The sequence below is a fragment of the Microtus oregoni genome, unplaced genomic scaffold, assembly GCF_018167655.1.
Source record: "Microtus oregoni isolate MIOR12 unplaced genomic scaffold, Mior012 000153F_000, whole genome shotgun sequence".
Lineage (NCBI taxonomy): Eukaryota > Metazoa > Chordata > Mammalia > Rodentia > Cricetidae > Microtus > Microtus oregoni.
The window spans coordinates 116,113-369,371 of record NW_024544804.1 but is presented as its reverse complement, the minus strand read 5'-3'; the positions used below and the strand labels follow the sequence as shown (position 1 = coordinate 369,371).

The window sequence follows — 253,259 nt, the reverse complement described above, 5'->3', positions numbered from 1 at the left end:
AAGTGAAAGACCTATATAACAAGAACTTTAAGTCTTTGAAGAAAGAAACTGAAGATACCAGAAAATGGAAAGATCTCCCATGCTGTTAGATATGTAGGATTAACAAATTAAAAATGACAATCTTACCAAAAGTAACTTATAGATTCAATGCAATCCCCATCAAAATCCCAACACAATTCTTCACAGACCTTGAAAGAACAACAATCAACTTCATATGGAAAAGCAAAAAGCCCAGGATAGCCAAAACAATCCTGCATTATAAAGGAACTTCCAGAGGCATCACCATCCCTTACTCTAGTATAGAGCTACAGTAATGAAAATAGCCTGGTATTAGCAAAAACAAAACAAAACCCAGAGAGATTGACCAATGGAATCGAATTGAAGGCCCAGATATTAATCCACACACCTGTCAGATATTTATCTTACACATGTCAGAATAGCTAGGTATTTCTTAATTGGTAATTGTTCTTATTGTATATAGTTTTACTATTTTAAAGTTAAAGCCATTCTTTTTTATTTAGACAAAAGGGGAAAATGTTGCTGATTTGTGTGTGTTGCTGCTGCTCTGAGTCAATGGAGTTAGACCTTGGTTCAAAGGGAGGAGTCCACACTAAGCTGGCTGGAATGGACCATAGAGTTTTCTGGCCAGCTGAGAGGAAGCTAGAAGGACACACAGAGGAGGAAGAAGGAGGGGCCAGGGGAGATGTGAGGACCTTTTTGAGTGGGGAAGGTGGAGAAGAAAGCAGAAGATCCTTTCTCTGTTTTCCATGGATTTCTCAAGTTTATTTGCATAATATTTAACATCCTAGTTTTATTTTTTAATAAAGCAATAAAAGATGTCACAACAACAGTTTATGCTGGAGAGGATGTGGAGCAAGGGGAACACTCCCCCACTGCTGGTGAGAGTACAAACTTGCACAGCCACTTTGGAAATCAATATGGTGGTTTCTCAGAAAATTTGGAATTCATCTACCTCAAAATCCAACTATACCACTGCAAAGGACACTCCATCATATCAGAAGGACACTTGCTTCACTATGTTCACAGCTGCTTTATTTGCAATAACCAGAACCTGGAAATAACCTAGATGTCCCTCAATCAAGGAATGGATAAAGAAAATCTGGTACATTTACACAATGGAGTATTACTCAGTGTGATATCAGGAATTTTACAGGCAAATGGATGGAACTAAGAAAGATAATCCTGAGTGAGGTAACCCAAAGCCAGAACGATAAACATGGTATGTACTCACTCATAACTAGATATTAGAAGTAAAGCAAAAGATAACCATGTTACAACCCACACACCCAGGGAAGCTACATAACAAGGAAGGCTCAGCAGGGGGGATGCATAAATCTCACTGTGAAAGAGAAACAGAATGGACATTGACAGTGGAGGAGGTGAGGGGCCTGGAAGGAGGTAATGGGGATGGAAACAAAGATCAAGTGTGGGGAAGATGGAGAGATAGAGTACTGGAAAAACCTGAAATCTGGGGGCATCTGTGGGACGAGCTAGAAACCTAGAGCAATGGAAATCCCAGGAATCTATGAGGGTTACACTAGCTAAGACTCCTAGCAATGGGGGATATGGAGCCTGAACTGGCCATCTCCTCTAACCAGCCAAGACTTTTAGTGGAGGGATTGGGACACAAACCCAGTTACAAACCCTTTCGTCCTACAATTTGTCCTGTCTACAAGAGGTGCTGGAGTAAAGATAGCACAGAAATTGTTGAAGTGACCAACTACTGACTGGCACAGCTGGAGATCCATACCCTGAGAAGGAGCCCATCCCCAAGGACCAGGACCCAGAGGTAGTATACCCAGAGACCTAGGATAGAACCAAACATGAATGCTAAAACATTCAAATGATTCCTAATGCTATTCTGCTATACTCATAGACTGGTACCTAGCCCAAATGTTATCAGAGAGGCTTCAGCCAGCAATTGATGGGAGCAGATGCAGAGACCCACAGCCAAACAATAGGCAGACCTGGGAATCCTGTGGAGGATATGGAGGAAGGATTGTAGGATCCAGTGGTTTCAAGGGCATCACAACAAAACCCAGAGAATCAACTAACCTGGGCTTATAGAGGCTAAACCGAAAACCAGGAAGCCTGTAAGGGATTGACCTGGGCTCTCTGTACATATGTTACACTTATGTAACTTGTTGTTCATGTGGGACTCCTAACAGTGAAAGCAGGGAGCTGTCTGTATCTGTGTTGCCTGCTTTGGGGACCCATTCCTCCTACTGGATTGTCTCATCCAGCCTTATGAGAAGAAGAGGTGCCTAGTCTCACTGCAACTTGATATACCATGGCCAGCTGATATCCCTGGGAGGCCTGCCTGTACATAAAGAGAAACAGTGGAGAAGGAGTGGATAGTGTGGGAGTGGGCATAGTGGGGAGAGGGGTGGGGGTGGGGTAAACTACGAAGGGGGAGGGAGGGGAAGTTGGGTTGGGATCTAAAAAAAAATGAACAAACAAAATAGACTACATAAGGAGAACTTGTCTCAAAAAGCAACAACAAAAAAGAAAAGAAAGAGAAGAGAGAAGTTAAGGTTTCAGGGCTCGGGAGATAGTTGATAAATAAAGTGCTTTGCCCAAGGATCCCAAGGACTCAAGTAAAAGCAGAACAGTCCCAGTGGCTGCCTGTATTTTCAGCACTTGGGAGGCATAGATGGGATTCCCAGGGCAAGTCAGAGCAGCTAACTTGCTGAACTGTAGTTTCAATCCTCAGGTTCTGCCCCAGTAAACAGAGAGCAAGAGCAATTGAGGAAGACAGCCAACGTGAACTTCAGGCCCCAGCGTTCATGAGCAAACGGGGGAAAGCATGTGCATGTGCACTTGTATACGTGTGCATATGTTGCACAAATCTTTCTGGAATAAGCACTCCGACACCAATGAGAGTGGATGAGAGGAGGTGTCATCAGTGGACCAAAGCCAAGATACTTTCTGAAAGGCTTTGATACTTGGGTCCGATTTCTATTCTCATTTTCTACTCTAAAATGACCAGGTGGGGCAGCAGGCAAGCAGGAGTTTACAGAGGCATATGTTGTTAATGGCAACAGCCCATTGTTTCAGCTCTATCTCCCGGTCATTCTGTTCCAGAGAGCAACTGGAGTCAGGCTTCTTAAATAGACAGAACAAGCAGTGCTTTAAGTAAATCATGAAATAAACCAATAAATCAGTATCTAATAATTGTTCTTTTCTAACTTTTTATACTTCACATGTACACACAAATGAACATACATACACACCAAACATGCAAAAACAATAAAATACCCAAGGTTTTCAAGTACACAAACTAATGACTCCTGTGTTCCTATGGAGGAAGCTCCGTTTTCCTTTTATTTTTGAGATGATAATTACATCATTTCTCCCTTCCTTTCCCTTCCTCCAAACCCTACCAAATACCCCTCTCCTTGCTCTTTCAAATCCATGGCTTCTTTCTTCATTAATTGTTATCGCATGCAGATATGTAACGTATTTGGAGACCATTACTGACAACCAAAACTGATTGAAAGGCAGAGAACAGAGACTGTGTGGCGGCCAGTCCCATCTGATACACATCTACAGCACAATTTGTGTGCCTAAATCCTGCACAAAAACAAAGAACATCTAATAATGGCTAAGTTCAGCAAAATTAGGAGTAACTTAGAGTACTGAATTCTGCACTAGCTTTACCCAGCAAGTCATAGAAACTGCTGGGACTCAATTCTTATTCTCTACTAAAAAATCATAATCATGAAAAGTTCTATAATTGAGCAAGAACATTTCATCCTGCTAAAAGAGAAAAAGGAACCAATGCTGGAGTCATTGTTGTAATTGGAGCGGCAGGGCTGTGTCCCCGGCACCCCGGCCGCCTGCTAGCTTATGCCCCGAAATAATTACATGGACACTGTATTCTTTTAAACACTGCTTGGCCCATTATATCTAGCCTCTTCTCGGCTAACTCTCGCACCTGGACTATTCCATTTCTAATAATGTGTAGCACCGAGGTGCACTTACCAGGGAGATTCTAGCCTACGTCCATCCTGGGTTGGAGCTTCATCGAGTGTGCCTCAGAGAGCAGAGCTATCGCATCTGCACGGGAGAAGGGAGCAAGTCATACCTTACAAACACAGTATTCGGGGGGCTCTTACCTGAGGGTCAAACTTCAAAACACTCAGAAACTTCCTAGGTATGCAGAAGCCTTTCTGAGCAGTATCTGTGCACTGGAAGGCCTCAGGCCTCGATTAAGCATCAGCAATCTGTAATAGAAAAACTGGGAACTGTGGTGAGCCTTAATCAGAAGGGCAAGCTTATGAATGGCCAGAAAATTCATAAAGTAAGCTATTGAAGAGATACTATGAGTCATACTAGTTCAAGCCTCATGTGTTTCTTGGGGGCATCTTAACTTGTACTATCTACTTTTTGTTATTATTAGAACACTCTCTTTGAAAATAATAGTGGGTATAATGTAAGCACGATAAATAAGCTATGAATAGGTCAGGCTTTATGCCAGGGTGCCCATTCCTTTGTGGCGAGCAGTAAGTTTCTACTGTTTGCTGAGTAAAGCTAGTGCAGAATCCAGCATTCTGTAAATCACTCCCAGTTTCGCTGGATGCAGCCTTTGCTAGGCACTTTTTAGCCCTGTGCTGACTGTATCCTAAGCTTTTCTTCTTAGCAATTATCATATACACGTATATAATTTTTATGTACTGCTTTTCTTCTCTACGAAGCCATTAATTTCAAGGGCACAGAGATCATCATAGACATTTCTTTGGCATGTTCGACAAGAATAAACGTGAAAGTTGGTAAAACAGTCAGGAAGTTTCTTACCAAGGCTTGGATGATGGGCTCATTTATTGAGATAGGTGACATGGCTGTCTAAACATGAGCGGAATCAGGACAACAACAGACATGCCAAAGTGGAGTGGGAAGAAGATCATGCACCCCAGCTCTATGCAAAGATCTACAGGCAACTAATGAATGCTGAGAACAGGAGAAATAGTCTTCCCCAGGGAAGAACACACCAATTAGTTATCCAGTACCAACTAGTCATCCCTGAAAACATAGCTTCAAGTAAAATTATATGGGCTCATCAGGTTGTATTTATATATTTAGGTATATATAAATGTGTGTGAACAATGAGAGAGAGAGAGAGAGAGAGAGAGAGAGAGAGAGAGAGAGAGAGAGAGAGATCAGAGGTTCATGGGAGGGACTGGAGGAAGGGAAGGCAGAAATGATGCAATTATAATTTCAAAAGATATTGTAAAAAGTCAGTCCTGTCTATATGGGATATATATATATATATATATATATATATATATATACACACACACACAAACATAGCAATAGATTAGTGAGCATTTAAGAACTTAGAAATGGGTTCTCAAGAGTCATAGAAAATAGGGGTAGGAACACATGTATTAGGGACTCAAGATAGAATTCTAAGCCTGGTACTTTTAAGGCAGTGTCCAATTAAGAAAACCCTGTGAACTCTGCTAAGTCTCAGATAGCTAACCACTGTCACAAACATTTTATATTCTCTTTTCATAGACATTATTTTAACAGACATGTGTTGAATGCTTACTATGATTTAGATAGCTAAGGATACAAAAAAGGACAAATAACCCAAGAGTCCCGTTCTCGAAGAGCTCAAAGTTTTTTAAGAGGACAGGCACAAGTTTGATGGGACAAAGACTATAAGGATCAGAGGTGATAGATGACTGCAAGGAATGAGTGTTTTCCAGACATACCAGGGTAACTGAACTCACATAACTGAGTTCACATACGAACTCAAAGCAGCTGTGACAGCATGCAGAAGGCTTGCACGAGCTCAAGACAGACAGCATAGAGACAGTCCCAGCATAGAGAGGGGGGTGGCACAAAGTCCCACCTCTAGCTGAGGGGATAATTAAACTGTCCGTTTTCTTTTTATTTAGTTAGTTAATTTTTTTTATTTATTTAACAAACTGACCACAGTTTCCTCCTCCCTCTTCTCCTCCTGCCCTCCCTTCCAGTCTCCCATCTAATCCCTTCCCACCCACCTCTTCCTCTCCATTCAGTAAAGGGAAGGCTGCCCATGGTATGGCCTCAGGCGGGTTAACCAGGTTTCACTGTAAGGCAACAGATCTGAGAGTATAGGAGTAGCGAAGTTTAGACTTGACGTTTTTAAAGAGAATACACAAAGATGGGTGGTTATGGGGGGATGATCTGGGGCAGGGCATTGGGAGAGGGCAGTGAATGTAAACAAAATATATTTGTGAAATCCTGAAAGAACTAATATAAAGAAGAAATAATAAAAGGACGATAAAATAACAGCAGCAGCAGGTACATAGACGGAACCCAGGAGGCACAGAGGAGAGACACAGCCTGTATGACATGGAAACAAGAATAGTCTCTTAGATAGACGGCATCGGAACTGAGTATTAAAGAGTATTTCATAAGCTAAACCAAATCACAACGACTGTTTAAAAGAGGAAGAAACTGTTAAACACTTACAGTAGAAAAAGAAGTATAGGTGGACTTAGGAGAACAGGTAAGATTAAAGAAACTCCAAAAAATTCACAAAGGTTGTTTTCTGACCACTAGAGAAGGCATCTATAGCAGATTGCATGTTCAGATTTCTGAGCTAGAAAGGTACCAACAGGTGGTAGGGAGGGGAGAGATGATGAAGACTAGACTATGGCAAGGACAATGCAAGTTCTGCAATGATTAAGTCCTGTATGTCTCATCCAGGCAGTTGGAGAGCAGGTACCAAGTTCTTAGCAACTGTTCACCTGTAATGACATGCAGAAGAACTAAGGGCCCAGATCACCCACCAAATCACCCACCAGAAAGTGAATTAGCAGGCAATCATGAACTCTTTTTTTTCCCCTTCAACGTCTAGGGAACTCATGACTCCCGAATCACATCACTTTGATTGTATTGCTGTAACATACTCTACCTGGATTGCCTGCTTCCTTCTTTGCTATCTGGTACATTCATGCTTTAAACACCATTTGAAATATCATGGGTCCTCTGCTGTGTTTCCGGAAGTACAGTAAGTGCTTTGAAACATTTTCTTGTATTCATATGGTTTCCCCTGCTAGTTCAATATGGGATGGAGAAAGAAAACATGCTTCTGCCAAGGAAGCAGGGAGGCTAACTGTAGATCTTCATCTCTCCTTCCATTTCTGCAAGTTCAATCCCCCAGCCTCATCCTCACCTCTGCAGGGGGGAAAAAACTGTGGCAGTCGTCCCCCATCTCGTTTCTGGTGAATTTCACAGATCTTCTACTTCAAACCTCTTTCCTCCAAGTCATTGCTCTGTTCCAGTCTCCAAATCCAGCAGGCACTCCCTGTAAAGGCACAGGCAACACTGGCCAGGGAAATAGGCTAACCTCAGGTGTCCACCTACCTGTTCCTCAGCTCATCCAAATCCAAGCCCCTAGTCTTAGGCCCAGTTCCCCACAAGAACACTGCTGCAGGCTCTCTCCTCCCTTCCCCCATCTCCAGTGGATTCCCTTAGATCTTCCATTCCTAACTTCCCTCTCCCAACTCTTTCCTTGGTCCAACCCAACTCCAGAAGGCACTGCCTGGTAAGTCACAGGACCCCCACCGGGCAGGAAAACAGGTAGGCTGACTACAGATCTTCACCTCTCCCTCTGCTCCTCCACGTCTAGTGGCCCTGTCTCGCCCCCAGCTCTGCAGAAGAACACTACTGCAGGCTTCCTCCCCCCTCCCCACCCCCCACCTCCGCTCCCATCTCCATCTTCAAACTTCCTTCTACACAACATTGCTTTGTTCCGGCCCCAAACTCCAGCAGGCACACCCCTAGGAACACACAGGCCACTCTAACCAGGGAAGCAAGTAGGCTAATGCAGAACGTCACCTCTTCCTCCATTCCTCCAAGGCCAGTTCCCCCAGTCTCATCCCCAACTTTGGAGCACTCTTCCCTCATTACCAGGGGACAAACTAAGCAGAACCTGGTGGAACACCTACTTCTTGTGAAGCTCCTCCACAGACCTAAGTCCATGCCCATCACTAAGTCTCAGGGTGCAATACCCAGAAACATACTTTGCCTGGAACCCCCAGAGTCTACACCTATTAGTGCCCCAGAAAATTTTCTTTTTCTTTTTTGTTGTTTTTTTTGTTTTTTGTTTTTCGAGACAGGGTTTCTCTGTAGCTTTGGAGCCTGTCCTGGAACTAGCTCTGTAAACCAGGCTGGTCTCGAACTCACAGAGATCCGCCTGCCTCTGCCTCCCGAGTGCTGGGATTAAAGGCGTGTGCCACCATCGCCCAGCTCCAGAAAATTTTCTTACAGGCCACACACAGCTACACCACTCTTCTAAGAACCAGAAAGGAGACAGAAACCAAGGAATGAAACATCCACACAACAAAGACAAGAACATTCAACAAAGATCATTCCACACCTAGAATTACAGTCTTTGAAATCCCAGATGCCTACACACCAGCACGAAAACACAATCAATAACATCCAGGACAGTATGTCTCCAACAGAGCCCAGCAACCTTACTGTAGCAGGCCCCAAATATTCCAACAGAGCTGAAGCATTAAAGGAAGACCTTAAAACAGCCTTTATGCAGAAGCAAAAGACAACTAGTTTGTGTAGGCCCATTGTGTTTTTAGTATTTAAAGATAATGGGGTTATCCTAACTCTAGAATTTTAAAGACAGTATATTTAGGATTGCTTTTCTCTAATTATGAAGTATTAGATTTGAAAAGACGTTCCTTGTCTCGTTTGCCTCTGAATGTAGACAGTGAGTCATTTTCTTTTTTTATTATTTTAAAAATATACCAATTCAAACACCCACTTCCTCCTCCTCTCCCTCCGCACACCCTCCCCCCACCCCATCCAATCTTTAGAGAGGGCAAGACACCCTGCCCTGTGGAAAGTCCAAAGCCCTCCCCACTACATCTAGGTTGAGCAAGGTATACATCCAAAGAGAATAGGATCCCAAAAAGCCAAATAAGTCACTTTCAGTTCCCCTCACTTATTACGTACCTCAAGTAGCAAGGGAATGATGCAGTCTGCTGAGGCACTTTTCAGGAGTTTTAGTTATGTGGATGTTTGTCTTTGACGAGGTAGGCCATGCTCGCCTCATCTGTTTTGAATCTTTCTAGAAGAAACAGTCACGAAAGTTGTATGTAGATGCCTTTGTATTAAAATTTGGTTCAGAATCAATGGGATCTCTGGGCTCCACACCAGACTCATTTCTTCCGTTTTCTGTTTTATTACTTTGGTAAAATGACAATAGTTTTCATTTTTTGCTTAATGTTACATTCTTAACCTATGTAGGGTATCAGTGCTAAAGCAGGCAGTGCATGTTGTTACTAGTTTTTTCCTCGTAAGGCTTGCACACAGCTCTTTGTTAAGATGTAAGATGTGAGCTACTTACTTACTTTTTTGCATCACACAGATTATATGTTTTTTTTTTTTTTTTTTTTTTTTTTTTTTCATTTTATTTTTTTTTTTTATTTATTTTTTTAAATTTATTTATTTATTAAGGATTTCTGCCTCGTCCCCACAACCGCTTCCCATTTCCCTCCCCCTCCCCCGATCAATTCCCCCTCCCTCATCTGCTCGAAGAGCAATCAGGGTTCCCTGACCTGTGGGAAGCCCAAGGACTGCCCACCTCTATCCAGGTCTCGTAAGGTGAGCATCCAAACTGCCTAGGCTCCCACAAAGCCAGTACGTGCAGTAGGATCAAAAACCCACTGCAATTGTTCTTGAATTCTCAGTATTCCTCATTGTCCGCTATGTTCAGCTAGTCCGGATTTATCCCATGTTTTTTCAGACCTAGGCCAGCTGGCCTTGGTGAGATCCCAATAGAACATCCCCATTGTCTTAGTGTGTGGGTGCACCCCTCGTGGTCCTGAGTTCCTTGCTCGTGCTCCGTCTCCTTCTGCTCCTGATTTGGACCTTGAGATTTCTGTCCGGTGCTCCCGTGTGGGTCTCTGTCTCTGTCTCCTTTCATCGCCTGATGAAGGTTAATATTCAGGAGGATGCCTATGTGTTTGTCTTTGGATTCACCTTCTTATTTAGTTTCTCTAGGAACATGAATTATAAGCTCAATGTCCTTTATTTATGGCTAGAAACCAAATATGAGTGAGTACATCCCATGTTCCTCTTTTTGGGTCTGGCTTACCTCACTCAGGATAGTGTTTTCTATTTCCATCCATTTGTATGCAAAATTCAAGAAGTCCTTGTTTTTTACTGCTGAGTAATACTCTAATATGTATATATTCCATACTTTCTTCATCCATTCTTCCGTTGAAGGGCATATAGGTTGTTTCCAGGTTCTGGCTATTACAAACAATGCTGCCATGAACATAGTTGAGCATATACTTTTGTTGTATGATAGGGCCTCTCTTGGGTATATTCCCAAGAGTGGTATTGCTGGATCCAGGGGTAGGTTGATCCCGAATTTCCTGAGAAACCGAAACACTGCTTTCCAGAGTGGTTGCACAAGTTTGCATTCCCACCAGCAATGGGTGAGTGTACCCCTTTCTCCACAACCTCTCCAGCAAAGGCTATCATTGGTGTTTTTTATTTTCGCCATTCTGACAGGTGTAAGGTGGTATCTTAAAGTTGTCTTGATTTGCATTTCCCTGATCGCTAAGGAAGTTGAGCATGACCTTAAGTGTCTTTTGGCCATTTGAAGTTCTTCTGTTGAGAATTCTCTGTTCAGATCAGTGCCCCACTTTATAATTGGGTTGATTAGCCTTTTACGGTCTAGTTTCTTGAGTTCTTTATATATTTTGGAGATCAAACCTTTGTCAGTAGCAGGGTTGGTGAAGATCTTCTCCCAGTCAGTGGGTTGTCTTTTTGTCTTAGTGACAGTGTCCTTTGCTTTACAGAAGCTTCTCAGCCTCAGGGAGTCCCATTTATTCAATGATGCCCTTAGTGTCTGTGCTGCTGGGGTTATACATAGGAAGTGGTCTCCTGTGCCCATGTGCTGTAGAGTACTTCCCACTTTCTCTTCTATCAGGTTCAGTGTGTTCGGACTGATATTGAGGTCTTTAATCCATTTGGATTTGAGTTTTGTGCATGGTGATAGATATGGATCTATTTTCATTCTTCTACAGATTGACATCCAGTTTTGCCAGCACCATTTGTTGAAGATGCTCTCTTTTTTCCATTGTATACTTTTAGCTCCTTTATCGAAGATCAGGTGTTCATAGGTTTGTGGGTTAATGTCAGGGTCTTCTATTCGATTCCATTGGTCGACTTCTCTGTTTTTATGCCAATACCAAGCTGTTTTCAATACTGTAGCTCTGTAATAGAGTTTGAAGTCAGGGATGGTAATGCCTCCAGACAATCCTTTATTGTATAAGATTGTTTTGGCTATCCTGGGTTTTTTGTTTTTCCATATAAAGTTGATTATTGTCTTCTCCAGATCTGTGAAGAATTTTGATGGGATTTTGATGGGGATTGCATTGAATCTATAGATTGCTTTTGGTAGAATTGCCATTTTTACTATGTTGATCCTCCCAATCCAAGAGCAAGGGAGGTCTTTCCATTTTCTGGTGTCTTCTTCAATTTCTTTCTTCAAAGACTTATAGTTCTTGTCAAGTAGATCTTTCACTTCCTTGGTCAGGGTTACCCCAAGGTATTTTATGCTATTTGTGGCTATCGTGAAAGGTGATGCTTCTCTGATTTCCCTCTCTGCTTCCTTATCCTTAGTGTATAGGAAGGCAACTGATTTTTTGGAGTTGATCTTGTATCCTGCCACATTACTAAAGCTGTTTATCAGCTGTAGGAGTTCTTTGGTAGAATTTTTGGGGTCGCTTATGTACACTATCATATCATCTGCAAATAACGAAAGCTTAACTTCTTCCTTTCCAATACGAATCCCCTTGATCTCCTTATGTTGTCTTATTGCTATTGCTAGAATTTCAAGCACTATATTGAAGAGGTATGGAGAGAGTGGACATCCTTGTCGTGTTCCTGATTTAAGTGGGATGGCTTTGAGTTTTTCTCCGTTTAATTTAATGTTAGCTGTTGGCTTGCTGTAAATAGCTTTTATTATATTTAGGTAGGACCCTTGTATCCCTATTCTCTCCAAGACCTTTATCATAAAGGGGTGTTGAATTTTGTCGAATGCTTTTTCAGCATCTAGTGAAATGATCATATGGTTTTTTTCTTTCAGTTTATTTATATGGTGGATTACATTGATAGATTTGCGTATGTTGAACCAGCCCTGCATCTCTGGGATGAAGCCTACTTGATCATAATGGATAATTTTTCTTATGTGTTCTTGGATTCGGTTTGCCAGTATTTTATTGAAAATTTTTGCGTCGATGTTCATGAGTGAGATCGGTCTGTAATTCTCTTTCTTGGTTGGGTCTTTTTGTGGTTTTGGTATCAGGGTAACTGTAGCTTCATAAAAGGAATTTGGCAATGACTCTTCTGATTCTATATTGTGAAATACATTAAGGAGTATAGGTATTAGTTCTTCTTGGAAGTTCTGGTAGAATTCTGCATTGAAACCATCTGGTCCTGGGCTTTTTTTCGAAGGGAGATTTTTGATAACCATTTCTAATTCTTCGCGAGAAACCGGTCTATTTAGATCATTCACCTGGTCTTGGTTTAGCTTTGGTATGTGGTACTTATTTAAAAAAATGTCCATTTCTTTTGTATTTTCCAGTTTTGTGGCATACAGGCTTTTGTAGTAAGATCTAATGATTCTCTGAATTTCCTCTGTGTCTGTGGTTATGTCCCCCTTTTCATTTCTGATCTTATTTATTTGCGTGTTCTCTCTCTGTCGTTTAATTAGTTTGGATAGGGGTTTGTCGATCTTGTTGATTTTCTCCAAGAACCAGCTTTTTGTTTCATTGATTCTTTGGACTGTTTTCTGTGTTTCTATTTTGTTGATTTCAGCCCTCAGTTTTATTATTTCCAGTCTTCTACTTCTCCTGGGCGCGTCTGCTTCTTTTTTTTCTAGAGCTTTCAGGTGTGTTGTTAAGTCCCCAATGTATGCATTCTCCGTTTTCTTTAAGTGGGCACTTAGTGCTATGAACTTTCCTCTTAGCACTGCTTTCATTGTGTCCCATAGGTTTGAGTATGTTGTCCCTTTATTTTCATTAAATTCAAGGAAGACTTTAATTTCTTTCTTGATTTCTTCCTTGACCCAGGTGTGGTTCAGTAGTTGACTGTTCAGTTTCCATGAGTTTGTCGGTTTTTTGGGGGCAGCGTGGTTGTTGCCTTCTAATTTTAATCCGTGATGATCTGATAAGACACAGGTGGACACTGATATTTTTTTGTATCTGTGGAGGTTTCCTTTGTTTCCGAGTATGTGGTCAATTTTTGAGAAGGTTCCATGAGCTGCAGAGAAGAAGGTATATTCTTTCCTATTTGGGTGGAATGTTCTATAGATGTCTGTTAAGTCCATTTGCTTCATTACCTCCAATAATTCTCTTAATTCTCTATTAGGTTTCTGTCTGATTGACCTGTCCCTTGGAGAGAGAGGTGTGTTGAAGTCTCCTACTACTAGTGTGTGTGGTTTGATGTCTGCCTTGAGTTCTAGTAATATTTCTTTTACATAAGTAGGTGCTTTTATATTGGGGGCGTATATATTCAGGATTGAGACCTCCTCCTGATGAATTGTTCCTGTTATGAGTATAAAGTGACCGTCTCGGTCTCTTCTGATTGATTTTAGTTTGAAGTCAGTTTTGTTAGAAATTAGTATGGCCACACCTGCTTTTTTCTTAGGACCATTTGCTTGAAACACCTTTTCCCAACCCTTTACTCTGAGTAGGTGCCTGTCTTTGTGGTTGAGATGTGTTTCTTGCAAACAGCAGAATGTTGGATCCTGTTTTCGTATCCAATCTTTTAGCCTGTGCCTTTTTATAGGTGAATTGAGCCCATTAATATTAAGTGATATTAATGACCAGTGGTTGTTTACTCCGGTTATTCTTATTGCTTTTGGTAGTAGAGATTGTCTCCCTTCTTTGAGATGTGCTCGTGAAGGGTCATTAGATGCCTGGGTTATTGTAGGCAGTGTTGGCAGTGTTGGATTCCTTGGGTTGCGATTTTCCTTCTATTACTTTCTGTAGGGCTGGATTTGTGGCTACGTATTGTTTAAATTTGTTCTTATCCTGGAATGTTTTGTTTTCTCCATTGATAATGAATGATAGCTTGGCTGGGTATAGTAATTTGGGTTTGCATCCATGGTCTCTTAGCTTCTGCAGAACCTCTATCCAGGACCTTCTGGCTTTCATAGTTTCCATCGAGAAGTCAGGTGTAAGTCTGATCGGTTTACCTTTATAAGTTACTTGCCCTTTTTCTTTTGCAGCTCTTAATATTTTTTCTTTAACCTGTATATTTTGTGTTTTGATTATTATATGGCGAGGAGATGTTTTTCTTTGATCCAGTCTGTTTGGTGTTCTGTATGCTTCTTGAATATTTAAGTGAATATCTTTCTTTAAGTTGGGAAAGTTTTCTTCCATAATTTTGTTGAAAATATTTTCTGGGCCTTTGAGCTGTGACTCTTCACCTTCTTCTATTCCTATTATTCTTAGGTTTGGTTTTTTTATTGTGTCCCATAGTTCCTGAATGTTTTGTGTTGAGAATTTGTTGGCTTTGCTGTTTTCTTTGATCTGTTCGTTTATTTTCTCTATGGTGTCCTCAGCATCTGAGAGTCTTTCTTCTAGCTCTTGTATTCTATTGATTATGCTTGTTTCTGTAGACTCTGCTCGTTGGCCTAGATTTTCCATATCCAGCTGGTCCTCAGTTTGTATTTTCTTCTTTGCCTTCATTTCAGTTTTCAATTCTTGAACTGTTTCCACTACCTGTTTGATGGTTTTTTCTTGGTTTCCCAGGGTATCATGTACGTATTTACTCATTTCTTCAAACTTTTTGTTATACTTCTCATCCATTTCTATAAGGGCATTTTTTACATGTTGTTTAAGGGACTCTATTATCTTCATAAAGTCGATTTTTTCCATTTCTTCTGTGTTAGGTTGTTCAAATACTTCTGTTGTAAGATCATTGGGTTCTGATGTTTTCATGTTGTTTTTCGGATTATTGGGAGAATTCTTGCCTTGGCGCCTGCCCATCTCCTCCTATTGATCCTATCCAATAGGTCCTTTAAAAACCGGATCAGGTTTCCCTGCTGGCCAAGGGCTCCGCTTACAAAATGCCCTCACTCTCTTTCGTGGTTCCTGCTGCAGGCCAAGAACCCTCTCACCCCTCTGAAGGATCTTCAGGACAGGACCAGGCTCCCCTTGTGCCAGTGACCTGGCCAACCAAAGGCCTACCTCTTTGATTCGATTGTAGTAGGGCGATCTGCTCTCCTTATTGCACGCCTGTTCCCGCCGCTTGGGTCTGCCTCTGCGCAGGTCCCCGAAAGCCTCTTCCTGTATGCGGTGTTGCTCCGCCGCGTCTGGCCGCCGCCGCTCCGCCGCCTCTGGCCGCCGCCGCTCCGCCTCCGTGCGTCTGGCCGCCGCCGCTCCGCAGCGTCTGGCCGCCGCCGCTCCGCCTCCGTGCGTCTGGCCGCCGCCGCTCCGCCTCCGTGCGTCTGGCCGCCGCCGCTCCGCCTCCGTGCGTCTGGCCGCCGCCGCTCCGCCTCCGTGCGTCTGGCCGCCGCCGCTCCGCCTCCGTGCGTCTGGCCGCCGCCGCTCCGCCTCCGTGCGTCTGGCCGCCGCCGCTCCGCCTCCGTGCGTCTGGCCGCCGCCGCTCCGCCTCCGTGCGTCTGGCCGCCGCCGCTCCGCCTCCGTGCGTCGTCCAGATTATATGTTTTTAAAGGGAAGATTTCAAGGGTCTCACGTATTCTCACCACATCACTGTCAGAACAGACACTCAGATTTGCCTAAGGAAATACAATCATGATGATTCAAATAGTTTTAAATAACTCAGCCCCAATAATTCTGCATACACTAATCATTTAAAATAGTTTAAACATGAAATCGACCCAAATAATTCATACTGTTTTAGTAATGTTAGAGACAGTGTTATGGGAAGAGCTCATTTGTCTCTGGGTGGAATGGGCATGTCCAATTTTTCTTAACACAATTAGCAAACTATTATTGAGAAATGCCCTATCCTGTTTCTGTCCAAAAAAGGAAAAAGTCATCCCCCCTTTCGTGAAGTGGTACTGGGGATTAAACCCCATGTTATCTATGACTGTGATTTATCCCCAGAGCCAACAAATTGTTATGTCTAAAATTCTGCTTTAGAACTTTAATCTTGAGTTCCTGATACCCATGTAGTTTTATTTGGGAAGATAAAACTTATCTTCCCATTCTGTCCCGCATATCTCTCTATTTTTTTCTTGGAGCTGATGAACAGATATCTGAAAATCCATGTTCTTCAATGATATTATTTAGGAGAAGTTGTAAGTGATATGTTTGAATTTGGCTATTCTTATACTGTCTTCTGTTGACTTTGATAAATTGTACAGTAAATTAGATCATTGCATTTTTTGACTTTGAAATGCCTATTTTGTCCTTGTAGATTCTTTATTTTTCAGGCATGACTTTATGGTTGGCTTTTAAAGGTAGGAATCAATGAAAACTTAAGGAAAGCAGTCTTATCTATTGATCTAAGTGCATTAGATTAAGAATATTTGGGTTCACAATCCCAGAGAATTTAGACAACAGTGAGGACACTAAGAGAGACTTACATAGATCTAATCTACATGGGAAGTAGAAAGTAGAAAAAGACAAGATCTCCTTAGTAAATTGGGAGCATAAGGGGACCCCGGGGGAGTGCTGAAGGGGGAAGGGAGAGCCAGGGAGGGGAGCAGAGAAAAATGTAGAGCTCAATAAAAATCAATTAAAAAAAGCACATTTGAGTTCCTTCTTATTTTAATAAAGTCATGTTTGTTTGAGTATGGAAAGTTATGCTTTATAGGTAAAGAAGTAGCAAATACAGATGGAATAAAAGCAAACGAGAGAAAATAAACTGAAAAGAAGGAAAAATGCAAGCGATAGTAAAACATTTGTGATGGATCACACCTGGAATGGCACTGGAGGTCGAGGCAAGAGGAATACCTGAGGCTTGAGACCATCCGGGCTTACATAGCAAGACTAGGCTCTGTTCATCAAAGAACAGAAACAAAAGAAAGTATATGAAAGTGATGGGCCATAGTCTCATGGACTTACCTACAGACAAAAATCTACATTTAAATTTTGAAGACAATAAAGAGGCCTTGAATGGAGGAGTGTGCTGCCTAAGTCTTACAGTAGGCTGGAGACAGGGCCTGAAGGAACAGTCATCATCACCAAAATCCCAAGAATCCGGCAATGAGACCATAGCTATCAAGGGTCTAATTGAAATCTGTACTACTCATTGGTCAACATATTGAAATCTGGTATTAATAAAATGTCAAAATAGCATACATGCTTAAAATAAAATACAAAAGTATGTTGATTGTTTGAGGTGAAAGTAAAAGAAAGCCTGCTAAATCATTGGGCAAATTGGGAAATCATTTTAAATAAACAGGTCATATCATTATGCAAAAAACAGCCTTTATGAATATGATAAAGCTCCTTAAAGAGAAAAACAAATCCCTTATAAATCCCTTAAAGAAATCCAGGAAAACACAGTGGGAGGAAATGAAGAAAACTGTTCACGACATGAAGTGGAATTAGAATCAATAAAGAAAACTCAAACTAAGATGAAACTGGAAGTGAAAACTTTAGGAGCTCAAACAGGAACCATGCAGGCCAGCTTCACTCTTGTTTGATGTCTGTCTCAGGTGCCCCAGAACATAAAAAAGCTCACCAAGATGTTAAGTCTTCATTTGCCAAAAGAGCAGAGGGGTTTAGCCTTCTTGGAAAAGAGTAACACCCAGATAGTTCACTCCAGTTACTTTATTCAAATATGTGTAAGGCTAATAGGGGCTGGGAAAGGTTCCAACTACCAAAGTCATCTTGTTCTTGCTGCCCACGAGAGCAGACAACCCACACAAATCTCAGTCCGTTTTGATTATGGCCATAATCAAACATAAGAACTCCAGATTTGCCAGGGGTGTCTTAGGACAAGGGTCGGTTCACCTGCAAGCTCTCACGTAGCAGTAACACCAAGTGCAGACTTTCCAAAAAGACATTTCTTCAAGATTTAAAGTCTCAAAACAATTTCTCAGCCTGTACTGATTAACCCAGACATAACAAAGGCTTTGCTGAAATATTTCTCTCAAAGCCAGACACAAAGGCTTTACATTTTATTAAAGTTAGACATAATTACATTTCACCACACTTCACCAACAGAGTTCAAGAGATGGAAGAGAGAATCTCAGGTGTTGAAGACACATTAGAAGAAATTGATATACTAGTCAAAGAAAATGTTAAATCCAAAAAACTCCTCTCACAAATCAAGGAAATCTGAGACACACTATAAAGACAATATCTAAGAGGAGGACGAAGACACCCAGGTAAAAGTCACAGAAAATATTTTCAATAAAATCATAGCAGAAAATTTCCTTAACCTTCAAAAGAAGTAGATGTCTATCAAAGTACAAAGATTATACAGAAAAAAAAACAGACTGAACAAGAAAAAAGTCCCCTCAGCAAATAATAATCAAAACACTAAACGTACAGAACAAAAAAAAAGAATATTAAAAGCTGCAAGGGGAAAAGATCAAGTAATATATAAAGACAGACCTATTAGAATTACACCTGACTTCTCAATGGAGATTCTAAAAGCCAGAAGGGCCTGGACAGATGTTTTGCGACTCTAAGAGACCACAGATGCCAGCCCAGACTAACATATCCAGCAATACTTTCAATCATCATAGATAAAAAAAAAATAAGACATTCTATGATAAAGTCAAATTTAAGCAATTTCTATCTATATACCCAGCCCTACAGAAAGAAAACGCTAACCAAAAAAGGTTAACTACATCCAAGAAAACACAGGAACTAAATAATCCCAAACCAGCAAAGTCAAAAGAAGAGAAAGACACACACAGAAAAAACAACAAAATAACAGAAATCAAAAGCCATTGGTCATTGATATCTCTCAGCATAAATGGCCTCAAATTCCCTGATAAAGAGACACTGACTACCAGAATGGATGTAAAAACAGGATTCATCCTTTTGTTGCATCCACAAAACACACCTTAACGTCAAGGATAGACATTACCTCAGGGTAAAGGGTTGGGAAAAAAATATTTTAAGCAAATTGATCTGAGAAACAAAATGGTGAAGCCACTTTGATGTCTGACAAGATAGACTTGAAATCAAAACTAATCAGAAGAGATAGGGAAAGATACTATACATTCATAAAAAGAAAAATCTATCAAGAGGCATTTTAATTTTTAATATATCTGCCACAAATACAAGGGCACCCAAGTTTGTAAAAGAAACACTACTACAGTTTAAACCATGTATTAACATCACCCTTTAATAGTGGGAGACTTCAATACCTGACTCTCACAAGTAGACAGGTCATCCAGGAAAAAACTAAACAGCGAAATAAGCTGGGAATAACTGCCATTATAAACCAAATGACCTAACAGATATGTATAGAAGATTTCGCCCAAATACAAAAGAACTTCTACTCTGTACCTTATGTAATTTTCTCCAACTTTACCACATACTTGGACACAAAGCAAGGCTTAAGAGATACAAGAAAATCGAAATAACACCTTGCATCCTATCAGACCACCATGGATTAAAGCTGGATATCAACAACAACAGAAATATTACAAACTCTTGCAAACTGAACAACTCACTACTTACTGATAAATTGGTCAAGACAAAAGTTCCAAAAGAAATTAAAGACTTTCTGTAATTGAATGAAAATGAATATACAGCATACCCACACTTATAAGACACAATGAAGGCAGTGGTAAGACAAGTTCATGGCACTAAGTACCTACATAAAAAATGGAGCCATCTCATACTAGTAGCTTAACACACAATTAAAAGCTCTAGAACAAAAAGAAGAAGTCACACCCAAGAGGAGTAGATGACAAGAAATAAACTGAGGACTGAAATCCATAAAATAAAAACAAAGAGCCAAAAAATACAAATAATGAAGAGTTTCTTCTTTGAGAAAATCAGAAAGATTTTCACATCCACATTAACTAAAAATTGGAGAGAAAATATCCAACCTAACAATACTAGAAATAAAAAGGTGAACATAACAACAGACACCCAGGGAAGCAACAGAATCATAAGGACATATTTTAAAAACCTGTACTCCACCAAATTGGAAAATGTAAAAGAAATGGATAACTTTCTTGATACATACCACTTGCTAAAGTTAAATCAAGAGCAGATAAGCAACTTAAATAGACTTATAACCCCTTATGAAATAGAAGCAGTCGTTAAAATCTGCCTAACAGGCTTTCAGAGAAAAATGTCATTATTCCCCAATTTTTTTCCACAAACTAGAAACAGAGGGAACACTGCCCAATCCATTTTACTGGACCACATGGACCCTGGCACTGAAACACGTAAAGGGCCATCAAAGAGAATTACAGAACAATTTCCCTCTTGACCATTGAGGCAAAAATACTCAATAAAATATTTGCAAACCAAATGCAAGAACACATCAAAATGATTACCCACCGTGATCAATTAGGCTTCATCCCAGAGATGCTGAGATCATTCAATACATGTAAATTGAAAATGTAATGCATAAAAATAAACCAAAAGACAAAAACTACATGATCATCTCATTAAACACAGAACAGGTCATTAACAAAATCCAACAGACTTTCATGATAAAAGATATAAGAGAAATAGTGGACATAGTGAAACATATTAAAGGTATCTTACAGCAAACCCATAGTCAACATCAAATTAAATGCTCAATGCAATTCCACTGAAATCAGGAACAAAACAAGGTTGTCCACTCTCTTTATAGCTATTCAATATACTATTTACTTAGTCTTAGCTAAAGAAGTAAGATCAAGAAGATACAAATTGGGAAGAAAGAAGTTAAAGAATTTTTATATGCGGATGGCATGATAGTATACATAATCAACCCTAAAATCCCACCAGGGAGCTCCTATAGCTGATAAACACTTTCAGCAAAGTGGCTGGATACAAAATTAACTCACAAAAATCAGTAGCCCTCCTATAGACAAATGACAAGTGGACTGAGAAAGAAATTAGGGAAACAATACCCTTCAAAATGGCCTTAAGTAATATAAAATATCTTTGGGGTAACTAACCAATCAAGTCAAAAATTTGTATGGTAAAACTTCAAGTCTTTGAAGAAAGAAACTGAAGATATCAAAAGATGGAAAACCATTCCACACTCATGGATTGACAGGATTAATATAGTAAAATAACCAGGTTATTAAAAGCAATTTATAGATTCAATGCAATATCCACCCAAAATCCAACAACACAATTCTTCACATGGAAACCTACTATAGAAGAAGCCTCATTTTTTTTAGAAGCCTCATTTTTAATGGTTTATTTATTTTTATTTTATGTGCATTGGTGTTTTGCCTGCATTCATTTCTTTGTGAAGGTGTCAAATCTCCTGAAACTAGAGTTACAGACAGTTATGAGTTACCATTGCTCAGAATTGAACCTGGGTCCTCTGGAAGAGCAGCTAGTGCCCTTAACTGCTGAGCTATCTCTCCAGCCCTGAAGCTTCTTAATATTTATACATAAGTGAAAGAAATATAAATGGAATAATCAAAAATGGGGAGCAAAAGGTTCAGATGAAGCTTCTAGTTCTGAGATTACATCTAATTGAGTTGTTGGTCAAATGGCCCCACGGAAGCTTCCAAACAATGCAGGCTATTGCCAAGGAAATTGGTTGCTCTCCACAAAATGATGATAAGGTCCTACAGCTGAAGACAATATTTCCTACCTCATTAAACCTGGAGAAGTCGAGCTGGTACCTAACCAGAGCCTTCATCCCTACTAATGAGAGTTTGTAGTATTAGAAAGTACTCTGCATGCTATCAGAGGAGAAAGGTAGTCACCAATCCGGCTAGAAATCCAGTGATCTACAATGGTGACCTGCCTGCAGGATGTACTGGTGCAGTAGTGGTACAGATGTGGGAGAAGTAATCACTCTCTGATTGGGTTTTAAGGCCCACTCCTCAAGATGGAACCTATACCTGGTACTACTTGGGTGGCCAAGAACTTAGTACTAGATAGGCCATGCGCCTAGGAGAAAGCCAAATACTATTGTTCTGCTAAAGGAACAGAGCAATAAAATGACTCCTAGTGAAATTCTGCTATCTATACTCACAGATCAGTGTCTCACTCAGTCATTATCAGAGAAGCTGCCTACTTCTTGTAGTAGATGGAAAATCTACAACTGGATCCACAACTGGACAGTGGGCAAAGAATAGGACTTAGTGTTTCCACTAAGGAGATGTCTTCAATAAACTCCTCCCCTTAGGGCTCAGAGAGTTCAGTTGAAGAGGAGGCAGAACTACAGTAAGAGTCAGAAGGGATGGAAGATGCCAAAGAAACTATGCCCTCTAGACACAACACAACTGATGTACATATGAACTCACAGGGCCTGCACAATTTCAAGCCAGTTGGGGTCCCAGCACTAAGAAGGGGAGGTAGATGTGAGCTTCCCTCCCTAAGCAAGAAATTATCTCCAATTGACAACCACTTGTAAAGGAAAAATTGTTTTTTCCAATGGAGTCTCACTGAACCCACAATTAAGAGTAGCCCAGCAATGATATTTTTATAGATATATTTTTGTCTCATGTCACTTTGATTTGGCATTTTTTTTACCTTACTGGTCTTTTGCTTGTATATTATGGTTTCCATATTTGTGTTTTTATGGAGTGTGTGTTTTCTGCTTTTTATTTTTTATTATGGTTTCTTTTGTTTGCCTCTTTATTTCCTATAGAGAGGGAGAATGCAGGCATGGAGTTGTGTAAATAGGGAGGTAGGGAGTATATGGGAGGAGTTGGGGGGGAGAATAAACCATGATTAGAATATATTTTATAAAAAATATTTTCAATAAAAAAGATTTTCTAAAAACTTCATTTACTTTTTTTTAAATATGAACTATATTTTATTACTTGGTTTTCATATTGTGGGGGAATAATCTAAAACCAACAGACTTTTCACAAACTCTGACTGGCCATGCAAGAATCATATAAATAATCTTCCAGGGAGCCTCCAACCTTCAATCCACACCTATTCTGAGGATTTAGGTTTGTGAGACAGAGTCATTATTGCCTTCTCCTCGTGTATCAGTAACTCTATGTACAATGGATATGACTAGTCCCTGGGATTGCCATTACAATGGCATGGTGAAGTAGTTCTCTGTCTACTTAGGGAAGAGAGACAGGAAATTGTACTATTAGAGAAGTCTCTGCTATGCTTTCTCATACTCAAACTTCTGACTCTAACGATAATCTTTAATTTTCAGATGTGTGATCCAGATGTTTGACTCAGATGCGCGTTCCAGATGTTTAACCTAGATGGTCGATCCAGATGTTAAGTCCAGATGCGCGTTCCAGATGTTTGACCCAGATGTGTGATCCAGACGGTTTTGTTTAGTCCAGATGTGCAAACCAGTTGTTTGGTCCAGATGTTTAGTCCAGATGCGCGATCCAGATGTTTTGGTCCAGATGTTTAGTCCGTATGTTCACTCCAGATGTTTTTTGGTCCAGATGTTTAGTCAAGATGTGCAATCCAGATGTTCACTCCAGATGTTTGGGCCAGATGCGCGACCCAGATGTTTCAATCCAGACGTTTCAATCCAGATGTTCAATCCAGATGTGTGCTATGTATACATTTACTTTTTATGGCGTTTTTGAGAATCTCATACACAAGTACACTGCATGCCCATCATTTTCACTGCAACCTCCTTATGCTACCTTCTCCTATGTGCCCCAACTAACTCTCAAGTTCAAGACCTTTTCTTCTTTAATTATTTTTGCTATAATCATACACACACACATGCACATATGCACATCTCCCAAGCCCACATATATATAAAACCTGAGACCTTTAATGTTGGTCATATATATAGGGCTGACCAGTTGGAATTGGGTAACATCAGAGGGATTGCTTCTGGGACAAACTGATTCTCCCTTTCTTAGCAGCTAGTGACAGCCTGTAGCTCTTCGGCTAGGGGTAGGAGTTTGTGAAATTCCAATCTCCCCATTTGTGCTGGCATGCAGACCGAAGATCTTATTTAGGGGACCATATTATTGAGATTTCATGGGTACAGCTTCCCTGTCATATATAGAAGTCACTTATCTCAGAGCAGGAATCCTGGTCCTCTGGCTCTTACAATCTTTCCAAGCTCTGTTGTTTCTTGAACCTTGGGTTTAGAGACTGTGTTATAAATGTTTCAATTGAGGATGGGCACTCTGAGGCCAGTTGTTCTTTATATTTTGACAAGTGGTGGCTTTCTGCAGTGGTCTCCATCTGATGCAAAAGAAGCTTTTTTGATAACATGTGAGAGCTACATTTATCTGTAGGCATGAGAATAAGTATTTAGATTGCAGTTAGAAATTACACGGGCTTAGGAAAGTGGTAGCAGTCGGTTTTCCTCTAGGGTCTATGGCCTCTCCAGCTGCAGGTAGTTGGCTAGGTTTATAGTACCAGGCAGAGTTGCCTCCTACTGAGCAGGTCTTAAGTCAAATTAAACAGCTGTTGGTTATGCCCAAGATAAAAGTGCCATCAATGCATCACTGGCAATGTCTTGTTGGACCACTGGGGTCCAGTGATGTGGACCACTGGGGATGTCTTGCCATGCCAGTCATTGTTGTTTGTAGACTTTATACCTAGTTAGACTTGTAATTACTTTTCTTCCTTGGCACTTGCAATAGCATCTTCTGACTCTATGAGAGTTTGTCTAGGTCAGCAGCAACTTCATCCAAGTCCTATAATTCAAGTGTATGGTTTCTTCAGCAATATTACCTCTAACTTCTGGGAGACAGCCAAGGGCAAAGGCAATAACCTATATTGTTTTGCGGGTCTCATGGACTCCCGTGACCAACCTTGAAGGGAGGTTTCCCTTGCTTGGCACTGGGCTTTTGCTTTGTTTGTTTTTAAGACAGGGTCTCACTCTGCAGCCATGGCTGGCCTGGAACTTGTTCTGTAGGACAGCATGGTCTGGAACTCACAGAGATCTGTCTGTCTCTGCTTTCCGAGTGCTGGGATTAAAGGTGTGCATCACCACTACTCACCTAGGCACTGGGAATAAAGTGACAATGACATGGCTAAGCAAGGATCTGTGGAGCAGGACGTCAAGTCCTTTGGGCATATGCCAAGAAGTGGCATATCTGGGTCATATAGATTTATTTTTAGTGTTGTGAGAATTTTCCATATTGATTTTCAGAGGTATTACAACAGTTTGCAATTCCACCAACAGTGAATGAGGGTTCACTCCCCCATACACATTCCTGCATACATTTGTTAGTTGTTTTCTTGATCTTAGCCACTCTGATTAGGGTAAGATGGAATCTCAATGTCGTTTTAATTTGCATATCTCTGATGGTTAAGGATGCTGAATACATTCATAGATAGTTCCCAAACATCTTTATTTCCCCTTTTAAGAACTCTTTGTTTGGTCCCATAGCCTACTTTCTAATTTGGTTGTTTGTTTATTTTGGTGTTTAGTTTAGAGTTTTGGTTTTTTTTTTTATTTCCACATATACTAATCCTCTATCAGATGTAGAGCTGGCAAAGATTCTCTCCCATTTTGTGGGCTTCCTCATTACCTAACTGTTTCCTTAGCAGTACAGAAGCTTTGCAGTTTTAGGAGGTCCCATTTATCAACAGTTGGCCTTAGTTCCTGACCAAAGTCATCGCCTATACCTATATTATATAGGGTGCTCCCTATGTTTTCTACTAGAAATTACAGTGTTTCAGGTTTCACATTGAGGTCTTCGATCCATTTGGAGTTGCTTATTTTGTTTCTGAGACAGGGTCTCTCTATGCAGTCCTGGAATGCACTACACTATGGAGATTGGGCAGATCTCAAACTCAAGTTCTGCCGGCCTCTGCCTCCCTGGTACTGAGATTAAAAGTATGTCACCACACCTGGTGCTGGAGTTGATTCTTGCACAGAGCGACAGACATGACTTTGCCATAACATTTGTTGAGATAAAGTCTTTCCTTCAGTTTGTATTTTTGGCATTTTTCAAATCTCAATAGGTATATTTGAGGGATTACCATACCTGCACTCAAGTTCCATTATAGACCTAGCATAATAAAAACATTATGGTGCTGGTACAAAGAAAGATACAGAAATCAAGGGACTAAATTAGTAGATCCAGTCCTATTCTGCATACTCTAGGCTACCTGGCTTCTGAGTTTCCACCTCCCATTTCACTGAAGGAACGCTGTGTTTACAGATGCCTACCACTGCATTCAACCTTTTATGAGAGCTCCTGTAGTGATAGTTCATTTGTATTTTAATAAATAAGGCTTGCTTGAGGATCAGAAAAGTAAAACAGCCACATTGGCCAGTCTTACAGACCAAGCAGCAATGACATACCCCTTTAATCCCAGTAGCCACAATGAAGCATAACTTTAATTCCAGTAGCCACACTAATTTGCCATAGAAACTAGGTGGTAGTTGTGCACGCCATTAATCCCAGAACTAGAGAGGATCATACAATGGAAGGACACAGCTCTCAGTCTCAGTCTCATTCTGAGGTTCCTGGAGGCAGGATCACCATCTCAGACTAAGGTAGAGGTAAGAGCCAGTGGCTGGCTGTTTTGCTTTTCTGACCTTCAGGTTGAACTCCAATTTCTGTCTCTGGGTTTTTATTCATCGTGCTTCAGGCTCCAAGAATCAAACTCCAGTCATTAGAATTACACAACTAATGCCTTTGCCCACTAAGCTATCTCCCTGGCTTGATAGTAACAGTTTTAAAAATTACTTTAAGATTTATTTTTATTTCATGTGCATGGGTGTTTTGCCTACAAGTATGTATGCATATTACATGTGTGCACAATATCTGTGGAGGTCAGAAGAAGGCATTGGTCCCCTGGAACCAGATGGTTACAGATGGTCTTGAGCTATCATGTGAGTGGTAGGAATTGAATCTGGGTCCTCTAAAAGAGCAACTAGTGCCCTTAACCACTGAACCATCTCTCTAGCCTCCAATATTTTTTATGAGACATGATCTCATAATGTAGCACCATCTACCCTGAAGCTTGATATGTAGACCCGGCCAGCCTTGGACTCAGAGAGATCTTCCGGCTTCTGCTTTACAGGTTCTGGGATTAAAGACCTGTGCCACTATACTGGGCTATGTCGATTGTTGGCTTTTTTTTTTAGGCTTTTTTTTCTAGACAGGGTTTCTCTGTGTAACAGTCCTGGCTATCCTGTGATGGAGGAAGGTCATTGGCTAATAAAGGAACTGCCTTGGCCCATTTTATTGGTTAGAACTTAGGTAGGTGGAGTAAACAGAACAGAACGCTGGGAGGAAGAGGAAGTGAGCTCAGACTCCACAGCTCTCCTCTCGGGAGCAGACGCCTCAGAGAGACGCCATGCCCTGCTCCCAAGCAGACGCATGCTATGAAGCTCCGACCCAGGATGGACATAGGCTAGAATCTTCCCGGTAATACCGGTGCTACAGTTTATTAGAGATGGGTTGATCGGGATGTGAGAATTAGCCTGTAAGGGCTAGAGCTAAAGGGCCAAGCAGTGTTGAAATGAATACAGTTTGTGTGTTGTTATTTCGGGTAAAGCTAGCCGTGCGGGCGGCTGGGGTGCTGGGGATGCAGCCCCGCCACTCTTATTACTACAGTCATGGATGCCATTTTGTAGACCAGGCTGGCCTCAAACTCACAGAGATCCTGCCTCTGTCTCCTGAGTGCTAGGATTAAAGGTGTGTGCTACCAAGCCTGGTTGATACTTTTATTAGGTATATAAATTATGTATAAAAGTAGGTATCCTTTCTTAGTTTGTCATAAATCACCTTAACTCCAAAACCAAGTTTATATACTCATGAAAAAATGTTTACAGCACTTTGAGTGGGAGTTTTATACTCTGAGATTTCATATATACCTAACCATATATCAAAAGTGAACTCCCAATATTATTACTCTATACCACTTAAAGAACATTAATTGCTAAAAATTGATAAGGAAAGAAGTAAAGATACAAACAGTCAAGAATAGCATAGAAAAAGTTGCTAAAGAGTGACCTAACTGCCACTACCAAATGGCCTGGGTATCAAATCATTTTACTGGCTTGCTCTATCAAATCTTACAGTATAGATGGAGAATAAGTGTATTATTTAAATTAACCCAGAAATCAAGTTCACAAGAATAAGGAACGATAGTACATTTGAAACAGGATTATAAGGAATCATGAGGATAGCAACTACTTGCTCATATGCACTCCAGAATCTGGGTAGGCATTGCAGCCAATAAAAGAGAAAGATAATAGTGAGCCTGACCCACCAGAATGCTCAACAAAGCTCCATGTATCTTTCTCAACTCTGATTTGTCATATACTATTGATACTATCATTAACTGCTATAGCTTTTAAAAAAATACTTGATAACATGTATAAGAATCTTCAAGAAGTTCATATCCAGAGGGACACAAACAAAGCAAAAAGCCATGAATGTGGGAAACAGATTAGTTGTGAAGCAAGGGTGCACAGGGGAGGGAAGGAGATAAGAGTACAGTGGCTGAGAGCAGAACAGAATGCATGGCATATATGTATGAAGTTGTTAAAGAACAAATTTAATTTCTAAAGTATCCATATGCTTTAATCAAATAATACCATTCTTAAAAACCAACAGTAATCTTTGTGCATTGCAGGTAATGATCGTGCAATTATGTAAATATACAAATAATCATTGAATTGTGTATTTAACATGAGTTATGTTTTTTAATTAGTATATAAACTAACTGTTTTCTCGTGGCATTTTCATACATTGTTTTGATTGATTCTCCACTCCTTCTCCCCCATCTCTCTGACCTCCTGTTTCCCCACTGTGTTCATTTACTCCCAATATTTTACTTCCACTCTATTATCTCATGTGTTCTATTGTCTTCTACAACCCATCTCTTGAAACCTCCCTTTCTCTACCATGAGTTTACTTTATGGTTTATAAACTGTGCTTCAACAAGCTGCTGGAAAAGTCATACTAAAAATAATCTCAAATGCAGACGATACTATGCCAGTCGCTGCCCTGCAACTAAGTGCACTATAAATAGTTGACAGAGCCAGCTCACTAAAGTCTTTTCGACTTCACATCACCTGAATAGCTACTTCTTTGTCAGGTTGATACCGGAAATGCAGACGTGAATGGCATCATAACTCTAGAGGAATTCTGAGGCAAGTAAGATGTCAACAAAAGCACAGAACAAGTTAATCCAAGTAGAGCTGGAACAGTAGAAAGGAGTTAGGGAAGCGGTCCCTGAGCACCTAGCACACAGAGATCTGCGGCTGGAACATGGTCTGTTCCACACACAGCTTGATCTCTTGGGAAGCAGAGAATCAAGTAACCACCAGAGAAGGAGGACAACAAGGAGAAGAGGGGAGTGAGAGAAGGGAAGGGAGGAGAGGGAGAAGCCACCCATTCTCGAGTACTCATCTGAACCAGGAAGAGGATAAAGGAGGTCTTGAGTTACCATGTGGGTACTGGGAATTTAGTCTGGGTCCTCTGTGAGAGTATTAAGTGCTCTTACCCACAGAACCATCTTTCTAGCCCAAGATATCCTTATATGAGACAGGGTTTTATTATGCAGGACTAGATATCCTGAGAGATCTTCCTCTCTTACCATACTGGGCTTGTTAAGATATTTCATTAGGTATATAAATTACTTACGACAGAACACATTCTTAGCCTGCCACAGAATACCTTAGTTTCAACTTAAGCATCCTTCCCAATAGCCGGGGAAGCTCCAGTTTCTCCCATTGGGTCACTTAGCATTCTTCCTCTTCACTACTGGAGCTATGCCAATCTGGGTGGGTTTTATCTTCCCAGTTCTTCCCTGAGCATGGGCAGAATAGGTTGAGAAGATTAGAAAAAGATGCAAATGAATACAACAAACCCCTCTCTGAGACCTTTTTGCTAGTGATTTTGAGCCCTCTCAAGTTGCTTAGCATCTGATTGGGGAAAAAGACATAAAGCAATTCAACTAGGACACGATGTGATAAACTCTGGAAGGGGAGATAGTTCCCAAAACGGGAACTATATCCTATGTGGGTTGGGGGGGGGGGTTCTCAAGGGTGATAATCTGAACTCAAGAGACAATGCAGCAAGAGGTTAGATAGATAAAGCACTGGAGGTTGGAATTATTATAGTTCTATTTATTACATTAACTAACTGATCGATTTTGTGTGGGAGAAGAGCATGTGTGCCACAGCACATGTGTGGAGGAGAGAGGGTAATTTGCAGGAGCTGGTTTCCTCTTTCTACCATATGGTTATCAGGGATAGGACTCAGGTTGTCAGACTTGGTGTCCAGCACCTTTACCCACTGAGCCATCTTACCTGTCTACTGTATCTCTATTTTAAACACCTTCCAGAAGAATTGGAAGCCATCTTCAATTGTTAAAAGATGGTTAAATATATCACAGTATACCCACAGTTTCCAATTCTGTGCGGCAGGATTGGTACATCAAGAGATGTGTGAAAAGATGTCCAATCTCATTAGTAATCTAAGAAAAAGAAACAAAAGCAACACAGAGATTATAGGTACTTTCAGTGCCTATAATTTTAACAGTGATTTATGCATTTGACAATAGAATTGGTGAATTATCCCGCGCATGTGTGTGTATCCCCTCTCCCTCTTCTCTCACCACTTGGTGGGGAAACATACTATATGAATAAGGAAAACTGACAGCATCAAAATTGAAATCTCTTTATGCCTTTATACCAGAAATTAAAGTTTTATTTACTTATTTTATTTCTTGTGAGGGGCGGGGGCGGGAAACTACAGAACACATGTGAAGGTCATAGGAAACTTTGTGGAGTTGGTACTCTCCTTCCAACTGCATATGGTTCCAGGAATTGAACTCGGGTTCCCAGGCTTGCATAGCAAGCACTTTCACCCTGCTGAGCCATCTCATAGGCCCAGGAATTTTCTTTTAGTAGGAACAGTTCCATAAATGGTCAAAGTAATTTACTTGAACATTATTCCTAATATAGAGAGGGAATTCCTAGGACTGTTCTAGATTTCCATTAGTGAGGGAATGTCTTAATGAATTATAATACCTTTGGATTCCTTAATATTGCAGCTCCACTAAAGAGTGGATTCACATGGAAAGACCTCCATTGTTTATCGGCATATGACCATGTGGATAAAGGAAATGGCAATTTGTGGACCATCATCTTATTTATGCAGATATAGTATTAATGATAACAACTTGCCATAGAGATGAAATTACCAGTTATGACTTAGTCCCATTGCTCTAGGCTTGAGAAAGGAATGGAGAATAAGAAATGAGAGAAAAAGAGATAAGGAGTAGGTACTAGAAAACAGAAAACTCCAAAATTTTAACTGTACTTTCTGAGTTTGTAGCTGGGCCACATACTCTCTAGTTGGCTCATTATCAGTAGGTTTTCTTCCCCTCCCAAGCCTTAGTTTCTTTATCTGTAACATAGAGATAACAGTGCCTCTGCCTTAAGGTTCGTATGAGGCTAAGTAATCAATGTAAAGCAATTAACAGCATGAGGTACAAAGTAATGGCAATCAACACTAGCTGTTATTTCTCCGACTAGGCACTGTGCCAAATGTTCACACATTTATTGGAGGGATACATCTTTTGAATTGACACAGCTTCCCATGGAGGCCGACAGCTTAGAACTTTAAGAGCAAGTGTTTTCTAGGTCTGACTTCAGGGCCCTCTGCACATGTACTAGCCTTTCTGGGCTTTACGGTCGAGGTATTCAGGTTGATTCTGCTGAAGGTGCCCTGGCTCTATATGGATGGTCTGATCTCAAAATCAAATAACTAAATTTGATCACCCCAGAGGGAGAAGAAGAAAACAGAAAGGGAAAAGACAGAACAGAGGGAGTGTGTAAGTGAAAGGAGGCTACTCTGTTTTTTATCTTTAGCAGAGGCCAAGGAAACCTTAGGGCCAAGGCAGAAGGCGGGTGGGCGGGGCTGAGCCAGAGACAGGGGTAAACTCTGCCTTCTGGCCCACAGCACTCACCGTCTTTGGTTCGTCCTCAGTGCAGGGCAACAGGTAAGAGCTGCTTCCAGCCCTCTTTCTAGGCTCCCACCCACACCGCTGCATGTTGACTTTGGCTGACTAGACCTGACTTTGGAATTGAACAGAAACTGTCGCTTCTGTTTTGGGCTTTCCTCTCTGCCCTCTCTCTCCTTTATTAGTTTTCAGTATCACTCATCTCACTCACCGGGCATTCATACTCTCTCTTCTCCCTCAATGTAATTTTGTCTGTACCCCTCCCCTCCCCCTCCCTGTCTCCTTCCTCAACTCTGTATCTTAGTCTCCTGTTTCTCTTGTCTCTTCTCTGTTTCTCTAGAAGGCATCTTAACATTTCTTCCAAATTTCTCTCCCTCCATTTGACCCTTTTCTGTCCGCTTGGCCTAGAGCAGAGTGCAAGAGCCTTGGGGGGGGGGGGGTCAGATCTAGGGACGGAGAACTGGAGGGTTTGGTGGAGGGGGTTAAGAATGCTAAGGCAAGATGGGAGGGATCAAGAGGCTGAATAATTAGCAGAAATAAAGGGAAGAGGGTGGAAAAGGAATGCTGTCATTGTGCAGAAAGGCAAGAGACTTGTGTTGTCTCATCTTAATTCACCCTGAGACCCCAGGCAGGCCATTTATCCTGTGGCAAGAGCACCTGTCCACAGTTTCCACAAATCTCTTAGTTTTGGCTTGGGTATCTAAATTCTTCTGTTTCTGTTCTCTTCTGATTTCCAGCGGTAGGAAATGGTACTAGGAGAGGAGGTAAGGCCTGATGTTTCCAGCTCCTGGAAGAAGTAACAGGCTCTCTCTCCTCCAGACTTAAATGATTCTTAACAGCAGGCCACAAGTAATGGGAGCCAGGGGAAAGAAACTCTGCAAGGGTGGCTTCTGACTTCTCCAAGGGGATGGAGTCGTGGCTGGCCTCTCCGGCCTATGGGAATGCAAACGGACGTAAAATTGTAGAAGTGCAGAGATGCAGGACAAACCTTTAAGGAAGGATGCCACCTGGCCTGAAAATTCACCACGATCTCTTTGATTTTGTTTTAGACAATCTCTTCTATGCAGTAGGATGTGAAAATCATTTAATGGTGGAATTAATAAATGTTCAATAGTACCTCAAATCCTACTTTAGAACATTTGAAGAAAGCCATTTGCCATAAAAGATAAATGCATAGTAAAGGGGCTTGTATTACTGTAGCAGAGTGGCTTGGTGTCTAGAGTCAAGCCCATCAAGCTCCCAGCTAAGAAAATATGTAATGTTTGGATCATGGATCTACAGTGTCTAAGCTAGGGGTCTCTTGAGCCAGACTGGCTGAGTTGAAACCCTGCTCTTTTTCACTTACCAGGTCTTTGACCGGGGTGAGTCATTCGATCTTTGGGGGCCTCAGGTTCACAACATTGTCCTGAGAAATGAATAAGTCACTGTATTTGGAGCATTTACAACAGTAAGAGCTCGGTTAATGTTTGAATATCGGAACCAGAAGGGAAATTATGAAATTTCCTATCTAACACAATGTCTGTAGAGAAACGAAGGTTCAGAAGGTATGTGAGGGGTGGGGAAGGCCAGGGGGAACCCAAGTTCACACACAGTAAATTATAATAAGAGAAAAAAATTTCATCTCCAGCTTTTCATACTTGGCTTGACATAGTCAGGGTGCGACTCCTTGGCTCCAGAGTTTAGGTTTGTTACTGAGAAAAGATCTGCTACTGAGTCTTGACTGACTTGGAAATATACATCACAGGCTGCCATGGGCTTCAGGATTCTGCTGTCCCAGCTTCCTGCGTGTCAAAATGCCCAGCCAAGAGTCTATGTTCTTAATACCCTCAACTGCTTGAAAGGCTGCCTGCATTCAACTTCAGCCATTCCCTTCTCTCATTAAGTAGTGCTCGGAAGTGGACAAAGTGCCCAAAATAACCACACACTACAAAGTTATGGGTCATAATGATTCCCAGGAAGATCAGGAAAGACAAGAGAAGGTGTAACTGAAGCTCAATGGTAACTCAAGAACTCAATCCATGTCAAGAAGTACTCTGTATTTTCCCCAGGACCCTCACTAGAATAGCTCCATAGAGATGATGAGTATATTTGACCTTTTCAGTTTCTGTACATGGGAAACAGGTCTTCATCCCCCATCATTTCAGAGCAGGCCTATATTTTGCCTCTGGTCTCAAGGGCCTTCCTTCTTACTATATACTTCAATATTGTTGCTTTTGTTGTCAGTGTTGATGCCAGAGAAGTTCATAGGAACTTGTAAGGACCTGGGCTATGCATCTTGACTCACTACAGATTGGCAGAGGCAGCCTTGGCCAGATGCTCAGACGTGATTCCAGGAAGGGGTTCTTCTTCTCTCCCACACCCTGGGCTCATCTTAGGGAGTGGTCAGACTCCTGAGGCGATAAACTCTGGGGGCTTTATCTTTGGTCTGCAGGCTCAGCCTTGAGTGCTTTAACCTTCATGGGCAGGCAGTCAGAAGGGAGACTCTTATTTCTAGATATGAGGTAGGCACTGGATCCAATCAATGGACTGATGTAGACATAATTACCTCACATTTGACGACTCATCAAAGCCAAAACCAGAAAGGAGAAGTGCCTTGCCCTAAAACATTGAACAAAGAAGCGAGGAAACCAGAATTTAAATAAGAAAATCAAACTTTTTGTGCTGAAGGGTTCACATGGTTTTTGTTGCTTTTGTTTTTTTTTTTTTTTTCATTTAATCCTTCCCATCAGCTGTCTGCTTCTTGCTGTTAGAGGGCCCATATGCACAGGCCCACAAACTAACTCAGGCTGCTGGGACAGCCTGGGACAAGGAGGGAGGATGTTCTAAGATGGAATAACATGACTGGGTTGCTTTGTAAAGTAAGAGGTGTGTGATTGCTCTGGGACATTAGGGAGATGAAAGAAGTTACCAACAGGATAGGCCCAGTAATTCCTCCTACTCCTTTGTCCCTCCCATAATAAGGCTTTATACACTGAGGGTGCTCAGAGACTGCTCAGTAGCTTTCTTGGCAGAGCTGGGGGCTCAGTCGTCCCACTTTCTCTCACATCTCCCCTTTTGTATTATTATTTATCTTGTCCACCCTTTGATTCTGGCTCTACAATTGGCCCATTTCTTCCAATCTGTTTCTCACTCTTGTTCTCTCTGTCTTTCTCTCAATCTTACCTCTTTATATGTTTCCTCCTCCCCTATACCCACCTGTTTCCTTTTTAAATACAGATTTACTATTTTAAATTATGTGTATGTGTGTGGTTCTGTGGAGAGGTGTGTATATGTGAGTACCAGGCCTATGGAAGCCAGAGACATCAGATCTCCTGGAGCTGGAGTGACAGGCAACTGTGAGCCATACTACATGAGTACTGGAGATCTAACTTGGAAGAACAGTACTTACTCTGAACCAGTGAGCCATCTCTTCTGCCCCTATCACTCTCTTGATCTTTTGATTTTTTTTTTAAATCCACTTATTTTTTTCAAGCAGTTTCTCTTCCACCACCCCCAGTAGGGTCATGGTCCCCTAAGTCTTTATTGTCTAACCCTCCCCTTTCATCTTGGTGTCCCACTCTGCACTTGATGGATTCTTTGCTGTACTGCTTAATTTTCAGTCTTTATATATTACTCTAGGCTACACAATTTCCCTTATGTATCTCTGTTTGTCCCTACTGGTATATTCCCTGTTTCTCTTTCTCTTGTCTTTTTATCTCTCCCTATCTTCTGTATTTCTCCACGGCTGTTTTATCTCTACCTACCTTGTTCCCTTCTTTCCAGCTTTGAAGTCTTTCTCAGTTTCTGATCTTCCTCCTCCACCATCACACTCTTGTTTTCTTTCTTCTTTTATCTTTATCTTTCTGAGGTTGTCTTGATTCGTCCCCTTCTTACCTTCTCTCTATATTTAAGATCATAATTATTAACTTACTCCAAATTTCAGCCAACACTCACCGACAGTTACATGTCATTTGTTCTGTCTTTTCTATTGATTCCCCCTATCTTTCTCTACCTTGGCCTCTGTCCTCTTTTCTGATCCACACAGATTATGTCTTTCAGCCTTCTTAGGTCTTATTTTCATCGCCTCCTTTATTTATGTCTAACCAAAAGTCAGGAGAAAATTCAAACACATCAAAATATCAACCTAGTGGTACACAGCCTATAGGGCGCATGCCTGCCCTTTCCTGTTTCCTGGATCTCCTGAAGTTGACAGCTGGCTTCAATCTCTTTCTCTGTCATTGGTAGAACATTCTCAAGACAAAGCAGGACACTCCCCAGGAGCTCTGGTGAATAGTATCTGTTTGCAGTAAAGGCCAAATTTTCATTTGGTGGAGGATAATAGTCTTTGTTTTGCTTTTTTTTTTTTGTTTTTAAGATAGGGTTTCTCTGTGTAGCCTTGGTTGTACTAGAACTCACTTTGTAGCAGGCTGGCCTCAATCTCACAGAGATCCACCTGCCTCTGCCTCCCAAGTGCTGGGATTAAAGGTGTGCACCATGACGCCCTGATGAGGACAATAGCCTTAGAAAGACAGTGACCTCAAGTGTTGGTCAAAGGTTGACTGTCAGATGTCATTCACAAAGGCACATCGGTGATGCTCACAATCACTAAGCAGCTGGTGTCAGAGTAAGTCAGAGTCCGGGTTTTCTGATCTCTATTTAGAAATCTCTCCCTTGTCCCTTTATCTACTGGTGTCTCTCATTTCTCCCTCATATTTAACATTACGATTGTTTTCTCAGAAGGATAATAGAGGACTCTGAGGAAGGCAACAAACTTTGAATGGGAAACTAAAGGCAAAGAATTAAACACAGGCACGACTTACCTGGTTTTTGGCCTCATGATGAAAATCTCCTCTCTTCCACAATTTCTACAGGACTCTGGGCTCAAGATGGTGGCAGCAGCTGTGTTGCTACAGTCCTGTCCAGTGCTCTCTAGGGGCCCCCGAGGCTTCCTAGGTAAAGTGGCTAAGACTTACCAGTTCCTATTTGGTACTGGACGCTGCCCCATCCTGGCCACCCATGGACCAACTTGTTCTCAAATCCACCGTAAGGCAACCAAAGCTGGAGGAGGTAAGAAGAGGTTATTGGCAGAAGGGAATGTCTGGGTCATAAAGACAAGATTCTAGGTCTGATTATCATGACTTAATAGCTTAGAGAGTTCAAGACAGAATGAATTGACCCAAAACAATAGACTCTGGCTGTGTCTTCTGCCAGTGTCTTTCTAGAGCAGGGGTTCTCAATTTTCCTCATGCTGTGACCCTTTTTTATAGTTCCTCATGCTGTGGTAACCCCCAATTATAAAATTATTTTTATTGCTACTTTGTAACTATAATTTTGTTGCTGTTATAAATTGTTTTTATTAATAAATTTATTTGTTATTTATTTTACATCCGAGCCATGGTTTCCCATCCTTCCTCTCCTCCCAGTCACTCCCACCACACAACTCTCTGTCCTCATGCCCCAAGCCACTCTTCCTCTGTTTCTGTTCAGGAAAGGGCAGGCCTTCCATGGTTATCAACAAAAACATGGCATATCACGTTGCAGTAAGACTAAGAACCTCCCTATGTATTAAGGCTGAGCAAGGCGGCCCAGTATGGGGAGAAGTGTCCCCCAAACCAGTAAAAGAGTCAGAGACAGATCCTGCTCCCACTGTTAGGAGTTCCACAAGAGGACCAATGAATTGTAATATAAATTTCCAATATGCAGGATACCTGCTATGCCATTCCTGTAAAAAGATCGTTCATTACCCAAAGGGGTTCTGATCTACAGGCTGAGAACCGCTGCTATTGAGTCTTATTTTCATGTTCTTTGCACACAAACTATACTTCACCCATGCTAAAAGGTTAAAATTGCTCAAATTGATTTTCTTGTCCTATGATTCCTTGCATTTGCTTGTGACATATGACCTTCCCCTATACTATTATCTCCTCTCCTCCTTCTCATTCAACACTGAATTTGGGCATTTTTGCTCCTGCAAAGCCTGCCTAGACCCCTAGCCTAGCCAATACCACCTCTTAGTCCCATCCCTTAGATCTTCTAGATTTCATTTGTCCTGTCCTTTCTCCCATCCCACCGTTTCCAATGTATTGTCAGAGTATGCTACTTCTCCCTGCTTAGAAACTCTGTCAGCAATAAGACCAGATTCATTTAACTTCTCATCTGTATCATAGCCTGAGCTAGAGCTCTGGAATACAGTAAGTCTCAGTAATCATTGCTGAGTAGAATGTATGGCTAAGGAATGAACCTCGAATTACTCTCTTACCTTTATGTAGACTCTCCGTCTTGGGCCAAGAGCCATTGTCCTTTCATGATGTCAGAACTCCAAGATGGGAAGAGCAAGATTGTGCAGAAGGCAGCCCCAGAAGTCCAAGAGGATGTCAAGACTTTCAAGACAGGTTGGAGTTGACCTCCACCTCTATTCCTAATGATTGATCCCACTTTATCATACTCTGGGCTAAGCAAATCCAAGGGAAGACTGTATACATTCCATGATGGACAGTCTGAGTCTTTTGCAGGGAGTCATATGAGGCAGTTGATTAGGCCATGCACTGAAGTCCATTTCCTCAACACATACACAGGTACAAACTCCCGTAACTTTTAGCTGTCAGTCTAAAATGGGCCCTCCTCTCTCCCAGGCAGCTAAGTGGATTTCGAAGAACTGGGATTCCAAGTTTAGCAAGACCATATTATGAGAGTCTGGGTTTGTATGAAGGAAAAGGGGTAGAGAATAGATACACCCTTTAGTTTTCACACGACATAGTGTGAATTAATTGGCCTTTCTTCCCTGAAAAGTATTCTGAATTATCAATTTTATTAAAATGAATTCAAATAAAGTTTTGTTTTCAACAAATTATTCTTTATAAGGATAGAGAGTTCAAGAACAACCTAGACAGAGCACTCAAGACAATTCACACCTGGCCATCCTATTGGCATCTTTCACAGGTCACTTTGAATTATCACTAAGAACAAAAAAGTTAGAGACTAAAATTTAAGGATGTTCAAAAATGAAGACTAAAACACACCCATCTCTCAAGTGCAGGGCTTAGGGTGCATTTCCTGGTTACCTTACACAAGGGCAACTCTCAATGGGAAGTGAATCCCCTTAAGGAAGGCTTCCAGACATTCTAGGAGATGAGCGGAAGCTTACTTTGCAGAAGCATTCCCCGGGAGGCATCTCTACTTTCTAAACTTTATAGCTATGCATTACACTGAACCTAAAGAAGACAACAGATACTATCTCTTTTCCTCTCTTCACGCCAATGAATTCCCTATTCCCTTGTAGACCTGCTGAGCTCCTTGGATTCAAGCATCCCAAGCCAACCATTCCCTAGTTTCCAGGACCCAGAGCAGATTGAAAGGGCGATTACACACCTGATTCACAACAATATGACTGGTGAGTTTGTCAAGATGGAAAGAATGGGCATGGGAAGAGTGAAGTAGCTACTGAAAGGGTGCATGACACAGGATAAAAAAGAAAATGGGAATATTTTCTTAAACCAAAAAAATTTTAAAATTATGCATTAGTGCTGGTCTTGCTGGATCTGTGGATTTTGTAACTAAGTCACGTCATTCGAACACTTACCTCAATAGTTTATAAGGAAAAATAAATTACACTTATAGCAATGTAGTATTCCTAGCTTGTTATGAGGTCTCATTAAAAACTAAGCTTACCTCCATTATTTTTCCATATTTCCCTCAAAGTTTCTCACCCTTTCTGCCTCTTATATCCATTTTTCATAGTGGGATTGATTCATTTTTCTAGTATACAAATAAGGAATTATTTTTAAGAGATACAGAGAAATAAAGAGTAAATTATCATCTACCATTAACTTTTTGTTGTGTTTTCTCCCAGACACACCTTCCTATGGCTACACATACATAAGATAGAGAGACAGAGACAGAGAGAATTTCCCATCCACTCTCTTAATCATACTCATGGTTTTTCAGAACTATGACCCGATTACCTCCAGAGTTTACTGCGCTGCTTTGTTCACTTAAGAATACGACCTCATATCAATTATTACTTACTTCATGGCCATCAACACAGAGCTACATAAGGATCATTAATGGCTGAATTGTGTTCCATAGTGTAGACACGAAAGTATTCATTTAAACAAGAACCTGTAATTAAGGTTGTTGCTAATGCTTTTGTATTCCTCCACTTAAGGCTGCATGCTAGTTTTATAGCCATATGAATATACCCAAAGAAAATTCATGGTTTTAACTTTTTCATTACTTGAACCAATGTGTCACTTACTTCATGGGCATTTAATTGCTACATGACCTTGGTCAAGTTAGCTGATCTTTTTATGCCTTAGTTCCCTCAAACAAAAATAAAGATACTAATAGAACTTTCCATATAGTGTTGATGTGAGAAATCAATAAGTTAGCATCTTTATGGTTCCTGGAAGTAGGTTCTACATGTATTAGGCATCCATTAATGCTGGCTATGATAATATAATAAAACACTAGCTATTTTTAATTACAACCACTATTATTAATAGACCTCTGAGGACAGTATTATTACCACATACCAAATATTAGTGTTGTCATTAGATTCTCACAACTAAGCAAGGGAAGAATTCTAAGCTCCATTCTACATATGAGGACATTAAAACAAAAAAAGATGATTTTTTTAAAAAGATTTTTTTTAAAATTGAGTTGTTTTGGCTGGCATACCAAGTAATGAGTTTCACTTGGCATTATCATACACATGTTATTATATTTTATTCTCATGTGTTCCTCCTTCACCTGATTCCCCTTCTTTACCAGTCAGCCCTTTCTTTTTGCTTTCCTGTTACATGTACTCTATTGCCTTCTCTACTTCCCACTTCCCTTAAGATCTCTTCTACCACCTATGGTTCCCTTTCTAATTTTTGACCTACAAATACACATGTACAAACGTATACACTAAATACACAATTTTAAATTCAGGTCCCACATATATATGAAAGCACATATGGAGCATTTGTCATTCTGTCTGGCTTTTATTAACATAATGATTTTCAGCTATATCCATTTTCCAACATGACTTCATTTTTTACAGCTGCACAAAATTACACTGTTTTATATTTATCACATCTTCATTATCCAGTCATTTGTTGACGGCTGGCTCTGTTTGCTAGCAACTGTGCATAGTGTAGTTATAAACATGGGTGTACAAGTATCTTTGTAGTATGCTGACTTAAGAGTCATTTAGGTATATGCTTAGAAGTGATATGTCATACAGTAGTCCTATTTTTAATTGATTCTTTTGAAGTATTATTTTTATCGTTTTAAAATCATGCATGCATGCATTTGCTTCTGCATGCACATGTGTGATAATGCCCTTGGAAGCCAGATATACCGGATCCCCTGGAGCTGAAGTTAAAGGAAGTTGTAAGCCACTTGATGTGGTTGCTGAACACTTGACGCAGCATGAGCTACAGAGTCATCACTCTAATCCCTGTTATTTTTCCGAGGAACTTTCATACTGATTTCCATAGTTGCTGAATCAGCTTAGGTTCTGACCCTTGGTGTATAAGAGCTCCTCTTTGCTTGCCTACTTGCCAAAATTTGTTACCATTTGTTTTCCTGACAATAGCCATTATGACTGAAGTGAGATGGAATTGAAACTCAGCTTAAATCTGCATTTCCCTGGTGGCTAAGGATGTGAAGTATTTAGTGTCCATTTGAATTTTTTCATCCAGTTCATTTTTCATTCAGTCCAGCAGCCTATTTACCAATTGGAAGATTCGTGGGAGTTTTCTAGTGTTTAATTTTTGCAGTAAAGAGGATTCTTTGCTGGTTCAGAGTCACATAGCTATCAGGTGAGAAGAGACATGAGTAGAAACCGGACCTAGCAATATTCCTTTCTCTGAGACTGAAGCAGTAACTCCTGTAAGGCATCTTCCACACTAACTCTGGAAAGAAAGGTGAGGCCATGCTGAGTGGAAAGCCTGACTAAACCCGTGAGTTAGCAAAGGGATGGCTGAGTGAAATAGAGAGTTAGTGTGAGCCAGGGCTGGGGAGGTAGCTCAGTGGGTAAAATGCTTGCTGTGCAAGTACAACAACAACCTGAGTTTGAGCACCCAGAGCCCACGGGCAAGCAAATGCAGATAATCTCAGCATGCCCCTATTGAGAGGTGGAAGGGAGAGATAGGAAAATCCTCAGAAATGGAAGGGCCAGCTAGTCTGCTGCATGCCACAGTGAACAAGAGACCCTCTCTCAAACAAAGGGGGAAGAGAGACTGATGCCTGCTGCTGTTCTCTGAATTCCACAATGCACCCTGACATGAACACACCTGAATGTGTGCACATACACAGGCATTAATATCATATTAAACAACAGAAGAAAAAAGTTAAAGAACCAGTAAGACATCTGTTGAACAAATAAATGAATACATGGGAAGAGAATTAAAAAGCCCAAAATCAACATGAGTAAAATAAAGACTAGTCAGGAAGAGAGTTGAGTTGAATTATTCCTCTCTCTATTTCTACTCCTGCAGGAAGCCAGGTCTTTGGTTATGACCAATTTTTCAGAGACAAGATCATGGAGAAGAAACAGGACCACACCTACCGTGTGTTTAAGACTGTGAATCGCTGGGCTGATGCGTACCCCTTTGCCCAACACTTCTCTGAGGCATCTATGGCCTCACAGGATGTTTCTGTCTGGTGTAGTAACGACTATTTGGGCATCAGCAGGCACCCTCGTGTCTTGCAGGCCATACAGTGAGTAGCAGAGTATGCACTATGAGCTGTGGGGCGGGCACATCTAAAGATCTGGAGCCACGCGAGCAGTGGACACCTTGGTTCTAGCAGCATCTCTTTGTACAAGGTCTTCCCAGTACATCTATCTATGCCTCAGATACAAACTCAGTCAGTCAACACATCACTCTCTAAACTACTGTTTGTCTGGTGTGCAGGATGATAATGGAAACCAAAAAAGGCTCCCTGAGTCTATGATCTAGAATGGGGTGTGTCTGTGTGGGAGAGAGAGGGGGCGGGGAGGAGAGAGAAATGGGGGGAGGGGTGGAGAACTTCCTTTAGCTTTTCCAAACCACTCAAGCTGTATCTAGTTCTACCTCCATCTCTACCTTTCCCGTTCTTTCCCCCACTTCAGCAGTTCTCAACCTGCGGGTCGTGACTCGTTTTTGGCCTGAACAACCCTTCCACAGGGTTTGCCTATGACCATCCTACATACCAGATATTCACATTGCAATTTATAACAGTAGCAAAATTACAGTTATGATGTAGCAGCAAAAATAACTTTATGGTTGGGGATCACCACAACATGAGGAACTGTATTAAAGGGTCTCGGTATTAGGAAGGTTGAGAGCCACTCAGGACTACTTAAGTTAGCACTGACCACATTAAAGAAGGGTTTCGTATTCGCTCAGTGCCTAACAAGGTTTGTTTTTGTTTTTCTTTGTCTTCTGTTTCCTCGGGGTCAGGGAGACCCTGAAGAATCATGGAGCTGGAGCTGGTGGTACTCGCAATATCTCAGGTACCAGCAAGTTCCACGTAGAACTTGAACAGGAGCTGGCTGAGCTACACCGGAAGGACTCAGCCCTGCTCTTCTCCTCCTGTTTTGTGGCCAATGATTCTACTCTCTTTACACTGGCCAAGCTTCTGCCAGGTGAGTGCAAGGCCTGAGATTTGTTCGAGGCTGGTGTCCTGCACTAGAGCATCCGGTCTCACTTGCTGCCCCCTCTATTTTGGGCTCACTTGCTTCTTCTGCTCTTCCCTTTCACCTGCCATGCATACTTAGGAGTGGATGATTACATCCCTCTGCTTTCACTCCTACCACACCTAGATTGACGGCCAGCATCAGGGAATAGCTAGTGCCTGACCTCACAGAACAGTAACACCATAAATTTACCATCTCTAATACACATAGTCTTTTGTCTCCACAGAGCTTTAAAAACGTTTCTGCAAAATCTGTACCTCCACCCTTCACTCTTAATATATAACTCAGGTCTTACAAAAATAATGTAGAAACCACCAAATAGCTTTCCTTACTTATTGACATGCAACCATAAACCTATCTGTTCACCAACATTTCTTCATTGTTTCCCTTCATTGTGAAATATATTTCTTCCTTTTTGCCTAGAGGCAGTCCTTCAATTATGTGCTAGAAGCCATCTTCTCCCTTTCCACTCTCTAGTCCACGCTTTCCCCTCACATGCCTTCTATCAGTCTGAATCTCAGATGGACACGATGTTCCACATCCATGCCAATCCAGGGCTTATATGAGTCCTTAGAGAGGCGCCACTAAAATGTCACATTCCTTAACCTCTTCTCAGAGCTTTTCAAGTGTCTGTGACAACTGTGCCAGATCCCCGTCTCTTCTCTCCTTTCAGCAGACATCTTTACCTCCTGCTACACTGAAAGTAGAAAACACCAGACAGCATTATCCTCAACTCCTAGCCACAAGCACCTGCCAACTTACATGCACCTCCACTTTTCCTCTCATTCTTTGCCTCCTACAGTAGTAAAGGACATACCCCTTTTTCTTGTTGACTAGTCTTTTCCACTGGTGCCCTGGTCATTGCCCACTATTTATCCAGTAACTTCTCCTTCCACCATGTATGTGCACATGCACGTGCGTGTGTCCCCTTTCCCACGCCGCCTCCATCCATCTGTCCCTCGATCCCTCCACATCTTCAGCCTCTCACTCGCTTTCAATATGTTTAAGTCTCTTGCCTCAAGCTCCGCATCACTATCTACCAGTCGGTCTCTCTCCTGCCCATAAGAGGCACAATGCATGAGAAGTGTTTGGACTTGCTGTATGCTACTTCACTACACACTTCAAAAGTCACCACTACTTTGTGAACACTTCTTCTAAGGTCATCCCAAACCCCTAAATAAAGTCACCATCTTGGGGGGATCAATTCTTTACTCCTCCTCAACCAGTACAATTCGACACCTTTTCATTTCTCTACTACCACCGTTCTCGTCTAACCAACATTGTTTTCTTGGTTTGTTCTTTCCTATAGTCTATTCTTCCTACATTCAGAACAATGTTTCCTTATGTAAATCTTTCTCCTTTCCCTGTTTAAAATTCTTTAATGGATCCCGCTTGCCCCTAGGATCAAATGTAAACTCCACATCATAGCTTCTAACTAAACCAAATCCTAAGATGTCATCTCTTGACATGCCTTTCATACTCTCCCACTTGATAAATTTCAACTTATAAATTAGTCATTTGTTTATGCATTCACTCACTAAAAATGTTTCCATAGCTTTATATGTACCTTGTACTGGGAACAAGGGATATAAGGATGAAAAGGTTTGGACTTTGCTCTCAAGAAACTTCCAGCTAAGCAGGTCAAGCCCTGGAAGAAACCATGATTTATTTTTCTCAAATAGAAGTTGTCCCTTATTTTATTAAAGACCAGAGTTCTTTGATGTCTGTGAAAACTGAGGGTTCTATGGAACAGACAGATCCCTTTCCCACATTTCACCCGTCCCTAGCCTCCCAGTATAGCCCAGTAAGAATCTCTGGATTCATGTCATAGAGAAAACCCTTTTGTGGTGCTTAGCATGTGCCCTGTACAGTAACGTGGTCACTGTCTGCTCTTTTGGCTGTGAACTGTTCATGATCATACAATTCCCACAGTGAAACCTGATACGCATCTGTCCCTGTAATTATGAACAGAGGGAGCTACCTGGAAAAGGGGGAAGTGTCATCTAGATCAGGGAGAGTCTAGTAGCAAGGTCTGAGACTACAAGCATTCTCTGCTAATCCTTTTCCAAGCTTTGATTTTCCAAGTGTCAGGAAGAATGAACTAAACTCTGTCATTGTGAAACTCAAAGTTACTGGGAAACTGAACTTTCTTTCCCCTCAAGACAGTCAGAGGCCACGGCTAGGCGTCCATGTCTTTCTTCTCCTGCCAGGCCATACCTGGAGTGTAAAAGTGGGGGAATGACACAGAAGCTTAACAATTACACATTTGGGGGCTGGAGAGATGGCTCAGTGGTTAAGAGCACTGACTGCTCTTTCAGAGGACCCGGGTTCAATTCCCAGCACCCACATGGCAGCTCACAACTGTCTGAAAATGCAGTTCCACGAGATCTGACACCTTCACACCAAAGAACATAATAAAGTTAAATAAATCATTAAAAAAAAACAATTACACATTTGCTTCCTCAGGGTGTGAGATCTACTCAGATGCAGGCAATCATGCTTCCATGATCCAAGGTATTCGCAACAGTGGTGTAGCCAAGTTTGTCTTCAGGCACAATGACCCAGACCACCTGAAGAAACTTCTTGAGAAGTCCAATCCCAAGACACCCAAAATTGTGGCCTTTGAGACTGTCCATTCCATGGATGGTATGTATGCATGTGTATGGGTGCATGTTTACTAGTACTAATATCTCACAAAGACATGATGATAATAACAACTAACATATGGAGTTTAGTATGCTATTCAGTTATTCATAGTTTACATGTATTAATTCACTAAATCCTCATGATGATTTTATGAAGTACGTTCTATTATTATCATTACTATTAGATGAGGAAACTGAGACATGAACAAGAGTAGTCACAGGTCATACAGGTAGGAAATGCAAAAGGAGAGGCAGCTATTAAATTCTTTTTTATTAATTAAATGTATTTATTTATTTTACATCCCAACTGCAGCTTCCTCCCTTCCACTCCTCCTATTCCCTCCTCTTTACCCTCTCTGCACCCCTCAATCCATTCCTCTGTTTCTGTTCAGAAAGCAGCAGGCCTCCCATGGAAAGAAACAAAGCATGGCATATCAAGTGGCTGTAGAACTAAACACCCCCCACACCTTGTATTAAGGCTGGGCAAGGCAACCCAGTATGAAAAGCAGGTTCCCAAAAGCCAGCCAAAGCATTAGGGACAGCCCGTGCTCCCACTGTTAGGAGTCCCACAAGAGGACCAAACTATACTGCTGTCACATATATGCAGAGTCCCTAGCTCAATCCCATGCAGGCTCCCTGGTTGTTGGTTCAGTCTCTGTGAGTTCCTATGAGCCAGATTAGTTGATTCTGTGGGTTTTCTTGTGGGAGGAAGGATAGTACAAGCTATTACATTCTAATATACAAAGAAACAAAGTCCTCACAGAACATCAAAGTTTATCTTAGTGCTTCATCAATTTGATGGTAAAATGATTATTTTCTTACTAGGCTACATAACTCTTATTTCCCTGCATGACACTCTTCCCATTAGGAATGATATGCAAGTCAGTCATGGCGGTGTCTGTCCTCTACAGTGGCAAATTTTACAAACTCTTGCCGAGGATTCCATGGTCCACTAGGAAACACTGGCGTCAAAATAGGGTTTTCAAGTCAGACAGATTTGGATTAAAATTCAATCTTTGACACATATTATCTGCATGAACTTGGGGAATTTTGAAACTCTCTGAGCCCCAATATTCTCCGGGGTAAAATGTCTGGTTGTAGAATTATAGGCAATGGCAGTCATTCCATTTACTACACATTAACAGAAATAAATGACTTTATTCTCTTCTTTCCTTCCTTCCTTCCTTTTTTTTTTGAGACAGGGTTTTTCTGTAGCTTTGGAGCCTGTCCTGGAACTAGCTCTTGTAGTCCAGGCTGGCCTTGATTTCACAGAGATCTGCCTGCCTCTGCCTCCCAAGTGCTGAGATTAAAGGCGTGCGCCACCACCGCCCGGCTTCTCACCTCTTCTCTTACTGTAATTGAAATGAGGCCCAGAGCTGTCTATTGCTGGTTCTGTGCACCAGAAATTATGTGTTTTAGGTATCTGTTTCTGGATTTAAGGTAGAGGTCCTCATTTCATGTCAAGGTGCCACTTTCCCAAATGAAATGAGAGAATCCTATTTCCTGATTTCTATAACCACAACACTATAAACATCATTCATAAACAGTCCACGTTCGAATACTAGCATAACTATTAGCTTGAGCAAGTTTTAAAAATATGTATTTATTACTATTGTGTATGATGTTTATGTGGGTGCCCATGTGGAGGTCAGAGGGCAGCTTTGTGAAGCTGGTTCACTCTTCATCTTGGTTCTGCAAATCTATCAGGTCACCAGGCTGTGCAGCAGGCACTGTTACTTGCTCAGCCATTTCACCAGCTTCTAGTGCAAGGTTTTTCTTTATTGAGCTATACATTTTTCTCTGCTCCCCTCCCCTTCTACCCTCTCCCATGGCCCTCAATTTACTCAGGAGATCTTGTCTTTTTCTACTTCCCATGTAGATTAAATCCATGTATGTCTCTTTTAGAGTCCTCATTGTTGTCTAGGTTCTCTGGGATTGTGTATTATAGGCTGGATTTCTTTGCTTTATTCTAAAAGTCACTTATGAGTGAGTACATATAATAATTGTCTTTCTGGGTCTGGGTTACCTCACTCAATATGATGTTTTCTAGATCCATCCATTTGCCTGCAAACTAAGATGTCATTGTTTTGTTGTTTTTTTTTCTTGCTGTATAGTACTCCATTGTGTAAATGTACCACATTCTCCTTACCCATTCTTCAGTCAAGGGGCATTTTGGTTGTTTTCAGTTTCTGGCTATGACAAACAATGTTGCTAATAACATAGTTGAGCACATGTCCTTGTGGTATGATTGAGCATCCTTTGGGTATATATACCCCCAAAGTGGTGTTACTGGGTCTTGAGGTAGGTTGTTTCCTAATTTTCTGAGAAACCACCTTACTGATATCCAAAGGGGCTGTACCAGTTTGCACTCCCACCAGCAATGCAGAAGTGTTCCCTTTACCCCAATCCTTTCCAGCATAATTTGTCATCAGGGTTTTTGATCTTGGCCATTCTTTCAGGTGTAAGATGGAATCTCAGAGTTGTTTTGATTTGCATTTCTCTGATGGGCTGCAATCACACTACTTACACTTGCAAACGAACTGCTCCTCATTTTTTGGTGGAACCTAACTATCCTATCAATTCTAGATGTGGGTTTCTGCTTCTGAAATGATACCAGAATCATCGAAGTGCCTTGTCTCAAGTTCCATCTCCTATTGTTGGTTGTCCCTTATGCTTTGCTACCTTTTCCCCCCCATTATACTTTTTAATCCTAGTCCAGGGCCCCTGCTTCCATCTGAAAAAGTTTCTTCTGTATTCCAACTTCCTTTACATCAGCAATTTCCAGGGAGCAGAAGTATGGTCTTAGAATATTAAGAATGGCCACAAAGTATATTTAGATGATATCTAAATAGCATGGAAACAGTAAATAGGTAGGGGAAAATGGAAGAGACTTGAGATAGCTTTTGATTTGGTACATTGTGACAGAACTGGAAGGAGAGAGGTTCCTCAGAGAAAAACTACATTCACAGAGACACAAGAAACTCAATGAAGTAGAAATCTAAAGACACTTGGAATGAAATACGAGGGTCCAGAGAAAACCTGAAGTAGAAAGGAACACACTGAGGAAAAGATGAGGGAAGTAAGGAGATGAGAAAGTGAGGAGCAGAGGTAGGAGAGAAGAAAGGCAGAGACAGAAAAACGGAAACCAACATGGACAGAAAAAAAGAAGATAGTGACAGAAACCCACAAAGAGGGCCAGGGGAGAAAATGCTGAAGGGTTATCAACTGTAGCTGACCAAGGGGGTGAGTGGCTCTGCGGTGAGGACTGCAGTCAATTAGAGCAGACATGGACTACTGTCAAGTTAAACACAGGTATAATACAGGCCACTGCCACCTCTATACAGCAATGGATAAGCCCAGAAGGGGTGGGGGCAGCAGAGAGGTTAAAAATGATAGAAACAACATTGTCAAAATGAAGTAAAAATGATGACAGAATGGATAAATACATGAGGTGGGGCGGAACACAAACACGAAGGATTGGGGTATGGCCAGGGTTCAAGTGGTTGATACTTGGCATACTCCCAAATGAGGGCAGACACCATCCTCCCTGGCTATAACACGCTTTTTCTAAGTCAAAGTAAACTTAGATGAGAAGAAAATTCCATCTAGGAAATGGAGCTAGGGAAGGGTTATGATTTCCTACTCTTTTTCCCTGGGCTTTTCTCAGGTGCAATCTGTCCTCTGGAGGAATTGTGTGATGTGGCCCACCAGTATGGGGCCCTGACCTTCGTGGACGAAGTCCATGCTGTAGGACTGTACGGAACCCGGGGTGCAGGGATTGGGGAGCGTGATGGAATCATGCACAAGCTTGACATCATCTCTGGAACTCTTGGTAAGTGTCTTAGGGTTACTATTGCTTCGATGAAATAGCAAGACCAAAAGCAACTTGGGAGAGAAAAGGGCTTATTTGGCTTACAAATTCAGAATTACAGCCCATTGAGAGAAGTCAAGGCAGGAAGAGGGGAGTCAAGGCAGGAACTCAAACCAGGTGAAAACCTGGAGGCAAGAGCTCATGCAGGGGCCATGGAGGGGTGCTGCTTATTGGTTTGCTCCTCATGGCTTGCTCAGCCTATTTTCTTATAGAACCCAGGCCCACCAGCCCTGGGATGGTTCCATCCACAATGGACAGGGCTGTCTATCAATCACTAAATAAGAAAATGCCCTACAGACTTGCCTACAAGCCCAGTCTTATGGAGGCATTTTCCCAGTTGAGGGTCCCTCTTCTCAGATGACTCTTGCTTATGTCATGTTGACATAAAACTAGTCAGCAGTGAGCAAACACTTCGGGGCTCCCTTACATGCGACCCAGAGAAGTGCCCCCTCCAGACCCATTTCTAGTTCCAGTGTAGAGCCACAGGAGTGGCTGGGAAAGAATTTATAACCTCAAGCTTTGCCCTACCAAGTCATCTCTTCCCCATCCCACTGCATAGTCACTGAGAAAGTCTAGAAAAGATTTTCTAAAAGGCTCCTGAGCTGGACCAGACAGCTGGATCCAACTAGAATAAGAAGAAAAGTCTTTCCTTCCCAACACCAGCCCCAAGTCTCATCTTAGTTATTTTTCAGGCTCTAACCAACTAAAGGTCCCCACCCTGTTCCTTCCTATCTAGTCACTGCATATGGCAGTATGTGGCAGTCCTATCTCAGAACCACAGAACTATCAACTCTGCCATGCACAGGAGAGATGGGCAGAGCACTGGGAAGGGAGTCTGGAGGCCCAGCTTCTGGTCTACCTGCCTGTGTTACCTGGGGCATTAGTCTGCCCCTCTGTAGACTGCTCATCAGGTCTGTGCATAACTTCTGTTGCTCGTTTGCAGGCAAGGCCTTTGGCTGCGTTGGTGGCTATATCGCCAGCACTCGGGACTTGGTGGACATGGTGCGCTCCTATGCTGCAGGCTTCATCTTCACCACTTCCCTGCCTCCCATGGTGCTCGCTGGGGCTCTAGAATCTGTGCGTCTACTCAAGGGAGAGGAGGGGCAAGCCCTGAGGCGGGCACACCAGCGCAACGTCAAGCATATGCGCCAGCTACTAATGGACAGGGGGTTTTCTGTCATCCCCTGTCCCAGTCACATCATCCCCATCAGGGTGAGAATTCCATCATTCCCCCTGCCTTCCCCACCTCCTGTTCCTGAAGCCTTCCTATTTCCAGTAAACCACTTTGCCCCTTCAATCAACACTTTGCTTTCTTATGACCTCCCCACCCCCCACCCCGCCACATACACCAGAGACGTATACCTTTGGTCTCTGTTTTGAAAAGTTAGCTATTATAGATTAACCTGTCTTTTTTCATCAATCATTGCCTTGCCATTACTAAATTGCTCTGATCCTCAAAATCATAAGCTTATAATTTAGTGTTTTTCAAGTTGTTTATTAAAAACTATTAGCGGGTCATGGAATCAGTTTAGTGGGTTATACTTAGACTGAAGATAGGGAAACATAGACTAGAAAATGTTGAAGCATACAACACACAGTAAAGGCTACCAATTTGTTCTGGTTTGAGGTAAAAAACCAAAACCTCAAAACCAGCCATAGAACTAGCTGGTACTTTGGATTGCCAGCTGTGTTTAAATGTTTCTTACTTCTAAAATGAACCACTGTTCCTTTCTTAAATGACATCTATTTATGTAAGTCAGTTAAATCAGGGTCTAAGAAGGACACTTCTTATGACAATTTTGGGGATGAGGAGAGAAGAGCAACCTCTCAGTATCCATAAAGGACCTCCCACAGCCCGTATCAAAATCCAGAAATGCTCTCCTCAGTTTGTACAAAACAGTGTTACATTTCCATAGAATCTATTCAGCCTTCCACAATACATTTAATTGCTAGATCACCAGTAATACCAAATTCAAACAAAAACTACTTAGCCATTAAACTGTATTATTTGGGAAACATCAACAAGGAGAGACTTAAAGATATTCTTTTTTCAAAGCTGAGGCTGGGTGAATACTTGAAAAAGAACACAGATATAGAGAGGGCCAACTGGAGTCACTCCCTTTAACTGCAATTTTTTTTTTTTTTTGGTTTTTTGAGACAGGGTTTCTCTGTGGCTTTGGAGCCTGTCCTGGAACTAGCTCTTGTAGACCAGGCTGGTCTCAAACTCACAGAGATCTGCCTCCCTCTGCCTCCAGAGTGCTAGGATTAAAGGCGTGCACCACCATCACCCGGCTTTAACTGCAATTTTTAAATTAACCTAGTAACAGCAGCTCAGAGGTACCCTGGCTTTCTGACTACTCCAATTTCACCAATGTGCTTGTTGTACAAATAGTATCAACACAAGACACCAGCTCCATCCCTTCTTCAAATTGCATTGCTGGCTCTGGGCTCCCCTTGAGAGAGATTCCGGAGGCATCACTGCCTCAGCCCTTTATGAAAAACAACTTGACCCCAAATTCAGTGGTTGTTCCTTGATCTGGGTTCCTCCTCCTCCTTCACAGAGCTAGTGTGCTGTGGTGGCTCAGGGTGAGAGGTACTGAAAGGCCTTTATTTTGAGCCTAGGTGGGCGATGCAGCACTCAACAGCAAGATCTGTGATCTCCTGCTCTCCAAGCACAGCATCTATGTGCAGGCCATCAACTACCCAACTGTGCCCCGGGGCGAGGAGCTGCTGCGCTTGGCACCCTCCCCCCACCACAGCCCGCAGATGATGGAAAACTTTGTGGGTAAGTTCTCAGCATGGGTGTCTATACTTTCCTATCCCTTAAGTCTCAGGATTCAAAGAAGCTTGAGAGGCTAGATTCTGCTTGATTTGGAAAACGTTTCTAGAAGCATTCATTGTGTACCAGGTTCTGCACCAGGGTCACAAATGAAAGGGAAACAGCACATAGACTCACTGGGTTCTAGTCTGGTTGGGGAGAAGAAACACAAACAATAGTGGATACAAACAACGCTATCAGGTGAGATCAAACATTAAGAAAGACAGTACCTAGGGAAGTTGTGGGAGCACAGAGGAGGATACTAAACTACCTTCAGGATTCAAGATAGCCTTCCTAGGGGGAAGGGACTTCCAAGCTGAACCTTACTAGGTGAGTGGGTTTGGACCAAGAGAAGAGGGTTGATAAGAGGTATTCCCAGAGGAGGAAAGAACACAAAGGCAAGGAGGAAGTGGCGGAGGCACTACATGTGAAGAGCAGTAACAGCTGAGCTTGCCTGCACAAACCACAGCACTTTGGAGTTAGAAGCAGAGTGATCAGGTGTTCAAGGCCACAGCTAGTTTAAGGCCAGTGGGCGGACTAGGGAGGCCAAGTCTCAAAAGCAACCACTAAGAACAGGAACTGCGGGAAGGGAGGAGAGCAGGATAGTGGTGGGTCAATCTAGAGCTACAAAGACAACATAAACAAGGTCTAGGTTTAGAGACTGGTAGCGCTGAGCTGAGTAGTTTGAGTTTTACCCTGAAAGATGACAATTTGGTGTATTCACCCAATGTTTATTGTATTTCTTTTGGGTGTATTTTTGAGACTGTAATTTAATTACAACGTTTCTCCCTTCTATTTTCTCCCTGCACACCCTCCCAAGTTCTGCTACTTACTTCCCTTCAAAAATACTTATATATTCCTAAATGTAACCTGTTGGTTCCATATAATATTACTTGTATGTATGTTGGTAGGGTCTATTTTTTTTAAATATTTATTTATTTAGTATACAATATTCTGTCTGTGTGCATGTCTGCAGGCCAGAAGAGGGTACCAGACCTCTTTACAGATGGTTGTGAGCCACCATGTGGTTGCCGGGAATTGAACTCAGGACCTTTGGAAGAGCAGGCAATGCTCTTAACCACTGAGCCATCTCTCCAGCCCCTAAGGTCTATTTTTTGACCTAAGAACTGGCACTTAGAGCCGGGCGGTGGTGGCGCACGCCTTTAATCCCAGCACTCGGGAGGCAGAGGCAGGCGGATCTCTGTGAGTTCGAGGCCAGCCTGGTCTACAAGAGCTAGTTCCAGGACAGGAACCAAAAGCTACGGAGAAACCCTGTCTCGAAAAATTAAAAAAAAAAAAAAAAAAAGAACTGGCACTTAGCAGTTGCTCATTCTAAGTCTCCTTGATGAAATATCCATAGACAATCAATGGCAGAGGAGATAGACACAGCTATTCTAATATGATGAGCTGAGTGGCTATGGAGTACAAGAAAGGATTTATAGGTGAGCAAGCCTTTGTGGTCCACCTTGAACTACATGTGAACATAACGCCAAGACTCTAGAATAAAAGAATTAAGTAGATATGAAAGCAGAGGGCATGTATTGACAAGTCATTCTGTCCAGAGCATAGTCAGCATGTTTTAAAGAAGATGATTAGGTGCTGATAATCCATTCGTTCATTTAAAAACATCAAATAAAGCTGCCTAATATCCATTACTAACCATGTGCCAAGCGCTGTTTTAAATGTATTAACCCACTTAATACATAAGATAGAGATGCTTTTATAATTTTTATTGTGTATTAAGTACAAATTGAAGTATAAAAAGTTACGGGTCCACGGTCACATAGGCACTAGGTCATAGCTACTGGGCTTCTATGGCTAAGACTCTTCTCTAGCTCTGGGATTAGTCCTGGAGCTCTCAGTGCTTAGGGCTCCACGTGCTCCCTTTTGCAGGAGAGATGTAGCTACTCAATCCCATAGTCAACTCATCCTGAATCCTGCACATCTTCTCTTTAACTTCTTTCAAACCCAGTTTGCCTCCTCTGGTGTTGTTTCTTGAAAATATATCAACATATCCCCCCCCCCCTTTCCTTGTTTCTCTTTGGGATTTTTCTAAAACCCAACAATACCACTCCATTGCCAGGTGTTCTATTTTCTAAGCCCCTGGATCAGTGACTCTAAGGTAAGGTGCCGAAGATGATCCATAAGCTGAGAAAATATCTTAACATGCAAGATGGCCACAACAAATATACATAATATACAAATAAGTAAAGATTGGGGGTACCTGCTAAACAATTTATACCAATAAGGATGTTTAGCCCCAAATTTGCGGAAACCCCTGGATTACAAAACAAAGCTGAAGCTCCTTAGTATGGCATTCAATGGTTTCTACATGGTACTGTTTGTGATTATCTGGGTAAAGAACTAACAGACATCCCAGAGAACAGGCTAAGGCCAATACCCAAAGACAGAAATAGCCCTCTTCTATTTGGGGAACAAGATGGGTGTGGACGGATGGTATAAAGTGGCAGAAAAAGTGAGAAGAACGGGCTTGTGAAGGACAGAGATATGAACAGTTCAGTTGGGCCCATGTTGTTAGATGTTAGATGGCTACTAGGAAGCCAAGTAGAGATGCAGAAATGCTACTGGATATACAAGTCTGGGAACCGATGCAGAGTTCTAGGAAAGTTGGAACCATCAGCACAGATGGTGTTTAAGAACAGAAGACCAGACCGTACCACAAGGGATGGGCAAAAAAGGGGGGGGGGCTAAAATGGACGCCAGGGCTACAACTTAAGTACTTCCTACAGTTGGGTCACATTCCCTCCTCGGGGTCCCTATGCAGCTCAGGAACGCACCCCCCCCACCTTACTTCACAAAACCGATACCACAGTAGGATTACTTTTAGTGTCCCCTTTGTCAGGTTAGGATGTTCTAAGTAGAGATCCACTGCTAGACTTACATGAAGGGAGTGGTAAAGGTTAGTACAGCATGGTTTTAAATCCTGTCATAGGCATATTTCTCAGCATCAACAGACAAATGATAGTATTAATGGGTCACACTGAAGCAAACAAATAAATCCACTTCTGGACCTAAGTTCCCTCAAAGATTGTGGGAGTCAAGATCTTGGTGCATTCAGAGCAACTAGGGTTTTAGTAGACCAAGTATAACTAATTCTTTCCCTCTTCTATCTCCTTTTAGAGAAGTTGCTGCTAGTCTGGACTGAGGTGGGGCTGCCCCTCCAGGATGTGTCTGCGGCTGCATGCAATTTCTGTCATCGTCCCGTACACTTTGAGCTTATGAGTGAGTGGGAGAGATCCTACTTTGGGAACATGGGGCCCCAATATGTTACCACCTATGCCTAAGAAGCCAGCTGCCTTGAATGCCCATGCCACCTGCACTCCATTTGGGGCTGGGCTTCTTCCTGCTCTCTGCTTTGTTGTGTGTTTCTAGCTGATTTGATTCTGAAAATAAAGAGCAACCTGAAGCATCCATAGCCCTTTGGTCAACAAAGAACAGGCAATGATACTATACTGACTCACTCAGACAAGCCCCAGTTCCACAAGGAAAGCAAAGATTACTTGTTGATTGGACCAGGAAAAGCCACAATTAGGAAGAGGAAAGAAATGCCCCTAAACTGTACTGGAATCTGTACAAAGAGCCAAACCCCTTAGCAGACTTGAAGTGGCTTTCTCAATGGTTTCAACAGAAATACAGGGCTCCCCTCTTCACTAGTTCACCTGGAAAGCTAAGCCCCAGGTAGCCTCTGATGTCAGAAGCAGAGTGGGTCTCAACTAAAGACGGGTTCTTCTTTGGGAATAATGGCTTTCCCAAACCAAGAAATCTTTCAGAACAAGGAACATATGTCTTTCATGATCCACTATCCTCTTTTCTTCCAATACTATGTTATAGAATTTACAAGCCTTTCTCAAGGTGAAGGAAGAGGTTTGGCCATAGTACACAATGTCTTTACACAAGGTTCCCAGCAGGGAACTAATAATCCTACTGGTTGAGGTGGTCACCTTCCCTGAGACTTATGGTATCTCAGGCCCTGTAACTCTGAGGGCTGAAACACCCCTTTTTTCTCTCTAATGACAATTTGTCACAGCTGAAGAATACACTACTTGGGAAGCTATTGTTTAAGTATACACAACCCACACCACACCCACCTTCCTCACTGATCCGACCTTAGAGCTGCAGATAATCCCCAGAGCTCACCAGCCTCTCTCAGGAGCATGGCTCCTCTGGCTACCATGTTGCTTTGGCAGTATGGAGGCCAGAAAGCCTACTAGTACTGAGAGAGCCTCTCTGACTCAACTTTCTAGATTACATCAAAATATCCACTCAACATGGTACACTAAAACAAAGACTTTATTTATGAATGAATACAGTGTCCAGCAAGGGCAGAAGGGATTTAAATTAGTTCCCTGTAGAGATGTGAGAAGAGGAAGAAGGCATTAGAAGGGAAGGGAGAGAGGGAAATAAGAGAAGAAGAAGCAGAGAAAGAAAGGAAGCCTCAGGGAGAAGGCAATTTCAGAGACAAGGACCTGGCATCAGACCCTGTACATGGGGTAACCATGCCAGACATCCCTAGGCCTCAGTTGTTTCAGCTGGGCCTGCTCCAGAGAAAAAAGTTACAACGAGCAGAGGGGTCACTGGGAGGACCTCGTGGCCTAGCACACATGTAGAACTGGCGGCCCAAGTTGGGTCCTGCTTTCTTCACAGTACGCATCACACATGGCTCCCTATGGCCTCCACAAAGGGGCATAGGGGAGGGCCCACTCAGCATAGACTTCCAGAAGGAGGTCCGTACTTCCTTCTCATTTTTGGCCTCTGAAACCTTGACTTTGTCTTCCACCACTGTCAACTCTTCTGGAGTCTTTGGGATTGTAAGAGGGCCCACCAGAGGCAGGCTAGGTAGCTCCACATCAGGAGAAGGCTGGGGAAGGCTAGAGGAAGGCTGGAAGTAACTCATCAGGTTTTTCTGGTTCCTTTGGGAGACACCTTGACTTTTCCGAGGCCTGGTTGAGTGCATGCGAGCTTTGCTTGGGTGTTTCTGTACCTGGATTTGATGGCTGGGCTGCAGGACTGTCTGAACTCGTAAAGGTTCTTGTTCAAGAGGAACTAGGAAGCGAAGAATCTTGAGCTGGGTACCTGCAAACTCAGGGAGGAAGCGGGTACACAGAGCTGGGCACTGTTTTGCTGGCACACAGGACACATTCAAGACAGCTCCCACAGGGCAGTGGTCAGAACCCATCACATCAGGGAGCAGGAAGGAGGACTGGAAGATATCTATGACCAAGCTCCTGTCTCCTAATACATAGTCAAGTCGAGAGCCATAGTTGAGATGGCGTGCACCACTGACCACTGACCAGCAGGTGAAGGCCCTCTCCTGTTTTGGATGGAACCAGCGGTAGCTATCCATGAAAAGCCCTATGTGGGATCCAGCCTCCATCCCTGGGCTACTGAGCAAGCCATCCATCCACTTACGTCCTGGGTCCTCTTCAAAGCACTCCTGGGGAAGGAAAAGTGAATTAAAAGCCAAAACTAGATCCTTAAAATAGGAAGAAATTGAGACTAAACTGCTTCATTTTATGAATAAAATTTGGTTGTCCTAAAGATTTTTGGTTCAATGCCATACAGTCCAGACCAGGCAGAGCTAGGCTTTGGTGTATTTTCTTTTCTTTTTTTTTGCTTCCTTTGTTTCATTTTATGAATGGGTGTTTTGCCTCCCTGTATATCTGTGTACCATGTGCATGCAGTATCCATGGAGGCCAGAAGAGGTTGCCAGGTTCTCAGGAACTGGTGTAACAGACAGTTGTGAGATGCCATGTGGGTGCTGGGAATCTAATCCAGGTCCTCTGCAAGAGGACCACGCACTCTTCACAGCTGAACCATATCTCTGACAAGCATGAGCTTTTAAATAAAGAATGTTAGAAATCAAAACCTGGGGTTGGAGAGAAGCCTCCGTGGTTAAACTGAGTACTACTCTTGTAGAGGACTTGAGTTTGGTACCAGCACCCATATAGAAATCTCAATCCTCTCCCCCCGCCCCCATCACTCCAGGGAATCCAATGTCCCTTGGCCTCTGTAGACACCTATACTTATGTGCAGATACCCCCATAAGACACATAATTTAAAATAAAAATAAATCTTTTGAGAAGTTCCTGTTTGTCTTTCTCTATCCCACATTATGCTTACCCTGACATAAAAGCCCCATCTGAAGGTCTGTTGTTTGCTTAATCAAAGGAATTCCCAGAAATGCTTTACAAAAGATTGAAAAACAAAACCAACAAGCATGTTGGTTACACCTGGAATTCCAGCACTTAGGAGGCTGAGGCAGGAGGACTGCCACCCTGGGTATATTGTAAGACCTCATCACAATAAATAAAAGTGGTGCCTCTAGAGAGAAGTAAGCTAAAATCGGGAGTTGGAAGAATGCTACTTTTTCTTTAAGATTCCCCACTCCATGCCAATCGATTTATTTCATGTGTCAATGTCCTCACTGACATCCCTCCTCCCTCTGGAGCTTGGGGGATTCAGGCATCCATGTCTGATCCCTGATCCACCTGCCCATGCATTTATCCAGTTCGCCCACTTACACACCCACTGATTTGGTGCAATAACATAGTCACAGAACAGCTGTTTAGTGGCAGAACTGACACTGGGGCAGAGTAGATCTTGGTAACAAAGGCTGTTACTCTGGGGAAATGATCTGGAAACAAGAGGTGAAGCCCATGTGGTAGTAATTTCAGAAGAGGAAGTGCCAAACTGAAATAACAGCTCTGTCATGGGTTTGCGCAAAATATCTAAATGACCTGAGGGAACACCAGACTGAAGATTCTAGTAGGGCGAGACTGCCACTGTCCATGAAGTAAAAGGTGATGGCTACCGGAACTAGCATGGTGCCAATGAGGACATAAAATGCAATCGCAATAACGTGGCCGGCTGTGGGGACGGGGTAGAAAAGGACAAGAAGAGCAGCTCTGGAGAGAAGCTCGCACTTGGCAGGTTTATCATCTTTGCCATGCTGCCACCCCGCCAAGTTCTGCTAAGAGCCACACCTGTGTTTCCGTGGCTCTCTTCAACACCAGTCAAGTAATCCTCCCATGCCCCCTTTCTGAAGCACCTCCAGGGATGACTGTACCATGTCAACACTGACCACACCTTGGATGTTGATATACAGTTTTTGTTTTCATCCATACTTTCTAGATGATAATTCTGACAGCAAAGCTTAGAAACTACCACTTTTTTTCCCCAGGGAGGACCGTATAAACTAACCCTTCCCCACATTTTGATAGCCAGTGAAAAGTCTTGGTCTGACCCTTGTCTGTGTTAGGGCATTAGACCCCACCCCAGACTTTCCACCTGGGAACCCAGTGCCATGCTGGCCCGGGAAGCAGGTAGACCATCTTCACTCTCCTTCCTGTCCTACATTGCAATTCCTCAGACTCACCCACAGCCCTGGGGCAGAATGCTTACAGGAGATGGTCCTCCCACCTTACTTTTACTCCCCGTAGACTCCACCACCAAGCCTACTTTCCGTGAACCCCTAAACCCCTACCCTATCAAACCCTCTACTGCTCCTTTGTGTCAACTGCTGATACCTAGAGACCCTTTCTATTTGGTTGCCCAGTGTCCATACTGATCTGGAAAGCAGCTGGATCATCTTGCCCTCCTTCCTGTTCTCCACTGTAATTCTTCTGGTTCCATCCTCTGCCCTGTAGCAGACATTTGCCGGGGCCGATCCTCCCACTCTGTTTCAGTTCCCTAGGGACTCCACCAAACCGTGCAGCAGACCCAGTTTGCCTCCTTCCTGGAGACCCTTTCATCACCCCTTTCCTATATGTTAGTCCCCAATACCTAAAAACACTTTCTACTGGGAAACTGCACTGGCCACACATGGCAGGGATTCAATTAGTTGAATCACAGCATAGTTCCTCTATTGCGATCTCTTCATTCTCAGCCTCAGCCCGGAAACAACCTGTGGAGAGTACTCCTCCTCCTACCTCAACTCCAGCCACTGGTGACTCCAACTCTTGGTTCAGGCCTAGGGTCAACCTAGCCCATTCATGCCTGCCTTTCTAAATCATTCTTTGCCTTACCGCAACCTATTTGATAGGTCCCCTCTTCCCACCACACCTCCCAACTCCCTGTGAATGCTATCTCTAAGTGTGAATAGTATCCCCTTGGTTCTTTCCTGAAGGTGCTCTCAGTCTTTTCTCCTAGCCCAGCACACTGTGGCAGAGTGCCTGAGCAAACACTATCAAGCAATGCACAGCCATCACACTTTCCTAAGATCCAGCGATGGCAACAGAAACCAAGGAATGGACACTCACCCAAAAAGGACAAGACCAGATAATAGCACCTATAATTACAATCTTCCTAATCCCCAATGCCTAGATACCAACTTAAAAACGCAGTGTGGCTCCACCAGAATTCAATAATTCTTACTATAGCAGCCCCTGAGAAATGTAATATACCTGGAACACAAAACAAAGACTTCAAAATAGCTATTATAAATTATGTCCAAGGACCTTAAAGAAGGCATAAATCCCTTAGTGAAGTCTGTGAAAACACAGTGGAATCAAATAATAAATATACTTCAAGACCTGAAAGTAGAAATAGAATCACAAAAAAAAAAACCTCAAACTGAGATAAAACTGGAAATGAAAAATAAAAAAATGTTAAATCTAAAAAACTCCTGACACAAAACATCCAGGAAATTTGGGACACTAAGAAAAGATCAAATCTAAGAATAATAGGAATAAAGAAAGGAGAAGAAATCCAGGTCAAAGGAACAGAAAGTATTTTCAATAAAATCATAGAAGAAAATTTCCTTATCCTAAATAAAGAGTTGGCACGGAATAGCCAAAACACTAAACACACAGAACAAAGAAAGATATTGAAAGTTGTAAGGGAAAAAGACCAAGTAACATATAAAGGCAGACCTGTTACAATTACACCTGACATCTCAGGGAAACTCTGAAAGCCAGAAAGTTCTGGTCGAGCATTATGCAGACCTTAAGGGACCATGGATGCCAGCCCAGACTACTATACTCAGCAAAACTTGTACTCACAACAGGCAGAGACATTCCATAATAAAACCAAAATTAAACAGTATATATTAACAACCTTCTTCAGGCAATACCTTCAGTATTTTGTTGTTGTTGTTGTTATTCAGGATTGTTTGAGCTATCCTGGGTATTTTGTATTTCCTTATAGGGCTGAATATTGTTCTTATAATTTCTGTAAAATTAATTGTTGGTATTTTGATGGGAGTGCATTGAATCTGTAGATTGTTTTTGGTAAGATAGGCACTCTTCAAATATTTCAAAAACTAGAGAATATGACATTTAAAATGTTTAAGAATTTAGGACTTTTCATGACAATGAGACACACCTGCTCCTGGCAGCACCAATTACTTCAAGAGGAAAATGGACATCTAAGAGGCTTCTTATGGAGTTGGTTAGCCATTTGGGCAAAAGAAACTGCTCTTGCCTGGACTGCTTGATGAAATGGACATGCAGGACCCACAGAAAAATGACTGCTGAATTTGCCTAAAGGTAAGATGATCTTTTTGGGGTTTGTGCTTCATAAAAGAGTCTGCTAGACACAGAAGAAAGTGACTGACAAACTGCCAAAATAGGCGAAACTGTCTTTGAAATTTCCTGCTTCATGGAAATGTCTGCCAGGTACTATGCACCTATAGGCTAAAGATGGGTGCCTGAAATGTTAAGGAAAAACTTTGGGTGAGTGTCCAGGTAGCGAGATGTCTCTGTCATTTCTAGAGTTTTGGAAGTTGCTTACAATGCACTTCCTATTAACTTAAAAGCCTTCCTATTAACTTAAAAGCCTTCCTTTTTGTTTAAACAGAAAAGGGGAAATAGTGTGGGAGGTCCTTCTATGTGTTGCTTTTATTGGTTAGTGAATAAAGAAACTATCTTGGCCTGTGATGGGGCAAAAGAACAGAGCTAGGAAGGGAAAACTAATGTAAATGCTGGGAGAAAAAAGGCAGTGTCAGAGAAAAGCCATGTAGCCCTGCTGGAGCTGGACGAAACTTTACCCGGTAAGACACAGCCACGTGGTGATACAAAGATTACTAGAAACGAGTTAAATTCACATGTAAGAGTTATCCAATAAGAAGCTAGAGTTAATGGGAAAGCAGTGATTTAATTAATATAGTATCTGTGTGGTTATTTCGGGGCTAAGCGGCCAGGAACCAATGAGTTGCCTCCTCCTTGCTACAACTGCCTTATTCCCAATCTCAAATTGTACTACAGACCTATAGTAATAAAAACAGCATGGCATCGGCATAAAAACAGCCATGTTGACTAATGGAATAGAAAGGAAGAACCTAATGAAGGTCATACACCTATGGGCATCTGATCTTTGATAAAGAAGCCAGATATACATACCAGAAAAAAAGAGCATCTTTCACAAACAGGGCTGGTCAAACTGGATGGTTACAGGTAGAAGAATGCAAATAGATACAATACATACTTAATGACCAGCATAAAACTCAATTCCAAATGGATCAAAGACCTTAATATAAGGTCAGAAATCATGAATGCGATAGAAGAGAAAGTGGGGAATAGCCTTGAACTCAATGGCTCAGGAGAAGACTTTCTGAACAGAACACTGATAATACAGGTACTAAAAACAACAATAAATAAGTCCTCATCAGAATGAAAAGCCTCTGTATGGATACCATCATTCTAACAAAGTGGCAGCTTACAAAATGGGAAAAGATCTTCACCAACTACATATCATAGAGGACAAATAGCTTTAACATATAAAGAATTAAAGAAGTGGACAAAATATAACCCATTTAAAAAATGGGGTACAGACCTAAATAGAAAGATGAGATACAAATGGCTGAAAAACACTTAAGAAATCTTTAACATACTTAGTCATCAGGGAAATGCAAGCCAAAACCATTCTGAGATTTTATCTTACACTAGTCAGGATAGTCAAGGTGAATCAAACAAAAGATAGCTCACACTGTATAGGATGTGAAGTAAAGGGAATACTCATCCCTCTATTGCTGATGGGAGTGCAAACCTGACCAATCACTATCCCAATCAGTGTGGCAATTTCTCAGGAAGTTGGGAATAGATCTACCTCAAGCTCTAGCTACAGCACTCTCGGGAATATCCACAAAGTACTCTACACCCTGCTACAGAGACTGATGTAGGAGGTCCTTCTGTCTATGTGTTGTTTTCATTAATGATTAAAGAAATTGCCTTGGCCTGTTGATAGGGCAGAACTTAAGTAGGCGGTGACGACAAAACTAAATTCTGGGAGGAAAGCAGAGTTGGAGAAGTGCCATGGAGCTGCCAGAAACAGATGCTGGTAATTTTACCCGGTAAGCCACTGCCATGTGGCTATACACAAATTAATAGAAATGGGTTAAATTAATATAAGAGTTAGCCAATAAGAAGTTAGAGCTAATGGGCCAAACAATGATTCAATTAATACAGTTTCTGTGTGGTTATTTCGGGGCTAAGCTAGCCAGGCAGCTGGGATGAACAAGCGGGCCCTCCTCCTACAAGAGACACTGCTCATCCATGCTATGTTCACTCCTGCTCAATTTATAACATCCAAAATTTGGAAAGAGCCTAGGTGTCCATCAACAGACAAATAAATAATGAAAATGTGATACATTCACACAATGGAGTATTACTCAGCTATTTAAAAATAAAATCATAAAATCCACAATTATATAGATGAAACTAGAAAAATCATCTGGAGTGAGGTAAGCCAGACCTAAAAAGACAAATACAGCACATATTCACTTATATGTGTATGTTAGTCTTTAAGCTTTCAATGGGCACGCTAGTTATAGAGTAAGGGATTAGGAGGGATGGAAGTATTTCCTAAGGAAGAGGAAATAGAATACATAGAATACAGTCATGGTTATGGAGAGATGGGTGGGAGGTGGGGTTGGGTGTGACCTGAAGCAAGAGGATTAAATAGAGATAGGGAGAAAAGAGGAAGGTAAGAAAGAATACATGGAGTGACAGCTAAGACTAAAGGCAATCCAAGTTGTCATATTAAACCTACTACAGTATAAGCTTATTAATATATACTCATAAATGAAAGAAGTATAAATGAAATCACCAAATAATGGACAAGCAAGCTCCAACTAGACACCTCCTGCTAAGAATTGAAACCTCCAGTACCAGGAATGGGTTACATATAATTGAATTGTTGACCAAATGAGCCCCAAGGACACCCTCACACAATTCAGGCTATTTCCAAGGTTATTGATTGCTCTTTACAAATCAAGGATAAAGCCCTATTGTCAAGACAACACAAACATATCTCATTGAACACAGAAAAGTCAAGCTGGTGCCTTACAAAAGCCAGTACTCTGCACATTACCAAAGGACAAAGGTAATTATCAACTCAGATATAAACCCACTGATAAACAATGGTGACCTGAATGCACGATATACTCTTCTGTAATAGTAGCACAAAAGTCCTGGGAGTAAGCAACCACTTTCTGATTGGATTTACCCATGTCTGACACTACCCTGGTGGCCAAGAACCTGAGGCTAGATAGTCAGGGACTTGGGGGAAAACTAAATACCATTGTTCTGCTAAAGGAATATAGCAATACAATGACTTGTATACCCATTAGTGCCTTGATGAGCTATCATCGGAGGAGCTTCCACCTGAAGAAAATGGGAGCAAATACAGAGACCCACAACTGGACAATGTGTAGAGTGACAGATCATGGAACATTCAGTCCTAAATAGGATATCTTCATCAAACCCTTCCCCTCAGAGCTCAGGGAGATATGCAGAGGACAAAGAGGAAAAATTGAAAGAGCCAGGGGGCATAGGAGACAGAAAGGAAACAATGCCACACACACACACACACACACACACACACAAACTCAGAGACTGGGGCAGTTTGTACAGGGCCTGCAAGGGTCCAAGCCACATGTGTTCCAGCACTGAAAGTAGGAAATGGATATCATCGCTAACCACAAAGCAATCTACAACAGACAACTGCTCACAAAGGAAAAATCAGTTTTCTACAATAGAATCTCACTGGATATGTTAACCACACTGAAGGGAAGGCTCCATGCCAAGCAGTAGGTGGCCAACACCAAACATGATGGTACTTTTATAGATCTTTGAGCATTTTTTTTCTTTGCTGGCCTTTTGCTTACATATTATGCTTTCCAATTTTGTTTTTATGCTTTCTCCCTGTGTGTGTGTGTGTGTGTGTAAGGAAGGTGTACAGTTGCATGAATAGGGAAAGAGGAGAAGAGCTGGGAGATGAAGGAGGGAAACAATAATCAGAATACATTGTGTAAAAAAATCTATTTTTAATAAAATAAAAGATCCTCATTCCAGAGGATCCATCCCTGAACCATTGAGGAAGGAATGATGAAAAGCTGCCACAGGCCTTGATGGGCTTCCCTATTCCACTTTCAGCACATACTTAGGCAGTGAAGTTTCCATAAAACCCAAAAGCAGGGTTCAGAGAACTGGACAGCTCAACATGTAGAGGTGCAAGAAGACAAACTAAGACTCATCCATGTGTTGGGAGAATGACTCACCCAACTCCACAGGAATGGAAGCTGGCACAAATGGCCCTTCCAGACTTTCCTCTGCATGTATTTCTTCATCTGTCTATTTATATTATTTCAAACATTCTTTATGGATAATCATTAGACTTAAGTTAGAGTGGCTGTCTGAGTACTTGCTTTGCTCTATCAAATTAACACACAGATGAGGTCATGGGAACCTCAATTTATAGTTCAGAAGTTCCAACTGTGACTGGGTCTGAAGTGACAGTTTTGGAGAGTAGTCCTCAACCTGTGGGGTCTGACCATGTTGGGGGCACATAAGAGTTAGCCCATAAGAAGCTAGAGCTAATGGGCCAAGTTAACGAAACAGTAGTAAAGGACAACTAGCTGATGTGCACAGATGCAAAGCTGTCGGCTTGCTTGGAGGCAAGGAGAAATCCCCACCCCTTTTGAGCTCACAGGAGTCTTCTGTTGGTTATTATAGGATGAGAGCAGAGAAAAACAGGCAGTTTGCTTTTGTAGCACAGCAGTTTTCTATGAAATGGTCAAGATGAGGACTTCATATAAATTCTAAAGTAGTGTTTCTCTAGCTTGTGTCTGTTGTAGGACTTTTCAAACAAACCATTACTGAGGGTCTACACCTAAGAGATTCTGATTCCATTGTTTTGGTGTAGTATTAAGGTATTGATAGATTTGCTCTAATATGCACTTAAGGGTTAAGGAAACATTGGCCTATAGGGAATAAGAGGCTCATATAAGAAAAGGAAGAAAGAATACACTAGCAACCTACATATTCATTAATGAACAAAAGGAAAATAGAATACACATACAGAATACAATACTATTTTGCCAGAAAGAATATATATCATTTGCAGCAAATGAATGGAACTGAAAGACATGAAAACAAGGGAAGCCCAGAAAGAGAGATGTCATGTGATGTCACTCATGTATGGAAGTCTAAAATGTTGATTTCATGGAGCAGAGTAGAGCAGTTGTTACCAGAGTCAAGGAGAGGTAGGAAGAAAAGGAGTAGCTGCTTAATGTGAACAGCTTGATAGGAAGATAAAGACCTAGCAGTGTTCCACAGTATAGGAAGAGCTAGCGATAAATTATTTCATATTTCAAACCTTGTAGTTCAAAGAAGTTTTCATTGTTTGCCCATACAGAATGACAAATGTTTGAGGTGACAGATTAGGCAATTTGTCCCATTTGACCATTATTCATGCCAAAATATTATATCATATTCCATAAATATGTACAATTTTACATGTAATTTCAGAATAAAAAAAGGATACATTCAAACCAAGCACTGTTTTTCCATAAAGGCACCTTTGGTGCCAAACTCCCAGTACTACATGGGATACTTGAAGGAACAGAACCAGAGAGGGGCCTAGAGTTTCGAGGGAGCCTTACCAGACTGCCTGCGTCACAGTGGTCAATGGGCCGATGAGCTGTATTCAGGTCCCCTAGGATTATCACATGGCTGAAAAACACAACATGGGGTTGTCAACCGGACATTCAAGAATGAGGAGTCCCATGTACTTTACCCCCAGGTCTGAGAGCTTGGAGATGCAACCTCCTCCTAGAGCTTTTGCTACGAAATACTCATAGCAGTGCGCCTCTTCCATTCTCCCATCTGGACACTTCTCACGCATGAGGAACCGAATTCTGAGCAGCAAAGCTGACATTATTCCATATGATATGAATGCTTCAATGATCTCTATCTAATGCCATCCTTCTCGTCCTTCAAAACTGAGCTCAGACACCACTGCTTGGAGGAAGTGCCCCTTGATTACTTTAACCTACTCCCACTTTTTTTTTTTTTTTTGTATTTTTCAAGACAGGGTTTCTCCGTAGCTTTTGGTTCCTGTCCTGGAACTAGCTCTTGTAGACCAGGCTGGCCTCGAACTCAGAGAGATCCGCTTGCTTCTGCCTCCTGAGTGCTGGGAATAAAGGTGTGCACCACCACCGCCCGGCTCCTACTCCCACTTTTTTCCTGTCCATCCTTGGAACTAGGCACTTTACCACTCTTGCCTCGTTTTGTCCTCAAAACTCTTCTCTGAGGGTAGGCGTTTGGAAAAAGAGAACACGGACCGCAGCTGCCCTTGAGGTTTATGGTAAGCAAAGAGCTTGGAGTACAAAGACAGTGTTCATGTCACTTTACTCTGTTCCCACAGCTCTTAAGACAGCAAGGCCTGTTCAGGTCAGCACGACAGTGTTCAAAATTAGAGGGTAAAGGAACTCAAAGACAAAATGCTATATCCTTTTATGGAGCACGACACAAGGCAAGTCACCAAGATGAACTCAACCAAGCCCAGCTGCCTAGATTTACAATACCTGCCAGCTGCCAAGAGTGCTTCTGCTCGGATCTGCAGTAGGCGATAGAAACGCATCTTGAAGGTCAGCCGCTCAGGCCTCCCAGGATCCGCATGGGGACAGTACACATTGATGAGAGTCAAGGTCTTCTCCTTCCCTTCCAAAGTGCTACGAAGAAAAGAGCCCCCACACAAAGAGTTCAGATCCAAGACTCCCTGTCCACAGCTACACCATGCAGCTCCCAATTAATGGTTGTCCATGGGATAGAAGAAAAAGGGTTAGGAAGACACAAGCAAGCAGGCACGAGCAGGTCTAGGGGATAGGCTCTGGGTGAAGTAAGGAGGGCTTAAGAGTCCAGGTAAACTGGAGGATAATTCTGCCTTTCATGATGATGAGATACCCCAAAAAAAATCCAATTTGGAGCAATGAGTTCTATGCTGGCTAAGCAGCTTTTGAGTAGCCTGTGGTAATTAGCTGCACTCCCACTGTAGAGAGGGGAACACAAGGCTCAAAATGAAGCATGATTTGCCAGGATCACTTAGCCCACCCAGTACTAGAGTCCAGGAAGGAAAGTTTGTGAACTATAGCAACTGCATACCTAAAAGATGGACCTTACTCAAAAACTACAGAGAAACCCTGTCTCGAAAAACCAAAAAAAAAAAAAAAAGATGGACCTTATATTCTGGATACTGACTAGAACCAGAGATGGTCTGTAGTAGGAGGATACAGGCTATTACCGGATCTTGTGCTGGGTAAGGACGGCCCGGCCCTCACTATCCAGAGCCCGGAGTTCCTCTTGGGTGAACTCATCCAAGTTTCCATAGCAACCAACATCCCCATTCTGGGTGGCAAACACACCACTCAGGCCTTCTTCAGCAGCCACTGGGGTAGCACTGTCCTTACAAAACGTAGCCACACCTGGGGACAGATAGAGTATTCTGAATGGGATCAGCAACCAAAATACTACTGTACAGCCTGTTCCACTCCAAATGTACCCATACAAGGAATAGTTTTTGATATCTCTGTTAAATGTAACTCAAGGGCCATTATATGGCTCTGTAAAATCTGAAGCAACTAACCCATACCCTGAGGCCTCAGATTCATGTAAAAAAAAAGCAACAGAATGGTCAGGCAGTGGTGGCACATGCGTTTAATCCCAGCACTTGGGAGGCATAGGCAGGAGGATCTCTGTAAGTTCAAGGCCAGTCTGATCTACAAAGCCAGAGACAGGACAGGCTCCAAAGCTACAGAGAAACCCTGTCTCAAAAAACCAAAAAAAAAAAAAAAAAAAAAAAACCAAAAACAAAACCAAAAAAGCCACAGAATGTTTTACTTTACAAGAACAACAACAATGTATATTACACAGATACATGACAAATGCTGATAAAATATTGGCTATTAGTATTAACACATGCATAAATGTCTAAACCCTTGTAAGAGCCTAGAAAGTAAACATTAACCTCATTTTCTAGATAAGAAACCTGAGATACAAAGGTAAAGTAACTTTCCAGCGAACACACAGCTAGGAAGTGAGCCATAGCCTGAACCCTAGCAGTTCAGCTCCAGAGCTCACCCAATTTTTACTGTACTTCTGAGGGCCAAAAAGATAATCTGGTACATAAATATTAATGTAACCTCAGATTTTATGCAGCTTTAGCTTTGGAGATGAAAAGTTGGAATATATTACATTCTCGTTAAAAACCCAAACACTTCACTGCTACTTGCCCCCATCACCAACACTAAGTTAAATACCCCCAGAAGACCCCATTTACCAGAATAGCCACTACGGCTGCGGCTGAAGCTGAAATAGGAGTTATAGCCCTCAACAACAGCCAGGGGCTCTGTCAGTACATCTCCTGGAAAAAAAATGTAATACAAAGTCAGAGGTAAAACTAGCACCATGGACCCATGAAAGACTAGAATAACAGTTACAGGCTAATTACTAGCGTACATCAGAGCCATAACTGGGGGGAGGGAGTGTTTATGACAGGAGCTGGAAACATGGAAAGCTCAGGGAGGGAAATGATATTCAAATTAGATGGGAAAAACTGAGGAGAGCGAATCAGAGCTAACTAAGTCTTATGGTCTAGGTGATGGGAGGACTGCTGGAAGGATGCTGGCGGTAGGAATTAGAGGACTGAGATGGGAGCAGGGATGGAGAACTAAGGAATCTGCCTCGGGGGCGTGGAAGGAGAAAACTCAAGGCACGGAGTTGGGGCGGTAGAATGGGCGGGAATCTGTGCACGAGGGTTTCAACTGGGAGAGCAGCACAGGAGTGGGAATTAAGGGCACTAGCTGGGGTAGGGGTTTAAACGGGAAAGGGATTAGTACTTTCGGGTGGGTATAAGGGCAGGATTCTAAGTATCGATAAACGGAAAAGTGAAAGGAGGTGGAGCAGGAAGCGAAAGTTAGCAGAAGAAAAAAAGGTAAAAATCCTGGATTCTCGAATGCTTACTGGTCACTTTGGTCTCCTGAAGACAAACAACATCGGCATCCAACTTGTCCAAAATGCGTCGCAAGGCTGTGGGACAGTTGCTGGGTCCCTGGCATGTCAGCCCTTGCAGGGGACTCCGGATCCCATTGATGTTCCAGCTTACCACACGCAACATTTTGGTAAACTGTCCCGTTTCACGAAGCAAGCTTAGGCACGGAAATTCATGGCCACCTCCCGGAAGTGAGCTAGAGCTCCTCCTTCCATGCGCGTGTGCGCAGGCGTTCTCATCTGGTCCCTCCGCCCCCTCCGCGACGGCAGGAAGCACGCAGGGCGGGGCTTCGAGTTCAGTTCTCACAGGCGGGAGACGGAACTAAGGTGGAAGCTGTAGGAAAACCGGGCTTGGTCGTAGAAGCTTATAACCCCAGTACTCAGGAATCTGAGGCACGGGCAGTCATGAATTCATGGCCAGCCTGGGCTACATAACAAGACCCAGTCCAAAGCCTGTGAAGAGTGACTGGTGAGAAGCGCGTCCCTGGTTGGGCTCCAGAAGAAAATTCTGGCCGCATGCTGGCCTGGACGCCCGAGTCTGACTGCTGTTCTCGACACAAAAGTCCCCTTGATGCGTCAGGTTACTTACAAATGGGATTTTGTCACTTTGTCAAAGGGCGGGCCACTGGGAATTCAAATTCAGCCAAAACCCTGCCCCCCATCGAGGCAGAACTCCAATTTAAGTGGGCGGCCCCTGGCGGTGGCTGAGTGGCCTCAGCCCCTGGTGTCCTTTGGGCCATGGCATAGAGAACTTTTTCAGTTGGAAGATGGAGCAGTTAATTAAGAACCTAGCTACTACGGTAAGGCTTAGGAGAATGACCTCTGTTTTTATTGAGCCTGGAGGCAGGAGACTTCCTCAAACCCTCCCTGTATAGCCTTATTTGTCTTGGTTCTCATAGCATGTAAAGGATGACACAGAGCACATACTTGCATTTGGCTCCATTTCTCAGATGAGCAAAATTGAGGCCTGGAAAATTTAAGCTTCAGAGCAGTATTGTCTCCGTATGCAGTTGTGGTTTTCCCGTCTACATTGTGTCCTTTCATTCTTAGGATAAACCAGAAAAAGGCGCCGAAGCTAAGTAGAAGTTGAGTAAATTCGTCCCAGTCTCACAGAAGTGGTAGAGCCAAGATTTAAACCCTTCTTACTCAGGTAAATGATCGAGGTTTATTTTTTTTTTTTTTGAGTTAAAATTTTCTGTCCACGCACCCCTGCATTTAGGTATTTTCCTGTGGGCACTCCTACACTCTGTGGTCCATTCTGTCCTAGTATTTACCACAATGCAAACTCCCAATGATTTCTGTAGTCGCTAGATTGCCAACAGCCTGAATGCAGTGGCCATCTCTGACATAGCATATATGGTAAGAGAATAGGTATTTAGCAGATGGGTATAAACAGGGCAATAGCAATGGGTTCTTGGCTTCTTTTTGAGTGCACAGAAACAATTAACAGGCATAGCCCAATTTCTAGGGGAAAATATTACTTCCCACCCGAATATTTTTCACTGAAAATGCTGCAGTTATTTGTGCTTGAGCACACATACCCTCAGAATTTCAGAGCCTTAGAGCCATCATCCTCTGTGGCTGCAGAAAGAGCCACAGTGGGCTGCTTTCCCACCCCCATAGGACTTAAAGGTTACTAGTTATTGCCATCAGAAAATAGCTCTGTAATTAAGAAAAGACTGTGCCTTGAGCTTTTCCATGCTTTGGGAGTTGCTGGCTAAGGATTGAATCCCAAGAGTGGGTTAACTAGGACAAGGGAAATGAACATTTTTCTTCGTGTTGCCAGATTGCTTTCAAGCAACAGATTTTGCCCAGACTGCACTGAAGTCAGATAGGAAGCCCAGCCCCAAGGAAATCCAATTCATGCTCACCTCAATAGCTGATTTAATTTCCCCATTCTCCAGTGACTTGTTAATATTAGTACTGACCTTTGTGGCAAGGTAAACACATGGTTGGACTGAAGAGAAAAGGCTGTGGGTGGCTCAGGAACTTCTTTGGCAGCCACAGCAGCTAATATTTCAACACTGCACACACCCCTTAACAAGGGCGCTTCCTCAGCCTTCCCAGGAACCAACGAATATCTCCGGGTTTCCTATTTGATGCCACCCACTGGACCTGCTTTGGGGCTCTGTAAATGCAGGAGAGCCATTGGATAATTAGCGATGGAAGAAAAAGCCTCTAAGAGAACAGGTAGGTGAGAAAAAAGGAAAAGTAGCTAGGTGTTTCACAGGTCAAAATCCTTGCTTCAGGCTCTTGGGAAGGTTTTCTTTGCAAAGGAGTTTGACTGAGCTATATTAAAGGGTATGGGAGAGTTGGGAAAAGATGAAATGTAATTCTAATCTATCGCTCACTATTTTAAAATCCAGTTGTACTTGACTTTGTAGGACACTAGCCTAAAGGGCAATCCCCTACTGTCTTTGAAATTTCAATTTTCATTTTATTTTCTTTCATTTTTGGAAACAGTGTCTAACTATGTTTCCCATGCTGGCCCGAAACTTTATCCCAGACTGGCTGTGATTGTGTGACCCTCCCAGACTAGCTTCCAACTATGTAGTATATTTTTTAATTCAGCGTACAATAGAGACTTTATCTCTGACCTGTCCTCTCGAGTGTAAAGTGGGGTTGATTTGCTATGAAACTTTGATAAGTTCCTTAGTTTCTCTGGGTGTCAATAGGCACCTTGCTAAAATATAAATTAAAGCCCCTAGCCTACTTCCCACAGAGGTCTGGCCTGATGATCAAGAAAAGGTGGTGTTTGGGGAGGCAGAATACAGAACTCTTTGGAGAGACACTTCGGGACTTTCATGCTGTGTCTGAGATTAGTGCTCTTGGCTTTTATGTGGCATCCACAGGTAGTACTACCCACAACCCTCTAGTGCGCTCCTTTCTGACTGACTATGGTCAATGAAGAGCCACTCCTATGACTAGAATGCAGTGAGCTTTGCTTACCAGATGTGATTCTGCAAATAGTGGGGGGCCAGGGTGGCTGCTGTTAGAGAAGTCCTGATCTGTGCTCATCCATGAATCTAACCCATAAGCATGTGCTCAACCATCTGTCAGCGTTCTAGCCTGTAGCAAATGCATTCACAACCACACATTTCAACACTTGACAAAACCAGACCCCATTTATTATTATTATTGTTATTGTTGTTGTTGTTGTTTTGTTCTTCGAGACAGAGTTTCTTTGTGTAGCTTTGGAGCCTGTCCTGGTACTCACTCTGTAGACCAGGCTGGCCTCTAACTCACAGAGATTCGCCTGCCTCTGCCTCCCAAGTACTGGGAATAAAGGCATGTGCCACTACAACCTGGCTTTCCATTTATCATTTTATTGCCCATGCGAACTGTTCTGATGCTTTAAATGAGATTCCTCTCCACACTCTGTACTTGGAGGTGGGAGCACTCTCCACACGTCTTCAAAAGTCACATTTTATAGTTTTCTTCTCTAGAGATAGTCCCACTTTAAAATTTATGGTTCAACCTTTAGCCTTGAGTGTAAATCTGATGCTGAGTAAACTCTGTCTATAACCAATACATTAAACCTTCTTAGAGGGAATTTTATAATTTTATTTATTCTATTCCATCCCAAAGTTTTAAAACTTTCTTAGATGTCCCTCTTTACCTCAGACAAATCACTGCCGCCCCCCTCCCACATTCCCTGAAAGGTGTTATACCTACCGTGGTGAACTGGGATTTCTTATCGCCGTATGTGTCTCATCTGCAGCAGAGAGATGTAGGCTGTAAACATAGTCACTGCACAACTGTCCTCCATGCCAGAGCCTGAGATGAACAGTTAGAAGATCACAGGGATTCAGGCCCCATTTTCAAGGAGCCCAAAGTCTAGTTAGGAAAAGAGAAAGCCTTGCTCACATAGAGATACATATGCAATATGAGAATCAAGGGCAAAGCCTCTCTCAAGGCTCCAAGGCTGACTTTCAGAGAAGGGAAACACTAAAACAGATCTTGACGAGCACGACAGAGCTCAATGAGAATAGAAGATGCTCCAGGCTAAGCAAAAGCTTAAAGACAGGAAAATGCTGTTGGGATAGCAGACTGAATAGGTAGGTTGGGACAGATTTAGCAGAGGTTTGAATGCTAGTCTGGGGCATTTCTAGAAGGCTTGTTTTATTCTGTTTCTGGGCTGAGAATGGTGGAAAGTTTCATAGACAGGTTTAAATTAGGTTATCAAACCCAGACCCTGACTTTTACCCTTTCAGATCTTGTCAGAGGCCTTCTAGCCACCTAGCTCAGATTTCTTGCTACTAAAATTATCTTCTTGATTCTTGGCAGTGTCATAAGGACAAATTTATAAACATAAAAGTTATGTTCATGTGATTGGCTAGATTACCTTGGACAAGCTGTCCCTTCCTCAGACCCATTTCCCTGTGTTTTTACTGTGGGTGTTTGAAAGGAACAAGTAAGATAAATGAAATGATGCTTTGTGGACATTTGAAACCATAGAGACTAGTAAGATCTTTAAAATAGACTTCCACTAGTTATGTGTCTTATTAGAGTTAAGAAACTTGTGTTTTATAAAGTCTGTTTCTAAGACTCTAGGGGTTCTCTGCTAATCTGAAAGACTTAGTTATTTTTTAACTTTAAATTGACACCTAATTATACATACTTGTGTGCTACTATATGTTTTAATACGTGCATATAATGTGCGATGATTAATTGGGATAGGTATAACCTCAAATATTTATCATTTCTCCTTTCTACTAGCTACTTAGAAGTATAATTACTTGCTTTCAACTATTGTTATCCTTCTGATGCACAGCTTTAGAACATCAGAAGTTAGTCCTGCTCTCTACCCGAAGCCCACAACAGTTGTTCTTTCTTCCCCTCTTCTTTTCCCACTAGTCTATACTCAGCTTCTTACCAACATCTTTTAGGTTCTGCAAATAAGTGAGAACATGTAGGATTTGACGTTCTATGCCAGACATAATTAACAGAAACCGAAAATGAGTTTATCTCTAATTGATTCTCAGGAACTCTTTTTCAGTTTTTTTTTTTTTTTTTTTTTTTCGAGACAGGGTTTCTCTGTAGCTTTGGAGCCTGTCCTGGAACTAGCTCTTGTAGACCAGGCTGGCCCCGAACTCACAGAGATCCGCCTGCCTCTGCCTCCCGCGTGCTGGGATTAAAGGCGTGCGCCACCGCCGCCCGGCTCAGGAACTCTTCATGGTGCAAATGTTAATCCTGCGTCATAATATTATGATAGAGTTTACAGATTACTTGAAAGAACCGACTCATTTACTTCACAAATGGAACAGCAATGTTGAATAATATATATTCAACATTTCCCAGGTTTCTTTATGTATATCAGTATATTGGCTCTTTACTAGCCCTGAAGGCTAGTAAGGCACTACTTTCTTTCCCTATATACCAAATGAAAGAGCAAAACAAAGCAAAAAACAGCTAAGTCTCTGAAAAGTTAGCCTTCTGCCCAGTTTCTTAGATCCAGCAATGGGGCAAAGTGAGTTTCCACCCAGGCAGTGTGGCTTCTTACTCCATTGTTCTTAACTGTTGGGATCCACTGCCACAGTAGGTGCATTGTCATAGGTAGACTTTGGTATTGAAAGTCTTATATGATGTAGACACAGCAACTGGAGGGAATCTAACCCTTGAATAGAAGAAAGTTCTGAGAAGATATTTTAGGAAGCTTCTTAAAAGGCAGAGTGGAGCTGGGAGCATTTGAGGGCAGGGCCTGGAGATTTCTTTTCCTGAGAGACTGCCCTTGCATAGTCCAGCTCAGTGGAAGAAAGTTGAGCTTCCTAATACCCAATCACTGGAGGTTTGTTGGGGGTGGGAAGGTTACAGAGAATGGAGTAAAAGGGCACTTGGACATCTTCCAGGCGAGCTGTGCAGTTGCATGAATTCTACAGATAAAAGTCTCAAAATAACCAGGGAATGGCAAGAAGAGTGGGGACAAGTAAAGGGGAGGCATCTGGATGAGGTGGCTCTGGCATGTGAAATTGTGCTGTTTAGATATAGGTCATTGTCTCTTGCCCCTCATGCATACTTTGCTCAGTGCAGTTTCCACTCTCCTAAGCCCCCATCCCAACAACTTGGCATGATGAGCTTTAGCTGGGGTTTGGATTAGATTGTGATGCCGTTATTGCTGGGTCATCTCATACCATTGGCAGCCATGTGAACTGCGCTTACATGTCGGCTCTCTGCCCAACAATGGCTGCATTCACTCCTATTCACAAGGTGTCAGATTTACTTGATTTATTTAACCTTGGCTGGAGAGAGTATAAAGTTGATCAGATAGTGCCAATCTCTTTGAGGAGCCCCGGACAGCTCATTTTAAAAAGGGAGAGGTCTTGTGGAGAGGCACGCAGCAAACTCCAGGGAAGGACAATTTTTGCAGTGCCTTGTTGAGTAGGATGAGCAGTGAGGTAGTGAAAGTCTACTTCCAGTTTGGATCTTAAATTGCTAGCTCAAAACATTGCATTTTGAATTAGGGCCATTATGTTTGTGGTTTTGTTTTGAGGGTTCATGTAATTCTGGTGTGAATCTCTATCTGTGTTGGAGCTTCACATTGTAATTAGGCCTGCTTTTTTATTTCAAAGCTGAGACCTATCTCCATCACCTTTGTCATGCCACACCACACAGGATGTAAGCACATGATCTTTGGGTTTTTTATTTGCATACTCTGCTAGTCCTGTCTTCATTGGCGGGAAGTAACTGGTCAGACCTGGGCTGTCTTGCTGGCTCCCCTCCTTGCTGGGCTCCAACTTATCTTCTATGTACATAGCTCTTAGAGTTCAGAGGCCTTTGCTGACTTCTGCCTAGCCTCTGGCTTTCAGCACCCACGTCCCAACTTGTACATACAGGAGCAGAAGGAAAAGAGATAGTCTTTGAGAGGCTCAGAAACCCAGTGATTTCCCTGGCCCAGCCCTGCCCACCTACTGCTGTGGCTGCGACATCAGAAAGGACAGCTAGGAACATAGGTAGTGAGGTCCAATACCTTGTCGTCAGTGTTGTCATTGCTGCAACGTCTAAGATGGCTCAAGAGATGGGAGAACTCACTCAAACCAGGTTACAGAAGATCTGGATTCCACACAGCAGCAGCAGGCTTCAACGGCGAAGGGGCTGTAAGTGGGGTTTACATTTGTGGGTGGTGGTGGTAGGGGGTCTAGAAAAATAAACGGTGCTCTCTCTCCACTCCTGCCCTCACATAGTTGGAATAGATGAACAATTGAATAAAATAGCTGGAACATAACAAGAGGCTAATATGAGAAAGGATACGGAAGTAAGAAAGAAAGGCAGGCAGAGAACAAAGAATGAAGATTAGATAAAGAGCTCCTAAACTATGGGTACCCCAGACTAAGGGCTTTCCCCCTTGAATTGGGAGCTTGTTTGGAATGCTTCTTTCTAGAATGTGAAGGTTCTAATATAGTACTATTCAGAATATTTTCGTTTGACTTCTTTTATGAAGGATCTGGAAATGGATTTTGTTTAATTTATGCCAGGGTAAAATAAGGTGATGGTTCCTGGCATCATGTCTTGGAGGATAGCTGCTGAGTCCACAACACTACCGTGTCAGCATTGCCCTTCTGCTTTCACCGTCCTTTTAAAAATAAGTCTGTACCTGCCTGGGCTGGGGAAGACTAAGTACTGGGCTCCTGTGTGCCTTCCTGGCCTTGACATTTATAGATAGCCTTGCTTTTCTGAGGAGCCGAGGGAAAAGACAGTATCACCAAGCCAAGTCTACTGGTGTATTATTCAACTTGAAATTTTAAGGAACAGGCTGAGGGAAAGTAAGCAAAGCTTGGAAATAGGCTTTGAAACTGAAGTATGCCATTTCTCATAGATAACCGAGATACTTGTGCAACCAGGTGTTTCCAGCCCAGCTTGAGAGTGCAGAAGGGGGCTAGAGATAAGACATCTGTGAACTGCAGGATTCAGACAGCTCAAGCAGCTGCGGAGGAAGCTACTAGACCCAATGTTAGACGACAGTAGTCCTAAGACATACTGTGGGTATTACTTCATCATAGCTGTTCCAGGAAGACGTACAATATTAGATTAGTGCATAGGATGCAGGATATGTATAGAGGAAGCAGAATGGAGGATAAAACCCAATGTCATGTTCTCCATTGTTATCTTCATCAGCAATTCTGATTACTCATCTGGAAATACAGGAGTTTGTATAAGATAGAAGCTCATTCCACCCTTACCTGTCCAGCTACTCTTGATCCTCTTGGGTTTAGCTGACAAGCAGTGAAACCATTCTGCATAGCTAGATAGGTCTTCCAGGGTGAAACCCCTTATATTCCTGAGAAATCTGACCAATACTCAGGAGGCGGATTCAGGAGGATTGCTGTAAGTTTGAGAGCTAACCTTAGCTATACTCTAAGTTCTCAACCAGCTAGAGCTGTATCTCAAAAACTCTATCTCAAAAACAATACAAGAACAAACCCTGCACAAAACAGAAAAATATGTGTTTATTTTAATTCTGAGCACCATATTCCTTAATTGTTTGTAAGAGTAATACTTACCAGATGCAAGGCTGTGTAGCTTTGAGTCCCACCTCCTGTGTTTGTTAATGTAGACAAGCCTCTTTTTGCTTCTGTTGCCTCACCTGTAAACTGATAGTGATAGCAGTGCTGTTGCAAAGATGAGATAAGCTGAAATGGGTAATGTACTTAGAAGAATGCCCAGCACATAGCATGCACTCAGGAAATGTTATTAAACAAAAACATGGTCGCCTCCTCTTATTCACCATCATACCCAGTGTGAAGTCCTGAGCCTGGCCCAGGAAAGATGCTCTGTCAATGATCACTTGGCTTTTTACTTTTACTTTTACCATCACTGTTTTCACAACACTCCTTAATGATTAACTGAATTTTGTGGCCAGGGCCTTTGGCAATGTCTGCCTTTCCTACCAGGCTAGGTAGGCAGGTATTGACCTGAGAAAGGTTTGACTCTCTTTGCTTATAGCATCCTCTTTGGAGTATAGAATCAATCATTTTGTTCTGACTATTAAATGTATAAGCATGTATAAAGTGCTTGGATAGCTGCACTTTCTTACTCAATATTATATGTATACGAGCCACTCATTATTTTTGTGTGTATTCATAGCTTGTTTATTTTTCCTTGCGGTGTACGATTACATTTTATGACGATCTTGTGGTTTATCTATCTTACTACTGATGAGCATTAGGTAATTTTTAAATTTTAGCTTTAAACAGTAGTGCAGTGAACATTTATTTTGGTAGAATAAACTTCCATCTTGCCCTTCTTATGGAATATCTTGACTATTCTTGGCCAACTGCTCTTCCCCATAAATTGTGGAATCGTCTTTTCAAGTTATACACACAGAGAGGCAATATTTTAAGGATTTTATTAGAATTACACTCAATCTGTAAATCAATGTGGAGAGAATAACCATCTTGTGTTATTTAATTTTCCTTAAACATAATATATCTCGGGCTGGAGAGATGGCTCAGTGGTTAAGAGCACTGCCTGCTCTTCCAAAGGTCCTGAGTTCAATTCCCAGCAACCACATGGTGGCTCACAACCATCTGTAATGAGGTCTGGTGCCCTCTTCTGTCATGCAGGGATACATACATAATAAATTAATAAATCTTAAAAAAAAACAAGTAAAAAAAATAATATATCTCTTGAAAAATTTTGACTTTTTTCATGTTATTTGGAGTGATGTTTTATTATTTTTTCTCGGAAGGGTTTGCACATCATTTTAAGGAGTTTTTCTTGTTTATTTTTATTGTTAGTATAAACAGTACTTTTGTAAAAAGTTGTGTTTTATAGTAGTATATGGTGAATTTAAAATTGACGAACCAGCCGGGCTGTGGTGGCCCATGCCTTTAATCTCAGCACTTGGGAAGCAGAGGCAGGCTGATCTCTGTGAGTCTGAAGCCAGCCTGGTCTACAAGAGCAAGTTCCAGGACAGGCTCCAAAGCTACACAGAGAAAACTTGTCTCAAAAAAAACAAACAAAAAAATTGACAAACCTACTAGACTTGCTTATTAGCTTTGGCAATTTGTATACAAATTACAGCTTTCATTTCTCCGCAGCAATCCTTATCCTTATGATTCTTAAATATCTTTTTTTCTTATGTTAATGCTTGTATTTTCTTATATTAATTGCTAATATTCTACCTCCAAAACATATAAACACACACATAATACAATGTAGTTTTTGTAAGTATGTTAATAATGAACATTCATATCTTGATACTGCTTTTAAAAAGACTGTTTTTGAAAGTTTGACCATGGAATAATTGAATGTATATTTTTTGGCAGATACCTCTTAAGAAGGTATCTCATTATTCCTAATGACATAGTGAGTTGATGTTGAAATTTATGAGATGTATTTTCTGTGTCTATTGAAATACAGCATGATTATTTTAATTTTAGCTTTTTTTGTGCTGCATGGTTTTTCTTATTATGAACTAATCTTGCAGTCTTGGGACTTAAAAGTACTTCTAAATTCAGTTCACCAAAATTTTGTTCAGTACTTTCATATTTTCTTCAGAAGAGAGTCTATTCTCATGTTGTCATTTTCTGGTTTTGGTGTCAAGGTTATACTAACATCATGCAGTGAGATGCGAACTATTTTCTTTCGTTCCATCTCTAACAGGGTTTGTCCCAGAACTGTCTGTTCCTCAAATATTTGGCAGTACTTCCAGATCAAACAGTCTAGTCCTAGTGGGTCTTTTAAACCTTTTAACTATTATAGTTTCTTTGAAAGTTATGGAGTTTGTTTTATTTCCTGCTTGTACTTGTATTAATACTTACTGTTATGATTTTCTTAGAATTTTCTATTTCACAAGTTTTCAAGTTTATTTAAAGTTTGCATGTATATCTTTTTAAAATGTCTGTTTTTTGTTATATGTTCTTTTTCTAAGATTCATTTATTTTTTATTGAAAACTTTCACAGAATAGATTCTCTAACAACATTGTTTTATTGTACCTTTGTTTTTTTCTCTCTTAACAAATCTTGTAAACAGTTTATAAGTTGTATGGTTCTTTTTAAAATTAAAAAAAAATCAGCTTTGGACTTTGTTTCCTTAAGCTTCATTTTTTGTTTGTTCTTCTTTTACCTTTACTTTTTGTTTAATTTGCTTTCAAGTAACTATTCATGTCTTGCTCTCTTTGAATATTTTTTTTAATTAACAGATTTAGATGGTCATCTCATTTATTTTCAGGCTTTTTTCTTTTCTGATCTACAATTGGTCTACTAAACCTGGCTTGTGTTGTATGTATGCATAGGTCTTTTAGACCACTTGATAATTAGATACTGCCATAGATTTGCAAAGTCTAACACCCAGTTACCCCCCTTGCCTTAATGTCTATTCCAGCACTGCTAGGACTCTCCTGACTGTCGTGTAGCAGCTAAGAGGTCAATTCTTGGAGCAGCCGGACACCTCTTCTACTTAGTGCCAGCCCTTGAGCCAGCTTCTGTTTAGATAGGTCATTGCCATTGCCATGTCCACTCAAATTCCATTCCTGCCAGAAAACAAACTTTGTATGATCCCAGGGCCTTGATATATGCTTTATGTAGCATTTGGTGACTATTCTCTGAGCACTTGAAAAGATTGTATATTTTACCTTCGTGTTGTGTTTATATTAGGTTTTGTTTGTTAATATCTTGTTTGTTAATATGGTTGAAGTATACTAATATTCTACTGGTGTTTGGGCTACCTATCATTGTGGATAATTGGTCAAAGTCTCCTAATAATTTGCCAATTTGTCAGCTTGTTATAAATAAATTTAGATAGTTACAAATAAATTTAGACTGCTGGTTAAGATTCAAACCTGGGGCAAGGAGCTGAAGTGCCTATTTAACATATCAAAGCTGGACCTGACAGCCAGGTTCTCCCAGCATCCCTCAGTCCCTACCTGTTTCTGAATATGACTGGCATACCTCGCCCTCTGCCCTGAACTCTCTGGCCCAGGGTCTGGACTGCCCTTCCCCCAGAGGCTCTTCCCTGTATAATTCAGGCATTTTGATTACTTGCCCTTTTGTACCTTTGGCCTCCTGGGTTCTGCACCTGATTCCCCCCCTTTTTCTCTCCCTGCCTTTTCTCTTCTCCCCACAAGGCCCAACTCAGTCTGGTTATGTTCACTCTGGACTTTCCCTGATGTCCCTCTCTCTGACTATGCTCTCTCACATATCTCTATAATAAACTTTCTTCTCCATCATTCCTGGGAGCAGTCATGTCCTTTCCTTTCCTTTTTATTTCTTTTTTTCACTGCTCTATCTTTGGGAATATCAAATAGTTATTGTCATATTGCCCTACAATCTTATTTTCCTGTGATATTAATATACATACACTCAGTTGTATTAAGTTTAATGTTTGCCTGATATATTTTTCTTTTTTTATTTACAAATATAGATTTATTATATTTTTGAAGAATTGTGAAATGTTAATTTCTATTTTGATATTTCATTCAGAATCAATGTAAGTATTTCTATTAGAAAATAAAAATAAAGCATTTTTTTGTTTATTTGTTTTTACAAAATGTTAAACCATACATAATTTGGATACTATGCAGTCTTTTTTTATTTTTTTTATTTTTCTATTCAATTATTTACACTTCCTTTCCTCCTCCCAATCCTCTCCTGCTCCCACATACCCACTTCTCCCTCTCCCACCCTGCTTGAGAGAGGGCAGGGAACCCTGCCCTGTGGGAAGTCCAAGGCCCTCCCCCCTCCATCCAGGCCTAGGGAGCTGTGCATCCATATAGACTAGGGTCCCAAAAGGCAGAACATGTAAAAACGATTCCCAGTGCCTTTATCAATGGCTTCTCAGTCAGCCCCCATTGTCAGCCACAATCAGAGAGTCCGGTTTGATCACATGCTCATTCAGTCCCAGTCCAGCTGGATTTGGTGAGCTCCCATTAGAACAGACACACAACCTCAGTTGGTGGACCAACCCCTCGCGGTCCTGACTTCTTTGCTCATCTTCTCCCTCCTTCTGCCTTTCAACTGGACCTTGGGGGCTCAGTCCATTGCGCTGATGAGGGTCTCTGTCTCTATTTCCATTCGTCGCTGGATGAAGATTCTATGGTGATATTGGAGATAATCATCAGCGTGATAGTGGGGCAAGGATCAGTCAGGTACCCTCTCCTCTGCTGTCCAAGGACCTAGCTGGGGACATCCCCGTGGACACCTAGGAACCCCTCTATCATTAAAAATTGTTTTATTTTGTTTGAGACAAAATCTCTATTAAGTAGTTTTGGCTGTCCTGAAATTCATTATGGAGACCAGGCTGACCTCGAACTTTCAGAGATCCACCTGCTTCTCCTTTCCAAGTCCTAGGATTAAAGGCATGTTCCATCACACACATTGAAATTGTTTTTTGATAGATGAACAATTCATATAACATAAAATTCAACATCTTCAAGTGTATAAGAAAATGGTTTTGAATGTATTCATATAGTTGTACAACCATGATCACTAATTCTACAACACTTAAAATATGTATTTAAAAATTGGAGGAACCTTGGGGCATTGGAAGATCAAGGGAATGAATATAATAAAAAATATATTGTATTCCTGTATGAAATTCTTAAAGAATAAAAATATTTTCAGATTTAATGGACTTATAACTACACATTTGTGGGAAACAGCATATTTCAATATACATATACAGTGTAAATGATTAGATTAAATTAGTCTATTCTTCATCTCAGACATGTATCGTTTATTTGTGTTGCAGCCCCCCTACTAGTTATTTTAAAACTCATTGTAGGAAAAAGAAACTTTATGCTTTTTAGTGTACTTTTCCATTCCAGCCTTTCCTCCACCCTTGGCAACTACTAACCTACTCTCCACTTCAATGGCTGAGTCTATTTGAGGCATTCCATAGAAATGGATACGTCTACTGTGGCCTTTAGTGTTTGATCTGTTTTGTTGCGCATAATGTTTTCAAGGTTAATGTATGTTGTAGCATGTTTATAGCATGTTATAGGCAACTATTATCTTGCTGTATGAACATACCACTTATTTCATATATTCATAAAGTGATTGGCATTTTGGTTGTTCCCACTTTTGTCTACTCTGAATAATGCTGTCACAAACATTCCTGTACAAATTTTTATATGGACATAGTTTTTATTTCACTTAAGTGTGGAATTCCTAAATCATAGAAACTGTCTACAATGATCTGAGTGAATAGTCTGCCAAACTGCATTTAAATGTGATTTTATCATATTTTGTTACCCAAAGAAATAAATATATGATGGTTTTAGTTTTTCCATATTCTCATGAACATTTGTATTGTTATTTTTAATTATTATATACATATAATATTGTTTAATGCTTCTCTGGATCCAATTTAATAGTACTTTGTTGAGGTGACATATTGGTCTGTAATTTTCTTCTGATATCTTTGTCTCACTTTGGTATTTCAGAAATATTTTCATTTCAGTATTCCACCCCACTAGCCACGCACTATCAGTTTTGAAAGCAACATCTTCAAATCGTAGCATTTGCCCTAGGCTTTACAGCATACATTTAAATATTTAAGGTTATTTTCAAATAAATTGTTTATCTTCAAATATCACTTCATGTATAACATAGATAGCTTTTACCCAAGGATTCCTAATTCTTCTGACTTTACTTTTGGGACTTTGCCATTATCATTTCATTTATCCATCTGCTATAATCACCCAGTACATTGACCTCTGGCTTCCGTATGCACCGTCATGGGCATACTCATCCACACACATATGCATGCACACACATACACATACTAATACACATACAAAAAAGTCCTCTGTTCAAAGGGAGTAGTCTTCAGGAAAATGCAAATAATAGCACTAGTGATACATTACTATATGCCTTTTAGAATAGCCCCAATTTAAAAATATACAATTCTGTTTTCCATCATTAAAACTATGAACAAATCAAAATATTTTACCTTTGTTAAGTCATTTTCCAAGTCTTTTCCTTTTTTATATAGATCTAGATTTCTTAGATCAATCTAAAGAGCTAAAGTGCCTTCAGAGTTGTCTAAAGTACCTTCCAGCATTGATTATAGAGCAGACCTGTTAACACTGAATTGATTTTTAAGAACATATTGCTTAACATGGAATTCTAGGTTGACAGTTTATTGTTTTTAATTGTATTTCACTGGCTTCTCTCTTTTGATAAGCCTCGGAAATCTCCATCATTATTCTTTTATAGATTGAGTGCCTCTCCCTGCTCTCTTTATGATGTCGTTCAAGATTATCTAATTTCTTTTTTTTTGTGAAATTAGTTACAATTATAGTTGCCAGAGATTAGAAAATTGTTTAGTGACTTATTTTGAGCTTCCATTTTGGTCATATTTCAGAGAAAGTCTCTTCTCTCTCTTGTATCTTTCCAAGTTGTAATCAATATTACAGGAAGCTTCTCTTAAAGGAGCCATGCCTCTGCTTGCAGCCAGTAAACAGAGCTTACCAGAGAAAAAAACAGTTACCAAGAAGCTGTACTTGTCTCTGTTTTTCAGTCTGTATAGAATCCTTTTAAAAAAATTAAAAAAAAAAAGCTTTCTCAGGCTTTATGTGGAAATTTTTTCCAAACGTTTGGGCACCATTTGTAGATGGAAGTTTCTGTCCCACCTGGTCCCACAGCCATTCAGTCCCAAAGAAATACACAGAGGCTTATATTAATTATATACTATTTGACCTATTAGCTTAGGATTATTACTTACTGGCTCTTATGACTTAAATTCACCCATAATTCTTTTCTATGTTTAGCCATGTGGCTTGGTACCTTTTCTTAGTAAGGCATTCTCATCTTGCTTCCTCTCCATCTGGCTGGTGACTGACTCTCTGTATTTCCTCTTCCTAGAATTCTCCTACTCTGGTTGTCCCACCTATCCATCCTGCCTAGCTACTGACCAATCAGCATTTTATTAGACCAATATGAGTGACAAATCTTTACAGTGTATCCCATATCATACACCATCTAGTGGCCTGTTTGGTTCTTGGATAGAAGTCTTAAAAGATAATTGAGCTCCAGATTTGGTATGCTATTTAGGACCAAAACACTAAGAAGTTATAAGTAACCTCATTTTTCTTTGTTTCTTTTCAGTGCTTTCCAGTTTCTTAGGCTATTATTTTCTGTACTATGTTCAGATCAGAAACTACTCACAGTAATGGTTGTATTCCTTCTAGAAGCAATGTAGAAGGAGGAGGAAAAGGGAAAACTCCTATGAAGTCTGCTTGTGTTCTCTTTCAAACTCTAAAAATGTTCTCATTCCACAGGGTTTTTGATTCTTATAAGGCCCTATTCCGGGCCACTTCTACTTCTGAAATGCCTTTGTTGTTGCTTCCTTCATTATAGACCCAAAGATATAGAGTAAATAAAAACCCAAGGGAGGCTGGAATGTACCTCAGTGATGGAGTACTTGCTTTAAGTTCAGTTCCTAGCATTTTATATTTTAGTAAGTGATAGATATAGATAGAAGAAGATTACAATAAGATCAGGCTATATGTGTTTTGTAGAAAGCATATAGTTGGATATTATTTCTTTATTTGGTATTGGAATATCTGTCTTTCGTGTTCTTAGGCAATTTATATTGAAAGTCATTACTGATATACCTGGATTAAAACCCACCATCTTGGTGAACATTGGGGTGCCCATCTGCAAAATCAGCACTCAGGAGTCTACGGCAAGAATATCATGAGTTTCAGGCCAGGCTGTGGTACCTAGCAAGACCCTATTTCAAAATACACATAACTTTCCCTGAAAAATTCTTCCATCTTGTGAAGCATTTTTCTGTTCATTATATTTGTTCTTGTTATTTCCTATTCATAGTACATATTCACTTTTCTTCATTATGTCTTCAAATATTTCTTCTGCCCAGTATTGCTTCCATATGTACATTTTAAGTGTATATACATTGCATTTCCTCTTCATATTTTTTGTTTTTCTATTTTCTTATGTTTTCTTATTATATTTGACCACTTAAATTTTTAAAATATATCTGGCATGGCAATGCATACCTTTAACTCCAGCTCTTATGAGTTAATGGCTGTGAATCTCTGTGAGTTTGAGGTCAGTCTTGTCTATATAGTAAGTTCCAGGACAGGCAGTGCTACACAGAAAAACATTGTTAATAATAATAATAATTTTAAATAAAATTGCCCATATTTATAAGGTTCCTGAAACTAACCACTATAGTAGAACAAGGCTCACATGATTTCATTCAGAATCTTATAAAGTTGCTTCTGTAGAAGTTGACAGTAGAATGATGGTTATCAGGGACTGAAGAAAGAAAAGCAGATAGCATTGGTTTAAGGTTGCTTAATGGGTATTAAATTATACTTAGTTATGAATGAATTCTAGTGTACTGTTCTACTAGTGGAACTATATACTGTAATTACTACATATTTTTATTTCAACATATATTTTTGCAATTCTGAGGATCAAATGGGCTTGGAAGGTAATAGCCAAATAAGTGCTTTACTACTCAGTTATGTCCCTAGTATATATTGCATCTTTTAAAAGCTAGAATAAAGGATTTTTAAAATATTTAGTCTATTTTAAAATATGTTTTAAATTTATTTTACTAATGCTTATGAGTGTTTTCCTGCATGTATATAGTGCATGTATAAAATCTGTGTGCACGCACTGTTTGTACAGGCCAGAAGGTGCTGTAATTTCAGGAACAGGAGTAACAAATGGTTGTGCACTGCTGTATGGGTGCTAGGACCTGAAAACCTGGTCTCTACAAGAGCATCAAGTACTCTTTAACTATCGATCCATAAATTGCTCCAGCCCCCAATTTTTAACATTTATTCATTTTTAACTTTTAGAATTGTTATTATTAATTATTTGTTTTGGGGTTTTTTTTTGAGATAGGGTTTCTCTATGTAGCCCTGACTATCGTAGGACTAGCTCTGTAGACCAGGCTGACCTCGAACTCAGAGATCTGCCTGCCTTTGCCTCCCAAATGCTGGGATTAAAAGTGTGAGTCACCACTGCCCAACTTTAAAATTATTTTTATACAATATATGCTGATTATATTCTTCCCCCCTCAACTTTCCAGGTCCTTTCCATCCCTCCACCAACCCACCCCAACTTCAGGTGCTTTCTCAAAAAAGAAAAAAAAGCTGGGGAAAACAACAAAAGCAAAAATCTAAACAGACAAAAAGAAAACAAATAAGACAAAAATAAAACAGATAGCACATGCATACACACACACACACACACACACACACACACACAAATAAAAACCCCACCCAATCCCTTTTTTTCTTGGCCCACTTACTCCTGGGCATTGGACCTGCCCTCTAGTGTGCTTGATATAACGCAATGACACTCTATTTGGAGAAAACTGATTTTCCCTTTTCCTACAGGTATCAACTGCAAATAGCTTCTTGGTTAGGGGTGGGAATATTTGTCCACTTCTCCATCCCAGTGCCAGAAGTTTGTCTGGTTTGAACCTGTGCGGGCCTTGTGCATACTGTCACAGTCTGTAAGTTCCTATGTGAATCAGTCTTGTAGTGTCTGAAAAACACCCACCACCTCTGCCTCTTAGAATCTTTCTACTTCCTCTTACACATAGATCCCTGAGGCTGGAGGGTAGACGTTTAATGAACTGAGTGCCCTAAAGTCTCTTACATTCTGCAAAATGTCCAGTTGTGGGTCTCTGTGTTAATTACCATCTACTGCAAGAATAAACTTCTCTGATTAGGGTTGAGTGATGATCTGCTCTATGGGTATAGCAATATGGCATTAGGACTTATTTTATGGCTATACTCCTTTAGCAAAATAATACTATTAGTTTTTTTACTAGACCTATGACCTATCTAGTCTCAGGTTCTTGGAAACTGTAGAAATGTCATATAGTCCATGTAATGGAATGGGCCTAATATCCAATTGAAAAGTGGTTTGTTGTTCCCATAGAATTTGTGCAACTATTGGACTAGTGTACCTTGCAGACAGGTCTCTGTTATGGGTCACAGATTTGTAGCTGGGTGATAACTGATGATTACTTTTCTCTTCTGATCATGTGTAAAGTACCTTCTAGTACCATGAAAGTTAGTAGGAGTGAAGCTTCTAATTGGACACCAGCTCAGTCTTTCAGTGTTCAATTACATAAGTACTATCTTGTTATGGAGAGTAACCAATATCCTTGGCAATAGCCTGTGGTATTTGGGAGTTTCTATGGTATTCCTTTGGTTAATGACTCATGATATAGCCCATTTCTGTCACTGGAGTTTTACTTGGAGTCATAGGATGTCTTGTTGGGGCATGGTCTCCCATATTATATGGTGTTTCCATTTAGATTCCTTTCATATCTGTATAAATTTTAGGAAGTTTCTATAGTAGTAGGTTTCCATGTGACTTCTCAAAAGGCCTTTAATGCTAGTTGGCCCTCCCTGTATTACCTTTTTACCTTGCTCTCCTGTTCCCCTCCTCATTTATTCCTATTCTAGTTTCCCCTTTATCCCTTTATAGCACTACATTCTAATTCCCTCCTTTTGGGGAGATGCCTTCCTCCCTCCTGTTTCCTTACCAAGTACCTAATATCTGTGCTTTTCCTAAACATACACATACACACATGCGCGCATGCGCAAATAAGCTTATCCACATATGAGAGAAAACATGCAACAGTTATCTTTTGTGGTCTGGGTTACCTCACTATGATTTCTCTAGCTCCACCCATTTACCTGAGAATTTCATGATTTCATTTAACAGCTGAATAATATACCATTATGTAACTGCACCAATATACATTGTTCACCAGTTGATGGATATCTAGCTGTTGTAATAGGAGCAGCGGGGATGCGTCCCCAGCACCCTGGCCGCCCGCATGGCTAGCTTATGCCCCGAAATAATTACACAGAAACTGTATTCTTTTAAACACTGCCTGGCCCATTAGTTCCAGCCTCTTATTGGCTAGCTCTTACATATCGATCTAACCCATTTCTAATATCCCTGTAACACCATGAGGTGTCTTACCAGGGAAGATCTTAACCTGCGTCTGTGTCCAGTAGAAGAATGAAGGCGACACCTTGACTCAGCTTCTTTCTCCCAGCATTCTGTTCTGTTTACTCCGCCTACCTAATTTTATGTCCTATTAAAGGGCCAAGGCAGTCTCTTTATTTAACCAATGAAATTAACATAAAACAGAAGACTCTCCCCCATCATCTAGCGTTTTCAGTTTAGGGCTGCTATGACTAGAGCAGTAATGAACATGGGTGAGTAAATTATCTCTGTAGTAGGATGAAGTGTCTTTGGGTATCTGCCTAAGAATGATACAGCTGGATCTTGAAGTAGATCTATTCACAGCTTCCTAATGAACCACCACACCAATTTCCGTAATGGTTGTGCAAGTTTACACTTTAACCCTTTTCCCACATCCACACCAACGTTTGTTGTCATTAAAAATTATTTTGATCTTTTCTCTGTGTGTCTTTTGGGTAATTTGGCTAAAGGTTCATCAACTTGGTGATTTTTTTTTCAAAAAAAAAAGATTTCATTTATTCTTTGTATTTGGTTTGTTTGTCTTTATGAAAACTGATTTCAGCCCTGAGTTTGATTACTTCTTCCATTTATTCTTTTCAGATATTGTTTTTCCTTGTTCTACAGCTTTTGGGTACATTGTTAAGTTAATAATATCTCTCCATGTTTTGATGTAGGCACTTAGTGCTGTGATCTCACCTCTTATAACTGTCTTCATTTTATTCCCTAGGTTTGTGCATGGTATGTTTTCATTCTCATTCTAAAATTTTTTAAAAACTAATTTTTTTTAAATTCTAAAATTTTAAAAATTTCCTTCTTGACTTTTCAGTCTTTTTTATTATTGTATTTATATTATTTAAAACAATTTTTAAATTTAAATGTATTTTGATCATATTCCTTCCCTTCACCAAGTCCTTCCAGATCCTCTCCCCATCCCTACCCACATAGCTTTTTTTTTTTTTTTTTTTTTTTTTTTTGGTTTTTCGAGACAGGGTTTCTCTGTGGTTTTGGAGCCTGTCCTGGAACTAGCTCTTGTAGATCAGGCTGGTCTCGAACTCACAGAGATCCACCTGCCTCTGCCTCCCAAGTGCTGGGATTAAAGGCGTGCGCCACCACTGCCCCGCCCCACATAGCTTTACTTTCTCTTAAAACAAACAAAATCCAATACAACAACAAAGCCTTCAAGCCAAGAAAACAACACCCCAAAATAAAAGAAAACACCAAACCTTAACAAAATAAAAGCACACACAAACCCAACCAAACAAAAACTATGGAATTCATTATATGTTGGTCAGCTACTCCTGAAAATGGGGCCTTTCCTGAGTGTTTGATAGACCCAGTGTCACTCCACTGGAGAAAATTGATTTTTTTTCCTCTGCCAGCAGGTATAAATGACAGTTCAGTGGTTAACCTTTACCCTTAGTAGTTAGGTTTTCACTCCCCCATTAATTCATTCAAAAATATATAACAAAATGAAACATAAGATAAAAATTATGGCATTGAAGTTGGACAAGATAAACAAAAAGAAGGAAAAAAACCCAAGAGAGGGAAGATGACTCAGGGACCCACTCATTCACCCACTCAAGAATCTCATAAAAACACGACCTTGGAAGCCATAACATACGTGCAGAAGTCCTGGTACAGACCCATGCAGGGCTTGTGAGTGTTCCGAGGTCTTTCATGCTGTGTATAATGTCAGGCTGTGGGTCTTTGTATTTGTTCCCATGTGCTGCAGGAGAAGCTTCTCTGATGACGACCGTATAAGGCACTGATCCGTGAGTAGAGCATAATATCATTGAGTCATTTTATTACTATATGTTTTTTTTTAGATCATTATTATTTGGTTTCACCCTAAGTCTCTGGGCTATTCAGTTTCAGGTTCTTAGTCACCAAAACAGCGTCAGGTATGGGTTCCATCTCATAGAGTGGGTCTAAGTCAAATCAGTTATTGGTTGGTTACTCCCATATGCTTTGTGCCACCATAGCACTAGCCTGTCTTGAAGGCAGGACAGCATCGTAGGTCAAAGGGTTTGTGACTGGCTTGGTGTTTATGTTTCTCTTTTTATAGCATGCAGAGTGCATTCCTGTCTTCAGCATTAGGACCTTGATGTCAGTCTGTGAAGAGCAACATATAGTTTTGGCAACAGCCTGGGTTGTTTAGGGTTTCCCATGGGTTCTCTTTGGCCAACAACTCAATTAGATGTAACATAATCCCAGAACTGGAAGCTTCATTTGATGACCAGAGATGGCTAGTTAGGACTCTGTCTCCCCTATTATTTGGCTATTTCCTTTAGGTTGCTTTTATATATGTATGTATTTTAGGAAGCTTCTATTGTATTAGGTTTTCATACTACCCCCCTCAGACTCCTCTTTATTTTAGCTATCTGTCTGTATTCCCTCCTAAAGCCCTTTACCCTCCCCAATGTATCCTTCCCCTACACACCCCCATCCATCCATAACTATCTATTATATTTCTCCTTCATAATGAGATGTGTTCCTTCTAGTCTCTTACTTTATACCTACCCTCTGCTGCTTTAGAACTGTAGCTTGGTTATCATTTTCTTCACAGCTAATAACCATATATAAGTGAATATATACCATATTTATCTTTCTGGGTTTCGGTTATGTCACTGAGGATGAAGTTTTCTAGTCCTATCCATTTCCCTGCAAATTTCATGATGTCATTTTTTTAAAAGTGTGAGTGATATGCCATTGTGTAAACTTTTGACATCTTCATGTTCTTTGACATTTTCTGTTCTGTTGAGGAATATCTAAGTTGTTTGAAATTTCTGGCTGTTATGAATAGAGCAGCAATGAACATGACTGAGCAAGTACGCTTGTGGTAGGATAAAGCATCCTTTGGGTAGTGTGAATGTAACTGACCCCCATAAGATGATAGGGAGTGGCCCTATTAGGAGGTGTGGCTTTGTTGGAGTAGGTATGGCCTTGAAAGAAGTATGTCACTGTGAGTGTGGGTTTTGAGATCTCCTATGCTCAAGCTACATCCATAGTGGTTATATGATTTTGCACTCGCATGAGGAATGTATGACTGATCCTCATGCTTCACATCCTCTCCAGAACGAGCTATCATTTGCATTATTGATCTTAGCCATTCTGACAGGTATAAGATGAAATCTCAAAGTAGTTTTGATTTGCATTTATCTGATGGCTAAGGATGTTGAACATTTAAGTATTTCTCAGCCGTTTGAGTTTCCTCTATTGAGAGTTCTCTGTTTAGATCTGTTACCCATTTTTTAATTTATTCTTCTCTCATATATTATATCCTACCTGCAGTTTCCCCTTCCTAATCATCCCCTCTCTTCCATCCATTCTTCCTCCATTTCCCTTCAGAAAAGGGCAGGCATCCCAAGGATATCAACGAAGCATGACATATCAAGTTGCAGTAGGACTGAGTACCTCCATTCATATTAAGGCTGAGCAAGGAAATACCATATGAGGCAAAGGTTCACAAAAGCATTTTAGTTTCATGAAGTCCATTTATTAATTGTTGGTCTTATTGCCTGTGCTTACTTCCTGTTCAGAAAGTCTTTTCCTGTGGCAACGAATTCAAGACTATTCTCTACTTTCTCTTCCAACAGGTTCAGTGTATCTGGTTTTATGAGATTTTTTACCCGTTTGGAGTTTGTTTTGTGGAGGGTGGTAGATACAGATCTATTTGCATTCTTCTATATGCTGACATACAGTCTGACCAGGACTATATGTTGAAGATGCTGTCTTTTTTCCAGTGTGTATTTCTGACTCCTTTATCAAAAATCAGTTGTCCATATATCTGGTCTTAAATTTGATTCCATTTATTAACATGTCTGTTCTTATGCCAGCACCATACTGTTTTTTTTGTTTTGTTTTTTGTTTGTTTGTTTGTTTGTTTTGATTTTTCGAGACAGGGTTTCTCCGTAGTTTTTGGTTCCTGTCCTGGAACTAGCTCTTGTAGACCAGGCTGGCCTCGAACTCACAGCCTCTGCCTCCCGAGTGCTGGGATTAAAGGCGTGCGCCACCACCGCCTGGCTACCATGCTGTTTTTTATTACCATAGCTTTCTAGTTGAACTTGAAATCAGGGATGGTGATAACGGCAGCAGTTTCATTTTGTTTTGTTGTTTTATTTTAAATTCAGGATTATTTTAGCTATCCTTGGTTTTTTGTTTTTCCATATGAAGTTGAGTATTGTCCTTTCCTGGTCTGTAAAGAATTGTGTTGGAATTTTGATGGGGATTGCATCAAATTTGTATATTGTTTTGGGTAGGATGGGTGTTTTTACTATGTTAATCCTGTGACATGATCATGAGAGATCTTTCCATATTTTGATATCTTCTGCAATTTCTTTCTTCACTGACTTGCAGTTTTCATCATGGAAGTCTTTTGCTTGCTTGGTTAGAGCTTTTGTGTTTCAATAAAATGTTCTGTACACATCTCTTATATCCATTTTATTTATGATGTCAGTTAGTTTCAGCATATCTATGCCTTATGTTTTGTCTAGATGACCTGTCTATTGCCATGGGTGGAATATTGACGCCTCCCACTGTGTGTGAGCATCAATATATGATGTAAGGCGCAGATGTGTTTCTTTTTCAAACTTGGGTGACCTTGTGTTTGGTTTGCACAGTTCTTAAGAATTGCAGTGTCAGCGGGCGGTGGTGGCACACGCCTTTAATCCCAGCACTTGGGAGGCAGAGGCAGGCGGATCTCTGTGAGTTCGAGACCAGCCTGATCTACAAGAGCTAGTTCCAGGACAGGCTCCAAAACCACAGAGAAACCCTGTCTCGAAAAACCAAAAAAAAAAAAAAAAAAAAAAAAAAAAAGAATTGCAGTGTCCTCTAGGTAGATTTTTTTTCCTTTGATTAGTATATAGTGTGTTTCCCTATCTCTTTAGATTGATATTGTTTTGAAGTTTCTTTTTTCAGATATTAAAATGCCTACAGCAGCTTGTTTATTAGGTCCATTTGCTTGGAATATATTTTTCCAATCCTTTGCCATGAAGTGATGTCTGTCCTTGATATTAAGATGTGTTTCTTTGATGCAGCAGAAGGATGGACCTATTTTCACATCTATTCTGGCAGTCTGTGTCATTTTACTAGGAAATTGAGATCATTGGTGCTGAGAGATATCATTGACCAATAATTTTTTTATTTATTTCTGTTATTTGGGATGGGGGTAGGGGTGCTGGTGGTGTGTGTGTGTTCACATGCTTCCTCTCTTTTGATTTGCTGATCTGGGATTATTTATTACATCTGTTTTCTTGGATGAAGTTACCTTCTTAGGTTGAAGTTTACCTTCTAGCATCTTCTGTAGAATTTGTAGATAGATACTGCTTAAATTTTTTATGAATTTTTTTATTTTCTACATCTATGGTGACTGGAAGTTTTCCTGGGTGTAAGAGTCTAGACTCTCATCTGTGGTCTCTTAGAGTCTGCAGAATATCTTTTTAGGCCCTTCTGGCTTTTAAAGTCTACACTGAAATGTCGGGTGTAATTCTAATAGATCTGCTTTTATATGTTACTTGGTCTTTTTCACTTGTAGCTTTTAATATTCTTTCTTTGTTCTGTGCATTTAATGTTTTGATTGTTTTGTTCTGAAGGAACTTCCTTTTCTGGCCCAATCTATTTGGTGTTCTGCATATTATATTTACTTTTCTAGAAAACTCCATCTGTAGGTTAGGGAAATTTTCTTCCATGATTTTGTTGAAAATATTTTCTGTGCCTTTGACCTGAATCTCTTCTCCTTTCTCTATTCTGTTATTCTTAGATTTTTTTTTGTGTGTGTGTGTGTTCCAGATTCTCTGGATGTTTTGTGCTAAGACGTTTTTTATATTTTACTTCTTTGACTGAGGTATCCATTTCTTATATCATGTCTTTAGTGCCCCAGATTTTCTCTTCCATGTCTTCTATTCTGTTGGTGGGTGAAGCTTGCCTTTATGGTTTCTGTTTGAGCACATAAAATTTTCTTTTCCAGATTTCCTCCAGCTTGGGTTTTCTTTATTGATTCTGTTTTCCACTTTAAGGTCTTGGACAGTTTTATCCATTTTCTTCCACTGCTTGTGCTTTCATTGGTTTCTTTGGGGGATTTACTCCTTCCCTCTTTAAAACCTCTATAATGTGTATAAAGGCTGTTTTAAGGTCTTTTACTTGTGCTCCAACTATGTTGGAATACTCTACTGTGGTAGGATTGCTGGGCTTTAATGGAGAAGACATATTGTTTCGGCTGTTCTTGATTGTATTTTTATGCTGTGTCTAGGCATCTGAGATTAGAAAGATTGTAATTTTGGGTGCTGATATCTGTTCTTGTCCTTGTTGATGGGTGTTTTGTTCCTTGTTTTCTGTTTCCCTCTCTTGTTCATTGGAGAGTCTGGCAGCTGTGTGGCGCCTGTAGGAAAATCTTCTGGGGTCCTGATAGGTGTTGGCACTGGGGGTTCCAGGTAAAATGTGTTTCTGTGTATTAGGACCTATGACTTAGGAATGGGCATGGGCTGAGGTGGTGGAATGTCTTCTAAATAGAGAGGAAAGCAGGGTGCTCCACTGGGATCTGCTTAGTAAGTCCCCTGGGAATGAGTGTAGAGAGGCCCCAGCAGAGGATCTGTTCCAGAGCTGGGGATGAGACTGGGGGATTGGATTTGGAGGAATGGAGGGAGAGGTGAAGATCTGCTGTCAACCTACCTGCTTCCATGGTCAGGGTGACCTGTCGGTTCCCAGAGGGTGCCTGCTGGATTTGGGGGCTGGAATAAAGTAATATGTTGAGGGAGGGAGGTTAGGAGAGGAAGATTTGTGGGATCCACTGTAGATGGGGATGGGTTGGGGGAGGTTGCAGCAGGTTTTCTGCTGCAAAGATGGAGATGAGGCTGGTGGATTACGTCTAGAGGAGCAGGAGAGATGAAGGTCTGCATTTAGCTTACCTCTTTCCCTGAATGGAAGGGCCTGTGTTCTCAGGCTATTTTTCTGTCTTGATTCAATTTTCATTCAGTTTCCATGAATTCGTATGCTTTCTGATATTTCTGTTATATTGATATCTTATTTTAAACCAATGTGGTCAGATACTATGCAGAGTGTCATTTCAATTTTTCTTACATCTATTGAGATTTGGTTTGTGTTCTTATATGTGTTCAGTTTTAAGAAATTTCCATGAGCTTCTGAGAAGAAATTTTATTCTTTGGAGTTTGTGTGGAATATTCTGTAGATACCTGTTATGTCCGTTGGATTTATGACATTATGTAACTTAATTGTTTCTCTGTTAATTTATGTATGAATAATCTACCTTTTGATGAGAAGGGAGTATTGAAGTTGCTGGATTCTCTGGCAGACAGAGCAGGGGCACAGTCAAACCAGCCAGACTCTCCCTGGGGCTGAGCTGGATGGTGAGTGTTGAATGACCCAGCCCTGCCCCCTCCCCTGGCCACCAGGGAGAAACACACCCACTGAAGCAGGATCTCATTTAATGTTATCAGGCAGGAACTTATATAGGGTTGGTATGGGTTGAGGTAGAATAAGGAATAAGGGCCAATAATATTCTGCCACACTAGCGGTGGCTGGGCAGAGGCATATTTAGGCCAGGTAGCCAGAGATAGGTCTCCAAACTTGAGCCAGGCTCAGGAAGATACACTAGGCCTCACCAAACTCAAGTTAGGCTCAGGAAGTTACACTGGGCCTCACACCTGGGCCCCATGAAGCCCAACAGAACTCACCCACTATCACTGTATTGGGGTCAATATGTGGTTTTAGCTGTGGTGGTGTTTTTTTGTTTGGTTTGGTTTGGTTTTTGGTTTGTTTTTATGAACTTGAATGTCCTTGTGTTTGGAACATTAATTTTTAGAATTATCCTCTTTGTAGATATTTCTTTAATAAGTGTGTAGTATCCTTTCCTATCTTCTGATTACTTTTGTTTAGAAGTCATTTTGTCAGATCTTAAAATAGCTTGCTTCTTGGGTCAATTTGCTTGAAATACTTTTTTCCATTCTTTATTCTAAGGTAATGCCCCTCCTTGATGACAAGATGTGTTTCTTGGATGTAGCCTAATGCTTGATCTTGTTTTAGAATGAAATTGGTTAGTTTTGTCTTTTTATTGGGTAATTGGGACCATTAATATTGTAACTCAGTGATTATTGATTTCTCTTATTTTGTTGCTGTGATGTGGATTCCCTCCATTTTGATTTACTGTTTTGGGATTACTTATTGATTGTTTTCTTCTTGACTGTAGTTGACCTATTAAGATTTAAATTCTCCTTCTAGTACCTTCTTGTTGATATATACTACTTAAATTTGGTTTTATTTTTAATGTTTTTCTTCCTCCATCTATTGTGATTGATAGTGTTGATAGATATTGTGCTCTAGGCTGACATCTTTGGTCTCTCAGAGCTTGTAGAACATGAGTCCAGGCTTTTCTGACTTTCAGAGTTTCCATTGAAAAGTTAGGGACTATTCTAATAGGTCTGCCTTTATATATTACTTGGTTTTTTTTTTCCTTGCAGCTTTTAATATCCTTTCTTTGTCCTGTATATTTAGTGTTTTGATTTTTATGTGTCATGAGAAATTTCTTTTCTTGTTCTGTGTATTTGATGATCTATATGCTTCTTGTAACTTAGTAGGCATCGCTTTCATTTGATTGGGAAACTTTTCTTTCCTGTTTTTTTAAACTATTTTCTTTGTCTTTGACCTAGTTTCTTCTCCCTATTAGTTGTAGGTTTGTTCTTTTCATGATGTCCCATATTTCTGCATATTTTTTGCCTAGAACTTTTTAGACTTAACATTTTCTTTGACTAATCTATCCATTTCTTCTACCTTATCTTCAATACTTAAAATTCTCTTCTATGTATTTTAATCTGTTGGTGAGGCTTAACTCAGAGTTTTTTGTTTGACAGACAGAATTTTTTATTTCCAGTTTTACTTCAGTTTGAGTTTTCTTTAGTGATTTTATTTTGTGTGTGTGTGTGTGTGTGTGTGTGTGTGTGTGTGTGTGTGTGTGTTAAATTCTGCTTTCATATCTTGAAGTGTTCATGATCTTTGTTAGGCATTTATTCATGCTCATTAAGGTCCTTGAAAATATTTACAATTCTTATTTTGAAATCTTTGTCTTGTGTTTCAGCTAAGTTGCTTTTCTCAGGACATGTTACAATAAGGGTTGCTGGCTTCTGGAGAAGGCATATTATCTTGGCTGTTCATGTTTGTCATTTTGTGTTGGGTTTTAAGCAGCTAGAGTCATAATGTTTGAAATATTTCTTGGCTTAAATATTTAGTATTGTCAGTATTGGGTGAGTGGTTCATCCATTGGTTGCTGCTGCCTACTTTGGGTCCTAGCCAAGTGTGGTAGCTGTGGAGTCCCTGGTAGAGATGTTTATGGGGGTCAGTAGGTATCACAAAAGAATAAAGATAGGCTAGAAGGAAAGTTTGAAAGGAGTGGCCAAAAAGAACTAGGGGCATCCTGGGTCTATACCAATGGTAGAGTTTCCAGGGGATGAAGGTGAGCTGTGAATAGGGGCTCTTGTAAGCAGATTGCAGGAGGACTAAGAGTAAGTCTGGAGAGGACAGAAGGATAATAAAGCCAGTGTACCTGAGTTGCAGACTACTGTAGCCACTGAGGACCCTGGCAGAGAGTAGTTTTGCAGGTCTGCTGGTGTCACAGAGGAGTGGAGCTGGGTTATAAGACTGAAAGGGGCAGTAGGAAAAAGCAGTATAATTCTTGTGTCTCTGTAGGAAATATGGTCCCTATTTACACTCTTTTCAGACTGCTTTCAAGATTTTATTTTTATACTAATTGTCTCTAATTGTATATGTTTCCATATGGTTCTTTACATTCATGCAGACACACACACACACACACACACACACACACACAAAGTACTTAGAGTTTTCTATGCTTCTTAGATCTCTGGTTTTGTGTCAGTCACTAATTTCGGAAACTTTAGTCCATTGTGTCTTCGAAGTATTTCTTCTGCCTCTTCTAAGCACATTATTGTACTCTTTATTAAGGTCCCATAGTTTTGTGGTCTTCTGTGTTTTTCTTTTATTTTTGATATTATAAATACATAATTGTCCGTTCCCTTTCCTCCCTCCAAATCCTCCCATATATCCTTCCCACTCTCCTTCAAATTCATAGCCTCTTTTTTCACTGATTCTTGTTATATGTACATATGTATGCACATATATATTTTTCTGTGCAACCTTATCAGTCCATATGATTTTACTCATACGTGTGTTTTCAGAACTGACCATTTGGCATTGAATTACCAGTTGATGTACTCTTCCTTTGGTAAGACTATATTGCTTCTACTCTCAGCATTCCTTAGTTGTCTCTATGTAATTCTTTGGTAGGCTTGAAGCCTTGTAGTCTTTCCTCATTGTGCCTTGGCAGGTTTATTGTTATCATTGTTCAGCTCATGTTTATTCAGTCATGCTGGTGAGACTTCATGAGTATACCACCTGAAATTACTAGGAGACACAATCTCACTGCAAACCACAGATTCTCTGGCTGTTATATTCTTTCTGCTTGCAATGTTTCTGTTCCTCATTGTTTCCTGAGCCTTGAGTGTAGCAGTATTCATTGGGACTGGGCTCTATAACTCTGCATTTTGATTGGTTGTGATTTTCTGTAGTGGTGTCAGTATGTTGCAAAGAGAAGTTTCCTTGATGAAGAGAGAGGACTGTACTTATATGTGAGTATAAGGACAAGTGTTTATTTTTAGAGATTATGCTGGTTTAGTACATCAGTGTTAGATAGCTATCTCATGATGTGTGATTACAATTCAAATAAAGCATTCAACACAATAGTCATAGCCAATTTATATCCCTAGTCTGAGAATTCCAGCACCCACGTCATAACTAAGTCTGTTTCTGATGCTTTCTCTCTCTCTTCAAACTTTTTGCTTGGTCTTGATTCTTCCCCCTTTGTGATGCTCCCAACAGACAGTACATCTCTTGTATCTCATAAAGATACATTTCTCTACTATTTAATCTTGGATTTTTTTTAGATTTCTTTAAGCATTTTATGTGTATGAGTGCTTTGCTGAATGTGTATGTGCTTGTGGAGGTCAGCAAAGGTGAGCAAAAGGCAACAGATTCCCGGGAACTGGAATTACATACAGGTGGTTTTCAGCTGACACATGGTTGCTAGGAACTGAACCTGGGTCTTCTGCAAGAGACGCAAGTGCTCTTTTTTCCATTTGTTTATTTTAATTTTTTAAAAAGAAAACAAACTATCTTTTTCATTTTACATACCAATCCCAGTTAACACTCCCTCCCCTCCTCCAATTTCCTCCATCTTTTTCCCCAACTCGCCCCCCGCCAACTCCTCAGAGAAGGGAAGGTATATATTGCTTTGGAAGAAGGTCCAAGGCCCTCCCTACTACTATATCTAGGCTGAGCAAGGTATCCATCCAAAGAGAATAGGTTCCCAAAAAGTCAGTAAAAGCAGTAGGGATAAATCCTGGTGCCACTGTTAGTGGCCCCACAGTCTGCCCCAGCCATATAACTGTCACCCACAATCAGAGAGACTGGTTTGGTCCTATGTTGGTTCCTTCCCTGTCTGGCTGGAATTGGCAGCAAGTGCTCTTAGCTGCTGAACCATCTCTCCAGCCCCCTTCACTACTATTTTCTTTTTTTTCTTTCTTTCCTTCTTTTCTTTCTTTCTTTCTTTCTTTCTTTCTTTCTTTCTTTCTTTAAGATTTCTGCCTCCTCCCTGCCACCACCTCCCATTTCCCTCCCTCTCCCCCAATCAACTCCCCCTCCCTCATCAGCCCAAAGAGCAGTCAGGGTTCCCTGCCCTGTGGGAAGTCCAAGGACCTCCCACCTCCTTCCAGGTCTAGTAAGGTGAGCATCCAAACAGTCTAGGCTCCCATAAAGCCAGTACATGCAGTAGGATCAAAACCAAGTGCCATTGTTCTTGAGTTCTCAGCAGTCCTCATTGTTCGCTATGTTCAGCGAGTCTGGTTTTATCCCATGCTTTTTCAGACCCAGTCCAGCTGGCCTTGGTGAGTTCCCGATAGAACATCCCCATTGTCTTAGTGTGTGGGTGCACCCCTTGCGGTCCTGAGTTCCTTGTTCGTGCTCTCTCTCCTTCTGCTCCTGATTTGGACCTTGGGATTTCAGTCTGGTGCTGCAATGTGGGACTCTGTCTCTGTCTCCTTTCATCCAGGTTAATATCCAGGAGGATGACTGACTATATGTTTTTCTTAAGGTTCGCCTTCTTATTTAGCTTCTCTAGGATCACGAATTATAGGCTCAATGTCCTTTATTTATGGCTAGAAACCAATTATGAGTGAGTACATCCCATGTTCCTCTTTTTGGGTCTTGCTTACCTCACTCAGGATAGTGTTTTCTATTTCTGTCCATTTGCATGCAAAATTCAAGAAGTCATTGTTTTTTACTGCTGAGTAGTACTCTAATATGTATATATTCCATACTTTCTTCATCCATTCTTCCATTGAAGGGCATCTAGGTTGTTTCCAGGTTCTGGCTATTACAAACAATGCTGCTGCCGGACAATGGTGGCACACGCCTTTAATCCCAGCACTCGGGAGGCAGAGGCAGGCGGATCTCTGTGAGTTCAAGCCCAGCCTGGTCTACAGAGCTAGTTCCAGGACAGGCTCCAAAGCCACAGAGAAACCCTTTCTCGAAAAACCAAAAAATAAAAAAATAAAAAAATCAATGCTGCTATGAACATAGTTGAGCATATACTTTTGCTGCTGGGTTACAGGTGAGCAATGCCATAACCGGCTTCCCGTGTATGATCTGAGAGCTGGTGAGATGACTCAGGGAGTAGAGATGCTCATGGGGCAGACCCGTGACCTGAGGTGGAAGGAAAGAGCTGACTCTTGAAAGCTGCCCTCAAATATACCCAAGAGATGCCCTTCACTACTATATTCAAGGAAGTTATTTAGTTTGGTAATGAAGAATGGGGAAGTAAGATTTCTATGTTATTAAGTCCCAGTCCTTGGCAGGTTGACCTTGTGTATTATTGGCAGTGTGACCATCACAATTGTTCTTGTCCTCCAAATGTAATAAGTAGACCTAGCACCATGCTGGGCAGGTACATTTTCTGTATTTCTTCCCACTTCATAGAGTTTGCATCAGTGCCCTTAACTTTTGTCTCCCCTCCTGCAGATTGAAATGTTTTCCCTCCCAGGTGAGAGAAGGTAAATTGCTTTGGCCTGAGTTCCAGGAGAGAAGGGGATAGATTGATCGGGATTGGCTGCCAGGTGCAGTAAGTTACCACCAGTACTTTCAAGATACAGTTCCTGCTGCCTTTCCCTTGGAATAGTAAGGCTTTTTCTACAGGAAAATTGAGCAAATTTTCTGGACAGAATTTGAGCAATGGTTATTTTTCTGTTTACCTCCCCAAGCCAAAAATTTCAATACTTTTCCCAGGATTTTTCTCAGTCTTCTCTACTAGCAGCTGGGGGAAAATTGAAAAATATGGAAAGCTATCTGTTTGTAGTCCTTATGAACATCACATTGGCCCACAACCAGCTTTAGCAATTCAGTAGTCATTTTTATCTGGACCTTTTTATGAGTTTGTATGTTGTTCAGCAGTGTCTGTATAAACTAAGAAATACCTGAGTTCTTTTGCCCTCTGCAGATCCCTGTTCTTACAAGTTTAAATTGGCTATCTACACTGCAACCTCAATTTTCTGATGAGTCTAAGAAAAGATGGGATGCCCATTTAACCTCCTCCCTTTCTCTCATAATGTTGGAAGTAGTGTGGTTTCCAACCCTGTATCTCTAAGCTAATGGCAGAAAAGCCTCTAAGTGTAGGGATAAGCTTTTGAAGATCTCTCTGTCTTCCAGCATCCATACCGCAGTTCACCAATTCCCCCACAATGATGATCATGGTGGGTTTACCAGCTCGAGGCAAGACCTACATCTCAACGAAGCTCACACGATATCTCAACTGGATAGGAACACCAACTAAAGGTATGTCTCAAAAATAATTTACTATATATCCCCACCACAGGCCACTAACTGAAAACTGAGGAAAGTAGAAGGCCAAACCTTTCAGTACAGAAAATGCTGCACACCCCTGTTTCTAGGATTAGACCTTCTACTACTGCTGTTACCACTGTCACAATGGTCTTACATATTATATCATTTCATGAGACTATGTTCTGTGCCTAATGCCATGCTGGGTTTTAGGTATAAAACAACCAGTATTAAGCCTAAATCGGCTCATAAGAAGGCTCACAAACTCAAACCAGTCCTCTGAGTACTGCAAGGACTTTTCATCACAACTACGTTGTCTCATCAATAACACTATTTTTTTATGTTCATTAGTGTTTTGCATGGTTGTTGGGGCCCCTGGAGCTGGAGTTAGAGACAGTTGTGAGCTGCCATGTCAGTGCTAGGAATTAAACCTGGGTCATCTGGAAGAGCAAGCAGTCAGTACTCTTAACCATTGAGCCATTTCTCCAGGCCCCAATAACACTATTTTTATCATTATAATTTTTCACTATTTCATAGTCAGAAAATAAGGCCAAAAAGGTGAAATACCCTCTTTTTTCATACCTCTGGACACAGAAACAGGGTATGATTAATTTCAAATCTGACATTCTCTGCTAGGTCTAATGCATGGCTGTATTGAAGGGAAGATAAAGGGACCCTGTTCTCTCTCTCTCTCTCTCTCTCTCTCTCTCTCTCTCTCTCTCTCTCCCTCCCTCCCTCCCTCCCTCCCTCCCTCCATCCATTATTTCTCTCTAATCCTTTGTCTTGTTCAACCCAACATTGCATCTACTCCATTCCATCCAATCCCCCTTCCCTCATTCCCATCAAATCTTCTAATTCTCCTCTTTTTTGTATGTAAGGGATTGTAAGTGGAAGTTTCTGTCTCTCCCAGTCCCACAGCCATTCAGTCCCAAAGAAGTACACAGAGGCTTATGTTAATTATAAACTGTTTGGTCTATTAGCTCAGGCTTATTATTAACTAGTTCTTACAACTTAAATTAACCCATAGTTCTTATCTGTATTTAGCGACATGTCTTGATACCTTTCTCAGTGCAACATTCTCCTCTTGCTTCCTCTGTGTCTGACAAGTGACTTATCCTCTGCTTTTCTCTTCCCATAATTCTCCTTGTTTGGTTGCCTTGCTTATACTTCCTGCCTGGCTACTGGCCTATCAGCATTTTATTAAACCAATATGAGTAACAAATCTTTACAGTGTACAAGAGCATTGTCCCACAGCAAGGGATTGAACCCAGAGCTTTGTTTATAATAAATGAAGCATATATTCTGCTACCAAGTTACACCTGGTGCCAAATCTTCTCTTCCCCACCCAACTCCATTTATCCTTCCTTGCCCTTTATCTACTTTCTCTAATTAATTCACTAAAGTTTCCCAAGTGCTAAAGCCCATGCCAAGCATTAGGAAAGAAATAAAATTGAATGAGACTCGAGGCCTTTCCTGGAAGAATTCTAACTCTAAATGTTGTACATCACAAGTCCTAGGGTGGACTAGGACTCAGACAATATTCTGAGGGTGCTCACAGGGGGAATTGTTGACTGAAAGATGTCAAAACCTTCATGGGTAAGAATATGTCTGAGATGGGTCCTGTGGAAAGAAGGGAACATTTGTCGAGGCAAAGAAGGCAGGAAAGAGCCCCTCTTTACAGAACTGCAAGCCTGAGGAGCTTCTACCAGATTAAGAAGCACATGGCATAGTAGCAGATGTGTCTCTGTCTTGATCCCACTTTTATTCTGTTTATTCAACTTTATACCTATAGTCTCTAAGGGTCTCCTTGGTCTGAAGTTTTGAACCAAGCCCCTTTATTTCAAGACCCATCCACAGCTGACTTATTCTAGCCTTTCAAGCCCCAGCCACAGTGGTTTACCCCTTTCTCCAAAACATACTTTGCTTCCTGCAGATATTATACCTTTGTTCAAGGAGTGTCTGCGTACTTGTAGTCTACCTACAGTGCCCTTGCTTCCCACCCTCACCCTCATACTCACTAGTAAAAGATACCTATTCTAAAAGGACTTGTTCAAATTTTGCTTTCTCTCAGATACTTCAAGCTAACCCAAAATGTAACTTTTTCCTTCACCCCCACTCTTCTGCTTAGTTCAATATTGTCTCTGTTGGAGCACTTAAAGGACTCTGTAGGAGCTCCACTGTTACCTGATTTGGTTGCTGTCTGACTTTGTAGTTTATGAACTTCTTGAGAGCCCTATCACAAAAATCTATATGCGTGTATGTTTATGCATGTGTCCCAGAAGTCATATCTCACTTTATAGAGTAGGTATCTGACTTAGTCACTGTTCTATTGCTGTGAAGAGACACAATGCCCATGACAACTTTTATAAGAGAAATTATTTAATTGGGGACTTGCTTATAGTTTCAGAGGCTTAGTTCATTATCATCATGGCAGGAAGCATGTCAGCATACAGGCAGACATGGCAATGGAAAAGTAGCTGAGAGTTCTACATTTTGATCCACAGGCACAGAGATAGAGAGAGACACTGGGCCTGGCTTAGGTTTTGAACCCTCAAAGCCCACCTCAGTAACACTTCTTCCAACAAGGCCATACCTACTCCAACAAAACCACAGTTCCTAATCCATCTCAAGTAGTGCCTAATGCCACTCCCTGATGATTAAACATTCAGATATGTGAGCTTATGGGACCTATTCTTATTCATATCACCACATTCCATACACTGGTCCCCATAGCCTTGTAGACATATAATGCATTCAATCCAACTTCAAAAGTCCCCATAGTGTATTACAATCTCAACACTGTTTAAAAGTCCAAAATTCAAAGACTTCTGAGACTCATGGTAATCTCTTAACATTAACTCCATGTCAAATCAAAATTTAAAAAAGCAGATCATATAATTCTAACATACTTTACCAGAATATACTTTACCATTCCAAAAGAGAGAAAAGGGAGCATAGTGAGGAAATACTGGACCAAAGTAAGACTAAAATCCAGCAAAGCAAGCTCCAAATTCTGTATCAACATGTCTAATGTCCAAGTGTTCTTCAGATCTCCAGCTCCTGTTGACTATAACACCCTTCTCTCTGTTGGCCTGCTTCCACACCTTGTCTGCAGTTCTCCTTGGCAGGTATCCTACAACGCTGGCATCAACAACATCTTGGGGTCTGGAGTACAACCCAGACTTAACCTTTACAGCTTCTACACAATGGCCTCTCAGGCTTCCATGCAGGGATTCTACTGCCACACTCCTAGCCTCAGCTACTTTCCTTAGCCACAGAGGGAAATCCCATAACCCCTTTCTTGTATCCTGGACTCCAAAGCCAGAACCACATGGCCAAAGCTGCCAAGTCTTTCTGCTTGCTGGGGCCGGAAGATGACCCCCTCGTTCAAATACATTTTCATTAGCTTTCTTCACTACTTAAGCTTTTTGTTAATTCCTCTTCACAAGTTGAAATCTTATCTTGGTGTGGGGCCTTTTCCTGAGGTCACCAGTCCCTTCATTCCATTTACTACCAGGCTTTTCTTTGAACTTTTAATCTCCTTGAGCATCACTTAGCTCTCCATTATACTTCCTGGTGTCCCTTTTCTCCTCAAACTACATTTTGTGATTTTCCTTGCTCAGCTTGCTCCTTTTCATTATAGATCTATATAAGACTGATTACTAATAACTACGTGACATAGTCATTATTAGTCTACCTTGAAATCTCTACTGGTGCCATTAATCTAAAATTCTTCAGTTTAGCTTGAGGCAGATTTTTAGTACAAGGCAAAAAGTAGCCACATTTCTTTGCCATAATATGACGAGAATGGTTTCTAGGTCACTTGTTAATTATCTTCCCCTCTGTAACTTGAGCTGGGCCCCCACAGTTTAAATCGCCTTTAGCACTGCCTTCCATGTTCCTACTAGGATGGTCTTAGATTTTTCTTAAAACATCATACCCACTTTTCTAGTTCAAAGTCTTCCATATTCCTCCAACAAACAGCATGGTCAGGTCAGTCACAGCAATGCTACCTGATACCAACTTCTGTCTTTGTCACTGTTCTATTTCCTTATAAAGGAAAACATTTAATTGGGGCTGGCTTACAGTTTCAGAGGCTTAGTCCATTATCATCATGTAAGGGAGCATGGTGGCATGCAGGCAGACATGACCTGAAAAAGTACCTGAGAGTTCTACATTTGGATCCACAGGCAGGTGGAAGAGAGAGTGACTATAGGCTTAGCATAGGCTTCTGAAACCTCAAAGCGCACCCCTGGTGACACACTTCATCCAGAAAGGCCACACCTCCTCCTATAATGCCGTACCTCTTTATCTGTCTCAAATAGTGCCACTCCCTGATGACTAAGCAATCAAATATAGCAATCAAATTTATGAGCCTACAGGAGCCACTTTTATTCCATCCACCACTATATCCTAAAGTTATTTCTTAGATGAATTAATGAAATATGGTTTCTTTGACTGTTTATCTCTTTCTCCAGTCTTCTCTTTTTTCCCTCATTACAAGTAGGAAAGTGCTTTTGAGAGATTTACATTTAGATTTTCCCTTATGACATAAAATGGTAAAATAACCTTGGTAGCTAGAAATCAGGAGACCCTGTCTGTATATGTTATCAATTCACTCTTGTTTTGACCATTTCTTTATCTTCTCTATTGAATAGGACATTTAAAGGGTTGGAGTTTATGATAAAATAAAATAGTTTAGAATCAAACAGACTTGTGTTTGAATTCTAGTTTGCCAGTTATTAACTTGGAAGCTATTTTGTACATCTGAGCTTTACTTTCCTCATTTGTAAAGGTGAAATAGTTAACCCTACTTTGCAGGATTAATATGAGGGAGTAAATCAGTTGGTACCCATAATTTGAAGCTTTATATGTATACTTTACTTTTATAAAAAAGTACAATTTCCTATAAATTATGCCTTCTACCTCTGAGGTTCCTTTCAGCAAGAACATATTTCTGGCCACTACAATCTTCTCACCCTCTTCACTAGGGTTTCCTGTTTTCAGTGTTTAATTTAGGCCAGTATCGACGAGAGGCAGTGAGCTACAGGAACTATGAATTCTTTCTCCCAGACAACATGGAGGCTCAACTTATCAGGAAGTAAGTGCCCAACATTTAAGAACCTGTGGTGCCCTTTGACTAAGAGGGACCTTTCTTCATATCCTACTAGGGGAGTAGGAGAGGGTAGTCCGCTCTTCTGTGGCTATTCAAACTTTTGACGTTTCAACATAGTGTGGTCATCTACAGTCTTCATGCTTGAGAATTACTCAGTCAAGTTATGAATAGGAAAAAATGCAAAAAGTCTCAGTGTTTTAGGTAAGTTTACAATTTGTGTTTGGCCACATTTCATAGTTACCCTAGGCCATGAGTTGAATACTGCCTTGTCCGGCCTTTTTGTCAACCTACTTGAAGTCTGCTCTAATCATAGCCATTCCCTATCAAGAAGCATTTACAGTTTTCCATTTCTGGTACGAGAACATAGAGATGTCTTACTCTAGCATTGAGATTCAGTGTTTCAGGAGCTCAGCCTTCCTTACTCTCTGCAGTGTCATCATTTCAACTCTTAAACTCTTTTACCTATGTGGCTGTAAGCACTTCTAGGTGCAACCTGGCTCTCAGCTTTTTATCCATGTCTTCTTTATAGAACCCCGTAACGAGTAACTATTAAAGAGATGGTATTTTGCTGAAAGCCTAAGTACATTATCTCTTTCATACCCATGTTTACAATGTTGCCTAGGCCAGAAAGTCATTTTAACTCAAAGACCATATTCCTAGTCCTTAACTGTGTCCATCAACCAATTCAGCTTGAGCTCCATTAGCACACAGTTAGAGTCCTAAAACTAGGATGCTTTTATTGCTCAGTTTTTCTTGTACATGTCTTTTATATGCCCTTAAGCTGTACACACAGAGCCAGTTTGAACTATAACCTCTCTATACTTAACATGATGCCTACAACAAGGATGCTGTGTATATGTTCAACAGATGAATAATTTACTATAAAGCATATGAGAGATGGTTCATAAGAGAACAGTGGTAAGAGGAACTCATCCTGGGAGTAGGGATTGTCTGCTTCTTTCTGTTTTTCAGGCAGTGTGCTCTGGCAGCCCTAAAGGACGTCCATAAATATCTTAGCTGTGAGGAAGGTCACGTTGCGGTAAATAATCTTCCATTTCCCCCCTCAGGCTATCTGTCATTATGGAAAATAGATAATATGTACTAAGCATTTATTTATGCCATACATTATTCTAAGTACTTTGTTTATATTAATAATTTAATTCACATTGTCCCATGAGATAATTGTCTTTATTATGCTCTATTTTAGATCACGAAAGATTAACTTATTTTCCAGGGTGGTGCAATATTTGCAGAATCCATACTCTTAAGCCCCATGCTTCATTGATTTGTCCTCAAGATTTAGCAGTATAAATATTTAAGACTAAAGTACAAACATTTCTTTCTTTTCTTTTTTCAAAATGTTATAAACTTTCTTATTAAAATCCTTACAAACAATTACAAACATACCATACAAAAATAACAAGACCCAAAGTCTATACAACTTCATGAACTTCATACACTGTGGAACATAAGCTGTGAAGCATGTCTTTTGTTGTATTTTCTTTTTTTAGAGAGTGATTTACAATTTTATGTCTTAATTCCTTGGGTTAGAGATTCTCAAAAATGTGAATGCTAAGGATAGAGAATTTTTCCTGTTTCTGAACTTTTCTAAGGCTTTAGGAAGGGCAGGCCTCATCTGGAGTAGCAGCTCTATTATTGTTCTATCAGCAATTCATGGCTGTTATCAGAGTAATCTTTCTTCTAGGCCTGTTACTTGACCTGTAACATGATCCTAAGAAAAATTTCCAAGCTTTCTCATGCTTTATTACATTCATAGGGTGGAGGATATTTCTGAGCAGACAGTAAGGGCTCAGTGAATGCTTTTGAAAGTAATACAGGCCAATTCCAAACCCTTCTTTTTCTTGAAAACTTTAAGTTCTGTCCCCTTCTGGAAGCCCTCCACTTGGAACAACGGTGAATGAAGACTGGTATTATATCAACACTAGATTAAGATTAAGAAATCTTATTAAATGTCTCTAGGTTTTTGATGCCACCAACACTACCAGAGAACGACGATCATTGATTCTGCAGTTTGCTAAAGAACATGGTTACAAGGTAGAGTAACACATCCATGCTTACTTAGAGCAAATAACAAAGAAATACAAAGTAGGGCACTTAGAGCAGCCAGTTTGAACACCGTAGGCTCAACATCTAGCTTTCCAGGGTAAATTGAGAAACAGCAGAGAAGAACAAAACAGACATGCTTGGTCAGGCAATGGAAACTAGTTACCAACAGGCTGATACTGGGGATAGTGAGGTGGCAATGATGAAGGAGTCTTGAGAAACATGTAAGATCCAAAACCCAGCCGAAATCTGGGGCAGTTCAATTAGAGCCAGGCTGCCTCATAGGAGTCAGAATCCTGAAAGCACCATTGTATAAAAGCATTGTTTTTAGAAATGTCGCTAAGGATGACTCAGGGATATCAAGAATGGTTGTGCTTGTGTGGCTCCCCAAAAACATAATGCTCTGCTAGAAAGCTCTTTTTCTCTTCTAGGTCTTTTTTATTGAGTCTATTTGTAATGACCCTGACGTCATTGCAGAAAACATCAAGGTAAGGAACACCGCTCTTCCTTATTCTTTTAAAATTAAGTCTTAATTTAATTTACATCTTAAATCTACATGTGTGTATGTGCATATATGCACACATACATCGTGTATGTGTTTGTGTATGAAATGTGTAAAATGTGAAATGCACATGCCATAGTGTGTATATGGAGATCAGAAGATAATTTCACATGTTAGTCCTCACCTTCCACCTTGTTTGAGATAGGGTCTCTTCTTGTTCTCTGTTGCATTTTCCAAGCTAGCCTGCCGGCAAGCTTTTAAAACATCCCCGTCTCCACTTCTCATTTCACAATAGGAACTCTGTGATTACAAATGCACACCACCACATCAGCTTCATGTGGGTTTGGGGGATCCAGACTTAGGTTCTCATACTTGTGTGGCAAGCTCATTACCACTAAGTCATCTCCCCAACCCTCAATCTTCCTTATTCTGTCTTAGGCTTGGATCATTCCTAAAAGACAACTATAAACTTAAAGCCTTCCTCTCTGAGATGCTCCTCCTACTTTGATTAAGAAGCACTCCCTTGCTTGCCACAGTGTTCCCATAAAGTTAGCTGAAAACAGCATATATAGAGCTCTTAGAATGCATCGAACACTAAGCTTGACTTCTTTTTTTCCCAACAAACCTACATGTTTGTTTAGAAGAGAAACTGAGGCTCAAAGAGTTAAATTGGCAAAGACTGGTACAGATCTGGTACAGATGGAAGTAGGAATGCAACCTGGCATGGCTGTCTTTCTCAAAAGTCAATATTCTGTATTGTGCCCCACATTTCACATCATAATCATTGCTTTTAGCCTATTAACTAGAATTAGACTCATAAACCTTTGTTGTTCTCTGTCCCTTAAATTACTGGTGCTTAGGAGCATAAGAGACCTTAAAGACCATCTCTTTCAACCTTTCACCAACCACTTAAAATCTCAGCTAAGTATTTGTCTATATTTCTGTCCATACATATAGTAACAAATAGTCATTGCCTTTTTAAAACGTGTAGCCTAATCAAAGTGAAATTTGCCTCCCTGTAACTTCTACACATTGCTCTTATTTTTATCTCTTGGGATATTTAGCATGTTCAAATCTTTTTCCTCTTCATCCACCCAATTATCCATTTATTGATTCAGGAGAAACTGTACACCTGAATAGCTAATGTGGGCATTAAAGATATAGAAACAATGAAAGCCCTTTTCGTGAACTCACAGTCTAGTTAGGGACAGTGACAGACATATATATCCCTTAGGATTGGAGATGAGGTAAAGGGAAAGAGAAGGTTGTAAGAACACAGTGTTAAGGGTCAATCTTGCATGTGCGGGGAAATGCCATGGAAGACCTCCAAGTGGAAGTATCAGCAATATCCTGTTGAATGCATAGGAGTTTTTGCAGGTAAAGTGTCGCGGCTCTACCTCAACCAGCAAGGATGATGCGACACCGGAGCTCTTCCTGCTAGCAGTTTATTCAGGACCTTTTTTACAATTGTATCTCTTTCTCTCTCTCTCTCTGGGCAAAACCTCTCCCAGCCCTTAAAAAGGCACGGGCCGCCAACCCCGGATTGCCAGGTGGGCACTGCCCATTGGTTCACGCATATGCAAGCAGCTGACAATCACTGCGTGATCAGGCCTTAGCCAATATTAGGAGCTGATTATCAGGTGTGGCTCCACGCAGCTCTCTACAGTTCCCCCTTTTGTTTTGTAAAGCAACAGGCAAGAGTAGAGGTCTGATCTCTGTTAAAAATGGAACATGTACTAGTGTTTGTCCAGGTTTCATCCACTCAGAGAACACTAGACCTGTCTGGTGTCTTTTTACAGAGGTGGGAGTTAGACACCAACCCACATGCAATCAGATTTGCTCTTCTTGAGGTCGACTTCTCTGACATCAAGTGCAGTGCACAAGCCTTGCATCCTGTGCTCAAATATAGATAATCAAGCTTAAGGGGACTGTCCTGCTTCAATGGCCGTGAAGGCCTGAATGATCATAACTACACTGCCATGTTGTGAAACCCTTATGTGACAAATGCACCATAGGCATACCAGGGAGGCAAGCACCATTAAGCCTGCCAGGGCTCTTATTTCCGCCCACTCCCTCAGATGATCCATGGCTATGATGATCCAGGAGGATAGTCCTTCTACCAGGCTGGTATCCATGCGTGTCGAATTTGTAGTCGCAACCACCACTCGCAGCTTTTCCAGTTGTTGTTCGAATTCACCAGACCAATTACCTAAAAGATAGCTAGACAATTCTTTAGCAAATTAGCTGCATGAGTCATATTGAATGCTGGTCACACACAGCCCCGGATGGATAGAAATGTCTGACAGACTAGGGTATAGACTTGTCTCTCTTTTACCTGGGTCCTTTTTTTTCCATATCCTACTATTTCCCACACACCCTCTTCCCTTCAAGTGAACAGAGGTGTGTGACTGTATCAGACTCGGGACTTTTAGAAGTGGCTTTGCCATGACCCCAGACTCCAGGAGCAGTCAGAAACCACTGCTCCTTCAGCAGTCCCCTAAGTAACACAGCCCAGCTGCCATACCCCCGTGGCACATTCATTCTTGTCAGCTGAGTGCATGGAAGACACCTTCTCCCTCGTGCACCTGTTTGGCTTCCCTAGCCCAGCTGATCCTGCTTCTGCTCTGAAGGGGACCCGCTTAAATTATCTTATAGGGAATTTGGGCGTTGTCAATCTGTCTAGCTACTTTCTGCTGAGCAGGGACGCTGCATTCTTACTGCTATTTTCCAGTCGCGCTGGGACTCAGGTCGAGGCAACAGGGGAGAGGTGGAGACTCCACCTCCCTAAGGAGCTGGAAGGTGGAAGCGTGGCAGAGTGGCAGGCCTCTACCCCCTCAGGGTGGGGGCAGATCCCATCCCAGCCTGTTGCCCCAGGCTAGGACAAAGGTCCAGGCCAAGCGATTGTGCTGCACTTCTATGCCCTGAGTCAGGTCCCCGGTGTTTGCATGCTTTGCAGCTCCTCAGTGCTTGCGGTCTGGAGCTCCTTGGCCTTGGAGCTGCAGCTGCTCACACTCCACTACAAACTCAGAAGGTCTCGGTAATTCAAACCACATGAATATAATTCCCTTCCTTAGTGTACCTTGCTCGGCGGCAAAATCCAGATCTCTACCAAGCTTGTTACAGGATGACACATTAAGATTGCCAGAGACGGCAAACCAAGTAGCAATTGTGTCACATTCAGCCAAACACCTCTCCAATGTGCTCTGTAACAGCTCATTAAGAGCCAGAAAAATCAGGTGTGATGTTGAAGCACCCATTCTAAAATCCTATTCTTTTAGTTTCATTTTGACCCATCCACTCTTGTCGTAGCTCTACTATCTTGCTCTCTCTTTTTCTATTGGTGAGAACAAAAAACCCGCTTTTCGTCACGGATCCCCAATCTTTACCTGAGGATTTACCGGTGCACCCCCTGACTGCAGCAAGTTCTGGGCTCCACGGAAAGAGGTTTGAAGGTTCCCCATAGGGGCCACCACTTGTCCCCGTACGGGCCACCAACTGTCATGGCTCTACCTCAACCAGCAAGGATGACGCAACACCGGAGCTCTTCCTGCTAGCAGTTTATTCAGGACCTTTTTTACAATTGTATCTCTTTCTCTCTCTCTGGGCAAAACCTCTCCCAGCCCTTAAAAAGGCACGGGCCGCCAACCCCGGATTGCCCCGTGGGCACTGCCCATAGGTTCACGCATATGCAAGCAGCTGACAATCACTGCGTGATCAGGCCTTAGCCAATATTAGGAGCTGATTATCAGGTGTGGCTCCACGCAGCTCTCTACAGTAAAGAATTTAAATGGGGAATAAAATACACTAAATATAATATATCCAGGGAACTATCAGTATTTTGGATCTGAAAAGGCAAAATGAGTGTCCAAATATGAGAGCAATAAGGGATGGTAGTGAAAAGGCAATTGGACTTGTCATGATCTAATTTGCTAAAATAGCTCATATTTTGTCCTAAAAGACACTTGGAAATTGTGAAGGAGTTTAAAGAGGAGAGTCCCATTGTCAAATGTGTGTGTTATAAATATCCTTGTTGGAGAAATAATAAATAAATGAATGAAATATTCTTCTGGGACTAGTGAGATGATTCAGTCACAAGCTTGATGACCTGAGTTCAATCCTCAGAACTCATATAAATGTGGAAGGAGAGAACTGACTCCACAAAGTTGTCCTCATACTCACTGTGACCTGCATATGTCTCCCAACACAATATCATACACATGTACATGCACATAATAATAAAATAATAATGAACTGAAATTTAAGAAGAAATCTTTCTGGCTACCAGCAATCAGTCACAAAGCTGTAGTGAACACAGGCAAAAAGAGATTGTCTATTTAGAAAAATGATTAGAGAAGCTTAGTTTCTGCTAGCAAGTGAGATTCCATGTAGGCTCAAGTGATTAAATGGAGGAATGGGGAAAAAAAGAAGAAAAGGTAGATATTGGAGTATTAAGAGATGCCAGTCTTATAAAAGCCAATGACAACATGCCTGTTTTCTCAGCAGTGAGTAAATACATGAAAGTCTCTATGATATAAAGTCAAAATATCTCATTCTTATTCCTCATCACAGTTTTCTGGTCTCTTATAGATGGCGTTAAGCAATATGTGCACTGGGAGTAAAACACATTGTAAAATATAGCCCAGCTCCTCTTTGGTTGCCTAATTTTGACTTGGGCAAAACCCTTGTTCAAACTCTAAGTTCCCTGCCTTTGTAATGTGGTGTATGGTAGTCAGTTGTCTATAAGGGCCCTTTCCAAATACAATGTCAGAGTCTCTATTTCCCCACATTTATCTTCTTCCCACCTTCTCACAGCAAGTGAAACTTGGCAGCCCTGATTACATAGACTGTGACAAAGAAAAGGTTTTGGAAGACTTTCTTAAGAGAATTGAGTGCTATGAGATTAACTACCAACCTTTGGATGAAGAATTGGACAGGTAAGAGCCTAACAACAACCCAAAGTCAAGTTTTGATGTCTTATGGGACCTAAGAAAATGTCCACCTTTGGGGGGCCTTAACTTTTCTATCCATAATATCAGAAGTGGGACTTGTTATATCTTTATGACCCCCTCCAGTCCAGTTTTCCATGAGACAGTGATTCTTTGCTATGGAAAGTATTCCTAAGTTGACTAAAGTAGTGCCTTCTTATGCAATAGACACAGATTTGGACTTTGCTCCCTGAAAACAAATGCCTCCATTCTGTGGCTATTGTATTGCTATTGCAGAAATACTATTCACATGAATGTCACCATAGTATCTAAACAGATTTGCCTTCTTTCTTCTATCACATCCTTATAGTACTTCCATAAAGGAGGCTGTGGTAGAGCTGATATCCTAAATTTCCAAAATTTCCAAAAGAGGAAACCGAATCTTAGGAAGCTGAAGCTACTACCCAAGCTTCCACCATAAGTCATATGTGGCATTAGAAGTCTAACCATGTATTGTCTCCTATTGTTTCTCCTCTCATACCCCTCATGGATCTCTTCAATCAGCAAGTCTTTGGAAACTTTACATGCAGAAGGTGTAAATACAGTCAAATGAGATGGATTCTGTCCTTCGGTGACTTTTACAGAGACTCAACATATGAAAAGACCTATAAAGCTATAAAATAAGATTTTCTTGCATAATACTAGCTACAGATAGAGAAGTATTGGCTGGCAGTGTAAAGCAGATGTGAGTTTAGTTGTAAAATGTTCAAAGAAACTTGCTCTCTTTCAAAATGGGTTCTAATGAAAACAGACTTCGGCTACCCATACTCTTTGAGACCCAAGTTTGAAGAGTAAAAGGGCTGTAACTGGTCATTATTACCCTAAGAAGATTAAATGCATCCTTTCAGTCTTCTCCACTAGAAATGCAAGAAAATGGGTATTGTTAATTCACAGTTCGGGAAACTGACAAGCACGGATTGATCAGGTCAAAGGCTTGTCTGAGTCAGCAACGCATCTATACTGAATGAAGCCTGTATTTACCAAATTGTAGCCTGATTTAACCCTTCACATCCTTGAATCACAAGAAATACCAAATGGGACTTAAAAATTCAGTGCAAAAGGCACATAGCCTTCGTGTATAATTTTGCAGATTGCCCACTGTGCATGCTCCTTGACCAAACATATACATGTTTCTTTCAGGAAGACAAGCAATGGAACTAGGTTGTTTCTGCTTGAGAAAAGTGACTTTCTCAGATTCCACAGTGACATTATGTGGGATAATGGCATATGATGGAAGATATGATGGAAGGATCTTGCAGGAAGGGGGTTGAAGGGAAAGAATGACATTAAGAAAACCAATAGACCTGAGTTTAGACACCTAGAGGGGCACTGTTGAGCTTTGTTTGTTTTTGTTATTCTTTTGATGAGCTCATTGAGCCTGAAGAAGATAGATATAGAAGGCCAGTTTTAATTGTTTTAATAAAAATATTTTTTTCTTTTTTATTTTTTAAAAAGAAAACAGACTGTTTTTCATTATACATACCAATCCAAGTTCCCACTCCCTCCCCTCCTCCCAGTCCCTCCACACACCTTCCTACCCCACCCCCATCCAATCCTCAGAGAGGGTAAGACACATTGCTTTGGGGAAGGTTCAAGGCCCTCCCTACTATATCTAGGCTGAGCAAGGTATCCATCCAAAGAGAATAGGTTCCCCAAAAGCCAGTACATGCAGTAGGGATAAATCCTGGTGCCACTGCCAGTGGCCCCTCAGTCTTCCCCAGCAATGCAAATATCAACCATATTCAGAGGATCTAGTTTGGTCCTCCTATGCTTGTTCCTTCCCAGTCTGGCTGGAGTTGGTTAGCTCCCATCAGCTCAGATAGACTGTTTCAGTGGGTGAACCCATCATGGTCTTGACCTCTTTGCTCATATTCTTATTCCTCCCACTCTTCAACTGGACTTTGGGAGCTCAGTCCAGTGCTCTGATGTGGGTCTCTGCCTCTGTTTTCATCAGTTGCTGGATGAAAGTTCTATGGTGACATTTAAGATATTCATCAGTCTGACTATATGGCAAGTCAAGATCAGGCCCCCTCTCCTCAATAGCTTAGGGTCTTAGCTGGGGTCATCCTTGTGGATTCCGGGGAATTTCTCTAGAGCCACGTTTCTTGCTAGCCCTATAATGGCTCCCTCAATCAAGATATCTCTTTCCTTGCTCTCATCTCTGTCCTTCCTTCATCTCAACTATCCCATTCCCTCAAGTTCTCCTCACCCTCCCCTTCTCCCTCCTCACCCCTCCCCTCTCCCCTCCTTTTCCCCTTCCACCCTCCCTTCTCCCCCACCTCCATGCTCCCAATTTTGTCAGGGAATCTTGCCCGTTTTGACTTTCTGGGTAGATCAATGTATGCTTTTCTTTGGGTTCACCTTATTATTTAGCTTCTCTAGGATCATGAACTATAGGCTCAATGTCCTTTGTTTATGTCTAGTATCCACTTATAAGTGAGTACATATCATATTCATCTTTTTTTTTTTTTGATTTTTCGAGACAGGGTTTCTCCGTAGCTTTTGGTTCCTGTCCTGGAACTAGCTCTTGTAGACCAGGCTGGCCTCGAACTCACAGAGATCCGCCTGCCTCTGCCTCCCGAGTGCTGGGATTAAAGGCGTGCGCCACCACCGCCCGGCATCATCTTTTTGATTCTGGGTTACCTCACTCAGGATAGTGTTTTCTAATTCCAGCCGTCTGCATGCAAAATTCAAGATGTCAATGTTTTTTTTACTGCTGAGTAGTACTCTAATGTGTAGACGTGTCACATTTTCTTTATCCATTCTTTCGGTCGAGGGGCATCTAGGTTGTTTCCAGATTCTGGCTATTACAAATAATGTTGCAATGAACATAGTTAAACAAATGCCTTTGTAGTATGATTGAACATCTTTTGGGTATATGCCCAAGAGTGGTATTGCTGTCTCCTGAGATAGGTTGATTCCCAATTTTCTGAGAAACCGCCATACTGATTTCCAAAGTGGTTGTACAAGTTTGCATTCCCACCAGAAACAGTATGAGTGCTCCCTTTACCCCACATCCTCTCCAGCATAGGCTATCATTGGTGTTTTTGATCTTAGCCATTCTGACAGGTGTAAGATGGTATCTCAGAATTGTTTTGACTTACATTTCCCTGATGGCTAAGGATGTTGAATATTTCCATAAGTATCTTTTGGCTGTTGGTCTTGGAGAGAACAGGGATACAAGGAACATATCTAAATATAATAAAAACAATATACAGGAAGCCGACAGCCAATGTCAAATTAAATGGAGAGAAATGATAAAGGATTCCACTAAAATCAGGAACAATACAAGGCTGTCCACTCTCTCCATATCGCTTCAACATAGTTCTTGAAGTTCTGGCTATAGCAATAAGACAACAAAAGGAGATCAAGGAGATTCTATTGGAAGGGAAGAAGTCAAACTTTTGTTATTTGCAGATGATATGATAGTATACATAAGTGACCCCAAAAACACTACCAGAGAACTCCTACAGCTGATAGATACCTTCAGTAATGTAGCAGGATATAAGATCAACTCAAAAAAATCAGTAGCCCTCCTATATACAAATGACAAAGAAGCTACGAGGGAAATTAGAGAAACATCACCTTTTTTCTTTTTAAAAAAATAAATCTTTTTCATTTTATATGCCAACCACAGTTCCTCTTCTGTCCCTCCTCCTGCTTCCCCACACCATCCCACCTCTAATCTACTCCACAGAGTGGTTGAGGCATTCCTTTGGTAGTCAAGAAAGTCTGTCACATCACTTTGAAGCAGGACCAAGGCCCTCCCCCTGTATCTAGGCTGAGTAAGGTATCCCTTTATAGGGAATAGGCTCCAAAGAGCCAATTCATGCTCTTAGGGATAAATACTGCTTCCACTGCTAGTGGACCCACAAACTGCCCAAGCCATACAACTGTCACCCACATTCAGAGGGCCTAGTTCAGTCCTGTGCAGGCTCTCCAGCTGTCAATCCAGGGTCAGTGACCTCCCACTAGCTCGGGTCAGCTCTTTCTGTGGGTTTCCCTATCATGATCTTGACCCCTTTGCTCATATTATCACCCTTCTCTCTCTTTGCCTGGACTCCGGGAGTTCAGCCCAGTGCTTAGCTGTGAATCTCTACATCTGCTCCCATCTAATTATTTTATAAATTTATTTATTTAATAGAAATTTATATACTAGACCTGGATGGAGGTGGGTGGTCCTTGGACTTCCCACACGTCAGGGAACCCTGATTGCTCTTCAAGCTGATGAGGGAGGGGGACTTGATTGGGGGAGGGGGTGGGAAATGGGAGGCGGTGGCGGGGAGGAGGCAGAAATCTTTAATAAGTAAATAAATTAATTAAAAAAAGAAATTTATAGCTTATGCGTCATGGCCAGCCTTAGCACTGCCTAAGGAGGCCAAAGAGGCAAGGCTATTCATGTTTTGCTAGAATGCCCAGTAATTTGGAGAAGGTGATGTATACACAGTTGACTCCAGTTTTGGGATCAGTAAACCAGATGACTGAAGGAACTCAGAGCATGGAACTTGGCCCACCTTTACGCAAGAATGCTTGTAAGAACTGGATTATTCAGTAGGCAAGCAATGTTGGATCTTTCAAAAATAAGAAGAAATCTTTCCTACAACTTTTTGACAATTAGTATTTAAAAGCAGCAACATGAAAAAGTAGAAAAATAAAACCAGGACCTTCTCATTAGTATAGTTTATATATTTTATTTTAAATTACATAATTTGGGAGATGAACATGAAACTTTTATAATAATTTGTTATTGAGCAATTACAAATAAACTTATATAGCTCTAAATCTAAGATTTCTTGGAGAGATTAAATGTCCTAGCTTTTGAAAGATAGGAAATATTTGGAAATCAGCAAGGTACATCATTTCAAGCAAAACGAAAAGTACTTTGAGACAGCTGGCCTAATTAGTTCTTAGTATGAAAAGAGGAGAGGACTACAGAGAATATTCCAAGTATACCAGCAATACAGGAATTAAAATACCATGGGTTAGGTATGGTGCTGTATGATGAGTTCAACTCCAGACAGCCTGTAAAATCATTTAGGATAACAGACAAAGCTGTGGAATTTGAAAGTTCCCTTCGAATTACAGAGAGTCTAGTATTTGGTACAGGCAATATCCAGGCAACAAAATCACATCAGAGCTCACTGGAGTGAGACACATTCTGTGGAAAATTGCTTCTCTGCATGCTTCAACTTTCTACATGATGACCTCTACTCTGAATAATGGCTGTGAAGATTTGTGCATCTTAAAATCTCCCAGTCTCTGCAGGATAGACAGAAAATATTCAATATCCAACAAATTCAAGTGTCCTTTGGGATCCACTGTACATGGATCCCAGAGTTGTGAAGGATGAGGCTGTAAATGTAAAGGCCTTTTCTAGGAAGATCAAGGAAGAGGCTCTCTGAAACCAAAACCATCAACAGCTTAAGGGTCCTGGGTTGCTTATGTCACCCTATGACTCTAGTTCCCACACCTCTTCCCATGGAGCTCTCATAGCTCCTTACAGTCAACTAGAGGATTTAGGGCTGCTCCAGGAGCTGTAGAAGTCTTACTTCATGGTTCTAATCTTCCAAGCTGTTGGTATCCTGCCTCTGCCTCCCAGCTCCTTCAGAGACAGGTTGATGTATTTGATTAGTACTCAGTCTATTGTTACTAGAGCTGAGCGCATAACTAAGGGAACTACCAGGAACTTGGGGCCAGGACCACAAGTTTGCTAATGATGTTCTGTACTATTTCTGTAACCCTTCACACCAATACTTGGCATACTGTGCTGTTGTGACAGGAGTGCTGAATATTATTCATGTATACAAGTAAATGTTTCTGACTGTTCTAAGAGTTCCTAAAGGGCAGATATCCTCTACCCAAAGCACAGTGCCTTAATTCAGATAAAAGTACTTGTGAATTGCAGGTGTAGACTATAGAGAAGAATCTTAGCCAATTGCATTGTGATTGGGAAAGGGAAAAAGTTGATTCAAGCTGAAGAATGGAGATGGTAGCCCACAGTGATTAGATCCCTGGGGCTGTCAGGAACAAAATCTATAGAATATATACCAAGAGCAAGACTAGGTATAACATCTTGTTAGGTAGGAGCCAAACTCCAGAGGAGGATTGGGAGCAGGATGTGTGGTTAGGAATTTCTCTTGGGATCAACCCTCCCTCCCGTCAGCACCTAAGATGTTTGCTTCTCCTTGGGTCTGGCCCAGCCACCTGTCCTACATCAAGATCTTCGACGTGGGCACACGCTACATGGTAAATCGAGTGCAGGACCATGTTCAGAGCCGCACAGCCTACTACCTCATGAACATCCATGTCACTCCCCGATCCATCTACCTATGCCGGCATGGTGAGAGTGAGCTGAACCTCAGAGGCCGCATTGGAGGTGATTCTGGCCTCTCAGCTCGAGGCAAGCAGGTAAGTTAGCTCCAAAGACTCAGGTGGGTAGACTAGGCTAACCCAAGTGGGATGGCCAGTGACTGGATTTTAAGAAGTATCCCTCAGTGGAAAAGGATCAAATTATGATCGATCAGTCTCTTCCAATATTAGTCACTGAGTCCTGTCACAGATATTGAATGGTTCTCATATGCATACTGCTTCTGCAAGATCAGTAGCATGATCCTCCAAGGTTTCCTAAATATAGCTGCTTCTCAAGCTCCATCACCCTTCCCCTACTGGATGTCTCCCTTCATCATCCTCACCACTCTGCCCTTTGCCCATGCCCAGCTTGCTGTCCTCTTTGGTCCCTCTGTTAGCTGGTAACTGTCAAGTACATAGATAAGTGACCTTTGGATCTCAGCCTGAATCCCTCTTCTTCATGACTCAGTGTTGATGCTGCCCCCTAACTCATTTGAGAAACCCCACTGTCCTCACCCTCCTCCTGCCTCTTGCTCACTCCATTCCTTCCAAGGCCCTGATCCTGCTCCAAGATCTAGTCATTCAGGAAGTCCTCCCTATTCGTTCCTTATCCCATGAGTCACTGGCCTTTGGGAATATCTCTCCTCATTCTGGTCTATCACTGACTCTTTCAAGTCATGACTTTCCCTGTTTTTTGCCTGATATAGTAACCTTTCCATTCTGGGTTCTGGATTTACTTCCCAGCTTCTGGTTCTTTACCCAGGCTTGTTAGCACATATGTTGCTGGAGAAAATCACTTAGGGATAACATAGATAGAAAATGAAGTGTAGGAGAGGTATTCCTGATTCTTAATGTCTTTTTTTTAGTTTTATTTGCTTTTATTTTATGTGTATGTGTGTATGTGTGTTGCCTGCATGTGTGTCTGTGCGTTGTGTGCATGTCTGGTGTTCACAAGGACCAGAAGAGGGCATAAGATCCCCTGGAGTTATAGCTTGTTGTGAGTCATCATATGGGTGCTGGGAACCAAAACCGCCAGTGCTCTTAAATACTGAGTCAACTCAACAAGCCCTTACTGTCTTTTATTGGACACCTATGCACAGCCACAGTACCATCCACTTCCACGTCTATTTTTTTGAATGACATCAGCAGTGTGAACTGAGCATAACTGTCATTGTTTATGGATAAGGAAGCTGAGCAACAGAGACAGAGAGCAGCTTCAGGTCATATGGTCAGTAAAAGATAACATAGGCAGGACTGAAAACCAGGCCTTCCTGCCTTGCCTCAGTACCCCTGCTGGATAGGAGGGAGATATCCCAAACTAGGACTGCCCCTGAAGCCCTGTCCTCAGAGAACCTTTCTGATCCCTATGGACTGGAAGTTTCCCTTTGGAGGTTGGTTGCCTCTGACCTGACTCTTACATCTCATGCTCTCTAGAACAGAGACTGAGATCATTTGAGGTATTTTTTTCATCTCCAGGACTTCTTGGCTATAGCTACTCTTTCTTACTTGCACAGCTAAAACTCCATTGAAAAAGTAACCATGAAATCATGAGTACCGCCTGCACACACAAATATGTATATATCAGCACGCATCAGATCCTAACCTTCACATTCATCAGCCCACTGCACCAGGCCTGGTTTTAAAAGTCAGCCACCCCAATCTCTAGAGCTTTCAGTTAACTAGTACTTACTATGTACCAGGAAATAGTTTGCTTTCCACACAGCTGGATAAGTGCATGGTGTTTGCATTTTATAGGTATGATATGAAATCAGAGATGGGCACTGTGTAACCTGTTGGGATTTGCCTTTCTGTTACTCTCTTAGGCAAGGGCTTCTACCCATGAACACTGACTGCTGACTTGCATCTATCATACAAATTTGTGCCTATGCCCATTTGTGCAGATAGGACATGCCATGTTTGGTTAATAACACCCTGTTCATAGGGCTCTCATGACCTTTTGTGGTTCCCTTCTGCACTGCCATTGTTCTCTCTCTCTGAGTGGCTGGATCTGGATAGAATTAACATTTCAGCATCCAAAATAGGGCCATAAATACTCAGTGCTTGTGCAAATGACCTTTAACTGGGTACCAGGATCCCTATTCTAGCAATAGGAATTCAAAGCATCAGAGAACTGTCTTTCAGATCCTTCAGTCCATACTTCCAGGCCACAAACTGGGTACTTCTAGCCTTGGAACCCCTCTCTGATGGCCTGATAATCTGATTTAGTGCCTGTATGCACCCATCTGATAGTTTCCACGTGAGGTCAGGCCATGGTCACAGGAATATTAACTTTTAGGCCCAGTGTAGCCCTGAGGTTACTCTGTAGAAGAGGACCACTAGAGATGGAGCATAATCAGAACTTGGTGATGTGCTTTGATTAACTTCATACATGTAGTGAAGATATCTAGAAGTGCTACATGTCATCAGAAATGGAAGGAGAAAGAATACAGACTATGGGGGTGGATCCATTTGTTCTTAGGCTCAACGTATGTTAGAGGTGGGCCTGTTTGAATGAATGATCTATCTAGTAGGGGATTCAGTGAGCAAATATCAACATAGATACTCTTTTTCTCTTTCATCCTTAGTGGTTCAGGGTAGGATATGAATTTTATTTTTGACACTTTATAATTGCACATATTTGTTAGATATAATTTACTATTTCCATGCTAATTGTATATTGGTCCATCATCTTTTTTTGAGGGAAATAAATGTTAATTTTGTTGTTTTAATGATTATTTTGTTGTTTATGTTTTTATTTTTATTGAACTGTATATTTTTCTCTGCTCCCTTTCCTTCCTCTCCCTCCCCTTCTACCCTCTCCCATGACCCCCATGTTCCCAATTTACTCAGAAGACCTTGTCTTTTTCTTCTTCCTATGAAGATTAGATCCATGTATGTCTCTCATAGTGTCCTCTTTGTTGTCTAGGTTGTCTGGGGTTGTGAACTTTAGGTTGGTTCTTTTTTGTTTGCTTTATGTCTAGAAGACACATATGAGTGAGTACATATGATATTTGTCTTTCTGGGTCTGGGTTACCTCACTCAGTATGATGTTTTCTAGAGCCATCCATTTGCCTGCATATTTCAAAATGTCATTTTCTTCCTGCTATGTAGTACTCCATTGTGTAAATGTACCTCATTTTCCTTATCCATTCTTCAATTGAGGGGCATTTGTGTTCTTTCCAGGTTCTGCTAATACAAATAATGCTGCTGTGAACATAGTTGAGCACATGTCCTTGTAGTAAGATTGAGCATCCTTTGGGTAAATACCCAACAAAGGTATTGTTCGGTCTTGAAGTAGATTGTTTCCTTTCTGAGAAATCACCATACTGATTTGCAAAGCGGCTGTTCAAGTTTGCACTCCCACGAGCAATGGAGAAGCATTCTCCTTACCCCACATTCTTTCCAGAATATGTGGTCATTAGTGCTTTTGTTCTTGGCCATTCTGACAGGTGTAAGATGGAATTTCCAAGTTGTTTCGATTTACGTTTCTCTGGTGGATAACGATGTTGAGAATTTCCTTACATGTCATTCAGCCATTTGAAATTCTTCTGTTGGGAATTCTCTGTTTAGATCTGTAGCCACAGTTTTATTGGATTATTTATTCTTTTGATGTCAAGTTTCTTAAGTTCTTTCTATGTTTTGGAGATCAGTCCTCTGTCCAATGTGGTGTTGGTGAAGATCTTTTCCCATTCTGTAGGTTGCCATTTTGTCTTGTTGACTGTGCCATTTGCCTTACAGAAGCTTCTCAGTTTCAGGAGGTCGCATTTATTCAATGTTGCTCTTATTGTCTGTGCTACTGGGCTTATACGTAGGAAGTGGTCTCCTGTGCCCATGTATTGCAGGCTACTTCCCACTTTCTCTTCTATCAGGTTCAGTGTGGTCGGATTTATATTGAGGTCTTTAATCCATTTAGACTTGAGTTTTGTGCATGGTGATAGATATGGAGCTATTTTCATTCTTCTACAGGTTGACATCCAGTTATGCCAGCACCATTTGTTAAAGATGCTTTCTTTCTTACATTGTATAATTTTAGCTTCTTTGTCAAAAATCAGGTGTTCGAAGAGGTGTGAATTGATATCCAGGTCTTCTGTTTGGTTCCATTGGTCCTCCTTTCTGTTTTTATGCCATTACTAAGCTGTTTTCATTACTGTAGCTCTATAGTAGAATTTGAAGTCAGGGATTGTGATGCCTCCAGAAGTTCTTTTGTTGCATTGGATTGTTTTGGCTATCCTGTTTTTTGTTTGTTTGTTTTTCTATATGAAGTTGAGTATTGTTCTTTCAAAGTCTGTAAAGAATTTTGCTGGGATTTTTTGATGGGTATTGCATTGAATCTGTAGATTGCTTTTGGTAAAATTGCCATTTTTACCATGTTAATTCTATCTCCCAAGAGCATGGGAGATCTTTCCATTTTCTGGTGTCTTCTTCAATTTCTTTCTTCAAAATTTTAAAGTTCTTGTCATACAGGTCTTTCACGTTTTTGGTTAGAGTTACCTTAAAATATTTTATGTTATTTGTGGCTATTGTGAAGTGTGATGTTTTTCTGATTTTTTTTCTCAGCCCATTTATCATCCATGTAAAGGAAGGCTACTGATTTTTTTTTAGTTAATCTTGTATCCTGATACATTACTGGAGGTGTTTATGAGTTGTAGCCCATCATCTTATGTGTTTAACATTGTGTGTGATGAGAACATTCAAAATCTTCTAAGCGTTTTAAAATATACAGCACCAACTTTTAATGATAGACACCCTATCTATTGTGCATTGGAACATCAGAACTTATTCTCCTAAGTGTAACTTTATATCCTTTGATAAACCTCTCTGTATCCCACCTTTTCAAGAGTATGTCTTTATGTAATTTTTGTGGTGCTATGAATAGAACCCAGCACCTCAATATCTATTAGGTAAATGTTCTACCTCTGAGGTATAATCCCAGGTTTATCTTTATATAAATTTAATCCTCATTTTCTTTTTGTTCCTTTCGTACTTCACCATTCATGAGAGATTTGAACCTGTTCTTATGGCTCCCTTGGTCTTTCCCCTTATCACCTCCTTTTTCCTTCCTCTTCTTTGTATCCCTAGTATGCCTTTGTCCTGGCCAACTTCATTCAGTCTCAAGGCATCAGCAACCTGAAGGTGTGGACCAGTCATATGAAGAGGACTATTCAGACTGCTGAGGCCCTAGGTGTCCCCTATGAACAGTGGAAAGCCCTGAATGAGATTGATGCGGTAAGATGGAAAGGGTTAATATCCTAGCTTATAGGGAGATGGTAATTCTAAGATTATCTCATGGTTACCTCTGTTCCAGGGAACCTAATTAAACCTTACATTTTGTTTTGTTGTTTTGTTTTTGTCAAGCAACCATGTATAAGAGAGTATTCTGTGTCTTGAAGATCTTGTGAAATTAAGCATTGGATTGACCTATAAGAATGTCTATGGGGCATTTTCACGAATGTTTAATTTATATAGGCAGACAAGCTCGCTGTAGGCAGTACTATATGTCGGCAGGTAGATCTGGGCTGTGTAAGAAAGGTGTCTTAATGTGAACCTAAAAGTAAGCAAGTAATCATGTTTCCTCCATGCTTCTTGTCCTGACTTCCTTTAATGATGGATTGTCATCCTACCTAAGATGTTTTTGGTCATGGTTTATTGCAGCAATAAAAACCAAACTAGACAATTTCTATAAGGTTGTTGTTAATTTTTGCATTTTGCAGATGAGGAAAATAAAACTCAGAGACGTTAAGCATGTTGCCTACATTTAAAATAAGAAGGCAATGATCATTTCCATAGGCAAAGGGCCTCACAATAAGCCTCAGAACAGAAGCTTAAAACAGTCTAAAAGAATCTTTGTGTCCTTTCTTTCCTATGAGTAATGTTCATTCAGAAAGCCTGACACTGCAAAGCTGTTTATAATTTGTAAATGTTCTATTCCATGCCCCTGAAGGAAGCCTGATAGTCAAAAAGACAAGAGCCAGAGTCTGATGACCCCAGGCACCAAACAAGCAGGGTTTAATTAAAACTCACACACTTTGAAGGAAATGTCAGAAACAACATCTCTTTTTACCACCAGCACCAGTAGCCTTGCCTATGGGGATTTCTCAGTAGACTTGGAAGCTCTCAGAATTTATCTTCCTAGGCCACTCTGAAACCATTAAAAAATTTCCTAGTTTTTACCTTAGGAAGTATCTGTGGATAGATTTTTCCAAGAGATATTAAAATAGAGGGCAGGACAGGAAGGATAAGGAAGGCTATCCAATGGGTGAGTCGCACTGTCTTATATACTTGCATACAGAGTTTCAGATACCAGCCACAAGTATGCTTACCGGTACACACATGCACTTTACAGTCACAGCAACCCTCTCCTGTCAATCATATCTGCAACATATATGCACACAGTTCTAGAAATAAATATAGGTACATCACATACATATATGTATTGAATATAGACCAGATGAGCAAACCATTTGACATGTACACAGTACTAATACATAGTTTCAGGCATATTACCCACATTCACAGACTTCAGACATAGACATAAATATACAAATGATATTGCAGAAACCTAATGTAGAATGTACACATTCGCGGATATATGTCACCAATACACAGGAAGACAGATACTACAGAGTAACCCACATGGGCATAGTCTCAGATACTTATACACTCTGTACATACACACAGAGAATACAAGTGTACAACATATGCAAAATTAGATATAAAATATACATGCAAACACAAGGCTTTGAACATATCTCAATCACACTGATGAGTTTATCTAATTATTCTTTATCAATAAAAAAATCAGGAGTCGGATATGGGGTAAGAACCTGAATGATCAGGGAATCAGAGAAGCCACCAGTCACCTCCTTTCTCTTCCAATCTTCAAACCAGAGGGCTTGAGATTCTCTCTCAGCCCTACCTTACTATTTCCTATCTCCTCTCTGCCCTCAATCCAAAACCTCTATGGTTAATTTTGGTCGGCTAGTGGCTAGCTCCACCCTCTGGTTCAAAGTTAACTTTATTGTCAAAATGTGATCAAGATATCACACAATGGCACAAATAATAAGCATGCTCCACATGCTTACAAACACAGTAGTAAGTCCTTATTTTATATATACTTATATGTAATATACACATCTAGAACTATTGAGGCAATCATAGGAAAATATCATATATTGAGTCTGAACACACCCATTCTTTTGTACACACACACACACACACACACACACACACACACACACACACACAATGCACCACAGGCAACAGGAACAACTCAAGAGCTACTTTGACAGAAACCCACATGTTATATTATTCTATAATCATTGGTCTCTGAATTGTGTGAAAACGCTATGTGGTAAATATATTGTTCACAAATAATTTTTAATAGGGTGTCTGTGAGGAGATGACCTATGAAGAAATCCAGGAACACTACCCTGAAGAATTTGCACTACGAGACCAGGATAAATATCGTTACCGCTATCCCAAGGGAGAGGTAAAGTTGAAGGGGTGGCCGAACTCCTAGGACTCTTCCCCTGTATTCCAACTGCCAGAGTTTCCTAAGTAGCTTTAGAAACAAGGAAAAACATGTTTTCAATAGCTGCTACCTGTCAAAGTACTTGATTATCTGATCCTTAGCTGTTAGGCAAGCCATTCCTCTTCTTTTAAAAAAAATTTATTTATTCATTCAGTGTGTGCATGCATGCATGCATGCCAAGCCCCGCATGCTTATGGAGGTCAGAGAACAACCCATGGAACTCTGTTCTCTCCTTCTACCATGTGATCCAAGGGATCAAACTCAGGTCATCAGGTTGAGTGATAGGTGCTATGACCTGCTACTCCTCTTTTTTAAAAGCTACATGTTTGCCTACTTATAGGCACTACGTACTTTTAGAAGAACACTCTTTATCCAATGCCTTGTATTTGTCATTTTCTCACTGGACAAATTAAAATAGCCCAATATACCCTAATTCTGTAATATTTAATGCCAACTTGCCTAAAGTTACAAGCTCTTTCAGAAGTTGGCAAGGAACAAAAGCTATTAGTTTAATCAACTTCTTGGCTACCATATGAGCCAGGCCATAATTTTCCTGTCTCTGTGTGAGATGAGTGCTTATTGCTTCAATCCAGCCTCTACTTAGCCAGTTCTGCATTTTAATGCATTTATTAGTCATACTCTATCTTTGATCCAAAACCCTATGAACAGTTATCTGAAAATATGGACATCTGGGAAGATAAAACAGTAGAGTGTTATGTTCAGTCACAAATCACTTTAATATTTTCATCTTCATTCTCAGAAGGGACTTTATTAAGTTAATGTTAATTTGCTCCCATTTCCTTTATATTTATTTTAGGTTGTGTTATTAGATGCATACAAATTAAAAGCAATGTTGTCTTCTCACTGAATTACGCATATTTTAGTGAGAATGACTTAAATTTTTTTCTTAATAATGCCATTTTCCTAACCCAAATCTAGCTCTACATGGTATCTTCTAACCTTTTTCTTAGTTCATCTTTATTTATTCACTTTCAACTTCTTTGAGTACTTTTGCTTTATTTATGTCTCTTATATGCAGTTTATAGTTGGATTTTGTTGTTTTTAATTCAAACTGAAAGATGTCTTTTGAATGCTAAGCCTGCTGTATATATTTTATTGCTATTACTGACTTTTTAACATTTATTTCTATTGTCTTTAACTTTCTATGCTTACTTTATTTTTCTCTTGCTTTCCTTAGGGTTGAGTTTTTCATCAATATGTGTTATAATCTGTTTCCAGATTCTTGTGGAGGTTACGCTTTACTTTAAAAATTCATCATGGTTCTTTCTGTTTTTGAAGATATCCCACTAAGGGTATGAGGTCAAAATATTGTACTTTAAAATAACTCAGAATAATTTGTTGTGTATTGTTATACAATCAACTTGAACTTTAACTTTTTATATTTCTTTTTTTAATTATTTTTTATATCATATATTTTGATTGTTTTCCCCTCCTAGATCCTCCACTTACCCAACTTTATGTTGTTCTCTCTCTCTCTTTCTTTCTTTCTCTCTTTCTCTCTCTCTCTGTCTCTTTCAGAAAAACCCACAAAAAAACAAAAAAAAATGAAAATTAAAACAAACAAAAATCCAGTAAGACAGAAAATGCCAAAACAAAACAGAATGCTCACAAAAACAAAACAAAACATGGAGTTAATTTTGCATTGGCCAACTACTCTTGGGCATAGGTTCTGCTCTGAAGTGTGCTTGACTATACACTGGAGAAAATTCATTTTCCCTTTGCCAGCAGGTGTCAATTGCAGATAGCTTCCTAGTTAGGGGTTGGACCCTATGTCTACTTCCCTCTCTCAGTGCTGAAACCCTGACTACTTGAATCTATGTAGGTCTTGTGCGTGCTACCATAGATTCATATGTGTATCAGTCTTATTGTGTCTGGGAGACACTGTTTTTTGAAAGTCATCTATCACCCTTGACTCTTACAATCTCTCTGACCCCTCTTCAATATAAGATCCCTTAAGCCTTGAAGGGAGGGATTTAATAAAGATATCCCACTGATGACTGAGTGTTCCAAAGTCTTTCAACCCCACACAATGTCTAGTTATGGGTCTGTATTTACCTTCATCTACTACAAAAAGAAATTTCTCTGATGAGAGTTGAGTGAGGCACTAGTCTACAGGTATAGCAATATGTCATTAGGAGTCATTTTATAGTTATGCTCCTTCAACAGAATAATAATACTTGATTTTCCCATAGGCCAATGACCTATCTAGTCGCAGGGTCTCGGACACTTTAGCAGTGTCGAGTATAGGTTCCATCTCATAGAATTAGCATTAAATCCAATCAAAAAGTGGTTTGTTATTCCCAAAAGGTTTGTGCCATCAGTGCACTAGTATATCTTGCAGGCAGGTCACTGTTACAAGTCACAGGTTTTGTAGCTGAGTGATATTGATGGTCACCCTTTCTCCTTTGGTATTGTGCAGAGTACCTTCCAGCACCATTAATGCTAGTCAGTAGGGGTAAAGCTTAGTTGAACACCAACTGAACTTCTCTACATCTGATGACATAGTAAGTTGTGTCTTCAGAAATAGGGCCTTACTATCAAATTGCAGAGAAAAACCATTAGCCTGCAATGTTTTGTGGGATTCTGTGGGACCCCTTTGATCAGTGATTCAACAGATGTAACCCATTCATGGGACTGGAGATTTTACTTGATAACGTAAGATGTTTAAATGGGACACTGTCTCCCTTATTATATGGTGATTCTTTTTAAATTCCTTTCATGTATGTGTATATTTTAGGAAGCTTTTACAGTAAAAAGGTTTCTATGTAGTTTTTCAAAAGACCTTTAGAGTTAGTTATCCCTTACCATACATATTCCCTTCTTTACCCTTCCCAAGGAAGAAGAAATAAAATACAGTGTTATGGAGATACAAAGGTGAAACTAGAATAGGAACATTTAGTACTTTAATATACATGACTAACAAGGTCTAAAAATCAATGTCTCTGCTATGCCCCTAAATAGTATAAGATCTTTCAAGCTGCAGTTGCTTCCTATCCTAACTTACATGTTTTATATTTCACATAGCCTTAATCTCTTAACTTCCAAATGAACTATTACTGGCATTGTTGTTGTTATTGTTACATTTAGTCATTTAATTAAATGTTTACTGATCCTTTGATTATTCTTGTTTCTATCTCATTTCATTTTTCTATCTTGTCTACAGTTTCTCTAATGAAAATCTGTCATTAGTACTCTCACCTTTCCTTTTATCTAAAACTATCTTGGGGGTGCATCCTCAATCCTCGATGATAATTGGTTGCATATAAAACTCTCAGTTGGACTGTCATTTTTTTAGCACTTTAAAGCTATTTATCTCATTGTTTTATTGTTTCACTATGGTTAAGGAATTTTTTTTCAGTTTCATTATTGTTTCTTTGGTCATTGGTTAAGTGAGAAGCTTTTATATCTTTGTTACCTTTAAGCTTAACTCACCTATGTCTAGGTATTACTTGATTTCTCCTCCCACCCCTCCTCCCCTCTCTGCCCTTCATCTCTTTCCCCTCCTCTCCTTTTGTCTCGTCTCCGCTTCTCTCCTTTCTCCCCTTTTCTTCTCCCCACCTCCCCACTCTTCCCTCCACTCCTCTATATTTCTTTAGTCCCCCTTTTCCTTTCCACTCTCTTCCCCTCTCTTCAACATTCCTCCACTTCCCCTCCTCTTTCTTTCTTTCTCTTTCTTTCTTTCTTTCTTTCTTTCTTCCTTTCTTTTCTTTCTTGCCTCCCCTTCCCTCCCCTCTCTTCCCTTCCTTCTTTCTCTTTCTTTCTACATGTTCTTTATGCCATCAGCCTTTTAAGATAATTGTTTACAGGAAGTTTTTCATGTTTTTCCATCAGAATCAGAGGGGCGTATATATTTTCTTACTGTTTCCCTTTTTCCTGTGGATTGACTTTTTCTATTTTAAACTTCAACTTAGGGTATAAGGATTTGTTCTCGGAGAGTCTCAGATTTATGTTGAGTCCCAACTCCCAGTTTAACTCCTATTTCTATAAGGTTTCTGAAATACCAGCTTCTTGGTTAATGAGATTGCCAAATGTCCTAGTCTAGTTGTGGCATCTATACCCAATTTTTAAAAAACTTTTCATTTTGGAATACTACAGGTCAAAATTTTCCTTATTTTTTTGAAATTTCAGATGTACAGTTAAGTATATACTTTATAGTGGGGGTTATAGTGTTGTCTTTTATCCCACACTTATTGATTGGTTCATTTAACAGATGAGAAACTAAAATCCCAAGAAACAAGGGATTTGCCTTAGTCATTCTGTTGGGTCAACAATTCAACTGGCTCCCAAACCAAGTTTTCTTCTCTGGGTGAATGTGCTTCACCCCATCCCCGCTTCTTACCAAGTATTTGTCTTTTGTTTAGTCCTATGAGGATCTGGTTCAGCGTCTTGAGCCAGTTATAATGGAGCTAGAACGACAAGAAAATGTACTGGTGATCTGTCACCAGGCTGTCATGCGGTGCCTCCTGGCATACTTCCTGGATAAAAGTTCAGGTAACACACCCCTCCTGCTCTGTTCCTGGTGTAAAGAGCTGGATATGATGTGGGATGCTGATGTCAGCAAATTAGAAGTTTATATCTTAGTGGTTAAAAGCACAATATTTAAAACAAGGATATCTAGGCTCAAACTTGTTTCATGTGTCTGTGCTACATTCAGTAAGTACTGTTAGCCCCCTCAGCCTGTTTTCTCAACTATAAAATGGAGAGAATTAATGGTAAAGTTGAAATAAACATGTTAAAAATCCTAGAACAGATGATACATTTATGGATTTTTGCCATTATTAGTATTCTCTTAGCTAATCTGTAGAACCTGCATATTGAAAACCATCATAGTCTGCCACAGCTTCACATACTGAGCCAGTATATCTCTGAAGCATTCTGACCTCAGTTGATGTGAGACCTGTGCTCTTGCTATCAGAATAATTTCTCCAAGATAGCAATGTCTGTAATTTAATTTTTTTCAAGTTATAACTTATCTTTAAAAACATCTGCGTCCTGTATTTATGAAAGTATGTATGCACAGACTTATATACTGCCATACATATATAAAAACAGACTACTTATGCTATGCTGTCATTCATATATACACAGGCTTCATATGTATGTATATATATACATATACTTAATATATATACATATATATATATACAAAACTTCCTATGTTGCCATATATACACAAAGAGATTTCATATACAACCGTGCATATATATATATATACAGACTACATATGCTGCCATACATATGTATATACAGAATATATATATATATATATATACATACATACATACATACACACACACACACTACATCTATTTCTCCGGTGGCCTGGCACTACCTTCATATGGCAATCCATTTCTAATGTAGATGCTGAAGTGTAGGCATTTCCAGGATATTTTGAAGCTGTTTGGGAGCAATGCTAAATACTATTTAATGCCTATAGTGTCCCAAACTCTTGATTAAATTCTTTATGCTAATTTCAAAATAAAGAATATATAAAATATGGAATAATTCAAGATTGAAATCCAGGGAACTTGAGAGTTTGACATTGGATAAGTCATATTCTCTACCTGATCTTCAATATCCCCACTTGAAAATGTCTCCACTTGAAATAGGTGATGGACTATGTGATGGAGGTCTTTTCAGTCTTAGAATTTTGAGATTGTGGGGCAGGAACTATTCCCATTGCTCAGATAAGAAAACCAAGGGCTTGGAGCAGTGAAATGATTTTCCCAAATTCATGGGATAGGAGTTAATCCCAGATGTCTGTCAGAGGCTTTCCCTTCTCAAATATACACAGGGGTCTTGTAGTCACTTCCTAACGTCTCCATTTCTTACCATCTTTCACACACAGACCATTCTAGCTGCTCACAACTTCCCCTGGGAGCAAGGTTATTCAGGACTAGGCAGATAGTTTTACCCTTAGTGTTCAGGAGAGTGATGAAAGCATGCCCAGAGAAATTACATGAGCTAGAATGCATACCTACAGAACTGCAGGGCTAGGGCACCTGTGGTTTGTAGCTAATCTAACTTGTTCTGTAAAATGGGAACACTGAGGGCCAGAGAGAGAAGAAACAGTGGCAGAGCTAGGTCAGAGACTGTAGACAAGTTACTTCTGTTCTCCAGCCCTGTTTCTTCATATGGAAAGTGACAGTGGACAGGACCCAGGGCATCAATGAGGGTATAGTGTGGTCATACATACAAAAAAGTCATTGACCCAGAACTTAATTATAATGATTGACAGTGGGGAGGAACAGAATAAATTTCCAGGAAAATGACCCATCTTGATATATGTCAGGAGGTTGGGAGTATGGTAGCATGCCTTCAAAGCCTACAATTAACCTAAGGGACAAGAAGTCATTACAAGTAATGGTGTTCCAGCTAAATAAAGGAAGTAAGGATATGTAGTGCAGCCTGGAGAGTGGTGAGGTGGATATCAAGATAAAGTGCCCCCAAAGGTGTACATCCCAGTACTCTGTGAGTCCCTCCGTGGTGGTAGCTACAAACTGCAAGGGCAGAGTAGGCATCTTGTCTTCAAAGTACCCTAAGTTTGAGGCCCTAAGCTGCCACTTCCTAGCCATGGTACATTTCCCCTTGAAGCCCATTTCCTTATCTATAAAATGAGCTAGATTGTTCTTCCTTTCCATCTGTCTGAAAAGCAGAAACACTGGTCTTGACAGGAAATTGTACATAAACATTCAGAGTCACTTCCTGCATAATCATCAATAACAGGAAACTAGTGAATCAATCAGTTCTTGTCCATAAAGAAGTTGTAAGAATCATACACACACACACACACACACACACACACACGGAGACAGACAGATGGGAGGTGGGGGGTTGCTGCCTGATTTGGAAGAAAGAGTGTAATAGACAAATACCACATGTGCCTCTGCCATGGAAGTAGTATTTAGGAAAGTTAGGGGTGCGGGTGTAGGGTCTGTGGAAAGTTGGCCTGGAGCAGGAGGAAGCTTTTCTTTTTCCTGCTCATTCTGAGTAGAGTTGAGGCCTCTAGGTGGGTACTTAGCCCTCCCATGGGACTCACACTCTGTCCACTTTCCCAAGACTGTCTTGCTCCTGTTTCCAGGCAACTAGGTTGCTCTCTTTTGCCCTTCTTAGCTTGCTCTTGTGACTACCCACCATAGAGAATACCAGCTCTAAGTCTGTGCTGGGACCCAAGTGGAAAGCTGAGGTAGAAGTAGGAGCACCCAGCAAGCCTGCATGTTGTCCTCTGCTCAGTACTGCATCTCTCAGAGCTGCTGCTTCCTCCTTTCCAGGTGAGCTGCCCTATCTCAAGTGTCCTCTGCACACAGTGCTCAAACTCACACCTGTGGCTTATGGTAAGTAGATCCACTTTCATTTAAGGAAAAGCACATAGAAGCCAGGGGTATGCCTCCAGTGTCTACCAGGGAGCTCTAGGGGGTTCCTGGATGAGGTCCCTAGGTGGCTGGCAGGATGTCCTGGTAGAAGTGCAGCTGGTGACCGTAGGCTAAGAGGAAAAAGCTAAGCTAGCATCCAAATCTAGAGCCTGGCTCTGTCTGTCTCTGCCTGGGCAGTGAGTATAGAACATTGTTCTATTTGTGTTGAGCAGAGGTGTACTCAATAGATACCTTAGGAAAATTATACGTTGGGGACATATTAAAGAATGGGGGCATTAGTTACTTATGAAAGGTTCATAAGCAGGGAAAGGATAGATTCAAATGTAGTCCAGGGTGTGAACAGGATAAAGGAACCAACTGGAACCTGTGATATGATAGCCTACAGGAATAGTGCTGAAGGGGCCACCATTGAACACTGGAGCTCCTGTTAGCCCCAGGCCCTTCTTCTTCAGGCTCCCTAGAACTTTCCAGTAATCACACCTCTAGTATTGCTAGAGGTGTCTTCTGAATAAACCTTGCCTGGGTTTGAGTACCCAGAACTATAGCCTAGAACTCTTCCACTTAGCATGGCTTGGAGTACCCTCAGCCCTCTGTCAATCATATATAGATTAGACTACTGTCTTATAGGTCACAAAGATCATCTCCTCTCATTTCTTTCACCATATACAACCAAGCAATTGAAACTGAGCAAATAGACACTCTGGGAAGATGACTGTTGACTTTAGGGCTTTTGGGCCTGGAATCTTTCCCATACATCCTACAGCTCCCCTACCTTCAGGAGAGGTATAATCTAGAGTAGTGGTTCTCAACCTTCCTCATGTTGTGGTGACTCAACCATAAATTTATTTTCATTGCCACTTAATTGTAATTTTGCTACTATTGTGACTCATAGTGTAAATATCTGATATTCAGGATACTGATATGCAACCCCCCAAAGGATTGTGACCTTTAGGTTGAGAACTACTGGTCTGGAGAGTATGGACCTGGGATGTGGGTAGTGATGATGGGAAAGGGGAAATAATACCTTATGGAAGACCAAATCTTATCCTGAGTGCTTGTAGACATATGAGTTATTTTTTTCTGAGGCTGCAGAATAGAGTCCATCTACCTGAATGTGGAGGCTGTGAACACACACCGGGACAAGCCTGAGGTAGGTTGGGTGCTCTGTATCCAAGCGGGCTTTTAACGTGGTATACTCTGAAAGTACCCTCGCACATGAAAAGGCTAGCTCCAGCCCCAGACATCCCAGGTGTTTCAAATCAACCAGCACTCAGAAGTGGCAAAAACCATAGTCCAGGCCCATAGAGACTCAGGGATATGACAATTCTTGCTAAACAGGCCTCTGACTGATTCCCCAGGCATGCCTAAGAAGACAACCAGGACCCATGCCCTGCTCAGAGGGATGCCTGGCAGTGAGGTCAAGAGACAGGGCAGAACTGGGATTCTATACTTCCTACTAACCCTGGGCTCTCTCCTTAGAATGTGGACATCACCCGTGAACCTGAGGAAGCACTGGACACTGTCCCTGCCCATTACTGAGCCATTTCCAAGTGATCAGATTGCCTCTGTCCTCATTGATTTTCTCCTGTAGGAACTGCTGTCCTTGTTCTCCCTAAGCAGACTCTGGCTTTGGCCTGAGAGTGCCCTACCTCCAGTGAAGAAATCCATAGCAGCTCCCAAACAGGTCTCAGTTCCTAGCTCAAACTAAGGAACCTACTTATTCATGGATAAAGCTCTTTTTAAATAACTATTTCCTGATCAATAAAGACATGTATTCCTGCCTATAGGACAGGAAGATGCTATAAGGCTTCTCCCATTGTTCTCAAGATCTTGGTTCTGACCCAACTCTGGTGCTGTTGAAGAATGGGTGAGGACATCTGAGATCAAAGAGTCCTGGGGTAGCACTCTCAAACATGGACAAAATAGGTCCTGTGAGTTCCTGTTAGTTTTGTTCCTTGATAGTCAAGGTACATGAGGACAGGATGTATTCATTGTTATACTCAAGAAGAATCCAGTACCTGGACTAAAAGCTTCAGTCTCCAACTCTTGCTACCATCCTGAGTAATTTCATTGCCTATGTTAATGATGCCATCAACACCCTCCCTCCCAGGGATGTGACTCCCTCAACTTAGTGATTATGTTTTATTTTTTTTTTATTAAAAATTTCCACCTCCTCCCATTTCCCTCCCCCTCCCCCGACTCCCCCTCCCTCTCCAGTCCAAAGAACAGTCAGGGTACCCTGCCCTGTGGGAAGTCCAAGGTCCTCCCCATTCCATCCAGGTCTAGGAAGGTGAACATCCAAACAGACTAGGCTCCCATAAAGCCAGTACATGCAGTAGAATCAAAACACAGTGCCATTGTCTTTGGCTTCTCAGTCAGCCCATATTGTCAGCCACATTCAGAGTCCGGTTTGATCCCATGCTCCATCAGTCCCAGTCCAGCTGGCCTTGGTGAGCTCCCATTAGATCAGCCCCACCGTCTCAGTGGGTGGGAGCACCCCTTGCAGTCCTGACTTCCTTGCTCATGTTCTCCCTCCTGTTCCTCATTTGGACCTTGGGAGCTCAGTCCAATGCTCCAATGTGGGTCTCTGTCTCTATCTCCATCCATCGCCAGATGAAGGTTCTATGGTGATATGTAAGATATTCATCAGTGTGGCTATAGGATGAGGCCAGTTCAGGCGCCCTCTCCTCAGCTACCCAAGGAACAAGCTGGGGACATCTCCTTGGACACCTGGGAACCCCTCTAAAGTCAAGTCTCTTGCCAACCCTAAAATGGCTCCCTTAATTAAGATATCTACTTCCCTGCTCCCATATCCACCCTTCCTCCATCTCAACCATCCCATTCCCCCAAGCTCTCCCCATCCTCCCCTTCTCCCTTCTCTCTCCCCATCTTCCCTTACCCCCACCCCCGTGTTCCCAACTTTTGCCTGGCAATCTTGTCTACTTCCAATATCCAGGAGGATGACTATATGTTTTTCTTTGGGTTCACCTTCTTATTTAGCTTCTCTAGGATCCTCTCTGGGCTAACTTATTGCCTGGAAGCTTACTGTTCATTCAAGTCTGTAAAATTTTATCATCCTTGAGACTTGAGCAGTATGCCTCCACACCACAGGCATTTATGTAGTATTTCCTAAATGAACAATATCTACCCTTGTTCATCAGTACGTTCCTTTTGAGGCCTCTATTTTCTCCTAGTTCTTTATTTCTCAATATTCTTCTATCCCTTACCAACTTGGAACTCCTCTTCTGCCATAATGCATACACTAACCATTGTGAGCCAGGTGCTAGTGTCCATATGATAAAGAGACTCATAACTTTGCTGCTTTGTTTCCTAGTTCTTTCAGTACAACCACCCAGTTAGATGCAAGCCTTGAATCCTGTTCAAAGTCAGGATCACCCTCTATTTTCTGGCACCCTGTCCCTTTCCACTGTCTCACACTACTTCAGGCAATTCCTGACTCTTCCATATCAATCCTCTGCCTCTCATTTGACTTTGGTCCTACAGTCCATACTTATTTTTTTTTTCTATCCCAAGAGAATGTCCTCTTGCTCCCATGTCAACTCCTAGTTCCTTTCCTTCTTATCCCTCTATTCTTACACAGTTGCCCCAAGTTAGTGTGAATTTACTATCCACAGCTTTCTGTTTCATTCTATCTTAGGCTTCCCCCTTTCATATCTGCTCAAGCACACTTTCCCAGAGCTCCCTGACCCTTAGAAATATCTGCCTTTTAGCTGGATCCCCACAGTCCCCAAAAAGCTAAGCTTAACTCTAGTTGTTCTACAAACCCCAGACATCGCATCTAGCCATATTAAAAGATGGAATAAACTCAGATTCCTTTGGCAAATTTAATGTAACTCTGATACCAAAATATGACAACAACACAAGAAGCAAACACAAAGCAGGAACAGCAGATTTTTCTTAGTGTTTCGCTCAGCTAATGGGTTGTAGCTGGTTAGGCTGCTGTGTGGACAAAGATTCCAAAGCTGCACATTGGCTCCATGGGAAGTACTGCTGCGTTAGTGTTACCTGTAAACATGGGTAACAAACGTAAGAAACCTGAAAAACAAACAAAGCAAAATACCCAGAAACACATGTTAGCACAAAACCCATTTCCTTTTATTTCCTTTTTTTCTCACTTGCCGCCCCCACCCCCAGCTTAGGTTTTCTTCTAGTATCTCCCAACTATTATAGCTATCCCCACAGATCCTGGCTATGGGAATATTGCACTTACCTGAAACTTCACTAGCCGTAAGAGAAGCCACAGGCACCGAGGTTAGTGGCTCCACCACCAAAGCCAGTACCGGTGCTTGGTCCACCGTTGAATCCAGCACTGGTGTTCAGTCCACCACCGAAGCCAGCACTGCTGCTCAGTCCACCACCACTGAAGCCAGTATTGGTGCTCAGTCCACCACCAAAGCCAGCTGCAGTGCTTGGTCCTCCGAAGCCACCTCCAGTGCTTGGTCCGCCAAAGCCAGCTCCTGTACTTGGTCCACCACCAAAGCCACCAGTGCTTGGTGCATTGCAGAAGCCAGCACCAGTGCTTGGTCCACCACTAAAGCCAACAATAGAACTGGGTCCATTACTGAAGCTGGAGCCGGTGCTGGTTTCACCAGTAAAGCCACTGCTGGTGTTGGAATCACTGCCAAAGCCAATGATGGTATTCAGTCCTCTGTCGAAGCTGGCATTAGGCCCACTGCCAAAGCCATCGCCAGTGCTGAGGCTTACACTAAAGCCTGCACCAGTGCCAAGTGTGCCACCAAAACCATTATTTGTACTCAGGTCACCAGGAAAGCCATCATTAGTGACCAGTCCACCACCAAAGCCAGTGTTGCTGCCAAGTCCATCACCAAAACCAGCACTAGTGCCCAGTCCACCACCAAAACCAGTGCTAGTGTTTAGTCCACCATTGAAGCCAGCACTGGTACCCAGTCCCCCACTGAAGTCAGCATTAGGACTTAGTCCACCACCAAAATCATTGCTGGTGCCTAATCCACCACCAAACCCAGTGCTGGTGCCCAGGCCACCATTGAAGCTAGCACTGGGGCCTAAGCTTCCACCAAAGCCACTGCTGGTACCTAGGCTGCTGCCAAAGCCAGCACTGGTGCCTAATCCGTTTCCAAAGCCAGCACTGGTACTTAGCCCATTCCCAAAACTGAAAATGGCACTGGTGCTGTGGCCCTCACTGTAATTGGCACTGGTAGCACCACTAAAGCAGGAGTTGGTGCTGGAAGAGCCTCCAAAGCATAGGTTGGTGTTAGATGCAGTGCCAAAACAGAGACTGGTGCTAGGTGCTCCACCAAAACAGAGGTTAGTACTTTGAGAACCACCAAAGCTGACACTGGTAGTGGGAGCACTACCAAAGCTAATGCTGTTGCTGTGGGTACTACCAAAGTCAGTGGTACTAAGTGCCCCACCAAAGCCAACACTGGTACTGAATGCACCACCAAAGTCAGGGTTGGTGCTGATTGCACCGCCAAAGCTGGAACTGGTGCTGATGGCACTACCAAAACCAGCACTGTTATTGAGTGCCCCACCAAAGCTGGCACTGGTACTGATAGCACTGCCAAAGCCAGCACCGTTACTAAGAGCACCACCAAAGCTGGCACTGGTACTGATAGCACCGCCAAAGCCAGCACTGTTACTGTGTACACTATCAAAGCTGGCACTGGTACTGATAGCACCACCAAAGCCAGTACTGTTATTGAGTGCACCACCAAAGCTTGCACTAGTACTGATGGCACTGCCAAAGCCAGCACTGTTACTGAGTGCACCATCAAAGCTGGCACTGGTACTGATAGCACTGCCAAAGCCAGTACTGCCACTGAGTGCACCACTAAAGCTGGCACTGGTGCTGATAGCACTGCCAAAGTCAGAACTGCCACTGAGTGCACCACTAAAGCTGGCACTGGTGCTGATGGCACTGCCAAAGTCAGCATTACTATTAAGTGCATTACCAAAGCTGGCACTGGTGCTGATGGCACCGCCAAAGCCAGAACTGCCATTGAGTACACTACCAAAGCTGGCACTGGTGCTGAGTGCACTGCCAAAGCCAGAACTGGTGCTAATGGCACCACCAAAGTTGGCACTGCTGTTGAGTGCACTGCCAAAGCCGGTGCTGGTGTTGATGGCACCGCCAAAGCTGGCACTGCTGTTGAGTGCACCACCAAAGCCAGTACTTATGGCACCACCAAAGCTGGCACTGCTGTTGAGTGCATTGCCAAAGCCAGCACTGGTGCTGATGGTACCACCAAAGCTGGTACTGCTGTTGAGTGTACCGCCAAAGCCAGCACTGGTGCCAGAAGAGCCACCAAAGCTGACACTAGTGCTTACTGTGCCACCAAAGTCAGAGCTGGTGCTAGAAGAAGCACCAAAGGAAACACTGGTGCTGAGTGTACCGCCAAAACCAGTATTGGTGCTAGGAGAACTACCAAAGCAGATACTGGTACTGAGTGTGCCTCCAAAGCCAATACCAGAGCAGGGGGAGCTACCAAAGCAGACACTAGTGCTAAGTGTGCCTCCAAAGCCAGTAGTGGTGCTAACTGCACCACTGAAGACAGTGCTTGTGGTAGGTGCGCTGCCAAAGCTGGTGCTTGTGCTAAGTGCACCACCAAAGCCAGCTGTACTACTAAGTGTGCCTCCAAAGCCACAGCTGGCTCCACCATTGAAATTGGCACTCGTACACGGTGCACCACCAAAACTAATACTGGCTCCACCACTGAAACTGGTACTGGTGGTAGGAGAACTACCAAAGCTAATGCTGGATCCACCACTGAAACTACTGCTAATGGTGGGCGAACCACCAAAGCTAATGCTGGCGGTGCTGCTGAAGCTAGTGCTAGTGCTGGGCGAACCACCAAAGCTAATGCTGGTGGTGCTGCTGAAGCTAGTGCTGGTGCTAGATGCACCACCAAAGCTAATGCTTGCTGTGTCACAGAAAGTGGCACTAGTACTGGGTGTACCACTGAAGCTAATGCTGGCTCCACCACTGAAACTAGTGCTAGTGATGGATGTGTCTCCAAAGCTAATGCTTGCTGCACTGCTGAAGTTGGCAGAGGTATTGGGTGAACTACCAAAGGTAATGCCATTTCTGCCACCAAAGCCACCATTGGGGTTGGGTATGCCACCAAAGCCACCATTAGAGTTGGGTATGCCACCAAAGCCACCATTAGAGTTGGGTATGCCACCAAAGCCACCATTGGAGTTGGGTATGCCACCAAAGCCACCATTAGAGTTGGGTATGCCACCAAAGCCACCATTGGAGTTGGGTATGCCACCAAAGCCACCATTAGAGTTGGGTATGCCACCAAAGTCACTATTAGAATTGGGTATGCCACCAAAGCCACCACTGGGGTTGGGTATGCCACCAAAGCTAATACTAGCACCATCACTGAAGCTATTTCTAGTACTAGCTCCTTGGTTGAAGTTGACATTGTTGGTAGGATCTGCATTTTCTTGGGCTCTGGAATCAATTTCAAAGGAAAATCTGCTCCAGGCTTGAGTATCATCACCCAACTCTTCCCTTGTTAAGCAGTCAATATCCATGTCATCCCAATTCCAGGGCCCAGCCACAGCTTCCTCTCCAATCCCCATTTGGGCTCTTGCCTCAGCCCTGGCCTCAGCCTCAGCCACAGCCACAGCTGCAGCCTGAACATCCATCTCTACTGCCTCCCGGTACTGAGCGGCCCAGTCTTTAGGATCTTTCTTCTGTACCTAAAATGGAAATTATAATTATTAGAAGAAAAATAGCCCTTATACTTACGTGTGAAGAACCCACTATAACTAATAGTGGTAAATAAAAAAAGGCATCTTTCTAGAGTTCTAATGAGTAAGTCTTGATATCAAACTTCAGCCTGGATAACTGAGGCATACAAGTTATGTCCTTCAACAAGTTACTTTATATCCCTGAACCTAAATGTCCCCATTTGTAATATGGGAAAGTATAAGAAACCAAGCATGTTATAGGCTGAGTGTATTTCCCCAGAATTCTTATGTTGAATATCCAACCCCTAATCATGACTGTATTTTCAAATAGGGTCTTTTATGGGTATACCTTAAATGAGTAAGGCCTTGATCAAATAGGACTGACATGAAAATGAACTCAAGCTTGCCATATGCAATGTGAAGATTCAGAAAAAGCCTCTGTAAGTCAGAAAGACCCTGCACCAGAAACTGTACTAGATGTTGATCTAGGGATTTTATCTCCAGAACTGTGAGTATATCTATTTCTGTTATCTTAAGACCTCCAGCTATTAATAACATTTTTAATGGCAGTCTGAACTGATAGAATGTAAAACTTAACTAAACAAAGATGTATGTCTTGCAATATATATCTGGAACATTGTTGAGGCTTTAGATTTTTATATACAAACCATATGTTGTCCCATACTTGTCTAAATACACACAGCCTGCCTCAGCATGGAGCATCCTATTCCCTTAATGTACCAAGATCAGGAAGTTCATTACCTTGCATGCAAATTTCAGGACTTTCATCTTGCTAGTCTCGTGGTAAGACCGCAGGCCCCAGAAGAATTCATATTCAGGTGGTCTGCTGTTGGGGACCCTCTTGTATTCCAGATACCTCAGAGAAAAGAAAATGAAACTTGCTTCTAAACAAGCAAAACTACTGTTTAACCACTAGGCCTCAGATGAAGAAATTTCCTCTTAACAAACACCTAGAATCCAGACCCAGACTCATTCCCATACAAACATGGCTTCCATGCAAAGCCATAGTGATACATATACAGAACATGACACTACAGAAGACAGATGTGTTTTGTCTCCTATAAAGACTAACCCCAGATTCCATTTGGGTGTGCTGTTAATAGATTGACCATTTTGGGACCCCTGCTATGAGTACACCCGACTGCAAGGGTCCTAATGGGGCTTGGCCACAAGAATTGTAGACAGGACTTGGGTCTAGGTCACAGAATGCCTATCTATCTACAAAGAGTGTAAGAAAGGTATGATATATTTTTTGAACCAGATAACCACACCCAGAGCACTTCAGAGCTACACAAAGCCTTAAACACTACTTACTTCTGCTTCACGAATTCATCTGTGATGAGTTTCCTCACTTCTCCAAAGAGTGAATGTCTTACCCTAGCAAAGGAAAAAATAATCAGTGAATACAGAGCAGAACAACCCAGATGAAGGTAGAGGTATTTCCCAACATGGAGCAGATTTTATAGCCAATGAGGCAGTCTCAACGAAGTGAAGACAGTAGTGAGTATACGGCCACTAGAAGAAAACAGTGGAGACCAGATGGCACTTTGTCAGGGATGCCCGAAGGTCCACCTTACACCTCATCTCAGAACAGACAGAAGACATAAATGAGAAAAGAAGCAGAGTTCAGAACCATTTGTCATTCATCCAGGTAATAAATCCCCCACCCCCACCCTGTGCTCCACCAGACCACCAGGTTGATGCAATCCTGGGACCATCCTCTCTTGCCAAAAGACAACACGGACAGCAAGCGCTGAGAGAGCCCAATCATACCCAGGACGCAGCCCCAACTTGCGTAGCACCTCCCAGATGACAGCTGCAAGAGGAGGCAAGGAGACAAGGACAGAAAATGAGCACCTGGAATTCAGACAACAGCCACCTATTCAGCTGCATGCCCAGCCAGCTACTTACCCTCACTGGCCTTGTTGCCATTCATGAAAATGACACTCAGAATCACCATGAGGAGACCCAGCTTGGGTGTGTCCTTGGTCCTAAAAGAAATACCGGACAAAGAGAAAGTTTAGGATCCTGAGTCATCACCTATACAACACAGCTCATTAGGCCAGCCTCTCCTAGATTCCCCAGATACTGAGAATTCAGCCTACTCTATGGTCCCAGCTATCAATGACCCAAGGGAAGGTGCTTTCACTCTTGAGCCAAGGTCTCCAGTAAAATGGGAAACCATATACTATCCCTACCCAAGGTTAGCAGGACATGGAAGAAGCCCTGTCCACCACATGGAAGCTCAGCCAACAGGAGTCTTTTCTTTCTCTCCCAATTTCCCTGGCCCTGAGAAATTCTAGATGGAACCCTAGTGGCACTCCTGCTCTCAAGCATCATGGTCCACACCAGAAGTCCCTCCCCCCTTTGAGGGACTTCCACAGCCAGGCCAGGCACTCCGTAGAAGAGATAAGTAACAACAGGCTGATTTCCTGGGAGCTTGTTAGCAAGCAAACCTGACAGCAGCAATGGCCACTCCAGGCTCTGAAACCCTTCTGCCGTCATAATCTGGCACCACTACTGCTCACAGGGATGCAGCCATGTGTGGGAGGTGGGACATGGGCATTTAGACCACCTTTCCTGAGCTTCTAAGAGGAAGCAGAAGCCCCTTCCCACCCTGGCACTGTCCCAGCTTACGTTCCCAGAATGCCTGCAGAGGACTCCTGAGTGCTGATAAGAATATACAAGCTACTTTGCTTATCAATTTCCTTCAGGTTGACTCGAAACATCTGCCAAGTAAAAGAATAACCTGTGAGATTGCAAAATATATCTTAGGTATCAATTAGCATGTTGGGCATTCTGAGAAAAGTAAGGGTTTTGTATGAGAGAAAATGCATGTAAAGCATATAGTTCAGTACAAAGCACACCATATAAAAAACATAGTAGTCATCAATAGTGTCTGTGGGCATTTGGGGAGACAGAGAGGTGAGCAACCGCAATACATGAGATGGTATATCCAGCAGCAGACAGAAGCCAGGGCTCAGCTGCATAGCTTTAGTACCGGCTGTGTTTCCACCAGTGACATGTGATCAGTGGCTGCCCCTCCCTAGGCCACTGTGTGCTCATTTGCACAGTGATGGCAATGTATTAGGTCTCTGTTCTTCCCCCCAGGAGGATGATAATATACCTTTCCTCTGTTTAAGGTTTCCCCAGTGCACCCACCCCCAGGGCTGCCACTTCACCTTCTCCAGAGCATAGCTTGCTCTTTCAATGATCTCTGGAAAATACTCATCATATTCTTGGATGACATCCTTCAGCATGTCTACAAGAAAGGGGAGACAGAAGATGCTAAACTGTACAGGTCAGATGACTGCGGTCTTTCCCCAGCCCTGTGTAGTCAGGGTAGCTATAGTGAAATAGGAGTGTGGCAGCTGATGCAGTATGAAAGGAGGTGATAAGTAAATAGTTCCTCACAGGCCATGGGGAAAGAATGGTGAAGAAGAGCTCAAGAAGACTACCTGAACGCTTGATGGGGATCTTTGTCTGGTCCTTAACCAACAGATATTTCACCAACTTATTTGCCTAAAAGAGTAACAGTTGGGGAGGTATCAGTACAGTGGCGAAACACTTGGGAGAATATCAAAGAATGAAAAGAAAGAAAAACAGGACCTGAGCAGATTGAATTCTTACCCTTTCCTGCAAAATGGCCACATCTCGGGGTGGTGGAGGCCTCCGGCCCCATGGGATCCGCCTGAAACTGCCACCAGTTCTTTCTTCTCCATTGGGATGCTTAGACTTTATCAATGGTAAAAAAAAAAATGTGTGGAGTTACCAAATGAAAGAGATTGCTGTTTCTTTCAAAAAGTCCCCCTAGAGTCTAGTGGGTGGGCCTGGACTCTCCCCTACAGAGGGGTGTGGCCCTAACCCTGGCTATCCTGAGTCCCAAACTTTTCTTTCCCTGGCTTCTAGGCAACAGTTTATTTCACCTTCCAGGGCACAAGCCAACCAAGGACATGGCCTGGGGGTTTTTCCTTTTCTTTGGCCACCACCATACTCTGCTAGCTACAGGCCTTAGACAGATCACTTCATTCCAGGACTTCTTTTCTTATCTGTAAAACTGGTACTTAAGTCCCAAATAGTAAGAGTTCTCAAGAAATCCACATATAATCTGGGTAAATATAATGTGAGTTACAAATAGGTCTTGACTAAATTCACAAATGCATTTCCCTACCAATCCATGAGCAAACAAAAGTGTATCATATTCTCAGCATATCCTATAGCCTATATGAACACATGGTCACTCCTGAAGTTAAATGACTCAAGAAACATAAGACAAATGAACAGCCTAGTATAGGAGTAAGAAAGCAGCACAAAGTTAAGGATAATATCACAGATCTTACCTTCCGGTTCCTCTTGCCCCGGGTTCTGGTTGTGGGCTCCAAACTCAACTGAGCCAGGTAGTCATCTGCCAAGGCCTGAACAGCAGCAGCAACCTGAGTCTCAAGGGCACTTATGCTGGCTTGAGAGGTAGCCATCTTGGCCTGTGCTCCTTGTTCATTGATTTGAGCCTGGCTTTCAGTTGCCCGAGTCTTAGTGGCAGCCTTTCGAGCCCTAGACCCTCTCCTGATCCGTACAGTCACTGATAGGGCATGGTTTGGGACCATTTGAAGGGCAGGTGGAGCCTCGGAGAGCTCAGAAGCAGAATTTGGGCCTTTATTGGCAACCTTCTTCCCCTTGGGCTTTTTGGGCCTTAGAACTACAGTTGAAGCCTCAATCTGTCTGCTAGCTCCCTCAATAGCATTTGAGGGCTCTCCATACTCAGTGTCAGCATTCATGGGCTTAGCAGTTGTCCTCTTAGCTTTGGAAATTTTCTTGGTTCGGATAGTGGCTGCTGAGGACTGGATACTAGCTGTCTCCTTGGCAATTTGGCCTTGGGTAGTGGCTGTGTGGGTGGCAGTCGAAGCCAGTGAGATCTCAGTGGCACTAGGTATGGTCTTATTGGCAGCCTTCTTTGCCTTAGAAGCTTTCTTGGGTTTGCTGACAGCTATCAAGGCCAGGGAATTAGCTGACTCATTGGCAACTGGAGACTGGAGAGTTGGTGAGGTAACTGGCAGGTTTAGGGCCTGTAAAGGCGACTTGAGCTGTGTAGTGACATCCTCAGTGCCAGTTAGAGATACCTTGGGAGTAACTCTCTTTGTCTTGGCTTTCTTGGTTTGAGCAGTAACTGAAGCCTGGATATTGGCTGCCTCAGTTGTAGCAGAAACCTGGCTGATCTGGGTGAACATTGGTAGGTTTAAAGCCTGCAGAGTTACTTTAGGCTTGTTGCTAGCAATGTCATTGGCAGATGGAACCTGAGGGGGAGTGGGTGTGGTCTTAGTGATAGCTTTAATAGAAGTCTTCTTGGTCTTGCTTTTCTTAGGCCGGCTGGCAATCGGTGGGTCCTTGGATGCTGACAACAGGGTATGCATCAGCAGGACATTGTCCTTCTCTGTGCTCTCAGTCTGTACATCTGGAGAGAAAGGAAGCCCTAGGCTCCCAGGGGGAGGCAGAGGGCCCTACATACTTAGGATTATGATCCTATGGAACATCTGGCTTCCCTACAACCACCCCTCTTTACAGTGGCCCCCGTTCCTGAACAGTTTGATTGAAAGGGTGTGGGGAAACAAACAGGGAGCAGGAGACAGAGTCAGGCAGGTTTCCCTCTTCCCAGCACCATGCAAAGTAAGATTGAGACAGGTTAGGTAGGGAATTATAAAACCACACCATGGTAGTGGACTCCAGAGAGGTAAGTGAATTTGGGGGAGGGTAGATGGCCTGGTAAGAATGCAGAGAGGTCTCACCTGGAATGTGGGCACCTGAAAACCGTAGTCATTTCTTCTATCCATCTTCCTGAGAGACTGTAATAGCTGAGCCTGAAAGAAATAGGGCTGAGTTAGAGGAAAATAAGGGAGCAGGGAGATTCATCCGATGTCTTGCTAAATCTGAAGGGGAAAAGAATTTACCTAATTTTGGACCCCAGACCTTTCTGGGTTTGCCTATCTAGAAGCCCAGGGCATCTCATTTCTGAGCTCCGGTATCTTTCACTTCCAAGATGGCAAATCAGTTCTACGACCTACACCTGAATACACCCTCTACCACACCGCAACCTGACAGTGCGCATGCGCACAGAACACACGAACACACACACACACACACACACACACACACACACACACACACACACAACGCACGCAAGCAGGATCACAGGTTTCCCAAATGAGCCTGGTCCTCAGGGCCCTCAGTACGCATGCGCCTTGGTGGACAGGACCATCTCTAACCATCTCATTTCCACTTATGCCCCCTCCCCGTGAGCTACAGAACATCTCGGTCCCACCCGCCGCCTCCCCCTAACTACACCATTTCTCAGCCCACCCTTTCCCCCCAGAATGGCTCAGGCTCTGCAGGGCCATTTCGCGCCGCTCCCTCTCCCCACTCCCCCCCAGAAGCTCCCCCCCCCCCGCCATTCCTCTGCTGCCGCGCCGCTTGTCAGCCACTCACCCTCGCTGTGATTCCGCAGTCCTCCGCACCTCCCACCCCTCCGCAAGCCCCCTCCCCCCACGCTGCAGTTGCCTCCGCCGACACTGCCCCCCCACCTCTGTCCACGTCTGCAATGGCCCAGCCCCGCCCTTTCTGCAATATGGATACCCCACCCCCAAATCCAACAGGGTTACCCTTCGTGGATTCCCAGCTCCCTAACCCTACCAGGTCATTCTCCCTTTCAAACCAGTGCTAACCGGATCCTAGCCCGCCCTTTCTCCCTTCCAAGTTTGGTACTTGGGCCGTTTAAAAAGGATTCTGCCGCTCCTTTCTTAGTCCCGATCCGATCCATCCTTTCCGTAGCCCAGAGGGGGTCCGGCCCCCTTTCTTCGGCTTAATCCGTTAATTCCGTCCCTTACCTCCCTCCTGAACTCGGTCCTCCTTCCTTTTTACTACAGCCAGAACGATTTCTCAACGTTTCCTTTACACAACCCCAAACAGGTCCGCATCCCTTCTTCCCATCGCCAAACTGAGTCCAGACCTTCCCTTGGCCCAGAGATCCCGCCCCCGCCTTTCTACCCTTAGAACTGGGTTCCGGCACCTCTAAACCCATCACACCGAAGCCGCTAGATCCCAAACCCCGGCAGGTTTTCTTCAAACCTTAAGGTTGTGTGAAGCCAGTCACCACGAAGCTGCAGCCTTTAAGGCCCCACAGGGTCTTTACCAAAGCTAGCCACCTCAGCTCACCTCGCCCTCGTGAGTCCAGAGGACGTCTGCTCTCTCCAAGCCTCTCCTCAGGTCTGAGCTACCCCCGCACCGCCTGGCCGGAAGTGGTCCTGCCTCTTTCCGCCTCCAGAGGGGGGTCTCTGTCCCTACCGGCCTGCACCACCCCCTCTCTGCTTAACGACTTCCCGATCTCCTCCGTGTAGCTCCTCTTTTCTGTTTACTACCTCTTGTTCAGCATCACACCTATTTTCCATTTCATTTCTCCGTTCCCCATCCTGTGTCCCTGTTTCTTTTTGATTTTTCTGTTTCTCCTGAAGAGAATGACTTCAGAGCTCCCACGCCTGTCCGGACAACACTAATTACATGGCGTGTTACACTGTGAGAACAGAGGATTAAATCACATCCATTGCTGACTTTCAAATAAAACCAGATTAAGATATCTAGAGTCTCTAAACATTAGCAGGATGCTCCCAAATAATCTAAATATAATAAATTAAACATATATTTCATATATATACACATATATATATATATTTAAAGTAAATGTAAGAAAAATCAATTGGTGCCGATCAGATGGTTCCGCGGTTAAAAGCACTTGCCACTCAGCCTGAGGACTTGAAGTCTAGTCCCTGAACCCACATGGTGGAGGGAGAAACCTTACTCCCACAAGTTGTCCTCACAGCCCTGCTTGCGCACAAACACATACGTGCATGCACACACACACTTTACTTATTACAAATAAAAATGTAATAAAAATCCCTGAATGTTTCAATTTATCTCAAAATAATTGCACTGTTGCCTTTTAAAAAGCAAATTATTTGAAAAATATTGGAATGGGTATTTAACAAAGCACTGATGTAATTCCAGAACTACTTGGGAGGGGGATGTGGAAGGATCTTGAGTTCAAATATAGCCTTCTACAGTGAGACTATAAATAAAAAATTAGATACATAAAATGCATATATATAATGCATATATGCACACTTGTGCATTTGTATTAGATAGACACATACAAATATACATGAATGCCTTTTTTTTCCGTGTTCTTCTTTTACTGATGCACTGAGCAAGGATTTAGGCTGTCTCTTGTGATATAGTGCACTACTCCCCAGTGCAAGAAACGTTTTGTGATATTCACTTTTTCATTCAATTATGCCAAAGTGAGTAGAGATAATTATGTCAGATAAAAAAGACATTAAGTCACAAACTAAAAGGACACATTATAAAAAGAATGACATTACAGACTGGATTATAGAGGCAGAGACAGGCAGATCTCTGAGTTCAGAGCCTAGCCATGGTTATATATTGAGGTCCTGCATTAAAAAACTATATAATAAGAGAAAATTCATAAAGACCATATAAAATGACAAATATATATGAATTCAACATATATATTGAACCTGGATATATGAAACCATATTAATAATGAATGGGAGGATAGAGCACAGTAAAAGAATAGTAAAGAACTTCAATACCCATGTTCCAGTGATGTAGGGATTATCTGGATGGAAAACTAGTAAAGAAAAGATGGGCTTGAATTTCACTTTAGGCAAAATGAACTTAACAGGCACCTACAGAACTTTCCAAGCAACAACTGCAGAATACACATTCTTCTCAAATATACATGCAGCACTCTCCAGCACAGACCCTAAGTAGGACCACAAAACAAGTCTTAACAAAACTAAGAGAGGATTTGTCAAAACACATAGAACTGTACACCACAAAATGTGAACTTTAATATATACAGTGAAATTAGTCACAACATACAGTGATCCCTTGGTCACATGAAGTCTGTAACAGATAAATATAACTTTATTACAAAAGTATCCTGCAATTACACATATTTATGATGAAAAAAGAAAATTGAAAGCACCTAAGTAATGGTGGAAAAAGTGAAAAGGGGGACAATTTACCTTAATATATTTGGACAAATGATTGACTGGAGACTATAAGAATGAGGGCAAAGGAAACCCTATAAATATACTGTCCTCTAGGTAGTACATTTCTTTATTGTTTTCCTGTTTTGCTCTTTTGTTGAAAATAGATTTTTTTTTTTTACCATACAATATATTCTGTTTATAGTTTCTCCTCCCTCCACCCAGTTCCTCCTGACTTTCCCTTATCTCTGGATCCACCCCATTTCTGTCTCTCATTACAAAAGAATGGGCTTTTAAGAGATAGCAACCAGCCGGGCGGTGGTGGCGCACGCCTTTAATCCCAGCACTCGGGAGGCAAAGGCAGGCGGATCTCTGTGAGTTCGAGGCCAGCCTGGTCTACAAGACCTAGTTCCAGGACAGGAACCAAAAGCTACGGAGAAACCCTGTCTCGAAAAATCAAAAAAAAAAAAAAAAAAAAAAAAAAAAAGAGAGAGAGAGATAGCAACCAAACATAGCAAATAAAATATAACAAGATAAAACCAAAATAATCACATTAAAACTGGACACAGCAAGCCAACAAAAGGAAAAGACTCCAGTTGCAGTTACAAGAATCAGATTCCTTCGCACACTCGGGAGTGAGTCCATAAAAATTCCTAAACTAATAGCTATAGCCAGAGGACCTGGTGCAGACCCGTGCAGGCATTAGGCTTGCTGCTCTAGTCTCTATGAGCTCATATGTACCTTGCTTAGTTGATTCAGTGAACCTTATTTTGCTGGTGTCTTCCATTCCCTGTGGCTCTTATAATCTTTAGCCTTCTCTTCCATGGGATTCCCTGAGCTCTGGTGGGAGGGATACAGTGAAAACATTCAACTTAAACTCTCTGCATAATGTCTGGCTGTGGGTCTCTGCATCTGTTCCCATCGGCTGCCAGAGGAAGCCTCTCTGCTGATGACTGGATAAGGCACTTATCTCTGAGTATAGTAGATTATCATTAGGGATCATTTCATTAATTATTTTTGATCAGTAGTGTTTGATTTTACCATAAGTCTCTGGATTATCTAGTCTCTGGTTCTTGGAACCCAAGCAGTGTTGGATGTGGGTTCCTTCTCATGGAGTAGATCTTAGATCAAATCAGACATTGGGTGGCTACTACCACATGTTCTTTGCTACCATTGCCCTGGCATATTTTCCAGGCAGGACAGATCATAGGCGGAAGATTTTGTATCTGGGTTGGTGTTGATGTTTCTATTTTGGTAGCCTGAAGAATACCTTTCTACACCTAGGAGTAACTAGAACCAAGTGGTGAGGGCTTCATATATTATGGACCAGCTCATCATCTCCAAGTTCAATGAGCTGTGTGTGTGTTGTCCTCAGCAATGAGGCCCCGCTGTTTATTTGCAGAGAGCAATCCCTTGTTTTAGCGACAGCCTGGGTTGTTTGGGAATTTCCAGGGGACCCCTTTGGCCAACAACTCAATTGACTGCAACCTAGTTCTGCCACTGTAAGCCTCGCCTGGCAGCAGGAGATCGCCAGTTGCAACTCTGTATCCCCCATTACTAGGAGTCCTTATTAGGATCATCTTCATAAATTTCAGGAAGTTTCCACTGCATGGGATTTCCACACCCACTAAATGCCTCCTCAATTGCAGCTGGCTCTCCCAGCACTCTCTGCTTCCATGCCAACCTCCCTACCTGTTGTTCCTGTCCCCATCTGCCCTCAGTTTGCTCATAAAATCTATTTCTCCCTCCCAGAGAGATCCTTGAATCACCCCTAGACCCCTCCTTGTTACCTAACCTTTCTGAATTTATGGATTGTAGCTTGGTTATCATTTATTTACAGCTAATATCCACTTATAAGTGAGTACGTACCAAATTTGTCTCTCTGGGTCTGGGTTACCTCATTACTGATGATTGTTTTTAATTTGCCTGCAAATTTTATGATGTCTGGGGCTAGAGAGATGGCTCAGAGGTTAAGAGCATTGCCTGCTCTTCCAAAGGTCCTGAGTTCAATTCCCAGCAACCACATGGTGGCTCACAACCATCTGTAATGGGGTCTGGTGCCCTCTTCTGGCCTGCAGGCAGACACACAAACAGAATATTGTATACATAATAAATAAATAAATATTTTTAAAAAATTATGATGTCATTTTTTGGAGGTGGGTTCAAGACAGGATTTCTCTGTATAACTTTGGAGCCTTGTCCTGGTACTCACTTTGTAGCCCAGGCTGGTCTCGAACTCACAGAGATCTGCCTGCCTCTGCCTCCCAAGTGCTGGGATTAAAGGCATGCATCACCACCACCCAGCTTCATGGTGTCATTTTTAACAGCTAAGTAATACTTCATTATGTAAATGTACCACATTTTTTAGATTTATTCTTCAGTTGAAGGATATCTTAAGTTGTTTCCAGTTTCTGGATATTATGAATAAAGCCAGAATGAACATGGTTGAGTAAGTGTCCTTGTGGTAAGATGGAGTCTCTTTGGAGTATATACCCAGGAATGGTATAGCTGTGTCTTGAGGTAGATCAATTTTCAACTTTCTGAGGAACCACTATATTAATTTCCATAGTAGCTATACAAGTTTTTACTCCCACCAGCAATGGAGGAGTGTTTCCTTTACTCCACATCCTCGCCAGCATAAGTTATGTGTTATGGTTATCTTAGACAGTCTGACAAATGAAATCTCAAAGTCTTTTTGATTTGCATTTCCCTGATGGCTAAGGATGTTGAACATTTCTTTAAGTGCTTCTCACCCATTTGAGATTCCTCTATTAAAATTCTCTGTTTAGATCTATACAGCACTTTTTACTTTGGTTCTCTGTTCCCCATTTTTAAATTGGATTGTTTGTATTTTTTTATATGTAGTTTCTTGAGTTCTTTATGTTTTTTGGATATTAGTCCTCTATTGGAAGTGGAGTTGCTAAAAGTCTTTTCCCATTCTATAGGCTGCTGTTTTGTTCAAATTGTAAGCATTACAGCTCGGATGGAAAGGGATCCTGGTAATCATGAGCCAAAAAATACCACAAAGTCGCTGTAAGCTCAGCAATTTACAGTTCTGCTCCAGGAAAAGGTTTCCTCAATGGAACAATGACTGACCCTGCAGCGGAGAGTTTCCCCAGTAAAGTTGTTAAAATTCTGCTCAGTTTTTTTTATTTTTTATTTTTGAGAGATCTTGGCTCTCAATTTCCTGATCAATAAGAGACAAAATAAAAATTTAAAAAAATTCTGCTCAGTTCCCCCAGAGGTTTCCTCTGGAAAACTTTTACATACATCCTGCTCTGCTGTGCTCTGCTCCACGCCTGCTCCAGGGAAAAGTTGTTACTTCTCTGCTCCACTCCATTCCAGCGAAAGAAGGTCTTCACCCAAACCTCATTCAAGGGATTTAGGAGGGAAGAATCCAAGAGGGGGGGCCTGCCTCTGCCAGAGTGGAAAGAGGCAGCAGCAAACAGAACAGGCACAGGGCTTTTATAGGGCTTAAGAGGCAGAGCTTTTCCAGAGTGGAGGTTTTCAGGGTGAGAATTGGTAGAATTTCAATCACCTTGATCTTGGACAAGCTCAGACTGGCTAGATTTCATGTTCAGGGATTGGGTGATTTCATGCTCAGTTGGTCAGGGGCAGATTTGGCTCTGGTTTTAGGGCCAAAGTGTTTCCTTCACTGCGCCTTTTTAGCCTTTTGGCTCTACTTTTAGGGTCAGGGTATCTTACTTTCACTGACTCTGGTTCCATAGCCAAAGTGTTTCTTTGGTTCTGGTTTCAGGGCTAAAGTGTGTTTCTTTCACCAACTCAGAGTAGGTTTTTTTCACTGGTTCTGGTTTCAAGACCAGGGTGGATTTCTTTCACTGCTTCTGGTTTCAGAGCCAGGGTAGGTTTTTTTTTTTTTTTTTTTTTTTTTTTGGCTGTCTCTTTTTACCCTACACACATGACATTTACCTTTGCCATGCAGAAGCTTTTCAGTTTCATGAGGTCCAATTTATTATTTGTTGATCTTAGTGCCTGTGCTAACAGTGTTCTGTTCAGAAAGTCTTCTACTATGTCAAAGAGTACAAGGCTATTCCCCACTTTCTCTTCTATCAGGTTCAGTGTATCTGTTCTTATGTAGAGGTCTCTGACCCAGTTGGACTTGAGTTATATGCAGGGTGATAAATATGGACTTATTTGCATTCTTCTACATTCAGACATCCAGTTTGACTGTTGTGTTTTTCCAGTGTGTATTTCTGTATTGTTTATCAAAAATCTGATGCCCATATATATTTGGATTTATGCCTGGGTCTTCAATTCGATTCCATTGATCAGCATGTCTGTTTTTTTATACCAATATCATGCTGTTTTTATTACTAGAGCTCTATAGTACAACTTCCAATTAGGGGTAGTGATAAATCTGGAAATTATTTTATTATTCAGGATTGTTTAGCTATCCTGTTTTTTGTTTTTGTGTGTTTGTTTGTTTGTTTCTCCATATGAAGCTGAGAATTGTTCTTTCAAGGTCTGTGAAGAATTGTGTTGTAATTTTGACAGGGACTGCATTGAATCTGTAGATTGCTTTTGCTGTTGATGTTTAAAGTTATTATTTATATGTTTGTGTTAATTTTGGTTATCATGTTGATTTTTGGTAGTATTGTATTTTCAGTGGTACTTTGTGTTTTAGTAGTTATGGCATTGAATATCTTTCTCTTGGTTATGCTCATTCCTCTCTTTAACACAAAATATTGCTTGCTGTATTTTTTTAGGTTTTGTTTGTTGGATATATATTTCTTAGGCTGTTTATTTCACAGAAAATTTTCTTTTCTCCAATTATAGTAGATTATTTTGTTAGGTATATCAGTCTAGGCCAGCTGTCATGATCTTTTAGGACTTGTAATCTATTGTTCCATGCTCTTGAAGCTTTCAAAGTTTCCATTCAGAAGGCAACAGTTAGTCTGATGGGTTTCTTTTATATGTAACTTGTGATTTTTCTCTTGCAGCCTTCAATACAGTTTCTTTGTTTTGTATACTTACTGTTTTACCTATGATATGCCATGGGAATTTTTTTTTAGTCTTGGCTATTTTGTGCTTTATGTGCCTCTTGTATCTGTAAGAATATGTTTATCCAAAATTAGAAAGTTTTTTTCTAAGATCTTGTTGAAGATTTGTTCTATTCCATTGACTTGTGATTCTCTTACAAGAGATGGTGCTAACCCCACCTCCACATTTTCTTTTTTTTTCTTTTTTTATTGAGAAAAGGAGAAAAAAAAAAAACAAGTTTCCACCTCCTCCCAGCCTCCCATTTCCCTCTCCCTCCTCCCACCCCTCTCCCCCTCCTCCCACCCTTCTCCCCCTCCCCCCACCCCTTTCCCCCTCCCTCTCCAGTCCAAAGAGCAGTCAGGGTTTTCTGCCCTGTGGTAAGACCTAGGACCTCCCACCTCCGTCCATATCTAGGAAGGTGAACATCCAAACTGGCTAGGCTCCCACAAAGCCATCACATTACGTAGGATCAAACCCCCGTGCCATTGTCCTTTGCGTCTCATCAGCCCTCATTTTTCGCCATGTTCAGAGAGTCCAGTTTTATCCCATGCTTTTTCAGTCACAGTCCAGCTGGTCTTGGTGAGCTCTCAATAGATCAGCTCCACTGTCTCAGTGGGTGGGTGCATCCCTCGTGGTCCCGACTTCTTTGCTCATATTCTCCCTCCTTCTGCTCCTCATTGGGACCTTGGGAGCTCAATCCAGTGCTCCTGTGTGGGTCTCTGTCTCTATCTCCATCCATCACCAGATGAAGGTTCTATGATGATATGCAAGGTATTCGTCAGTATTGCTCTAGGATAGGGTCATTTCAGGTTCCCTATCCTCAACTGCCCAAGGAACTAACTGGGGACCTCAGCTTGGGCACCTGGGAGCCCCTCTAGGGTCAGTTCTCTTGCCAACCCTAAAGTGGCTCCCTTAACTAAGAATTGTGGTTCCGTGCTCCCCTGTCCAACCTTCCTTTATGCCAATCCTCCTGTTTTCCCAAGGCCCGACCTCCTTCCCTTCTAACTTTTCTCTCCCCATCTCCCCTTACCCCCATCCCACCCCACCCCCAAGATCCCAATTTTCTCCCTGGCAATTTTGTCTACTTCCCTTAGCCAAGAGGATAACTATATGTTTTTCCTTGGGTTCCCCTTCTTACTTAGCTTCTGTAGATTCACCTATTGTAGACTCCGTGACCCTTATTTATGGCTAGAAACCAATTATGAGTGAGTACATCCCATGTTCATCTTTTTGGGCCTGGGATACCTCACTCAGGATAGTGTTTCTATTTCCATCCATTTGCATGCAAAATTCGAGAAGTCATTGCTTTTTACCGCAGCGTAGTACTCTAATGTTTAGATATTCCATACTTTCTTCATCCATTCTTCCATTGAAGGGCATCTAGGTTGTTTCCAGGTTCTGGGTATTACAAATAATACTGCTATGAACATAGTTGAACAAATGCTTTTGTCATATGATAGGGCATCTCTTGGGTATATTCCCAAGAGTGGTGTTGCTGGGTCCAGGGGTAGGTTGATCCCGAATTTCCTGAGAAACCGAAACACTGACTTTCATAGTGGTTGCACAAGATTGCATTCCCACCAGCAATGGATGAGGGTACCCCTTCCTCCACAGCCTCTCCAGCAAAGGTTATCATTGGTGTTTTTGACTTTAGCCATTCTGACAGGTGTAAGATGATATCTCAAAGTTGTTTTGATTAGCATTTCCCTGATTGCTAAGGAAGTTGAGCATGACCTTAAGTGTCTTTTGGCCATTTGAACTTCTTCTGTAGAGAATTCTCTGTTCAGATCAGTGCCACATTTTTTAATTGGGTTAATTAGCATTTTAAAGTCTAGTTTCTTGAGTTCTTTATATATTTTGGAGATCAGACCTTTGTCTGTTGCGGGGTTGGTGAAGATCTTCTCCCAGTCAGTAGGTTGCCTTTGTGTCTTAGTGACAGTGTCCTTTGCTTTGCAGAAGCTTCTCAGTTTTAATAGGTCCCATTTATTCAATGTTGCCCTTAATGTCTGTGCTTCTGGGGTTATACATAGGAAGCGATCTCCTGTGCCCATCTGTTGTAGGGTATTTCCCACTTTCTCTTCTATCAGGTTCAGTGTGTTCGGACTGATATTGAGGTCTTTAATCCATTTGGACTTGAGTTTTGTGCACGGTGAAAGATGTGGGTCTATTTTCATTCTTCTACAGGTTGACATCCAGTTGTGCCAGCACCATTTATTGAAGATGCTCTCTTTCTTCCATTGTATACTTTTAGCTCCTTTATCAAAAATGAGGTGTTCATAGGTTTGTGGGTTAAAATCCGGGTCTTCTATACGATTCCATTGGTCGACTTCTCTGTTTTTATGCCAGTACCACACTGTTTTCATTACTGTAGCTCTGTAATAGAGTTTGAAGTCAGGGAGGGTAATGCCTCCAGAAGATCCTTTATTGTATAGGATTGTTTTGGCTATCCTGGGTTTTTTGTTTTTCCATATAAAGTTGATTATTGTCCTCTCCAGATCTGTGAAGAATTTTGATGGGATCTTGATGGGGATTGCATTGAATCTATAAATTGCCTTAGGTAGAATTGCCATTTTTACTATGTTGATCCTCCCAATCCAAGAGCAAGGTAGATCCATCCATTTTTTGGTATCCTCTTCAATTTCTTTCTTCAATGCCTTAAAGTTCTTGTCAAATAGATCTTTCACTTCCTTGGTTAGATTTACCCCAAGATATTTTATGCTGTTTGTGGCTATCGTGAATGGTGAAGCTTCTCTGATTTCCCTCTCTGCTTCCCTATCCTTTGTGTATAAGAGGGCGACTGATTTTTTGGAGTTGATCTTGTATCCTGCCACATTACTAAAGCTGTTTATCAGCTGTAAAAGTTCTTTGGTGGAGTTTTGGGGGTGGCTTAAGTACACTATCATATCATCTGCAAATAACGAAAGTTTAACTTCTTCCTTTCCAATTCGAATCCCCTTGATCCCATTATGTTGTCTTATTGCTATTGCTAGAACTTCAAGTACTATATTGAAGAGGTATGGCAAGAGTGGAAATCCTTGTCGTGTTCCTGAGTTAAGCGGGATGGCTTTGAGTTTCTCTCCGTTTAATTTGATGTTAGCTGTCGGGTTGCTGTATATAGCTTTTATTATATTTAGGTATGACCCTTGTATCCCTAATCTCTCCAAGACTTTTAACATAAATGGATGTTGAATTTTGTCGAATGCTTTTTCAGCATCTAATGAGATGATCATATGGTTATTTTCTTTCAGTTTATTTATATGCTGGATTACATTGATAGATTTTCGTATGTTGAACCAGCCCTGCATCTCAGGAATGAAGCCTACTTGATCATAATGGATAATATTTCGGATGTGTTCTTGGATTCGGTTTGCCAGTATTTTGTTGAGGATTTTTGCGTCAATGTTCATGAGTGAGATTGGCCTGTAATTCTCTTTCCTGGTTGAGTCTTTGTGTGGTTTTGGTATCAGAGTAACTGTAGCTTCATTAAAGGAATTAGGTAATGACCCTTCTGTTTCTATATTGTGGAATACATTAAGGAGTATAGGTATTAGCTCTTCTTGGAAGTTCTGGTAAAATTCCGCATTGAAACCATCTGGTCCTGGGCTTTTTTTGGTAGGGAGGTTTTTGATAACAGCTTCTAATTCTTCGCGACCAACAGGTCTGTTTAGATTGTTCACCTGGTCCTGGTGTAACTTTGGTATATGGTATTTATCTAAAAAAGTGTCCATTTCTTTTACATTTTCCAGTTTCGTTTTATACGGGCTTTTGTAATAAGATCTGATGATTCTCTGAATTTCCTCTGTGTCTGTGGTTATGTCCCCCTTTTCATTTCTGATCTTATTAATTTGCGTATTCTCTCTCTGCCGTTTGATTAGTTTGGCTAGGGGTTTATCAATCTTGTTGATTTTCTCCAGGAACCAGCTTTTTGTTTCATTGATTCTTTGGAGTGTTTTCTGTGTTTCTATTTTGTTGATTTCAGCCCTCAATTTGATTATTTCCAATCTTCTACTCCTCCTAGGTGAGTCTGCTTCTTTTTTTTCTAGAGCTTTCAGGTGGGCTGTTAAGTCTTCAATATGAGCTTTCTCTGTTTTCTTTAAGTGGGCACTTAGTGCTATGAACTTTCCTCTTAGCACTGCTTTCATAGTGTCCCATAAGTTCGAGTATGTTGTTTCTTTCATTGAATTCAAGGAAGACTTTAATTTCTTTCTTTATTTCTTCCTTAATCCAGGTATGGTTCAGTAGTTGACTGTTCAGTTTCCATGAGTTTGTAGGCTTTCTGGGGGTAGCATTGTTGTTGAATTCTAACTTTAATCCATGGTCATCTGATAAGACACAAATGGTTACTAATATTTTTTTGTAACTGTGTAAGTTAGCTTTGCTACCGAGTATGTGGTCAATTTTCGAGAAGGTTCCATGAGCTGCAGAGAAGAAGGTATATTCTTTCCTCTTCGGGTGGAATAATCTATAGATGTCTGTTAAGTCCATTTGCTTCATTACCTCCATTAATTCTCTAATTTCTCTGTTAGGTTTCTGTCTGATTGACCTGTCCATTGGTGAGAGAGGAGTGTTGAAGTCTCCTACTATTAGTGTGTGTGGTTTGATGGCTGCCTTGAGTTTTAGTAATGTTTCTTTTACATACGTGGGCGCTTTTATATTAGGGGCGTAGATATTCAGGATTGAGACTTCATCCTGATGAATTGTTCCTGTTATGAATATAAAATGTCCCTCTCCATCTCTTCTGATTGATTTAAGTTTGAAGTCCAGTTTGTTAGAAATTAGTATGGCCACACCTGCTTGTTTCTTAGGTCCATTTGCTTGATAAGCCTTTTCCCAGCCCTTTACTCTGAGTAGGTGCCTGTCTTTCTGGTTGAGGTGTGTTTCTTGTAGACAGCAGAATGTTGGATCCTGTTTTCGTATCCAATCCCTTAGCCTGTGCCTTTTTATAGGTGAGTTGAGCCCATTGACATTAAGTGATATTAATGACCAGTGGTTGTTAACTCCGGTCACTTTTTTAGTAGTAGAGTTTGTGTGTTTCCCTTCTTTGAGTTGCGCTGGTGAAAGGTCTCTAGATGACTGAGTTATTGTGGGCATTGTTTGACTCCTTGGTTAGTGATTTTCCTTCTATAATTTTCTGTAAGGCTGGATTTGTGGCTCCGTATTGTTTAAATTTTTTTTTATCCTGGAAAATTTTGTTTTCTCCATTTATAGTGAACGAAAGCTTGGCTGGATATAGTAGTCTGGGCTTGCATCCATGATCTCTTAGTTTTTGCAGTACATCTATCCAGGGCCTTCTGGCTTTCATGGTTTCCATAGAGAAGTCAGGTGTAAGTCTGATAGGTTTACCTTTATAAGTAACTTGGCCTTTTTCCTTTGCAGCTCTTAATATTCTTTCTTTATTCTGTATATTTTGTGTTTTGATTATTATATGGCGAGGGGATGTTTTTTTTTTTTTTTGATCCAGCCTATTTGGTGTTCTGTATGCTTCTTGAACCTTCATAGGTACCTCTTTCTTCAGGTTGGGAAAGTTTTCTTCTATAATTTTATTAAGTATATTTTCTGTACCGTTGAGCTGCACTTCTTCTCCTTCTTCTACTCCAATTATTCTTAGGTTTGGTCTTTTTATTGTGTCCCAAATTTCCTGAATGTTTTGTGATGAGAATTTGTTGGTTTTGCTGTTTTCTTTGATCAGTGTGTTTATTTTCTCTATGGTATCTTCAGTGTCTGACATTCTTTCTTCTATCTCTTGTAATCTGTTGTTAGTACTTGTCTCTGTCGTTCCTGTTCGTTTACCCAGATTTTCCATCTCCATTCTTCCCTCGGTTTGTGCTTTCTTCATTGCTTCCATTTCATTCTTCATGTCTTGAACCGCTTCCCTAACCTGTTTGATTGCTTTTTCTTGTTTCTCTTGGTTTTCTTGCGTGTCTTTGAGCGATTTATTCATTTCCTCTACCTTTTTGTTTGTAATCTCTAATTGTTTATGGCAGTTTTTCACCTCCTGTTTAAGGTCTTCTATTATTTTCATATAGTTCACTTTTGAGTCGATTTCTTCTATTTCTTCAGGAGTAGGGTGTACAATTCTTCTTATTTCGGGATCCCTGGTTTCTGGTGGTGTCATGTTGCCTTTCAGGTTGTTGGAGGAATTCTTGTATTGGCGCCTTCCCATCTCTTCCTTCAAATGGAGCCAGGAGAGGCCTGGTGTCTTGGTCCAGTCTTTGCTGTGATTGACTCTCTGTTTATATCTCTTCAGTGTAGAATCAGGAACCTTTCCTGTCCCAATGGGATTCCTCAGCAACTAAACAGGGCCGCAGGTAGCCCAATGATCCAGGGCCAACAGGATGAATGGAGCAAGGGGCGGGGAAGTGGTATCCAGAAGTGCGCAGGAAGCCTGGCTATGGAGCTGAAGGTGCCCGGCTCCCTTACAGGGGACCCTGAGGCCTGCCCAGTAGGCAGGCACTCACCGCTCTGGGTGGGTAGCCTGCCACCTCCACATTTTCAATTTGGGTTGCGTGTAGTGAGGTCATTCTAAAAAAGAATGCACCAGAAGAGGAAAATAATAACTTTCCATTGCATAAACTAAACAAATAGTACCACAAGCTAGTGAACAAGGCTAACACCACTAATATCGTGCAGATTCCATTCACTTCCAATATGATGTGCCTCTTAGCCATAGTTTTATTAACCAAGAAAGAAACCAAATAAACCCAAATTGAAGGACAGTCAACAAATTCCTCATAACTCTAGTTATAAGTCTAGTACTCTTCCTAATTGTCAGTATCATGAGCAACAAGGAAAGACAGTTACAGACATAAGGAAACTGGTAGACACATCTAACAAATACAATATGGCTTCCTGGTTTGGATTCTAAAACATGAAAAATACACTAGTAGGTAAAAACAAAAGGCTAGAATTTAATTAGGGCTATGTCTTAGGGTTTCCATTCCTGTGAAGAGACACCAGGACCATGGCAGCTCCTATAAAGGAAAACATTTAACTGTGGTGGCTTGCTTACAGTTCATTATTATGGTGGGAGACAAAGCAGACAGTCCTGGGGAAGGAGCTGACAGTTCTTACATCTTGACTCACAAGCAGCAGGACTGGTCTGTCTCACTGGATGTGGCTTGAGCATATATGAGATCTCAAAGCCCACTCCCACAACGACACACTTCCTCCAACAAGACCACACCTACTTCAACAAGGCCCACCTCCTATTAGTGTTACTTCCTTTGGGAATAATTTTCTTTCATACCACCATAGAATATGTACACATGTTGGTTTCTTAGTTTTCATAAATGTGTCCTGCTGATACAAAGTAGTGACGTTAGTCACAATTTAAGGAAGGGTGTACAGGAATTATCTGTACTATCTTTGCAAATTTCCTGTAAATCTGAACTCCTTCCAAAATATGAAGTACTTTTAAAATTACAGAAATTTCAAGCTAGGGTAATCTTCCCTCACATACATGTTCTTCATTTTAAATACTCATAGGGAATTGAATACTGAAATCAGCAAAATAAGAATTAAAATTCATATTATATGGAGACACTACATACTTTATGTGCATTCTGTTAGTGAACATTTCTTTCTGCTATTCTAAAATAATACTGCTATAATGTTCTTGTTATATTGGATGCATAAAAACAAATTTCTATCATGGAATTAGGCATAGAACTACTTCTAGTTTGTAAATTATACAAATGTTTTTATTATAATTTTACTATGAAATATTTTTCAGTCACTGAATATTGTCTCACAGAGTCCTTGTGAGATTAATGGGTTTCTCTGTTACCCAACTTTCTCACAAGGAGATCAGTTGTTCTGAAGGCACTAAAAGGTTTCAAATGTGTTACATTTTACTAAAACATAAACATGCATTCCTAGCAGTCCAGGGCCAGAACATAAAAGAGCCATCTGCAGATCTAGCATTTGTGCTAGAATGTAATGTGATAAAGAACCAGCTGCCCCCAATCCTTTAGTACTGTCATAAAAATGATAAAGAAAACAGAAGGCTTCTTAAAGATATATTCTCAAGCAGACATAAGACAAGAGCCAAAGCAAAGTCCTGACTTATTTGACCAACATATTGCATTAACTACTTTTAGATTTATGATTTATTAACTACATAGACAGTGGTAGGAAAAAGACCTAAAGGTACCAACTCAGTATACACATGGTCCTGTATACTAAAAATAATATCAAAACCAAAAGGGGGCAGATAATTATATCACAGACTATGAGACACACCAGTGTTGAGAAACCAACTTGAGAGTTCAGCTGATCAGTTTATCAGCCTGAGTTCTGTGGCATGTGATATGACCTTATGAAAATCTTTATAGATCATTCTTCATCTTGTATTCTAAGAGACATTCAACCTAGACTAAGCTATAGGCAAAATCCTTTTCTTGTGTGACTTATACAAGATACTCAGAATTAAATGAGGTTGGTAAAAAAAATATTCAGCCTCAGACACTTCATTATCTCATTCCAAGATAAATATTTACATTCTTGAAGTAAACACACTGAGAGTTTTATGTGTTTTGAAAATTGATTCAAAAGTTGCTCCATTAAAAATTATAGACATCAAGAAAGAAAGGGCATGGAGTTGGATGCATAGGGAGTTGAGGTGGAACTGGAAATAGTTAGAGGAGGGAAAACTGGGGTCAGAATATGTTGTATGAATTTTTTCAATAAAGGAAAAGAAGAAATCACAAATAAAAATTATAGACATGGAAATAATATTAGTAAACAACAATTCCAGCTAGAAATGTGCATTAGAGGTATGATTGCCATCTACATCCCATTCTATCTAGACAGACTCCTGGAATATATGGCTCTTAGTACTCAAAATCAGGCAAGCGTCTGGGAAACTGGAATATTGCTCACCCAACTATTATGATAAATTTATTCACTCTTAACCATTTTAGCACGGTCCTCCAAACTAACCTTTGCTAGCATAATCGCTTTAAGATTGTGCTTTGAGTTGTTTGTTTTGTTTTGAGACAAAATCTTCACTGTGTAGTCCTAAAACTTACCGTGTAGATCAGGTGGGTCTTGAATGTATAGAAATCTACCTGTCTCTGCATCCCAAGTGCTAGATTAAATATTAACCTTCATCAGGCTAGGAAAGGAGACAGAGACCCACCCACATTGGAACACTGGACTGAAATCTCAAGGTCCAAATCAGGAGCAGAAGGAAAGAGAGCACGAGCAAGGAACTCAGGACCGCGAGGGGTACACCCACACACTGAGACAATGGGGATGTTCTATTGGGAACTCACCAAGGCCAGCTGGCCTGGGTCTGAAAAAGCCTGGGATAAAACCAGACTCGCTGAACATAGCAGACAATGAGGACTACTGAGAACTCAAGAACAATGGCAATGGGTTTTTGATCCTACTGCACGTACTGGCTTTGTGGGAGCCTAGGCAGTTTGGATGCTCACCTTACTAGACCTGGATGGAGGTGGGTGGTCCTTGGACTTCCCACAGGGCAGGGAACCCTGATTGCTCTTTGGGCTGACGAGGGAGGGGGAGTTGATTGGGGGAGGGAAATGGGAGGCGGTGGAGGGGAAGAGACAGAAATCTTAAATAAATAAATAAATAAATAAATAAATAAATAAATAAATAAAGAGTTAAAAAAATCACCACACTGACAAATTTGTACCATGAAAAATTATAATACTGAACTAAATATTGATACAAATTTGTTTCAGGTAAAGTAAGTTCACTTTTCACATAGATTATCACTTTGAAATTCAATCTTATAAAAGATACTTTTGCTGCAACTTAAAGATGTTAAATTTGATTAGCCTAAAATTATACATTCAGCAAACAGAAGGTCCAGCTTTTAAGTAAGTCCTAGCCACATTTTTAAAGATTTTATTTGAATGTGTGTGTATACATGTGCGTGACTGCATGCATTCACACATATATGAATATAGTGCCTTTGGAGGCCGGAAGAGGGTGTCAGATCCCTTGCACTCAGAATTATAGGTGGTTGTGAGCTGCCTGACGTGGCTGCTGGAAACTAAACTCAGGTCCTGTACAAAAATGGTACATAGTTTTGTACTGCTGAGCCACTCATTTCTCTATCCCCACAGGCCTGTGTTCTTTTTTTTTTCCCCACAGAGTCGACACCGTTTATTACTGAACTGCACTTTCCCCTTCACACAAACTATTTTAAAGAGCTGGAACAAGTGTAGGGGGAGGAGAGGGACGGGACAGGTGCCCCTCAGAAGCCAGGACCCCCAATGGGCTTCCCCAGGCAAGGGCAGGGAGGGAGCATCAGGCTGTCAGTCTCTGGGCACCAGCTCTCCACGTGCATGAGCACAGCAAGCCAGCAGCTCCTCACACATAAATACAGACACGCTTAACAAAAATAGTATATCATCTTCACAAGGAATAAAAACTAGTCTTGAATATGTACAGCAGAGAGCCCAGGGTAGCCAGAGCTGAGCTGGGACCCCCCAAGGATGACACAGGCCAACAGGCCTGTGTTCTTAATCATTCAGATACATTAAAAAAAAGCACTATGTGTTGTTTTCCTAAATTTAAGTATATTTTTTGAGATTATAATGTAATTACATCATTTCCCCCTTTCTTTCTTCCAACCCCTATCATGTACCAACCCCCTTACTCAAATTCATGGCCTCTTTTTCTTCCATTGTTCTTATGCACACACACACACACACACACACACACACACGGTAACTAGATTAGATCCCTTAGATCCCTCCAAGTAGACTCAGGTCTACTTGGCCAATAGTCAGAGGCAAGCTCTTAAATCAGAGCCAAGATTGCTGCATATGTCACCCAGGCACAGCAAGAAGTATTATAAATTGCTTACTTCCTATCTTGATCAAAGCCCTCCTTTGCAATATGATTTTTGTTATTATTCTAAAGACTTTACAATAAATGTTATGCAAATAAACAAAAGTATCTGACAACAGCATACAGCTAAAGATACTAAATCAATGTTTTGAAATTCAGTGTTCTGTTGTTTTATATAGAGGTTAATCCCTTTTGAAAGTTAGTATTGAGTTATTTTTTTCTTTGACAGATGCTAACCTGTGGGTAACTAACTGTATTAATGAGATAGTTGTTATTTGTGTTTGAAACAGAGTCCCACTATATTGCCCTAGCTGGCCTGAAGCTCTCTAAATATAGATCAGGTTAGTCTTGACCACACAGAGATCCATCTGCCCTTGCCTCTTGAGTGCTGGGGTTAAAGGACTGTGTAATATAATGTTTTATTAATCCTTTGAGAATTTCACAGAATATATTTTGATCTTATTTACCTCTTTCTCCTCCCCACAGCGCCTCCCCTATCTGCCCCTGATTTCTCACACTCTTCTTAAGAAAATTAAGTCCAATTTATGCACCTACTCACAGGTGTAGGGCCCCTCAAAGAGAACAGACTCCCCCTTCCCCAGAGGCCATTAACTATCAATAGCCCTTCAGTTGTGAGAGGAGGCTCCCTTCCCTCCCCATGCTAGAATGTTGATTGCCTTGATCTTGTACAGGTCTTGTGCAGACTACCTTAGCCGCTGTGAGTTCCTGAGCACAATGAAGACACTATTTCACTCCAGTCCTCTGGCTCTTAAAATCTTCCTGTCTCATTTGTGACAAAACACTGGAGAAAAACAACTCAATGGCTAAAACATTTATTTTGACTCGTGTTTTCAATGGCTTTATTCCATTGTCAGATGGCTCTATTTCTTTTAGACTTGAAGTGAGGCAAATTATGATGATGAGAACATGTAGTCCTTACGGATGACTGGAGGTGGAGAGAACAAAGAGTCAGAGATGTACCTAGTAACATGCTCCTCAGGAGCAGGAGTTGGGGCGCTGAGTAGAGAGGAAGACTGTACTCTCACAGTTAGTGAAACAACAGTTGCAGCCATGACTGGGAGGCCCATGCTTTACTACTTCAATGCCCTCCACGTGCATGCGCACAGCAAGCCAGCAGAAGAATGGAGTGCATAAAGTGACTCCTGGCTAATGCAGGGGTGGAGTTTGAATAGAAGTATCTGGAAACTTCAGAAGATTTGGAAGAGTTAATTAAAGATGGGTGTTTGATGTTTTAGCAACTGCCCATGGTGGAGACTGATGGGATGATACTGGTACAGAGCAGAGCAATTCTTAACTACATTGCCACCAAATACAACCTCTATGGGACGGACGCAAAGGAGAGAGCCCCGGTTGACTTGTATACAGAGGGTATTTTAGATCTGACTGAAATGACCATGCAGCTGGCACTATGTCCACCAGATGAAAAAGAAGCCAAGATTTCCTTGACACAAGACAGGACCAAAACACGGTACTTGCCTGCCTATGAAAAAGTCTTGAAGAGCTTTTGTTGGGAACAGGCTGACCAGGGTGGACATTCACCTGCTGGAACTTCTTCCCTATGTCGAACAGCTTGACTCCAGCCTTCTGACTCCTTTCTCCTGCTGAAGGCCCTGAAGAGCAGAATCAGCAGCCTGCCCATTGTGAAGAAGTTCCTACAGCCTGGCACCCAGAGAAAGCCTCCCTATGATGAGAAAATAATTGAAAAGGCAAAGAAGGCTTTCAAGATTAAGTAAAGTTGAATTGATGGAGGCCACAGATACCAGTCTTTGATGTTTTGCAAAAATGAGAAGCTAGTGTGGGTCCTGGCTGTTGTGAGATAATAAGGATGAACACATGGTATGTGTATCTCATGTGATCAATTACTGCACTGGGATTGTGTGCATCACATTTGAAGAGGTCAGCAAACAATCATCGCTACAAATAAAAACAAAACTTGTAAAAACAAAGGAAAAAACTAAATAAAAGAAACACTAGCTAAAGAAAAGGAGTAACTAACATCAATGTAGAATAATAGACCAAAATTTTTAAAGTAAGATTATTTTTCAAGTGGAAGAAACGAAAAAAAAAAACTGGGGATTTTTTTTTTTAAGACTGCAAGTTTGCTCCTCAGGAGCAGGAGTTGGGGACAGGCATTAGGTAGCTAGTGAAACAAATTTTCAAAAAGGAAAAAGTAATGAAGAAAAGAGAAGACAAAATTTAAATAATGGGAGCAAATCTGGAGAGCAGGCTCAGAGGCAATACCCACTATTGCTCTTGCAGAAGACCCAGGTTAGGGTCCAGCATCTACATGACATCTCATGACTATATGTAACCCCAGCTCCAAAGAACCTGATGTTCTCCTCTGTGGTTACTGGACACCCGTGACACACATACCTGTAGGCAAAACACCTCAACACATAAAATAACAATTTAAAATATTTTCATAGTAACAATAAAAGAGAGGGAAAATACACATTCAAACAAAATAACAACAGAAAATATCTTTGAAATATGTTTCTATCTTCAACCAGGTGCGGTGACACACAACTTTAATCCCAGCACTTAGAAGGCAGAGCTACATGGATCTCTGTGAGCTCGATGTCAGCCTGGTCTACATAGTGAATTCTAGGATAGTCAGAGATACAGAATAGTGATGCCCTGTCTCAAATAATGCAAAACAATATTCTTTCCTTTCCACCACTGGGATCCCATGACTTCATCCTTTATATGCAACATTAAATATCCAGGCCCAGTCCTGTCCTACACAACTTCTGTTGAGGTCTAGCCTGGAGGGTCTTCCTAATCCTACTCTCTGCATACCTTCCCCCTTCCTCAGATCTAGCCTGGGCTCCACACCATCGCCCTGGTGTATTCTGGTGAGCTCCACTTCCACTGTCATCAGCCTCCAGCTCAGGCCAGGACGTACATCGTGCACACAAGTCCAACCCCTCCCCCAGCTGTGGGAGGCACAGAGGCCCTTATGCTCACAGATAAGCACTGAGGAACCAGGAATGCTAAACACACAGGGTTGTCCCTTCAAAGAGAGGGATCCACGAACTGTTTCCCACCCAGGAGCCTGGGAACCAATGTAGTTAACAGCCTGGTGACCTTTGAGCTATCTGTGTATCAAAGACTACACCAGAGCCTCAACCAGACCCTTATCATGAGCTTGTCAATCTATAGAACCCAGGTTTAGGGAAGATGCCACATGTATTTTACAAAGAGTTTTGATGTAGCCATGTCTTATGCTTTATTGTGCTCAGGGGATTAAGTTTATCACCAGGAATTTTTTTTCACCAAATTGTGCTGCGCTTAAATGTGCCTAAAGTAAATGACTCAGGGTCAGACAAAAAAAAAAAAAAACCCAGCTATACTCCTCTAGCTAATGGTGCAAACATTTATGAACTCATAAATGGACCCTCCATCACCCCAAGTTAAAGAAACATTCTCTTATTGTTATTTATGGATGCTTTTCTCTTTCTAGATTCACATGATCAATATGACTAGACCCTATAGTAATCACTTCATTGCTTTTTGCAATCTTCCCAATTCTGTGATGTTAACCCTGTGTGCCTCAGTAATTCTGTTCCTCTAGAGAATCTTGACTAATGCATAGTGCAGGACCTGGGAGGAGCTGGGGAGAGAATGGACTATGATAAAAATATATTATGTGAAATATCAGAGAATAAATAAAACATTAAAATTTATTTACATGCATACAATTTGTATATATGTATATAGTTTTATTTGGGGAAAATTTAGCTATGCAATCAACTATAGAAAAATATATTAGTTTCTTTTATGGAGTTGGTATTGCATAAAAGTTAATGGCCATTTTGTTTAGAAATGTTAAGCTTATTTTTTCTATTTATATATGAATAATACACTAGAGTAAATATACAATGTATTATCTACTTTGTTTTTATTATAAGAACTAATAAGTATTCTCCAAATGATCCTATAAGGTGATATCTGTATGTTTATTCCAGCACTATTCACAATAACTAAGACAATGGCATCAATCTAGGTGTTTGGATGAATGGGTAGAGAGAAATGTGATCATGTCTGGATGAATGGATAAAGAAAAACATGATCATATAGATATACTATAGATACATTAGCTGTAAGAGAATGAAACTGGAAAACATTAAGTTTTATTAAACAAATCAGAAACAAGAAGGCAAATATCCTACTGTAGGTTGGCCCTCAGTAGAGATTAGGAAGGTAGGCATATGGTTGATAAACACCAGATTTGATAAGTGTGCGTTATGTGAATTGTCAAATATCACATAGAACCCCTATTAATATGTAATATTAATATGTGTTGAAATTAGAAAAATCATCTACCAGTTCATAATTTGTGCCTGTTTGTAAATTCCAATGGCTGTTTTACACATGGGCAGATATGGCAGGGAAAAACCTAGAAAAGGAATTCATTACCTAAAAGTAGTCAGGACCTTTTTACTCTGACCAACCTCATAATTAAACATTCAGGCCGGGCGGTGGTGGCGCACGCCTTTAATCCCAGCACTCGGGAGGCAGAGGCAGGCGGATCTCTGTGAGTTCGAGACCAGCCTGGTCTACAAGAGCTAGTTCCAGGACAGGCTCCAAAACCACAGAGAAACCCTGTCTCGAAAAACCAAAAAAAAAAAAAAAACAAAAAACAAAAAAACATTCAGTTTAAATGCATACACCCTATTGGGTCACAAACCAAACTGCTTGTATTGAATGTATGTTACAATGATATGTCATGGTCATCCTCAAGATTTGATTTTTCTACTTTAAGAGTTTCCCTTAGATCTGGAGGAATGGGTCAGTGGTTAAGATTTTTTTTGCCCTTATAAGGAACCAGAGTTCAGTTCCCAGCATCCACGTCAGATATCTTGCAACTGTTTTTAACTCCAGACCCAGGGAAGCCATTATCCTCTTCTGGCCTCAGAGTGCACTACACTCATGTGCACACACACACACACACACACACACGCCCATGCACACAGTCTATCTAATTTTTTATCTAATATACATGGGAAATAGAAAAATACAAGGTCTCCTGAGTAAATTGGGAATGTGGAGATCATGGGAGAGGGCAGAAGGGGAGGGGGGAGGAAGGGAGGAGAGAGGAGAAAAAATATAGTTCAATAAAAGCAATAAAAATTATATCTATGGTCCTTCTTTCTTTTGACCAGTTTTTGCTATAAAGGCAGTACCAATGTCTGATATTATGTTTAGAACATTTCCAATATGTAACATAATTTAAGACTCACCAGATACTATCATATACATTTGTTAATCACATGGAGATGTGCTGTAGGACAGTGGTTTTACCATGTAAAGATTTGTTTCTTGTACTTGTTTAATAAAATTCTGATTGGTCAGTAGCCAGGCAGGAAGTATAGGTGGGGCAGCCATGCAGGAAGTAGAGGCAGGACAATGAGAATAGGACAATTCTGGGAAGAGGAAAGAGTCAGTCTGCAGTTGTCACCCAGATGCAGAGAATGCAGATGACTATGCCTTGCTGATGAGAGGTACCAAACCACCTGGCTAACACAGACAAGAATAATGGGTTAAGATGTAGGCTGTAAGAATTAGTTAATAAGAAGCCTGAGCTACTAGGCCAACCAGTCTATAATTAATGTAGACCTCTGTGTGTTTCTTTGGGACTAAATGGCTGCAGGATCAGGCAGGACAGAAACCTCTGTCAACAAGTGGTGCCCAATGTGTGGACAAATGCATCCACAGAAAACCTGAGAGAGCTTGAGAAGTAATTCCAGACACAAAATAACAGTGTTAAGCATGGCTTCTTGGTAGCAGCAATTTCTCAGGTTTGCTCTGTTTGCTAGAGGTAAGTGTATCTCATTTAAGAGAGACTTCCTGACTCAGCTTTAGAAACAAAAACCTTGCAGCTCTTTTAAGAGGCCCTACCACCAAACACTTAAATGGTGTTTATAACTAGCTGATAGCATGCTTCTTGGTGGTGGCAGGGACCTTGAAACTCCATAGAGTGTGGCAATAAACATGGCTCTGGTCAGTATTTCTGCCATGAGGCTAGACTCTCAGAAAGCTAAGGAATGAGTTGAATTCAGCCGTCAAAACCACGACTTTAATCCTAGCCATATCACTTAGCAAATTAAAGACTCATGTAGTCAGAAAAAGAGAGATATACAGTAAAGATAGATTCAAAGATGAAGAAAACCTCTAAATGGTTTACAGTGTGTTTAAAAATATATGTGGACTTGGGAGAGAAAAGAAAAAGGATAAAGTCCTTAAAATAAAAAAGAAAGAAAGAGAGTAGTTGGGTGTGGTGGCACACACCTTTAATCCCAACAGTTGGGAGGCAGAAGCAGGCAGCTTTCTGTGAGCTCAAGGTGTGCTGGCACACACCTTTAATCCCAGCACTTGGGAGGCAGGCAGATCTCTGTGAGTTCAAGGACAGCCTGGTCTACAGAGTGAGTTCCAGAACAGCCAAAGATAAACCGAGAAACCCTGTCTCAAAAAGTCAAAAATTAAAAATAAAAATAGAAGAAATTGAGTTTAAAATAAAGTCACGTAAAGATGGAAAATACACAGAGAGTCTGGATACTGTATGTTATTGTGTTGTCTTTGAATTGTTTGAATGCTGAGGAAGAAGCAACAGCTGCTAAAAGACATTTGATTACAAATGCTGCTGATTAATCTAACATATGTATTTTGAAAATGCCTTAACTTCAAAATTTAAGTCAAAATGTATGCTACTTTGGAGAAGAAGTTTTGATTTTGTTTCCACAGGAAATGAGAGGCTGTGTGGATTCATTCTGGGTTAAGATAAATCAGGGTTAACCAAGGAAGACCCCCTGAAGAATCTCCAATAGGAGCAGATGGTCCAGATGATCCAAGATTTCAGAGGACCTCTGTTGGAGATTCCTCTGAGTTCTGCATTCAGAACAGTTTCAAGACTGCTGGCTGAGATGATCAAACGTCACAGAATATTCCATTCAGGACTTGACCATAATTAAAAATTTTCTTTAGGTCTCCACAAGATTACTAGCAACCCCAATAAGCAGGAAGTATCCTGGAAAACTATGCCCACATTCCCAAAAAATGGATTATGGATGTTTGCCTTTGTTTAGAATGTTGGTTACAAGTTGTTATGGATAATGGTCAGGAGAAAAGCTAAACAATGGATATCAGATTCAGAGTTCTTGTGTGTTTTTTTTAAAAGGGGGGGGAAGAAGTGCTGCGGGACAATGGTCTTTTATCCTGTTACTTGTATTATTTTTAATAAACGCTGATTGTCCCATAGCCAGGCAGAAAATATGGGCCGGGTGACCAAACAGGAAGTAGAGGCAAGGCAAGCAGAACAGAAGAATTCCAGGAAGAGAAAAGATTCAGTCTGCAGCCATCACCCAGACGCAGAGGAAGCAAGATGTGACTGTCTCGACAAAAAAGGTACCAAGCCACGTGGCTAGGTACCAAGCCATGTGGCTAACACAGGCAAGAATTATGGGCTAATATAAATTATAAGAGTTAATAAGAAGCCCGAGTTACTAGGCCAATCAGTTTATAATTAATGTAGACCTCTGTGTGTTTCTTTGGGAATGAATGACTGAGGGACCTGGTGGGACAGAAACCCCAGTCCACAGAGATGGCAGCAACATACCATTAAATGTTATCTGCAGAAGTCAGTGTAGACGCGAATAGTATCTTCAAGAGGCAGGGAGGCTGGGGTGTGGCTCAACGTAAAGTATTTGCTTAGCATATATGAGCCCATGGGTTCCATCTTCAGCACCACAAAACCAAAGCGTAGGCTGTGAATCGCTACCCCATTTTCCATAAATGGCCAGGTCTTGTACCTTCGCATATGTGTCCCTACCCCTTCTCAGTTGGCTTTGTTCTGTTAGTCTAACATTTGTCAAACTTTCAGGCTTTGTGTTCTGGAATGACTGCATCTTGGTTTGGGGGCCCGGTTCTGAATTGCAGATCAATTACTATATCTTATGCAATGCTAAATGGGGTACATAATGTGGTCATGTATGACAAGTTCTGTGTCCAGTACTTCAGGAGCACCATAGGCTTCTGGCCACATGGTATTGTCACCACTTAATCGTATACTCATTAGTCACTGACACTGGGAGCTTAAATGGCTCATTGAGAATGACTGATACAAGTGGAAAGGTAGTTCGTGCAGTCTGTATAATCATTTTCTTATGTTTGTTTGTCTCTGTTATCACTAGAAAACCTCCTCTCAAACCCTGAGAGACAATTCCTTTTGCTAACCATGTTTCATTTCTGACAATACCTAGCCAGCCAAACAGACATTTGGGGCTGTGTCTGCTGCTGCTGCTACTGCTACAAACAGATGCTGAATATAACCAGACAAAATGAACTTGAGACATGAAAAATGCCAAATTGACTGTCTAGTCACTCCTTCCATGAAGAAGTCATGTATAACCTTCTCCCTTATTACCAACCCCTTGCTCTGTTTTATAACTCATTTTTATTAAATCTATTTGTTTTACATCTCAACCACAGCTTCCTCTCCTCCCATTTCCTCCTCCATCTCCCTCCATCCACTCCTCCTCTATTTCTATTCAGAAAAGGACAGGCCTCCCATGGATATCAACAAAACATGGCATATCAAGATGCAGTAAGATTAAGTATCCCTCTCTGCTTTAAGACTAGGCAAGGTGACCCAATATGAGGAATAGGGTCCCAAAAGCCAGCCAAAGCATTAGGGACAGTCCCTGCTTCCACTGTTAGGAGTCTTACAAGTAGACCAAGCTACACGACTGTCACATATAAGTAGAGGGTCTACCTCAGTCCCGTGCAGACTTCCTGGTTGTCAGTTCAGACTCTGTGAGCTCCTAGGACCCCAGGTTTGTTGTTTCTGTAGGTTTTCTTGTGATATACTTGACCCCCTCTGGCTCCTACAATCCTTCCTCTCTCTACTAAGCTCAGCCTAATGTTTGGCTGTGGGTCTCTGCATCTGTTTCCATCAGTTGCTGGATGAAGGCTCTCTGATGACAACTGGGTAGTCACCAATCTATGAGTATAGCAGAATATTGTTTGGCATCATTACACTGACATTTTTTTTTCTCCAGTCGTGTGTGGTTCTATCCATCCAGTATCCGGGTCCTGGAAATTCAGGCAGTGTAGGGAATGGACTTACTTTTGTGGCATGGGTCTCAAGCTGTGCCAGTCATTGGTTGACCACTCCCACAATCTCTGCATCACACTAACCCCAGCACATCCCATAGGCAGTATAGACTGTAGGCCAGAGGTTGTGTGTCCGGCTTGGTGTTCCAGTCCCTCCACTGAAAGTCTTGCCTGGTCACAGGAGATGGCCAGTTCAGGCTACCTATCCACTATTTCTAGGAGTCTTAGCTGGGGTCAACCTTGTAAATTCCTGGGTGTTTCCTTCCAACCCCTTGCTCTTAAAAGGACTTCCGTTCTTTGTTCAGACTAGAAGCTTATCTGTGAGCCAACACTCCTTATTCTCTGTACAAAGAATAGCATTCCCTTCATTGTGATTCTCAATTCTGTTATTGAGTCCATTATTCTGTGAGGAAGACAGAACACAGTTGGAATTAGAAATTACTACCTCTGCTGCACTTTCCCATGGACTGAGATATGCCTCCCTGTTATCTTCCATTTCTTGGCTTTCCTAACCTGTTTTACTGATGTCGTGTGACTGGGCTGGAGGAGCAAGGCAGGCTCTCAGTGGTGCACTTATCCATCTAGTGCTATTATAATTGTGAATTCTCCCCATTTGGAATACCATCAAGAAGCAAGAGAAGTGTTACACATACTCAACACATCTCTTCCTGCAATTCATTTAGCAGCACTTGAACATGCATTGGCCCCAGATGAACTACGCCAAAATTATATCATTCCATTGTATGATCTGAGTCAGTTCCAAATCTAGTTAAAGCCATTTTCCCAATGTGCACATGGGTTTAGCTCAACTCCACAGTAGCTTGTTTCTCAGTTTCCAGAAAAGCTGAGGTTTTGTTGTTAGATTTATTTGTTCTATGTGTATGAGTGTCTTACATGTATGTCTGTGCACCACCACATGGGTGCCTGGTGCCCATGGAAGTCAGAGGAGCAAGCGTCCTTAAACTGAAGTTATTGACAGTTGTGAGAAGTATGGGAGTGCTGGGAACTGAACCCAGGTCCTCTACAAGAACAAGTTTTCTCAACTGCTGAGCCTCTAGCTCCAGAGATGTGTAGTTTTGACAATATGGTTATAAAATCCCCAGCAATCCCTGACTAGAGTGTCCCGATCTTGCTTTCTTTTGCAGGGGGGTATCTAGGTCCAGTCTGCACTGAAATCAGTGAGTAAGCCTCAGTGCTGCTATCACAGACCTCAGGGAGAGGTTCTGCTTCCTCTCAGTTCTTCTCCTATTTGTACACAGTGCATCCAAAGGCTAGCAAGGGATTCCTCTACAGAATGTCTCCATTTTTTAGCCCTTTTGTGGCCTGACAACAAGACAGGCTTTTTCTCATGCAAAAATAATCACTATATCTTTGGGTTCCTCCTGCACAGAGGCCATGCCCACAGAACCTTTAAGTGGTGTCATTTTCTTCTTTATCCCAAGGTACTTTTTCCTAGTCCTGTATCCAGGACTAGGAAGTTTGTTTCCCCAAAGCTAAGTACTTTTCTAGGGGCCATCTCCAGGTCACAAGAGATTTTATTATTCCTTCTAGTCTGGTGGTGCCAACTTAAAAAAAAAAAACATTGCATCAGGCCCTGTATGGCTGTCTTGTCCTTTTTGTTTGTTTTTTGAGGCAGGGCTTCTCTGTGTAGCCCTGGCTGTCCTGGAACTCACTCTGTAGCCCAGGCTGGCCTTGAACTCAGAGATCTGCCTGCCTCTGCCTCTTGAGTGCTGGGGTTAAAGGCGTGCGCCACCACCTCCTGGCTTTTCTTGTCCTTTGATACCACATGTTCGCTATTACAAACCCAGGTTGGATCTGTAATGGTGAAATGAGAGTAAGGTCACCACAGTGGTGGGGAGAAGGATCGTCGTTCTCTGAGGCAAGGCAGGGGCTATACATGGAAAATGTGGTCCTCTCCAATTTTAGACTCCTGTCTCTCCAGCTAAGTTGAGGGTAATGGACTTTGAATGAATAAATGTTCCTTTATACTTCACTCCCCCCACTACTCTTTAGTCCCTCCTACAAGATATTAGAGTCAAGAACGCATGAGTGTCTCCATGAATATGTAACCACAGTGATCTTGGGCTCTGAGCACTACGCAACTATGTTCTTTCTGTCAAGCAATGAGCTTGGAAGCCATGCATAGTGACATATGCCTGTAATTCTACTCGGGAAACTAAAGCCGAAGATTGTGAGTTGAAGAACAGCTGGGTTACACAGCAAGACTTACCGAAAAGAAAAATATAAGCCTTGAGTACAGCTCCCTTCTTTAGCAGGGGCTAGGAGCCTGCAGAGATTCCCTCTTCCACTTCCTGCAGTTCCTGGGCAGCTCAGGGGTGGGGGAGGCAGCAAAGGCAGATGAGCTGCTGTCTGTGTTGAGGGGATTGGTTGTGTCAAGTGTGGATGCCTTGGGCTCTCCTGATGTGGCTGGTTGCTGGTCCCTCATCCCCCTCCATCTCTCCCTGTGCAGAGTCAGAGGGTTAGGGCAGCAGAGGGAAGGGGAAGGGCCAGCAGCACTACCACCCCTGCCGCCTTTGAGGACCACTACCTACTCAGCCAGGGAGTCCACGGCTGACTGAGAGCTGAGGCTAGCGTGCAGTGTTGAGTCTGAGGCCTGTAATCCTACCTTGGGAAAGTACTCCATATTCTTCCCTGCCCTCAGTCACTCTGTGACTCCAGTGCTAGAGCCTACTTTTTCCTTTCTCAGAGATGGAAGGACAGTAGGCAGGAGTCTCTGCCGTGGCACTCTGATATTCTTTCATATAAGCAAAGTCTTAAATTGTAGGTGTTTGAAGTGGGGCTCCTTATGAAGCTCAGACTGGCCTCAAACCTATATACCACATATCTATCTAACTTTATTTAATCCAAGTCGTGGTTGAATAGCATCCTTCCTAAATATGAACTGATGAGAGGCCTGTGAGGTGCATGGAACAAAACCATTTCCCCTCGCTTTCCTGACTCTCCTGAGAGGCTGTGCAGGAGATACTTGTTTCTCTCCTGGTTCTGATAAGGTGTGGAGCATCTGGCATTACCTTCTTCAGAACTGTAATGAAGAACACTGGGTAGCTGAAGTATGGAATTGCCTCCTCCGTCCTGGGGTATGCCACGGTTTGTGTTGTCACAATGTGACCTCCTTTGTGGTGATGTCATTCTTCTTAATGTATGAGACAAGAGCTGTAGGGAATCGGCATGTTTTATTATGCTGCCATTTATTGTCCGTATAAATAATAAACAGCTTGAATCTGAAATGGCTTATTGTTCTGAAGATAAACATATATTATTGTGTTCTGTCTTCAGCACAGTAATTTTAGCAGTATTCCCCACAGACCTTAGAAATGTCCCCCAAACAGCCCAGTCACAAACTGGCCCCTCAGCTAGCTCCCCTCTAGATCTTTTGTCTGGAACCACTCACTTCCCTGGAAGGACTCAGTGCCCGTCCATTGTTCCAGCCTCTCCCGAGGCCTCACAGGCACGGCCTGGAATTTAGTAGTAATTCTGTGCTCAGCAGCTCCTCGCACTCTCCACATCCACACCTCTCTTTTGCTTTCTTTCTGTCCCACTCTGATACATAGCTCTATGGAATATATCCCTATTCGGAATGCATTCTGCCTTTTCTATATCTCAGCCAGGTTGCTGCAGAGAAAGGAAGAAAACAGCTAAGCAAATTCTTGACTACTGAGTCTGAAAAGCCTTGATCCTCAGTGGGCATTCCCCCATACAGCCAGACATTTTTCCTTGAAGATTGGATTAACTAACTTTCTTCAGTTTAAGAAGGGAGATATAGATTTAAACCACATTTTAGCAAAGAAGCCAAGAACCATTTAGATTTAGAAAAACGATAGGAAGTAGAAGCATAAACTAAAATAATTTAATCCTTACTAATTTTCAGCATATCAAAACTGCGTGCACACACACATATATATGGAGAGAGAAACAGAGACAGACAGAGAGAGAGAGAGAGAGAGAGAGAGAGAGAGAGAGAGAGAGAGAGAGAGAGAGAGAGAGAGCAGGAAGTCTTAACTACAAAAAATGTTTATGTGTCACTATGGATTCTGAAGAGAGAAACGATAACCTTGGTGAAACCTAGGCTGAGATGTCAAGCTCACATATTGGTCTGAAAATCAGAAAAGAGAATAAAATACAGCCTCTCCCCACTTTGCCCCCCCCCCAAGTATCTGGCAAGGTTCCAAAATCCTGTTGCATCGTATTTTACAAGAGTAAAGAATTGTCTGTGTAGGATTTAGGCAAATAGACCTATTCGTATTTCCTGTAGTTGAGAGCACCATATAGACAATGGCATATTTCCTAGGAAAGGAAACTGGTCCATGATTGGAAAACAAAGATACATGAGAGACTAGCATAAAAAGCGACCAAAAGCCACAGAAGAAGAACATATCTCAATGATGGAGTATTGGTAGATAAAGAACTTGAAATATTAGATCCCCAACTCCACACTTCTGCTCCCAGTTTTAAATATGAACAGCAGAGGGTCAAAAGGGGAAGGGGTCATCAAGTAAATAATATTAAGTATCCACCACCGAATGTGATAGTGAAAGAAAACATAAACATGAGAAACAAAGTGCATCTTCTACCTTTAAAGTGGTGGGTCTGATTCTGTACTGTTAATGCAGGTAAGTTTAGAAATGGTGTTGATATAGGTAAGTTTGCAAATGGTTGTAAATGGAAAAGCCCAAACATTTCTATTTTCTTTTTTTTCAACAAAAATATTTATTTTACATCTCAATCACAGTTTTCCTCCCTCCCTCCTCCCCTCTTCCCCTCTGTCTCCCACCCACTCCTTTTCCTCTGTTTCTGTTCAGAAACAGGCAGGCCTCCCATGGATATCAACAAAACATGGCCTGTAAAGTTGGAGTAGGACTCAGCAACTTCCCTTGTGTTAAGACTGGGCATGGCAACTCAGTATGAGGAATAGGTCTCCCCCCCCCCCAAAAAAAATAAAAACCAGAAAAAGGGTCAGTGACAGCCCATGCTCCCATGTTAGGAGTTCCACAAAAACACCAAGCTACAACTGTCACATATAAGTAAAGGGCTTCAATTGGTCCTATGCTTGCCCACTGGTTGTTGGTTCAGACTCTGAGAGTTCCTATGAGCCAGGTTAGTTAGTTCTGTGGGTTTTCTTGTAATGTCCTTGACCCCTCTGGCTCACACAATCCTTCCTCTCCCTCTTCTGCAGGATTCCTTGAATTCAGCCTAATGTTTGACTGCGGGTCTCTGCATCTGTTTCTATCAGTTGTTGTGTGATGCCTCTCTGATGACAATTGGGCTACACACCACTCCATGAGTAGAGCAGAATATTGTTAGACATCACTGTGTTGATATTTTTTCGATCATGTTTGGTTCTACCCTAGGTCTCCATGCCATCAAGCCTCTGGGTCTTGGCGTTCCAGGCAGTGTCAGGGGTGAAGCCCAAATATTTCTAAGTTGAATAATCATATCTGCCCGAGAGTAAACTAACTCTTCCAGCCACCTGGTGGCAGTATACTCTGTTCAGTGTTGAGGGGGTGTAAGGTTTCTGTCCATTTGCCATGTTGTTTCATGGTCCTCTGTATGTGGGTGTTTCTCCATATCCTGTCCTCTCTGACTAGAACCATCCTTGAAGAATCATGTCCATCAAATGAAAATGAGGCACTTTTTGTTACCCCGTCTATGGTGTCTCACCTTTAGCATATGTAGAATTTCTCCCTTGTATTCCATTAGTATTGATGTCTTAGTGTCATCCACATCAAATATTCCCTTCACTTCTTCCATATCTGCCCTCTCAAATATGGTTAGCTCATCAAGAGCAAGAATCTAAGTTCAACTAATCCTGAGGTTTCCAAATTAGAAAGCAGAGGCCAGACAGATTGTGAAAGCTCAGGGATTGTTCAAGAACATGTTTTTAGGTTTATGTAAAGAAAATTCAATGTCTTTATTATAAAGATGTAATTATATGTTTATACTTCACCCATCAAGGTTAATTCAATTCTTTTATTTTTTCCTGCTATTTGTCTCTGTTTTGACATAACAGAATGTAAATGTCTAAAATAAATGCATGTTTCTACTTCCTTGTGGCAGTAATTTGGCCCTTATATTTCTATAATTCCTCCCAAAGTGGAACATGTTGTCATCATTGGCAACATTCTTCATCCCATTCAGTAACATGAAGCTTAAATTACATCTTGTTTAGTACAAATGTGACTTGATATTTTTTGGCTTTTCATGTTAAACATTCTAATCACCTGTGAATTTAGAGACCTTAGCAGACTATGGAACTTGGCTACACTTATGTAGCTAGGGAACAGAGAAGGAATATCAATTCCAGAGCCCATTCCCTCACTATTTCTTCAGGTCTCCTCAACTGCACATCTCCAATGATGGACCTTAAGTTTTCCAAAATGCCTCATTTGGTGAAACCACTAGGCTTGAAGTAGTAAATGGTAGCTGATATAAATATAGGCTTCGTCCACCCTCCCCAAGTCCTCCTAGATGGTAGCCTGTCATCTTCACCTCTATGCAGTGGTGCTTCGAGTGAATGAGAAAGGAGGACTCAATAGGCACAAAAGATAAGGAAAGGAAGCTGGGCAGTGGTGGTGCACACCGTTAATCCCAGCCCTCGGGAAGCAGAGGAAGGCAGATCTCCATGGGTTCAAGGCCAGCCTGGTCTACAGAGTGAGATTCACATTAGGCTGTAAAGCTACAGAGAAACCCTAAAAAAAAAAAAAAAGACAAGGAATGGGAGTGTGGAGCACAGGGAGTCTTAACACATAGATAGATTAGAGCAGGGAGCATGGTGGGTGACAGAAATAACAATACACTAGACATTTCTAAGCTAGAGACAGAGACCCACATCAGAGCACTGGACTGACCTCCCAAGGTCCCAATGAGGAGCAGAAGGAGGGAGAGCATGAGCAAGGAAGTCAGGACCTCAAGGGGTGTACCCACCCACTGAGACAGTGGGGCTGATCTAGTGGGAGCTCACCAAAGCAAGCTGGACTGGGACTGATGGAGCATGTGATCAAACCAGACTCTCTGAACATATCAGACAAGGAGGACTGACTGAGAAGCAGAGGACAATGGCACTGGGTTTTGATCCTACTGCACGTACTGGCTTTGTGGGAGCCTAGTCTGTTTGGATGCTCACCTTCCTAGACCTGGATGGAGGGGAGAGGACCTTGGACTTCCCACAGGGCAGGGAACCCTGACTGCTCTTTGGACTGGAGAGGGAGGGAGAAGGGGATGGGGGGAGGGAATGGGGGGAGGAGATGGGGGAGGAGATGGGGGAGGGGATGGGGGAGGGGGAGGGAAATAGAAGGAGGTGGAAATTTTTAAGTAAAAATAAAAAATAAAAAAGGAAAGACAATTTTGAAATTTTCATCATGAAGAAACGACAAATGAATGATGTAAATACTAAGAATTATAGGGTGTGTGCATACTGAAACACTAGATGATATCCTGTTAAGAAGTACAGCTGTTTTGTTTTGATGTCTAGGTTTTTATAAAGTTAGAGATACAGATGGCAAGAGGAATAGTGTGTAAGATGGCGAGAATTTGAACCCTGATCACTGCTTGTTGCCTCCTGCATAGTGGACCATGAAGTCAGCCATGATGCCTGAGCTGGAGAAGGCAGAGTGGTCTTGCAGTGTTGGGGAGAAGATGAGATGAGGAGGTGATGGAGACGGTGAGAAGAGTAGGGGATGGAGACAGTGAGAAGAGGAGGGGATGTAGATGCTGAGATGAGGAGGGGATGGAGATGGTGAGATGAGGAGGAAATGGAGATGCTAAGATGAAGAGGGGATGAAGATGCTGAGATGTGGAGGGGTTGTAGATGCTAAGATGAGGAGGGGATGGAGATTATCATATGAGGAGAAGATGGAGATTATCAGATGAGGAGGGGTGGAGATGCTGAGATGAGGAGGGGATGGAGATGCTGAGATGAGGAGGGATGGAGATGGTGACATGAGGAGGGGATGGAGATGCTGAGATCTGGAGTGGATATAGATAGGAAGGAGTTTACCAGGTACTCAGGGTGGAGTTGCAGATGATGAGTAGTCAAGGATGTAGAGGAATCCCACCCAGGGCAGCAGTGAGCCTGAGCAAATCATTGCTCCTGTGCTCTGCGGGACTGGCTCAGGTAGTGGTAGAGAAAGGTGCTTGGTGGCCTGGAACCTTTCAGCAGGGTAGGGTTGTGCTTGGAAGGAGGAAAGGCAGGAAAGGCCACGGGAACTGACTTCCCAGTCATTGGCCAACCACACCAGCAAGCCCAGGGTGGGGAAAGGGTGAGGTCTTGGGTCAGGGCTGCTGCCCTGCTCAACTGTAACACCGGAGCTCCCCTCTCTCCAGGGGTGTTCAGGCTCAGAGTTGACACACTTCCTGTGCAGGAAAGGGCCTCATGATGGGGAACAAGTGTTCAGAAGCCAACCACAGCAAGAAAGCCAAGGACAACAGGACAGTCTGGGAGCTACAGAAAGCATGGAAGGCTGAATACTCAGCAATGCCTTGCCTGCTTCTGAGCTGGCTAATGAAGGACACAGCTAGGGGCATCCATTCAGGCCCTGCTTCAAGTCCTCCAGTTCTGTGTCCCTGTGGCCTGCTTACAGGATTCCCAAGGAATGAAGTCACTCACCTTGTCCCTGATGACTGGCTCTCACAGGTACCTTGTAAAGCTCAGAGGGACATTTCCTGTAGCCCAGACCATGACCCTGACCCGAGTGACTATTTACCAAAGAACTCTGCATGTCCCGGGTCCAGGTACCTGCACGTCTCCAATGATGTCCTCCATGACCACATCATAGTGGACTGTGAAGTCAGCCATGATGCCTGAGCTGGAGAAGGCAGACTGGTCTTGCAGTGTTGGGGAGAAGGTGATGAGGACACAGGTCTCCGCCCTCTATATCCTGGTAGATGGGGACAAGTCACCCTCACCTGCATGGGCGTTGAGGTGGCATGGAGGGCTCAGTGAAGAGAAAGGCCATAGATGGGAACAGTGAGAGGGACAATGTATGGGGAGTGTGGAGAGGCCATCCCTCGCTCCCGCAGCTGCTCCAATTGCCTAGCATGCCCTTCCAGCTCCCCATTGCCACTCTGTCACAAGCCCTGAGGCCAGTTCCTGTCCTTCCCACTCATCACACCCTGCCCGCCAGACCCAGCCCTCCCTCAGGTCCAGCACTGGAGGTGGAGGGCCTGTCCTTCACTCATCACCTCCATGCCTCACTTCGCATCCAACCCAAGTTCTGTCTCTGGAGGACTCTCTTGTCCCCAGCTCCACCAGGATCTTAGTGTCCTCCTCTAGAGGGACAGTGTAGTGGGTGGGGAGGACAGAGACAGACACAGTGGCAGGGCTGGGCTCCTCTCCTGTCCTTCCTGCTGTGAGACAGGGTAGGCTCACAGGGATCTCCTCTGGGACACAATGGCCTGACTCTTCTTCCTCTTCTGCCCTTGCCACCCAGAATCACCATGTGAATGAGCCCTGTAGGGTCTCCTGAAATCACTCATACCTCTTGTTTCTAGATGTTTGCTGAACCAACTGCAACATCAATGCTTCTGGAATTTTCTTTCAAGACAAGTGTCCCTTTAGAAATATTTCCTTTTCTCCAGAAAATGGAGACTTTGGACTTCTGCTCCCCCTCCTTCCTGCTACAGCTGTCAGGAAGCTTAGGGTCAAACCGAGCCCCAATGCTCTGAGAAGCCAAGCCAGCTCACATACATTCCCTAGTCTTCCTTCCTTCCAGGGCTCTTTGTTTTGTTTTATCCTTATAGAATAGTTTCTACCCTTAGCTTTTACATTTTAATAAGAAGGGTCCAAGGTGTTGGATTTATATCTCAGGGCTTAAGAATATTTGTTCATGGTATTGCTTCTGGAAAAGATGAAAGAGCAATAATTTGACATATTTTACCACTTGAATGAAGCCCCCAAAGGTCACAATTAATGGAACAACAGGTTTGAAGATCTCAGTTATTAGAAAGCAGATGAGAAGTATCCTCAAAAATGAGCAACAGATGAGGTAAGTTCAAATAATTAAGCATTTATTTCCTCATTAACTTTGTTCCAGGATAAAGATAAATTATACTCACAGTAATATATGGTATCAGCACCCAAATGTCATCTAATCCAAAAATAAAAGAGTATTTGACAGATAATGAAGAGAAGTATCAGTCAGTGAGAACTGAACCAGAACTGACATGGTATATTTAACACTCAAGTACACCTCCTATAATTCAGAAGCAAAAATAGTCATACTGTAAATCTTAATGGGCTAGGGATTTGAATGGACATTTATTTAGAGAGACATAGAAATGACCCACAAATATGTGAAGAGATGCTCAAAATCACCACAGAGCAATACAAATCAAAACCACAATGAAATATTGCTTCATATTTGTTGGGATAGCCATTACCCCAAATTGCTGCAGACCTTCAGAAACTGGAATCCTAGTTGTACCCTTTTTGGTGGGGATACAATATTGTATGGAATTCTCCTCTTTGTTTGCTTGGCATGTGAATTCCTTCTGTCTATATGTTGCTTTTATTGGTTAATGAATAAAGAAACTGTCTTGGCCTGATAGGATAGAATTTAGGTAAGGAGGGCTGGACTGAATCCTGGGAGAAAGAAGGGCTGAGTCAGAGAGAGTCATGGAGCTGCCAGCAGAGATAGACGTGCTGAAACTTTGCTGGTAGGCCACGACCTCATGGTGATATACAGATTAATAGAAATGGGTTAAATTGAGATGTAAGTTAATTGGTGAGTTAGCCAATAAGAAGCTAGAGCTAATGGGCCAAGCAATGTTTTAATTAATACATTTTCTGTGTGGTTATTTCCGTTCTAGGTGGCCGGAATGAACAAGCAGTTCCTTGCAACATTTCCTCACTGCATACACAGTTGACCAGCCCTTCACACTCCTGCTGCCACCTAGAGCTGCTTTCATAGCCCTGATGGCCTGTAAGTCAAAAGAAACCCTTCATCCTTTAAGTTGCTTTGGACAAGTATACTTTCACAGCAAGCAGAAAAGTACTCACAACTAAAGGGAGATATGTACCAACCTAGGGGAAATACTACGACTATTGTGCTAAATTAAATTATTCAGGGGGGCCACCACATGTGGCAGAGACCGAGGTGGCAGTAACTGAGAGCATAATCCTGATTCCCAGCACTCCCCTTCCATGACACCCTCCATTTGGGTTACCCAAGTCCTTTGCTATTTGCCAGATACACTAGCATCTCAGCTGGTCTCCCTCCTTCTGGAACTCTCCTTATACCAGACCCTCTTGCTATCAGGGGTTCTATCGTCACCACACATGTTGTAGGCCTAGGTAGGCTCCAGTACTCTCAATCTCTGCCACCCTTCATTTGGGTGGCCAAGTCCCTTGACTGCTATCCAAGGACACCTACCTCTGGGCTCTTCATCCTCCCTCCAGGACTCACCTTATCACAGCCTAATCTCCACCATGGACCTTCCAGCCATCACACATGACCTAGCGTCCTAGTGCCCTGCTAGTTGCTCAGATGGAACTCTCCAGTTCCCTATCCAGTGTTGAGACCCAGAATCAGTCTACAATGCCAGGAGAAACTTATTCCAGGGCTTCTTGACCAAATTACTGATGACATCAGGCTGTAGCAGAGAAACAGGTCAGAATAGCAGCTGTATCCCCAATTACCAGAAAGAAGTACAATTTTCAACCACACTATTTATTAGTCTCATCCTAAACACCTCTGCCAAAAGAACAAAGATGACTTTAACGGAAAGGAAATAAAAAGTCAAGCACCAAACTAACTTGAAAGCACAAATTCCAATACATAAATTTAAAACACACACACACACACAACCAAAGAAATATATCACCTTCCAAAAATGCAAATCCCATGGTAATGATCCCTAATCTTAATGAATTCAAAAGCATGAACATAACCATAGTCAAAAAAAGACAAAGAGATTAATGAAATAAGGAAGTCAATCTAAGATTGATCCCAGCACACTGATAGTGATTTCAGTAATCCTGTCTCAACAGTAGATAGGTAATCCAGAAATATGCAGACACCCTAGAATTAAAATGCATCACAAATAAAGTGAACTTAACAGTTATCTATAGAAAATTTCACCCAAGTATTGAAGTGCTTCTCACTAGCCCATGGACCTGTCTCCAAAATAGACCAAATATTTAGAACATAAAGCAACAAATATAGGAAAATTGTAATCACATCTTCCATTCTAACTGATCACAATTGAATAGAGCTGAATTTTAACAGCAACAAGATCTACAGAGAGAAGACAAACTCATGCAAACTAAACAACACACTACTGAATAATAACTGGGTCAATAATCAAATCAAGAATTTTATAAGAATTGAAAGAATGAAAATTCAACATACCAAAATCACAATGAAAACACTGCCATAAACTTTTGATTCAAGGATCTTAGATAAATAAACAAATAAATAATGCACCCGAGGCCTTGGAAAAATAAGAGAAAACAATGCTCCCCAAAGTAGATAGGAACAGATAACCAAAATAAAGGTTGAAATTAATTTAAAAAAAGTACAAGGAATCAATTGGATAGAGTTCATTCTTTGAAAATATTAACAAGTTTGTCAAACCTTTAACCAAATTAGTCAAAAGAAAGAGGAAGAGGATCCAAATTTATAATATTAAAGACAAAAGGAGTGGTATCGCAACAGACACTGTAGAAATTAAAAGAGTCGCAAGGACACACTTTAAAATCTATACTCTGCCAAACCAAACTGGAAAATATAAAAGAAATTGATAAACTTCTAGATTTATATGGCCAATCAAAGCTAAATCAAGATGAAATAAATAATTTGAATAGGCCTATAACACCCAATGTAATAAAAGAAGTAATTTAAAAGCTTCTAATAAAAACAAGTCACAGGGCCAGATAGATCCAGCACAGAATTCTACCAGACCTTCAGAGAACTAGCACTAATACTCTGTAAATTATTCCACAAAATAGAAAAAATATAACGTTTCTACTTTATTTTTATGAAGCCAGTTTCACCCTGATACCAAAACAAGACAAAGACCCAACACAAAAGAGAAATTATGGGTCAGTATCTCTGATAAAAATGAATGAAAATGTTCCTTTTTTATTTTATTGATATTGTTGAGCTCTACATTTTTCTCTCCCTGCCTCTCCCCTCCCCTTCAACCCTTCCCCAAGGTCCCCATGCTCCCAATTTGAGAGGAGATCTTGTCTTTTTCTACTTCCCATGTTGATTAGATCTCTTAGGGTCTTTATTGTTGTCTAGGTTCTCTGGGATTGTGATTTATAGGTTGGTTTGCTTTATGTTTAAAAACCACTTATGAGTGAGTGCGTGTGATAATTGTCTTTCTGGGTCTGGGTTACCTCACTCAAAATGATGTTTTCTAGCTCCATCCATTTGCCTGCAAAGTTCAAGATGTTGGGTTTTTTTTGTTGTTGGTTTTTTTTGGGAGGGGGATGTGTTGTACTCCGTTGTGTAAATGTACCACATTTTTCTTATCCATTCTTCAGTCAAAGGGCATTTAGATTGTTTCCAGGTTTTGGCTATGACAAACAAAGCTACTATTAACATAGTTGAGTACATATCATTGTGGCACGATTGAGCATCCTTTGGATATATACCCAAAAGTGGTATTACTGGGTCTTGAGGAAGGTGGTTTCCTAATTTTCTGGGAAATCGCCGCACTGACATCCAAAGGGGCTGTACCAGCTTGTACTCCCACCAGTAATGCAAGAGTGTTTCCTTTACCCCACAACCCCTTCTTAATAAATTACTTGCAAACCCAATTCAAAAACACATGAGAAAATAATTAATCATGATTGCCTTAGCTACTGTTCTATTACTGTGAACAGACACCATAACCAAAGGAACTTATAGAAGAAAGCACTGAATTGGGGCCTTGCTTACATTTCAGAGAATCAATCCATGACCATCATGGAGGGAAGCACGAGACATGGCAATGCTGCAGTAGTCAAGAGCTTACATCCTCATCCTCAAACTCAAGTATGAGAGAAAGACTGGGGATGGCCTGGACTTTTGAATCCTCAAAGCCTATACTCATTGACGTACTTGCTCCAACAAGGCCACACATACTACAATGGAGACACACCTCCTAATCCTTCCCAAACAGTTCCATTAACTGGGAACCAATTATTTAAACATATGAGCCTATGAGGGTCATTCTCATTCAGACCACTATGATGATCAATGTCACCCCTGAGGTGACAGGGGATGGGTGGGTTCGGGGATATAGTGGGCCTTGTAGCTTACAGGATCTGATCAATGGGGGTTGTTGAAGCAGCCTACCTGTAGGAAGCTTGCCTGCTGGCTGACTAGAGAAGCTGAGGCAGGTGGGAGAGGGGCCCAGGTTTTTACCCTGGTATGGAGGGACTAGAGAGTGGGGTGCCCAGCTGGATGACTGACCACTTGCCTCTTGGTCTGCTGTGTGCCTAAAACTTTACTTAAGGAATAACTTTTATAAGATTAAGACACACACACACATACTCTCTCACACACACAGACACACATACATTCTAAATTTTTGTCATGATATTAATGGTCATATAGAGTACTAATTCTAGAAAAAGGTTTCTTCTACCTTCCTGTACATGATTTCTAGTTAGAGTCTCCATCAGTTTTCTGCAGAAAACCATAAGCATGTTTTACGGCAACTTTGAAGTCTGCACAATGATGATTCCTCCAGGACAGTGATAATGCCACTAAGCTGAAAAATATGACCTAAAGATGAGTTTTTGGACAACAAATTGCTCAGAACAGTTTTGAAATAGCTAGCTGAGATGATCCAGCCTCACAGTCCCCTCTAGCCAGGATTTGAGACAAGCCTTGTACCTTCCCATTACGTAGAGAGTGGACAACAAATGATACAGCTACCTCTCAAAGGACCTAAAAATTAACCGAAATTTTCCTTTTTAGGATCCCATAAAGATACCATCACTCCCAGACAGCAGGAAGTAAATTTAAGTATATGATGCCCACATTTCCCAAGAGGTGGGGTGGGTAGTTTTTGTCATTCATTGGGTTATGAATATTTGTCATCGTTTCGAGGGACTGGTTACAAGTTGTTATTGATTATGGGGAGGAACGTTGAACAAAGGAAATTAGATTCAAGGTTCTTGTTTTGAAAAGAACAAAGGGGGGATATAGATATGATAGAATAAAAGCACATCATTGAATCGATTCTGAATAGGAAAAGGTGGATATAGATGTGATAAGATAAAAAGTTAGATTATTGAGTCTACTTTTTAAAAAGCAACTACTAGTTCTAAATGTTTTACATTGAATTGTATGTTTGTATATTATATACAAATTTTGTATACTGAAACAAATTTGAGATTACTTTTGTTAGAACATACTGTACGTATATTTCTATTCTTGTTCAAGGTATTGTACCTATACAATTCATTTAACAATGGAATACAAATTTCTAGCCCTTGAAAATTTTTGTTACAAACTGTTTAGGATAATAAGAAAATGCAGTGGTCAATAGTTAATCACCTATTATAATTGAACGTGTAGTCACATCACGTATGTTTTCAAGGTCAAACAAAGATATGTTTTTTTGGAATTCTCTTGGTTGCACTTCCTCCTTACTTAGTTAATGTTATTTCCTTCTTGGTTCTCTGAGGGAGTTTAAGATCAGATTGTTATAGTTTTCCTTGTTTACCAGACACAGAAAGCAAGTTATGATAAAAAGCAAATTAGATAAAATACTTTGGACTCACCAAGATAGGATAGATATGGAATATTTTCTCTGAATTTCTCAAATGCAAATGGACTAGACATTGTTCATGCATTTATTGCCTGTATATATTGTATATAGTTATTGTACTTATTGTATATAGTTTTTCTTATATTAGTTATAAGCTTCTTTTTTATTTTAGACAAAAGAGAAATATAGTGGTATATTATTTGTATTTTAATAAATAAAGCTTGCTTGAAGATCAGAGCGATATAGATATAAATAATTAGCATTGCTATAAATCTTGATTTATTCATACAAGTTTAAGGTCAATTTTGTTATATGTATATGTATTTTTGATCTTGATTAAGGTATTGTGATTGTGTAGCTCATTTAAAAATGTAATGTATAATTAGGAAATATAGGTTATTAATGGATAATCATTGACAATAGTCAAGCTTATACTCATGTTAGTTAGATTTTTTTAGATTTATAGAGATATATTTCAGTTAGATAGGCATTCTTCATATCTTTCAAAGACTACAGAATATGGCATTTAAAATGTTTAATAACTTAGGACTTTTCATGACAATGAGATATGTCTGCTCCTGGCAGCACCAATCTACTTCCAGAGGAAGATGGGCATTGAAGAGGCTCCTTATGGAGTTTGCTAGCCATTTGGGCAAGAAACTGCTCTTGCCTGGACTGTTGCATAAACTGGACACGAAGAACCCACAGAGAGAGGAATGCTGAAATTACCTAAAGGTGAGATGGTTCTTTGGGGTGCCTGCTTCATGAAAGAGTCTACGAGACATTCTGCAGGATACAAAGAAAAGTGACTGAACTGTCCTTAAAATTTCCTGCTTCAGGACTGGTTCAACATATGAAAATCTATCAATGTAATACATCATATAAATAAACTGAAAGAAAAAAACCATATGATCATTTCATTAGATGCTGAAAAAGCATTTGACAAAATTCAACATCCCTTTATGATAAAAGTATTAGAGAGATTAGGGATACAAGGGTCATATCTAAATATAATAAAAGCTATATACAGCAAGCCGACAACTAACATCAAATTAAATGGAGAGAAACTCAAAGCCATCCCACTAAACTCAGGAACACGACAAGGCTGTCCACTCTCGCCATACCTCTTCAATATAGTGCTTGAAGTTCTAGCAATAGCAATAAGACAACATAAGGGGATCAAGGGGATTCGAATTGGAAAGGAAGAAGTTAAACTTTCGTTATTTGCAGATGATATGATAGTGTACATAAGCGACCCCAAAACTCCACCAAAGAACTTTTACAGCTGATAAACACCTTTGTAGTAATGTAGCAGGATACAAGACCAACTCCAAAAAATCAGTCGCCCTCTTATACACAAAGGATATGGAAGCAGAGAGGGAAATCAGAGAAGCTTCACCTTTCACGATAGCCACAAACAGCATAAAATATCGTGCAGTATCTCTAACCAAGGAAGTGAAAGATCTATTTGACAAGAACTTTAAGGCAATGAAGAAAGAAACTGAGAAGAATACCAGAAAATGGAAGGATCTCCCTTGCTCCTGGATTGGGAGAATCAACATAGTAAAAATGGCAATTCTACCAAAGGCAATTTATAGATTCAATGCAATCCCCATCAAGGTCCCATCAAAATTCTTCACAGATCTTGAGAGGACAACAATCAACTTTATATGGAAAAACAAAAAACCCAGGATAGCCAAAACAATCCTATACAATAAAGGAACGTCTGGAGGCATTACCATCCCTGACTTCAAACTCTATTACAGAGCTACAGTGATGAAAACAGCTTGGTATTGGTATAAAAACAGAGAAGTCGACCAATGGAATCGAATAGAAGACCCAGACTTTAACCCACAAACCTATGATCACCTCATTTTCGATAAAGGAGCTAAAAGTATACAATGGAAGAAAGAAAGCATCTTCAACAAATGGTGCTGGCACAACTGGATGTCAACCTGTAGAAGAATGAAAATAGACCCATATCTATCACCATGCACAAAACTCAAGTCCAAATGGATTAAAGACCTCAATAGCAGTATGAACACACTGAACCTGAAAGAAGAGAAAGTGGGAAGTACCCTATAACAGATGGGCACAGGAGATCGCTTCCTATGTATAACCCCAGCAGCACAGACATTAAGGGCAACATTGAATAAATGGGACCTACTAAAACTGAGAAGCTTCTGTAAAGCAAAGGACACTGTCACTCAGACAAAAAGGCAACCTACTGACTGGGAGAAGATCTTCACCAACCCCGCAACAGACAAAGGTCTGATCTCCAAAATATATAGAGAACTCAAGAAACTAGACCTTAAAATGCTAATTAACCCAATTAAAAAATGGGGCACTGATCTGAACAGAGAATTCTCAACAGAAGAAGTTCAAATGGCCAAAAGACACTTAAGGTCATGCTCAACCTCCTTAGCGATCAGGGAAATGCAAATCAAAACAACTTTGAGATATCATCTTACACCTGTCAGAATGGCTAAAATCAAAAACTCCAATGATAGCCTTTGCTGGAGAGGCTGTGGAGGAAGGGGTACCCTCATCCATTGCTGGTGGGAATGCAATCTTGTGCAACCACTTTGGAAATCGGTGTTTCGGTTTCTCAGGAAATTCGGGATCAACCTACCCCTGGACCCAGCAATACCACTCTTGGGAATATACCCAAGAGATGCCCTATCATATGACAAGAGCATTTGTTCAACTATGTTCATAGCAGCATTGTTTGTAATAGCCAGAACCTGGAAACAACCTAGATGCCCTTCAATGGAAGAATGGATGAAGAAAGTGTGGAATATATACACATTAGAGTACTACTCAGCAGTAAAAAACAATGACTTCTCGAATTTTGCATGCAAATGGATGGAAATAGAAAACACTATACTGAGTGAGGTAACCCAGACCCAACAAGATGAACATGGTATGTACTCACTCATAATTGGTTTCTAGCCATAAATTGGGGTCACGGAGTCTATAATTGGTGAACCTAAAGAAGCTAAGTAAGAAGATGAACCCAAGGAAAAACATATAGTTATCCTCTTGGCTATGGGAAGTAGGCAAAATTGCCAGGGAGAAAATTGGGATCTTGGGGTGGGGTGGGATGGAGGTAAGGGGAGAGGGGGAGAGAAAAGTGAGAAGGGGAGGATAGGGGGAACTGGGGGAAAAAGGATGATTGGGATAAAGGAAGGTTGGATAGGGGAGCACGGAAGCCCAATTTTTAGTTAAGGGAGCCACCTTAGGGTTGGCAAGAGACTTGAACCTAGAGTGGCTCCCAGTAGCCCAAGGCGATGTCCCCAGTTAGTTCCCTGGACAGCTGAGGATAGGGAACCTGAAATGACCCTATCCTATAACAATACTGATGAATATTTGCATATCACCATGAAACATTCATCTGGTGATGGATGGAGATAGAGACAGAGACCCACACTGTAGCACTGGACTGAGCTTCCAAGGTCCCAATGAGGAGCAGAAGGAGGGAGAACATGAGTAAAGAAGTCAGGACCACGAGGGGTGCAGCCACCCACTGAGACAGTGGGGCTGATCTATTGGGAGCTCACCAAGGCCAGCTGGACTGTGACTGAAAAAGCATGGGATAAAACCGGACTCTCTGAACATGGCGAACAATGAGGGCTGATGAGAAGCCAAGGACGATGGCACGGGGTTTTGATCCTACTTAATGTTCTGGCTTTGTGGAAGCCTAGCCAGTTTGGATGTTCACCTTCCTAGATATGGACGGAGGGGGGAGGACCTTGGACTTTCCACAGGGCAGGGAACCCTGACTGCTCTTTGGACTGGAGAGGGTGGGGGAGAGGAGTGGGGGGAGGGGGATAAGGGTGGGAGGAGGGGGAGGGAAATGGAAGGCTGGGAGGAGGCGGAAACTTTTTTTTTCCTTTTTTTCAATAAAAAATAAATAAATAAATAAACCGTAATAAAAAAATACTTATACAGCAAAAAAACAAAAAGTCCTGCTTCATGGAAATGTCTGCTGGTTACTATGGGCCTGTAGGCTGAAGATGGATGCCCCAATGGTACAGAAGAACTTTGGGTGACTGTCCAGGAAGCAAGATGCCTCTGTCATTTCTAGAGTTTTGGAAGTTGCTTATTTCTTGTTTAGGTAATATTATATCCTTCTGGAGTCTTTGATGGAGTTGAAGAATAGATAGTTATAGTTTTCCTTAGTTATGATAAAATATAAAGCTGATATAAATATTGTAATTGTAATTCTTGCTTGATACCTGTTATATGTAATTTTACTATGTTAAAGCCTTTCATTTTGTTTAAACAGAAAAGGAGAAATGATGTAGGAGGTCCTTCTGTATTTGTGCTGCTTTCCATTTGTTGATTAAAGAAACTGCCTTGGCCTAATTGATAGGGCAGATCTCAGGAAGACGGGAAAGACAGAAAGGAATTCTGGGAAGAAGGGCAGAGTGGCAGATGCCAAGAATCTCCAGCCTGAGATAAATGTAGGTTAGAATCTTGCCGGTAAGCCACAGTCATGTGGTGATACACAGATTTAATAGAAATGGGTTAATCAAGATGTGAGAGTTAGCCAATAAGAGGATAGAGATAATGGGCCAGGCAGTAATTTAATTAACACAATTTCTGTATGATTATTTTGGATGTAAGCTAGCTGGGTGGGATGGAACAAAGGTGCCCCATGCTCTCCATACTACATCAGAGGGCAAATCAGTCATACTAGTCAGCCACACAGGCCATGGAGTGGTGGCATACACCTTTAATCTCAGGACTTGTAAGACAGAGGCAGATGGATCTCTGTCAGTTCAAGGCTATCTTGGGATATACAAAATTGAATCTGTCTAAAAGAGAACCAGAGCTCATACAAAGGCACTTCCCGCACTTGGGATCACATGCATTCAATCCCAGCACTAGGAAGGTGGAGACAAGCATGATATGGCTGGGCAGAGAAAGGAATATAAAGGGGAAGAGACAGGAACTCAGTGGAGTTTGGAGTCTGAGGTTGGTGGAGAGCATTGCAGGATCTCCAGTTGTTTTTCTGAGCCATGGTAGAGGTAAGATCTCTCTAGTGGCTTGGCTACATTGCTTTTCTGATCTTCAGTTTGAACACCAATATGTCTCTCTGGGTTTTTATTAGTCATGCTACATTATTCTATACATGAAAGACCCCAAAGAGTCCAGAAATCTCCTACACCAATAAACACATTCAGAGAAATAGTAGGATACAAAATGAACTCACATTAATCTGCAGCCTTCCTAAAGACAAAAGATAAGCATACTGTGAAAGAAATCAGGAAAACAATGTCATTCACAATAGCTCTCACCCTTCGAAAAATCTTCCAGTAAGTGTAAGCAAGTAAGTCAAAGACTTGTATAATGAAACGTTTAGGACTCAGAAGAAGCAAAAATGAAGCTACCAAAAGTCAGAAAGCCCTCCCATGACCATGGATTGTCAGGATAACACTGTGAAAATGTTCATCCTGAACCTGGACCAGAGCAGACCCAAGACAGCAAACTCAATAGGAGCAGGTACAGGGGAGCAACCTCTGAGTAAGTGGCCAGAGTCAGAGGTCAGAGACCACTGCTGGTCTGGGCATGAATCTGGGACTTTTGAGAGAGTCGACCTGAGCCAGGACCCCTGTGAGTCTTGGCATGAGTCTAGGACCTCCGAGGGAGTAGGCAGGAACCAAAGATCTCTGCAGGTCCAGGCATGAGTCTGGGACCTCTGAGGGAGTAGGCGTGAGCCAGGACATCTGTGGGTCTGGGCCTCAGTCTGGGACATCAAAGGGAGTAGGTAGGAACCAGAGATCTCTGCAGGTCCATTCATAAGTCTGGGATCTCTGAGGGAGTAGGCCTGGGCCAGGTCCTTTGCAGGTCGGGGCACACATGAAGCGTACAGGACACCAAATAGGCTGGATCAAAAAAAAAGTTCACTGGTCACATAATACTCAAAACACTAAACATACAGAATAAAGGAAGAATATTAAGAAATGCAAAGGAAAAGGCCAAGTAACATATAAAGGGAGACCTATCAGAATAATCATCAATGGGCCAATGAAAATAATCACACAACATACCCAAATGTATGGTACACAATGAAAGTAGTGGCAAGAGGAAAGTTCATAGCAATAAATGCCTACATAAAGAAGCTGGAAAAATTCCACAATAGTGAATTAACAGAACATTTGTATACATTAGAACAAAAAGAAGCAAACTCACCCAAGAGAACTATACAGCAGGAAATAATCAAATTGAGAGCTGAAATAAACAAAATAAAAACAAAGAAAACAATACAAAGAATCAATGAGACAAAGAGTTGGTTCTTGGAGAAAATCAACAAAATAGACAAACCTTTACCCAAACTAACCAAACAGCAGAGAAAGAATATCCAAATTAACAAAATCAGAAATGAAAGGGGGGACATAACAACAGACACAGAGGAAATACAGAGAATCATAAGGTCATATTTCAAAAACCTGTACTCCACAAAATTGGAAAACTTAAAGGAAATGGACAACTTTCTGGATAAATATCACTTAACAAAATTAAATCAACACAAGATAAGCAAACTAAACAGACCTATAACTGCTGAAGAAATAGAAACAGTCATCAAAAGTCTCCCAACGAAAAAAATAAATAAAAAAGCCAGGACCAGATGATTTCAGCTCAGAATTCTATAAGATTTTCAAAGAAGAACTAATACCAATACTCCTCAAATTGTTCCACACAATAGAAATAGAAGGAATATTGACTAACTCTTTTTATGAGGCTACAACTACCCTTATACCCACACCACAGAAAGACATTACTAAGAAAGAGAATCACAGACAAGTCTCACTCATGAATATTGATCCAAAAATACTAAATAAAATGCTGGCAAATCGAATCCAAGAACACATCAGAACCATCATCCACCATGATCAAGTCAGCTCCATCCCAGAGATGCAGGGATGGTACAACATATGAAAATCTGTCAACATAATCAACCATATAAACAAACTGAAAAATAAAAACCACATGATCATCTTATTGGTACTGAAAAAGCTTTCAACAAAATACAACATTCCCTTCATGATAAAGGTTTTGAAGAGAGCAGGGATAGAAGAAACATACCTAAACATAATTAAGGCAATATACATCAAGCCAACAGCCAACACCAAACAAAATGTAGAGAATCTCCCAGTGATCCCACTGAAATCAAGAACAAGACAAGGTTGTCCACTCTCTCCATATCTATTCAATATAGTTCTTGAGGTCCAGGCTAGAGCGATAAAACAACAAAAGAAGATGAAGGAGGTACAAATCAGAAAAAAATGAAGTGAAATTATCACTATTTGCTGATGATATGATAGTTTACATAGGCAACCCCAAAAATTCTACCAAGGAACTTCTACAACTCATAAACACTTTCAGTAATGTATCAGGATAAGAAGATTAACTAAAAAAAAATCAGTGGCCCTCCTGTACACAGATGATAAATGGGCTGAGAAAGAAAATACAGAAGCATAACCCTTAACAATAGCCACAAATAGCATAAAATATCTTGGAGTAACTCTATCCAAACAATTGGAAGACTTGTATGACAAGAACTTTAAACCTTTGAAGAAAGAAATTGAAGAAGACACTAGAAAATGGGAAGATTTTCCATGCTCTTGTGTAGATAAAATTAACATAGTAAAAATGACAATCTTACCAAAAGCAATCTACAGATTCAATGCAATTCCCATCAAAGCCCAACAAAATTCTTCACAGACCTCGAAAGAACACTACTCAACTTCATATGGAAAAGCAAAAAATCCAGGACAGCCAAAACAATTCTGTACAATAAAGAATTTCTGGAGGCATCACAATCCCTGACTTCAAACTCTACTACAGAGCTACAGTACTGAAATCAGCCTGGTACTGGCATAAAAACAGAGAAGCAGACCAATGGAACAGAACTGAAGACCCGAATATTAAACCACACATCTTCAAATACCTGATTTTTGACAAAGAAGCAAAATATATCAAATGGAAAAAAGAAAACATATATAACAAGTGTTGCTGGCATAATTGGGTATCAACATGTTGAAAAATGAAAATAGACCCCATATCTATCACCATGCACAAAACTCAAGTCCAAATGGATCAAAGACCCCAACATAAAGCCAGTCACACTGAACCTCATACAAGAGAAAATGGAAAGTACACTTGAGGGCTTTTGCACAGGAGACCACTTCCTAAATATAACTCCTGTAGCGCAGACACTGAGAGAAACAATTAATAAATAGGACCTCCTGAAACTGAAAAGCTCCTGTAAAGCAAAGGACATGGTCAATAAGACAAAACAGCAGCCTGCAGAATGGGAAAAGATTTTCACCAACCCCACATTGAACAGAGAGAGGTCTGATCTCCAAAATATACAAAGTATTTAAGAAACTGATCATCAAAAGAACAAATAATCCAATAAAAAAATGGAGTACAGCTGTATGCAGAGAACTCTCAACAGAGGAATCTAAAATGGCTGAAAGACACTTAAGGAAATGTTCAACATCCTTAGTCATCAGAGAGATGCAAATCAAAACAATTCTGAGATTCCATCTTACACCTGTAAGAATGGCCAAGATCAAAAACACTGATGACTTATGCTGGAGAGGTTGTGGGGAAAGGGAACACTTCTGCATTGTTGGTGGGAATGCAAGCTGGCACAGCCTTTTTGGATGCCGGTGTGGTGATTTCTCAGAAAATTAGGAAACAACCTTCCTCAAGACCCAGTAATACCACTTTTGGGTATATATCCAAAGGATGCTCAACCGTACCCCAAGGACATGTGCTCAACTATGTTCATAGCAGCATTGTTTGTTATAGCCAGAACCTGGAAACAACCTAAATGTCCCTCATCTGAAGTATGTATAAGGAAAATGTGGTACATTCGCACAATGGGGTACCATACAGCAGAAAAAAAATGACATCTTGAAATGTGCAGACTAATGGATGGAGCTAGAAAACATCATTTTGAGTAGAGGTAACCCAGACACAGAAAGACAATTAACACATGTACTCACTCATAAGTGGTTTTACACATAAAAGAAAGAAATCCAGCCTATAAATCATAATCCTAGAGAACCTAGACAACAATGAAGACCCTAAGAGAGACATACATGGATCTAATCTACATGTGAAGTAGAAAAAGACAAGATCTCCTAAGTAAACTGGGAGCATGGGGACTTTGGGAGAGGGTTGAAGGGGTGGGGAGAGGCAGGTAGGGGAGCAGAGAAAAATGAATAGCTCAATAAAATCAATATAAAAAGAAAAATAGTCTATCATTTATCCTATTTTTTGAGTCTAAAGTTTTATATCTAATTTATCTTTTATCATAACTAAGCAAAACTATAACTATCTGTCTTCAACTCCATCAAAGACCACAGAAGGATATAATATTACCCAAGTAAACAGGAAATGCATTTTATGCAATTTCCAACATTCTAGAAATGACGAGCACATCTTGCTGCCTGACTAGTAACCCAAAGTTGTTTTGTAAGTTTGGGACATTCACCTTCAGCCTTTAGGCCCATAATATCTGCAGACTTTTCAGGGTATCAGTAAATCTGAAGATCTTTTCTGACTTATACTGGCAAATTTCATCAGTTGTTTTCTTCGATGTCCTGCGGAATGTCTAACAGTTTCTTCTGTGAAGGGGGAACCCGAAAGGACCATCCTGTCTTTTAGAAAGTTCAGCAGTCACTTTTCTGTGTGTCCTGCATGTCCAGTTTATATCGCATACCATCAAGCAGTCTAGGTTAGAGCAGTTTCTTGCTCAAATGGCAAGCCTTGTCACATAAACGCAAATTCCATAACAAGTGTCTTTGATGCCCATCAACCTCTCTGAAGTAATTGGTGCTGCCAAAAGCAGACATGTCTCATTGTTGAGAAAAGTGTAATTTCTTAAAACACTTTAAATGCCATATTCTGTAGGTCTTTGAAGTGCTGAAGATTATCTGTCTAACTGTAATTATCTCTGTATATCTAGAAAACTTAACTAACTTAACTAAAAGTTTATATGTGGCTATCTATTAATACATAATTTTAAATTATACATTGCATTTTAAATGAGCTGTATAAATATAATACCTTAAACTGGAGTAGAAATATACATATAACAATATTGACTTTAAATTTGTATCAATAGACCAAAATTCTTGCCAATGTAGTATTCATTTCTATATCACATCTTTTTTTTTCTTTAGAAAGATACTGACTGTGACCATTAACCATTTATAATCAACCTCCTTGAGTCCCTAGATATAACCTGGCCTCTGGTAAAGCCAAAGTCTTTATCTGAAGTTGTAGATGAGAATATGGAGCCCAGGAGACAGGGTGCAGTGTTGGGTTGAGTTATTGAGCGGGCTTTAATGAATGGTAGCGGGCAGTGTTTTACCTGAGGTCCCTAGGAACAGCCTGGCCTCTGGGGCTCTACAGCTGATGGGATTGTAAGCTAGGGTATGGAGCCTAGGAGAGTGGGTGCTGTTGGGAGATGTTGGACAGGCTTTAAGGAATGTTAGCAGATGGTAGGTGGTGTCTTACCTTGGGTCCCTAGATCCGATGTGGCATCCAGTGTGGCTAATCTTCTTCTAATGTTGTGAGCAGGAATATGGAGCCCAGGGGAGAAGGTACAGTCTGGGGTTTTGGGACGGACTTTAAGGAGTGTTAGAGGGCAGTGTGCTGTGTCTTACCTGGGGTGCCTAGGAACAGCCTGGTCTCTAGGAAAGCTTCCAGGGCTGTGGATGAAAGGAACGACCTCAGGAAATGCCCTGGAGATCAGGGTCTGGGGTGTAGCCCAGCTCAGCTGGGAGGCAGGTCACTCACCTTTTCTTCCAACTGCTATGAAGTGTACCTGGGCCTTTGGAGTTTGCCAGAGCTGTGAGGAAGAGGTGGCCACAGGGAGGATGATGATGAGGGAGGGCTGGGTGGCAGACTGGGTCTTGGGGGAACAAAACACAGAGGGTGGTGACAGTCCATCTGGCAGGTGGGACATGCACCCACTTTTCAACTGGTCTACTTTCCTTTTTTTGAGTGGAGAAATATTTATTATCTGAAACGGATAAAGAGAACATGCAAATTATATTCAATACATGTACTACACAAAGAAAGGATTCAGAATTTTATTTCTGGGGAAACTAGACATATTCATACAGGAAAGCAATTACAGGGTTTTAATGAGACCATCTGTGTAAAGCATTTGCCCAGGACCTAGTTCACAGAAAGCACATGCTAAGTAGATGCTCGGATTGTGTTCTGCTATCTTTCTTTGGCTACAGCCAAATGCTTTGCAGATATTGTTGCTTGTTTTTCCGAGTGATCCTTTCGGATGTCTTTTCCTTTGTAGACAGAAATGCAATTTACACCAGCTCTAAGAACAAAAAATTAATAACAAAGGCAAAATCTGTACCCCATTCTGTGCTGTCTCTTTCCAATATGCCATGATCCATGGGGCCAACGTACAGATAGCTTTGAATCTCAAATGGCTTTCTTATTGTGCCAGCATAACTTCTATGAAACACCTATATTGTCTTCCAAGTAAATGGATAATGTTATGTATGGTTCCAATATTAGGCTGGGATAAATTTTACCTACAAATTTTTAAATTGGTAAATCTTCATTACCTGGAGTAATTTAAGCATTTTAATGCCCTATTCACGTTGTGTATTATAAATCTTGATTTCCCATGATAGAACCCAAATCTTATATTTCCTGTTCAAGGTACACAATAGAATAGTCGAAACACTACTGTTGTCTTGGTGTCTGTGTCCTTCCAAAATTCATCTGTTGAAATAGTTCCTCACAAGTCTCAGAACTGACAGGAAGAAGTGGACACAGGCTCCTACCCTAAGATGGGAAGTTTTCTCGAGTTGACATCTCTTGCAAAGGAAAAATTAGTTTTCTCAAATGGAGCCTCACTGGGCACATAAATCACACTTAAGGCAGGCTCCATATCTAGTAGTAGAAGGCCAACACTAAATGAACCCGAAGGTATTTTTATAGACTTTTTGTTTCATATTTCTTTGTTTGGGCAATTTTATCTTACTGATCATTTGCTTGCATATTACGTTTTCCTATTTTGTATTCTTGTGGACTCTGTATGTGTGTTTCTTGTGCTTTCTCTTTGTGTGTTATTATTTGTGGTTTTTGTTTTACTTGCCTCTGTTTTCTAAAGAAAGAAAAAGAAGGGGTGTCAAGTTTGGTGAATGGGGATGTCCAAAAGATCTGGAAGGAGATTGAAGAGGGGAAACCATGATCAAAATATAGTGTATAAAAAATATTTTTCAACCAGAAAAAAAGAAATATTTCCCCTTGAGGTAATGTTCTTAGGAGCTGGGGCCTGTGGAAAGGTCTTTGATCAATGAGCATAGTAGTGGGTGTTTGAGATTCTGTCTTTACATAGTCTAGTGGTTTTCCTTTACCCTTCCAACACAAGAAGTCACAGTGAGCCAGAAACCAAGCTCCCATCCGGTACAAAATTCATCAGAATTTTGATCTTGGACTTTCTAGACTCCAAAAGTATGAGAAATTAAATTCTGTTGTTTATCATACATCATCCTGAATATTAATGCAATGACCTCATCAATGACTCTCTTTTTCTATATTGAACAACCAAACACTGTAAAGATGTAAATCCGTTAGTCAGAAGACAAAGAAAAGGAATGATTTCTTCCTATCACAGATAACCAGGGCAGTTTCCTGGGTGTATGAGCCACACATTTGCACAGGTCTGGCTCCAGACTTAGAAATGCCTCCTAGTGCTTTACAGCATTACCGTTGGCGGTCTTGACATTATCTATGATTTTAAAGAAGGAATATTCCAGTTTTCATTTTGAGCTAGATCCTCAGAATTTCCAGGTGCTTTGTGATAATGAATAAGCCATTGGCCCCATTACCTGTTGTTGAGAATAAAGTTTAAAAAGATGTAAATCCACCTCCACTCAAATTAAAATACAGATCATGGGACAGGAGAGGAGGGGATGGGAGGAGAGGAGGGATGGGAAACCACAGTTGGTATGTAAAATAAATGAAAAAAGTTATATATATATATATATATATATATATATATAAACACAGATCATACCTGACTTAATGTGGCTAAACATTCGACTTTTCTGCTTGCAATTGGTGAAAAGTGATATGCGTTCAGAAGATACTTTTGGTCAGAAAAGAGAAGGGAGAGAATGAGAACTACAAATCATACAAGACATCTTAAAATACTATAAAACTCTTCAAATTGAGTCATATACTACTTAAGAAAACAAAGCCTTGTGCTACTGACACATGTGACAAAAAGCAAAACATAGACTAGCAAGTTCAGAGAAAGATGCAAGCACATATAGAAATTTAGTGCACATACAAACAAGTTACTTCTGCACAACTGTTTTTGTAAATAATATTCAGACTGAATGTGTTGGGGGGAAAACAAATCTAGATCCATCTTCCACACCATGCAGAAGGATTGACCTAGTATTATGGTTGGTTTTAATGTCAGCTTGCCACAAATTAGCATCACCTGAGTTGGGAGCTGCACCTAAAGAGTGGTTTTGATTATGTGGGAAGCCCCGAACCCCAGATTAAGGGCAGCACCTTCTGGCAGGAGGCCAGATAAAAAGGTTATTCTGATGGAAGTTTATGTCCATCTTTTGCTCGTTTGGCACTCTGTCTTGCCTCTGAGTTGATGTGTCTGGTTGCTGCCACTGCCGATTCCATCAATGACAATAGAATCATTGATTTCGAGCTTTCATCATGAAATAGGGACCAGCAACTTTCCAGGAACTTCCCAGGTTCCTGGCGGCAGATTGGTACTACTGTGGCATCCCATCTTGTGGACTGATGACTATCTTAGGTCATCTCCTCCCCAGCCCCCAACTGTTGGATGATATTTGATCACACTTTGAACCCTGAATTTGCATTTGCATTAATTAAATAAAATTAACCTTGGCTTAGGAGGTTAACAACTAGTTTCAGAAAGTAATCATGAAGCTCAGAGGGCATTTGGAAGGGAGAGAGAGAGAGAGAGAGAGAGAGAGAGAGAGAGAGAGAGAGAGAGAGAGAGAGAGAGACATCACAAGGGAAAGATTTGGAGTGACGAGGATTTTTTTGTTTGGTAGAATAGAAACATGCTCTCTTGGGGAGAGGCCAGTAAGAAGAGAGGATTAGCTAGGTTCTACTTAAACTCTCTGAGCTAGCAAATTTTCAGCCCAGTCTTTGAATCTCGAGTTTTATTTGTAAATAGAATGATAGAGATTTAGTTAAAGCTACCTTTAGCAGCAGCAGCAGCACCAGTGCCTGCAGAAACCGAAAGCAGTAGATGAAGGCACAACCACTGTGCCAAAGTTAAAACAACACCCAGTGAGAGAGAGCTGTTCAGTTATGCCCATAGGACAGTCTGATGGAGGCAATTCCTTAATTGAAATTCCCTCTTCTCAGGTGACCCTAGTTTGTATCAAGTGGAAAACTAACTGGCACAAGAATAAATCCCAAACAGATCTGAGATCTAAGTGTGAATAGAAACCACATATCTTGGACTAGGAAGATGGCACAAGCAGATAAAGCCTGGCACCAAGTTTGATGACATGATTTTGATCCCCAGGACCCACATGATGGAAGGAGGAACTGTTTTCCCGAATTTGCCTTCTTGCCCTGAGACCTGAGCACAACTGGCACCATGTCAGAGGCACCATTCTGACCTGAGAACCCAGCATGTAGGCTCCAACATCTGCCAAAACAGGAGCAAAGACCTAATCCATCAAAGACCTATTCCACAGTTCAGGATCCAGGAAAGACCCGAAATGCAATAACTTCACATTGCTTTATTGCTTCTGTAGTTTTGCATCTTGCTAACTGTTCTTGCTAACCAAAGTGTGTCAACTATGATGTGGGTTTTGTGCATAAAAGACAGTGAAGCTCAGGGCTGCATGATTTGGGGCAAGATCCCCATGAAGCTGCTCATTCTGCTCATCAGCAATATAGACTTTCTATTAGGCTTTAAAGAGTGTCCTTGTGTTCTCTGGTGAAATTACCTTGAAATATTCTCCACTCGTGCTGTTCTCTCTCTCTCTCTCTCTCTCTCTCTCTCTCTCTCTCTCTCTCTCTCTCTCTCTCTCTCTCTCTCTCTCTCTCTCTCTCTCTCTCTGTGTGTGTGTTTCAAAAAGAGAAAATCAGACAGCATGGTGGTTTGGATGAGAATGACCTCCCACAGGCTCATACATTTGAATACTTGGTCACCAGGGAGTGGCACTATTTGAAAGGTGTGGTCTTGTTGGGAGAAGGGTGTCACTGGAGGAGAGCTTTGAGGTTTTCAAAAGTCCAAACCAGGCCTAACTCTCTTTCTTCCTCCTGCCTGCAGATCCTAATGTAGCACTCTCAGCCATTGCTCCAGTGTCTGCCTGCATGCCTCCTGGCTCCTACCATGAGGACAGTGAACTAATCTTCTGAAACTATAAGACAGCCTCAACTAAATGATTTATTTTCTAAGAGTTGACTTGGTCATGGTGTCTATTCACAGCACTAGAACGCTGACTAAGACAGACAAGCAGACAGACAGACACACACACACACACACACACACACACGCACATGAACAGAGAGAGAGAAGAGAGTTCTCTGGTATTTCATTTTGTTAGGACTGTGAGCTTATTAAATCAGGACCTTCCAATGATTGGTACCATTTAGCCTTATTTACTTCTTTTGAGGTTCCATCTTCATTATAGCCACACGAGGCTTTCTTTGTTGGGGGACACAAACAATTTTCACTTGATTATTTGCTTATGTGCAAGTAGGTTCATGTTCTGCTGGAGTATCTATCACATAAACAATGCTGTGCCCTCAGTACATTTTCAAGAGGAACACATTTGTACCATTAGTAACGTTGATTGTTTTGTTAGTATGTCTGCCTCCTTTCTCCCTTCTAACCGTTCTGCCAGTCTCAACTGTGTAAGTATGTTTTGTGAAGTTGTTTGAACATATAAAATCTTGGTGATCATCAACCTTTTATCTAATTATTTTAGTATCCATTGATGATCCGTTCATTTAAAGTCATGGTATGTTCCAAACAGTAATTTTCTAATTTCATTATTAGCCTACATTTATTAATCAACAGTTTACTAAAGCAAAAAAGCTTTCCCTTAGCCTCTATGGCCTCACTTGTTTAGTTTGTCAGCATAGTTCCATAGATTTCTGTTTTATTTTATGCTCCTACCTTTCACTTAATTCCCTGGCGTATGTATGCATTTATGTTTGTAACTGTGAGTCTATCTGGAAATACATGTAAATATGGATGCTTAAAAGAAATGCCACACTATCTCAGAATTCAGAATAATAGAGGGTTATTTATTTAGGAGTAGACTCACACATTGCAGAAGGCAATGGTGAATAGAATTGAAAAGATTGAGGAATTTCTAAATTCTGATGAAGAAGAGCAAAGGGTAGAAAGGCAAATTTAAACTACATCTATGGGTAAATCTCTCCGGAACAATTTCCACAAAGCTCTACCTACAGCTCTACCTGCCTTTCCAGTAATAACAACAGAGAAGGTGATTGGTTCCAGAAACCCTAGGGTCATCAAGGAGGATACATGGGAGCCTGTCCGTATGAATGATCTCAAGGAAATAAAACAGGCTGTCATGACTTTTGGGATGCAAGCCTCTTTTGTTAAAGAGATGCTAAGATCTTGGGCCACAACAAGCAGAGCAACCCCCTCAGACTGGCTCCAGCTGAGCTCTGCGGTACTTGAGAGTGGACCGCAATTGAAATGGAAATGCTTATTCAGGCAAGAGGCTAGACTTTTAGAACAGCAGGAAAAAGCAAAGGGAATTGACATTTCCCTAGATAAAATTCTAGGTGAAAGGCTCTTTTCCGACCCTCAGGAACAAGCTAATTTGGATGAAAACACACTCTCCATGTGTACTACAGCAGCCTTAAGGGCTTGGGACAGGGTACAAGACCCAGGACAGAGGATGTAATCGTTTGTCAGAGTTAAACAGGGCCAGAAGAGGGCATCACATTTCTCTGAAACTGGAGTTACAGATGATTGTAAGAAGCCATATAGATACTGGGAACTGAGCCCAGGTCCTCTGTAAGAGCAGCCAGTGCTCTTAGCCAAGCTGTCTCACCATTCCTGGAACAGGAACTTTTTTTTTAAGATTTATTTTTATTTATTATGTGTACAGTATTCTCAGCATTCTGTCTACGTGTATGCCTGCAGGCCAGAAGAGGGCACCAAATTTCATTACAGATGGTTGTGAGCCACCATGTGGTTGCTGGGAATTGAACTAAGGACCTCCTGAAGAGCAGTCAGTACTCTTAACCTCTGAGCCATCTCTCCAGCCCCCTCTGCCTCCTTCAGCAAATCCTACCGGTGTGCGCCACCACAAATCAATATTCTCTGCTGGAACGGAGAACAGCAACCGAATCCCGCAGCTGGAAAAGAGGCTGGAAGCACGCTTTACATTGGCATAAATAGTATGAGGCCACAACCAAGTGGGTGGGTAACTTAAAGGCTACTGGTTGTAGGTTTTACTACGTCACCTCCCTCTTTTGTTAAAATAAGAGCACTCTAAGCCTAATACAAAAGTATATGCAATAAGAACAAATATATTCAATAATTATCCTATCCTAAATAGTTTAAGTCTTGTATAATAAATAACTTAGGATAAATAAATAAATAAATAAATAAATAAATAAATAAATAAATGAATGACTTGGCCAAATCATGAGAGGAAAGTAACTACAACTATCTAGTCTCCAAACTCATTGAAGATCTGAGAAGGGAAATATTACTTGAGTAAGAAGGAAGTGTAATCAAACAACTTCCAAAATTTGCAACAAATGACAGAGACAACTGGCTACCTGGGCAATCACCCAAAGTCTCATTTGCAACGTCGAAGCAACCAACTTTGGCTAAGGCCTAGGATAACTGACAGACGATTTTCAGAGGCAGGAAATTTTTCAAAATCGTCTTACCCTGTCTTGGCAAGATTTGACAGTCCTGTTTATCCATTTCTGGATACCATGTACCTTGTCAGTGATTGAAGCATGGGCAGTTCCTTGCCCAAAGGCCAATTTTGCCAAGAAGAAAACAAGCTCCAAGGCGAGTATCTTTGGTGCTCAACATTCTGTCAGGAATATATAGGTGCTGCCAGGAGCAATTGTGTGTCATGTAAACAGACCCCTAAGTTATTTAAGCGTCATATTCTACAGTTCTTTGAAGTGGTTGAACATTACTTATCTATGCAGAATACAATCTCTATGTATTTAAAGAACATGATTAGTCTAAATATAAGTATGACAAACATAGATGACTATTGATTTATAAATCTTAATACCTATATAACTTAAAGACTAAGACTTCATATTGAAAGATTACACAATAAACAACTGTGCAACGAATGAGGACCATGACCTCAAAATGTAAATAATGTATAAGTATCTCGATCAGAGGTAGAAATGTACATTGGAATATGATAAATATATTCTAAAATTGTATCAATATACAAAATATCTTAAGCAGAGGTAGAAGCATCCATACATACAATATAACAAGAGTAACTTTTCCTAGGTATACAAATATTGTGGACAAAAATAGGAACATATTCAATATAATTTAAGTTTGTATCAATATACAAGAATCTACACCAACGTAAATTGCCTATAAATAATAACTCACAAGTATTCACCCTATTACTCACTATTATTATTATTATCCCATTCAATCCCCCCACCTTTTGTAAGGAGATCCTTGAGCCTACATAATTTCCCTCCAAGCCCCAACCCCATACCAATTATAATCAACCACTAAATGATGTCCCTAACCCTGAGGACAAACTTTGTTGCGAGAGGGGACATCGTCTTCTAGAATTACTTCCAGCTGTCAGGGGGGCGATGTTCTTTCTATGGGATCCTGTGAAAGTAAAATGATGGTTAAGTTCCAAGATTACTGTCTGGAATAATTGCAAATAGTCTCCGAGTATTTGGTAGGGGTTTTCTGAGGTTCCTATCTGGAGTCCTGGCCAGAATGTTGTAAAAAAAAAAAAAAGGTATACCATTTCAGCTAGCCAAGTTGGAACCATCTTGAGCAACTGGTACTCAAAACAAGTCTTATAATAGCGCTATCAGCATCATGACGCCATATCAACCAGGTGGAGTCATTGCTGTGGGGCCTCAACTTCTTTCTGGAAACTTCAAAGATTACTGCAGGAACATTCATTGTTCATTGTGGAAAACTTAAACATTATTTATATATACATATACAGACATATATATTCAAGAAAAGAAACAATAGAGAGAAAAATAGGTATGAAAAAAAGTAAAATTTTTTCTAAATTCTTTTTTCTTTTTGTCCCATATCATGGCTCCTGACATGAGGCAGAAACTCTGAATTTTTATTTAACAACAGTGTCAGTGTACAACTCCAAAGCCATCTCTATATATTCGTGTGTGTGTGTGTTTAAATGTATGTGTATCATTTACCTGAACCTCATAAGTCGAATTCCTTTTTCTCGATGATCTTTAGTGGATAGTTATTTTTTCATTTATCAGCATTCAAACATCAAGGGTCACTTGAATTTTTGAAAATGTGTATTTTTTCTGTAAAGATAAGAGCAGAGCCCTACCCCAACCCCATATGCTTTCCTTACTGCTTGTATGGTTGTCACTGTTGTGAATGAGCTGTCATTTCTCTTTCTCAAGAGCTTTCTCTTTTTCAAGACAAATCTTTATTAATTTTGATGGTATCCATAGTTTTTCTTCTCCTGTGGAAACAATAGCAAAACCCCTTACCCAACGTAGCACATCTCCTGACTTCCATTGTGAGGCCAACACATCCTAGAAATACACTGGCTATTTAATTCAGAAGACTTTTCTATTATCCATTGTCTCTCTGCTGCTCTTGTCCCTTTATTGTTAGTGTTAAGAAAATCCAAGGTTAATAAAGCATTATGTAATCTATTTCTGGGGGTATTTTCCATCCCTTTCTGTTTGTTTAACATATTTTTTATACTTCGATTTGATCTTACTTTGACTGCCTGTCCTGTAGGATTGTGTGGTATACCTGTAATATGCTTTAGATTATAATAAGTAAAAATCTGTTTCATTTTCTTAGAGACATGTGCTGGACTTTATTTGTGCAGGTATACCAATGATGGCTATAACATCTAATAAATGTGTGATAACTGAATCAGTCTTTTCTGAGCTTAAAGCAGTTGCCCACTGAAAACATGAATAAATGTCAGTGGTGTGGTGTACATATTTTAATTTTCCAAATTCTGCAAAGTGGAACACATCCATCTGCCAGATTTTATTCCTTTGAGTATCCTTTGGGTTAGTCCCTGCAGGCAATGATGTTTGGTTTTAGAAAGAGCAAATATGACATTTCTCTATAATCCCCTTAGCTTGTTGCATGTAATAGAAAACTCTTTCTTTAAACCTTTACTATTGATTGACATCATGTCTTTTATGAAATATTGAGGCCTGAAACATGCTTCCAATCAATAATTGATCAATTTCTGCATTACCTGTGCTAGAGAACCTGGCAGACCTATATGGGATCGGATGTGTGTTATGTATGTAGGACAAAGCCTATTCCTGATTATGTCTTGCACCTTGGGTAAATAATGAAGTCAGTTCTGTATCATCTGGTATAAATTCAGCAGTTTCAATATGAAAGACAACTTTCTGAATATTGTGAATCAGTAACTATATTGAGAGGTTCTTTAAAATCCCTTAGCACCATGAGAATAACATATAATTCTGCTTTCTGGACAGAATTATAATTCTGCTTTCTAGACAGAATTATAAGGGCTTTGTTCCACCTTACTTAATTCTTCTGATTTGTAACCTGCCTTCCCTGATTTATTTGCATCGGTATAAAATGTCTAGGCTCCAGTTAATGGAGCATCACGAACAGTTTGGGGAAGAATCCAAGAAGTTCTCATTATAAGGATAAGTCTATTGCTTTGGGATAATTGTTATTAATTTCTCAAAAAAATCAGCACAAGCTCTTTGCCATGGTTCATTGTCTTCCCATAACTTTTTTATTTCATCAATAGTGAAGGCACTATAATATCTGCTGTGTCTATACCTGCTTGTTGATGAAGTCTCAATTTATCTTTTATAATTAATTCAGAGACTTTTCTACATAAGTTTTTAATTTTTTCCTTGATCTATGTGAGAAAAAGGACCATTCTAAGATAATATCGTCCCTCTGCATTAAAATTCCTATAGGAGAAATTCTGGAAGGGGTATATCTTGCTCAGCCTAGATGTAGTGGGGAGGGCCTTAGACCTTCCACGAAGTGAAGTGCCTTACTCTCTCTTAGGATTAGAGGAAGATGGGGTAGAAGGGTGTGAAAAGGGAAAGGGAGGAGGGGAAGGAGTGGGAATTTGGATTGGGATATTTTTTTTAAAAATATAATATAAAAGAAAATAAAAAATGAAACAAGACAAGAAAAAATTCTGGAACGCAACATGACTAGAATACAATTAAGATTTGGATTCACCCTATCCACATATGCCTCCTATAATTTCTCCTCAACAATTGTCAATTTCTTTTCTAATTCAGCTGTTAATTCTCTGGGACTATTCAAGGCTTTATCACCATCTAAGGTTTTGTTTAAATGAATTATTAGATCTGGTGTTATCCCAACAGCTGGTTGTAGACTGGAAATGTCTCCTAACACTCTTTGAAAGTCATTAAGAGTCTGCAACCAGTTTCTCCCAATTTGTGCCTTTTGTGTTATAATTTTCTGTAAACCTATTTTATAACCTAGGTAACTGACAGAATCTCCTCTTTGTATTTTTTTTCAGGAGCAATTTATAATCTCTATTTAGGCAAAACTTTCTTTACTTCTCTGAACATTCTTTCTAAAGTATCTATGTTTGAATCAGATAGCAAAATGCCATCCATGTAGTGGTAAATTATAGACTTAGGAAATTGCTTACATATTTTCAATGGCCGACTTACAATGTATTGGCACAGAGTGGGGCTATTGAGCATTCCATGTGGGAGGATACTTCATTGATATCTCATAGCAGGCTGAGAATTGTTATAAGTAAGCAATTATATATATAATTATTATAAGTGAAGGCAATGTTTTCTCTGTCCTTTTCTTGTAAAGGTATATTTAAGAAACAATCTATAAAATCAATAAGTATAAGAGGCCATTCTTTGTGTAATAGAGAAGGCAGAGGAATTCCAAATTGTAGAGGGCCCATAGGTTAAATAACCTTATTGACAGCTCTTAGATATGTCACCATTCTCTATTTAACAGATTTCTTTTTAACAACAAATGCAGGAGAATTTCAAGGGCTAGGTGATTCTTCAATATGGCAAGTATATATTTGCTCTTTTACCAGTTGTTCTAAAGCCTGCAGCTTTTCTTCAGCTAGAGGCCATTGCTTAACCTAAATTGGTTTCTCATTTAACCATTTTAAAGGTAGGGATGTTGGTACCTCTAAAAGTTTGCTAGTTGCTTTGTGTTCTTGTACAGCCTAAATAGCTGGTGACCTTTGTGTATAGCACCTTATAATATCCTTCCCAGAATTATGAGTTCCTGGGACTGCAGGAATGTTATTATGGGTATTCCATTGCTGTAGTGGGTCACAACCCCATAAATTTACTGCAATATTAGTCACATATGGCCTTAGCTTCTCTCTCTGACCTTCTGACCCTCTGCAGTCAACCCATCTCATGTTTTGTTTAACTTGAGATATGGTTCCAGTTCCTAGTAATTGAACATCTGCCTCTTGAAGAGGCCAATTTGGATGCCAAGATTCTGGAGTAATGATACAACCACACCTGTGTCTATCAAGCCAACAATTACAATGCCATTTATATGCACTCTTAGCTTTGGTCTTTGATCATTTATAGAAGTCTGACTGAATACACATTTCCTATTTCCTATCGGAATTTTTGATTTATCATCCATGTTTAGTCCTCGTCCAGAACAGTATGGCTTTCAAAAGAAGGCTCTGGATTTTTTAATTTTCCTGGTGAGACATGTCCTCCACTGTGACTGGGATTGACTGGGCCACTTGTGATTTGAGGGCCTGTGAGAGGCCCCTCAATGAGTTTCCTGATGGTATTGAGTTGCCTGTCTGTCTTTTGTTGATCTGCTTTTATGGGTCCAATGTTGGTTTGCCACACCTTCTACATATACTTGAAGGCTGAGTCCTCCTATTCTTGCCATTCCCAGAGGAGATATTATTCCTTGTCTACAGTCCCATCTCAGATGTTCTATTCTACCACAATTAAAACGTTTGGCATTTTGATGTCTCTTTATTCCTTTGGAAATTGCTTCTCCTACCCAAGATTCAGAATTATAGTCAAATGTCTCAATATTCATTGTATGCAGGATCTATTTATCCATAGGTGCCAATCTAACCTTTAAAGGCCCAAGTATCTTTTGCATTCTAAGTTGGCATTTTCAAAAGCCAGAGATTCAATACGTACTCATCTAGCACCTGGGTCTGTTACTCCTATTTGTACAGCCTTAGTTAATCTTTGTAAAAACTCACTAAAGTTTCTCTCTGGCCCTGTTTAATCCTGGTATACGATTTAATTAGTTTTCCTAGTTCCTGAATTCTATCCCAAGCATTTAAGTCTGCTTTTTGGCGTAGGGACAAGATTTGTTCATCGTAAAGAGCTTGAATCTGTGGGTCAGCATAAGTGCCCTCACCAAAAATTTGATCTTGGGAATTCTCAAGTCATTTTGCTTTTTCCTGTTGTTCTAAGATTTTAGCCTCTTCCCTGAAGTAACAATTAAGCATCAGTTGAGACCTGCCATCCAGGACTGCTGAAGCTAACGGAAGCCAGTCATGTGGTGTCACCTTAATGCTAAAATGCCTTTATCATCTCCCTAACAAATGCGGAATGCAAGCCATAAGTTATGACAGCTTACTGAATTTCATCAGTTCCAATAATTTCCTCAATCATTTCAAATCTTTTTACTATTGTTTTTTGTAAAGCCTGAATCTCCTGGCCTGTACATATTTCTAGTGATTTCATTGAGGTACCTGGTCCTCATTCTGCACACGTGATTCTAAGGTCTGAATTTTCTCCTTTAAAAATAACACCTCATCCTTGGACATTTTTTGGATAGCATGCAGATTGCCATCCTGGAGAGATACTCTATCTGCTAACCTATCATAACTTTTAAACAAATTTTGATTGTCAAATTCAACACTATGAATTCTTTCAGATAATTTCTCAGTACCTGTAGACATAGATTCAATTTTGTCTGTCAAATTAATGTTACCCTTTTTAATATATTAATTTTTTCAGGTAACTTTTAATTTTTTATGGTATTAATCTTGTCAAATAGCTGTTCATTATTAGTCTATAAAGACTGTATCATTCCTAAAAGTGTCACATTCTTTTGTAAGGATATAATATGATGAAAAAACTGAGTCCTGATATCCAATAAATGGAAGTATCACCATAACCATATAAGCCTTGCAGAATACAATCAATAGTATTAGCAAAAAAAGTTACTAAAGGTTTCAATATTAATGTAGTTTGCCATATTGATTTATTAATTACCAGTTATGAGAGCCAGTAAATTGGTTTATGTGTAATAATCTTTATTGTCCAGCAGGTGTCATGGTTGCAGAATTGTGACTAGTAGTGACGCAACCTGATGTGGGAGTGTCATATATCAATCTGTTGATTTCATTGGTTAAGCAATAAAGAAACTGCTTGGCTCTCATAGGTTAAAACATAGGTGGGAGGAGTAAACAGAACAGAATGCTGGGAGGAAGAGGAAGTGAGCTCAGAGACTCGACAGCTCTGCTCTCTGGAGCAGAGACGCCATGCTCCCGGCTCCTGGGCGGACACGGGGATAGCTCTGCTCTCTGAGGCACATGTGATGAAGCTCCGACCCAGGATGGACATAGGCTAGAATCTTCCCGGTAAGCGCACCTTGGGGTGCTACACACCTGATTGGAAATGGGCTAGTCCAGGTGCGAGAGTTAGCCGAGAAGAGGCTAGATAGAAATGGGCCAAGCAGTGTTTAAAAGAATACAGTGTCCGTGTAATTATTTCGGGTAAAGCTAGCCTTGCGGGCAGCGGGGTGCTGGGGACGGAGCCCCGCCACTCATATTACTACAGCAACCAGTGGTGATCGGAATGGTTCTGAGCCACTTTAGTTTCCTGCCTTGGTAATGGTTAAATAATAAGAAATACACAGAGCAAGAAACCCAGAATTCATGGGAAGGGAGCACAAACCAAAAGCTGCACAAGTCACCACGTGGCAAGGAACCATGCCAGGGAACCGCACCAGGGAATATGGCAGTGGGGGGCCATGCATGAGCTTGGGAAATTTCCAAGTCGCCGCATGCAGTAAGCTCTGCTGTGGTGGGGGTTCTACAAACAACTGCTTAGGTACAAGCAAGCCAAGAAGGGAGACTTTCTGGGCCATGGACGTGTTAGGCCTTTAGGCTGTCCACCTGGTAGGTGTGGCATTCGAATCCACATAGGTGCCAGATGAAGATGGACACTTAAAAGAAATTCCACACTAGCTCAGAATTGAAAATAATTGAGGGTTATTTTTTTAGGGGTAGACTCACAAATCAGAATCCTCTGCTGGAACGGAGAACAGAAACTGAATCCTGCAGCTGGAAAAGAGAGCAGATGTACACTTTACATCGGCAAAAATAGTATAAGAAGCCTTGCCCAAGTTGGCGGGTAACTTAAAGGTTACTGGCTGTAGGATTTTCTATAGCATACATAAGCTTATAACAGTATTTTTGTCCTGAACTGAATATCTGTGTTCCCTAAAATTTGTATGTTACAATCCTAATTCCCAACATGGCAACTTAGGTTATGTATTTGGGAGGTAATTAGCTCATAATCATAGGGCCTTTGTGAATGGAATGTGTTTCCTTACATATAATACACCCTGTAATTCTTCTTGGCCTTTATGCAATGTAAGGATACAGCAAAAAGATGACCACCTACAAACCAGTAAGCATGCCATTGCTAGATATCAAATCTTCCAGTACCTTCCTGTCAGGATTTACAGCCACCAGAACAGTGGAAAGCACATTTCTGTTATTTATAAGCTAGGTCTCATTTTATTATAATATCAAAGTAGAGTCAAAACTTAGCAGAATTATTTATGTCTAGTAAGAGAACAATGTGGCCTTAGATCCAGCACAGTTACTGGATGTCAGTAGCTGCTCTTTTCCTTCTGGCTTTTTTCCACTTTCATTGAAGGACAAAGTCAGACTGTAGGACATTAATCTACGGTATGCAGATTTCACCACTGCCAAGATTTGGTTAATTAAGATAAGAAGGCTATCTCCTGAATGTCACTTGTAGTTGTTTCAAGGTTAGTCTTTCCTGCTCCTGCTATTGGAAGATTATTTATTGGCTATTCTGACATAACAGCAGATGTGTGTAGCATTTAAGACTTTGGATAGTATAAGTCAGCCAACTGCAAAATAGGAAATTATCAGAAATAAAATTATTTTTGTTTTTTATGGATTAGTATACAAAATAATCAGTTTTATTATGATAATTTCATACATGCTTTTTGCTTTGTTTGTTTTGTCCTCCTCTCTCAATCCCCTGCCCACTCCTTAGTGGCACCTTCTCTGCATTTGCTTTGTCTGAATGACAGTATCCTTTGCCATGTAGAATCTTTTCAATATCATGAAGTCCCATTTATTAATTGTTTATTAGTACCAGTGCCAATGATGTTCTGTTCAGAAGCCTTTTCTGGTGCCAATAAGTTCAAGGCTAGTCCCCCTTTCTCATCTTTAAGGTTCAATGTACCTGGTTTATGTTAAGGTTTTTGATCCAACAGAAATTGAGTTGTGTTCAGGATGATATGTATGGGTCTATTTGGATTCTTTTACATGTAGTCATCAACTTTGACCAGCTAAAGTTGTTGAAGATGTTGTCTTTTTTCCATTGTCCATTTTTTTGCTCCTTTATAAAAAAAATCAGGAGTCCATTGGTGAGTGCATTTCTGTTTATATCTTCAATTTGATCCGATTTATAAACCTAACTATTTTGTGCCAATACTTGCTGTTTTAATTATAATAGCTCTATAGTTCAACTTGAAATTAGAGATAGTGATACCTCCAGCAATTCTTTTATTATTAAGCATTGCTTTGGCTATCCTAGACTCTTTTCTTTCCTTGGAAGGTAAAAATTGTCCTTTTCTCCATCTCTTCTGATTAATTTTAGTTTGAAGTCTATTTTGTTAGATATTAGGATAGCCACATCCGCTTGTTTCTTAGGTAAATTTGATTGGAAAACCTTTTCCCAACCCTTTACTCTGAGGTAATGTCTGTCTTTGAGGTTGAGGTGTGGTTCTTGTATACAAAAGAAGGCTGAATCCTGTTTTCATATCCATTCTCTTAGCCTGTGATTTTTTTTATAGGTGAACTGAGTCTGTTGATATTAAGAGATATTAATGACCAGTGGTTGTTAATTCCTGTTATTTTTTGATAGTAGTGTGTGTGTTTCCCTTCTTTGGAGGAGGACACTTTATACTCATCACAAGAACAATCCATCAAGATGAACTCTCAATCCTGAATATCTATGCCCCAAATACAAAAGCACCCACATATGTCAAAGAAACATTAATAAAGCTTAAATCACATGTCAAACTCCACACACTAATAGTAGGAGACTTCAACACCATACTCTCTCCAGTGGACAGGTCAATCAGACCAAAATTTAACAGAAAAATAAGAGAGCTAACAGATGTCATGACTCAAATGCACTTAAGAGACATCTACAGAACATTTTACCCAAACACAAAAGAATATACATTCTTCTCAGCACCTCATGGAGTCTTCTCTAAAACTGACCACATACTCGGTAACAAAGCAAAACTCAACAGATACCAAAAAAAGTGGAATAACCCCCTGGATCTTATCGTATCCCCATGGTTTAAAGTTAGAATTTAACAACAAAGCCTACAAACTTATGGAAATTGAACCGTGAACTATTGACCCACCCCTGGATAAAGAAAGAAATAAAGAAATAAATTAAAGATTTCCTAGAATTTAATGAAAATGAAGGTACAGCATATCCAAACCTATGGGACATTATGGAAGCAGTGCTAAGGGGAAAGTTCATAGCACTAAGCGTCTATATAAATAAAGTGGAGAAGTCTTATACTACCAACTTAATGCCAAACCTGAAAGTTCTAGAAAAAAAATCAGACTCACCCAGGAGGAGTAGATGACAGGGAATAATCAAATTGAGGGCTGAAATTAATAAAATAGAAACAAAGAAAACAATCCAAAGAATCAATGAAACAAAGAGCTGGTTCTTTGAGAAAATCAACAAGACTGACAAGCCCTTATCCAAACTAATCAAAAGGCAGAGAGAGAACATTCAAATTAACAAAATCAGAAGTGAAAAGGGGGCATAATAACAGACACCAAGGAAATCCAGAGAATCATTAGGTTATACTACTAAAACCTGTACTCCAGAAAATTGGAAAATGTAAAAGACATGGACAATTTTCTGTATAGGTACCACATACCAAAATTAATCAAGACCAGGTGAACAATTTAAATAGACTTATAATCTGCAAGGAAGTAGAAGCTGTTATCAAAACCCTCTCAAAAAAAAAACAACAACAACAAAAAAAAAACCCAGATGGTTTCAGTGCAGAATTACATATGTTGAGCCATTCCTGCATCTTTGGCATGAAGCCTACTTGATCATGGAGAATGATCTTTTTGATGTGTTCATAAATTCAGTTTGAATTTATTTTATTGAGAACTTTTGTATCTATATTCATAAGGAAAGTTGGTCTATAATTTCTTATTTGTTGGATCTTTATATGGTTTAGGTGTCAAGGTAATTGTGGCTTATTAAAAAGAATTAGGCAATGTCCCTCCTGTTTAAATTTTGTGGAATAATTTAAGGAGTATTGGCATTAATTCTTCTTTAAATGTAGAACTGTTATTTCTTGCATGCTGTTAATTTTCTATTATGAAATCTCTCCAATATTTTATGTAGGTACTTAGTGTTATGAATTTACCTCTTAGAACAGCCTTCATTGTGCCCCATAAGTTTGAGTAAGTTTGTCTATTCATTTGCATTTAATTATAGAAAATATTTAATCTCTTTCCTAATTTCTGTCTTGACCCATTTTTTTCTTTTTCTTTTAATTTTATTTATTTATTTTTGTTTTTTATTGAGAAAAAAAATTTCCGCCTCCTCCCAGCCTCCCACTCCTCCCCCCCTCCCCCCACTCCTCCCCCCTCCCCCCACTCCTCCCCCCCTCCCCCCACTCCTCTCCCCCTACCCCCACTCCTCTCCCCCTCCCTCTCCAGTCTGAAGAGCAGTCAGGGTTCCCTGCCCTGTGGAAAGTCCAAAGTCCTCCACCCTCCATCCTGGTCTAGGAAGGAGAATATCCAAACTGGCTAGGCTCCCACAAAGCCAGGACATGAAGTAGGATCAAAACCCAGTGCCATTGTCCTTGGCTTCCCATCAGCCCTCATTGTCCGCCATATTCAGAGAGTCCGGTTTTATCCCATGCTTTTTCAGTCACAGTCCAGCTGGCCTTGGTGAGCTCCCAATAGATCAGCCCCACTGTCTCCGTGGGTGGGTGCACCCCTTGTGGTCCTGACTTCTTTGCTCATGTTCTCCCTCCTTCTGTTCCTCATTGGGACTTTGGGAGCTCAGTCCAGTGCTCCAGTGTGGGTCTCTGTCTCTATCTCCATCCATCGCCAGATGAAGGTCCTATGGTGATATGCAAAATATTCATCAGTATGGCTATAGGATAGGATCATTTCAGGTTCCCTATCCTCAGCTGCCCCAGGAACTAACTGGGGACCTCGCCTTGGGCACCTAGAAGCCCCTCTAGGTCCAAGTCTCTTGCCAACCCTAAGATGGCTCCCTTAATTAAGATATGTGCTTCCCTGCTCCCCTATCCCACCTTCCTTTATCCCAATCATCCCGTTGCCCCAAGTTCTCCCCATCCTACCCTTCTCACTTTTCTCTCCCCATCTCCCCTTACCCTCCTCCCACCCCACCCTTAAGATCCCGATTTTTGCCTGGCAATCTTTTCTACTTCCCATACCCAGGAGGATAGCTATATGTTTTTCTTCGGGTTCACCTTCTTATCTAGCTTCTTTAGGATAACAAATTATAGACTCACTGACCTTTATTTATGGCTAGAACCCAATTATGAGTGAGTATATCCCTTGTTCATCTTTTTGGGTCTGGGTTACCTCACTCAGGATACTATTTTCTATTTCCATCCATTTGCATGCAAAATTTGAGAAGTCATTGTTTTTTACTGCTGAGTAGTACTCTAATGTGTATATATTCCACACTTTCTTCATCCATTCTTCCATTGAAGGACATCTAGGTTGTTTCCAGGTTGTGGCTATTACAAATAATGCTGCTATGAACATAGTTGAACAAATGCCCTTGTCATTTGATAGAGCATCTCTTGGGTATATTCCCAAGAGTGGTATTGCTGGGTCCAGGGGTAGGTTGATCCCGAATTTCCTGAGAAACCGAAACACTGCTTTCCAAAGTGGTTGCACAAGTTTGCATTCCCACCAGCAATGGATGAGGGTACCCCTTCCTCCACAACCTCTCCAGCAGAGGCTATCATTGGTGTTTTTGATTTTAGCCAATCTGACAGGTGTAAGATGATATCTCAAAGTTGTTTTGATTTGCATTTCCCTGATCGCTAAAGAGGTTGAGCATGACCTTAAGAGTCTTTTGGCCATTTGAACTTCCTCTGTTGAGAATTCTCTGTTCAGATCAGTGCCCCATTTTTTAATTGGGTTAATTAGCATTTTAAAGTCTAGTTTCTTGAGTTCTTTATATATTTTGGAGATCAGACCTTTGTCTGTTGCGGGGTTGGTGAAGATCTTCTCCCAGTCAGTAGGTTGCCTTTTTGTCTGAGTGACAGTGTCCTTTGCTTTACAGAAGCTTCTCAGTTTCAGTAGGTCCCATTTATTCAATGTTGCCCTTAATGACTGTGCTGCAGGGGTTATACCTAGGAAGCGATCGCCTGTGCCCATCTGCTGTAGGGTACCTCCCAATTTCTCTTCTAGCAGGATCAGTGTGTTTGGACTGATATTGAGGTCTTTGATCCATTTGGACTTGAGTTTTGTGCACGGTGATAGATATGGGTCTATTTTCATTCTTCTACAGGTTGACATCCAGTTGTGCCAGCACCATTTGTTGAAGATGCTTTCTTTCTTCCATTGTATACTTTTAGCTCCTTTATCGAAAATGAGGTGATCATAGGTTTGTGGGTTAAAGTCTGGGTCTTCTATTCGATTCCATTGGTCGACTTCTCTGTTTTTATACCAATACCAAGCTGTTTTCAATACTGTAGCTCTGTAATAGAGTTTGAAGTCAGGGATGGTAATGCCTCCAGAAGTTCCTTTATTAATTAAGACTGTTTTGGCTATCCTGGGTTTTTTGTTTTTCCATATAAAGTTGACTATTGTCCTCTCAAGATCTGTGAAGAATTTTGATGGGACCTTGATGGGGATTGCATTGAATCTATAAATTGCCTTTGGTAGAATTGCCATTTTTACTATGTTGATTCTCCCAATCCAGGAGCAAGGGAGATCCTTCCACTTTCTGGTATCCTCTTCAATTTCTTTCTTCAATTCCTTAAAGTTCTTGTCAAATAGATCTTTCACTTCCTTGGTTAAAGTTACCCCAAGATATTTTATGCTATTTGTGGCTATCATGAAAGGTGATGCTTCTCTGATTTCCCTCTCTGCTTCCATATCCTTTGTGTATAGGAGGGCGACTGATTTTTTGGAGTTGGTCTTGTATCCTGCTACATTACTACAAAGGTGTTTATCAGTTGTAAAAGTTCTTTGGTGGAGTTTTGGGGTCGCTTATGTACACTATCATATCATCTGTAAATAATGAAAGTTTAACCTCTTCCTTCCCAATTCGAATCCCCTTGATCCCCTTATGTTGTCTTATTGCTATTGGTAAAACTTCAAGCACTATATTGAAGAGGTATGGAGAGAGTGGACAGCCTTGTCGTGTTCCTGATTTTAGTGGGATGGCTTTGAGTTTCTCTCCGTTTAGTTTGATGTTAGCTGTCGGTTTCCTGTAAACAGCTTTTATTATATTTAGATATGACCCTTGTATCCCTAATCTCTCCAAGACTTTTATCATAAAGGGATGTTGAATTTTGTCAAAAGCTTTTTCAGCATCTAATGAAATGATCATATATTTTTCTTTCAGTTTATTTATATGATGTATTACATTGATAGATTTTCATATGTTGAACAAGTCCTGCATCTCTGGGATGAAGCCTACTTGATCATAATGGATAATTTTTCTAATGTGTTCTTGGATTCGGTTTGCCAGTATTTTGTTGAGGATTTTTGCGTCGATGTTCATGAGTGAGATTGGCCTGTAATTCTCTTTCTTGGTTGTGTCTTTGTGTGATTTTGGTATCAGAGTGACTGTAGATTCATAAAAGGAATTTGGCAATGACTCTTCTGTTTCTATATTGTGAAATACATTAAGGAATATAGGTATAAGCTCTTCTTGGAAGTTCTGGTAGAATTCCGCATTGAAACCATCTGGTCCTGGGCTTTTTTTTGGTCGGGAGGTTTTTGATGACAGCTTCTATTTCTTCGCGACTAACAGGTCTATTTAGATTGTTCACCTGGTCCTGGTTTAACTTTGGTATAGGTATTTATCAAAAAATGTGTCCATTTCTTTTACATTTTCCAGTTTTGTGGCATACAGGCTTTTGTAGTAAGATCTAATGATTCTTTGAATTTCCTCTGTGTCTGTGGTTATGTCCCCCTTTTCATTTCTGATCTTATTAATTTGCATATTCTCTCTCTGCCGTTTGATTAGTTTGGATAGGGGTTTATCAATCTTGTTGATTTTCTCCAGGAACCAGCTTTTTGTTTCATTGATTCTTTGGATTGTTTTCTGTGTTTCTATTTTGTTGATTTCAGCCCTCAGTTTGATTATTTCCAGTCTTCTACTCCTCCTAGGTGAGTCTGCTTCTTTTTTTTCTAGAGCTTTCAGGTGGGCTGTTAAGTCTCCAATGTGTGCTTTCTCTGTTTTCTTTAAGTGGGCACTTAGTGCTATGAACTTTCCTCTCAGGACTGCTTTCATAGTGCCCCATAAGTTTGAGTAGGTTGTTTCTTTATTTTCACTGAATTCAAGGAAGACTTTGATTTCTTTCTTTATTTCTTCCTTTATCCAGGTGTGGTTCAGAAGTTGACTGTTCAGTTTCCATGAGTTTGTAGGCTTTCTGGGGGTAGCATTGTTGTTGAATTCTAACTTTAATCCATGGTGGTCTGATAAGACGCAGGAGGTTACGAATATTTTTTTGTAACTGTGGAAGTTTGCTTTGTTACTGAGTATGTGGTCAATTTTCGAGAAGGTTCCATGAGCTGCAGAGAAGAAGGTATATTCTTTCCTATTTGGGTGGAATGTTCTATAGATGTCTGTTAAGTCCATTTGATTCATTACCTCCATTAATTCTCTAATTTCTCTGTTAGGTTTCTGTCTGATTGACCTGTCCATTGGTGAGAGAGGAGTGTTGAAGTCTCCTACTATTAGTGTGTGCCGTTTGATGGCAGCCTTGAGTTTTAGTAATATTTCTTTTACGTACGTGGGTGCTTTTATATTAGGGGCATAAATATTCAGGATTGAGACTTCATCCTGATGAATTGTTCCTGTTATGAGTATAAAATGTCCCTCTCTATCTTTTCTGATTGATTTAAGTTTGAAGTCCAGTTTGTTAGAAATTAGTATGGCCACACCTGCTTGTTTCTTAGGTCCATTTGCTTGATAAGCCTTTTCCCAGCCCTTTACTCTGAGTAGGTGCCTGTCTTTGTGGTTGAGGTGTGTTTCTTGTAAACAGCAGAATGTTGGATCCTGTTTTTGTATCCAATCTTTTAGCCTGTGCCTTTTTATAGGTGAGTTGAGCCCATTGACATTAAGTGATATTAATGACCAGTGGTTGTTAACTCCGGTCACTTTTTTAGTAGTAGAGTTTGTGTGTTTCCCTTCTTGGAGTTGTGCTGGTGAAGGGTCTCTAGATGTTTGAGTTATTGTGGTCATTGTTGGACTCCTTGGTTTGGGATTTTCCTTCTATTACTTTCTGTAAAGCTGGATTTGTGGCTACGTATTGTTTAAATTTGTTTTTATCCTGGAAAATTCTGTTTTCTCTATTTATAGTGAATGAAAGCTTGGCTGGGTATAGTAGTCTGGGCTTGCATCCATGGTCTCTTAGTTTCTGAAGTACATCTATCCAGGACTTTCGGGCTTTCATGGTTTCCATAGAGAAGTCAGGTGTAAGTCTGATAGGTTTACCCTTATAAGTAACTTGACCCTTTTCCTTTGCAGCTCTTAATATTCTTTCTTTATTCTGTATGTTTTGTGTTTTGATGATTATATGGCAAGGAGATTTTTTTTTTTTGGTCCAGTCTATTCGGTGTTCTGTATGCTTCTTGAACCTTCAAAGGAATATCTTTCTTTAGGCTGGGAAAGTTTTCTTCTATAATTTTATTAAATATATTTTCTGGACCGTTGAGCTATACTTCTTCTCCTTCTTCTATCCCAATTATTCTTAGGTTTGGTCTTTTTATTGTGTCCCAGATTTCCTGAATGTTTTGTGATGAGAATTTGTTGGTTTTGCTGTTTTCTTTGATCAGTGTGTTTATTTTCTCTATGGTATCTTCAGTGTCTGACATTCTTTCTTCTATCTCTTGTAATCTGTTGTTAGTACTTGTCTCTGTCGTTCCTGTTCGTTTACCCAGATTTTCCATCTTCATCCTTCCCTCGGTTTGTGTTTTCTTCCTTGCTTCCATTTCATTCTTCAAGTCTTGAACCGCTTCCCTAACCTGTTTGATTGCTTTTTCTTGTTTCTCTTGGTTTTCTTGTGTGTCTTTGAGCGATTTATTCATTTCCTCTACCTTTTTGTTTGTAATCTCTAATTGTTTATGGCAGTTTTTCACCTCCTGTTTAAGGTCTTCTATTATTTTCATATAGTTCACTTTTGAGTCGATTTCTTCTAATTCTTCTGGAGTAGGGTGTACAATTCTTCTTATTTCGGGATCCCTGGATTCTGGTGATGTCATGTTGCCTTTCAGGTTGTTGGAGGAATTCTTGCATTGGCGCCTTCCCATCTCTTCCTTCAAATGGAGCCAGGAGAGGCCTGGTGTCTTGGTCCAGTCTTTGCTGTGATTGACTCTCTGGGTGTATCTCTTCAGTGTAGAAGCAGGAACCGTTCCCATCCAGATGAACTCCTCAGCACCAAGACATGGATGCCTGGTAGTCCAATGACCCGAGGGCAAAAGAGGGAACTTGGAGGGCAGGGTGGGGACGAGTAGAACACAGGACACCCTGCCGCACAGGCTGAAGGTGCATGTGCTCCCTTACCGGGGTTCCTTGAGGCCTGCCCCGTAGGTAGGCTCTCACCGCTCTGGGTGGGTAGCCTTAGTGTAGGAGCAGAAAACTGTTCCTGAGCAAAGGACCTTGCAGAAAACGAAGACTTGGGGGGGGGGGGTTGTGTGTAAGAAAGACAGCCCTGCAGAAGGAGCTGGGGGAGGGGGGTTTGTGCTCTCTTCCGGGACAATCCGCCCCTGGATGGCACACACTCACCCGTCCAGATGGAATTCCTCAGCACCTAGACAGGATCGCCTGGTAGCCCAATGATCCGGGGACAAAAGGATGAACGGAGCAAGGTGGGGCAGGCACTTACCGCTCTGGGTGGGTAGCCTTAGTGTAGGAGCTTAAAACTGTTCTTGAGCACTGGTCCTAGCATACAGCAGGGCAGGGTTGGGGAGGGGTGCTGGGGGGCTGGGTCGTGCGAAAGAAAGACCTTGACCGAGACAGAGACAGAGACCCACATTGGAGCACAGGACTGAAATCTCAAGGTCCAAATCAGGAGAAGAAGGAGAGAGAGCACGAGCAAGGAACTCAGGACCGTGAGGGGTACACCCACACACTGAGACAATGGGGATGTTCTACTGGGAACTCACCAAGACCAGTTGGCCTGGGTCTGGAAAAGCCTGGGATAAAACCGGACTCTCTGAACATAGCGGACAATGAGGACTACTGAGAACTCAAGAACAATGGCAATGGGTTTCTGATCCTACTGCATGCACTGGCTTTGTGGGAGCCTAGGCAGTTTGGATGCTCAACTTACTAGACCTGGACGGAGGTGGGGGTTCCTTGGACTTCCCACAGGACAGGGAACCCTGATTGCTTTTCGGGCTGGGGGGGGGGGACTTAATTGGGGGAGGGGGAGGGAAATGGGACGCGGTGGCGGGGAAGAGACAGAAATTTTTAATAAATAAATAAATTTTAAAAAAAGAAAGACCTTGACCCATTTTTTCATTCAGTAGAGTTGTTTGGTTTCCATGAGCTTGTAAGCTTTCTGTTGTTTCTGTTGTTTATATGAAGTTTTAATCTGTGATGGTCTGGTAGGATGCAAGGAGTTATTTGCAATTTTCTTATCTATTGAGACTTGCTTTGTGACAGAGAATGTGGTCAATTTTGAAGATAGTTCCATGAGGTGCTGAATAGAAGTTACATTCTTTTGTATTTGGATGTTTGTTCTGTAAGATATCTGTTAGGTCCATTTAGTTTATAAAAGCATTTTGCTCCAGCATTTCTCTGTTTATTTAGTTTTGTGTACATGACCTGTCTATTGGCAATAGCAGGGTATTGAAGTCCCCCACTAGCAGTGTGTGAGGGTCAATATGAGACTTAAGCTGTAGTAGTGCTTCTTTCATTAACTTGGGCACCCTTATGTTTGGGCATAGGTGTTAAGAATTGCAGGGTTCTCTTGGTGGATTTTCCCTTTGATAGGAATCAGTCCTTTTCTATCTCTTCTGATTAGTTTTTGTTTGAATTTTATTTCATCAGATAATAAAATGGCTACACCAGCTTGTACCCCAGGTTCATTTGCTTTGAATATCTTTTTCCAATCTTTTGCCCTGAGGTGATGCCTATCTTTGAGGTTAAGGTGTGTTTCTTGGATGCAACCATTCTGTTAGTCTGTGCCTTTTTATTGGGAAATTGAGACTATTGGTATCAAAGAACAGTGTTTATTGATTTCAGTTATTGTGGTGGTGGTGGTGGTAGTGTGTGTGTGTGAGAGAGAGGGGGGGATGGATTATTTATTCCTTGTTTTTTCTTGGATATAATGATCCTAAAGTTGAAATTTTCCTTCTGTTGCCTTCTGTAGGGCTGGGTTTGTAGACAGATATTGCTTAAATTTGCTTTTTTCATGCAATGTCTTATTTTCTCCGTCTATTGTGATTGAAATGTTTTCTTGGTATAGTAGTCTGGGCTGGTTGGCATCTGTGGTCTCTCAAAGTCTGCAGCACATCTGTCCAGGCCATTTCTAGCTTTTAGAGTTTCCATTGAGAAGTCAGGTGTAATTCTAATAGATCTACCTTTATATGTTTATTTGGTCTTTTCCTTTGAAGTTTTTAATATTCTTTCTTTGTTCTGTACATTTCAAGCTTTGATTACTATGTGCTGAGGGAACTTTCTTTTTTGGTCCAGTCTATTTTGGTACCTCCATCTTTAGGTTAGAAAAATTTTCTTCTATGATTTTGTTAAAAATCATTTCTGGGCCTTTGACCTGGGTTTCTTCTCCTTCCTGTATTCCCATTATTCTCAAATTTGGTCTTTTTGTGTTCCAGATTTCCTGAATGTTTTCTCCAAGATTTTTTATATATAATATTTTCTTTGACTGAAGTATCCATTTTGTCTATCATGTCTTCAGTGCCTGAGACTCCCTCTTGCATCTCTTGCAATCTGTTGGTGAAGCTTATCCCTGTGGTTCCTGTTCAAGTTCCTAATTTTTTCATTTTCATATTTCCTTCAGTTTGAATTTTCTTTGTTGATTCTATTTCCACTTTCAGGTTTTGAATAGTTTTATTCATTTCTCCCACTGTTTGTATTTTCATAGAGTTCTTTTAGAAATTCATTCATTTCTTCTTTAAGGACTGCTATAATATGCATAAAGGGTATTTTACAGTCTTCGTTTCATGTTTCAGCTATGTTGAAATACTCAGAGTCTCCAGTAGAAGGGATCCTGAGCTCTAGTATAGACATATTGTCCTGGCTGTTATTAATTGTGTGTTTATGCTGGTATCTGGGCATCTGGGTTTGGGAAGGTTGTGATTCTAAGGGCTGATATGTGGTTTTGTCTTTGTTGGGTAGTGTTTTCTTCCTTGGTGTCTTTTTCTTCTCTGATTTTCAGAGGGTGTGATTGCTGTGTGTCACCTGGTAAGAAATTCATCTGGGATCTTGATAGGTGTGGCTTCTGGAGGTTCCTAATAAAATGTGTTCTTCGGTTTGAAGAATTGACACTTAGAAATCGGGATAGGCTTTGAGGGGCTGGTTGAGGGAGTCCACAGGAGGGGGGAAATCAGGGTGCTCCACCAGGATCTATTTCGTCCCCTGGGAATGGGAGCAGAGTCTGAGGAGAAGGAACAGCAAGTAGTCTGCTACAGAGCTGAGGGTGAGACTGGAGGATTAGCTATGGAGGAAAGGAGGGAAAGTGGAGAGCTGAAGCTCCCTACCTGCTTTGCTGGCCAACTTGCTTCTCTGGCAGGCTTGATTGGAGGGTTCCTAGAGAATGCCTACTGGAGTTGTAGTCTAGGATAAAGCAATGAGTAGGTCAAAGTATGTTTGGAAGGGAAGATCTGCATGATCACTGGAAATGGGGTAGAGGGTAAAGGAGGCTGCAGCAGGTGGTCTGCTATAAAGATGGGGATGAGACTAGGGGGTTATATTTGGAGGAGCAAAAGGAGAAGTGAAGATCTACAAGGAGAGGAGAAGTCCTGCGGTCAGCCTACCTGCTTCCCCGGCTGGAGTGTTCTATGGGATCCCATGCCTACATCTTGGGGTATTTACCTGTTTTAGACCAGCAGTTTTTCTGGTTGGGCTTTTATATTAAGGTCTTTGATTCTTTTTTAATTGAGATATAAGAATGCGATTTCATTGTTTGGCATGTAAATTGCCAGTTTTGTCAGAAACATTTGCTGAAGCTGTCTTTTTTCCAGAATGAAGTTTTGATGCCTGTACTGGCTAGTTTGATGTCAACTTGGCACAATCAAAGTCATCAGAGAAGAGGGAGCCTCAGGTTCCCTAGGTCAGAGACCACTCACTTTCAGTGCCACAAGTCTACAGTGTTTCAATGTCCCTGCCGGCAAGCGAGCTTCAGTAGCCTATGCTTGCAAACCGCACGAACCGCCTGCGTAAAAGAGTCAGAGTTTGCCCTGGCAGGACAGCCCAGAAAGCCGGCATTTTTAAACAGGGCAGCTTTTTTTCCTGCTATGGCTGAAAACCGAAAAGCATGCGTTCAGCTTTTCGTCAACACCATTTAAGTGTTTCGTGGCAGGACCTCTTAATGAGCTGCAGGGTTTTGCAGCTAAAGCTGAGTCAGGAAGCCTCTCTTAGATGAGAGCGCTTGCTTGCCTCTAGCAAGCAGAGCAGACCCGAGAAATCGCTGCTATCAATAAAACATGCTTTACTCTTTCCCAAGCTTTTTCAGGCTTTCTGTGGATTCAGTTGTCCACACGTCTGGGCGCCATTTGTAGTAATAAGAGCGGCGGGGCTGTGTCCCGCCACCCAGCCGCCTGCACGGCTAGCTTTATCCGAAATAATCACATGGAAACTGTATTCTTTTAAACACTGCTTGGCCCTTTAGCTCTAGCCCTTACTGGCTAATTCTGATATCCGGATCAACCCATCTCTAATAATCTGTGAGTACCGGTCTTACCGGGAAGATTCTAGCCTATGTCCATCCTGGGTCGGAGCTTCATCGCGTGTGTCTGCCCAGAAGAGGAGAGGATGGCGTCTCTCTCCAGAGAGCAGAGCTGTCAGTCTATCCAGGAGAGGGGAGCATGACGTCTCTGAGCTCACTTCCTCTTCCTCCCAGCAGTCTATTCTGTTTACTCCACCCACCTATGTTCTAAGCTATGAGCCCAAGCAGTTTGTTTATTACTTAACCAATGAAATCAAAAGATTGATATATGACACTCCCACATCACTTGTCTGCTCCCCAGATCAATATTATTCCCTTGATGGTCCATGGCACTTCAACCTCCATGACTCTAAGCAAAACACCCCACTGGAACTCCTCCTACTCATGTCAGAACCCATGCTTTACTGACCCTGGACATCTCACACAACATGCCTGCTAGTGAAGTAAGAGATTGGACACACCCACTAGGTGAACAGGGACCAGTGCAGTAACCCCACTCATAAATCTGTACTGAGTATTTTCTTGACTAAACTTGAAACATTACCTAGCTGATCCAAAACTAGCCAAGCTGAGGTAGTACATATTCAAATACCCACTCAATGTAGGTAGGCCAGAAATATTCTAAGAAAGTTGTTAAGCAAATGAGGACTAAGAAAATAACAAACATTAAACAATCAATGATATAACAGAAACAATATGACACACCTTTCTATAATAAGTCTGAATATCAATGGTCTCAATTACCCTATCAAAATACACAGACTGGCTGATTGGATCAGATAACAGAATCCATTTCTTCCCTGCCTAAAAGAAATAAATTTCAGTACCAGCTTCAGGATACCTCCTTGTGAGTTCTAAGTCAAGAGCCCCAGTGGCTCCCAAAACAGTACAGGCTATATAGTCTGCTAGGAGAGTAAACGCATCCAGTGGTCTTATCCAAATGAGAATTCTGTGAACTATAATACAGGCCTACAAGGCAAGATGTGCCCATTGGTGCAATAGCGACATGACAGTTAAGGGAGCAATCAAGCACTCTGAGTGGTTTTGAGGTTAAATTCACAAGAGGGGATCCCATGACTAAAGAGGTCTTAAGTCCTAGGAGGTATGTACAATTATAGTTTAGCTAAATTTCCAAGCTGTCTTCTATATACTTATGTTTATACCTATACAAATTGTACTTTCATTCTTCATAAGAGAAACTTTCTTCTGCAAGAAAATCTGTGAATGCAGAGACAGATGCCTGCTCCAGATACTGAAAATAACCTAGAGCCAAGCTTGCCCTCACCATCCTTACACTTTCAAGTCTATCTCTGATCATGCCACTCCTACAGTGGCCCAGCCTGAGGCAGGCTGGACTCTCACATGAGACACACAACCAAGGAAAGAAGACTACATGGCCAGGTCCCACTGCAAAAGCACAAAAATGAAAAGACAAGGCAATATGCTCCTCCTGCCAACCCACTACTTCTACAGACACATTCTCAATTAGAATTACCTAGATGAACTTCAGGACATAGACTTTAATCATAAACTTAATAAAGAATGCATGCAATTTTAGGAAGTCATGACCAATCAGGTCAGAAATAATGCTTGAGTGAGGGCCAGGGAAATATGTGTGTGTATGTATGTATGTGTGTGTGTGTATATATATATATATATATATATATATATATATATATGTGTGTGTGTGTGTGTGTGTGTGTGTGTATGTATATATATGTGTATGTATGTATATATATATGCGCATTATGTATGTGTGTATATAGATCAAATGACAAAATCAGATTTTAAAAACTGACTTTAATGAAGATTTTAAAAATTGAAGAGAATTCAAACTGAAATGAAGGTGAACCCCCCCCCAAAAAAAATAGTAATCAAATTAGAAAACTCTGGGGAAAGCCATCCCAGGAATATGGATCAAGTAAAAACTAGACTATCAAGACTTGAAAATAAAGTAGAGGAATTTGGACCATTCGATAAAAGGATATGAAAAAAGAAATTAAACACATAAACATGCAGAAACTATCGGATACCATGAAAAGACCAAACCTTCAAACTGTACATGTAGAATAAAAAGAAGAGGGCTGGAGAGATGGCTCAGTGGTTAAGAGCATTGCCTGCTCTTCCAAAGGTTCTGAGTTCAATTCCCGGCAACCACATGGTGGCTCACAACCATCTGTAATGAGGTCTGGTGCCCTCTTCTGGCCTGCAGACATACACACAGACAGAATATTGTATACATAATAAATAAATAAATATTTTTTAAAAAAAAGAATAAAAAGAAGAACCCCAGTTTAATGGTATTATAGAAGAAAGCTTTCACAAACTAAGGAAAGATACACCCATTCAGATACAAGAAGCATCCAGAACACTAAATAGTCAGGAACAGAAAAAGAAGCTCCCCATATTACAGTTTGTGGTGATGCATTATGATAAAAATATCTCTTATATTCTAACAGACTAGAACTTTTGCTGGACCTCACAGCCGAAGTTAATGATACACCTTGAGGTCACTTAAGACTGCTAGCCTACTGTGTACTCTCCCTGTTTGTTTAACCTGCCTTTAACAACCAACCTTATTTGCCTTGGATTTCCCATGTAATCAACTTTTACAACCTAAGGCAATGCCTAGCTACAATCTTAAATTATTTACTTACTTTTTTTTCATGCCCCTGACCCAGAGTAATGCATGTATGTCACTTTCTGAAAGCAGCAAATACAGAAGTTGAAAACAACTTCCTAAAATCTGCCCTAAAGGCTGAAGCAACAATTTGTGGATATCGGTTGATCAACAATAATGTTTGATGCCTTTATCAGCTGGGATTAGTTAGAGCCAGTGACTTAATCCCTTGTAAAACTGTTAAAGAATTCTGTAAATTATCCCATTCCTTCCCCCATGTGATACTTTCTGTGCTCTTCAATAAATAGAGACTGAAACCTCTTGTTAGGGACAAACACACATAAACAGAAGACGCAGATATGATTCCCAAGACAGCCTTCTTCAGGCAGGCACAGGTTCAGATTCATGGAGAGACTGAAGATGGGACTTCACAGAGAGCATGAAGTAAAGAATTCAAATCTGGTCTTGCTTGTAAGAATTCCAAGAAGAGCTTTTATTTCTTTCCTTAATCTAACACCAATACATTTTGGTAACTCAGAGTTAATCACTAATACAAATAATCCACACAATAGTTAAAACACAAAATAGGTATACAGAACAAGGAAAGAATATTGAAAGCTTTGAGAGAAAAACTAAAAAGCACATATTTAGGAAAAACCTATAGGAATAATAGCTGATTTTTCAATGAGAAATTTAAACTTCTGGAGAGCCTGAAGCAATATACAAGTTCTGAAAGGGTATGGGTGTCAACCTAGGCTACTGTACTCAGCACAGCATCTGCCATAGTTGAAGATAAAAAGAAAAACTTTCCATGATATAAAGAAGCTATGAAAGAATTTGTCTTCATCAATCCAACCCTTTAGAGAATGCTGGAATCAATACACTGGACCAAAAGAGGAATAAGGATAGCTAAGATTATAGAAGCAAATGAAGCTGTAACCACTGAAGCACAAAATACGAATAAGAAAACAAGCAGAAAAACAACAACCAAATTACTACTGTCAATACACTTCTCAATAATAACTATAAATATTCATGGTCTCAATTCCTGAATTGAAGGACAAAGGTTAGTTGAATGAGTTAAGAAACAAAATCCTGCAATCTACAGATTCAATGCAATGTCCATCAAAAGCCCAGCAAAATTCTTCACAGACCTCAAAAGAACAATGCTCAACTTCATATGGAAAAGAAAAAACAAAAACAAACAAACAAAAAACAGGATAGCCAAAACAATCCTGTACAATAAAGGAACTTCTAGAGGCATCACACCTCCTGACTTCAAACTCTACTACAGAGCTACAGTATGGGAAACAGCCTGGTATTGGCATAAGAACAGACGGGAGGACCAATGGAACCAAATTCAAGACCTGGATAGCAACACACACACCTAAAAATACCTAATTTTTTACAAAGAAGCAAAAAAATATAAAATGGAAAAAGAAATCATATTCAACCAATGGTGCTGGCATAACTGGATATCAACATTCAGAAGAATGAAAATAGATCCATATGTATCACCATGCACAAAACTCAAGTCCAAATGGATCAAAGACCTCAACATAAAACTAACCACACTGAACCTCATAGAAGAGAAACTGGGAAGTACACTTGAATGCATTGGTACAGTAGACCACTTCCTAATTATAACCCCAGCAGCACAGACACTGAGAAACAATTAAGAAATGGGACCTCCTGAAACTGAGAAACTTCTGTAAAGCAAAGGACACAGTCAACAAGACAAAATGACAGCCTACAGAATGGGAAAAGATCTTCACCAACCCCACATCGGACAGAGGTCTAATCTCCAAAATAAACAAAGAACTCAAGAAATTGGCCATCAAAAGGACAAATAATCCAATAAAAAAAAATGGTGTAAAGACCTAAACAGAGACCTCTCAACAGACAAATCTCAAATGTCTGAAAGACACTTAAGAAAATGATCAACATCCTTAGCCATCAGAGAAATGCAAATCAAAACAACTCTGAGATTCCATGTTACACCTGTAAAAATGGCCAAGATAAAAAACACCAATGACAAATTTATGCTGGAGAGGATATGGAGTAAAGGAAACACTCCTCCATTGCTGGTGGGAATGCAAAATGGTACAGTTGCTTTGAAAATCAGTATGGTGATTTCTCAGAAAATTAGGAAACAACCTACCTTAAGACCCAGCAATACCACTTTTGGGTATATACCCAACAGATGAGCAATTATACCAGAAAGACATGTGTTCGACTATGTTCATAGCAGCATTATTTGTTATAGTCAGAACCTGGAAACAACCTAAATGCCCCTTCGACTGAAGAATGGATAAAGAAGATGTGGTCCATTTACACAGCAGAAAAATATAATGACATCTTGAAATTTGTGAACAAATGGATGGATCTAGAAAACATCATATTGAGTGAAGTAACCCAGACCCAGAAAGACAAATATCATATGTACTCACTCATAAGTGGCTTTTATAAATAAAGCAAAGGGAAAACCATACTACAATTCACAATCACAGAGAACCTTGATAACAAAAACGACCCTAAGAGAGACATATGTGGATCTAATCTACATAAGAAATAGAAAAAGACGAGATCTCCTGAGTAAGTTGGGAGCATGGGGATCATGGAAGAGGGTAGAAGGGGAGGAGGAAGGAAGGGAGGAGAGTGGAGAAAAATATATAGCTCAAGAAAAACAAAAATAAACAAAATCCTTATTTCTTTTTTTTATTTATTTATTTATTAATTATGTATACAATATTCTGTCTGTGCATATGCCTGCAGGCCAGAAGAGGGCACCAGACCCCATTACAGATGGTTGTGAGCCACCATGTGGTTGCTGGGAATTGAACTCAGGACCTTTGGAAGAGCAGACAATGCTCTTAACCTCTGAGCCATCTCTCCAGCCCCCAAAATCCTTATTTCTATCTTCTACAAGAAACTCATCTTACCTTCAAACTCACAACCTTAAATTGATGCTGAAAATACAAGGATAAATAATATACATTTTTAAAAATAATTTTTGACATTATAATGTAATTATATCATTTCTTCTCCCCCCCTGCCAAGCCCTTTAATGTGCCTCCCCTTGCTCTCTCTCAAATTCATGGCCTCTTTTTTATTGCTGTTGTATTATATATGTATATACATGTGCATATATATACATATATATATATTCTTAAATACACAAATACAACCTGCAAAAAAAGAGAAAAAAATGGTTAAAACAACAAACTATCCCAAGCAAATGGGCACAGGAAATAAACAAAGGTGTCTTTATTCTGGTGTCAGACAAAAGAGACTTATAATAAAACTAATCAAAAGATTTTTTAAGGGATGCCTCATTTTAATAAACAAACAATTAACTCACAAAGCATTACAATCCTAAATATACATGCACCAAACTTTGGTGCACCCAATTTCATAAAAATTGCACTACTGAACTCAGAGACACAGATTAACTCCAACTCAACAAGAGTGGGTGATTTCAATACTCCTCTTTCTCTAATAGATGTTTATTTTCTGAACAGAAAATAAACAAAAATATCATAATCAAATGACATCAAGTGGAACTAACAGTTATCTATAGAGTATTTCACAGGAACACCAAATAAGCTTCTCTAAAATAGACCACATACTGAGACACAAAGGAAATCTTTTATTTTTTTAAAAAAATCTTTTCTCGGGGCTGGAGAGATGGCTCAGAGGTTAAGAGCATTGCCTGCTCTTCCAAAGGTCCTGAGTTCAATTCCCAGCAACCACATGGTGGCTCATAACCATCTGTAATGGGGTCTGGTTCCCTCTTCTGGCCTGAAGGCATACACACAGGCAGAATATTGTATACATAATAAATAAATAAATAAATTAAAAAAAAAATCTTTTCTCACTTAACATACCAATTCCAGTTCTCCCTCCCCTCCTCCCTCTCCCCACCCCACTTCCCCCCACTCCACCACCCATCCATTTCTCAGCACTCCCATGGGGAGTCAACAAAGTCTGGCTCATCACTTTGATGCAGGACCAAAAAGGATGACCCCAGCTAAGACCCTAAGCAATAGTGCAGAGGGTGCCTGAACTGGCCTTCCCCTATAATCAGATTGATGACCACCTTAAATGTCATCATAGAACCTTCATTCAGTAACTGATGGAGGCAGATGCAGAGATCCACAGTTAAGCATAAAGAAAATCTTAACAAACTCAGACAATTGGAATAACTCCATATATCCTGTTTGACCACAATACAATAAAGCTTAAAGGCAACAGCAAATGAATCTCTAGTAATTACACAAACTCGTGAAGATTAAACAATACATTATTGAATAATGACTGAGACAAAGAAGAAATCAGAAAAGTACAAATAACTGATCTCATCTCAAAACTCAAAAATTTGGAAAAACAAGAACAAACCAAACCCAAATGCAGTAGATGGTAAAAAAGAATAAAATTCTACTGTGATTGTGAGAGAACTTGCATTGAATCTGTAGATCATTTTTGGTAATATGGCCATTTCACGGTATTAATACTACAGTTTTTTAATCTTCTAGTGTTTTCTTCTATTTCTTTATTCATTGTCTGAGAATTCTCATTGTAAAAGTCTGTCATTTCTTTAGTTTAAGTTTGTTCCTATTTTATTTTATTTTTTGTTATGAATGGTATTTTCCCCTAACTTCTTTTTCATCATGTCTGTTATTGACATGTAGAAAAGCTACTGATTTCTACATGTTAATTATATATGCTGCTATTTTGATTAAAGTCACTGGGAATGGAGGAGGTCCAAATTGGGAATCCTATTTTATGTTTACCTAAAATTATACGCAACGCATAGAAGTGTGTGCATGTGCATATATATATACTAGAGCTGACAATGTTCCCCCAGGAACCATACACTAACAAAAACTCCAATACCAAGGATGAGAAACTTCATTTAGAATAGTTTGTCAAGATGCAATTGACTCACAAACAATGTAGACTATGGCTCTTGCCTTTGACTGTCTCTAAGAGGTAGACTCTTAAGTCCCTATTGCTAAAAATGCTGCACTTAGGACACAGGACTCGATTATTCGAGATTGATCTATTGTGAAAGCCTCCTTCCTGCTTCTAATGTAAAAGCCTCTTCCTGAGGTCTGCCTTTCATGGCACCAGAAAGTACCATGCAAGCTGCCAAGAGAGGGAATCAATTAATAGTCCTACCTATAGTGGTATTTTATTTGTGTTTTAATAAATAAAGCTTGCCTGAAGATCAGAGTGCAGAGCTAAGCCACTAGAGGCCAAACAGTGGTGATACACCCTTTAATCCCAGGACTCAGGAGACAGGCAGACAGATCTCTGTGAGTTCCCTGGGCTACACAAGATTGATCCAGAAACAGATACAGGTGGTGACTCACACTTTTCATCCCAGTGTTTGGAGTCACACACCTTTAATCCCAGCACTAGGAAAGTGGAGACAGGAGCGATGCGGCTGGGTGGAGAGAGGAATATAAAAGGGAAGAGACAGGAACTCACTGAAGTGTGGAGTCTGAGGATTCAGTTTGAAGATTTGGGACAGGTAAAAGGTCTCTCTAGTGGCTTACTGCTCTGCTTCTGTGATCTTCAACTTTAAGCCCTATATCTATCTCTGGGTTTTTATTATTCATGTTACGCCTACACAGCTGTTGCTCCAGTGACCACCAGAGAAGACCTATCTATAAAGGAGCAATAGCGGCACTTCCATGTTGCTGCTCCCCAACAGATGTCTAATTGGCCTTAAAGCCCACTGAAGAGAAGGGAAAACATGCCTGGTACTGGAGCCTAACTAACTTCCCAGGGCTAGTAAGGTAGAGAATCGTAGAAGAGAATCTACTACCGCTACGTTGCTAACCAGTATGCTTCTTACTACATTCTAAATAAATCTTATTCTTATACCCACTGATAAGTATAACTATCACCCCTCTTCAAAGAAGCCTTTCTTTACATAAAATGGAAATCATCATAGAAAATTATAACTGGACATAAGGCACAGATCATTGGAATGCGAGGACCCCAGTCCCAGTAGATACATCTGAACCCTAGCTCCTACAAGGATGACCTGGAATATTTTAGAAGAGGGGTGAAAAAGATTGAAAAAGGTAGAACACCAGAAAGTCTACTGTGAAACAGTTTCTCCTAGGAATGGCTGCACAAACAAGACTGGAACAATAGCCATATCAAGAGACATGCTAAAGGGGAAAGACACTAAAGGGGAAAATCTCACTGGGTCCCACTCCTACACAAAGAACTACAGGCAGCTGATGGCTACTGAGAGAGGGAGCATTAACCTCTCCTAGGGATGGAGCCCTAATTGATTATCCAAGATGAAGTGATCAGCCTGCAACACATATATGTAAAAAACAAGAACAGACTCAGTAGGCTGAGTTTAAATATTTGTGAGTACTTATACATGTATGTTTTTATGAATTGTTACAAACATCCATATAAAGATAATAATCAGAGAAAAGGAGCTATCAACTTGAGGGTGAGGCCGGTAACATAGAGGGATTTGGAAGGAGGGGACTTGGGAGGAAAGGAAAGGAAAGGGGGAAAGAGATGAAATTATGTGTTAATTATACATTTATAAGTTAGCTATGATAATGTTAGTAATATTTAAATATGTTGGTAAACTTATATGTCTGAAATACTAAGAGTAATGACTTACAGACAATAAATGGCATAGCACCCTGAATTTAAAAAATGCCCAGCTCTGACAGAATAGACAAAGGTTACAAACTGATGATAATACTTTCATGTGGAAGATTGTCAGACATGTTTTTGTTTCCTTCATAAAATAAAGCAGAATATAACAGATAAAAATAAATTCTTGCTCTGAAAATCCCAAGCTCTTTCACTTTTTGAAGAATGCTGATATTGCCATATTTATCTCTATATGGCGGGGGGGGGTCTCATTCCTTTCAGCATGCCTTCATAATTTTACAGCCAAAGCAGACCTAATGTATCAGACCAACGAGAATGTGGAAAACAGACTGTTAATGCGAGGCCCTGTCCTGCTTTGGCTAGGAGTTACACACATTTGGTAGTAGTTATAGGGGTCAGAAGCTAAAACTCACTCCAGCGTCTGTTGGTTCGTATATACCTTTGATTTTGCCCTTCCCTAATGACTGATGCCTTTGAAACATTTCCAAGCAAATTTATGTGTACTTGTGTGTGGATGTGGATGTGGGCACAGCGCCAGAAAAGAGTGCTGGATCTCCTGGAGCTGGGAGAATGGATACTTAGGAGCCACCTTACACGGATGCTGGGAACAGAATTCCTGCCCTCCACAAGGCCAGCATGGACTTTGAACTCTCCCATCTTTCCATCCCCAGGATTGTTTCTTAAATAAGGCCCAAGAATTACAGCTCTTTAAGCTTGTCACGAGAGCCCACTTGGTGTGCTATGCCAGCTTGTGGGGACAGGAAGTAATTCCGTGGTTAGGCCTCAGCTGTTTAGGGAGCTAGTGACTCTGAGATAAGACCTTCACCAGTGCTTCAGACCCCTGAACCGTTCAAGTAGGAAACGGAGGCTAGAGAGGGCCTGAGTTGGGCATTGCCTTCCTGGATTCTGACCATTGCTTCCCACAGCTTAGTTTACTCTGCTAAAAAGAACATTTTCTTTATATCTCAAGGACTCTGGACCCAAAAGTTTTACAGTACCAAGGATCAGTGTCTCGGGACACTTGTAATTTCTATCTAGGGATACAAGCATCGTGATTTGTAACATCACACCAGGAACACTACAAAAAGGAGGCAATGGAGTGCAGTTGTCTTTGATCTGTGGTCTAATGGGCTAACTCAAGGGTAGCAGATATAATAGCAAATATATTCAAGCTTATGGCCCCGGAACTCTACAGCTATTAGCACAATAATGGTAGCAGAGCAAACCATTAAATCTGGAGATTAAAAAAAAAAATAAAGGTACCAAAACCCATGTCCTCAGGAAGAATCACAGTCTTCATAACTAAGGTTGCACTGGAAGAGAAGCCTGTGATGGCAGAACACTCAAGCTTGGGTGATCTGTGAACTGAGGACAAAACCGAGACTGGACTAAATGGATGAGGCTCTGCATAGTGTCCGGCCTAGAGACCGCTGTACTAGGATTCTGTGGCTGACGAACTATAGTCTTCCTATCATGTAAAGCTTCAGGGCTTGAGAGAGGACACATAAAACCCAGGATTGGGAGAAAGGAAGACACCTGGATCAGAGTCCCACTGTCCTAGCCAGGTATTTTTCTGTGCCGTCTAATGCATGAACTAAGAAACACGAACAGGACGCAAATCACTTGCTATAACTTAGTTCTGAACATGGAACCACTCACATCTCTAAGAAATATCACGTTCTTTTCCAGGAGCCAGAGGCCTCAAAGGGCACAGCAGTGAATAGAACAGCCCAATATTCGATCACAGCAGCACATAAACTGGGCATGGTTGTGCACACCTATAATTCCAGCACTTAGAATGCGGAGGCCAGAGGATGAAATTTCAAGGTCATCCTCAGCTACTTAATGAGATTGAGGGCAGCCTGGGCTAGTACAAGAAACCCCTATTCAGAAAAAGGAGAACCAACAGTCATTGGAAGCTATCAAAAGGGGAGACAGTTATGGATTTCAGAGGCCGCAGGGGAAATCTTGTTACCTGCTGCAACTTAGTTCCAAACATGGAGCCGCTGACATCTATAACAAATACCACATTCTTCTCCACTGGCGGGAGGCCTCTGGGGACAAAGTAGTGAATGAAATAGCCACCATAGATCTGGACAAAAAGAAAGGAGCCAAGAAGAAGGGTGAAAGCTAGGCCAGATCAGGCCCCTCGCCCTCCTGCATAACACCCTGCTCTCTCCTTCCCAGACCAGCTCCCTCTCCCTGGTTGTCAGTTGGCTCAACCTTGGTCTGCACGCCAGAACTGAGCCTCTGCTCTTGAGCCCTTCATCCCAGGCCTAGTCCAGAGCAGCAGAGAGAAGACAAGCTTGGGGCCCAGGCCTACGAGGGTCAGCATCTCTGTACTATGTGAGTTCCTGTCCCTGAGACAGCCGGACTTGCACAGGCTTGAGAGTCCCCGGGGACGTTTGTCTGGGCTCCAGGAACGGAAAGTATTGTTTTAACCTCCCTCAACACAGTGAGCCGGGGGCCCAGCTCATTGCTGCCAAGGGTTGGGAGCTTGCAGGGCCTCCTTCTCCTCCTAAACACTCCTTTCTGCTGTTGCTGGGCAGAGCAGGGAGGGAGGAGGAAGCAGAGGCCAGCAGAGCTGTCTGTGCAGAGGGGATTGGTTAGCACCAGGTACAGATGCCTTGGGCTGTCCTGATGTGATTGGCTGCCTGCCTCCTGCCCCCACACTCCATCTTTCCCTCTGCAGAGCCTGGGGGCTGGGTCAGTGGAGGGGAAGGGAAGGAGATGGGCCTGGAGGCCCCTCAGGACCAGTGTCCTCTCCAGCCAGGGAGGCCTAGGCTGCCTAGGGGTCAGGTCTGAGCAATTCCTGAGCCTACAGCTCTCTGCCTAAGGCTTGAGGCCTCCCAGGGAAAGCAGGATTTGCTCCTGTCTTCCTTCAGTCAGCCTGGGAGCTCCCTTCTTTTCCAGAGGACAGGGAAATGGGAAGAGGAAATTCTTTGCCCCTCCATCCCTGCCTCTGAATTAATTCACAGGCACCAGGAGGCATGTTTCCCACAGTCCTGGCTCCCTGTTCCATTTCCCCAAGGATTCTGTCACTCAGGACCCTGTCGCTGTCAAGCTATGGGCAGAATCCTTGGGGGCTCCCATGTACCTGGCATACATGGGGTATGATTGTGTGCCCACCATGCTGGCCTGCCTTCTAACCAGATCCCTGCGGCCAGCTTGTAGCCTGGGAGCAACAAAGTGCCCAGCAACTCCCACAGCCCTTTTCGTCAACCAGGCCATGCTCCCAGCCCCTGAGAACTCTGAAGGGCACCGGGTCATAAGTACTTGCACAGCGCACCTGGACTGTGGGAGGTCACATGCCTCCTGATGAGGGCCATGCCTTCTAGCCATGGACCCTGCATGAGTCCAACCACTCATCTCTGTGTCAACTGCTCTCCCAGCATGCACTAGGTCCCAGAGTGTGGGCAAGTGAGTGTTTTCCACACACTGACACAAGCCCTTGCTCCCAGTTGCCCTCAGACTGCTAACCAGCTTTTTTCTCACTGGGAGCATCCAAGGATGAAGACATGGGTAGCCTCACCAGTCCCCTACCAATAATTCATTCCTGCTGAACCCACAGCATGTGCTACTCCCACCCTGGACTCATGCTTCTGACACCAAAGGCACCTGGGACAATCTGGTTTCCAGCCAGTAGATGCCTTTGGGCTCTGAGCAGACCTCACCTCACTGATGTGCTGCCCACCTGTAACCTCGGGATTCTGAGACCCTGAGCTCTCTCCTGCCATCACAGACCACCTCTTCAGAGCTATTTCTCTGGGTTTCTTCATCCCCAGCCCAGTCAATACAGCTCTCCAAAGTTTTCCAGATAGTTTCCCGCACAGGGAAAGCTTAAGAGAATGAAAGAAGCTGCTAGGGACATATGGCTCTGAGCAGGCCCTTCGAATTTGGATCTGAGTACTGGAGACATACAGTGGAGACTGACCTTTTTCAGATTCCTGGTCTTAATGGAGTCCTTCCATCCCTGCCTCTTTGCAACAGTCATGACTTCCATGAGTCTCCATATGTGACTCTACCATAGCCTGCATCTGCTCTCATGCCCCACCCCTTGTACTCTGAGCAAGATCTGCTCACTTTAGCCTAGAACTGTGATTGTTCTGAGACTGTCCTGAGCCTCCAGGCCTGGGAACACAGAATAGCATGGCACCTTCAAGTATTTATCTCTGATATCAACATGGATCTGTCTGTTACACAGGGAGTTCAGTCCAATCATTTCTGAGTGTCCAGCGCCAAGGAGTTGGGCCCTAGGCTGGAGTAGTTCTGCTGCAGGGTATCAAGAGAAGGATGATGGAACAGGCTTGTCCCCTGCACTGTATGAGGTGGGGGAGTTCAATTGTGGGTGAGATGTGGAGCGGATGGAGATTATCATATGAGGAGAAGATGGAGATTATCAGATGAGGAGGCGAGGAGATGCTGAGATGTGAAGGGGATGGAGATGCTGAGATGAGGAGGGGATGGAGATGCTGACATGAGGAGGGGATGGAGATGCTGAGATGAGGAGGGATGGAGATGCTGAGATGAGGAGGGGTGGAGATGCTGAGATGAGGAGGGGATGGAGATGCTGAGATGAGGAGGGGTGGAGATGTGAGATGAGGAGGGGATGGAGATGCTGAGATGAGGAGGGGATGGAGATGCTGAGATAAGGAGGGATGGAGATGGTGACATGAGGAGGGGATGGAGATGCTGAGATCTGGAGTGGATATAGATAGGAAGGAGTTTACCAGGAACTCAGAGTGGAGAAGCAGATGATGAGTAGTCAAGGATGTAGAAGAATCCCACCCAGGGCAGCAGTGAGCCTGAGCAAATCATTGCTCCTGTGCTCTGCGGGACTGGCTCAGGTAGTGGTAGAGAAAGGTGCTTGGTGGCCTGGAACCTTTCAGCAGGGTAGGGTTGTGCTTGGAAGAAGGAAAGGCAGGAAAGGCCTCGGGAACTGACTTCTCAGTCACTGGCCAACCTCACCAGAAAGCCCGGGGTGGGGAAAGGGTGAGGTCTTGGGTCAGGGCTGCTGCCCTGCTCAGCTGTTAGAACAGAGCTCCCCTCTCTCCAGGGGTGTTCAAGCTCATATTTAAAACACTTCCTGTGCAGGAAAGGGCCTCATGATGGGGAACAAGTGTTCAGAAGCCAACCACAGCAAGAAAGCCAAGGACAACAGGACAGTCTGAAAGCTACAGAAAGCATGGAAGGCCGAATACTCAGCAATGCCTTGCCTGCTTCTGAGCTGGCTAATGAAGGACACAGCTAGGGACGTCCATTCAGGCCCTGCTTCAAGTCCTCCAGTTCTGTGTCCCTGTGGCCTGCTTACAGGATTTCCAAGGAATGAAGTCACTCACCTTGTCCCTGATGACTGGCTCTCACAGGTACCTTGTAAAGCTCAGAGGGACATTTCCTGTAGCCCAGACCATGACCCCGACCCGAGTGACTATTTACCAAAGAATTCTGCATGTCCCGGGTCCAGGTACCTGCACGTCTCCAATGATGTCCTCCATGACCACATCATAGTGGACTGTGAAGTCAGCCATGATGCCTGAGCTGGAGAAGGCAGACTGGTCTTGCAGTGTTGGGGAGAAGGTGATGAGGACACAGGTCTCCGCCCTCTGTATCCTGGTAGACGGGGGCAAGTCACCCTCACCTGCATGGGCGTTGAGGTGGCATGGAGGGCTCAGTGGAGAGAAAGGCCATGGAAGGGGGACAGTGAGAGGGGCAATGTGTGGGGAGTGTGGAGAGGCCATCCCTCGCTCCCGCAGCTGCTCCAATTGCCTAGCATGCCCTTCCAGCTCCCCATTGCCACTCTGTCACAAGCCCTGAGGCCAGCTCCTGCCCTTCCCACTCATCACACCCTGCCCGCCAGACCCAGCCCTCCCTCAGGTCCAGCACTGGAGGTGGAGGGCCTGTCCTTCACTCATCACCTCCATGCCTCACTTCTCATCCAACCCAAGTTCTGTCTCTGGAGGACTCTCTTGTCCCCAGCTCCACCAGGATCTCAGTGTCCTCCTCTAGAGGGACAGTGTAGTGGGTGGGGAGGACAGAGACAGACACAGTGGCAGGGCTGGGCTCCTCTCCTGTCCTTCCTGCTGTGAGACAGGGCAGGCTCGCAGGGATCTCCTCTGGGACACAATGGCCTGGCTCTTCTTCTCCCTCTGCCCCTGCCACCATATGAATGAGAATCACCATGTGAATGAGCCTCATAGGGTCACCTGAAATCACTTCTGCCTTTTGCTTCTGGATGTTCTCTGAACCAACTGCAAGATCAACTCCTCTGGAATTTTCTTTCAAGACAAGTGTCCATTTAGAAATGTCTACTTTTCTCCAGAAAATGGAGACTTGGGACTTCTGCCCCCCCCCCTTCCTGCTACAGCTGTCAGGAAGCTTAGGGGCAAACCGAGCCCCCATGCTCTGAGAAGCCTGCTCACATACATTCCCTGGGCTTCCTTCCTTCCAGGGCTCTTTGTTTTGTTTTATCCCCACAGGACTACTTCTATCCTCTGTTTTAACCTTTAAGGAGAAGGGGGAGGGAGCTGCCATTTATAGCTGGGGCTTAAGCATTCAGGCTGCCAGACTCAGCTGGCCCATGGGCCCAGGTCCCTGATAGTGCCCTGTTTGCCCAGGGCCACTTGTTCCCTTTCTCCTCCACTTGTTCTTTTTCTGAGCTCCAGTCTCCTTAGGAACAGCATCGAGGGGACAGTAGCTCTTTGATCAGAAGGGGTTACTGGAGGGTCAGATGTGAGCTCATGGGCAGGACAGTTGGAAGTACACCTGGACCTCCTTGAGTGTCCAATGGAACTGAAGGATAGCACCACGGCCAGCATTCATTAAATCCCGTGGAGGGAGGATTGGCCCGCATTTTGCAGTGGGTCTTAGGGAGTAGCTCTGTGGGAGAATGACCTCCTGCATCAACACGCCCCTAGGATGCATTCTCAGCCCTGGAAAATAAACCTCTTCTTGTGGTCTTGGGTCATAGTTGTCTCTTTCATTCGACAGATCAACAAACTGAAGCCTTGATCACATGGCTCTGTCTTATGACAAAGTCCATCTTGGCTTGGAACCCAACTTGCACCAAGGACACCATGTTGTGTTTCTGGCTGAGCAGGCTCCCATCAGTCAGATCTGTGCTTCAAATCTTTGCCAGGGTAGCTAGCCTCTTGAATTATGTAATTTCCCTGTTTCTGTCTACTCAACTCCCAGAGAAATGCTTATATTGGTCTAGTGATACCCCAGCTTGGTTGAAAAATCAAGTTTCTTTGAAGTGGTTTCATATGGAAATTCTTAAGACAGGTGCCCCCATGTTGTGGTCAAAGGTGTTCATGGGCTGGGCATTGATGGCACATGCCTCTAATCCCCTTTACTTGGGAGGCAGAGGCAAGCGGACCACTGTGAGCTCAAGGCTGGTCTATAGAGCGAATTCCAAGACATGCTCCAAAGCTACACAAAGAAATCCTGTCTCGAAAAAACAAAAACAAAATATATAGCTAAATAATAACACATGTTTAAAAAGCTGTTCCTGGTCATTGGTCATTACAGTGTTAGGAGTGCCATTGCAGACTCCCATATACCTACTGCTTCTGCAAGGCCTGTCGTATGGTGCTCCACGGCTTCACAAATCTGACTTCTTCTCAAGCTCCATCACAGTGATCACCCTTCCCCTACTGGATGTTTCTCCTCATCATCCTCACCACTCTGCCCTTAGGCCATGCCCACCTTGCTGTCCTCTTTGGTCCCTCTGTTAGCTGGTAACTGTCAATT

At 41.3% G+C, this 253,259-nt stretch overlaps 4 protein-coding genes, 1 long non-coding RNA gene, 1 other non-coding gene and 1 pseudogene across 17 annotated transcripts; 3 read left to right on the top strand and 4 right to left on the bottom strand.

Moving 5' to 3' along the window:
* Nucleotides 1–30,488: 30,488 nt before the first annotated feature.
* Nucleotides 30,489–36,414, bottom strand: LOC121445008. The gene is made up of 3 exons (XR_005973859.1): nt 35,750–36,414; nt 33,352–33,411; nt 30,489–30,515 (listed from the first exon to the last, which is right to left on the bottom strand). It is a non-coding gene; the product is annotated as an uncharacterized LOC121445008 (long non-coding RNA).
* Alas2 (5'-aminolevulinate synthase 2) lies at nt 31,959–56,414 on the top strand. Its single transcript, XM_041646981.1, has 11 exons — nt 31,959–32,045; nt 36,857–37,052; nt 38,255–38,377; nt 39,265–39,375; nt 42,470–42,692; nt 43,415–43,599; nt 46,117–46,296; nt 49,963–50,127; nt 51,110–51,378; nt 52,789–52,951; nt 56,126–56,414. Exons 2-11 carry the CDS (start codon nt 36,872–36,874, stop codon nt 56,287–56,289), a joined length of 1,764 nt encoding a protein of 587 aa, XP_041502915.1. The 5' UTR covers nt 31,959–32,045; nt 36,857–36,871; the 3' UTR covers nt 56,290–56,414.
* An 863-nt stretch (nt 56,415–57,277) lies between these two features.
* LOC121445010 (DNA-(apurinic or apyrimidinic site) endonuclease 2) lies at nt 57,278–74,964 on the bottom strand. Of its 2 annotated transcripts, XM_041646983.1 has the most exons (9): nt 74,944–74,964; nt 74,218–74,337; nt 73,197–73,396; nt 71,242–72,313; nt 70,559–70,642; nt 69,524–69,704; nt 68,808–68,954; nt 67,884–67,953; nt 57,278–58,439 (listed from the first exon to the last, which is right to left on the bottom strand). In XM_041646983.1, the coding sequence occupies exons 4-9, from the start codon at nt 71,393–71,395 to the stop codon at nt 57,531–57,533; spliced, it is 1,545 nt and encodes a 514-aa protein (XP_041502917.1). In that variant the 5' UTR covers nt 71,396–72,313; nt 73,197–73,396; nt 74,218–74,337; nt 74,944–74,964; the 3' UTR covers nt 57,278–57,530. The 2 variants fall into 2 exon arrangements, with proteins under 2 accessions (XP_041502917.1, XP_041502919.1); XM_041646985.1 differs by lacking the exons at nt 73,197–73,396; nt 74,218–74,337; nt 74,944–74,964 and having other exon boundaries at nt 71,242–71,602; nt 72,196–72,210.
* Nucleotides 71,602–140,840, top strand: LOC121445011 (6-phosphofructo-2-kinase/fructose-2,6-bisphosphatase 1). 5 transcript variants are annotated; one of them, XM_041646987.1, is made up of 16 exons: nt 71,602–71,737; nt 72,319–72,418; nt 73,327–73,458; nt 104,983–105,108; nt 110,122–110,215; nt 111,203–111,269; nt 112,211–112,285; nt 112,726–112,782; nt 117,609–117,730; nt 123,982–124,189; nt 129,209–129,355; nt 131,514–131,618; nt 136,043–136,172; nt 138,953–139,015; nt 140,140–140,204; nt 140,534–140,840. In XM_041646987.1, exons 3-16 carry the CDS (start codon nt 73,431–73,433, stop codon nt 140,591–140,593), a joined length of 1,347 nt encoding a protein of 448 aa, XP_041502921.1. In that variant the 5' UTR covers nt 71,602–71,737; nt 72,319–72,418; nt 73,327–73,430; the 3' UTR covers nt 140,594–140,840. The 5 variants fall into 5 exon arrangements, with proteins under 5 accessions (XP_041502921.1, XP_041502923.1, XP_041502920.1 ...); XM_041646989.1 differs by lacking the exon at nt 73,327–73,458; XM_041646986.1 differs by lacking the exons at nt 71,602–71,737; nt 72,319–72,418; nt 73,327–73,458 and adding an exon at nt 77,958–78,362.
* A 2,069-nt stretch (nt 140,841–142,909) lies between these two features.
* Nucleotides 142,910–154,178, bottom strand: Tro (trophinin). Of its 7 annotated transcripts, none has more exons than XM_041646996.1 (13): nt 153,980–154,178; nt 152,557–152,628; nt 151,117–152,271; nt 150,407–150,511; nt 150,235–150,298; nt 149,959–150,038; nt 149,414–149,505; nt 148,688–148,767; nt 148,550–148,592; nt 148,091–148,153; nt 147,518–147,632; nt 143,286–146,758; nt 142,910–143,110 (listed from the first exon to the last, which is right to left on the bottom strand). In XM_041646996.1, the coding sequence occupies exons 2-12, from the start codon at nt 152,599–152,601 to the stop codon at nt 143,297–143,299; spliced, it is 5,304 nt and encodes a 1,767-aa protein (XP_041502930.1). In that variant the 5' UTR covers nt 152,602–152,628; nt 153,980–154,178; the 3' UTR covers nt 142,910–143,110; nt 143,286–143,296. The 7 variants fall into 7 exon arrangements, with proteins under 7 accessions (XP_041502930.1, XP_041502927.1, XP_041502925.1 ...); XM_041646993.1 differs by having other exon boundaries at nt 143,286–146,764; nt 153,893–154,177; XM_041646991.1 differs by having other exon boundaries at nt 143,286–146,764; nt 153,980–154,177.
* Nucleotides 147,791–147,916, bottom strand: LOC121445017. Its single transcript, XR_005973863.1, has one exon. It is a non-coding gene; the product is annotated as a small nucleolar RNA SNORA11 (small nucleolar RNA).
* An 18,553-nt stretch (nt 154,179–172,731) lies between the features above and the next one.
* On the top strand, nt 172,732–173,414 carry LOC121445014 (annotated as a pseudogene).
* Nucleotides 173,415–253,259: the final 79,845 nt, after the last annotated feature.

What these genes read in the sequence shown, in the direction of transcription:
- LOC121445011 (XM_041646986.1), top strand. Translation starts at nt 78,272, where the DNA reads ATGGCTCAAGAGATGGGAGAACTCACTCAAACCAGGTTACAGAAGATC. An exon ending in GATAGGAACACCAACTAAAG is followed by an intron (nt 105,109 to 110,121) that starts GTATGTCTCAAA and finishes TCCTGTTTTCAG; the next exon opens with TGTTTAATTTAGGCCAGTAT. An exon ending in GAGGCTCAACTTATCAGGAA is followed by an intron (nt 110,216 to 111,202) that starts GTAAGTGCCCAA and finishes TCTGTTTTTCAG; the next exon opens with GCAGTGTGCTCTGGCAGCCC.
- Tro (XM_041646993.1), bottom strand. Translation starts at nt 152,601, where the DNA reads ATGGATAGAAGAAATGACTACGGTTTTCAGGTGCCCACATTCCAG. An exon ending in GGGGCAAGAGGAACCGGAAG is followed by an intron (nt 150,512 to 151,116) that starts GTAAGATCTGTG and finishes CCATTGATAAAG; the next exon opens with TCTAAGCATCCCAATGGAGA. An exon ending in GATCCCCATCAAGCGTTCAG is followed by an intron (nt 150,039 to 150,234) that starts GTAGTCTTCTTG and finishes CCTTTCTTGTAG; the next exon opens with ACATGCTGAAGGATGTCATC.
- Alas2 (XM_041646981.1), top strand. Translation starts at nt 36,872, where the DNA reads ATGGTGGCAGCAGCTGTGTTGCTACAGTCCTGTCCAGTGCTCTCTAGG. An exon ending in GATTCACAACAATATGACTG is followed by an intron (nt 39,376 to 42,469) that starts GTGAGTTTGTCA and finishes CTACTCCTGCAG; the next exon opens with GAAGCCAGGTCTTTGGTTAT. An exon ending in CGTGTCTTGCAGGCCATACA is followed by an intron (nt 42,693 to 43,414) that starts GTGAGTAGCAGA and finishes CCTCGGGGTCAG; the next exon opens with GGAGACCCTGAAGAATCATG.
- LOC121445010 (XM_041646983.1), bottom strand. Translation starts at nt 71,395, where the DNA reads ATGTTGCGTGTGGTAAGCTGGAACATCAATGGGATCCGGAGTCCCCTG. An exon ending in TCAGGAGACCAAAGTGACCA is followed by an intron (nt 70,643 to 71,241) that starts GTAAGCATTCGA and finishes TTTTTTTTCCAG; the next exon opens with GAGATGTACTGACAGAGCCC. An exon ending in ACTGTGACGCAGGCAGTCTG is followed by an intron (nt 58,440 to 67,883) that starts GTAAGGCTCCCT and finishes TTCCTTCCCCAG; the next exon opens with GAGTGCTTTGAAGAGGACCC.